The 288,358-nt window shown below is 39.2% G+C and overlaps 2 protein-coding genes across 8 annotated transcripts; one reads left to right on the top strand and one right to left on the bottom strand.

Moving 5' to 3' along the window:
• The first annotated feature begins 27,206 nt into the window (after positions 1-27,206).
• LOC124788308 (RNA-binding region-containing protein 3-like) lies at positions 27,207-66,794 on the top strand. 2 transcript variants are annotated; one of them, XM_047255542.1, is made up of 7 exons: positions 27,207-27,485; positions 39,102-39,247; positions 39,334-39,465; positions 51,662-52,452; positions 62,887-63,040; positions 66,078-66,281; positions 66,352-66,794. In XM_047255542.1, exons 2-6 carry the CDS (start codon positions 39,102-39,104, stop codon positions 66,247-66,249), a joined length of 1,395 nt encoding a protein of 464 aa, XP_047111498.1. In that variant the 5' UTR covers positions 27,207-27,485; the 3' UTR covers positions 66,250-66,281; positions 66,352-66,794. The 2 variants fall into 2 exon arrangements, with proteins under 2 accessions (XP_047111498.1, XP_047111497.1); XM_047255541.1 differs by having other exon boundaries at positions 27,208-27,485; positions 66,363-66,788.
• Positions 66,795-140,144: 73,350 nt separating this feature from the next.
• LOC124787661 (zinc finger CCCH domain-containing protein 18-like) lies at positions 140,145-281,880 on the bottom strand. Of its 6 annotated transcripts, XM_047254469.1 has the most exons (15): positions 281,712-281,880; positions 249,303-249,942; positions 247,835-249,272; positions 221,264-221,390; positions 214,812-214,898; positions 214,556-214,710; positions 210,727-211,095; positions 210,194-210,355; positions 200,844-201,196; positions 195,394-195,568; positions 190,000-190,229; positions 185,364-185,455; positions 160,823-160,946; positions 154,693-154,775; positions 140,145-140,821 (listed from the first exon to the last, which is right to left on the bottom strand). In XM_047254469.1, exons 2-15 carry the CDS (start codon positions 249,922-249,924, stop codon positions 140,705-140,707), a joined length of 4,134 nt encoding a protein of 1,377 aa, XP_047110425.1. In that variant the 5' UTR covers positions 249,925-249,942; positions 281,712-281,880; the 3' UTR covers positions 140,145-140,704. The 6 variants fall into 6 exon arrangements, with proteins under 6 accessions (XP_047110425.1, XP_047110421.1, XP_047110420.1 ...); XM_047254465.1 differs by having other exon boundaries at positions 247,835-249,942; positions 281,378-281,880; XM_047254464.1 differs by having other exon boundaries at positions 140,146-140,821; positions 247,835-249,942.
• Between the last annotated feature and the right edge of the window lie 6,478 nt (positions 281,881-288,358).

Here is a 288,358-nt window from a genome sequence, read left to right as displayed (position 1 = left end):
CATTCCTCACAGACAAATAAAGAAAAGATGTTATGTGGACATGTGTCCGGAAACGCTTAATTTCCATGTTAGAGCTCATTTTAGTTTCGTCCCCGCCAGTTGGCCCAATTGAAGGAAGGTAATGTTGACTTCGGTGCTTGTGTTGACTTGCGACTCATTGCTCTACAGTACTAGCATCAAGCACATCAGTACGCAGCATCAACAGGTTAGTGTTCATCACGAACGTGGTTTTGCAGTCAGTGCAATGTGTACAAATTCGGAGTTGGCAGATGCCCATTTGATGTATGGATTAGCACGGAGCAATAGCCGTGGTGCGGTACGTTTGTATCGAGACAGATTTCCAGAATGAAGGTGTCCCGACAGGAAGACGCTTGAAGCAATTGATCGGCGTCTTAGGGAGCACGGAACATTCCAGCCTATGACTCGCAACTGGGGAAGACCTAGAACAACGAGGACACTTGCAATGGACGAGTCAATTCTTCGTGCAGTTGACGATAACCCTAATGCCAGCGTCAGAGAAGTTGCTGCTTTACAAGGTAACGTTGGCCACGTCACTGTATGGAGAGTGCTACGGGAGAACCAGTTGTTTCCGTACCATGTACAGCGTATGCAGGCACTATCAGCAGCTGATTGGCCTCCACGGGTACACTTCTGCGAATGGTTCATCCAACAATGTTGCAATCCTCATTTCAGTGCAAATGTTCTCTTTACGGATGAGGTTTCATTCCAATGTGATCAAATTGTAAATTTTCACAATTAACATGTGTGGGCTGACGAGAATCCGCACGCAATTGTGCAATCACGTCATCAACACAAATTTCCTGCGAACGTTTGGGCAGGCATTGTTGGTGATGTCTTCATTGGGCCCCATGGTCTTTCACCTACGCTCAATGGAGCACGTTATCATGATTTCATACGGGATACTCTACCTGTGCTGCTAGAACATGTGCCTTTACAAGTACGACACAACATGTGGTTCATGCACAATGGAGCTCCTGCACATTTCAGTTGAAGTGTTCGTAAGCTTCTCAACAACAGATTCGGTGACCGATGGATTGGTAGAGGCGGACCAATTCCATGGCCTCCACGCTCTCCTGACTTCAACCCTCTTGACTTTCATTTATGGGGGCATTTGAAAGCTCTTGTCTACGCAACCCCGGTACCAAATGTAGAGACTCTTCGTGCTCGTATTGTGGACGGCTGTGATACAATACGCCATTCTCCAGGGCTGCATCAGCGCAACAGGGATTCCATGCAATGGAGGGTGGATGCTTGTATCCTCGCTAACGGAGGACGTTTTGAACATTTCCTGTAACAACGTGTTTGAAGTCACGCTGGTACATTCTGTTGCTGTGTGTTTCCATTCCATGATTAATGTGATTTGAAGAGAAGTAATAAAATGAGCTCTAGCATGGAAAGTAAGCGTTTCCGGACACATGTCCACATAACATACACTCCTGGAAATGGAAAAAAGAACACATTGACACCGGTGTGTCAGACCCACCATACTTGCTCCGGACACTGCGAGAGGGCTGTACAAGCAATGATCACACGCACGGCACAGCGGACACACCAGGAACCGCGGTGTTGGCCGTCGAATGGCGCTAGCTGCGCAGCATTTGTGCACCGCCGCCGTCAGTGTCAGCCAGTTTGCCGTGGCATACGGAGCTCCATCGCAGTCTTTAACACTTGTAGCATGCCGCGACAGCGTGGACGTGAACCGTATGTGCAGTTGACGGACTTTGAGCGAGGGCATATAGTGGGCATGCGGGAGGCCGGGTGGACGTACCGCCGAATTGCTCAACACGTGGGGCGTGAGGTCTCCACAGTACATCGATGTTGTCGCCAGTGGTCGGCGGAAGGTGCACGTGCCCGTCGACCTGGGACCGGACCGCAGCGACGCACGGATGCACGCCAAGACCGTAGGATCCTACGCAGTGCCGTAGGGGACCGCACCGCCACTTCCCAGCAAATTAGGGACACTGTTGCTCCTGGGGTATCGGCGAGGACCATTCGCAACCGTCTCCATGAAGCTGGGCTACGGTCCCGCACACCGTTAGGCCGTCTTCCGCTCACGCCCCAATATCGTGCAGCCCGCCTCCAGTGGTGTCGCGACAGGCGTGAATGGAGGGACGAATGGAGACGTGTCGTCTTCAGCGATGAGAGTCGCTTCTGCCTTGGTGCCAATGATGGTCGTATGCGTGTTTGGCGCCGTGCAGGTGAGCGCCACAATAAGGACTGCATACGACCGAGGCACACAGGGCCAACACCCGGCATCATGGTGTGGGGAGCGATCTCCTACACTGGCCGTACACCACTGGTGATCGTCGAGGGGACACTGAATAGTGCACGGTACATCCAAACCGTCATCGAACCCATAGTTCTACCATTCCTAGACCGGCAAGGGAACTTGCTGTTCCAACAGGACAATGCACGTCCGCATGTATCCTGTGCCACCCAACGTGCTCTAGAAGGTGTAAGTCAACTACCCTGGCCAGCAAGATCTCCGGATCTGTCCCCCATTGAGCATGTTTGGGACTGGATGAAGCGTCGTCTCACGCGGTCTGCACGTCCAGCACGAACGCTGGTCCAACTGAGGCGCCAGGTGGAAATGGCATGGCAAGCCGTTCCACAGGACTACATCCAGCATCTCTACGATCGTCTCCATGGGAGAATAGCAGCCTGCATTGCTGCGAAAGGTGGATATACACTGTACTAGTGCCGACATTGTGCATGCTCTGTTGCCTGTGTCTATGTGCCTGTGGTTCTGTCAGTGTGATCATGTGATGTATCTGACCCCAGGAATGTGTCAATAAAGTTTCCCCTTCCTGGGACAATGAATTCACGGTGTTCTTATTTTAATTTCCAGGAGTGTATTTTCTTTCTTTGTGTGTGAGGAATGTTTCCTGAAAGTTTGGCCGTACCTTTTTGTAACACCCTGTATATTGCAATTACGATTCGCTTAAAAGCTTGTAAACTCATTAAGATCTGGCCGGGCGCTGTGGCCGAGTGGTTCAGTCCGGAACCGCGCTGCTGTTACGGTCACAGGTTCGAATCCTACCTCAGGCATGGATGTGTGTGATGTCCTTTGGTTAGTTAGGTTTACGTAGTTCTAAGTGTAGAGAACTGATGACCACTGATGTTAAGCCCCATAGTGCTTAGAACCATCATTAAGATCTATTCAAATTCGAAGTGTGCACACACCCCAAATTAAGAATAAAGTACTACTTCATTAACATGATGCGTTCCAGATTTATAATTTAAAGGTAAAGGTAATTATGGACATATGACTGGCAGATAACTTTCATGGAATTGATACCTTGATTAAGTACTCTCAAGCAGCGAATACCAGCGGTAACATTAGAGTACTCTATATCTAGTGAATATTCCGCAATCTACCACCTGACGAGGCTCCTGATGGGTCTAACAACCCCATCTGTAGTCTTGCCTTGCAAAATACGAGTATTAGATGATAATATTTTTCATTTATACATTATGGGTGGTACCTGCAGTCTGATGGTCAAGTGGGTACTTTGAAACGTTTTTGTGACCTTACAAAGTAATACATTCGACAAATTTTAATCAATAACTAAGATTAACTTATTGTAGCTGGGGTACAGTCACATAAAATTTCGAAAATCCCAAGGGGGATACACCGTCTCCTATCAGGTCATCAAAGTTGAGCACCTATGGGTGTGGTCAGTACTTGAATGAGTGACCATCTGGGTACACTATGTGCTGTTGACAATTTTCCCTATGCCTTTACAGCAGATGGAACAGGAGGCGTAAAGACCTTGACCAACGGTCTTTGTGCCAATGCCTTGGACTCAATACCATGTTGATGGTGACCTCTCAGTCAGATGGAGACTAGGTGTCACCCTCACCTTTCTCTCATCATCTCTACCATGAACATGACGACACGCATGCACGCACACACGCGCGCGCGCACACACAATCACACACACACACACACACACACACTTGTAAAATCTAATATTGCGTCTCGACCATGTGGCCATTATCCAGCACAAATAATTGCGCTTCAGCTCTTGTCAGAACTTAGAACTCATCTGACATAAGATGAAACAAAATCTTGTTTCATCACTTTCAGTTTTTGATTATGATCTTCTTGTATAGAATTGCATTCTAAATATGTTTCTAGTATTAACTAATTTTTGCTCATGTCCATGATACAGTATTGGGTGGGATAAATGATTCCATATCTGTTTTTGTTTCACGTAAAACATAAGCTGGCTTCATTGCATGATACTTTGTGGACTCACTTCTGTTTGTAACTCCTTACAAATCCTTGTGTGAAATGATCGATTTAAATGCATTGTACATTTACTCCTCATATTATATGTTACTTTTGTTTGCATCAGTTTTTCACACTTTCTCGCATTTAATGGGAGCATCGGAAGGTTTCCTTAGAGTGAGGGGATGATTTTAAAAGATTGATTTCTGCTAAAATGTATTGTTTGTAGTATATGATAATAACTATTGTTACACTTTTAGCATTTTCAAAGAAGAATCCTCTAGTCACTTAGACTGCAAAGCATTCTCATTTACATCCTCTAGTCACTTAGACTGCAAAGCATTCTCATTTACACCTAGATCTATTCTCTGTAAATCACTGTGAAATTTCTTGTGTAGTGTTGCTTCCCAGTCTTTAAGCAAAAGTATTAAGTCTTGTAGAAAAAGTAACAAAAAGCAGTGAGAAAGCCATGAAGATGAAACGTTTCTTGTTTCTAGTTAAAATTAAAATCGGGGTTTGTACTCATCCATATTATCTGTTGCAGCCATAGTCATGGATCCATAGACAACAACTGTAAACAGACTGTTAAATCAAATGAATATTTAATCAAGTATTAAGTTTCAGAATATTGTTTATTGTAATTTTTGAAAAATTCAACCTTCTTTACAAAAACTCAAATAATTTCTAACATACTTACAATACTGAAAATGAATCTTGCTTAACAAGCTACATGCTTTCCATCCAAAATCACACAATGTACTGTGCTATTATGCCAACTTGGCTGCCACTGTATATATGTTCTTTAACAATCCACTGTACTTGTGTAAATGGTTTTTCAATAAAATAACAAAGAAAACGCATCCCTCAGAATTAGTACAACATTTCATTAATTATATTGACTCTAATATATTAAACGTATGACTGAATTTTAGTGTGTGTAATAACTTAAGCGTGTACAAACACTTAGGTATTGAGGGTTAACAATACTTTGATTATTTTTATTGACTACAGAAGATTCATGCTTTGGGGAATATTCCTACCAATTACAGGACCTATACCCTTCAATACAATTATAATGTAGTAACTGGCTTCCTTGTATCCATTCCACAAGTACATGTTTACCTACACCCCTATAGTATTTACATCAGAAATTTGTTTATTGTTGAAAAATGTTTTTTAAATCAGTTTCAATGGACTGTTACGTCCCAGCAACCCCCAAAAGGATTTGTGCAATTAAAAGCTGAACAAAACGTTTTCTGACAGATCTATGTAACAGTTTCACTTTACAACCAATTGGATCAACAAGCAATTTATGTAAGATACGAGATCATATTTCTGCTTATTGTCCAAAATAAAGTGTATTGAACTATGTTGAACTATGTTTTCAACCAAATATGTAAAATTGTCATAAATTATCTTGTATCAGATTCAACTAGATTAAACAAAATATAAATTAATAGCACAAAGAAAGAACAAGTTAATTCGCAAAACTTGTCTGTAGCTTCAATTTCAGCATGAATACGAGGTAAATCTATTTCAATCAGAAAAATTATCTAATGGAACTTAGTTGAACTGGCCTTGTTTCTGAATAATTATGTCTGTCATTAGAACCTCCAGGTTCTCCTGAGTGCAATAGAGACACTAGTGTGTGTAAGTCTTTCTCAATATTATTGACGCATTGTGGAACAAGCGGCAGTATAGCATACTACAATACTCAAAATCCATATTAAATTGTATATAGCACCTCCTGTTATAGGCAAGTACACCTAGTGTTAGACCACAATATAACAAAGTGCTCAGTCTCTTCTAAGCGCAATGAAGAGCACTGAACTGAAGCTCACTATAGATCTCTGTTTATCGGAAGTTCTTCGTTGTAAAACCTGGAATGTGGCTCATACTTCACTCCTTATGACCATCATATATTGTGCAACTGATTGTTTTGAATAAAATAGTTCAATTCAGCAAAATTCCAGCTGCTCACACTTACACATTTTCTGTCTTAAATCTCATATTGCAATTTCAATTTGTTCTTTGGTAACATAACATGAAATTCATACTAGTACAAAGTGCTACGGCACTATTCTCTGCAAATTACATTGACATTTACATATAATATTGAATAACAAATATATTATTGTAACATAGTACAAGTAAATTCTTGGAGTATAGTTCATCAGCAGTTAACATAATTCACCCTACATACATAGAATGAAATGTCTGACCAATGTCCAATCTTTACATTTTTCATTTGTCAGGACACTTCCAACACCTTCCCACCTTTACAATCATTCAAACATTAATTAATGTATTTTTTAGGAATATTTGCACAATGCAGTTGTTGCTTTTCCCTTCGCAGTAAGTGCTAAGGCATAACAGAATGAGACATAAGAGTGTGGTTGCATATTACTTTGAGTGACAATATACAATAACTTGAATAAGTGACTAATACATCACATTGGCTGTGTTTTATAAGTTATCGAAACATCATGACAATTATGTTTGGGCATTATACATTGGTAAATTGGTTCATAAGTGACAGATACTTCATGACAATTATATTTGGGCATTATACATAAAACACATTTAAGTAAATTCAGTATCTTCAATAGTGCATAAATGCTAGCTTGTTGCCCAGATCCTATTATACAATAGGCTTTAGTCAACAACGACAAGTGTTGACACGGTAAATGGAAAGGATCTCAGCAATAGAGACATATGCATGTGGACAGAGGGCAGCATAGCTTGGTACTCTGGTGAGAAGTAAGAAATGAAATAGAAGATTCGGAGTGTTGGAGTTGATGAAGAAAAGATGACAGACCCCAAAGATAGGAAACCCCCCTACCCAGGATCACCACTGTTCCAGTACTTCACTGCGGCACCAGAGGGAGAAGTGTGTTTGGCATTCCCTGCAGAATGGACTTGCCACAGCTTCACCTTCACAGTCCCCGCAAATTAACCCCAACATTCCCTATTGACCGATCGATGATGGGTAAATAATTAGCATTCTGCAGGATAGAGTAATTGACATATTTAACGCTGTGTTAGTTAATTCAAGTAACAAATGCTAGATACAACCAGCTAACTTACAAGCAGTCCCTCTAATATCTGGTTTTGATCAAACATAAATAATTACAAATACATGGAAATATAGAAACTTGTGACAACTGATACATAAATGAGGAAAAACTAAAGTGAGGTACAGAGTTATTGTGTTCCTCTGATATCTGTTGCAACTCAAACATAATTAGTACATAAACATGAAAATATAGAAATGAGGTACACAAGTATCATACCAAATTTCAGCTTATTCCATGTCAATAAATAAACAAAGTGAAATGCCTCTTTGGGCTGATCATCAAACTGTGATGATGTTCACATTATGAGAAGAACTTTCTCATGCATCCATATATTTGCTAAACACCATAAAGTCAAGTGTCAACATGACAAAAAAAATTATGTCACATTTTCAAAATTAAGCAGGAGGCAGGTCTGAGATACAAAAATTTAAGTTAATGAAATCTCATCCAAGTGTCATATATGTTCCCTTTCCATTCGACAAAGCATATACAAAGTATCACTTTAAGTCCACAGGCATATTTCATGTGTATGTAAACTTCAATTAACCTTGTATAAAGCAGAAGTAAAATATATTTCAAGCAGCAGCACAAATAAATAAACAGTGATAAGTTTAAGAATACATTGACAATGAGTGATTATAGAGCATTATATTGCGTGTATCAGTATATCATTGTATTAAGTAGAGGTAAAAGATTTTTCATGCAGCAGCATGTATAAATAAACAGTTGTAAGTTTGAGAATAGATTGACAATGAGTGATTATAAAGACTTATATTGCATGTAACAGTATATCAACAGTTGTCGAAGTAAAGATAAACCAAATTAAAGAGATGACGACAGTGTGCATCGTATCATGTAAAGGTAGTTGTCAAGCAACTTATATAAGATATTCCCTAATCAAAGAGAGTAAACTTTAGGAGATAATAGAGTGCTCCAATGTCTTGTCCTAACCTACCTAACTGTTTATTACATTCATATAGGCCTACTCAACATTACAAATAAGTTACCATAACATAATTCTACTTCGCATCCAAACAAATATAAAATGTTAAAAGCAAATTGATCCAGTTTCCATTTCATGCTGGACATGAAATAGTAATTGTTAGCCTTTCAGACATCAATTTTCTTGGAAAAATTATGTCAGTTTTCAACTGTTGAAATACACCAAGACATAATGACTGTACCATTTGCAGGGCCAAAAGTCCTTACTTCTTTAAAAGTCAAACTCAGACTTTAGAGTAACTGAACTGACATGAACATTTCAGGTCAGGAAACCACAAGGACGGATAGAGGGATCTGCCCACAACTACTGTCACAGGCATCATGTTCTCATAGCTTAAATGTCGTCATTCCAAATTTTCAGCATCTTCCTGTAGAGAGTGTGAGCCACCATGGCCACATGCAACTGTAGAGTCAGATTTATAAATTGAGTACCAGCAGGTTACTTCCAGAACATATAGCACTCAACAACCGGTTGACATACTTCACGTTAATTGTCATCACATTAGACATGATCCAGCAACATCAGATCAGACAGCAAATAAAATTGGGCACATGTAAAGGTAAGTTCCAACATAGGTTAAGGCAAAGGGTGAAGTATCACAGGATATATTTGAATGGGTCAAAAGTTGGCGAGAAAAATGGTTAGTTCAGCTATTCCAAAGGTATCATTTATATATTTCGTTGTCATGTAAGGAATAATGAATAATCTAGAATCCATTTGAGAGCAGATGTCTGCAAGAACAACAGCTATACCACAAATACAAATCCTCATGAGCTTCAGACAAATATCTAATCTTTGAAATACTATTTTTCCATAGCTTCGCCTTTTGCTGCACATTACATAGCAATTGTTTACAACCATCAGAATACAAATCATAGAATAACATAAAATTGAACCAGTTTTCAATTAGTATATCACATTAGAAATCAGATTATGGGCCAACACTTGCCTATGGAAATCTTTAGTTACAATATTTAGAAACCTAATTGATTTTTATATATATATATATATATATATATATATATATATATATATATATATAGAGAGAGAGAGAGAGAGAGAGAAGTATTATATGCCTGCTCTAATGTACAGCATCATTGAACAGCACCTAATTGAAATATTTTGTATTACATGAGACTGAAAGCTGAGCAGTTTCCAGATTTAAATAGCTATTATAACGAAAGTAATATACAAAACCTCTTAAATCAATATCAATCAGATAGTATAATTTATACAGATACTAGACAAGTAGCAAATATCATCCCTATCTTATAGTACTAAAAGATAAAATAATTATTAAACAAGACTACCAATGGCTGACCACAATGCCCATTGAGGTAGTAGAAATAACATTAAAAGAAAAACTATGAATCTCAAAACTTGGGAATCAGAAACACTTCTGTCCCAATAACTGCCTCTAGCCTATGCTTCCATTTTCTTAGTGCTCCACAGACTGAGCTATTGATGTGATAAACATAGTAAATCCTTTTGAGACATATTACTTTGCCATGTATTCAGTAATTCCAATGAGCAATAGAGACAAGATCATGACATAGAATATTTTCATATCTAATATTGAGTCAACATCGTATCCAGTGACTTTCACATAATTGGTAAAGTAACCAGACAAACTAGCATGCCTAGTCAGTCTTAATGTTTAAATCAGAACACATATAGGAGACTATAAATGGTCTAACCTACTTGTAATCACATCCAATATGTAAAGTGATAGAATGTCTCTATAACTGTACAGACATCATAAGTAAATTTCACACCAACTCTAAACATTTTCTCAACTTTTCACAAAGTTATCAGCACAATGAGAGTATCATATCCAAAATGTAAAGTAATGGAACTTCACGATAACTGCACAGACATCATAAGGAAACTTCAGACCAACTCTCCTCAAAAATCATACATGTGTTGCATTATAACATTTTCTAACCAGTTATATTTATTTAAACAACATTTTCTCTCTATTAACTAATCATTGATTTACTAACCATTGTAGTACATGGATAGTGCAAGAAGAGTCAGTTTGGACAGACTTAACAATCCTCCATCAAAACATACAATCAATAAAAAATAAAATAATACTATTAGAAGTTGAACTCCAATCTTTCAACTGCACATTAGTTTGCATTACTGAGCACTGGTATAGAGACACAGAAATCCAACATTTAGTATTATCATTGCATGAAAAGGCAAATTCTTACTACGGAACTACTTCAAGGGGTGGAGGATCATGCATTTATATCAGAAAACGAGCACAGTTCAAATCAAGACATGACCTCAGTACAGTAAGTGAAGACAAACACTTCAAAATATCAGCTATTGAATTAACAGGGCTTGATATCATCAATAAATTAATTATTTTGTATGTGTATAGATCTCCCAGTGGTAGTGTGGACACTTTTTTCAATAAATTAATAGAAGTTCTAGATAAAGTCTCAAGTACAAAGGTCAACATAATTCTGCGTGGGGACAGTAACATCAACACCAATATCATAAATAAATCCAGCAGCACCTTCATAAACATCCTTCAAAGTTTTGGCATGTCCCTATTGGTCAACAGTGCAACAAGGGTTATTACAACGACTGCATCAGTAATTGACCATGTGGCCACAAATATGGACAGGGAAAAATGTGATGTAGCTGTAAAAGATCTTGGACTATCAGACGATCTCTGTCAAATAACAACAGTAAAATCAGGCATCGAATTATTCCCTAAACTACAGGCCTACAAACAACATCTATCAGAAATCAAAATAAAAGATTTTTCAAAAGAGCTAGAAAAACAAAGATGGGACGAAATGTATAAGGAAACCAATGTGAATATGAAATTCTCTAAATTCTCCATATTGTTTAAATTGAACTTCGAAAACGCTTTTCCAAAAGTATGCATGTTTGTATCAACATCTCACAAAAACAGATGGATAACGACAGGTATTAAGAAGTCATCCCAAACACTTGAACACTTCAATTCCATGAAGAAGATTCACAATGATCCAGCATTGTTAAATTTCTATCATAGATACAAAAAGATCTATAGGAAGGTGCTGATTGTTGCAAAAAAGTCATTTCATGACAAAATAATATATAATGCAGAGAATAAAACCAAAGCAGTCTGGGATGTTACAAAAAAGGAAATGGGGAGAGGCAAATAAATGCAGAATACATACTGCTAAGGGAGGGGGATAAGGTAATAAATGATGCACAACACAGCAAACTATGTAAACGAGCATTTTTCAAGTATTGCAGAGAAGTTACAGCAAAAATTCCAAAACAAATATAGCACCTGTAAATAATGTCCCACTAAATACAATGATGTTACTTCCAACCACAGAGAATGAAGTCAATAAAACTGTTCAAAAACTAAAAAATAAAAAGGCAGTAGGTATAGATGAAGTAGCAATATGTGTACTGAAACAATGCATAGGGATTACACAAGGCCCCTTAACAAATGTAATAAATGAATCCTTCACATCAGGGACATTTCCAAAGCAGTTAAAACAGGCAAGAGTTGTACCTTTGCTTAAGAAAGGTAATGCAGAAGACATAGAAAATTACCAGCCCATTTTCCTGCTGTCAGCTTTCTCAAAAATAATAGAAGCCATTATGAAAGACAGATTAATGATTTACCTGAGTAAATACAGTCTTTGAAGTGAATCAAAGTTTGGTTTCCGAAGTGGCAAACATATGGACTCAGGCATAGTATAATTCACAAAAGTTGTACTTGATGCTCTTGATGAATATGAGTATGTCACAGGCATATTTTTGGATCTTTCTGACGCATTTGATACAGTCGACCACAAGATTCTATTAAATAAATTAGAGACATTAGGAATAAGAGGGGTAACTAATGACTGGTTTCAATCATACCTAACAGATAGGGTACAAAGAGTAGAGATAACACATACTTCAAATAGATCTAAACATTTAGTAAAACACTTATCAGAAACAAAATACATTAATATAGGGGTTCTGCAAAGTAGCATATTAGGACCAATACTGTTACTGATATACATAAATTACTTTAATAGTAGTGTTACTAATGGTGAAAAAATTCTCTTCACTGATGATAGCAATATTATAGTCACTGAGAAAATAAGAGAACTCCTTGCCAAGAAAGCAAATGAAACTCTCAAGGAAGTTTACGATTGGTCAATAAGCAATAAAGTGACATTGAACATAAAGAAAACTAATGCGATGAATTTCATTTTGAAGAAGAAAAATGACATGTAAAATTAAATGTAGATGGCACCTCTATAAACTGTGTAACAAATGCAAAATTTCAAGCAATGAATGTTGATTCTCAGTTGAAGTGGTGTGAACACACAAAGGTACTTGCAAACAGAAAGTGATCAGCATGTTATGCCCTTAGAATCCTATCATCAGTGTGTAACATGCAGTGTCTTTTAGTTACATATTATTCAAATGTACACTCAATTCTTAACTATGGCATTCTTCTTTGGGGAACAAACGCACAAAATATGAACACAGTTTTCAAACTCCAGAAAAGAGCCATAAGAATAATGACCAAAAATACTAGTCGAGCTCATTGTAAAGATCTGTTCAAAACACTATGGATTTTAACTGCTCCATGTGAATACATTTGCCAGTCAGTTGTACACTTCAGAAATAACATTGGTAATTACTTCACAAACAGCTCTGTCCGTGACCATGCAACAAGAGATAGACTCAACTTACATTTACCAAGAAAAAATAAACATAAAATTCAAAACAGCATTTTCTACCTAGGAATAAAACTGTACAATAAATTACCAAAAGAGATTAAAGAAATTGCAAAAATACACTTATTAAAATGGTAGCTAAGAAGTACCTGATATGCAATACATTTTATACATTGAAGGATTACTTAGATAAAACAGAGCAGGGGTTTGATAAAAAATGTTATACAAATAAACAATAATAATAATGGTTATTTTAAATTGATGTAAATGTGCAAATACTTTGAAGTGTCCTATATCCTTGTAAAAATAGATCTGCAGATGAATAAAACTACTACTACTACTACTACTACTACTACTACTACTGCTAAAAGTAAGAGAGGATGTGACTTGGAAAAGGAATGAGTCACACCAGCTCAGAGCCTTGGGTTCGCCACCCCCAAATTGCAAAAAGAGCTTGCAACGTCCTGAGGAAGTTTCATCAGGATGTTTTGAGGTTGTTATCATTTGAAATAGCATCTGTTCTTACTGTCCTCACAAAATTGTTATGCCTGTCACTACATGTTTCATCGGAATTCGTAGCCCTGAAAGAATAAATATGGAGATTGTGTTTATGTCTTACCTTCTTCTTTGAAAATGGACCTCTTCATGGTTTGACACGTTTCCTATCCTGAAAGGGGAATCAAAAATGTAAATTAGCATTCCAAAGAAGGAGGAAAGTGCCATTAGATGGCTGTCACGCGCGTATTGTCGCCCGCAATACGGACGGAGCGGCGCGATTAAAAACTGCAGCGCTCCGTGGCGAGTTCGGCGTGAAGCGGCTAGTATAAAGTAAAAAAATAAAACATGGACCACCAATAATTTGTACGAAGCAGGGCCTGTATCCGCCTGGTGTAGGTCGCATAACGACGCCACTGTTAGTGGACGGCGGGCCGAATCATTCTTTGCGTCACTAGTGTGGAAACTGTGGCAGGATACAAATGAAATGATAGGCGCACCGATCTCAGGAGCGTGGAGCGATATACGCGGTTTGAAATTAATGACTGAAAATGAGAAGTGTTCGGCCATATACGTCCACTAACAATGGGTCGTCGGTGCCTCTTTTCCAGCCGTGATCGTCTGAAAAACATAAATAATACAATATTAATAACAAAGTGACATGGAGGGTAGAAATTTAGAAATGAAAATCATAGTAATGTTAACATTTACTATATTGTAAGCACTTAAGGTACATTTTAACATAGATTCATACAAAGAGTCATGACAATGTGTCCATTCCTAATCAGAGTGGGAACAACAGAACAAAAACCAGCGGACACTAGACAAAAGAATTAGACATAAAAATGACTAACGAAATTAAACAGAGGTTGTACGTCAGCAGATACATCGATAAGTACACACAGATGAAACTATAAGACAGGATGTAATATGTAATCTCTGACTCCGTAAATGTTGGAAATAATTTTTAAAGCCAAGTAAATACTACTAATTAAAAAGCAATACTACAGGTTATAGTGCAATGGAATCATGGTACGTATGTTTTGGTAGCTATACTCATTACTCAGGTACCGTACAATATTTTTGAACAATATCTGTTAGATATTTAATATCCATACAACACAAACAATCAGTCAAATCCTATCATTATTGTTCTCATTTCCTACGATAACTGGATTGCAGTATGGACCATATACTAAATTACTCTGTTCACATTTTACTGGTACACAGTGGCAAATCATTACATGATGAATCTTAATAAGAAAAATGGATATCATTTCGAAAATGCTGGTTACTAAAATAAATTGAAATTGGTGTCCTTTTGTTCCTCTACAGTGTAAGTTAAGTGCCTGGTCAAGATATAGTCTTGTGTCTTACGTGTTACACACTGTATTCTCTAGGATAGTAGAATGATCATAACTGTTCTTACTAACAAGATAGGACAGAAGAAGAGAAGTGATTCCAGAAAATAAACATGAAGTCACTAGCTGGGATAAGGCACCATATGCCACGTGGTGTATCTATGAAAGTACCACATATCCCCTACCTGTTAAATTTCACTGCAAAATTACTGAAAAGTGTTTCTGAGTAGATTTTCAGCCCCAGATTTTGCCTTGACTATACAGTGCACAGAATGTAGTGTCAACTCCTCAAATCACTTTTTTAAATTTGTATTTCATGATGAAATAAGAATTCAAAACAAAGTTCACATATTCTGTGATAACAGAGATTAGAATAAATTTCTTTCTATTAGTTACTTCATTTTTACTGGGTAAAAATACTTACCGTAGGGTTTGCTAAGGTATACAGTATGATCTTGATAGTGTAGTGTAAGATGCATATGAAATACTTAAACATCAAACAAGCCCCAATCTATGGCAAGTAATAACATACAAAAATGTTCAAATATTCACTTTCCAACCTCCACTCTATGAATAGATAAAAATATAGGCAAATATGCAAATGTTCACACAAAACAAAAAATTTAAATGTAAACTACAAAAAAATATTTTACTGTATTAGCTTCAAATGTGTTAAGTTATCCAATTTTTCACTTCTCAGTGTTTGAATTTAGAGAAAACGGTGGACATTAATTGCACTTCTTATGAGTTGTAATTTTCTTTCAGTTAGTATTTTCATTACTACTGGGTCAAAATATTTATAGTGTGGCATGACAAGGTGTACAACACCGATTTGTCTGTGTGGCATAGAGTATAAATTCTTCAAGACAAGTTTACTACTTGCTAGTTGTTCATTTGGTTTTGTAGTACTTTCACTAACTGGGTAATTACTTTTGCAAATATCCCTCAAATCTGACTGCCAGCTACTAGTTTCAACACATGCGCTCCCTTCTTCCACTACTTGTACACATTCATTGATCGAATTACTGTTAGGTATCTGTTCCAAATTTCAAAAACAACTTTCCTTCTGTAAATGCACATTTTGACAAATTTAATTTTGAACCTTTGGTCACTATAGTTACATCTGTTACTATAGTCACTACATTCACACACAATATCACTAACATCTACTGGCAAGATTAAACTATCATGTAGTTATCCACTTATTTCAAAATTATAACTCAAGTTTACATCAGAGTTTCCATAATCATTCAGCACACAGTCATCAACCTTAACTTCAGTATACACCATTCTGTCCAATTCTGTGAGCAATATAATACCATCAACCTCATCATCATCATCATCATCAGAAACATTATTATCACACTTAATGTTATTCTCAACACTAAATTCATTTCTATCTTCACACGCTTCTTCAAATACAAAAACAATTTCAACACTAAGATCATTCTGTTCTACCACATCATATTTTTCCTGTTTATTTCTTACTGAAATTTTATCTGGTATAACACTGTCATCTTCACTTTCACTTTTAAGTACATGATCATCAACTTCCACACAAACAACACCAGTATCAGTTCTTCCACTCATTTCAAAATCACTCAACATTTTCACTAAACCATACTCATCAGATCTGTTCTCATCACTATCAGTAACTACTACTACATTACTACTATCAACGAAATTTGTCAAAATGTTTTCCTCCATTTTAAATTCAGATTTTCTTTTCCTTCTTTGTTCATCTTTGTCTTCAGATAGAAAATTCTCCGAAAATTCGCTAACAAAATTTATTCTGTTCACTTCAGGTTGTCTTTTGGATACATAGTTTTGGTATGCCCTGTTTGTTCTATCCCTTCTCCTTCTGAAATCACAACAATGTGCCTAATTATAATTACCATTTCTGTTTGCCTGACTCTGCCAGTCTCCGAAAGATGTAGGTCTTACTTTCCCGGAACAATCTTTCTGTTATCAAAATTGTTTCCATTATTTCCTTGACCTTGTCCCCACTGCCTACTTCTTGGTTCAAAATTTCTGTTCTCTAGTCTCTGCCTATCATTTCTTTCCCAACTCTTCTGTCATAATTTCTGAATCTATTATTCTCTTGGTATTCCCCCCTATAGTTTTCATTTCTAAAATTCTCCCCTCCTCTCCTTATGTTCCAAATGACCACTGAAAGCTCTTTTGTTTCTGTTTCTGCTGTCACCTTGCCTTTAATTTCTTTCCCAGACTAAGTCTAATTAGTCTATATATCTTAAAAATTCCTCAATACTGTCTTCAGGATCATAGACCAGATTCCACTCTACTCTATGTGGCAGACGTATTTGAGTGTGTCTATTTGAATCATCTCATCTAATGGTTCATCTAAATCCACTAATGTTTTTAGCTGTTGTTCGCAAAAATTTTTCATATGATCACTACCTTCCTTGAAATCTGGACCATTTAAGAATTGGACTTGATTCTGGCTTGTCTAGTTTTTGACCAGAATTTGTTCATAAAAGCACATGCAACTTCAGCAAAAAAACATATCAAGTTTGATTGTCTGGTTAGCCCATGAGAGAGCCTCAGCGTACAAGAATTTTGTAATGAATTTTATTTTTAAATTGTCACTCATCTTACTTTCAAAATTGTCTTTAATTTGAAACATAAAGTCGACAGGATGTATATTCCCTTCCCCTGAATAGGTTTTGATATTGATATTGTTCCAAAAGTGATTGTAGTTGCTGAAAGATTTCGTAGTAACAGTGTCCTCCGTTACCTGAATTTTTGAACTGAAATTTGAAATGCGCCATAAACATGTACCTACGTTTTCTTTTAGTTCAGTAAAATTGTCATTCTCAATTTTGTCAAAGTTTTGTATGCTTTTATGGGTTTCAGTACATTTTTCCACCACGTCTTTGTTAAACATTTTTAATTGTTGAAATTCTGAGGTTGCAAATTTTTCGAAACTATCGTCTTTTCTTTCTACAGAAGTTAACCTTTATTGAAAATTCTGCTGCTCTTGTTTTAAGGTAGAAAATTTCCCCCTCTATAACTGACACGTTTTTGGTATTTTTGTCTACTTGTACCCAACATTTTTCTAAGCTGTCTTTTGTTTCACGAATTTGGTTCCCATTTCCATCTAATTTCTTTTCAATAGAGTCAAATTTTTGATCGAGAAAGATTTTAGGTTCATCAATCGACTTTTTCTGTTCCTCCATTAGTTGAACTAATCTATCCAAAACAGACACACTTTACTCAAACCTGCAAAAAGGTGAACATACATTACTGTGATAACTATTCTCTCCTATTCCATTGTCCTGATTACCTACATCATTTATTTCCTGGTTTCATGAGCAGTATTTGCACTGATCTGAATATTCACATTAACCTCCCTATCGTCGTTAACATCCCTATTGTCGTTAACCTCCCTATTGTCCTCCATACTGACAATGCAGGTGAGAAAATTTTCAGCAAGTAAAAATTCAAATAAATTTTGCACTCACAGTATTTTTTCTTCCTAGCACGTTTCTGGCGTTTTATATCATTAATTTCATCTTTGTAGTGCTGCTCATTTTCCTTGTTATCCAGTAGTCACAAAAGAACTTCCGCAATAGTTTAACAAATAAATTCTGAAACAAAATCCAAGATTAATTTACAGAATTACACTGCATCCCAGCTCCATACACCACTTGAAATATTTCTCGTTTCTAGTTAAAATTAAAATCAGGTTTGTCCTCATCCATAGTATCTGTCGCAGCCATAGTCCTGAATTCGTAGTCAACAACTCTAAATAGACTGTTAAAGTCAAATGAATATTTATTCAAGTATTAAGTTTCAGAATATTGTTTATTGTAATTTTGAAAAATTCAACCTTCTTTACAAAAACACAAATAATTTCTAACATACTTACAAAACTGAAAATGAATCTTGCTTAACAAGCTACATGCTTTCCATCCAAAATCACACAATGTACTGCGCTATTATGCCAACACGGCTACCACTGTATATATGTTCTTTAACAATCCACTGTATTTGTGTAAATGGTTTTTCAATAAAATAACAAAGAAAACTCATCTCTCAGAATTGGTACAACATTTCATTAATTATATTGACTCTTATATATTAAATTTGAATTTTAGCATGTGTAATAACTTAAGCATGTACAAACGCTTAGGTATCGAGGGTTAACAATACTTTGATTATTTTTATTGATTACAGAGGATTCATCCTTTGGGGAATATACCTACCAATTACAGGACCTACGCCCTTCAATACAATTATAATGTAGTAACTTGCATCTTTGTATCCATTCCACAAGTACATCTTTACCTTCACCACTATAGTATTTACATCAGAAATTTCTGTTTATTATCGAAAAATGGCAGCATGCAGTGGTGACGACCATAGCTAGCAGATCGGTGTCACCACGCCAGGGCAAGTCTCTTATTACAGGTGACATGGACAGGTGCCAGGTTTTAGTGAAACAAATGCGCCTTGGGGTGATATAAATATATCAGAATTTTGAGGCAGAATCATTCTCGTCACCGGAGTCCAGCACCACCACCACAATGTAAGCTCCACGCCTACCAGGAAGACGACTGGACATCACTGGGAGCAGCCACGAGTTGGAAATCAGATTTTTCCTGCTGCCACCTCACAAGTTCCTCATGGGACTTAGTGCCACAGCACCGCCAATTTATCACCCACACCTGCTGCTCCCAGCACTGAGTTCCCTCTCTGGCCTGGGCCTTAGTACCACAGCACTGCCAACCACCCAAACCCTGCAAGAGCAAATACTGCACACAGCAGTCTGTACACATCATCACGATGGCCACATGTGGGTCCAAAGGGCTATCCTAGGCGTCCTCATCGATGGAACAATAGTGCACTGCTGACATTGCTACCGTAGCCTACAGAGACCACTCGTCGCCCATGGGCCTACCGTCAGCATTGCTAGGCTCCTACGCAGCATCCTCTCCAGAGGGCAGAAACAGGTGCTTGTAAGTCAGTGCCAGCCAGGGTCAACAAAGTGAGACATGTTTTGCCTCACCGAGACACGATGAAAACTGATTGAATAAAAGCCTTCTTCATTGTCAGCAGTGTTTTCACTCTTTCCCAACCGTCATCCGCCCCACTGAGTGCAGCTGCACCCATTAGAGTGGTGTTAGCAGAGTGGTGTACCATCGCCCCCCCCCCCACAACCACCACAGCACAATGTATGAGACACATCGTACAATTATAATATTGTCATTTGGGGTTAGTGAGACTATTATGTTCTTTTGTGGTGACAATCATGTGGTCAGTGATTAAGGGGCATGATAATATTTTGGCTACTTTTGTACAACTGGAGGAACCAGCGGACTTATCACAGTCTAAGGGGAGATCTAGAGAGGAGTGGTTAGTACTCCTGTGTTGTACAAAGTGCAATTTGCTTGGACATCCTGCCCCTTGTACTGAGTCTGTAGAAGTTGCTTGCTTTATGTGTAATCATTTTGGGGACATGGCTAGACAATGTAGAGTGTCCAGGTAGCTTATGATAAGGCAAAGTAAGTGGGTTGCTAGTACAGGTAGCCACATAGTGTGGATTACTATTTCTGTATTGTTTTGGAATATTAATTCTGAGTCGTGAAAATGAGTAAGCAGTGGCAAAATCAGAGAGACCAGATGTTACCGTTGACGATGCTATACAGCCATTGATGAATCAGCTAGCTCAATTAAGGACAGACAAAGTGATTTCAGGCAATGAATGGGGGAGAAAAAGTAGGAAATACAGGTGTTAAAAGTCACAGACTCGGGGAGTGGATCTGGCCGTGAGTAATCTTGTTTCCCTTTTATGGTAAGTCGTCTGAAGGTAGTGTTTGTGGAGGAACTCAGGCCATCAGTCAACATAGGGAGTTGGTCAAATAGGAAATTATTACAGATAGCAAGGTTACATTTAATAGGAGAAACGAAGTTGTTATGGCGCACGGAGGCGCTCCACAGAGGCTTTGATCTACTCATGCAAGGATTAGAACAAAGGAATAGGTAACAGAACAGTGCATGGTTTTTCCAGGAACAGTTGAATGTGTTTTCCAAAGGGCATAATGAAGCAGTAGAAGACTTTGCAATTAGAATTAGGAAACTGGATGTACATACTTATGAGTTAATGCAGAGTGAGGAGATAAATAAAGCATTGCTACAGGAAGCGGAGCAACAGGAGCTTGATGCTTTACTGAGAGGTTTGGCACTAAAGATGTCTAGGAGGTGCACACTGTGGCACCTAAAGATTTCTGTGCAACACTTAGATTAGTATTGAAATATGGCATTATCTATGCATCAACAGGTGTGAGTGATCGGAAAAAAAAGTTTGCATCAAATGTACAATGTCTTAATTGTGGATGTGTGAGATATGTACAGAGGCAGTGCTACCAGCCATGGAGAGGTAATAAGGATAATGTGGACTTCCAACAATTTAATGGAAGTGGTATTGTTGGTGGTATGGATCAACAACAGGGGTGGAGGGGTAACAGGAAAGATGGTCTTGGTGGTAAGAAGTGCCCTTTAAACTTAAGAGGGAACGCCTAAGCCGCTGGAAGGAACTCCCAGTAAAGATAAATGCAGTGAAAACGAATGCAGAGGCGGAATGTGCCATATAAGTTGTGTGATATTTGGTAGGTAATATGTACATACTTATGAGCTAATGCAGAGTGAGGAGATAAACAAAGCTTTGCTATGGGAAGCAGAGCAACAGGAGTGCTGTTGGACACAGGAGTGCCTTTGTCAGTAGCCTCAAGAGAATTGGTAGAGAGGAGATGTTGAAACCCACTAGGTACAAGTCACATGGAGAAGTAGGTAGTGATATATGGCGCTTGGGGTCACTAATGAAGAATTTTTCGTTTGAAACGGCCAAGTTTAGGCAATGTGTGGAAGTGGTGTCTCACATGAGTGAAGGATTAGACTTTAATCATCAACACCATGCCACAATTGACCTTCAACAACGTATAGTGGGTCTTAGTGGGAAAACATTTCTGCTATGGAGGGCTGTTGTCAATGTTGAATTGTTGTGAGGAGCATCTAGTCCAGTGTTTTTCAACCTTTTTGAATACGCCACCCCTTTCCAAATTAAAATATTCTGGCGACCCCCAGAACCATAATAAAAATGTGTCAGCGATTTCAAAGACAACCTATTTAATTTTCTTTCTATTGATACTATAGTGATCGAGAAATCAAGTGCAATATGAAAAGATGTCGCAGTGCTCTGGGGGCAGAGATATAATTATATTCTTCGCTGCGGTAGAGGATTGGGGGTGAGCAGGGGCCAGCGGGGAGCATTGTCGCGCGTTTTCGGTCACTACAATCAGTTGTCCCAGTACGCCAGCAAGTACGGACGTGATTATTGTCTTCATGCTTCGCTCTGAGCGAGCATAAAATGGACAAGTTTCTTAAAAGATCTGTGCAGCCCTCCACGTCTGGTACAAGTGGCAGAGGCGGAAGTGAATCAAAATCGAAAAAAAAGACTTTATGACGACAGTTATCTGAGGTATGGTTTTACTGTCATGAACAATAAACCTCAATGTGTAATTTGCGGCGAAGTATTGTCACGTGAGAGTATGAAACCATCGAAGCTTCTACATCACCTCTCAACTAAACATTCCAAGGAAACTGATAAACCGTCAGATTTCTTCCAAAGGAAATTGAAAACACTTAACCAGCAACAAACTACCATGATTCAGGTAATAAAATAGTAACGTTATTTGTTGATTTAAAATGGTATTAATGTTTCTGATTTTTATTCGTTTTTCTGATTTAACAATATTTTTATCTGATTTTAGGTATCCAGTGTCAACAAGGAATCGTTACTAGCTATCTACCGAGTCGCATTCCGAGTCGCTAAAGCAGGGAAGCCGCATACAGATGCGAAGAATCGTATTTTGCCAGCAGCTCTGGACATGGTTGAAATTATGTTAGGTAAACAAGTGGAAAAAAAGCTAAAAATCATACTACTTTCTGATAACACCACTGAATGCAGAATAAACGATATGGCCGGTGACATTCAAGAACAGTTAGTCGAAAAATTAAAGAAGGGCCCACATTTTGCTTTGCGGTTTGATGAATGTACTGATGTTTCAGATTGTGCTCAACTTCTATATTTGTGCGCTTAGAAGCAGATGAAAGTATCATGCAAAACATTTTGCGAAGCACTTCCTGCAAATACTAATAGCTAGTGACAGTATGACATGTTTTTAGAAAGCACTCGCAACTCCGAGATTGATTGGACAAAATGTATCGCCATTTGGTGCTAAACCTATGACTGGCAGCAAAACTGGGCTCGTCACTAAATTAAAATCAATAATGCCAAATTTTTCGTGGACTCGCTGCTTTCTTCATTGACAAGCTCTGGCAGCCACGATTTTAACTTCAGATTTAAATGATGTGCTTGAAGAGGTATTTAAGTTGTAAACCCTGTTAAAAGTAAAGTGTTGCAAACTCGACTGTTTAGGATCATTTGTGAAGACATGGGATCGCTCCATCAAAATCTCCTTTATCACACAGAAGTCAGGTGGTTTTCCAAAGGAAAGGTATTGCCACGAGTTCTGGAACTGAAAGGTGAATTGCTAATATTTCTTACAAGATTCTAAGTCTGGATATGCGAATTACTTTTGTGACCCTGTTTGGCTATTAAAATTAGCATTTCTCGCCGATCTTTTTAACCACCTAAATATTTTAAACAAGAGCCTCCAAGGGAAAGAAAAAAAAACGTTATAACAGCTAAGGATAAAATCAAAGGATTCCTTGCAAAACTTATTTTGTGGTCAACGTTTTTACAAAAGATGATGTTTGTGTCTTTCCCTTGTATTCAGACGATTGTCGAAGAAATTGCAATGGACCATTCGGTGGTACTAAGTTCTCACATTCCTTGCATGGTACAGAGCTTGCATAATTTGGAAGAGAAACTGTTAAGTTACTTTCCATAGATGAAATTTGGCGCTGACAACGGTCATAGATGAATACTAAATCCTTTTTTAGATATGTCAGTACAACTGGTTGATCTGAGCACGATGACGAAAGAAATATTTATAGATTTACCAACTGATGGAATGCTTAAAATGGAATTTAGCTCACAAAATACTGACTTCTCCTGGATGAAGAGGAAAGAAGACTATCCACAGCTGGCAAAGGAAGCTTTGAAATTATTAGTGCCATTCGCCACTTCCTACCTTGGTGAATTAGCGTTGGTGAATATTAAAACTAAGAAGAGAAATAGGCTTCAACTAGAAAATGATTTGGTGATTTGTGTCTCAAAAATAGAACCACGATTTGACAAATTATTAATAAATAAACAGGCACAGCCTTCTCATTGAAACTGTTGTATTTTTATTGTAGTCTAGGACCTATAAGGCTTGCTTACTTTCATCTGGCTAAGTGACACCCGCGGCAGATATCGCTGGTGTCGCGCTATGTATAAAAACTATTGAAACCAATAAAATATTAATAAGTGTCAAGTTGCTTTTTAATAATACGAATGAGAGACATTAGTCATCAGGCATAAAATTGCAGTTGTGCCGATAAAGCGTTGTGCATTTGCGTATAATCGGTGGATCGTACCATTATTGTTATTGACTTTACTCTTGGCAGTATGGCTTATGCTCCGCGGGAAGGAAATGACAATGAAACAACAGAAAACGCGGAGGAAAAAAGAGTGTAATGTTTTACGGCAGTGTTATTATTTTTATTACGACGAACAAAGTGCATTAGACGCTCTGGCAAAGACAACGCCGCCGACAATGCAGTATTCAACTGTACTGTTAGCGACACTCCTCGCATTCTAATTATTGTAACCGATACCTCCGCTCGAGTGTTACTAGTGGTGAAAAACAGGGATCGACATGTGGTTAAGAACGAGAGTGATCTCCAGCAATGGCAGAGCAGTGTAGTAACCATATGCCTGATTCACAAGGTTATAATGGGTAGGAGCACATGCCACATGCAATTGTTAAGACGTTAAGGGCAAAAACAAGTGACCAAACCAGAACGGTATTTTCAGAGAGCGTGTTTGCATTGGATATACTCAGTATACACCTCCATAGTAGTTGTCGATAGTTGCTATGAGCAAGGGAAACTCATGGGATTGAGATGCTTGGAGTTACAAACCGGAGGATTGTTGATCACTGGGACTACAGATGATATTATGGGATTGAAATTTCATTTATCAGCTACTATGATGGGAATTACTCTGTTGACTGTAACACAGCCACAGCTGTATTGGTCATACAAACCTCTAGAGGTGTGTCCTTATCGACCCCTTCAAACCAGGCCTGGACCATTCATTAAGTTGGAGAAGATGTAAATCACTGCAGAGCAATTGTTGCAACATATGGAACAGTATCTGGATAATCGATGTCAAGTAACTGTAACCTTGAGTGTCGCAGTTCCCATCGCCATAGAAACTTTGATTTTGCACTACCTAGATCCTATGTATTTGAAACGATGAGCCACGCAGAAGCCCAATCCAGGGGTAATCTAAGTTCCTGTATATTGGATTCCCCAAGCGAGAGATGAAAAATAAATTTACTATGTTGAAGATTAATGTAGGAATCATATAGTAGTTAAGAATAGTCACTCTAGAAATATGTACTTGTTTTATAGATTAATGGTAAACGTAATTTCAGTAGAGAACTATGCCAAAGCAAGACTCGAGGTTCTGGGTCTTCTCCATTGAGGGGTGAAGTGGAGTGTCGCCACCCAGTCTTTTAGCAAAGTAAGAAGTCTTTAGCAAAGTAAGAAGAAGTAGCGAGAAAGCCATAAGGAGTATTGCATTAGCAGGTGCAGACCAGTAGCCACAGTGTGACATCAGAATAACATACACAGAGGGGAATTGAAGGACAAGGCTAGCTGCTCTCTGCGGAAAATGACATTGCACAACAGTAATGACCATAGCAGGCAGGGCAATGTCACCATACCACGGTAAGTCTCTTGTTATGGGCGAAATTACTAGGTGGCATTGCCACAAAGCGATATAAATAGGTATGAAATTTGAGGCAGAAGAATATCCATTGTCAGAGTCCAGCAGCACCAATACAACATCAGGGCCACACCAGACAGCAAGACAACTGGACATCACCAGCAGCAGTCATGGGTTTGAGACTGGGCTGCCCCTGCCATTGCCAACACTAAGTTCATCCTGAGGGTTGGCGCCACATCACTGTCAACCTGCAATGACCAGTACTGTGTCCCCTTCCTAGGAGTTAACACTATAGCGCCAGCCGCCATCCAACTCATGCCAGGGAGCAACAGATCGAATCCCACACAGCAGGTTCTGCACAATGTCGCAGCAGCCACATGTGGAGCCGAGGTGCCGTCCCAAGCACCATCATCGATGGAACCTTAGGTTCGCTGTCAGCATTGCGGTGTGCTTACACAGCATCCACTCACTAGGGCTGAAGTTGCTGCCTGTGTTCAGCACCAGCCAGGGTCAACAGAGGAAGGTGTGGTTTCCATCCCAAACCATGACGAAGTATGTACCAAGATTGAATAAAAGCCTTCATCATTGTCAGCAGTGTTTCCACTGGACACTCCAGCCCGTCATCATCGTCACTCACGCCTCCGAGTACAACTGCACTCTTCACATGGCGCTTTGTGGCAAAAAGAAACGCCATTCAAAGCAGAATTACATATTCCCTTCATGACAAGATGAAATAATATTGAATATCAATTCTGTCAAAAGCCGCTGACGCTGAGTTCTCCATTAAATGCGAGAAAATACAGAAACTGGATGCAAACAAAAATAAAGTTGAATAAAAGCTGTATACTAACAATAATTGAGCAGCGCACAAGGGTTCGTAAGCAGTAACTTATATGGATAAACCCACAGAGCACCATGCGTTGAACAAGCTTCTGTCTCATACGAAACAAAAAACAAGTACGGAATCTTATACTCGGCCCAATACTACGGAAGCGAGCAGAAATCAAGCAGAATTCGCCCAACGTATTTACAATGCAATTCAGAGTGCAAGACGTAGCAGAAGTTGTAATAAGAAACACAATGCGATGAAACCCACTTGTGTACTAGGAAACTCAAACAAATTTTAAGACTTCCAATCACTCAATATAAAAAACGAGACGATATATAGGTGTCCCCTCATTGTTCAATGCTTCTCTCTGCGCAGAATGTGACCCACACCGGCAGATTTGAGTGGTTTTGCTCAAACCTCCAACTCCAACTTACATGTTTGTGGAGATCTCATTCTGCGCAAATGTTCTCTCCACACCCTACAATCCGTCTGCACAGACCTCATGTGCACACATTTTTGTGCAAGCACATCGTTGTGTTGGACAGGCCTTTAGTCGATAGATCGATACTGTATTTGTGTACTGCTGTTGTGATACACTGTTGAAATACTGTTGTGGTTAGTGTATTGTTTCTTGTGTGGCGTAAAGTAAACAAACATACGAGTACGTGTGTACGCGGAGCAGTTGTTAGAGTTTAATGTGACGTGAATCATGAACTGCGCAACTGATTTTGACACCTCAGAATTTGTAGACACGAATTAATTTTGCTACCTAGATATTTTCATTATGTCATTCGTGTTTCTTATATTCAGGATGTCAAATGAGTAGCGACCCACTCACAAAACAGTGAAGGTAATTACATATATTGTATACTTGCTATAGTATTAAAGTGCGGTTGGGTTTTGCTTCAGAGTATTAGGATTGTACGAAACATTTCTTCTGTGTGGTGGCTTAATTATCACTGTGCAATGGTTAGTTGAAGTGTCGTATAGCAGTTTTTCATAGTTTGTGGTAATATTTATATGAATTTTCTCTGTAGTTTTATAATATTGTTTACAGACCAGATTAGGTGATGTCCTACATGTGGTACTTGCCCTTCTAAAACGTATGCTTTGGATACAGTTGTCTAAGTACTCTGTGTACTATATTTCACTGATGTCCTCTTAGGATAACATTTTGTGTTAATCCATAATTTAGATAAATGTGTTACACTCACGAAAAGAGTCAAGAAATAGGCTAGTAGAAACGCCACCAATAGAGGATACTATCACTCCATTGACATACCGAACTATCAAACGCATTATTAAGGCACTCAACCGACATTCAGGAGGAGTGAAACATTGTGATTAATATATTGCTTCCCGAAATAACTTAAGGTTAACGCTTGGCTGCACACTTCCTTCCGCTCAGTCTTGTCCAGTGAAAATAGACCCCCAAATTTAATGTTCTCGATCTCCCCCTCTCATGAAATGAAATGTGATGGGCAGCTCGTTTCATTTCTGTCCAGTGGAGACATTAAAGAGTGCACTGGCAGTTTTAAATATTATCTACAATGTCATCGGTGAATCTGTCTTTCGCTTAGAAAGGAGTGAACTACTCTGATAACCTTTCAGTAAAAAAGTTTACAAAACAATAGATATGAGTTCAATGATAGATTTTTCGTTGTTTCTATTTTGATGATTCCTGTAGGCTGCCATAAACATGTTGTCCAGTTGGAACAAACAGTTTTATATGTGTGCAACTGTGGGAGACAAGTAGCTCAGAATAGTATGCATTTGTATTCATGGTGGAAATGTGGACATGATCAACATGTGTTTGTATATGAAGTTCAGTCAGACATGTTTAACTCTTGCATGAGAAATACATTCTGCTTGTCACATAAATAAGGAGTAAGATCACATTTTACTAGAAAGTCACAAAATTACTGGTGTTTTGTTCTTTGTAAAAATGTTGGCATTTTTTTGTCACTATCAGCAAATTGCAAACAAAATGAGTACACTCCACTGAAATATTAGAACACCATAGGTAGCTACAGGAATTGAGATGGCTGGGCAATACTGAGAACTATGAAATGTAACAAAACAAAATACACCAAAATATTGAAAAACATACCATCATAGTGAAGTCAAAAAATGATATGTAAGTCATCTTGGAATGTAATCAGTGCTGGTAAAAAGAGACCAAACAAAGAAGAAAATAACAGGTCACTGAAAACAGACAACACAGTGTTTACAGGTAGAAAAGTAACTAACACTCCTAGTGACAATTAGGCCAATGTACATGTGTTAGAGATCTTAAAACAGGAAAGAAACTATCCTATAAAGAAAGGCACTAAGGTATCAACAAACTCATACGTTATCATATTCTTGAAACTAACACAAAAGTGACAGAGGAACTGTTCAAAAACTAAAGGCCAAGATTTGGCTGATGAATTGTTAGGATTCTCAAAGATCCTGGAAACATTTGATAGATTTGTCATTTATATTGACAAACATGGTTTAGAAAGGGCAAATCTATAGAATACAGTCATCACATTGGGAAAATGGTGTAGGCATATATATGCAGTATTTCTGGATCATTTCAAAGAAATCGGTATCATTGCCCAGGAAACAGTTCTACAAAAACTGGAAAATTATGGAGTTTGCCATTGAGGAGGCGACATTTTAATATCAAACTTTGTGCCGTTTTCTCAGTTCTGCTTTTGAGAAGGGTGTATCCTGCTGCAGTTTGCTGACATTTCTCAATTTCTTGCAAATTTCAAGAAAAATAGGCCTACCTAGAACAATGAGAGGAATCAGTTGACTCTTGGCATTACTGATTTTTACAGTATTGCTGTTCTCATAATTGCAAAGGTGCCTTGCATTTTGCTTTCATCAACAGTTGCTACCTCAAAAGGTGATATATGCGTTGTGGGAAGGTTTCATGTTGGACGTTGTAATGTAACTTTTCATTGTATGTTGTGTCTTTTTGTAGTTACTCATCAAGCAGTGGAAAATCCGGGATGGTAAACAACAATACGGAAAAGATAGATTGCTACTCACCACATAGAGCAGGTGTAGAGTAACAAACAGGCATGATGAAAAAGACTGCTAAAATAGAAAACACCCATACATTCACCCAACCACAACTCATACACACATGACCATTATCTTCAGGCACTGGATCCCAACTGCCCAGTACTCAGAGACAGTTTCCATGTGTTTGTTTTCTATTTTGGAAGAAGGACTTTGTCAGGAAGCTTAATACTTTGGCAGCCTTTTTCCATTGTACCTGTCTGCTATCTCCATGCCTCTTCTATGTGGTGAGTAGCAGTCTGTCCTTTCCATGTTGCTGTAGCTACACATCACTCAGATACTGCTTTCCTGGCCTGTAACAGGCGTTTTGAATTATGTTGTGTCAATTTAGTCTTACTATTAAAGAAATTTTGTGTATTCTGGAGAACCCAAATGTTGTATCAGAAATTGCCTTTTTGGATACTATGGTAGTCATCTACCAAAGCCAGCTCACAATGAAAAAAGTGGGACTGAAAATGAGTTACAATCAGTAGATGTCTCCCCATGTCAGTTGTTTCTACAACAGTCTTCAGAAGTCGGGTATCAGGAGTCACCTGGTGCAACGCTGGGGGTGGCAACCAGGGATGGAATGGAAATTCACTAACATGCCATCTCTAGGGGGAAGAGCTCTTTGAACACCTGAAGGAGAGAGGAAGGCTCACTTCATATGCCTGTCACCAATTGAATGACTCTATCATCTGTGCCTTCCAGCTTCTTTTCAGTGAACTGATGCTGTTTTAAGAACCAAATGCTCAGAGTGGAAAAAAAGGGCACTGCTTGGTCCGTATCGTTGGAAGAATTGGAGACCATGATTGTTATCATGTAAGCCAGAGTAGCTTTTTGTGCTAAAGGTGATGTCATTGGATGATCTTTTATAGCATTCTTACAAGCTTAATTTTAACAGGGATGAAATAATAATGGACAAATTCTGCAAACTTATTAGATTCCAACTCAAGGAGTTATTTCAAAACCAAAGAAGGGACATGACAACAGACATATCATCTTCACAGCCCATCAGCTTCTAAAGAAAATGGGCAGAAGAATATGTCATTAGTGAGAGTAATGAACAAAATTGACAAAGAAATCCCCAGCTGTGTAAAGAACAATTCTGGCTTACATTTCACTATCGTCTTGAATGAGACTACAAACAAGAGCGGCACCCTGACAGTGTACCAAGGGAAGAAGAACATCATTACTCTCAGCTCAGTAGATTTTGAAGTAGCAGTGAGCAAAGAAGGGAAGAAGAAACCAGAAACTGTTACCTTCTGCAATTCCACAAAGTGCGATGTGGATGCTGTTGATCAAATGATTCATAAATATTTTGTGAAGGTTGCTTACAGGAGATGGCTTATGCATGTCTGTAACAATAGCCTAGACATGTTGTTTGTTGTGGTCTTCAGTCCAGAGACTGGTTTGATGCTACTCTATCCTGTGCAAGCTTCTTCATCTCCCAGTACCTACTGCAACCTACATCCTTCTGAATCTGTGTACTGTATTCATCTCTTGGTCTCCCCCTACAATTTTTACCCTCCACGCTGCCCTCCAATATCAAATTGGTGATCCCTTGATGCCTCAGAATATGCCCTACCAACCAATCCCTTCTTCTAGTCAAGTTGTGCCACAAATTTCTCTTCTCTCCAATTCTATTCAATATCTCCTCATTAGTTACGTGATCTACCCATTTAATCTTCAGCATTCTTCTGTAGCACCACATTTCGAAAGCTTCTATTCTCTTCTTGTCCAAACTATTTATCGTCCATGTTTCACTTCCATACATAGCTACACTCCATACAAATACTTTCAGAAACGACTTCCTGACACTTAAATCTATACTCGATGTTAACAAATTTCTCTTCTTCAGAAACGCTTTCCTTGCCATTGCCAGTCTACATTTTATATCCTCTCTACTTCGACCATCATCAGTTATTTTGCTCCCCAAATAGCAAAACACCTTTACTACTTTAAGTGTCTCCTTTCCTAATCTAATTCCCTCAGCATCACCCGACTTAATTCGACTTCATTCCATTATCCTCATTTTGCTTTTGTTGATGTTCATCTTATATCCTCCTTTCAAGACACTGTCCATTCCGTTCAACTGCTCTTCCAGGTCCTTTGCTGTCTCTGACAGAATTACAAAGTCATCTGTGAACCGCAAAGTTTTTAGAATGAGATTTTCACTCTGCAGCGGAGTGTGCGCTGATATGAAACTTCCTAGCAGATTAAAACTGTGTGCTGGACTGAGACTTGAACTCGGGACCTTTTTATTTCTTCTCCATGGATTTTAATTCCTACTCTGAATTTTTCTTTTGTTTCCTTTACTGCTTGCTCAATATACAGATTGCATAACATTGGGGATAGGCTACAACCTTGCCTCACTCCCTTCCCAACCACTGATTCCCTTTCATGCCCCTCGACTCGTATAACTGCCTTATGGTTTCTGTACAAATTGTAAATAGCCTTTCGCTCCCTGTATTTTACCCCTACCACCTTCAGAGTTTGAAAGAGAGTAGTTCAGTCAACATTGTCAAAAGCTTTCTCAAGTTCTACAAATGCTAGAAATGTAGGTTTGCCTTTCCTTAATCTATTTTCTAAGATAAGTCATAGGGTCAGTATTGCCTCACGTGTACCAACATTTCTACGGAATCCAAACTTATCTTCCCCAAGGTCAGCTTAGACCAATTTTTCGATTCGTCTGTAAAAAATTTGTGTTAGTATTTTGCTGCCGTGACTTATTAAACTGATAGTTCAGTAATTTTCACATCTGTCAACACCTGCTTTCTTTGGGATTGGAATTATTGTATTCTTCTTGAATTCTGGGGGTATTTCGCCTGTCTCATACATCTTGCTCACAAGGTGGTAGAGTTTTGTTAGGCCCGGCTCTCCCAAGGCTGTCAGTAGTTCTAATGGAATGTTGTCTACTCCCAGGGCCTTGTTTCGACTCAGGTCTTTCAGTGCTCTGTCAAACTCTTCACGCAGTATCGTATCTCCAATTTAATCTTCATCTACATTCTCTTCCATTTCTAAAATATTGTCCTCAAGAACATCGCCTTTGTATAAAACCTCTATATACTCCTTCCACCTTTCTGCTTTCCCTTCTTTGCGTTGAGCTGGGTTCCCATCTGAGCTCTTGATATTCATGCAAGTGGTTCTCTTTTGTCCAAGGGTGTCTTTAATTTTCCTGTAGGCAGTATCTATCTTACCCCAGGTGATCTGCGCCTCTACATCCTTACATTTGTCCTCTAGCCATCCCTGCTTAGCCATTTTGCACTTCCTGTCGATCCCATTTTTGAGACGTTTGTATTCATTTTTGCCTGCTTCATTTACTGCATTTTTGTATTTTCTCCTTTCATCAATTAAATTCAGTATCTCTTCTGTTATCCAAGGATTTCTATTAGCCCTCGTCTTCTTACCTACTTGATCCTCTCCTGCCTTCACTATTTCATCTCTCAAAGCTACCCATTCTTCTTCTACTGTATTTCTTTCCCCCATTCTTGTCAATCGTTCCGTAATGCTATCCCTGAAACTCTGTACAACCTCTGGTTCTTTCAGTTTATCCAGGCCCCATCTCCTCAAATTCTCACCTTTTTGCAGTTTCTTCAGTTTTAATCTACAGTTCATAACCATTAGATTGTGGTTGGGGTCCACATCTGCCCCTGGAAATGTCTTACAATTTAAAACCTGGTTCTTGAATCTCTGTCTTACCATTATATAATCCATCTGAAACGTTCTAGTATCCCAGGCTTCTTCCATATATACAACCTTCTGTCATGATTCTTGAACCAAGTGTTAGCTATGATTAAGTTATGCTCTGAGCAAAATTCTACCAGGCGGCTTCCTCTTTCATTCCTTAGTCCCATTCTATATTCACCTACTACGTTTCCTTCTCTTCCTTTTCCTTCTATCAAGTTCCAGTCACCCATGACTATTAAATTTTCATCTCCCTTCACTATTTGAATAATTTCTTTTATCTCATCATACATTTCATCAATCTCTTTGTCATCTGCGGAGCTAGTTGGCATATAAACTTGTACTACTGTGGTAGGTGTGGGCTTCGGTAGATGTGGACTTCGTATCTATCTTGGCCACAATAATCCATTCACTATGCTGTTTGTAGTAGCTTACCCGTATTTCTGTTTATTATTAAACCTACTCCTGCATTACCCCTATTTGATTTTCTATTTATAACCCTGTATAATCCCAGACATAACAGCAATAAATTCGTGAATTGTGTACAATAAAATAACCTGTAGAGAGAAGCATATATTCTTCGGGTGATAAATGAACTTGTGAGCAGAAACAAAAAAGAACAGTACAGAAGGAGGAAGCCCAGTCAAACAGAGAAGTGTCTATAGGACCAGGCAGGTCAAAAGTGCAAAAGAAGTGTTGAATTGGAATGTTGAAAGGAAACAAGATTGACGACATCCACCTGAAGTGCATAAAAAAAGAGTTATAACTTTGAGATAAGGCTCTGATTGAAATATAAATAAATGGAAAATAAATCTTTCTTTACCCATGTTGTGGGTTTTCAATGCAAATCTCATTAGGAGTCAAATGACTCCTCCACACTGATTTAGGTGTATAACATTTTCCACTGGTCTCATGTTAATCTGTTTATAAAAGACTAGGTGTGAAAGAGAAAGAGAAGCAAGTTTATTTTATGCAGGCGACATGACAACAAAGAATGTGTGACAGCTTGAGTGAAGAGCTCATATTTCTGCAAACATCTCAACACAGTGGCTCATAGAAAATGAACTAATTATAAATGTGAGAAAAAACCTGTCTGCTATGTTCAGAAGCAAAGAAAAGTCTCAGCACGTAGATGTCAAGCTGGTTAAAATAAGTCTAGAGGAAGTAGAATGTACTAGGTCAGTAGGTATTACTGTGTATAATTGGCTAAAATGGAAAAACCGTATTAACAATATGTATAAGAGATTCACTTCTGTCATATGCATTATTGAAGCAACTTATCACCATATGCTTTCAGCTTTTGTGCACCTAATACCATGGATTTTTTGAACTGCACCTGCGGTATGGAGTAAAAGTGTGGGGAAGCTCAAACATTCGAGTAACGAACAGAATGTTCACATTGAGAAAATAATAACAATAGTTGCGTTGATGTCATTGCACAAAGCTAAACGCTACTACTTCAATATTCAAAAGGTTCACAATCAGGCACCACACCAATTCAAACCATTGCCCCCTCAGTGGATCATCTTTTCCAAAAGTCTAAGGTGCTGCCCACATGAACTAAATAATAAAACACACAAACAACATGTACAGCTAAAACACCCAAACAAAAATATCACAGATGCCAATTATGTATCACAGGATATATTTCAAAGTGTGTATCAGTGTTTCTTGTTTTCCCACAGATATAATTTTAAATTGTCTTTCAAGCATGCATCTGGAACAGCAGTTTTCTTCTTCTGATATTTTGGTTGATAACCATACAACCATCTTCAAGGAGAATCAGTCACTGAATTAATCCTTGAAATATGGGATGGGGAGTGGGGACTTCATGCCCATCATTTGAAAATATTGTAATGTAGTCAGGTAGACTGCTCAAAAAATATTATTGTTTCTAATTAATTCTCCTGCAGTACTAATGGGTGGATTGAGTAACATGTAAATGCTGCTGCCTGTCGCAAACCTGGATAAAGGAGGAGGGTTAGAACCCAAGTAAGCCATAAAAGAGAAGCCAGGCCACATCTCAAGGCACCTCTGAGGCTAATTACCCCAGTTGTAACCCTGTGAATGCCTGGGTATTGACCCCAACATAAATTATTCGATTCAGCATGATGGCAAGTTCACTTATAGAAAGCACTACCCCAGGTGGTAACCAATCCACCATTGTCAATGACAGCATTAGTGAGCCAACAGATTCTGGGGAGCTCACACCAGCGTGCAAGAGATTGAAAAGTAAGAAAGTGTCATACTTTGCTACCTTCAATGTTAACTCACTCCTCAAAACTCCTGGGAGCCATCACTGACTTCAGCTTCAGAAACAGTAGAGTTTCCACACTTGCCTTTAGGGGAGCTAATAAGATTTATACCTTGGTCAGTGTACATGCTCCCACAAATGAGGTTAATAAAACCGACCCAGAGAAAGGAGAAGAATTTTGGAAAGATCTGGATGCAACACTATCCAAGATTCCAACTAAGAATGTTATCATACTACTTGGAGCCTTCAGTGCTCAGTTAGGGAGAGAGAGGAAGTTCAGAAACATAATTGGCAACTATCCAGCCCACAACAGGACTAATTGAAATGGCGAACGACTAGTGGAAATTTGTAAGACCTTTTACCTGATAATGTAATCAGTGGCATTTAAACACCTTGCAAGAAAACAGAAAACATGGGTATCTCCCAATCCATCAGTAGGAGAGTTTCAGCTTGACCATTTAGCGATACCAAGACATGCAGAGAAGAAAATTCAAAATGTCAAAGTCCTCAGGGGTGCAAATTTAGACTCAGGTCACTTTCTATCCAAAATAAAAATCAGTATTCTACCAAGAGACTAAAATCACTACACGTATTGTGAAGTATGATACTGAGAAACTTACAGCTAGCAAAGATTTTAAGGTGAGCTTGAATCAGAAGAACTATCAAGGTTGGGAACAGTTGAAAGATGCACTGATTGACCGATGCAAAGGAAACAGTTTGCCTGGAGAAGAGGAAGAAAAATGCTTGGTAGTCGGTAGAAGGAGACAAAGCAATTGAAAAGCATTGGAAAGTGTGGATTGATTGGTGCTCTCATAAAACACCAGAAAATCTAAAGAACTTTCAAGAAGTAATGGAAACCACTGCTAAAACTATCAGAAATCTCAAGAGGAAATATTTTCAAGAACATTTAACTCAAATAGAAAAAGACTTCCAGAAGAATAACAGGTGAGACTTCTATAGACCATCCAAGACCAACTTAAGTAGCTATGATGTTCCAAACCTCAGCTTTAAGAATAAAGAAGGAAAGACAGTGTATGGAGCCATGAAAAACAGTCATATCTTGGTGGAATACTTTTAAGACCTCCAGAATTGTGAAGCGCCATCCAAGACATTCAATTACAATGAGAAAGAACCAAACCCCGACTCGGAACCACCAACTATAGAAGAGGTTAAGAACATTATAAGAACCTTGAAAAATAACAAAGCATCTGGGGGAGATGCGATCATCGCAAAACTTTTAAAGCATGCGAATGAGAATGTGATCATAGAACTAACACAAATCATATGAAAAATCTGGGAAGAAGAGCAACTTCCAGAAGGTCAGACATCGGCACTAATACATCCTATACACAAGAAAGGTGATAAGATGGAACCTGGGAACTACAGGGGAATTTCTTTAATACCTGTAAACTATAAGGTATTCTCAAAAGCACTGCTAAATAGAGTGAAAGAACAACTAAATCCACAAATTGATGAGTACCAATGAGGCTTCAGAAAGGAGGGATCATGTGCAGAACAGATCCTGAATCTAAAACTGATAATCGCTTATCAAAACAGAGGAGCAAAAACTTCGTGCTTACATTCATAGACTTCAAGAAAGCCTACAATTCTGTAGACAGACATGCACCATTCCAAATTTTAGGGAGATGAGTTTTGATAAAAAATCCAGTGAACAAGTTAAACAGATCCTAAGCAACACAACATACAAGGTCAAGTTTAGAGGAAAACTGTCGGAGGCCTTTAAGATTAAAACGGGGGTGAGACAGGGAGACGGACTCTCCCCTTTGCTCTTTGTGTCCTCGATAAGGTGATCAGAGAGTGGTGACAAGGAATGAAAGGACTGGGTGTATACAACTGGGAGGGTGTAAGAATAAAGGAGTACAGGTAGGTTGTCTAGCATTCACAGATGACATTATGATCTTGTCCCGATCACTAGAAGAGGCAGTTAACCAAACCACAGAACTGCAGAGATAGACAGGCCTACAGATCTCTATTGAGAATCGAGAAGACACAATATATGACAAACATCATGACAGCGAGATGGATGACAATAGAAGGAGGTAAAATTCAGAAGGTGGAGAGTTTCAAATACCTTGGAGAATGGATAGACATTGGACTGGCCGAACAAGAAGCAATGGGAGCACGAATAAACAAAATGAACTTAGCATATAAACTATCAACACCTACAATAAGAAGAGTATTTCGATAAATGCAAAATTGAAACATTACCAAACAGTGATTCGCCCTGAAGCTCTATATGCAGCAGAAGCTCTCAACTTAGCAAGAACCGGAGTGTTCAAGAGGGTAGAACTGATAGAACAAAAGATTCTCAGGAGAATGTTAGGACCTCGAAGAACAGAAGATGGTCAATTTAGAAACTGAGCCAACCAGGAACTGTATACCAAGGTAGAAAAAATTTCTGACGTCATCAGGAAAAGGAGCGTGTTCTTCGGACACATCCTCGGAATGGACCAGGAGAGGTTAACTCGGCAAATCACACAATTTCTGATGAACAAGAAAACCAAAGTACGATGTATGCAAGAGATGCAAAGAGATCTGGGAGAAATGAGAACACAGGAACAAAAGATATTACAACAGGGTGATTTTTAAATCGAAAATTCAGGCCTTCAAGCTTTCGAGGACAGAATGACACCCAGAACAAACTCATCTTGGACAGAAGAACGAAGAAGGTTGCAAAGTATAAGAATGAATGAATATTGGGAAAGAAAAAGACCAGAAGAAACAAAGCTGAAGCGAATTAACATGGTCCTAAGATGGCCAAAAAGAAAGAAGAAGAAGAATTCTTTTACTAATTTTCATAAGTGTTTCACATTTTTCATTTAAATGGACCTAAAAATTTAAGTCAAGTTGTAGATGTCACTTTCTACAATGAGTGTTATTGAATATTTTCAGTTTCAGAACCTTACTTACATAATAATTTCTTTGAAAAGTGTTTGTAAGTGAAAGACAAACTGAACAATATTTGCCTTTAAAAAAAAATTGATTGTTATGAGGTACCTCCAGCTCGGTAGTACACTTTATGGAAAAAGCATTAATATTCTTGAGAGTGTGGCAAAATATATTTTCATGTTGTTACTTACACACCAGTACTTCTTTAAAAAGTGTATTATTAACATAAGTCAAAAAAACAACTACTCTGGAGTAAATACAAATTTAGCTGTTCAGAGACTATCTAGTGGAAAAGGAATATTACAGTGTTAAAGGTTACATGATAAATTAAATCTGTAAATAATATTCTGTGTAATCATTAGTGTTAGAAAGATTAATAAAAGTGTCACTTTTAAAAAAATATGTGCTACTGAATGATTTGTATTCTTTATATGTTCTATATTACATCTGCACTTGCTGCACACTTTATGATCCTACAGGATAAATGGATCAAATAAAAAGCAATTAATCAAGTACCCAACATTCCATTTGTAATTGTAATTGTCACATATTGTCTCTCTGCAGATGATTCCCAGTAGTACACTTGTTGTCCGACATTTACCATCAGATTTCACTGATGAGGAAAAAGAAGACTTTCTCAAGCATTTTGGAGCAATCCAGGTGAAATGCATAAGTTCAAAAATAAAGAAGAGTAATCTTACATTTGCCAGGTAAAATAAAATATAAAAAAATATCGTCTGAGGTAATGCATTAATTTCGAGTGAAAATTATGTATGTTGAACACTGTTTGTTGCAGATTCAATTCAGAGATAGAAGCAAAACATGCTCTTCAGAGGCTTCATCAGCTTGATGTTTTGGGACATCGGCTTACTGTTGAATTTTCCCGGGAGGCTAAAGGGAGTGTACTTTCAAGTGAGAAAGTTCCAATGTAAGTTTAAATTGGTTCATTAGATAATAGTTTTATGTCATATGTGATGTTGAAAAAAAATCTGTTGTGTGAGTAATTCTGTCATGATTTAATTATACAAATAATTGTGATGTAGGACTACACTTTTCTTTCTGCAACTTTGTGATATCCATATAACAGTCTGGTATAGTGATGGATAGATTAATCTGTAGAATTACATCAAATCAGTCTTTTCACGAAGACCACAATAACAACAGTCTAGTAATAGAAGTGCAGGAATTTTAAGTGTCGTGAGTTTGTACTAAGGGATCAGTGTGCGCATCATTGCTAAAATGGTATCTAAATGTAACAAACAGTGATCGAGAATGAAAATGAAGATGAGCTGAAAGAAAACTCAATCGAGGTTGAGAATATTAATGCTGCTCTTTGTTACATGAATTTTGTAGCTACAGTGGTGCTATTTTCTGTGACCACTAGTGCTTTCTTAAGAGCTTTTTGTGCACTTGTGTGACACTGTGAAGTCATCTGTTCTATTTGGGTGTCCATATCCTGCCGAGTACAGTGTTGACATTCTAACTGTTTCGTACGAACAATCCCCCAGCGTCCTTAGTGAAATAACTGCAACACTTCTTTTTGCAAAGCTTTGGGGATCAAGGCATATGACTGTCCAATGTCAGTCTGAATAAGAATCATACCTTGCTGTAGAGCGAGGCCCTGCTGCCATGCAAGGTATCAGTCCACTGCAGAGTTCTTTATGACATGTAATGAGCGAGGCCAAGATATGCAAATGTGTTTTAGCAAAATGTTCAAACCTGAATCAGCTACTGCGGCCTGTACAATTTTCCTATAGTCCAGAGGAAAAGATTGAAGCAGTTCAGAATCCTGAGCATCGATGTGACAAGAAGATGCAGCAGAAGCATCAAAGTCTGTATCAGGGCCAATCGGAAGATGTAAAAGTGTGTCTGCATTACCATGTCGAGCTGTTGGACGATTCACAATCTCATACTGATTTTGAGACAACAACAAAGCCTATCTTTGCAATTCTTGGGCAGTTTGTACAGGAACATGCTTCATTGGATGAAATAAGGATTGCAATGGCTTGTGATCCGCCACTAAGTAGAATTTTCTGCCATACAAATAGTGGTGGTATTTAGTGACACCATACACAATAGTGAATGCCTCTTTCTCTATTTGTGAATAGTTACTCTGAGCTTTGGACAGCACTTTTGATGCGAAAGCAATAGGCTTGTCTTTTATCACCAAATCTGTGCAAAAGCTCTGCACCAGTTCCGTAAGAGGAAGCGTCTACTTGCAGCAAAACTGGTTTGTGAGGATCAGAGAGAAGAGCAAGGCATCTTTAAGTTTTTGAAAAGCATCTTGGCACTCATCTGTCCAAACATGGGGGATGTTCTTGTGATGCAAGCGATGCAGTGGAGCTATGATTTGTGCAGCATTCAAGATGAACCAAATATAATAGCTCATTTTTCGTAAAACTGACTGCAATTCCATGACATTGCGAGGAACTGGTAAGTCATGTATGGCTGAAAAATGTGACAGAAGAGGATGTACACTGTTTGTGACATGACCAAGATACTGCAACTCAGGTTTTAAAAAATCACACTTGTCCAGTCTACACTTAAGTCCTGCATCAGACAACACATAAAACAAAGCACCCAAATTTGCAATGTGTTCTTCAGGTGCACGACCTGCTATAACAATATCGTCCAAATAGTTTGAACAGTTTGGTACTTGAGCAGTCAGCTGTTCCAAATACTGCTGGAAAATGATGGGTGTGGAAGCACTGCCAAAAGACAGATACAAATATTTAAACAAGCCCAAATGGCTGTTCACAACACACACAGCTTGATATTCTTTATCTAGTAGTGTTTCAAGATATGCATCGCACAAATCAATTTTTGAAAAGTAGCGACCAGTGCGTAATCTGTTCATGAGATCCTCTGGGTGTGGCAATGGATAAGTATCAATCACTGTTTGTGGGTTAACTGTAGACTTAAAGTCAACACAAAGGCGATTGCGACCTGAAGGTTTGGGGAGCAAGACCAGTGGACTTGCTCATTTACTAGCTGATATGGGTGCAATAGGTGGGCTATCTTGCAATTCTTAAGTTCAACCGCCACTTTGTCCCATAATGCAATGGGAACAGTCCTGGCCCGGCAAAATTTTGGCTGAGCATTGTCTTTCATAGTAATATGTGCAACAAAATTGTTAGTCTTGCCTAAAGCTTCAGAAAAGAGTTCAGGGAATTCTTTCAGCAAGCTAGCTACACTGTCTTTAGCACTGAACACAGTCACTGACAACACATTGTCCTGAATTTGAAAGCCAAACAAATCAAAGGCCAAATATATTCACACAATCACATGACAGTAGTACAGTGAAAGTCACAGTTCACGTATGCGAGCAACATATGGCAAGCAAAGTACATTTTCTGAGAATGGGAATGCCTTGTCCGTTATAAGCCATCAGTTGCGTGCTAGTTTTAGAGAGGCCTGGGGAGCCTAATAGTTCATATGTGTTACAACTCAGCAATATAACATAGGCTCCTGTGTCCATCTGAAATTTCACATGTTTCCACTAATATGTAAATGAACAAAAAGTTTGTTGGATTAGATTAGATTAGATTAGTACTTGTTCCATAGATCATGAATATTACACTTTGTAATGATGTGGAACGTGTCAGGTTAATAAAAGGTGTCTATACAATATATTACATTACACAAAATATTACATGACACACAATATTTTTATTTCTTTATTTATTTATTTGGGAGGGGAGAATTACCCACTTACTATATCCAAAAATTCATCTAATGAGTAGGAGGAGTTGCCATTAAGAAATTCTTTTAATTTCCTTTTAAATGCTATATGGCCCGCTGTCAGACGTTTAATGCTATTAGGTAAGTGACCAAAGACTTTTGTGGCAGCATAATTTACCCCTTTTGAGCCAAAGTTAGATTTAACCTTGAGTAGTGAAGATAACCCTCTCTCCTAGTGTTGTAGCCATGTACAGTGCTATTACTTTTGAATTCGTTTGGATGGTTAATAACAAATTTCATAAGTGAATGTATATATTGTGAGGCTACAGTGAAGATCTCTAGCTCTTTAGATAAGTGTCTGCAGGATGATCTTGGATGAGCTCCAGCAATTATTCTGGTTACACTCTTTTGTGCAATAAACAATCTTTTACTCAATGGCGAGTTACCCCAGAATATGATGCCATACGATTGCAGAGAATGAAAATAGGCGTGGTAAACTAATTTCCTGAGATGTATATCGCCAAAATTTGCAATGACCCTAATAGCATAAGTAGCTGAACTCAAACGTTTCAGCAGATCTTCAGTGTGTTTTTTCCAGTTCAACCCTTCATCAATGCATACACCTAGGAATTTTGAATATTCCACCTCAGCTATCGATTCCTGATCGAAGTCTATATTTATTAATGGTGTCATTCCATTTACTGTGTGTAACTGTATATACTGTGTTTTGTCAAAGTTTAATGAGAGCGCATTTGCAGAGAACCACCTAATGATTTTCTGAAAAACATCATTTACAATTTCACCAGTTAATTCTTGTCTGTTGGGTGTGATAGCTATACTTGTGTCATCGACAAAAAGTACCAGCTTTGCATCTTTGTGAATATAGAATGGCAAGTCATTAATATATATTAAGAACAGCAGAGGATCCAAGACCGAACCCTGCGGCACACCATTCTTGATTGTTCCCCAGTTTGAGAAATCACCAGTTTTTTGCATATTATGTGAACTGCTTATTTCAACTTTCTGCACTCTTCCAGTTAGGTATGATTTAAACCATTTGAGCGCTGTCCCATTCATACCACAGTACTTGAGCTGATCTAGAAGTATTCCATGATTTACACAATCAAAAGCCTTTGAGAGATCACAAAAAATCCCAACGGGTGTCTTCCGGTTACTCAGAGCATTTCACATTTCATTAGTGAAAATATATATAGCATTTTCCGTTGAAAAACCTTTCTGGAAACCAAACTGACATTTTGTTACAACTTTATTTTTACAAAGGTGTGAAGCTACTCTGTAATACATTACTTTTTCAAGAATTTTGGATAAGGCAGTCAGAAGAGAGATTGGGCGGTAGTTGTTGACATCAGTCGTGTCCCCTTTTTTATGCAATGGTTTAACAATGGCATACTTCAGTCTGTCTGGGAAAATACCCTGCTTCAGATAGCTATTTCATATGTGGCTAAGAATCCCACTTATTTCTTGGGAACAAGCTTTTATTATCCTGCTGGAAATGCCATCAATTCCATGTGAGCTTTTATTGTTGAGAGAGTTTATTATCTTTCTAATTTCAGAAGGAGGGGTGGGTGGAATTTCAGTTGTATGAAATTGTGTGGGTAAGGCCTGTTCCAGTAACTGCCTTGCTTCATCTATTGAACATTTAGAACCTATTTTCTGTACATTTAAAAAATGGTTATTCAAAATGTTTTCGACTTCCAGCTTGTTGTTTGTCAAGTTTCCATTCGCTTTGATGGTAATGCCGTCATCCTGTACTCTTGGTTGCCCTGTCTCCCTTGTAATAATATTCCAAATTGTTTTGATTTTGTTATCAGAGGTATTAATCTCAGACATGATGCACATGCTTCTGGACTTTTTAATAACCTGTCTTAATGTAGCACAGTAGTTTTTATAATATTTGGCTGTTTCTGGGTCATTAGTCTTTCTTGTTGTTAGATACAGTTCCCTTCTGTGGTTACAAGCTACTTTTTTTCCTTTAGGAAGCCAAGGTTTTTTGCATAGTTTCTTATAATTAGATTTAACTACTTTCTTGGGGAAACAGTTTTCAAATTCTTTTACAAGTGTATCATGAAATAAGTTATATTTTAAATTAGCATCAGGTTCCTTGTACACCTCATCCCAGTCTAACTGCTGAAGATTTTCCCTGAAATTTCTAATTGTTGAGTCATTAATTGAAGCTGGCCGGTGTGGCCGAGTGGTTCTAGGCGCTACAGTCTGGAACCGCGCGACTGCTGCGGTCGCAGGTTCGAATCCTGCCTCGGGCATGGATGTGTGTGATTTCCTTAGGTTAGTTAGGTATAAGTAGTTCTAAGTTCTAGGGGACTGATGACCTCAGAAGTTAAGTCCCATAGTGCTCAGAGCCATTTTTTTTTTTTTTCATTAATTGAACAACTTTGGAGGGTAGTTTTGAATTACTGAAAGGAGCTATGTCATATACTGTAACTAGCTGAGCACCATGAGCAGAAAGGCCATTCTCAACAGGACAAGAATTGATGTTTTTAAACTTATCTTGTTGAAAGAACCGAACAAGACTTCCAGGTCATTCTTCCTATTACACTCTTTCAGTGAATTGAAGTCCCCACAAATAATAATTTGCTTTCCCCTGTCTGACACATAGTACAACAAGGCATCCAAGCTTCCCAGGAATAAATGAAAGTTCCCTGAAGGGGACCTATATATTGTTACACTTACAAAAGAGCCCTCCTTCAGTTTAAGGCACATGCTTCTATATGTTGCTTTAGACAAAAACTTTTTTGTATCTAAGGTTTTTACACAGGGATAACTTTTGACATATATGGCAACTCCTCCTCTCACCTTATTCTCTCTACTCATATGTGCAGCTAGTTCATAACCACTGATATTTACCTTTTCCATATCAGACACAGTGTGATGCCCAGACAGGCATAGTGTATCTATTATATTATCAGATTAAATGTCATCTAAACAAACCAGGAGCTCATCTACTGTATTCTTCAATCCCGGAATATTTTGGTGAAAAATGGTAACATTATTTTTTACTTTACTTTCGTGAGAATCTACTTTTTTCTTTAATCCACCAATATTTTTGTTAAATATGGTAACATTATTATTTACTTTACTGTTGTGAGAATCTTGTGAGTTTTGGACCTCTGTAACAACTGCCTGCCTGAACTTTCTCATTGGACACTGATATTAGTCTAAAAAAGAGGTAATGCGTGAGTACTAGTGTCCCCCCTTATGGATTTCGCTAACAACCCTGCCAGTTTACCCTTCTCTTTCCTATTGAGGTGTAGGCCATGCCTTGTGAAATCCCCCCTATCAATAGCCTCGACAGGAACAAATCCAATGTCTGACAGAGTGGCCACCCTACACAACTGGTCCAACTCCATATTTACCCTCCTGACAGAGCAGTTCAACTGGGGCTGATCATGCCGCATGAAAGCAGGCAGCAGCCCAACATTGATATGGGTCGTTGCAGAGGCTATTTTCACCGGGTCACACTCAATACTGTAGCCCTGATCCCTATCACTACTGTTTCCCACTCCACCCATTATCATCACATGATCCTGCTTTGAGAAACCCTTGCACAAGGAACCTATATCCTCTACCACCTGGCTAAGACATGCACTTGGCTTGAAAAAGTTTGTGACGTGTCACCTGTCACCTAATTTTTCCTGCAAAATCTGGCCCACACCTCTTCCATGGCTGCTACCTAGCAACAGAACTTTCCTCTTACTTTCTACAGTGGACTGGCGTAGCACTGAAGAAACTGTTTGCTTGCTAGTTTTGCTAATGCCTGCAACAGGCTTTGAATACACTACATTGATTAAATGGTCTATGCGACTAAATTTTTGTGTATGTGCGGAATTCTTATGTTTGTTCCTTTGCAAACATATGCATTGTACGTGACCTTCCTTGCCACAAGCATAACATTGTGCTTGTCTGGACAGACAATCTTGGCGGTTGTGCCGTGAATAGCACTGAGGGCATGACTTAATTCTGTTCACCTGTTTAGAGAACTGTTTACGCAGCGTGACGCTCGAGAGCTGTTTCTGTCTACTTGGCAAATCTATTACCCACTCGCGATTAGTTTGTTCTGACCTTTTCTTGCAAGTAAAGAATTGGTACCCAGCTGCCACCACATTCGCTTGTTGGTCATAATTGTTAGTTGGTGAATCTACAACCTGATCACAGGAAAGTTCACTCAGAGCAGCATCAGGGAACAGTTTCTGAATGAGGAAAAAAACTGCACTTCCTACCATTGACAAAAAGTAATGTAGTTTCACAGTACTTGATATGTTCTGAGAAATGTGGGCTTCATACTGTTGCAACCACTCAAGCCATTCCTCCTCTTTTTCATTAAACTGCCGAAAAGGCAGTATGGCACTCTGAGCTATCATTGTTGCATTTTGCGCTGTGTTGCTCACTTGAGTGGTTAGTAACTGCTGTACTGCATTTAGTAGAGTTGAGATCTGTTGCGTCTGAAACTGAAACATCTGTGTTATCTGCACTGCATCTATTGCTTGCAGCTGTGGTGCCTGAACAGGGGGTGGGAGAGGTGAGCTGCTCATTTTGAAATAGGCAAATGCAATAAACAGACAATGCAAGCTATAAAAGTAAGCAGACAGGCAAAGAAAATTTCTGCAACACCCACCTGGAAACACTGATTAGCAAAAAGGCTATAAGAGATACTATTAAAACATGTAAACACACCCCTGCAAAGGAAGTAGAATTAAAGTGCCAGCAAAACAGAAAAGCCCATGACAAAAAAACTTTGTGGCAGTCAGCCTCTGGGTTGTTGCATTAGTGTTCATTCACCTTCTCATCGCAAAAAAATGTGGTGTCTAGGAAGCCTGCTTCTCAGTTCGCTAGACAAACACTCCAACAATTCGTATTAATGAATTTTGGTGCAAAATGAAATTTACAATACTTCTGCAATTACACAGATGTGTTGCAAGCAAAGGGCAGAATACAAAATAATGAATCTTGTTCAGTGTAAACAATTCCAACTCTGTGCTATATACAGGATGTATCATAATTAATGGCATAAACGTGTACAGTTGAAAGTACACGATACTAGAAGCAAAAAAGTCTCAGTAAACATAGGGGCGAAAATGCACACTTTAAGAGCTATGAGCAATTTTTCATCTTCGATACTGTGAAACAGATCTCTTCTACTGCAAATTCTTTGCTTTCCATATTTGAGGAACTGGTAGTGTGGACCAAAACAAGAAAAAAAAGTCCAGTAAACATGTACTCTAAAATGCATTCCCTAAGAGCTATGAATACTTGTTCATCTTTGCTACTCTGAAACACAACTCTTCTAATGATCAAGTGCTCGTAACTTTTAAGGTATGCATTTTAGAGCACGTTTACCAGACATTTATTTCTTATTTTGGTCCATACTACCACTACCCAAAATATGGAACGCAAAGTACTTGCAGAGAAAGAGATTTGTTTCACAGTATTGAAGATGAAAAATTGCTCATAGCTCTTAAGGTATGTTTACTGAGACTTTTTTGCTTCTAGTATCTTGTACTTTCAACTGTACGCATTTATGCCATTAATTATGATACACCCTGTAGAGTGTACAAGCAAAGTGAATGTAGTTTATGCCACTATACAAGTGCCTGTTCTCTGTTTCAGAAAAATTGGGCGATTCATTCAACAGAAAGAGCTTCACAGATTGAGTAAATCAGTATGTTGGTTCCCCTTTGGCCCTTGTGCAAGCAGTTATTTGGCTCAGCATTGGTCGATAACAGTTGTCGGATGTCCTTCTTAGGGATATTATGCCAAATTCTGTCCAGGTGGCTCATTAGACTATCAAAAATGTGAGATTGTTGGTGGGCCCTGCCCATAATGCTCCAAACATTCTCAGTTGGGGAGAGATCTGATGACCTTGCTGGCCAAAGCAGAGTTAGGCAATCACAGAGACTAGCAGTAGAAACTCTCACTATGCAGGTGGGTGTTATCTTGCTGTGATGTAAGCCAAGGACGGCTTGCCGTGAAGCACAACAAAACAGAGTGTAGAATATCATCAGCATATTGCAGTGCTGTAAAGCACCGTGGATGACAACCAGAGGGGCCCTGCTGTGAAGAGAGGCTGCACGCCAGGGCAACACTCCTGGTAGTTGGGCTCTATTGCAGGTATCTCACCGCAGTCCAGAGTGCCTCGAGACACATTTTTGACTTGGAATCTCAGTGACCGGAGTAGAATTGTCTTCAGTGATAAATCCCACTTTGATTTGAGCTCCGATGACCTGTGAAGATGTGTCTGGATATTTCCCAGACAGCAGTAGAGTGTGAATGTAACTGTTGCCAACCGTATGGCTCGACTGCCGGGAGTGGAGGTATGGGGTGCCATTTATTTTCACAGCAGGACCCCTTTGGCTGTCATCTGAGACACCCTTATAGCCCAATGGTTCGTCAATGATATTCTGCACTCCATTTTTTTGTCCCTGATGGCATGCCGTTCTGGCTTACATTTCAACAAAATAATGCCCACCTGCACACAGCAAGAGTTTCTACTGCTCATCTTTGTGCTTGCCAAACCTCGTCGGCCAGAAAGGTCACCAGATCTCTCCCCAATTGAGAATGTTTGGAGTGTTATGGGCAGGGCCTTCCAACCTGCTCAGGATTTTGACAATCTAACATGCCAACTGGACAGAATTTGGCATGATATCCCTCAGGAGGACATCCAAAAAGTTATAAATACCTAGTTGCATAAGGGCCGGAAGTGGACAAACCTGTTATTGACTTGCTCAATTTGTGAAGCTCTTTCTCTTGAATAAACCACCCAGTTTTTCTGAAATTGTATTCATTCGTTTGTTCGTTTGTACAAATACGTCATATCTACCGATTTCTACACCATTCGGATACTTCCTGAATGATATATCCCTTTTTTCCTCCCTCAGAGTGTATTTATGTAAGGCACTAAACAATTATAATCTCTTAATGTAATGTTCCTAGCTGTATGTATATCGTTAATTCAATGTATTATTCCAGACAGATTCACTAGTCCATTATTAGACTTCTCCATAATAAGATGAGTCCAGACACTGAACACATAACAAATTGGGATATTATCCAACTTTACAAAGGCATTTAGTTGTGTCAGTCATAACTTTCTATTAGGGATGTAACATTTTATAGTAAATGCAATTCACCTCATGCCGTACATAATTCCAGTTTAAGAAGCAGGATGCATTCACATTAGACTGTTCAAGTGATACACAGCAGAACACCTCGTCATTAGCATGGGAAGAAATTGAGTTTTCAGCAGGGTTTGATAACAGGATCAGAATTAGTATTTTTTTAGATGGTACAATTGTCAAAATCTTCTTAGGCTTCCATCTATCTGGCTGCACTGAAATTCCACAACATTTGAATGAGTGACACTCTCATCATCTTCTTGTGAAGATGGCACTTATCTAAACATTGCAGAATTTCAGAGCAACCACCCACGTGGAAACACAAAAAGATGTCATCAGCGGTATACAGTATGAAAGCCTAAAGTGAAATATCGCTATCAAGTATACTAAAAAAGCGTCAACAGAGAAAATACACGGGTGTGCAAAACTTAAGGATGAAAGCAACTTTCGGATGTGTCACTGCCAAATAACATAGCTCAATGAAAATTTGACTGTCTATAGAAAGAATTGTTGCAGTATATTACAGAAGGTAACTGTAAGAAATACACGATGAGATGAACAGAAGTGACACTTTTATTCAAAGACTATAATTACACTGAAGTCACCGTGATTTGTGACGGTCTCCCAGATATTATAAATGACTCGTACGATCATCACGGATGGCAGGCAGTACATGCTCTGCAACGTGCTTCCATGCTGGCTACAAAGATGGTAAGGAGTTCTTGTGGTGGGGCATTCCATTCCTCCTCCAGCAAGGTTGATAGCTGCCGGACAGTGATTGATGCACATGGACATGCTGCAATAGGTCTCTCGAATGCATCCCACGTGTGCTTGATGTGATTTATGCCAGGGGAACAGGCAGGCCATCTGTTCACTGAATATCTTCTTGTTCAAAGAGCTCTTCCATCTGCACTGTACAATGTGGGCATGCATCGTCATCCATAAAAATGAAGTCAGGCCAAATGCACCCTTGAAAAGACACACATGGGTCAGGAGTACAGTGTCGAAATAACACAATGTTCAAAGATTTGGAGGTCAGTATGCTCGTGCAACATTACAACTCCCACAATGATACACCTGGACCACCGAATTGGTCAAGTCTGTCTGTATTCTTGGGTACATTATTTGTTCCCATACCTCGTCACGTAAGGGTACATCCAGCATTGTCGAACATGATTGTTTTGGTGGTTCAGCTGTTATGGGGAGGAATAATGTTGCAGATGTGTGCTGACCGCCAAATCTTTTGCAATGTTATTGTGACACTACTCCGTCCCCGTGTGTATCTTTCCAGGGATGCTTTCAGCCCTGACTATATTTTTCCGGACGACAGTGCATGCCTGCATTGAACAGCACAGTGGTGGATCTCTTGTAAAGAGAGAATATGTGGCAAATGTACTGGCCTGCCCATTTTGCTGACTTAAATCCCATCAAGTATGTGTGGGGTGTGTTGAGGAGGTGTGTTGCAACACGCCCATATGCACCTATAACCATCAAGCAGTTTTCAACTGCATTGGTGGAGGGATGGAATGCTCTACCACAAGAACCCCTTACCCTCCTTGTGACCAGCATGGCAGCACATTGCAAAGGATGTATTGCTGCATTTGTAATGTACACGGGACCATCACGATTCGTGTGACTTCATTGTAATTATTGGTCTTGAATAAAAGTGTCACATCCATTTGTCTCATTGTGCATTTCTTTTAGTTACCTTCTGTACTGTACCACAGCAGTTCTTTCTATGTATGGCCCAACTGCCATCAAGCTATGTTACTTGGCAGTGACACTTCATGAAAAAGTTACTTTCATCCTTAAGCTTTTTCTGCCTGTGTAGTAAATGACGTGATTATGACAGATGCTACTTGCACATATGGACTATTTATCCGTTGATAAAACAGTGTATCCAGTTTGTTACTATCAATAATAGCCCCTTCTGGTTAATGTGCTCTGCTGACAGAAAGCAGGAATGTGAAGAAAACTTTCTAAGTTATTCATGCATAGTGATGAAAACTTAAATAGGAGACCTATGAAAGTGTTTTAGTTCACCTTTTATCCATAATTTAGGAACAGAGGAATAAGAGACTTAATATTTTCATTCATTCATTTCCTACGAAATAATATTCTGGGGTAACTCGTCATGGCACCTGCATATTTAAATGTGTTTCTGTAAGAGGTACATATGTTTTACATCATAATATTGGTCATGAATACGATGTGTGGTTCCCCTAATTAACTTCTTCTTTGTTGTTCTTTCTTAAAGAAAAAGCGCTTGACTTAGAAATTTCATTCTAATTTCAGCATTCAAGCAACAAAAGAGGAAAAAGAAAATTCTCAGAAATACTATGAAGCATTTCTTCACAAATTAAATTCATGGAACTCATCAGTCAACTTCCTGCAGCCACCACCGGCACATTTAAGGTATCAGTACCCACCTCCTACTGTTGCAATACTCACAAACATTTCGCGGGCTCTTGCATCTGTGCCAAAATTCTACACTCAGGTGCTGCACTTAATGAACAAAATGAATCTACCATCGCCTTTTGAAAATATATTTCCTGAAGCAGGCGTATCTTGTAACTTAAAGGACGTATTTCCTGAAACTAACGAGGGCACTCGCCATACGACAGATATTGTGGAAGAAGAAGATATACAGTCATCAGAGGACGAGTCTGAGATAGAAAGTGATCTGGAAAACCAAATGCCGAGAGAGATTGTACCAATGAAACGAAAGTCTTCACAAAACAAGAAGATAGTTAAAAGACCTAAATTTGTGAAGCCCTTACCTGCTGCTCCAAGTACATTAAAACCAACTCATAAACCAGAGGAAGTTTTTGAAAAACCTCCATGTGAAATGACTGTAAAAAAAATTGAGTTGCCAGCAAAACTCATTCCTGCATCTGCAGAAAAAACAGATGATGTGCAGGCTGCAGCCCAAAATATAGAAGCAGAAGCTCATGGAAGTTTTGGTCTTATGTTCCCTGAGAACAAACCCGTTTCAGATGAAACCAAAGAGGAAAGTGAAAAGAATGAGGATGACAGCAGTATTATTACAGCTGAAGAATTGGCAGCCAACCGTATTTCATCCCGAGGTAATTGTATATTTGTATTGCTTTGTTTCAGTGATAACTGAAATTTGCACCATAAGCAAAACAGCATCAAGTTATGTGGAGGTGAAAGGATTGTAGCTTTTACAGCATTACCTATGTAATTATAAAGTTCCCTGCATTTCACTCAGAGTCTATCCACATGATTCTTTTCTTTCCAGGTAGTAAGAAAGTATAGTCTTCACTTACCTAGGACACTTAAATTCATATTTGATCATAATTGTATAATCTTGTAGCTGACTCAATCACAGAAGTCATATTTTTAATTTTTTCAGTTTAGTATCTTTTGCCTATCCTGGAATACAGCACAGTACCGAAGTAAACTCAGGATTTTTTAATGATACACCTTCAGTCAGTCAGCCACCATTACTATTCATGTGCAATATAATAGATCCATTGGATCCTATGTAATATTTTCTTGCTATGATTGATGCCATGTGTTGATTTCCGCAAGCTTCTTCCTGCGTTAGTTACAGATCAAGCTAAGTGGTTAACAAGAGTTTTGTAAGTGACTCAATATTTGATGTAGTGCATGTGAAATGTGGGCACATTTCTTCTTCCTCGTTAGTGTTCTGAAATATTTTATGGTGATTAATTTTGTGCCAGCCATCTAAATTCACCAGTATACATTTTTTACTCAAGAAATTGTGTGACCTCTGAATGAATTTGTTTCATGAATATCATTTGACATTATTATGATGTCCCATTTGTTGCCAAGTGGGATAGAGCAGCAGTAAGAGTCTGGACTTATACTTGGGAAGAGTGGCGTTCAAATCCCTATTTGACCCTTGAGTTTTTCTGTGGTTCCCTAAATCAGTTAAGGCAAATGCCTGGATGGTTCTTCTGAAAAAAATACATCCAGTTTCCTTTCCCATCCTTGAAATGTCATAACTAGTAGCCTTGCCTCTAATGACAGTGTCATCTTCCTTCCTCCATCATGTTTGTTGCCTACAGGACTGACGTATCATAAACATTCCACAAATTGTATAAAATTTGTTTGTTATATGATAATTTTTTTTCCTCTTCTGAAGGTTTTTAAGCGTTGGAATGCAAGAATAACACAGTATTATAGCATAAGTCTGTTTTGTAACTGATCACTTTATAAGGGTTAGAAAATGTGTTTCAGTCGACATTCATAGTAGTCACAGTTAGCACTAACACAAAATATTCAAATTTGAAAAGGTGTTCTATCAGGAAATTGTAGTGTGTATGGTTGTTTCTCCTCACATTGAACCAACTGCTTCTCATTAGGTATCCCATAGGAAGATGTCTGTTCTGAAACAAAAGCTTAACTGTGATGAAGCATTTGCTGACAAAATCCCACTACATGGATTCATACAATTTTAATCCTAAATCCCAAATTGTGAAATAGTGTGCTGGCTATAAACTATCTGCAACTTATCAGTGAAGCAGATATTGTACATTTTATAGAATATGTCACTAGAAATGATCCAACACAATTGTTTATAAGACCCATGTGTCTCTTATTTTGTTTGGTTTTCACTTCATTAAATAATGATCCTGCTCACACCCTGTTAATGATAGTTTCTTCTTGCATTTGTTTAAACCAAATTTTATATAACATTGTTTGTCACAAAATTATCCTCAAATAGCATTTTCCTTGTAACAAACTAGGGGACTGATGACCATAGATGTTAAGTCCCATAGTGCTCAGAGCCATTTGAACCATTTTTGTAACAAACTAAACATTTGTTTGAATTACTGATAGTGATGTGAGAGATGGTAGCAGTTATGATTTACACACTTGTCTGTGTAACACAGTGCCATTTAGTTTGCTGTAATAAAACAAATTTGTATGTAAAGCATAATGAAAAAGTCACTAATAAATACCAGACTACAGCACAGTTCAAACTGTGTTTACTTGCAAAGATAAATATGATTGTGTGTATAGTGAGATGTTTGTGGCATACCCTGCTGCCATTCTCTTACGATTACCTCTTAGCCAGGCAATGTAAGATGTTCTGTGCATTCTTTCAAACAAGAAATAGTCAAATTCAGAATAAAATAACAAAATCAAAGATCAGTAGCCCATAACATTAACTCACATGCTTAAAACTTGAGTAAAAGCCGCTAATAGTAGGAACTGGTTTTTTGTTTACCGATATGTCTGTATGTAGCTGTTCAGTGAGGTTTGATTTGTCAAGATATCAGCAGCACATCTTTATAAGGATGCAAAAACTACTTTTTATTGCAAGTGTTTTCATAGTTCTCACCTCTTTTCAACTTATGCATCTTCATATCTTTGTGGAACCCTCCTTAAGTCTCTTACCTCACGAACATCTTAGAACCTTGTGAGGACAAATGAAAGTAGATTATGAAAATATTAGTATGGGTCTCCCTCCATGCCCTGAGAGAAGGAACAAAGGATTTCCATGTAGAAGCTAATATGAAAATGTTTGGTTCACAAAAATATACAATCCTCTAAAGATACAACATTATACACAGTCAGTATCAGATACAAGAGAGAGATACAGAAGCATAAGGTATATACAGAGTGGCGCACATAAAACCGGCCCGAACCAGAAAGTGAACGCATGCGAGTAGCATTACTAGCTTGTCAGTTTCTTTGCCACCTTCCAACAGCAGTAGTGTGTGAGTAGTTCATATGGAAAGTAGTCATTATAAACCGTGTACTGCATTGTCATGCCTTACTCCATTGAAGAACATGTGTTCATTGTTGAAGAATATGTAGTCTGAATCCGTTAAAGTTGTTTGTGACACCTTTCATGAAAAGTTTCCTGAAAGTAATATTCCTGCAAACTCAACAATTCAGGATCTAGTGAGAAAGTGGCGTTCGACAGGCAGTGTTATTAATTCAAAGAGAAATAAGGCACCGACTGTACGTACACCTGCAGTTGTGGCAAACATGACGGCACACATTGAAAGAAGTCCCTACAAGTCGACACAACGATTATCAAAGCAATGTGGAATATCTTGCAGGTCATGTCAACACATCCTTCATGGCTTACAAATGAAACCTTACTGTGTGAGTGTTGTTCAGCAGATAGAAGAAGCGGACAAGGGTAAGCGTTCACATTACTGTAATTGGTTGCTGGAAAATGTTTTTTTTGGGGGGGGGGGGGGGACATCGTGATCCATTCCTCCTTTTGTTCGACGGATGAACCTTGGTTTCATCTGTTGGGTTACATTAATTTACAAAATTCAAGACACTGGGCTACAGAGAATCCCCATGATATACTGCAAAAGCTGTTATACGATTTAAAAATTGGTGACAGAATTATCGGGCCATTGTTCTTCAATGAAACTGTCAACACACATGTTTACTTGCAACTCTACAATGAACTTTCGGCCCTGTTAACTCCAAATAAAAAATGTTGTGCATATTTCCAGTAAGATGGAGCAACTTCTCATACATCGGATTTGTCCGTGGCTCATATACATACTGATTTTACAGAAGAGAAGACCATGAGTAAGGGCTTGTGGCCACCCCGCTCTCCCAACTTTTCACCATGTGACTTTTGCCTCTGGGGATTTCTAAAGGCTAGAGTCTACCACAACAATCCCAGAACACTTGACACGTTAAAAAAAAAAAAAACCAGCATATGTGAAGAAGTTTCAAACATTCCTCAAAGAGTACTGAAAAGTGTTTCCCTTACCATGCTTCCATGTGCACAACTTTGCTTGGATGTTGGCAGAGAACATTTTGAACACAGACTTTAAATTCCTTTCTAAAATATGCTTATTAAACTAATAAAAGTAAATCTGTTACTTAAACTGTTAATTACATAGTTAATAATGAAACTGTACAATAAAAATGTAAGAAAGTGATGATGTACATTGATTTTCTTCATTCATATTCCTTTCAGTGGAGGGGCCTGTTTTATGTGCGCCACTCTGTACAAGAAAAAATGGAATTTAATATGTCCCATTAGAGATTGTGGGTCACATTAGGAGAATTTGGGCAAAAGTTGTCAAAAAGCAACTACATTCATCTAACTTTATAACTTCTCTTGAATCAGTATTTCCAGCAGGTGGTGCCATCATCCGCCTTGTGTTAACATTTTCATCTCTGTTTAATTCTTGCACTCATCTTCAGGATTCTCATTTATGTAATTAAACTTTGATCCTACAGTCTTTCTCCTCCAGTGGTTTTTCCTGTGCAAAGTTAAATATTCCACTGAATTGTAATGTTGTTGGGCCTTCAGTCTACAGACTGGTTGGATGCAGCTCTCCACACTAGCCTACCCTGTAAAAGTCTCTTCATTCCTGCTTAACTACTGCAGCTTATGTCCATCTGAACCTGCTTGCTTTATTTGAGCCTTGGTCCATTTGTACAGTTTTTACCTGTACAGTTCCCTGTGTTACCAGTTTGACAATTCCTTGGTGCCTAGGTACATATCTTATTGGTCATATCCTCCTTTTTGTGAAGTTGTGCCATATTTTTTTTCTCCACTTTGATTCAGTTCTACCTCTTTATAAGTTCAAGATTGTTGAGTTTTTCATGGACACTCACTGATATTGCGTACTGGTTTTTGCCGCAGTAGCTTTGGGCGTCATTTATTTAAACAAACAGTAGCCAAAGATCCCATGACAAAAGCCAGTATTCAAGAGTTACCTGATCTACTCATCTTTTGTTCAGTATTCTCCTGTAACACCACATTTCAAAAACTTCTATTGCCTTCTTGTCAGAGGTGCTTATTGTCCACATTTCATTTCCATACAAGGCTACACTCTAGGCAAATATGTTCAGAAAAGACTACCTAACATTTAAAGTTCTTTTTTTATTTTAATATATTTCTTTTTTTCCGGAAATGCTTTGTTTATTATTGTCACTCTGCTTTTCACATGCTCTCGGTTTTGTCCTTCATCAGCTATTTTTCATTAGCAAGTAAAGCTCAAATACATCCTCCATGAAACTTTTCTCTCAGATTAATAATTGCACAATAAATATCAACCTTTAAACTGATTCTCCACCATGCAGTCTCATTTCCTGTTATCCGGGAGCGGACACAGGCACATAATTTCACAGTTTGCTATTCCATCAAAATTCTCCTTTTTTCAGCCTCATTTCATACAACATGTTACACTTGTCAACAATTGAATTAAAACAGGTGCTATGTTGGAGAGTGAGTGCGCCTGTTACAAATAGGATAGTGCATGCTGTCGGTGACTGATATGTTACCAGACATTGTACTAGTCATTGACATGACAGTCAGCTGCAGGATGAGCAACCAGATTATAGGAGCACCATCACCTTGCTTATGGATACTGTCTCCTCGTGTACCTCTGCTCACCATATATTGTAGCATATAGAGATTATTATAGGATATAGAGATTAGCATGAGGGTAGGAAAGCCATCATTAGAAGTTTAAAGTGTGAAAAAAGCTATTGTACACTGCTGAGTCACAACTCTTGCTTATACCTAAAAACCACATGAGCCAGTATTTCCTGCTTGCCGAGAGGGCACTGATCAGATTGTTGGTTGAGGTACTTAAGGTGAAGTCCCTTATATGTCTACATCGTCTCTTGCCAGTGAACAGTAGGGAATATATTGTCCAATCATGAGCAGTTGTCTGTTCACCAGCAAAACCCCGCAGAAGCATGCACTGCCCTTCTTCTTGTAAACTGTCAGTATGTTTCGAGGAATGCTCCACGATTATGAAGATGCTAGCATGACACGCCAGGTATCCTGATGTCAGACCTATAAACCAGGATGCCAGCACTGGGACCAGCTCAGACAGTTACCATGCATTTTTATTAGCAGTTGAACCAGCCCTTTCAGTGTCTCAAAGAGTCTATGCAGCTGTGTATTGTCATTGTCATAGGAGCAAAAGGGAATTACCATTTGCTACGAGATAGGTGCATTTAATTTAATTGCTCATAAGTGTAATTTTTCCATTACTTAATAGTACAAGGGCAAGCTTTCACTTAATTAAGTTTTCCCGTTGCTTACCCTTGCAGTAGGTACAATTAATAACATATTAAACTCATTTTGCTTATGTAAAGATCTGAAATTTCACACATAATGATTGTATGGAAACTCTCAAAAGTTGTCATTGGACAATGCTAATTTTCTACAAAGCAGATAAATAAGCATGTATGACTGCGGAATAGTCCTGTAGTATCACTGTTTACGTTTACGTCGCACTTCACTTAGCGTAGACCGGGACTGTGTCCTAGGCCTGCCCGATGTTAACTGACTGGGCACGGGCCGTGCTGCCGGAGTTGTTGTTGTTGTCATGCCGGCAGAGGTCGCGTCCGAATTCTCGAGTGCCCTCTGGTGGATGGGACTCTACTTGCGGCAACTACTGTCCGTGACGCGCCGTGCCAATGTGCGCCTCTCGTGATCTTTCTGGTGGCTACTACAATTCCCCCTCCACCTTTTGTGTATATTTACACCAATTTGTTTTCTCGTTTTAGACCTCAGTCATCAGAAGCCCTCAGGCATGTGTGGCAACCCGAACCTGGCAAAATTTGCTATTGAACAATACTTTCAACAAAGCTGTTTGGCACATAAGATGATTACCGAATCATCTGATAACACATTGTAACAAATATTTACAGCCAGAACCTGCCTTTAAATAAATTATTATGGCTGCAGAACCATATGTAAAAATAACAAGTTTGAAAATATTGTTGCTAAATAGTAGCCATATCTCCAGTCTTGAATCTTTCCATTTTAATGTGAATTGGAAGATATACTGTTACTGTTTATCTGTTAATTAATGGAACAACGTTTAATCATTTATTAGACCTGCACATAAGTTTTTTTCTCAGTAAAAAGCAGAAAACAAGGGTCCTAAGTCCCCACAAATAAAATTGGCAAATGTGCCAGCACAGGCAGTGTATGTCTGGTGTCTGTTCTACTGTGTATTAATAAAGTTTTGAGAGGAGATGAGAAAGAAATTGGAAAACTAGCCAAGAGAGGCAGTAGTTTTGCATGTTTGCAGAAGAGGAAGACCAGAACTTAACAGTTCGTGCAGTTTATTGTTACTTAATTATCCTGCTCTGGAGAATTACATGTATCCAAAAATTCAGTAGCTGGTGAGTCATTTTAAGCAGTGACAATTCTTTCTATGGATATTTTACTTCACAAGTCATTTTCTTGCAAATTCATCTGGGGTATACACTGAATCCAGTCTACCACAGCAACATTATCAATAGCTTCATCAAGTACATTATTCACATCTTTAATTTTGAACATGTTATTTTAGGGCACTACTTTTCTTTTTGCTTATTTCCATAGATTTTCAATTGGGTTGTATTGGCAGTGGTAAAGGAGAAACCTCACAAACCCATTGTTCTGTTCTGAAAAGTAAGCAGTCAAGTTCAAAGTAGTTGTAAAGGTGCTTGTGGCACCTGACTCCCTCCAACACACTGTTTTTATATAGCAATTAAAAAAAAAAATTCTCTTAAGGTACTGACAGTTTCCTTTCATATGTTTGAATTAGGTATATTTTCCTTTGTCATCGAGTGATAACTGACATTATGCTTGACAGCAGCTTCTAAACCATGTAATAAATCCAAAAACCGTTGTCCAAATACATCACTATTTATCTCCTAGTGATTACCACTGGATTTGCTGTATATAAATATTAGCTTTGCACACATAGCCATAATCTGACAAATGACAAGTCTCCTTCTTTTGCCACTTAGCACTTTCAAGCCTTCATATTCTTTCACATGAACTTTCTGACACGATTTTAATCAGACCTTATTAAGAAAAATAATGATGTACATTTTTCCTAGAGAAATTGCTCTTGTTTCGACAATATTGTATCTCTCCATCAGGCTGCATCATCCAATTTCACATTTTCTGTATCTGGATCTCAAAGGTTTGGTAATTCTACTAATCAAATGAGCATCTTCTGTGCCTTGTAAGACATCTGTCACCCTTTGCACAATTGTAAAATTCCAGTTTAGTGCAGAGTCCTTCCAGGAATCATATAAATCAGTAACATTCTTCTTCCACTAATTACTTTCCTTGGAGAGTGAAACTTCATTTCTTGATCACAAGTTTCCATCCCCTATGTTTCTGCACTTATTCTCTGTACTGTTCAGAGGGAGTTGTCAGACATCTTTGCTGTTCCAGTCAAGGCGCCAACAAGAATTCAGCTGTTCTGGGATTTTCATCACAAAAAATTTTTTTACACTTTTATATAACTTACTTCAGCTGACTCTGTGTATCTTTTAACTGAGTCACCTTAACCCGCAGACAAGAATAGCAGTAGTAGAAAATGAAAGTCAAAAGTCTCTCGGCAAACAAATAACTCTTCAGTACAAGGAACATGTAAGTAACTGATTGAGTGAAACACATTGACAGAGCTGTGCCAACAGTAGCATGAAAAAAGACTTGAAGTGGGTGGTGCTTGAAAGAGGATGTAAACTACCCTGCCAAAGGCTACTTACAATGTTTCAGTACCATTATTAAGTGAGTAATCTAGGAATACTCTACAGACCCGTAGGTATGGCTCCTCTTGGGACCATAAATACAAGATTAAACTAATTACAGTGCCTTCAGAGACACTTAAGTAGTCATATTTCCCACACTCCGTATGTGAATGGAACGAGGAGAAAAGCTAATAAAGAGTGGCCCAAAAAAATTTACTCTCTGTTTCCTTGCTCATACGTTCAAAATTAAATGACAGAAATGTCTCAATTCAGTGTAGTTTAAAGTTCAGGTTACTGAAACCACTGTAGGTGTTTGAAGAGGTCACTACTAACATCCGTACACAGGTGATGCCTTTGAACTACCAGCTGCAACATGTTCGGCTGGACACCTGCACGTGAATGTTCGATGCTTTCTTGAAGTTCTTCCAACGTACATGATTGTCACTAAATAACGTACTTGAGTATTGTCTTTAGGTAAAACTCCAGAAGTCTGGAGAATATAATGCATACTCAACAGCATCTCTTTTGCCTGTCCATCATGTGGGTAGATTTTTGTTGAGGTACAACATGACATAATTGTGGTAGATGGCTGTGGCCCCATCTTGTCGAAAGGAAAACTTTTCGTTGTCATAGAACTCACGGATGGCACATAAAATGGGTGTCTCAAGCACCTCTAGGTACACATCACCAGTAACTGTGCTGTTAAAGAAGATGGGCCCAATCAAATCTCAATAAGATAATCCACACCACTTTTTCACTTCCCATAAATTCACAGCTTGGCTGCATTAATATGCAGATTTGTAGTGGCTCAGTAGATGCTATTGTGACAGTTTACTATTGAGTTTAAATTGAACTTTATCAGACCACACTGTCATCTCTACAAACACTTCATTACTGTGAATCATGCTATTAAATCACTTGCAGTACTTCATTGTACGATCTGTATCATCCTAATTCATTCCATGTAGCAACCTTGAGCTGTAGCGCTTAAACTTTACAGTCTTAAAAATGTGCCGAACACTTGAGCGACTCACCCTGGTTTCTGGGGCATATTATCTCACAAACTTCTATGGTGAGCAAGCGAATTGTCATTACAAAGCACAGGAGTTCACTGGGCTTGTGGCTGTTAAAGGTCGTCCAGATCATTGATTGCGTACATCTGTAACACGGCCTTCAACTTCAGGTATGTCTTGAATGCACACAGTTGTTACACCTGTAGGTGGGCCTGTTTGAAACACATTATGCTATTGGCACTGAAACTCATTAACATTGTTATGCTTACTGTACCACTTCAGAACTGCCTTCATTTCATCAAATGTTAGCTTTGCACTAGCCATCTTTACTCACCTAACTAAAAACAAAACAACACTTACGTGACGGCTCATATAACAATAGAAAACATTATTTGGTGACTATAAAACAAAACAATGATTATATAGTGACTCTCAAATAGGTGAACTATTAAACTACCAAAAATTACATGTTTCCAGACTATAATTTGGAAGTTATGGACAATTAAACAATGTATATATTTTTTTGCGATCATGTTGATACAATGTAAAGTACCCTCTGCTATGAACTTCACAGTGGTTTGCAGAGTATAGATGTAGATTAAGAAATTAAGCACAGGGTGACATGTGAAGCAAGTCAGTGATAAATGTCCTTTTGCTAGTCATTGTGGGGGAAGGGGGGGGGGGGGGGGGAGACTGCTGCCAGTTATGCTGCTCCCAAGTATAGTGGTATCTGCACCTCATACATAGTTTTGTCACATGTTCTTCAAAGAAGATCAAGTGATTTGCTGCTGTACTAGTGACAAAGCTCCAAATTCATTAACCTTACGGAATATTTCTGTGTGCCAAAATACTTAGAAGAAGCAGCTTAAAAATAATAAAATTCATGCACATCTGTTCTAGAATGTTGTGTAGTATTAATATACATTTTAATTTTGTTTGTATTTACGTTTCAAGAGTTCTTTGCTTGTTTCTTACCAATACCTTGTTATTGATCTTTACTGTTTGACATTATGTATTTAATCAATTCTCTAGATCAAAAGCATTTGCCAGTGTTCAAGAATTACCAACCTGGAATTCCTTCCTGTCGCCTGTACATAAAAAATATAGCCAAGCAAGTAACAGAGAGAGAGTTACATTATATATATAGAAGATACAATGAACCCGATTCTGAAGAGCAGGGAAACATGTAAGTATTCTCTGTTGTGGTATATTAAGAAACATTATTGACTACATCAGTAAAGAAAAGTGTTTCAGTAACTAATGTTTCTTAGAGGATGAAACAAAGTTCAAAATATTTAATAATTAAAAATAATTAAGTCTGTTTCTTCTCTTTTGTGTATCTTGTATAATATCCTTCTCAAGTGTACTTTTTAAACTGTGTTCACAGAGATTTCCATTTTGTTGAGGCCAAGAAAATTAGCAGTTATTCCCAGTGTCTACATCTATTCTGTACAAATCTGCAGGATAGAATTTGTTACTGTCATATTAACAGTTATTTAGTACATGGTGTTAAATGAAAATCATTTTTATTTACATGATTCTGATTTTAGTAACATATTAACAGTATTATGAGAAGGATAGATTGCTACTCACCATACGGAGGAGATGCTGAGTCACACAATGAAAAGACATTATACACATAAAATATGATGACAAATACATAGAAGGAATAGACTATAGTAAATTCTTGGGACTGAAACTTGATTCTAAATTCATTGAGAGGAGCATACCACAGAACTGTTGAAGCAACTAAACAAATCTTATATTTACAATGAGGATGTTACAAGTACAGGTGATATGAAAATAAAAAAGCTAACATGCTTCACTTACTTTCATTCCATAGTGGCATGTGGGACCATTTTTAGGGCTACTTATCAAACACAGTTAAGAGTTTCTGATTCCAGAAGCATATAATATAAAGCATTTGTCATGTGAACTCAAGAATATCCTGAAGAAGTCTCTTCAAGAAAGTGGCAACACTGATTACTGCTTGTAACAGAAAATTTGCTGCTACAGGATGTGAGATGAGTTGTGGCTATGCTCACCTACTTAACAGATGTGGTCCAAATTGTACCCTTTCCAACATATACTGAATACACTGAAGCCTCAGTTGTAGACCCCCCCCTCCCACACACACACACACACACACACACACACACACACACACACACACCGAAACCTAACACATAAAATTTATACCCTATTGCAATAAAAATTTCTTAATAGTACCAACAGGTGCAAGAAGTGTGTTGTAAGTTTTGCAACAAATGGCAAAGGTTGTGGTGGCTGCACTTTTCCAGTTTGTGTGATAAAGCTTCCTGTTTGGAGATCCTGTGTGCAGTCCATAACTAATCAGGTATTCTAAATCAATCTAGCTTGCTATGTAAACTTTAGTAAACTTTTAAAAAAACTGAAGATTGAGATGTTAGGAATGTGAGAAAACTTAAATGATTGGGATTATGGAATTATTCATTAGCTCCAATTTTCTGTGCATTTCCACAAAGTATTGATCACAGAATGACAATTACCAATCAACCATATTCCATACATGTTTGATGGATTCCTGTCAGACAAAACATGAAGACCAGGGAAGCAGTCATACCTGCGTATACGAAGAAGACATGCACATTCCTTACCACATGTGGCCAGATGTTATTCTGCTAATATATGGTGTCTGAAGATGCCTGAAGCTGTGGTAGGACACACAGGGTATGTTCATCTGACCGTCCAACCTGCAGACTGCTAAATTGTGGCACTGAACATGCATGCAGACTGTGTTGTAGGGCTTAATGAAGTGTAATTCATTTAAAAACACTACATTTTGCTGTCAGTACACCTCTTACAGTGTTTATAATATGATTATGATCTTAGGCACTTGTAATGACATGCACCCTGCAGATGATATCAGTCGACACAGATAGGTCTACACAGGTTGTAATGTTTAGTTTTAGCCTACGCTTTGGATGAAAGAGTGCAGTCTCTTACCATCATGTGAAACAATCGACAGGCATTCTGTACTATGATCAGATTGCATAGTCCAATACTGTCTTGTCACTGTACTTCTCCTCTTTTATCCACTTATTCTACATACATATCATTTGTGTGTCAGCATCTCCTGTACAAACCAAATTGTCACTGAATGTCAAAGTTTCTCTTAGGAAGCTACCTTTTAGCCTCTTTCAAGCTTGCTCATGTGCTGCTATTGTGCTCTTTGTAGTCAACAGTGTTGACTGGCACCTGTTTTCATGTCTACACTTTATTTGAGGATTCTTTACAGAGATAAGGGTAACAATGATGTAGCCTGTTGCAAAATGGAAATTGTTGAAGGGCCTAAGTCATCTCTAGTTTTAATCTCACAATATTATGAAAAGGAAAATTGCCACTTACCATATAGTGAAGATGCTGTGAGTCGCATATAGGCACAACAAAAAGACTTATCACAAATAAGCTTTTGGCCGACAAGACCTTTGTCAAAAATAGACGACAGCTGCAGCCACACTGTGTGTGCTATATGGTGTGTGACAACTTTCCTTTTCATAATATTGTTACATTCCATCCTGGATTTTCCATCATTTGATTTAGTTTTATTCCCTTATTGCCAGTTCATTGTTGTACACATTGTCCAAGTTAAGATTCATTTGAGTCATTATTTCTGGGTGTAGTAGTTTTACAAATATTAATGTTAACTCCTGATAAACACTAATGTGTCTGAGGAATTACTAGAGGACTCAAAACAAAATAAAATTAATTTTATTTCACTCTCACCATCTGATCCTCTTGCCCTCTTCCTCACAGTGCTGTCCCTTATGGGTCTCTTACCATCCATTCCCTAACTGCAGCTTTTTACAGGAACTGCTTTTGGCATGACACATACTGTCCTGTGTCATAAATTATCAGGTAAGGTGGTGCATTGGTTTAGGTATGAGGTTCATATACTGGATAGTTGGAGTGCAAATTGCTATCTGGCTATCCAGATACAGGTATTTTCAGTTATCCGAAATCATTGCTGCAAATACCAGGCTGTTTCTCCAACATGACCACAGTTGATTTCTTTCCCCATTTTTCTCCCGTCCAAGAAAGTGCTTCACGCGTAATGACGTCAGTATCAACCATATCTCAGATTCTAACTTGGCTTTTTAGCAAATATCCATAGAAGTTTGTGTGTGTAACTATGTTTTGTAGTTGTGGTTTCGCAGCAGTTAAAAATTAATGTTACACTGCAGGTTCGACATACGTTTAATGAAGGAAGGTCGAATGAAGGGACAAGCTTTCGTCACATTACCAAGTATGAAGCAAGCTCAGTTAGCACTGAAAGAGACAAATGGTTACATACTCAAGGATAAACCTTTGGTTGTGCAGTTTGCTAGGTCAGCAATAGCAAAAGATAAAATGTAGAATAATACACCATTTGAGTTCATTCATCCGTGGTAAGTCATTAGACTTTATTTTCTATCATAAATGAATCTCATTGCGGCCAAATCATCCTTATATGCACAGTTATGTTTCAGATGTGGCACTCACATACATTTCTAGCATTGGAGATAATGAAGACAGAAGAAGCAAAAGATGCAGCAGAAACTTCCCTGATATGTAATAGAAATTTCTTTTTGTACTGTTATATAAATATCTGGTTCTGGATTTGCTTCCTAATGAACAAAGAGAATTTATGAAATAAATCAAATAATCTGTAAGAAGACCAACATGTGAAGTTATAAGAGAAAGAGATGAATAAATATGCAAGTGCTTCTATAAAGGACATAAAGCATACCTATATTCACAAAATGTTGCTAGTGTTTGACTTTTCAGACTATTATGGAAAGCCTCATAACATCCTTTTGTACATTATACAGTGTTTCCTTCTTTTATAATTCTGTCTCCACCTGTTTGAACTTTATTTACATATACTGATGTGCAGTTGTATCTTAAACATATTTTCAAGAAATGTTAAGTGCTGGAATTTTGTTTTATGTAAATATGGATTGCGCCAAGTACGAAAAAAGCTCACTTGGCAATAAAAGAAATGAATTCTTACATACTGAAGCATAATTATTCCCATGATAAACAACAAATTCAGTTAGTAGGACAGAAGAAACAAGTGAATAGTATGAAGAATGATTTGGAAGACATGACAAACTTTGAATGGATACTTTTGGTTATGAGTGAAGGGCAATGGTGTTATTCAGTTGACATTTTTTCTCTTTTAACATAGTTTATTACACTTGGAAATTTTAACATCAAATTAGGTCTAAGTTTGTCCCTATAGAGGGTAACAGTGCTTTGCCACCTCAACACTGTTTAAAAGTAATAAACAGTCTAATTTAGATTGTTTTGTATTCAAGGTGTAGTATTGTAAAAAGGTGATTTTTATTCTGTGAGTAAACAGGTAACTTGCTTTAACATAAAAGTAGACCAGGGGATTTTTCATTCTCACTTTACATTGCTGTGTCTGAAGTAATTATGCGACCCACTATTTCACATCATTGTACTAGCTGAGAAACCCAAATAATGTTGTTAAGTAAGATATCGGGAAACACTTATAATATGCCAATAATGTGTACACATTTTGCTGCTTAATATTACCACAGTAAAAATAGAGCCCTCCTAATATATTATAACTAGCAGTCGTACAAACCAAGTTCTTACAGTCTTCAAAAGAGTGAAAACAGCACACTCATTGTCTACAGTGAAAATATTTTTCAAAGTCATCCACCTGGACACTTATAGGTTAGTGAGTCTTGAGCTAGCTGTTTGAGAAATCACATACTGTACTAAACTCACATCCTAAACACTGAGTACCCCCCCCCCCTCCCCCCCCCCAATTATACTCTAACATCTCATCATTGTTTACCAAAAAGGTAAACAACTTCACTGAAGTGCATCATAGGCAGACTGGAACATAATCATTACATTTGGACATCAAAAAAAGTGAAAAATAGTCCATGATCCTGAATCAAAAAGTTTCAGTCTATCACCATGACTTAAAATTAAACTTTGCAGACATGTATTACCCATGATTATTATTGAACCAATGTGAACACTAGTTGAAAGTGGCTAGTGAAATAGATGAAGATAATTGAAGGAGGAAAGAATGTATTTAGCTGTGCGGGATTAGTTGAGCGGTGTAAGGCGCTGCAGTCATAGACTGTGCGGCTGGTCCCAGCGAGGTTTGAGTCCTCCCTTGGGCATGGGTGTGTGTGTTTGTTCTTAGGATAATTTAGGTTAAGTAGTGTGTAAGCTTAGGAACTGATGACCTTAGCAGTTAAGTCTCATAAGATTTCACACACATTTGAACATTTTTGAATGTATTTAGTGAGAGTTTAACTAATGCAGTGTTTGGAATGCTTAATTTATATTAAAAATGTTTACTGAATGACCCAAGTCAACTACAATGCTGAAAACAATTAGGCAGGCGTTAAACACACACAGCCAATGAGATTTAGTCCCCCTCCAGGTACCCTGGTGTGCATAACGCTGTTTAGCATTATGGTACTAACCGTACTCCAGCCTTCTCCATTAAAACACTTCAGTGGATATACAACTTTATTCATTGTTGTCAGCAGTATAACTCTGTAAGACTTGGCAATCTGGAATGTCTCTTTCTCCTTTCTCTGCCCACTGAGTGTAAGCAGACCCTTTCCCCTTAGGTTCTCATAGAGTAGCTGGCACTTCCAAATGTTTTAGTGGTAGTACATATGCATCTGACATTTTTTGGATCGTATTTATGTTAGACATAAATTGTGTCTGATGCAAACAGTGAAGAATTCATGTCAGAGAGTTATATTTCTACCACCAGTTATGTGTCAACATATCTATACCAACATTAGTTATTTGCAGGTTCAAATTCTTCCAACAGATATCACATAAGTTTGTTGCTCGTTTACTTTTCTGCCCCTGAGCAATAAGTTTTGAGTAAATGTAAGTGACAAAAATGCATGCTTAAAAGTTGAAGTGTAAGAATTAACATGCATCATGATAAACATGAGCCATGGAACGTTAAGATTTTCAAAAAAAAGTCCAAAGACAAAATCTGACCATGACACCAAAGAGTTGCATGTATCCAAACAGCCATACAATGATTTTGTGTTGTTTCTGCTAGGAGGTTCAGCTTGCAAACCGGCACTAGGAAATTTACCAACAGTAACAAAAACAAATTAGCAATGTTTTACTTGTTTGTTTGATATTATTTGTTTCATTAATCTGTTAATAAAATATTCACTATACTCTTCCCATACTTATTTGAGTGGTTATTAGTACCTTGTTGTTATGGTGGTAACAGGTTCAGCTAGCAGATCTTGATTTCGCCAGCTTCCATATGTTATTTTGTTTGTTTTTCAATTTTGTAGGTCGTGTGTGGCTTTGGGAGTGTCTACATTTGCAGACTATTTTTCAGACAATAATGAATTCTGTGTACTGCAAACTGCTTTCAAAACTACAGATGCCACATGTTCTGGACCGAGGAGAAGCAAGATCCTTAATACTGTAAATATGCTATAGATAATACCAAAGGCAGTACCCACCATTCTTCTTGCTCTACAGTGTCTGTAGTCATAAACTGTCATGGAACTTTGACTATTAAATGGGTATGGTTACATTACTGCCACTACACTGTGGAGCCTGTCTAAGAAAATGTTTAACAAGAGCACCCAAACATTTGGGAAATGTGCACTTCAACTCGAATTTCATGGCAATGCTGTGCTAATCTTATGATGTAGACAATGCCTATAAAAGAAACGAAAAAAATAATGTCATTTGTTACAAATTATACTTCATTTATTTATTTTATTATATTCTGACTAGGATGTTGCAGTGGAGCGGGCCGCAAATGAAAACCAGACACCATCTGGCAATCAAGATATATTGGAACAGCCTGATTTGTTCTGACTTAACACCTGTATTGCAGAAAGTTAAATTAATCCCAAGGTGGATAGTTAATTTGTTTCAATAAGTGATTTATCCATACAAATAGTTATATCCACATTGAATGAAGACAAAGATTAATATTAAGTTTTTGGCAAATATGTTGCATCCAAAATGAGAAGTCTCTCTGCTGAATATCTACTTAAAAAAGGACAAGAAAATTTCAGAAAGTCATGCTGAAGATAAATGAGGAGGATGAACTACTATCAAATCCTGCTTCCCATAGAGCTACAATAATCTGAAATCAATTGTATTGGGTAATGGATTTTTCTAATCATCAAGCAATTCTGAAAGTTATATAATTCTACAACCACCATAAACCATAGCATTTTACATATTGACAACCTGGAAGTGCTTTTTCACCTATTAAAAAACAGTTACCTTAATGTAATCTTCTTATATTGCTGACATAATTGCTCTACCTATCTCAGGAACAGTGAGATTTATTGAACATTTTGCTATTCCAAGTAAATACCAGATTTGTCTAAGAACCACATATAAACATATAGTGTTCAGTTTCGAACAATGTACTTTTAATAAACATTTTATACAATAAATTATATTTCATCTAGCACATGCTAAAAATTGCAAAGTTACAAGAAGTCGTTCTTTCATATTAATAGCTTTTCTGAATTTAGTATATTGCTTTGATATAAGTGGGCCAATTTTATTAGCAAACTTTTGGAAATCAGCTTGTTTTTATTCTTAAAAGTCTCAAAAACTGTGTTGGATGCTCAGACACCGACTGACTGTAGGCACCAAAATTTTACATTTCCATCTAGATCTACAGCTATACTCTGCAGACTATCTTGAGGTGCATGACAGAGGGTATGTCCCATTGTATCAGTTATTAGGCTTTCTTCCTGTTCTGTTCACATATAGAGCCCAGAAAGAGTGATTGTTTGGAGTGCCCCTGTGTGTGCAGTAATTATTCTAATATTGTCCTCACAATCCCTATGTGAGTGATATGTAGGGAGTTGTATATTCCTAGAGTAATAATTTAAAGACAGTTCTGGAAACTTTGTTAATAGACTTTCTCAGAATAGTTTATGTCTATTTTCAAGAGTCTACCAGTTCAAATCCTTCAGTATCTGTGCGACACTCACCCACAGATTAAACAAACCTGTGACCATTCGTGCTGCTCATCTCTGTATACATTCAATATCTGCTGCTAGTCCCGTCTGGTACGGGTCCCGCAGACTTGAGCCATATTCTAGAACTGGTTGTACGAGTGATTTGTAAGCAGTTTCCTTTGTAGGTTGATGGCACTTCCACAGTATTCTACCAGTAAACCAAAGTCTACCACCTGGTTTAGTCATGAATGAACTTCTGGATTCATTCCATTTCATTGCCCTATGATGTGTTGCACTCGGGTATTTATATGAATTTGTCAATTCCAACAGTGAGTCACTGATATTATAATCATAGGACACTGTTTTTTTTTCATTTTGTGAATTGGAAAATTTTACATTTCTGAACATTTAAAGCAATTTGCCATTCTCTGCACCACTTTGAAATCTTATCAAAGTCTAATGGAATATTTATGCAACTTCGTTCAGATAGTACTGCATTACAGATAACTGCATCATCTGCAAAAAGCCTGATTTTACTATGAGTATTGTCTGCAAAGTTATTAATATACAACATGAACAGCAAGGGTCCCAACACTCCTAATGGGGCACACACAAATTTACTTCTACATCTGATGATGACTCTCCATCCAAGATAACATGCCGGTCCTCCCTACCAAAAATTCCTCAGTGCAGTCACAAATTTCTCTTGATACCCCATATGACTGTACCTTTGATAATAAGCTTAGGTGTGTTAGTGAGTCAAATGCTTTTCAGAAATCAAGAAATAAAGCATCGCCTGATTGCCTTGATCCAAAGCTCTCAGTGTACTATGTGAGAAAAGTGCGATTTGAGTTTCACATGATTGATGATTTCGAAATCCATGCTGGTTGGCATTGTGGAGGCCATTCTGTTGGGGACTGATGACCTCAGAAGTTAAGTCCCATAGTGCTCAGAGCCATTCTGTTCAAGGTTCTCCATTATGTTTGAGCTCAGATTATGTTCTAAGATTCTACAACAAATTGATGTCAAGGATATTGCATGATAGTTTTGTGGATCCCTTCTGCTACCCTTCTTGTAGACGGGTGTGACCTGTGCCATTTTCCAAGAACTGGGCATGACTTTTTGTTTGAGGGATCTACAATAGATTATAGTTAGAACAGATCTTACTTAGCTGCAAATTCAGTATAGAATCTGACAGGGATTCCATAATTCCCTGGAGCTTTGTTCAGTTTTAACGATTTCAGCTGTTTCTCAACATCATTGACACTAATATGTATTACATTCATCTTTTCAGTGCCACGAGTGTTAAATTGGGCATTTCTCCTCGGTTTTGTTTTGTAAAGGAACATTTGAAAATGGAGTTAAGCATTTCAGCTTTTTCTTTGCTACCCTCAATTTCAATTACTGTCTCATTTGCTAGGGACTGGACACTAATTTTGGCGCCACTAACAGCCTTTGCATACGACCAGAATTTCTTTGGGTTCTGCGAAAGATCACTTGACAATATTCCGCTATGGTAGTCATTGAAGGCATCACACATTGCTCTCTTGACAGCAAAATGTGTTTCATTCAGCATCTCTCTACCGATAAACCTACACTTTGTTTTACAGCTATTATGCAGTAATTTCTTGTTTTCTTAGAAGTTTCCTTACAGTGACTGTATACCATGGAGGTTCCATCCCATTATAAACTGTTTCCTAACTATCTGTTCAAGGCAGTTTTCAGAGAAGGCATTTAGTGATGTTTCAGAGGGTGTCTTATCATGTGCACCACTAATAAAATTAATTTTCCCAATTAATTGTTGTATGATTAGTCTCCACGTATGATTACAGTATGATTGGGAAACTTATATACTAGTGAACTGAAGTTTTTCATGTCTCAAAATCCACTCTCAAACCTTCAGAGAACTTTTTTCTTCTTTTCTGGCATCTTTAGAAAAATTACACAGGCCATGATATTGTGTTTTGATGCTGTCAACGAGCCAAGCAGGCGGAAAGAGGTGTACAACACAGGAACATTTGTATGTATCATGCAATAACTGTCAGATGTGAACATACCTAATTGAGCCATACATTTATTACAAATTTTAGCATTTCACAAACTATCATATACATATCTGTGACGTATATTTCTAGTGATTTCTATGTTTATGCATCAGTGAAAGAAATTTTCTGCCCAAACACAAGATATATTTGGAGGTGAAAGTGTCAGATGTAAATGCATCTTTACAGAACATGGGAAATTAACAGACCTTGACAGTTTGCTATTGTCTCTCAAAACGTTTTAGTAATTGTTGCTTTGAAACTTCCTGGCAGATTAAAACTGTGTGCTGGACCGAGACTCAAACTTGGGACCTTTGCCTTTTGCGGGCAAGTGCTCTAGCACTTGCCTGCAAAAAGGAAAAGGTCACGAGTTCGAGTCTCGGTCCGGCACACAGTTTTAATCTGCCGGGAAGTTTCATATCAGCGCACACTCCACTGCAGAGTGAAAATCTCATTCTGGAATTGTTGCTTTCATTTGTCAGTCCATTCAACATCTACATAGCTAACAATTTTAGATGCTTTATTACATAAAGAAATTATGCTGCCATTCACCTGATTCTCAGTGTCATTGGACTTCTACAGATATTAGATATTTCAGAGTAACTTACTCATCCCCATAAATAAAGTAATCGATGAATATTGAATTAGCCAATAAACAGGGCATATTTAGTTTAGTTATAAATGATAGGACACTACAGTAAGCATGCATTCATAAGAAAAATGTCAGTTCTCATAGAAAACCTGTGAAGTAGCCATGAATAACATCTAAGATTATGGTTACAACCTAGTCCAATAAGCAGTATGTCCTTTCAAAACAACATCGGAAGTTCCAAAAAAAAGCAGAATCTATTAATGAGGATGAGAGATAGCTTCTTTATAGCCTGTAGTTTTTGGAGAGCACTCTGCACCTCTCATAAGGTTCCCAGGTGGTAATAGGGCCGTATGTTGATCGTAAGCCTCCCACATCCTCTCTCAAGAATAAGATCTGGTGGCATCCCAAATCCTTATATAGTTTTAAGTATTGCACTCTACCAAATAGTGACTAGCCAGTCATGATGTTTGTGAACTTGCATTATCACATTCAGAACAATTTCATGTTATTTATTGCAAAATTACATCATGTTATAACTTTGTCTTACTGAACAGTTATGGATATATGTGGGAATGCCTAAGAGCTCATGACTATCTGCCATGACGGACATCATCTTAAACAAGTATACTTGCCTTACCATACTGCATTGGTACGGTATCAGCTGCCACCAACTGAAAATCACAGCTTGCTGTCCAGCTGCTGTAATCCGTTTCAATGCTCATGTGAGTAAGTGATATGTACATATTCAATTATATGGAGACCACATTCATGGGGGCATCTGCAAACTATGCTTGTGGATATCATTTAGTAAATGGCGGCCATTGTCTAATAGCCGTCTCGAGCCAATTTCTTCTTCTATATGAACTACCTGTCTTCAAGAAGTTGCAGCACACATTGTTGGGCAATAGTGTGTGAACTAGAAATTCGTCTGTAGCTGCTATGAGTGGAACATGAAGCCACCTTGCAAGACAAGTCTCCCTTTGTCCTCCTCCCAGTGTTACAATTTTATGTTGTCATCTTGGCTGTTCCATCTTCAAAAAGTTTATGTTCAATGTTTCCTTGGTCAGTGTATGTCTTTCTAACCTTTTGCTTAAATGAAAATAATCAGTTCTTGAAAATGTAATGTAAATGGATAGATAGATAGGGACACTGTAATAGGAATTGATGAGTGTAGCTTGATCTCGTGCTTCCATCTCAAAAATGTTTGATTACACAAATAAAGATATCCTAAAACAGACTTGATATGCATATTCCTGAGAAAGAGGCAGTTCAAAATGATGTGCCCCCACTTCCCATTTGAAACATGTAACCCAAATCCAAATCGCGGATTTCCAGGTGGCCGCCACTGTCGCCATAGCTCCTATAAGTTGTGCCTCCACCTACAGACATCGCATACCAGACACCATTATGATTCCCCTCACTATTCAACTTTTATAGGGGTGTATCCAGACTTATTCCTTGCCCTGTATGATATTCACAGCATAGTACTATTCTGTAATTAATCATTCAAAAGAATCTGCCTGCAACAGCCAACATCAGAGAAAGTCTTTCATGCAAGTAAGGGAAAAAAATGAAATAAAATTCTCAATTTTGTATGGTACGTAATTGTTAAGTCTCTTTAGTTAGTTTTGTTTAGTTTCTGAGGGTTTGGTGAGTGGTTCCTTAAGCTGTACGAACCCTGTAAAATGTTCAAAACACCTTAATTTTCATAAAATCAGGAAGGTCAGGTCTGATAAAGAAATCTCATCATCTTTGACAGATATTCCAAAATGAAAAACAATGAAAAATATACCCCTTGCATTAATATTCCCTCCAGGAAGGTTTTGTGAAAAAATTTACATCTTTGAAGATAAGTTTTAGTTGCCTCTCACATGTTTCCTAAATCCAAAACTGGAAAATTCTGAAATAATTATATTACAAACCTGAATTATACATTATTTTTGCCCTCATTTTTTACTGGAACTCAGCAGATAACTATTTTATCACTGGTTTTGCTATTATTCTGTGGATGCCACAATGTAGTGACTAGTTAGGATTACACTTTTAAATTGTGTTGCCACAGGAACAAATGTCCCTAGGTTTGTGCATCTGGTTAAATGAAAACAAAACTTTGTTTAATACTCCATATTTACGTTTATGAGTGTAGCATAATGACCACATATGGGCATATTATTGTGTGCCTGAGCAGTTTATTGCAGCAGCACTGAGAGCAGGCGAGAGCGCAATGTTATCACTGTAATAATTCAATAAGGCCAGCATAATGACTTGTGAGGCAGATTAGCTTGCTGAAAGAACGAACTCAGCAGTACTGCACTGACTAGGGTAGCAAGGGGCAAGGCAGATTTCCACACTGGCAGTGGCAGTAGTGTTTTAAGATGCACCAATGGTAGTGGTGCATATGCATAACAAGCGCACTGGAGTTGTATGATCCATTGCTGAACTGCTTCAGAGAGCCAGATCCTTCTATGGAGTGAGTGAACGGTGACTCGGAAAAAAGGAGCATTTGTTCCTCTGATCCAAAATGTCCCTTTGAAGACATTAGACATTGGAATTTTCTTCCCCTTGGTTTTTCACAGTAGGCTCTCTTGCCTACAGTCATGTAGTCCTGTCTGAGTAATAGGGACTGATGACCTAATAGTTTGGCCCCTTCTAATCCTAAAACCAACCTACCAGAATGAAGTTTCTGTGGCAGGCTGCTGAAACAATCCACCATGTCACATACTGAAGGAAACATTTCCCAAGCCACAAAAAAATGCAGTATAGACCATGTGCATGTTTGGATTTGTTTATCTTGCTAATGCATGCAGTCTTTCCCAGCTATGAAAAGAATAGAAAATGAAGAAAGATAAGTTCTTCATAACATTGCATTAATGCAGAAAACACTTTGCACTTTATACTGGAGTAAATGTTAGCTGTTTACAATGTATCACAGTGGTGTAGAGGAAGTTGAGAAGCAACAGTTTGATATAGGACACTTGTGGGCAATTAATTTGGGAAATGACCTCAAACTGGCATAAAAAATTACCTAAGCTACAATATGTGCATGTCACATGGGATTTTCATTATTCTCTCACCCTTTTAATGCAAACTATTAGTTCTAGAGAAAAATTGAATAGGACCATTTTTCTAGGAAACTTAATGTAGCTTAATTTTGTACCGGGATACGTCTTTACTAGAGGCCGCGTTTTTCAAGTTATTCAAGAAAAACATACAGAAGTTACTTCCAAGTGCCAATGCTAACACTCATCCCTTATCAGTCAGTATTTCTAGTATGTTGTTGATGGAATTTACTCCTAACACTGCACAAAACTGTGCAACTAGGCAGACTGTATCGCATATTAACCTTTTTTGGTCTTTACTGACCGGACTACTTTGCCACCAGCTTAATTGTACACTTTCAAATTGTAAAACAGACATTTGTGGTAAATTTTACCTCGAAGTTTCGTGAATTTTGGCAGCATGAAATGAACAATTAAACCTTTTTTTTTCCTGGCCTTCTTACTATGAAACTACTGTGCTTGTAAGGATTAAGTTTAGATTGGACTCTAAATGTAATTACCTTCAGAATAATGTTTACAAAAGTCATTTTTTCTTTCATTAATCTCATGGGAAAGCTTAAATTAATAATGTTAACAAAATAGCTGATAAGCCCATAGTGTAGTAGACCAATCAATAAAGACCAAAGAGGGTTGGATGTGGAAGATAATTCGTGTAGTCACACATTTTTGTACAGCAGTAAGTAGGAAAACAGTGCACTATGTACTAGAAATCCTGTCTAGCAGGAGATAAGTATTTTGGATGGGTTTGAAGCTCACTTTTGTATGTTTTCCTTCAATAACTTGAAAAATGTGGCCTCCAGCAAAAACGTATTCCAGTACAAAATTAAACTACATTAAATTTCCTACAAAAAGGTCATATTCATTTTTACTCTAGGACTAAAAGTTTGTGTGAATAGACTGAGAGAATACTGAAAATGTAGCATGATACCCTTGTGCCTTTGCTTAGATAGCTGTTTAGCCAATTTAAGGTAGTTTCCTGACTTGATAGACCACAAGTGGAGATAACATCTTGGACCTACTGATAACAAACAGACCCGAACTTTTCGACTCTGTAAGTGCAGAACAGGGAATCAGTGATCATAAGGCCGTTGCAGCATCCCTGAATATGGAAGTTAAATAGGAATATAAAAAAAGGGAGGAAGATTTATCTGTTTAGCAATAGTAATAGAAGGCAGATTTCAGACTACCTAACAGATCAAAACGTAAATTTCTGTTCCGACACTGACAATGTTGAGTGTTTATGGAAAAAGTTCAAGGCAATCGTAAAATGCGTTTTAGACAGGTACGTGCCGAGTAAAACTGTGAGGGGCGGGAAAAACCCACCGTGGTTCAACAACAAAGATAGGAAACTACTGCGAAAGCAAAGAGAGCTTCACACCAAGTGTAAACGCAGCCGAAACCTCTCAGACAAACAGAAGCTAAACGATGTCAAAGTTAGCGTAAGGAGGGCTATGCGTGAAGCGTTCAGTGAATTCGAAAGTAAAATTCTATGTACCGACTTGATAGAAAATCCTAGGTAGTTCTGGTCTTATGTTAAATCAGTAAGTGGCTCAAAACAGCATATCTAGACACTCCGGGATGATGATGGCATTGAAACAGAGGATGACACGCGTAAAGATGAAATACTAAGCACCTTTTTCCAAAGCTGTTTCACAGAGGAAGACCGCACTGCAGTTCCTTCTCTAAATCCTCGCACAAACGAAAAAATCGCTGACATCGAAATAAGTGTCCAAGGAATAGAAAAGCAACTGGAATCACTCAACAGAGGAAAGTCCGCTGGACCTGACGGGATACCAATTCGATTCTACACATAGTACGCGAAAGAACTTGCCCCCCTTCTAACAGCCATGTACCGCAAGTCTCTAGAGGAACGGAAGGTTCCAAATGATTGGAAAAGAGCACAGGTAGTCCCAGTCTTCAAGAAGGGTCGTCGAGCAGATGCGCAAAACTATAGACCTATATCTCTGACGTCGATCTGTTGTAGAATTTTAGAACATGGTTTTTGCTCGTGTATCATGTCGTTTTTGGAAAACCAGAATCTACTCTGTGAGAATCAACATGGATTCCGGAAACAGCAATCATTTGAGACCCAACTCGCTTTATTAGTTCATGAGACCCAGAAAATATTAGATACAGGCTCCCAGGTAGATGCTATTTTCCTTGACTTCCAGAAGGCGTTCGATACAGTTCCGCACTGTCGCCTGATAAACAAAGTAAGAGCCTACGGAATATCAGACCAGCTGTGTGGCTGGATTGAAGAGTTTTTAGCAAACAGAACACAGCATGTTGTTATCAATGGAGAGACGTCTACAGACATTAAAGTAACCTCTGGCGTGCCACAGGGGAGTGTTATGGGACCATTGCTTTTCACAATATATATAAATGACCTAGTAGATAGTGTCGGAAGTTCCATGCGGCTTTTCGCGGATGATGCTGTAGTATACAGAGAAGTTGCAGCATTAGAAAATTATAGCGAAATGCAGGAAGATCTGCAGCGGATAGGCACTTGGTGCAGGGAGTGGCAACTGACCCTTAACATAGACAAATGTAATGTATTGCGAATACATAGAAAGAAGGATCCTTTATTGTATGATTATATGATAGTGGAACAAACACTGGTAGCAGTTACTTCTGTAAAATATCTGGGAGTATTTGTGCGGAACGATTTGAAGTGGAATGATCATATAAAATTAATTGTTGGTAAGGTGGGTACCAGGTTGAGATTCATGGGGAGAGTCCTTAGAAAATGTAGTCCATCAACAAAGGAGGTGGCTTACAAAACACTCGTTCGACCTATACTTGAGTATTGCTCATCAGTATGGGATCTGTACCAGATCAGGTTGACGGAGGAGATAGAGAAGATCCAAAGAAGAGCGGCGCGTTTTGTCGCAGGGTTATTTGGTAACCGTGATAGCATTACGGAGATGTTTTTGAGAGGGTGCGTTTCTGGATGAGGTATCGAATATATTGTTTCCCCCTACTTATACCTCCCGAGGAGATCACGAATGTAAAATTAGAGAGATTTGAGCGCGCACGGAGGCTTTCAGACAGTCGTTCTTCCCGCGAACCGTACGCAACTGGAACAGAAAAGGGAGGTAATGACAGTGCCACGTAAAGTGCCCCCCGCCACACACCGTTGGGTGACTTGCGGAGTATAAATGTAGATGTAGATGTAGATACCAAATTATTCAACTCAACTTCTTCTATACTACTGTGGTATGCAGTAAACACTTATTGTTTACACCCTGTATTTCCGCTCTTGATCTGAAAGGAACATCTCAAATTTCAGAAACCCAATAAACGTTTACGTGCTCCTGAATGAGTTGTTACTTATTATCCTGATGGGAAGGGGCGATGAAAAATAGACGGAAAAGACAATGAAGCATGTAGGAAATTAAAATGGAGTGAAGCAAAAATCAGTTACCGTGAAGAAAGGCTGAGATGGAAGAAATTAACGTAAATTAAGGCCAGGTGGGTGGCGAGAACCAAGAACATATTGTAGTGCTAGTTCCCGCCTGCGGAGTTTTAAGAAGCTGGTGTCTGGGAGAAGAATCCAGATGGCGTGTGTGGTGAAACAGGTGCCGAGGTCACGAATGTCATGTTGCAGAGCATGCTCTGCAACAGGTTATTGTGAGTTGCCAGTATATACCCTCTGCCTACGCCCATTCATCCTAATTGATAATTTGGTGGTAGACATGCCAATGTAGAAGGCTGAACAGTGTTTACGTAATAGCTGGTATATGACGTGTCGTTTTGCAGGTGGCTCTCCCTTTGATAGTATATGTTTTGCCAGTTACAAGGCTATTATAGGTGGTGGTAGGAGGGTGCATAGGGCAAGTCTTGCAGTGGGGATAGTCTCAAAGGTAGGAGCCATAGGGTAGGGAGGTGGGTGCAGAGGGAGCATAGCGTCTGACAAGAATATTGTGGAGTTTTGGAGGGCGATGGAAAGCTATTCTAGGTTTGGTGGGCAAAATCACAGACAGAATGGATCTCATTTCAAGGCATGATATTAGGAAATCATGACCCTGTTGAAGTAGCTGATTAACACATTCCAGACCAGGATAATACCAATGGGGTGCTCTGAAGCTGTTTCATGGAGGGATCAGCAGTACCCTGGGTGTGATGGTCAGGGAAATCTGCTTTTTAACTAGTCTGGTGGGGTAATTATGTGCAGTGAATGCTGAGGTGAGAATGGTGGTGTATTGCTGTAAAAAGTGGGAAATCTGCTTTTTAACTAGTCTGGTGGGGTAATTATGTGCAGTGAATGCTGAGGTGAGAATGGTGGTGTATTGCTGTAAAAAGTCTGTATCCAAACAAATACATTTTCCTCAGATGCCAAGCAAGTGTGTCAATGGGTGAAACAGTCATGGTCTGTTAAAATCTTTCAAGAAGTCTGGCATGATCAGCACACTCAATGACACTGAAGACCATCTTTTATATGAAGAGGACAGTAGTGATGACAAAGGGGAAGAAGGAAGTTCAGATTACAATTCTAAGGGATTTTAAAGGTCAGTTCAGTTTTATAAACTAAAATTTTATTAGTCTGGCATTCCAATCTAATAATAAAAATGGTGAAAATGTCATTTTTTTTAAAAAAATTCTTAAAATTTAAGGCATATCCTATAGCCCATAGCATCTTGTAATCCATAATATACAATATGCTATATTTCTTATATTCTATTTTGTCTCTAATAAAAGTATGAAAACATAACAAGAATTAGTCTTGTATTGTATGTTAACTGGGGATCTAGAAACGACAGAGAGGCTCCGTCCCCGCCGCAGCCGCAGTGGTCCACAACCCCACGACGACTACTGCAGTCCACTTCACCCCTCCGCTGCCCCACATCAAACTCAGGGTTATTGCGCGGTTCGGCCCCCGGTGGACCCCCCCCAGGGAACGTCTCACACCAGACGAGTGTAACCCCTATGTTTGCGTGGTAGAGTAATGGTGGTGTACGCATACGTGGAGAACTTGTTTGCGCAGCAATCGCCGACATAGTGTAACTGAGGCGGAATAAGGGGAACCAGCCCGCATTCGCCGAGGCAGATGGAAAACCGACTAAAAACCATCCACAGACTGGCCAGTTCACTGGACCTCGACACAAATCTGCAGGGCGGATTCGTGCTGGGGACCAGGCACTCCTTCCCACCCGGTAAGCCGTGCATTAGACCGTACGGCCAACCGGGCAGGCTAGAATTAGTCTTACTTTTAAAATTTTCTCACTTGATAAAAAAATGTTTAGGATTTTGTTGTAATATTTTCAGTTTTTATAGCAGATGAAATGCAGATGACTTATATCACAAGACTACTAGGGACATAACATAATCTTATTACTTCTCTTTCTGTGATCTTTTACGACAGGACTAATTCAAATAAAAATACAAGTACAATGACTTGAATTAGAAAGGCAAACTGACTTTCTTTTATTTATTTCTATAAGCGAATGATGAATGGTGAGTCACGAAAAAGAGCTAGTTCATTCCAGTGAGAGAGCAGTTCTGATTTGATTTCTTAAAACGATCAATTTTGTCCATCTCTAGCACACCACTGCCATTTGTAAGTACTGGTAATTTTTGTAATACAGTTATTCTGAGTCTTGCATCACAACCAGAATGACAGGGCTCTGCCGGTTGAGGACACCACATGGACCTGCAAGCTGAGGTCACTGGTTCCAGCCTATGGCAGGGTAAAACATCTGTGCACTAAGTCCTTTCCCCCAGCTTAGTACCGCAGCAAGGCTGGCTGCATCAGGTCATCTCCAGCAGTACAGCCAACTCCTGTCCATGGGTCAGTAAGTTGCTTCCTATGCGCACCATCCGCCACCACCTGACGGGCATCTCAGCACGATGGGCATTGCCCCCCGTGGTGCTACCGTATGGCAGCAGGCACTGTAGTGGCCACAGCAGTGTCTAGTTCGCGCACTGCTGGTGTGGGGTCCATGCAACTGCATTATGTAACAACGCCACTGGCCACAGTGTAGCACCATGTCAGCAAAGTGGGATCCAGAAGCCAGCCAGCCACTGACACAGTGTATCAAGCAGCACAGATGCCTCAGTAAGATAACTTGTTACAGTTGCAGCTGCCTTTGTCTGGAGCCACCTCACCTCCACCTTCTGCTTACACCAACCTGGCTCATAGCTGCACCTGTCCTGCACCAGGAGGCACTGTAGTTTGGTCTCAGAATTTGGGGTGTTGTCTTCACACAGCATGGTATCCGAACCACGACCTACACTGTCAACACAGTGCAGTGAGTAATGAGCTATTTGGTTATGTTTTGGATGATGTAATAGACATGGAAGTGAGGAGGTGTGACTCCCATTTTAAGTTGATGCTTACCTTGTTTAGGCCAGAGGAGCCTATTGACTTGTCTGAGTTTAAAGTAATGGTAGAGAGCAGTATTTGGTGCATGTACACAATGTAACTTGGGCATTCTGCACCACTCACAGAGTCAGTGCCTTTAACTTCCATTCATGGCATTGATAATGTTATATTGAAAGACAATGTAGAGAATCTAGATGGCTCATTATATGACAAAAGACTAACTTGAAGTGTTGTTTTGGAACTGTAATTAATTCTGTTTATTGTGTGTAATGGAGAGTAAGTGTGTCACAATGGCAGAGTCAGAGACAGAAAGTATGTTGGTGCTGGAAGCAGTACAGATACTGTTAGAAAGAACAGCACAGGAAACAGTGAATAATATGCAACTACATCAGCAGCTGGCAATTAAAGATGAATTGTTGGCAGTACTTCAGGTACAGCAGCATTACATGGATCCAATTGCCATAGGACTGATTGTTACCTTTTCTGGAAAATTATCTGAGGATGTACAAATTGTCTTAGAGGACCTGAAAATTTTAGTAGAGATCGATCGTTGGACGGACAGTCAGTTTGCGGGTAGCAAAACTGCTACTAGTGGAAGGAGCAAAAATATACATAAGGTGTACAAAAGCATTAAAAATGCAGCAGGTTGTGAACAATTAGAGAAAGCATTTTTCAGAAGGTGTAAGAAACAGAATAATGTGAAGTATTTTTGGAAACAGTTGAGCACTATCATGAAGTGGCATGGGGAAACTTGAAAATTTTGGGGATAGAATAAGGAAATGTAATGGACACATGTACGAGTTAGAGCTGAGTGAGGGACTGCCATTGTAAATGTCAAGGAGGGTGTATACAGGTGCCCCAAAGGATCTGTATGCTGCTATTAAGTTAACAATGGAGTGAAAAGAAATTAATATGTCAACAGAGGTACGAGATAGATGTGAGATATTTTCTGTGAACATTAAGTGTTACAGATATGGACAGAGGGGGCAGTTACAGAGGCAGTGTTGCCAGCCACAGAGAAGTACAGGAAATGGAAGATTTCAGCAGCAGAATTTTTTTTATGGACACAGGGGTTGATAAGAAGGTGGTAAGCAGCTATTAAATGTGAGCAGGAATTCAAAATCCACTAAAGGCATTCATGTTAAAATTAGATGCAACAAATATGTTATAGGTACAGAAAGCTGGCTTAAGCCAGAGATAAATTCTGCCGAAATTTTTACAAAGGTACACACGGTGTTTAGAAAGGATAGATTGCATGCAACCGGTGGTGGAGTGTTCATCGCTGTTAGTAGTAGTTTATCCTGTAGTGAAGTAGAAGTGGATAGTTCCTGTGAATTATTATGGGTGGAGGTTACACTAAACAACCGAACTAGGTTAATAATTGGCTCCTTTTACCGACCTCCCGACTCAGCAGCATTAGTGGCAGAACAACTGAGAGAAAATTTGGAATACATTTCACATAAATTTTCTCAGCATGTTATAGTCTTAGGTGGAGATTTCAATTTACCAGATATAGACTGGGACACTCAGATGTTTAGGACGGGTGGTAGGGACAGAGCATCGAGTGACATTATACTGAGTGCACTATCCGAAAATTACCTCGAGCAATTAAACAGAGAACCGACTCGTGGAGATAACATCTTGGACCTACTGATAACAAACAGACCCGAACTTTTCGAATCTGTATGTACAGAACAGGGAATCAGTGATCATAAGGCCGTTGCAGCATCCCTGAATATGGAAGTTAATAGGAATATAAAAAAAGGGAGGAAGGTTTATCTGGTTAGCAAGAGTAATAGAAGGCAGATTTCAGACTACCTAACAGATCAAAACGAAAATTTCTGTTCCGACACTGACAATGTTGAGTGTTTATGGAAAAAGTTCAAGGCAATCGTAAAATGCGTTTTAGACAGGTACGTGCCGAGTAAAACTGTGAGGGACGGGAAAAACCCACCGTGGTACAACAACAAAGTTAGGAAACTACTGCGAAAGCAAAGAGAGCTCCACTCCAAGTTTAAACGCAGCCAAAACCTCTCAGACAAACTGAAGCTAAACGATGTCAAAGTTAGCGTAAGGAGGGCTATGCGTGAAGCGTTCATTGAATTCGAAAGTAAAATTCTATGTACCGACTTGACAGAAAATCCTAGGAAGTTCTGGTCTTACGTTAAATCAGAAAGTGGCTCGAAACAGCATATCCAGACACTTCGGGATGATGATGGCATTGAAACAGAGGATGACACGCGTAAAGCTGAAATACTAAACACCTTTTTCCAAAGCTGTTTCACAGAGGAAGACCGCACTGCAGTTCCTTCTCTAAATCCTCGCACAAACGAAAAAATGGCTGACATCGAAATAAGTGTCCGAGGAATAGAAAAGCAACTGGAATCACTCAATAGAGGAAAGTCCACTGGACCTGACGGGATACCAATTCGATTCTACACAGAGTACGCGAAAGAACTTGCCCCCCTTCTAACAGCCGTGTACCGCAAGTCTCTAGAGGAACGGAGGGTTCCAAATGATTGGAAAAGAGCACAGATAGTCCCAGTCTTCAAGAAGGGTCGTCGAGCAGATGCGCAAAACTATAGACCTATATCTCTTACGTCGATCTCTTGTAGAATTTTAGAACATGTTTTTTGCTCGCGTATCATGTCATTTCTGGAAACCCAGAATCTACTATGTAGGAATCAACATGGATTCCGGAAACAGCGATCGTGTGAGACCCAACTCGCCTTATTTGTTCATGAGACCCAGAAAATATTAGATATAGGCTCCCAGGTAGATGCTATTTTTCTTGACTTCCGGAAGGCGTTCGACACAGTTCCGCACTGTCGCCTGATAAACAAAGTAAGAGCCTACGGAATATCAGACCAGCTGTGTGGCTGGATTGAAGAGTTTTTAGCAAACAGAACACAGCATGTTGTTATCAATGGAGAGACGTCTACAGACGTTAAAGTAACCTCTGGCGTCCCACAGGGGAGTGTTATGGGACCATTGCTTTTCACAATATATATAAATGACTTAGTAGATAGTGTCGGAAGTTCCATGCGGCTTTTCGCGGATGATGCTGTAGTATACAGAGAAGTTGCTGCATTAGAAAATTGTAGCGAAATACAGGAAGATCTGCAGCGGATAGGCACTTGGTGCAGGGAGTGGCAACTGACCCTTAACATAGACAAATGTAATGTATTGCGAATACATAGAAAGAAGGATCCTTTATTGTATGATTATATGATAGCGGAACAAACACTGGTAGCAGTTACTTCTGTAAAATATCTGGGAGTATGCGTACGGAACGATTTGAAGTGGAATGATCATATAAAACTAATTGTTGGTAAGGCGGGTACCAGGTTGAGATTCATTGGGAGAGTGCTTAGAAAATGTAGTCCATCAACAAAGGAGGTGGCTTACAAAACACTCGTTCGACCTATACTTGAGTATTGCTCATCAGTGTGGGATCCGTACCAGGTCGGGTTGACGGAGGAGATAGAGAAGATCCAAAGAAGAGCGGCGCGTTTCGTCACTGGGTTATTTGGTAACCGTGATAGCATTACGGAGATGTTTAATAAACTCAAGTGGCAGACTCTGCAAGAGAGGCGCTCTGCATCGCGGTGTAGCTTGCTCGCCAGGTTTCGAGAGGGTGCGTTTCTGGATGAGGTATCGAATATATTGCTTCCCCCTACTTATACTTCCCGAGGAGATCACGAATGTAAAATTAGAGAGATTAGAGCGCGCACGGAGGCTTTCAGACAGTCGTTCTTCCCGCGAACCATACGCGACTGGAACAGGAAAGGGAGGTAATGTCAGTGGCACGTAAAGTGCCCTCCGCCACACACCGTTGGGTGGCTTGCGGAGTATCAATGTAGATGTAGATGTAGATGTATGTAGAGGTGCAGTGTGCAACAAGATGTGTTGTAGGAGGTAAAGAGTATAAGTTTTTATTGGATACAGGGGTGCATGTGTCAGTTGCCAGAAGAGACTTACTGAGTCTTTTTGTATGGAGGCTGTTTGATTTAAGTGGTGTGCGAAGGTAGTACTGAGGGCTACAGAATGAGTAGACCAGGAAGTTGCTTTGGGTAAATGTGGAGTCATATTTACTTGTTATATGTTATGTTGTGTGGAGCCTCTGGAGGAGAACAATATACTGTATCCAATAAGTTGTTTTACTAAGGGAGGTGTTCTATGTGTACAAGAGAGGTACTACAGGAGAGTGGTACCCACAAATATTCATATTTTGGTGCTGAAGTAGCAAAGTTAAGAAAGGGGATGTAATAGTGAGTTTACACATTCTGTATAAAAGTGAGTAGTACACGAGGAGTATGAATCATAAGTAGCCACGAGTCACCATTAAGGCTGCATTACATAGGAAAGTGGGGTGACTGAAGGGAATAGAGAGAGAGAGAGAGAGAGAGAGAGAGAGTGAATGGAAGAATTACTGTTTGAATTTGAGGATTTATTTTTCCCACAGGTTCTGTGGTCAGCAACACTGATGACCAAACACTGAATACCAACAGGGAGTAAACCACCAGAGTATTGAAAGCCATCGTGCATTCCTAAGCATTTAAAACCAATTATGGACTGACAGTTAGCTTACAGGATAACAGTGCACGTAGTATGGCCATGTATCAACGGTAGCAGGAAGTGGGCATCCAGGTTTTCAGGACAATTTTGGAAGAAATTCAGAACCAGTTTGCAGGTTCAAAAGTGAAGTTTTATTGGCTCCAATTCTATCCTCCAAGGGCCACAGATGTGTTGCACCCTGCATTATAGAGGGCTGCCACAGCCAGACTGTGGCACATATTGCCCAAAAGGAGGAGGAGCTGGGGAACACTTCTGGTCAGGAGGAGAGCTGGTGGCAAAAGGCCATCCCAGGATGCTCTCACCAGCCCACACCATGCCCCCACAAGACCATTTCCAGACCTTCCTTTGGACGGTCAAGTGGCACTTTGCATGTCCATCTGTCAGCAGTGCCTTTGGAACAGTGTCCCCTGTCAGCAATACATGCTATGGGAACACTACCCATTTGAACTGAACGTGGGCAGGTGTGTATCAAGTAACATCCAGCAAGTGTAATAGACAGCAAAAGTTAAGGGCTGACTTGGAGAGTTGACCAACATTTACTAAATGGACTTAATCTAGAGGATGGATAATGAGTTTGTAAATTTTTTAAAACAAATGGTGAAAGAGGCAAGAATTACAATAGTGTTCAGTTCTAGTTTTGATATAGCAGTATTAATTTAAAGTCATACAAATGTAGTTTGGTCAAATAAACAAGACAAAAGAGGGAGAAAGTGGCTCTTTGTTTTGCTGATGTGTTGCTGTTGGAGCGAAGGCAGCACCAGGGTGGCAATGAGGGGTGGAGCCGAGGCAGCATGGCAAGGGTAAGCAAGGGTGTCATCCGGGCAGCAGCTGACTGATGCGCGGTAATGCCTGGGTGAAGTGATGGGGGAATGTGGTCAAGACCAACAGTGCTGGTGGTGCTGAAGAATAGTCAGCAAGTGCGCCAAACAGGCCTCGCAGGAGACTTCAATGCTCAGTGATGGCAGTGCATCAGCTGGGGCACATAGGAGAATGTCAGCAGAAAAATGGGGAAAATTTACATATAATAGTGGCACAAACTGTTTGCAGTTTACAGTAAAGTATCAAATAGTGATTGTGTCACAACTGAGTGACAACAGGTTCCAAAACTCTCTTTTGAACTGACTATTACATAGAATAAACTTTTTTATTTCTCTCTATGATCGCAAATTTGTTAGGTCCCCTCAAACTGCCTGTTTCAGTCAGCAAGGAAGTCTGAGGACCTAACAAATTTGTGATCGTAGACAGAAATAAAGAAATTTATCCTACACATCCTGGATCATTGTTCTATTTGCAGCCATGTCACATTTTGTGAGTTTTATATACCACATTACTTTAGTATTTGGATCTCATATGTTATTAAAACACTATTAGTGCTTGTTACTCCTTATTACCAGGCTTCCATCACATGAAGTTACATATTCCCATAATACAACATAACTGGGACTTTCAAGTTTCAATTATGAAACAACTAATGGTTGCATTTACCTAATTTTTAAATCTTAGCCTCAGAGAGAGGGGCCATGACAGGCACCTGTTTTACATCCCACAGAGTATGGAACGTTCTGCTCTGACCCAGTCTCCTTAATAGGGGGTCACATGCTATTAGTTGGCTGGTAATTTGCTGCAAAGCTATCTCTTCTTCTCTTAGGGTAGTTAATTCTATGTCAGCCATTATTACTACTTGATGATGTGGGGGGCAGGGTATACAACAAATTCTCTAATTGCTTGAACATTATAGCTGATGACTAGAGGCGGTTGTGCAAGGATGTAGAACCTGTAACACCAACAAGCAGAGCAAACACAATACAGCACCTCATCATAAACACTGGTGTTGGCAGATAACAGTACAAACAGCTCAGGGTGCCTCATCAAGCAGTTTTTTCACCAATTCATGGTGTTCTAGTGGTGGTGCTGGCTAGTCCGATTACCTAAGAGGTAATAGCATAACATATTGCAATGACACAGACAAATCATATCACTTCCTTCATTCTCAATTATTACTAGAATGCAGTACAGGTATATTCCACACAAGAAAGTTGGCATTCAAAAATTAGTAGTTACCTAATCATTGTTAAGTGAACTGGTCAGGTGGCAATGTTTGCAATTACTTTTGTGGCATGTAAAAGACTCAAATACTGACTGACTGTTTGCAAACTGGAACACATTCAAAGGCACAGTGGTGGTAAACTGAGTCAGTCTGAAAAGTGTAGAAAGAGTAGCAGACATTGTATTGTCTTGAATGCTGACAAATCTTTTGAGTTGGTATTCACGTAGAGATGGTGTAACATGATGTTTGAAGTTGTTTGTTTCACAACTGAGTTAGTCAGGCAGTGAAATTAAATGGAAATCGGTCAAACATAAACTGGCAAACATGCATTGGGTTCTGAAATGGTGGCATAACCTTAGCCAAACACAGGATTGAATAATAACACTGTCAGTCTCACAAGTCAAAATAATGGATCCTACAGCAATAAACAAAATTTTCTCAGACAGTCATCAAAAAGCCTCATTCATTTCACAGAGAAAAGGAAGTGACAAGAAGTGTAAATGTACGTGTGAGCATAATTTTAAGATGTGCTACCTTGGACCATGTAAATAATTATTGATGGAATAGGCTATTAGTGTTGTATAATGTAGAACCTTGCTTGCGTTAGAGCAGACATAGTTGGTGAAATTGCACTGTAATGCACGGACAGCTACTGATGGGGTGATATAGTATGGTTCTGTAGGGTTCAGTAAGCAGCAGATGAGTGTATTAAATATGATTAATGAGTAGTTTAAGTCATAATTGTGTACAAAATGTGCTGTGTGTTATCTCGTCTCATTCTGATATTGTGCCATAGCACTGTATTTTTTGTAAGGTGATGTCTTTCCTCGACACAGTCAGGGAGAATTTCACATTACTCATTTGAAATTCCTTTGAGGGAATGCATTAAGCTTACATCAGAAATCAAAGTGGTTGGTTTTGTAAGTGAATGTCAGGTAGTGAGGCACACAAGTTGATCAAGGTAGATTCGGTACAAAGAGATTGAGAAGTCAATTATACGAGGCTAGTGGAATCTGTTTTAGTCACCGTTACTAAGGTTGGTTGAATCTGACAATTGGTACGTAATAGAAAGGAGTTGTAGAGCATCTCATTTTAGAGAGATCTGACAAAAACATGGCCACATGTTTGAGATATACCTAGTATGCTGTGCATAACAGTGTGTGCTTTATGAATATGTAACATCAAAGTGCAGCAGAGTGCTGCTCTGTGCATGCTTGCACCGATATGGAGCGCAGTGTGCTGCAACTCTGTAATATTACACTGCTCATGTGCTTTGTTCTGACTCTTAAATATAGCAAATTAACAGACTGAAAAGAAATGCTTTTAAAAGGGATAATTAACCACATAGGGCCTATGATTTCTCAAAGACAATAGCAACAGAAGTGACATGCATGATGACGGAATCAAACAATAATCAAATAACATGGAAGGTGCAAGGAAATATTTTGCTGCAAGGAAGAATTTTAGGTAGACACAAGGTTAACTAAAACGGTTTTTCATGAACATCTGCTTCTGCTCAGCCATATATGGACAATAGTAACTACTGCCAGTTCTTGTGGGAACAACCTATTTCTAACAGATTTCATATTTGTACAGCTACCCTACAGTTGCAATTATCATTAAGAGAATAGTGTGGCATTTATGTGGTACGGTGCATGTGTCTTTCAGTACCAACATCCCACAAAAGGTAATGCAAACCACTGTAGTGCCATGAGGTACACTTCCTAAAAAGGATGTATTAGTAATCACTAAAATATTCACAACAGGAGGAGTATAATCTCAATTAGGAGGAACATAATTCACTTAAAAATATTTTAAGCATAAGTTTGCCACTTGCTTCAAGTGAACAACTATTCATCTTATTTAACATTATCAGGAAGACTTACCTATACCTAGCAGCACCTAACTGCAATCAACTGTTTCATTCCTATTATCATTTAGTTCATTACACATTACAAAAAGATAAGTCATAGTTATGGCTGAGCTCAAAGTGGTGAAGGACTGTCACTCTTTGCAAAATAAAATACATAAAATACAATTCACAAAGATACACAGCAGGACAGAGCTCAACAACATACGCTAAACGCACTAAAGGAACATTGTCTGAAGCTGAAGCAGAAAGTATCCTCCAGAAACTGACTTCTTCAGAAACTGACTTCTTCAGAAACTGGCGGGATCAAACTGGGGTACACATCCACAAAAATTAAGAACAACAGCTCTTGCCTTATGCTATTCTACAAGAGAGTACGCTAGCCTAGTGTGGTAGCATTCAGTACATGCAAAGCAAGTTGATGTAGCCTTAAATGACAGCTGTAGGATTTTTACAGGTTGCCTAAGGCCAACCCCCATGGACAAAGTTCGGTGTCTCACTGGGATTGCTCCATGTGACATCAAAAGAGAGGTCGCTGCTAACATTGAGAGGCATTAATCAAATACAGTGACCTCACATCCACTCTTTGGACATCAACCTGCGAAGCCAAGACTGAAGTCCAGGAAGAGTTTCCTAACAACTTCACAGCCATTAGAAGGATCAGCTGTGGCTACCCGACTCACCAAGTGGAAAGAAAGATACCAACACCTGTCAAAGTGGATGACACCACAAGAATCCCTGCCACCTGGACGCATGGAGAAGTGGGTTATCTGGAAGTCATTGAACAGACTATGGACTGAAGTCACAAGATCAAGGGACAATCTCCTTAAATGGAACTTCCAACTGCCAAATGCCAACACAACACTGTGCAAATGTGGTGAATTGCAGAGAACCCGGCATCTCTTTAAATGTAACTCATGCCCAACCAGCTGTAGCATGAAGGACTTAATGTCTGCAGCACCTAATGCTATCAAAGTTGCCCAATTCTGGGTGAATACTGTATAGTTTTCTTTGTATGTATTGTATATGTGTTCATTTTAGTGTACCTCTGACATGAATAAAGGAAGAATGCATTAAACACAGTCAGTAGCTCGAGTATCAGTTGGAGCAGTCAGTTCACAATTATAAGGTTCATAACAATTGCATTTTCACCTCTTGTCTTTCAAACAGACAAGGTATCCAAAACATCTGGCTCACAGGTGTGGGAAAATTCATACTTCAACATTGTATAAACTGGTGAAAAAGTCAGCATGATCTCCCGTGTCCTGTTGCTAAGAAACTATATTTTAGATGTCTCTCTCAAGTGCTTCTTCAATGGTGAGTAAATATTGTTGGTGTTTATTGTATCAATGCATAACTTGTCTTCTTACACAAGTAGTTCATTTTTATACCTCTATCCCCATTGTGCCAATTCTCTGTTCATATTCCCCTGACATACCTGCAAAGTTCCTGATTCTTGTTGCTCTGGATCAATCATTTTCTTTGGCGGTAATGTAATTCTGCAGGTGGTGAACTTCCCTTTGTTGCTCAGGGCTTCAATTATCATGCAACAATTGTTAACCACATAACCAAAACCTTTGAGGAATTTTGTCCTTTCCCTTAAGAAATATTCAAAAACATTTGGTACCGTGTGTACGGCTTCCATTTGTATCTCAGTGGCTAAGTTAAGTAGTTCCCCCTATGGACACAGATGTCTGTGTGCAAAAATGTAGTGTACACGTACTAACTTCCATGCTTGCCATGGTTGCATAAACATTGAATACTGTCTTGTTCTATCAGTATGAGCAAATGAAAAATGTGTGAATATAATTGTATCATGTCTTGTCTAGTATATTCCAGTTATAACTTGAATTCGTCATTCATATTAAACTGATAAGTATGAAGGTGTTTTCTGATACTTTGTAATCTATTACAGATCAGCATGAGATACCGTGAGTGGTTTTCACTATCTTGATGTGTTGTTACCTTTTGATCATTCAGGAGATTAACAAGAAATTTTGATCACCCAGGTCTTTGGCTAAGCCTGGAAGGTGTACATCTCACAAGAACAGACATACAGTCATCCTCAACCTGCAGCTGCGTAGCTCAGGACTTGCCTATACAAACAATAGATGGCCCTGCATTGTGGAAGAGTGTCATATGGTGCAATGGCTAAGCCATAATGGAGAGGCTGACTGAGGTTGTGATATGATAAAGCCACTCCGAAGTCATGAATTGTTTCATCAGCTAGGGGTGAAATGTAACTTGCTATCTAGTAGTAGGCATATCAGAGAAAAATGTACAGAAATGTTAATGGATGAAGTTTTAAGTGTGTTATGTGGTGGTGTTGCAGCATCGCATAGTTCAGAGCTTGTGGCACAGTGCACACATGTATCAGAAGTTGGTATGTGTGATCTCAGCAGAGCTGTGTAATGCACTCATACTGGGTGGATACACAGTAGCTTTCTTGTGCTCCTTTGCTTGACCACAAGAACAACAGCCTTTTCAGTAGTTGCAAGGGCAACAGTCTGGATGATTGACTGATCTGGCCTTGTAACAATAACCAAAACGGCCTTGCTGTGCTGGTACTGCGAACGGCTGAAAGCAAGGGGAAACTACAGCCGTAACTTTTCCCGAGGGCATGCAGCTTTACTGTATGATTACATGATGATGGCGTCCTCTTGGGTAAAATATTCCGGAGGTAAAATAGTCCCCCATTCGGATCTCCGGGCGGGGACTACTCAAGAGGATGTCATTGTCATTATCAGGAGAAAGAAAACTGGCGTTCTACGGATCGGAGCGTGGAATGTCAGATCCCTTAATCGGGCAGGCAGGTTAGAAAATTTAAAAAGGGAAATGGATAGGTTGAAGTTAGATATAGTGGGAATTAGTGAAGTTCGGTGGCAGGAGGAACAAGACTTCTGGTCAGGTGACTACAGGGTTATAAACACAAAATCAAATAGGGGTAATGCAGGAGCAGGTTTAATAATGAATAGGAAAATAGGAATGCGGGTAAGCTACTACAAACAGCATAGTGAACGCATTATTGTGGCCAAGATAGATACGAAGCCCACACCTACTACAGTAGTACAAGTTTATATGCCAACTAGCTCTGCAGATGATGAAGAAATTGAAGAAATGTATGATGAAATAAAAGAAATTATTCAGATTGTGAAGGGAGACGAAAATTTAATAGTCATGGGTGACTGGAATTCGAGTGTAGGAAAAGGGAGAGAAGGAAACATAGTAGGTGAATATGGATTGGGGGACAGAAACGAAAGAGGAAGCCGCCTTGTAGAATTTTGCACAGAGCACAACATAATCATAACTAACACTTGGTTTAAGAATCATGAAAGAAGGTTGTATATATGGAAGAACCCTGGAGATACTAAAAGGTGTCAGATAGATTATATAATGGTAAGACAGAGATTTAGGAACCTGGATAAACTAAAAGAACCAGAGGTTGTACAGAGATTCAGGGAGAGCATAAGGGAGCAATTGACAGGAATGGGGGAAATAAATACAGTAGAAGAAGAATGGGTAGCTTTGAGGGATGAAGTAGTGAAGGCAGCAGAGGATCAAGTAGGTAAAAAGACGAGGGCTAGTAGAAATCCTTGGGTCACAGAAGAAATACTGAATTTAATTGATGAAAGGAGAAAATATAAAAATGCAGTAAGTGAAACAGGCAAAAAAGAATACAAACGTCTCAAAAATGAGATCGACAGGAAGTGCAAAATGGCTAAGCAGGGATGGCTAGAGGACAAATGTAAGGATGTAGAGGCTTGTCTCACTAGGGGTAAGATAGATACCGCCTACAGGAAAATTAAAGAGACCTTTGGAGATAAGAGAACGACTTGTATGAATATCAAGAGCTCAGGTGGAAACCCAGTTCTAAGCAAAGAAGGGAAAGCAGAAAGGTGGAAGGAGTATATAGAGGGTCTATACAAGGGCGATGTACTTGAGGACAATATTATGGAAATGGAAGAGGATGTAGATGAAGATGGAATGGGAGATATGATACTGCGTGAAGAGTTTGACAGAGCACTGAAAGACCTGAGTCGAAACAAGGCCCCCGGAGTAGACAATATTCCATTGGAACTACTGACGGCCGTGGGAGAGCCAGTCCTGACAAAACTCTACCATCTGGTGAGCAAGATGTATGAAACAGGCGAAATACCCTCAGACTTCAAGAAGAATATAATAATTCCAATCCCAAAGAAAGCAGGTGTTGACAGATGTGAAAATTACCGAACTATCAGCTTAATAAGTCACAGCTGCAAAATACTAACACGAATTCTTTACAGACGAATGGAAAAACTAGTAGAAGCCAACCTCGGGGAAGATCAGTTTGGATTCCGTAGAAACACTGGAACACGTGAGGCAATACTGACCTTACGACTTATCTTAGAAGAAAGATTAAGGAAAGGCAAACCTACGTTTCTAGCATTTGTAGACTTAGAGAAAGCTTTTGACAATGTTGACTGGAATACTCTCTTTCAAATTCTAAAGGTGGCAGGGGTAAAATACAGGGAGCAAAAGGCTATTTACAATTTGTACAGAAACCAGATGGCAGTTATAAGAGTCGAGGGACATGAAAGGGAAGCAGTGGTTGGGAAGGGAGTAAGACAGGGTTGTAGCCTCTCCCCGATGTTGTTCAATCTGTATATTGAGCAAGCAGTAAAGGAAACAAAAGAAAAATTAGGAGTAGGTATTAAAATTCATGGAGAAGAAATAAAAACTTTGAGGCTCGCCGATGACATTGTAATTCTGTCAGAGACAGCAAAGGACTTGGAAGAGCAGTTGAATGGAATGGACAGTGTCTTGAAAGGAGGATATAAGATGAACATCAACAAAAGCAAAACAAGGATAATGGAATGTAGTCTAATTAAGTCGGGTGATGCTGAGGGAATTAGATTAGGAAATGAGGCACTTAAAGTAGTAAAGGAGTTTTGCTATTTGGGGAGCAAAATAACTGATGATGGCCGAAGTAGAGAGGATATAAAATGTAGGCTGGCAATGGCAAGGAAAGCGTTTCTGAAGAAGAGAAATTTGTTAACATCCAGTATTGATTTAAGTGTCAGGAAGTCATTTCTGAAAGTATTCGTATGGAGTGTAGCCATGTATGGAAGTGAAACATGGACAATAAATAGTTTGGACAAGAAGAGAATAGAAGCTTTCGAAATGTGGTGCTACAGAAGAATGCTGAAGGTTAGATGGGTAGATCACATAACTAATGAGGAAGTATTGAATAGGATTGGGGAGAAGAGAAGTTTGTGGCACAACTTGACCAGAAGAAGGGATCGGTTGGTAGGACATGTTCTGAGGCATCAAGGGATCACCAATTTAGTATTGGAGGGCAGCGTGGAGGGTAAAAATCGTAAAGGGAGACCAAGAGATGAATACACTAAGCAGATTCAGAAGGATGTAGGTTGCAGTAGGTACTGGGAGATGAAAAAGCTTGCACAGGATAGAGTAGCATGGAGAGCTGCATCAAACCAGTCTCAGGACTGAAGACCACAACAACAACAACAACAACAACAAGAACAACATTCAATCTTTGAAAATACTATGCTCCATTCAGGGCACTATGATTTATACTGGTTCACTGTAGCATGCAAGAATTGGGTACTGAGTCCTTCAGCACTATTGTGCATTATAGTATGACATCAATATTCAGTAAATTAGAAAAAAGTAATTAACAGTAATTGTAATGCCACCAATGTTGTACCCAAGGTTTTCCATCCATTTGCTCAGTGCTCTTTAAGTGGACACCCACACTGAATTATTCATTTTTATTGTTTGCTCATCAAAATATTCTAATCAAGATCTCAAATGTGGGAATGACAGCCCTCCACCAGTTAAATAGGAATTACTAGGTAATATCCAATTATAAATTCACTAAATGCAAACAAAATTTGTATGTCACCATAACTTTTGCTTAAGGAATTTAAGGAGCGTCACAATATCATGCAAGGTCTGGTATTTGATTTTCTTTATGCGTAACAGCTCAGGACACAGAAATGCCTACAGTAGCTGTGCCTTGCTAACATATGAACCTTCATTATTTGTTCCTGGTATGAGTCACAGATAAGACATTCCAAGCCTGTAAAATTAGTGACAGTGAAGTATACTGAAACACTGATGAATTTGTCAAAGTTGTTACAAGAGCTTAGTATTAATGCCAATATTATTATTTCCTGAAGAATACCATGACTTTTTTGAAAGCTACACAAAACGTGTAACTACCTCCATAGTACCATCTTGCAAGACACTACACTTCTTACTATGAACTATGGACGTAGACTTACCTTAGTTATAAATTTCCTTCATTGGTACATAATGAATTGCATCGTCTAGAGAGCAGAATTGTGGCTAGCCAGTCACTGAGGTTGTATCTTCTTCCTGGTTGAAATTAGGTTACTGCCAGAATGCTACAGTGTTAATTATTCATTACACATAAAAAGATGGAGTGGTTGTGTTGACTCTATGCGACTGATGTTTCACACTTTGTCACATAACAAAATCAAATGTATGCTGTCATTCTGTGCATGGCTTAGTTTCTGTAAATGAACTTCAAGCAGCTGTACTACTCTTCTCTGGTTCTCTCTAAGAAATGTGTTTACTGATCATTGAGAGAAACAGCACACGTAGTATATTTTTATGCCTTCAGTATCCTAGTATTGTTAAGTTAAGTTTACAGTTAACCATATAATGAGCTGCCTGTAAGCAGATAATAAACTGTATTATAACATGGCTTCCATTACATCCTATAAATAAGTGAACAATATTAAAATTTACTATTTTGTTACTCTAAAACAATTTTATATTCAGCCAGTAATTCATTCCTGCTTCACTCTGAAAATTGTAACAGCAAAATGAACTTCAGTGAAGTCTTTGACAAGAATTAATACTGGTTTATGGTATATGGGTAGACACTTATGCAAAAAGATTGCTCTGTCTGTCTGCCTGTCTATCTGAAATATGTGAATTCTTGCGAAGCTGATTTTGGATAAGCATTAGAGAGGCACTTCATTAATGTCACTCAGTGTACAAGTGCTGTAAGTATCAGTCTACCTCAGAATTAGTTTCTGTACCACATACTGATTAATCAATAACTAAATTCAATTGGTATTAAGAGAAATGGGTCTCTGTAAACCTATCTTCCATGATATGCAAACTTTTCTGGATACAACTTGGCTTATTTAGCATCAAACACTTCACTTCCGTGTGTTCTTTGTTCCAACTCCAGCTTGCTCCAATGTTAAATTGAGCTAAAAGTTAGGAACATTTTCTCATTTGTTATTTGGACGATACTCTTGATTTTTTCACAGAATGCAGAGATATGTTCTGCTTTTATGCTGTATTATTAATTTTGAAAAAATAATGTATAGTTTTTCAGATATTTTATTTTTTGTAAATGTTAAAAAAGTTATACATTTTAACAAGTATTTTAAAATTTACATCCATTAATACAAAATAATTCCACTTATTTTTTAATTCAGATATATTAGAAGGTCTTAAGGAACAACTACAGAAAATTTCATCTTTCTACTATAAATAGGCCCTGAGAAAATGTACCTTATACACAAAAAAACTAAAGTTATGGGAAATTAGCTTCAAAGTTTTTACTTCAGTACAAGCCTTCTCCATAGCTTGTATCATCAGAATCGTCGAACAGCTTCCTCTTGATGGCTCTGTTATGCTGTCTAGCCATCTTTGAATATACTTTTATGGCATTATCTGAAGACCTGAGCCGTTCCTTGTCCAAACAAAGCATAGCTGCGGCAGTTCGTAGTCCTACACAGAGCCCCAACTTCTGCAGAACTTTGCACTTTGTTATATTGCCCTGATTGAATGATGAAACAGCATCATAAACGCCAAAGTGAAGTGTGTTTATACCCACAAACACAGTTTTAGGTAGTCTATTCCATATCACATGGTTCACACACTCATTTGGATTTTGAGTCCGGCCATGAAGACATTTCTTTAGTAGACTAATACCTGCGAGGTCTCGGAATATTGGTTTTATTTCATCCATTATGGCAGGTGGCAGGTGATGAGGGTGATTGTATTGTTTCTTAGTTACCTTGCCTCTGTTGTACTTGCACCAACTATCGTCTCCTTTTGGACATAGCCCATGTTGGGGATTCTCATTGTTTGAAGCTGTATGAAAAACAGAGCCCAGACTGCTCTTCTCATTAATTCTGCATCTGCTGTATTCTGTCTTATTGCTAGACCATAGCACTTCTGAATATGATCTATTGTAGCATCTGTCAGTCTATTTTTCCCATCTAAAGTTTTTCCATCGCTCAATTTTTTGCCTTTCATGCTAGCCTTGAGCCGTCGAAGTCTTTATCCCATCCTTTTCTGAACATGGCCAACACACTCCAGTTTGGAAATTTTCACATCGTTACCATAGGGTCTCAGTTCCTCAATTTCTTTGAAAGCCTTTGAGTCACCATCTCCAAGATAATTTATGTATCTAACGTTGTACCATTTTACTGAGCGTTGATAAATACTTCTTACACCAGCAACTTCCATACCACCACTTGACCCATAGTAATTTGCCATGCACTCCTCTTCATGTTTAGTTTTCATTTTCTCCTTGCATCTGCAATGCTTGGAAAGTATTGCCACATCAACTACCTTACCAGTATCCACACTTGTAGCTGTTACTACACCATTCAGAGATGTGTGGCCTCTCTTCTGCCAGCTTCCATCAAAAGCTATGGACAAGTCTCTGCTATTATTATTTTCAACAACTGCTTCCTCAACAGCATCTTTCATGTTTTCCTGTGCCACATCTTCTACAGCAGAGCCTATTGCAATTATATGTTTGTTAAATTTTGAAGGTGGAGGAGGGAGGTTCATCACACCACACAACATGGCACCTGCAGCCCTGCCCTTTCCTATACACCGTAATCCATAAACCAGTCTAATGTTTATATCGTATAGTTTACCTGTATCTGCAGTAACATGTGAGGAATTGAAGAAAGTAATACTGTGTTTGCAATAACTGCACATCAACTCTAATTCACAAGCAAGTCCTACACGTAAGTTTGTTTTCAATGACACACCACATTTTCCACATTGTTTGCAGCACACATTGTTCTCCAAAACGTCTGATAATAAAGAGACGTTAATTACCTCATATTTTGTAGTCCCAGCATTTAGTTTCTTGTATTCTTCTTCAATTCCAGCTAGTTTTCTTCTTGAAGCACTTTCTGGTGTAGTGGCAGCAGCATCACTCAATGTATCACTACCAGTGTTGAGGTTAGTCGCTACTGGGACATCAGATACTGATGTATGTGGTATGTGGTTTATTCATCTCATTACAAACCATTTTCAAATCATTTGATTTGATGTACAGGAGACATGTCAAGGTTTACAAAAGAAACTTTTTTCACTTTTTTAAGAGAAATACAGAAGTTTACATTATTTTTACATTTCTAAGTTACAGCTACACATGTACATTAAATAATAAATCTAATACAATCCCTGTGTTCAGATTGTGAAGCTGTCCTTAATGAATTCATCGCCAGAATAATAACACTTTTCCACCAGGAGAGTAAAGAGCAATCTTTTCAGTGAACCAATCTCCATTTTAAATATATTACTGCCTTTTATTTTATTGAAAATTTTTAACCCCATATACTCTGGCGTTTGGGCATAAAGTTTTAAATGATGTGTTGGAAGTTTAAAGTTATCTCTGTGGCGAGTGCTGTAGTTGTGGTCAAAACGGAAAGTGTCTAGTGTATGTTGATTTCTATATAGGAACACCATCATCTCATATATGTAAAGTGAGGGGATAGATAGTACTTTTAAATTTTTTAACAGTGGTCGACAGGATTCCCGTTTTTTTTGCAACACACATGTTTCTAATTACTTTCTTTTGTAATACTAGGAGCCTAGTGATATTTGCTGAATTTCCCCAGAAGATTGTGCCATAACGAATAACTGACTCATAGTAGCGGTGATAAACTATCTTTCTGGTATCCATGTTTGTGGCACCTGACAAAATACACATTGCAAATGCTAAGTTGTTCAGTTTATTTGCTAAGTAATCTATGTGTACCTTCCAATTTAAATTTTTGTCAAGATTTAGGCCTAAGAACTTCACGTGGTTTGCTTCTGTGATATCCTGATCATTGCAAGTTACCTTTATTTCACTCCTTTCTACTGATTTAGCTTCAAATTGCATCATTTTGGTTTTAGTTACATTTAGTTTTAGTCCATTTTGATAGAACCAAAATTCAAGTTTTTCTAAAGTATTTTTGGCTTTTTCTGGAATATTTTCAGATACCTCATTTTCAATTAGAACTGATGTATCATCAGCAAATAAGACTGAATGAACATCAATAGCAAGTGGTAGGTCATTTACGTAAAAAAGAAACAGATAGGGACCCAATATTGAACCTTGTGGGACTCCTTGGGGAACTGTTTTCCAGTCTGATGAATAATTGGTTCCATTTGAAGTTAAAATTACTCTTTGTTTCCTACCTGACAGGTAAGAGCTAAACCATTTGAAAGCAGTGTCTCTGATTCCATACATCTGTAATTTGTGGAGGAGTAAAGCATGGTTCACTGAATCAAAAGCTTTACTCAGATCACAGAATATACCTGTGACCTTTCTATCTTTATCTAACGTGGAGCATATTTTTTGGATAAACTCATTTATAGCATTCACAGTGCTTTTACCCTGTTGGAATCCGAACTGGTTTTTCAAAATTATATCATTTACAGTAAGAAAGTTATTAATTTGTTTTGCTGGAATCTTTTCAAACACTTTAGAGAAGACCGGCAAGAGAGAGATAGGATGGTAATTCCCCATATCTTCTGTCGATCCTTTCTTGAACAGAGGTTTGATCTCACCATATTTCAATACCTCTGGAAAGCATCCCTGTTCATAAGATTGATTTATAATAGCTGACAGTGGTTGGGAAATAATATCGTATACATACTTGATTACAGATGTTGTTATTTCATCCCACCCATGTGAGGTTTTGTTTTTTAGAGACAATATTTCCTTTTCCACATCCCTTTGGGTTATTTTTTCAAATTGTTTAAAAGATGTGTTCTTGCTGTTTTCCAAATTTGTGATGCCCTGATAGAATGTCATATCCACATCCGAACTTACTACATTTAGGACGAATTCATTGAAACAACTTTACAGCTGAACAGGGTTTACTATAATTTCATTTTCATGTCTAATTTTCAAAATCTCATGAATTTTTACTTTGGCTCCTAGTTCAGACTGAACAACTGACCACACTGCTTTTGTCTTATTTCTGTGTTCTCGTATGAATTTATTATTTGCCATTTTTTTTAGCTGCCGCTACAACTTTCCTAAATACAGCTTTATACTGTTTGACATAAATAACAAAATCTGGATTTCTGTTTGATTTTAACTCATTGTGGAGCTCTCTCTTTCTGGCACTAGAGATTTTTATTCCTGTTGTAATCCATTTGAGTTTACCATTAACTTTCTTTTGCTTATATCTACGAGGAAATGATTCATTAAATACCTCTAAGAAATAATTTAAGAATATGTCATAGTTTATCGAGCTTGAACTATTGTAGTCTACAGGCCAGCTTATTATACTTAATTTACTGCGGAATAAATCCATTTTACTTTTACTGAGATCCCTTTTTATACGCACTTCTGGAGGCTTTAGGTTATTTGCTTTTGGGAGCTCAATAAACAGAGCTGAGTGATCTGAAATACCCAAGTCTAAGCAGTATTTGTGCTTATTTCCACTGTCAAATTTGTAGTTAGTAATAATATTATCAATGCAGGTCACTGATCTGCTGTTTCCCCTAGTGCCTTCAGAAAAATTTAGCTCGAAACCAGATTTCTGAATTAAGTCACGAAATTTTGTGGAATCATTGCTTTCAACTAAGACATTTAAGTTGAAGTCTGCTGCTATAACAACTTTTTTCTTACTTTCTTTCTGGAGTTTTTCCAGGAGGCATTCGAATTTGGTTAAAAACACTTTTGTTACTGCACATCCAGGAATTCTGTAGATTGCTATAACCAGTGTATTCAGATCACGTAGTTCTACAGAGCAACTTTCAAACACGCTCTCTTCATTTAAATAATTAAAACTATCTCTTACTGTATAACTTATGGAAGAATTGACAAGAATGCAGGAGCCTCCACGAGATTTGCTTATTCTACAAAAGCTAGCAGCTACCTTAAAATTATCAATACTATTTAGTACTTTTATACTATCTTCTGTTAACCAGTGTTCATTTAGGAAGATTATTTTAATATTTACGGATTCTGAAAGCAGAATTTTTAGTTCGTCGATTTTTGAGAATTTACGATTTGGTAGTTCTGCCCCTAAGCCATTTATGTTCCAGTGCATCAATAGATCATTTTTGCTTTTAGTTATTTCACATGCAACCTTTGTTTGGTACCTAAACTTTTTATTTTCAGTTTGAATTTTTTCTTTGCCACCCCTATCACAATGAATTAGTTTCCCTTGCTTCTTAGGACTTTACACACGTCTATGAACATTTTACTAAGGTTCACGGAGCCTAATCTATTCAAGTGCAGGCCGTCTTTTCCCAGACACTTGCAGTTTAAGAATTTGTTTGGGTCAATGAATACTGCACCGAGTCTGTTGCACTGTTCCCTAATGCCGGTATTTATCCTGTTGATGTAAGTATCACTTACCGATCTTCGACGAATAATTCCACTAATTGCCAGCCTGGATGTTGGGTACACAGTTTTCGCCGATCTAATCAGATTCCGTGTTTCATTCACGATTTCTTCCTCACTGTTACTGCGGATGGAGTTTGTGCCCACGTGGATTAAGACATCTCTGTAATCGTCGGTACTTAAAGTTTTGTTACCAGTTTCGCCCGTGTTTCTTTTCATGGACAATACATTCTTAAAATGTTTGTTGAGTTGATGCGATTGGATTCTAGGTCAAACATCGACCTTGCAGTCCGGCACAATAACATTGTTTAATATAGAAGCACCTATTAACAGAAAATCGTTTTTGTCATCTTCTTTGTTCGTTGCACTTTTACGTTTGTCCTTCTTATTATTGGAAACTGTTTTCCATTTATACTTACCAGTTCTTTCACTGACAGAGTTCTCTGTGGTATTATTCGCCGTATTACACAAATGCGGATGTTTACCACTTTGTTCAGTAATGGGTTGATTTCTACACACGCAGGATTTTCTTTCAATAACCAGTTCAGAATTTTCTTGTTTCAATGCTAAAATTTCCGCCTTCAGCGCTTCAATGTCACTTTGAAGCAATTTAATAATTTCTTCTTTTGAGTTCACGGTACTTATGAGTTCAGCCATCTCAATACGCAAACAATGTGGACACGACCATGGAAACTCGTCTTTTATGAGTTTTAAATTCACTTTCGCACATTTTTCATGAAACCAGTAGTTACACTGCACACAAAAGATGCCTTTCATGATGCGTTTCAAACATTCCCTACACGATGAACTATTTAATTTAACCTTTTTTGAGGACTGAGATGTGTCACAACACTCTTCTATCAGCGCCATCTTGAGTGACTACCAAAATTAAACTTTTCACCCCAGGGAAGACTTGAACCAAGGACCTCTCGTTCCGCAGCCGCTCACGCTAACCACGGGACCACGGTGATGAAGATGAATCAGACGAATTTTTAGTACACTTTACTTTCTTGCGCCAATGTACACGCTTTCTAAATACCTTTAGACTAGGTCGTGGCATGTTGAAGGAAAGAAAACTCAATGACTTCTCCACATACGACTTTCACAACAATGACATGGATGTACTCACAAAGGAAACAATACAAATGGTGCAGAATCTATTGTCAACTGTCTAGCAGTGTTGACAACAGAAAATCTAACTCTCTTGTGCTCAATTATATCTCTGGCAAGGCTGTCTATATCAGGTATATTTCGCGTCTCATATACAAGGTGCGGAACTTCGTGTGTCGAAATTATTTTAAAAAATTATTTAAAATAGTTCTATTCACGTCGTCCAAATATTTTATACATGGTATTAAATGGGAGAGTCTAAATTTTTCGAAAATGCATTTACCCAAAAATCGATTTTTTCATCAAAAAACTCATTCCGTATACCATTAATATTACAGCTTACAATATAGCATTGAACCCTTAAAAAGCTTTCCTGACCAATTAGTGCAACAGCAATGAACATCACTAAAACTGACTTCATCCACCTAGCACAATGTCTTTTCACAAATAAAAGACGAAATACAAACTGGTTGGCTGAATTTATTTATTTTTTATTTATTCATTTATTTAGCCATCTGTGGACATTTTAAAATGTATGGATGCTGTCACTTGTGTACATTCATATATTTATACAGTTTGTTGTTACATGTAGTTAAATGTTGTGACATATAAGTTATTTACAATCATTTTTGCTCCTTATCAAAATTTTGTGAAACAAAAGCTATTTACAATCATTTTGTACTAAGGAATTCACTTATAGTGTAAAAGCAGTGTTCCTGCAAAAAGAATTTAAGATTTTTCCTAAAGTGGTACATGTTATCTACTTCTTTTATTTTCTGCGGCAGTTTATTATACAGTTTTACACCTTCATACAAGAAGCTATTTTGAGTCTTATGTTTATTCTTCCTGTCTAGGTGAAGACAGTAACTTGTTTTTGTACTATAGTTATGAAAACTGCTATTTGTGCTATAATTTTCTATATTTTTCTTGATGTACACTATGATTTGGAACATAAATTCACAAGGAACAGTTAGAATTTCTAACATTTTGATAAGTTCTCTGCAGTGGGCCCACATACTGCTTTTTGTTATAATTCTTACTGCTCTCTTTTAAATTTTAAGTACTGTTTGAAAATTCTGAGCACTGGTTCCCCAGAAAATAATTCCATAATTGATTACTGAATGAACATAACTAGAGTATACAGTTATCAAACATTCACTACTGCATGCGGATACAAGGACTCTAAGTGCATAACATGTTGTGGATATCTTTTTTGAGAGTTTCATACCATGTTCTTTCCACTTCATTTGGCTGTCAATGTGCAACCATAAGAATTTTGTTGTAGGTACATCATCTATGGAGATGTTATCTAGTTTTAAGTTTAAGGGACTCTGTTTTATGTTCATTCTAAAGCATATTGTATTTGTTTTCTTTATGTCGAGAGTTAGTTTGTTTTCCTGAAACCCTTTGTGAACATCCCTCAGCACTTCAGTAGAATTTTCCAACATTTGTGCTGCTGTCTTACTGGTGACTACTATGTTGCTGTCATCCGCAAACAATTTCTTCTCTCCATGGCTGATATGTTGCGGGAAATCATTTATACACACCAGAACAGGCGCGGCTCGTGGTTTCTATACTGGGGAAGGCTGCGGCATTTATCAATCGGAGCCAATATAGACCTCTGGTTACGTTACAGACAAGTCTGACATAAACAACTAAGAATTCAGGGGGAGGGGGGTGGGCATATCACGCTCTACCCATAATTTTACGTACTGTGTCTTCTATAATCAGGTACTAATTTATTAAATATCATTAGAAACTAACTTCGAGTTAAAATCTTTGGTTAGTGTTTTTATACGTCATCATTACATTTTCTGACACTTTGCAGCAAATCATATGAAAAGACGCGTTTCGGAGAGATCTTTAATGCGATGAATGTTAACTTTGCGGTTGCTTAATATTTTTGGTGTTTTCAGTTCTAAATTTAAGGCGTTTATTGTAGTTTACCTCCAAAGCTCGAAGTTAAATGTTTTTCGCTGGAATTATGTTTTTTCACCTTTGCGTGAAAATTCTTTAAGTGGGTGATTCCAGTTTCAGTCCAGGCACTATCAGTACTATTTGTACGAAGACAGGTGAAACAGAAAAATGCATTTTTCACTTCACAACCACACAAGCACTCAGCTGCATCGTACATTGCTCTATTAAAACTGCGTTTGTATACTTGCCTAGATTTGCACTGTTTCTGTTCTTGATTGATCGTTAGATCGGGTCTGGGTGCACCAAGTTCTTTCACTTGCATCCTACGGCCGTGTTCCAAGTTTGTACCTTTTGAATTGCACACTGAATTCATATTGCGCTGGTTTCACACTCGCGGTATGGCGCAGATATTCACAAGCAAGTAAAACTCACTAAAATCTTGCAAAATACACTCTGAAAAAGAAACTTGCCAATATCACACGATATCAACAAAAGCAGTCAGCATCAGCAAGCAAGGAAAGTAAAGTCATGGGACGAATTTCGCGCGCTTTGTCCTCCAATCACTTATGAAACTCTCGCTAGATGGCAGTACTGTTGTTACGGTTAGAGAGCCTGTAGTTACTGTAGTCTAGTGCACTCTGGCGGGATATTTGCAAACTTATTGTAAATGTGGATAAAATAGCCAATGGTAGAAACAAAACAACTATCTAAAACATTATCAAAACAATAATACTAAACGTCGATTAATGACGCATCGAAGCGTAGTAGAGATGTGCAGAGACAGAGATTGGATAGCGAAGTTTCGGCCACTCTGCATTCCTTTATTACATAGATAGTGGAACGTGAAAAACGTGTAGTGGTTGGTATGACACCCTTAGGCTGCAAGCTCTGAGCCTTCGGGTCGCCCATAAAGAGCAGTACTATGTAGAAGCCACGCCCCCATACCGCTACTACGTGCAGCTTACGGACGTTCCAAGGCGCAGCCTAAACACTACTAACCGTTCGCAAAACATCTATCGATACAAACAGTTCCAAAAACGTTGACCGTCGTTATTTTAATCGGAATGGGAAATGTGCGAAATTCGTCCTGATAATTTAAATTTTGTGATATGTTCTTGCAAAATTTACTTTAACATATATTTTGGGGCTGCTCCGCCTCAGAGCCTTTAATTGCGAGCCGCGCCTGCACCAGAAATAATACAGGGCCTAGTACACTTCCTTGAGGGACCCCAATATTGATACATTGTGGATGAGATATATGTTTCGCAATGTACTTTGATCCACTGGAGGTACATGTGATCTCTACTGACTGTACTCTGTTTTCTAGATATGAACGAAACCATTTGAGAACCACTCCCCTTACTCCTAGTGCCTCTAATTTATGCGACAGCTTCTGCTGGTCAACTGTATCAAATGCCTTAGACAGATCTGGGAAAAGGCCAGTTACATAGCTGTTCTCATCTAGTGCTTTTAAAACTGTTTTTGTAAATTGTGCTATTGAAGATTCTGTACCTCTACCAGGCCTGAAACTATGCTGGTCATTACAGAGGAGGTTGAATTTACTTAGATAGCTCAAAAGCCTGTTTTTCATTATTGTTTCTATCACTTTGTAAAAGCATGACAATAGGGCTATTGGTCTGTAGTTCTCAACGTTTTCTACGCCACCTTTCTTGTGAACTGGTAAAATTTTGGCATGCTTCATATACACAGGGAAGCAACCAGTTTTGAAGGATTCATTCATGATTTCTGTTGGTGGAGCTTTGATACCGTTTATGCATTTTTTCAGCACACACATCGGGATTTCATCTAAACCTGCCGAGTTTTTGTTCTTTAACTGCCTTACAACATTGCATACTTCCTCCTCAGTAGTTGGAAGCAATACCATTGAGTTTGCTATATGCTTCTGTATTGGTTGATTAGCACCATTTGGAAAATGTTTCTGTAAGTCTGTTGCAATGCTGCTAAAGTAGGTATTCATGTAATTTGCTAATTCTTTCCAGTTACTTTCTAAGTTTTCTTTGTTCCTGATTTCATGTTTGTACCTCTCTGCTTCACAGTTCCTGTTTCTTGTTTCACTACAGCCCATGTAACTTTACTTTTATTATTGGCTAAATTTATGAGCCTATCGTTGGCTGATTTTTTTGCAGTGTTGAGTACCTTCCTGTAGATCCTTTTGTAGTTTTTGTAGTAGTGCAAAAAAACTGGATCACTATTGTCCTTTTTAATGGAGTTTAGGTGTTTACAAGTTTGAGCACTTTTTCTAATTCCTTTAGTAATCCATTTATTGTTGGTGGGTGTTCCAATAGGAATTAATGCTTTGGGGAATGTTTCATCAAATTTTAATTTAAACTCAGACAAAAAATTGGAGAACTTGCTATTCACTTTAGTTTCTATGTATACTCCTTCCCAACTTTCATGTGCTAACTTTAAGGAAAACTCTTGCAAAGCTGATGGAGAGTAGACTCTTTTATATACACGCAATTTTGATTCTTTTTTTACACAAGCTTTTGCTTTTATGATCTGACATAGATGGTCAGACAGTTCCAGATTTTTCATAAGTACATCACAATTTTCTCTGCCTACATCTGTAGCCACATGCTAAATTGTAGATGATGAATGTGTGGTTATTCTTGTTGCACAGTTGACTAGTGATGATAGACCAAAACTATGTAGGATATTTGTAAATGTGTTCCTGGTGTCATCTGTTTTACTTGTATTTATGTTTAAGTCCCCACACAAAAGGATATTATGTTTCAGAGTCAATGCTAGTTCTAGGCTTTGTATAAGTTTTGAAAAGAATATCTCTAAATTACCACTGGGAGAATGATATACACATGATATAGTTAGTTTCTTGGGCATATCTATAGCAACTATCTCTATTGCTCACATTTCAAAGTCTTTGTCTACACTTAGCATGATAATATCAATTCCGACTTTAAATTCAATGCTATTCTTAACATGAATACATGATCCTCCACCTTTCATTGTGTTTCTGCAATAAGAACATGCTTGGACATATGAAGGTAAATTAATATATAAGATTTCACTTTCTTTACACCAGTGCTCTGTAATACAGATAACAGTGCTGTCTAAGATTTGTAACTCAGCTTCCAGCTGTTGCACTTTGTTTTTTACACACTGAATATTGTGGTGGAGTACTGTTAGACATTTAATGTTACTTATCTTGGTGGCTTCTTTTTCATCATATCTGCAGTTGAAAAATCCTTCAGGTGGGAAGGGGGTGTCCTTTTCCGTCTACTTGTTGCCCCATGGATGGTTGTTTCAATGTCTGCTGCTGCTCCTGCTATTGCTGGGATTTCTGCTGTGATACTGCTGTTGATGGTGATGCTGTTGTTGGCATTTCTGCTTCGATTATTGTTTGTACTGCTGCATTTTGTGTAACTGCTATTGGTTGTGTTTGTTCTGCTGCTTTTTTTGTTGCTGGTAGGATTCTCCATTTTGAGTTGATACACTAATAGGCATCATGATGTTTTTTGTGTACATCATCTCAACCATCTCATTTATTCTAGAACCTATGAACTTTTTCCCATGAATATTTAAATGCATACCATGCCTGGTGAAGTGTTCCCTTTCCAAGAATTTCACATCTAGGAAGTTTGTGTTTCTGTATGCTTTGCATATTTTGCGAAATTGCCTGTTGGCCTTAATAATTTCCTGGTTGACACATGACGTTTCTATTAGGTCATATCTGTGTGGTATTGCAGTCACCACAAAATTGTAATTTACACACCTCTACCTGCTCATCATGTTTACAATTAAACCATTTCCCACATCTTTTCGGTTTTGATAAAGTAAATGTCTTTTGTATGCATATCAGAATCATTCCCTGGACCTCAGGACATATGGGTGCCTATTTCTTAAGGCACAGTGTGGATGTGCTGGCAATGGCTTGTCTTTCTTCTTTCCTACTTTCTTTGCAGTAATACTCTTACTTTGTGGTGGAGCACTGGAAGGTGAACTTGGTTGTACTGCAGGAGGTTGCACAGCTGGACCATGATGTCATTTTAGCTGATCTAAATGTACTACTACAGTATGATCAGACAGTTGAATCTTGCATTCACAGGAGAAGTCACCTACAAGACAGGGTAAAGGCCTTCATATGGTGGTGTGAATTAGCTTTTCCTTTTTTGACTACGGAGTTCCTAAGCAAAACAAGACCTCCTGGTTTATACTGGGAATGTACGTGTAGTCCCCTTGTATCTACATTTTAACTGTTTCTAAATAAGTTGAGAATTAGTCTGTTTTAATTGCTTCCAGATTGCTTTAAGGCAGTGGACTAACCACTTTACTTCCCCTATCTTAACATTGGGCAGCAACATGTTGAATTCAAATGGAAAATTCGTGGGTCTTCCATAAACAGCCTCATGGGCATGTAAACAATTATTGTATGTGGAAGCTACATAGGCAATGTATCTGTCACAATCAATATGTGATTTGCTGACTTAGTATGTGAATGATTGTTTTATGGACATATTCAGGGTGACTGTTTGCTTGGCAATAAAAAGGCGTTGTTTGCCATTTTTTGATTTGCAGCATCTTACATACTTGTGTGAAATGAACAGGATAGACATGAAATTTGTTCCTTTTTCAGTCAGAATAGCATCAGGGGATCCATAAGGTAGAAATAAGTGATTTACAAGGGTGCAAGCAACAGTTTCTGCAGTCATGTTAGCAAGCGGTACAAGGATTTGGTATCTATAAAAGTGATCAGTAATGAATAAGATGTACTTATCATTCTGGTGGATGTGCCCTCTGTGTACAAGACAGACAATTCTGTATATATTTCCAAATATCAGTTTGCTTACCTCTCCACCAAAAGTGGGAAGCTATCCAAACATTTATAGCTTGTCACCAATTATGGCAGGAAACTGTCGTGACATTGTGCCATAATTTGCCGTTGCAATTCTTTCAGTATCATTACCCATTTACCCAGTTGGTTTTACAGAAGATACCTCCTTCTGTAGTGAAATATCAGTTGGAGGCATACTGGTGGAATTCTATGTCTGTTTCTGTGTTTCTTTTCTTAGTTATACTATTAAAACAGCATCTGTCTGAGCAACCCTTACTTTGTGGCTTAGTCCATCAACATCAGGATGTAGGTGACCAGGCTTCTGGCATATGTCATAATCATAGTGAGAGCCCAAGATGGCGGTGAAAAAAGGTACACGAAAATCAAGTTCCATGAAAAACGTAAAAAAAGAATGAGTCTTTATGTATTCAGTGCAAAAAAAAATGTCGTGGTTTGACCTGGTATGTGTTACTGCTGCGAAGTTAAAGCGAAAAATGCAAACAAAATCATTACGAGATCAAAATTTAGTGAAAAACTGTGGTGAATGTAAATACAGTGCCATCCATATGTAAATATTGTGATGACTTTTGTCTTATTTTAACTACAAAAAAGAGTGAAATCAGTGAACTTAAAATGACTGTAGCCTTATTGGAGAAACAGATATTATACCTTTCTCCTCACCCTCCCTTTCTGGTCCACATCTCCTATCCCTTAAATAACTTCCAGACTCCCTTGAAAAGGTTTCAGCTGCACTACTTTCACAATTGTCATTCTCTTCAGCAACTGAATCTTGGCATTTACAGCTGATATAGACTCTACCACTTGGAATAGCCCCTGATACTTTGCAAAATACTTTTTTATCTTCTGCTGCAGCATATATGATGCTGATAGCATCAACCACTGATCAACCTTGTACTGTGGCATCCTTGCCACACGGCCCACTGCTTCTTCCTGTTCCTCTAGTGCTTGCGTATTTGTCCTCTGTTCTCTATTCCAAATTTCCTTATTCACTCTGGAAAATTCTTAACAGACTCTCCAGTCTTACATTTCTTCATTTTCAATAGGTCGCATGGTGATGGCATTTTATGTCCATATACTACTTCATATGGCAATAGTCCTATATTCGTATGATGTTTTGAGTTGTAGGCAGAGATGAGATACTTCAAATAGACATCCCAGTTGGTATGATGAAAGTCAATGTAGTATCCAAGTGTCTTCCCGATTATCCTATGCACTATTTCAGTTCTTCCATTGGCTTGTGGATGGAGAGGACTTGTCCTTAACTTCTTCAAATTCAATAAAATACAAAATTCCTTGAATAGATCTGACATGAAGTTCATTCCCTGGTCTGTTGCTATTGTTTCAGTCATTCCAAACTTCAGTATCCAGTTATTCACAAGTTCTTGTACCACTATTGCTGCCTGCTGTTTTGGCATTGTGATCATCTTTATGTATTTTGAAATATGATCTATGATTGTGAGTATGTACTTGTTCCCTCCAGGTGTTTTATTGAATGGACCTAAAAATGAGTCCCCAGAAATTTGAATAGTGCTAATGCTTCTGGTAACCTCCACAATGTTACTCTTGTTTGGCACAAATCCTCTCTCTCTGTGCGCACTGTATGCGATTGTCCGAATCAGAACGCTATGTTTTGTACCCAGTTTTGGAAGAATATGCATAGTTATTCAAGGAATTGCAGTATTTGCCAGCAACTGATCTCGTACAGCATGAAATTCCAGTGGGAGATGCTAAAATATTTGCTCAGAAACCATACAGACTACCATTTCACCTGCAATCTGTTGTTGAAGAAACTATCAGCAGCAGCTGGCTACAGGAATAATTCAACCCTCTACTAGCCCTTGGTCTTCACCAATTGTCATGGACTGTACAAGTCAATCAGTGGAAGAAAACCCTATCATCTGTGCAGCCATATGAGAACAGTAAATAAGGCCACAGCTGATGACACTTACCCTCTACCATGAATCGTACAAACATTGGACAGATTAGGGAACTGTAAGTAGTTTATTACTCTTGACACTGACTCTGGATACCACCAATTCCTAACTGCACCAGAAGATCGACCAAAGACCTGTTTTGTGGTTCCATCTTGACTGTATGAGCTCCTTCACGTGTCTTTTGGCCTAAGGAATGTGCCTCCCCTTTCCAAATATTTGTTGACTTACTGTTGAGAGGTCTTATATGTCTTGTATATCAAGACTATATCATAGTCTTTTCAAGAACAACTGCAGAGAATGCAAAGAAATTAAGAAGTGTATTGTCTAGGTTGCAAAATGCACATTTAAGTTTGAAGACAGAGAAGTACTTCCCTACAAAGTCCCAAGTTCAGTACCTGGGGTACATTATCAGTACAGGTGGGGTTAAACCAGATCCTTGGCCGACAAAAGCAGCTGGCAATTTTCCAGTTCCTATAGATGTTAAGGATTTGCAATTGTTTATGGGTTTCAAATTATTGCCAATGGTTTGTGAAATATTGTGCCTTGGTAGCTAAATCATTGACAAAACTGTTGAGTGTACAGAGGAGTGTGAAGTGCCTATGTGAAAAATTAAACATGTTTTAACAAATTAGCCTTCATTGGTTTACTCGGACTTTGAAAAACATTTAACTCTTTCAAAGGATGCTTTGGATTAAGCTATCAGAACTGTCCTTAGTAAGGAATGCAGTGGTGAGGAAGGACCTATAGGTCATGCTTCTATGCAAATGAGTTCAGCAGAGATGAATTACAGCAATACTGAAAAGGAGTTGTTAGCCTTTGTTTTTGTTGTAGTAAATTATTTGAAATGTTGCCTGTATGGACAAAAATTCACTGTGGTCACCAGCCTTGCTGCCCTTATGTGGATGTTAACCCTAAAGAACCTCAGTGCTCATTTATTCAGTGGACACTGAAATTATCAGATTATGATTTATTTATTTGTTTATTTGTCCATATCTCTTTTCCAGTACATATATCGTAACAGGATATTGGACAGAAAACGTTTTTATTAATTAGTTTTTCAAATATCAAACATACATTATTTAAAGTTTTATAACAAAGGGATGTATACAGTTAATAATTACAATTTTTTAACACTGTATGTATTTAACTTATTTCTACAATTAAAGATACAAATTAAATTTTTTCTTGCATGAGTTACTTTGAGATTGAATAGTAGTAGTTTTCAGAAGGTAGGCTGTCACAGACTTTTACAGTTCTGTAGTTCAGGATGAGATTTTATATGTCTTGGTAATCTGTTGTATAGTTTTGTTCCTGCATGATATACACCTTCTTGGCATAGTGTTGTTTCATTATTCATGTAATTGCCTTTTGTTTCCTGAAAACTGTAATGGCCTGATGTATATTTCCCAAGAAAATGATACTGTACTTCAATACTGAATGTACACAAGCAAATTAAAAAGCCCTAACCATTTCCCCCACTAATATTGTCGCAAAGAATTCTTACTACATAGCTCATTTTTGCTATTTTTGAATTTAGGAATGTGATATGAGTCCTCCATTTAAGATTTTCCTGGATATGAATCCCAAGAAATTTAGTTTCAGTGACAGCACTAATGATTTGGTTATCTATACATATTATGGGTTGTGCCACATTTTTATTCTGATCTGTGCAGAAACTCATGAGTACCGAGTTTTGGGGATTAATTATCAGCCTGTTTCTTGTAAACCATTCAGTCACTTCTTTTTTAATATCTTTTGCAGATGCAGTGAGATTTTCTTCTTTATTTTCTTAAATCAATAGACTGGTGTCACCTGCAAATAGCACAGGTTCAGAATCCCTAACGTCTGATGGGAAATTATTAATGTATACCAAAAAAGGAAGGGGACCTAAAATAGAGCTTTGTGGAACACCATAACTTAGACCACGTGGTTCTGAAAGGTGTACCTGGAGTTCATTTCCTTCCACGTACTTAATTTCAGTTACCTGAGAACGATATTCCAAATATGATTTAATCCACTGATTTGGCACACCTGTTACAGCATACCGTTCAAGTTTCCTCAGGGGCACAGAATTATCAATCACATCAAAAGCTTTTTAAGACATGGTTTATCAGGTTGAAAGTGGATGTTTCAGTTGATTGCTGTTGTCTGAAGCCATGCTGACATCCAGAAATAATGTGATTCTTGTTGAAGAATGTAGTTATTTCTGAAAGGAACACTTTTTCAATAAAACCCTGGCAGTAAAGACACAGGCCTATAGATACCCATGCATTTCTGATCACCTTTTTTATATAGGGGTATTACTTTTGCCATTTTCAGTTGCTGTGGGAAGACACCACATGATAAGGAAGAATTGCATGTGTCTAATAAAGGAGAGAGTATTTGTCTTGCTGTTATTTTCATAATACAATCAGGAATATCATCAATACCAGTTGAATAATTACTCTTCAATGAATTAATGGTATTTAGGAGCTCTGTTGGACCTATTGGACTGAGGTACATGAATATATTATTTATTTCAATAGATGAAAGTTCTTTCCATGTCGTATTAGGTGGATTTCCAAATTTTTCATTCACTAATTTTCCAGTAACAGTTGCATAATAAGAATTGAAGCTGTTTGCAACTGCCCTATGGTCAGTGACATTCTTGCCATTGCGTGATATCATAATATTTTTGTGAGTTGCCTTCTTTCCTCTAAGATCCTGCACAGCTTTCCACATGGACTTAGTTTTATTGCATGACTTCATAATATATTTGTCATTTTCTTTAATTTTTGTCTATTTTATGACGCATTTCAAAACTAGCTTGTATTTTTAAATAACTAAGAAATTCTGGGCTGCTGTCAGTTTTTGACAGCAGAAAAAGTTCCAACTTCCTTTTATGATATACTCTAATGCCTGATGTAATCCAGTTTTTGAATCTATCTGTGCTTCTGGAAATCACTTTCCTTTGTGGAAAGTTATGCCTGAAAATGTTTAAAAAATTTTGCGTCTTTTGTTCGGTAGTAGAGGTATCATATACTTCTCTCCAAGATTTTTGGCTGATTGGATATTGGAAGTATTCAATATTTTTCTGACTATAAATCCTTTTATGGATAATATTTTGTACACTGACCGAAAGGTGATTTACAGGTATGGTTAGTAATTGCAAAAGGTGGTCACTATAGCCAGTATCAAAGTTTGAGTGACATTGTTTGTAGAATCATGTTTGTCATTATAGCTATTTGATGCACTTACTTTTATATTTCCAAGTTGTGCACTGGTTTCCACAGTTGTCCTTCCTTTGCTTATATAATTGGTAGCCGATATTTCAATAAAGTTGAGTCGATGCTCTGTTTGTTGAGTTTTACAATCAAGATGTTGCAGCTGTTTCTCCAATAAGGCTACAGTCATTTTAAGTTCACTGATTTCACTCTTTTTTGTAGTTAAAATAAGACAAAAGTCATCACAATATTTACATATGGATGGCACTGTATTTACATTCACCACAGTTTTTCACTAAATTTTGATCTCGTAATGATTTTGTTTGCATTTTTCGCTTTAACTTCGCAGCAGTAACACATACCAGGTCAAACCACGACATTTTTTTTTTGCACTGAATACATAAAGACTCATTCTTTTTTTACGTTTTTCATGGAACTTGATTTTCGTGTACCTTTTTTCACCGCCATCTTGGGCTCTCACTATGATTATGACATATGCCAGAAGCCTGGTCACCTACATCCTGATGTTGATGGACTAAGCCACAAAGTAAGGGTTGCTCAGACAGATGCTGTTTTAATAGTATAACTAAGAAAAGAAACACAGAAACAGACATAGAATTCCACCAGTATGCCTCCAACTGATATTTCACTGCAGAAGGAGGTATCTTCTGTAAAACCAACTGGGTAAATGGGAAGTGATACTGAAAGAATTGCAACGGCAAATTATGGCACAATGTCACGACAGTTTCCTGCCATAATTGGTGACAAGCTATAAATGTTTGGATAGCTTCCCACTTTTGGTGGAGAGGTAAGCAAACTGATATTTGGAAATATATACAGAATTGTCTGTCTTGTACACAGAGGGCACATCCACCAGAATGATAAGTACATCTTATTCATTACTGATCACTTTTATAGATACCAAATCCTTGTACCGCTTGCTAACATGACTGCAGAAACTGTTGCTTGCACCCTTGTAAATCACTTATTTCTACCTTACGGATCCCCTGATGCTATTCTGACTGAAAAAGGAACAAATTTCATGTCTATCCTGTTCATTTCACACAAGTATGTAAGATGCTGCAAATCAAAAAATGGCAAACAACGCCTTTTTATTGCCAAGCAAACGGTCACCCTGAATATGTCCATAAAACAATCATTCACATACTAAGTCAGCAAATCACATATTGATTGTGACAGATACATTGCCTATGTAGCTTCCACATACAATAATTGTTTACATGCCCATGAGGCTGTTTATGGAAGACCCACGAATTTTCCATTTGAATTCAACATGTTGCTGCCCAAACAACATATCTTACAATGCATTAGATTTAAAGAGCCATTGTATAGAGCAACAAATTGAAGTATGTGGTGTTGAGATTACTGTAAATGACTTCACGGCTGTAGTGTTAGCACTGTACAGACCTCTCTCAGGGAATTTGAATGTATTTCTTAAGCACTTAGCTGCTTTATTATCCATACTGTACTCAAAGTCCAAGAACTTGATAATTATTGGTGACTTTAATGTTGATTTCCTAAATGAGAGCAATAGTAAAGCTGATTTAGCCCACTGCTTTTCCTCATCTTTATTAATGATCTTCCTCTTTGTTCTGAGACAAACAGCAAATTTACCCTGTTTGCCGATGATACCACAATTCTAATTGACGATTTGATTGATCATGATCTGGAAAAAACTACAAATACTGTTTTTAATGACATCTTAAATTGGTTCTCCTCAAATGGTCTCTCGCTCAATGCAGATAAAACTCATTATATGAGGTTCCATACATCACAAAGTAATCCCGATGAAATTAACATAAAATGTAGAGATCAACCAATACAGAAAGTTGAAGACACAAAATTCCTGGGTGCTTAGCACAGTTTTTGTAACAACAGATTGGCTGTACATGTATTTACACTTGTAGGCCTAATGTCTGATTTAACTTCGTGCTCTTATCTTTAACCTTTATTTGAAACTCCTTTTTCTGTCAAATGGTAGTTATGTTATCTAGCTGACATTGTATCTGTTACTGTATTTATAGTATGTCTTACTTAAAGTATGTACAATTTGCCATTGAAATGCCCTTGTATTTATTGTAAGTTTAAATTGAAACCTGTACAATTTGACATGTTCCTTATCCTTGTGATTGACTCACTAACTGGATCTACGGAACAAAAAATAAATAAAAAATAATAAAAAAAATAAACATTGTTAAGATAGGCGAAGTAAAGTGGTTAGTCCACTGCCTTAAAGCAATCTGGAAGCAATTAAAACAGACTAATTCTCAACTTATTTAGAAACAGTTAAAATGTAGATACAAGGGGACTACACGTACATTCCCAGTATAAACCAGGAGGTCTTGTTTTGCTTAGGAACTCCGTAGTCAAAAAAGGAAAAGCTAATTCACACCACCATATGAAGGCCTTTACCCTGTCTTGTAGGTGACTTCTCCTGTGAATGCAAGATTCAACTGTCTGATCATACTGTAGTAGTACATTTAGATCAGCTAAAATGACATCATGGTCCAGCTGTGCAACCTCCTGCAGTACAACCAAGTTCACCTTCCAGTGCTCCACCACAAAGTAAGAGTATTACTGCAAAGAAAGTAGGAAAGAAGAAAGACAAGCCATTGCCAGCACATCCACACTGTGCCTTAAGAAATAGGCACCCATATGTCCTGAGGTCCAGGGAATGATTCTGATATGCATACAAAAGACATTTACTTTATCAAAACCGAAAAGATGTGGGAAATGGTTTAATTGTAAACATGATGAGCAGGTAGAGGTGTGCAAATTACAATTTTGTGGTGACTGCAATACCACACAGATATGACCTAATAGAAACGTCATGTGTCAACCAGGAAATTATTAAGGCCAACAGGCAATTTCGCAAAATATGCAAAGCATACAGAAACACAAACTTCCTAGATGTGAAAATCTTGGAAAGGGAACACTTCACCAGGCATGGTATGCATTTAAATATTCATGGGAAAAAGTTCATAGGTTCTAGAATAAATGAGATGGTTGAGATGATGTATACAAAAAACATCATGATGCCTATTAGTGTATCAACTCAAAATGGAGAAGCCTACCAGCAACAAAAAAAGCACCAGAACAAACACAACCAATAGCAGTTACACAAAATGCAGCAGTACAAACAATAATCGAAGCAGAAATGCCAACAACAGCATCACCATCAACAGCAGTATCACAGCAGAAATCCCAGCAATAGCAGGAGCAGCAGCAGACATTGAAACAACCATCCATGGGGCAACAAGTAGACGGAAAAGGACACCCCCTTCCCACCTGAAGGATTTTTCAACTGCAGATATGATGAAAAAGAAGCCACCAAGATAAGTAACATTAAATGTCTAACAGTACTCCACCACAATATTCAGTGTGTAAAAAACAAAGTGCAACAGCTGGAAGCTGAGTTACAAATCTTAGACAGCACTGTTATCTGTATTACAGAGCACTGGTGTAAAGAAAGTGAAATCTTATATATTAATTTACCCTCATATGTCCAAGCATGTTCTTATTGCAGAAACACAATGAAATGTGGAGGATCATGTATTCATGTTAAGAATGGCATTGAATTTAAAGTCAGAATTGATATTATCATGCTAAATGTAGACAAAGACTTTGAAATGTGAGCAATAGAGATAGTTGCTATAGATATGCCCAAGAAACTAACTATATCATGTGTATATCGTTCTCCCAGTGGTAATTTAGAGATATTCTTTTCAAAACTTATACAAAGCCTAGAACTAGCATTGACTCTGAAACATAATATCCTTTTGTGTGGGGACTTAAACATAAATACAAGTAAAACAGATGACACCAGGAACACATTTACGAATATCCTACATAGTTTTGGTCTATCATCACTATCAACTGTGCAACAAGAATAACCACACATTCATCATCTACAATTTAGCATGTGGCTACAGATGTAGGCAGAGAAAATTGTGATGTACTTATGAAAAATCTGGAACTGTCTGACCATCTATGTCAGATCATAAAAGCAAAAGCTTGTGTGAAAAAAGAATCAAAATTGCGTGCATATAAAAGAGTCTACTCTCCATCAGCTTTGCAAGAGTTTTCCTTAAAGTTAGCACATGAAAGTTGGGAAGGAGTATACATAGAAACTAAAGTGAATAGCAAGTTCTCCAATTTTATGTCTGAGATTAAATTAAAATTTGATGAAACTTTCCCCAAAGCATTAATTCCTATTGGAACACCCACCAACAATAAATGGATTACTAAAGGAATTAGAAAAAGTGCTCAAACTTGTAAACACCTAAACTCCATTAAAAAGGACAATAGTGATCCAGTTTTTTTGCACTACTACAAAAACTACAAAAGGATCTACAGGAAGGTACTCAACACTGCAAAAAAATCAGCCAACGATAGGCTCATAAATTTAGCCAATAATAAAAGTAAAGTTACATGGGCTGTAGTGAAACAAGAAACAGGAACTGTGAAGCAGAGAGGTACAAACATGAAATCAGGAACAAAGAAAACTTAGAAAGTAACTGGAAAGAATTAGCAAATTACGTGAATACCTACTTCAGCAGCATTGCAACAGACTTACAGAAAAATTTTCCAAATGGTGCTAATCAACCAATACAGAAGCATATAGCAAACTCAATGGTATTGCTTCCAACTACTGAGGAGGAAGTATGCAATGTTGTAAGGCAGTTAAAGAACAAAAACTCGGCAGGTTTAGATGAAATCCCGATGTGTGTGCTGAAAAAATGCATAAACGGTATCAAAGCTCCACCAACAGAAATCATGAATGAATCCTTCAAAACTGGTTGCTTCCCTGTGTATATGAAGCATGCCAAAATTTTACCAGTTCACAAGAAAGGTGACGTAGAAAACGTTGAGAACTACAGACCAATAGCCCTATTGTCATGCTTTTACAAAGTGATAGAAACAATAATGAAAAACAGGCTTTTGAGCTATCTAAGTAAATTCAACCTCCTCTGTAATGACCAGCATAGTTTCAGGCCTGGTAGAGGTACAGAATCTTCAATAGCACAATTTACAAAAACAGTTTTAAAAGCACTAGATGAGAACAGCTATGTAACTGGCCTTTTCCCAGATCTGTCTAAGGCATTTGATACAGTTGACCAGCAGAAGCTGTCGCATAAATTAGAGGCACTAGGAGTAAGGGGAGTGGTTCTCAAATGGTTTCGTTCATATCTAGAAAACAGAGTACAGTCAGTAGAGATCACATGTGCCTCCAGTGGATCAAAGTACATTGAGAAACATATATCTCATCCACAATATATCAATATTGGGGTCCCTCAAGGAAGTGTACTAGGCCCTGTATTATTTCTGGTGTGTATAAAAGATTTCCCGCAACATATCAGCCATGGAGAGAAGATATTGTTTGCGGATGACAGCAACATAGTAGTCACCAGTAAGACAGCAGCACAAATGTTGGAAAATTCTACTGAAGTGCTGAGGGATGTTCACAAAGGGTTTCAGGAAAACAAACTAACTCTCAACATAAAGAAAACAAATACAATATGCTTTAGAATGAACATAAAACAGAGTCCCTTAAACTTAAAACTAGATAACATCTCCATAGATGATGTACCCACAACAAAATTCTTATGGTTGCACATTGACAGCCAAATGAAGTGGAAAGAACATGGTATGAAACTCTCAAAAAAGATATCCACAACATGTTATGCACTTAGAGTCCTTGTATCCGCATGCAGTAGTGAATGTTTGAGAACTGTATACTCTAGTTATGTTCATTCAGTAATCAATTATGGAATTATTTTCTGGGGAACCAGTGCTCAGAATTTACAAACAGTATTTAAAATTTAAAAGAGAGCAGTAAGAATTATAACAAAAAGCAGTAAGCGGGCCCACTGCAGAGAACTTTTCAAAATATTAGAAATTCTAACTGTTCCTTGTGAATTTATGTTCCAAATCATAGTGTACATCAAGAAAAATATAGAAAATTATAGCACAAATAGCAGTTTTCATAACTATAGTACAAGAACAAGTTACTGTCTTCACCTAGACAGGAAGAATAAACATAAGACTCAAAATAGCTTCTTGTATGAAGGTGTAAAACTGTATAATAAACTGCCGCAGAAAATAAAAGAAGTAGATAACATGTACCACTTTAGGAAAAATCTTAAATTCTTTTTGCAGGAACACTGCTTTTACACTATAAGTGAATTCCTTAGTACAAAATGATTGTAAATAGCTTTTGTTTCACAAAGCAGTTTCATGGGCTCTTCTGGCCAATAAAAATGATGCTGCAAAATATTCCGTTGAGTTGTCCCTGAAATCACAGAGGGCAGAGAAGAGTAAGCCACATTGTCTCACATGCTGTTCCATTTAATAATAAACCACTCTCATTTAATTCTAGCCTCTTTATTGATGTAAGCTTCCCCTACTCAAAACCTTGTCAAAGGTAGAGTATAACCAATATGTCTTGACCTGCTGAAAGTACAATTCTGGGTGTCACTTCTTTATTGCATTCTCTTACCTCCTTTCATCCCATTAACAATTTCACTTTGCAGGAATCCTGCCCCTCTCTTATTACCACATTCAGACAGACTGTGGTTTCCCCTCAGTATCATTTTTGTAACTTTGCTTCCTCCATTTTTACTTATCTTCCTTTGTATTTTGCAATTAATAATAGTTGCTGTGGATTTATTCCTACAAATTTCTTCAACATCCCCCACTTGACGGGACACATGAACTATTTAGCACTCATAACGTGCTTGTTTCCCTGCTGCTGGTAGAAATTGAAATGTAAACTTTCACTCTGCCATTTCTCACCGATACTGTGGCTAACTTGAAATAAAAAAGTAAGTTTTTGTGCGGGGTTCTAAAACCAACCCCAACTCCAGTAGTAGTTCCTTCTGTACTTTCCTTAGACCCTCTAAATGCTGCTCTGGTGACAACAAGTTTACCCCTGGCTGACTTCTTACTGCCTGCTGCATAGCCTCCTGTAGTTCTATTACTTTTCTTTGTGCTTCCCAAACACTATCTTCTATGGACTGCACCCATTTTGTCATTAGTACTTTCCTATCTAAGACTTCTACTTCGGTTTGTAGTTCCCTGGCGTCCCGATTAAGTGCCTCTTCTCTAACTCTGGCATACCACATTACTTCTCCAGTCAGTTGTCATAGTAGTCATGTGTTATTCAATATGTCCTTCTCTAAACTTTCAGTCTGCATAGTATGCCAATCATTCATGACTTTGTTTCCTTTTGCCCACTGCTTAACCTCTTCTATGGTGTTGTTCGCCCTTCAAATCTCTTCCTCATCAGCAGTGCCAAATACTGTTTTCATAAGCTGACCTCCAGCATCAATCCAACCCCTCTTCCTTCACGTATGTGGAATAAGCCCCAGTACCTGGGTCATCTCACTCCTTAATTTCTCATATGCTCCATGTACTCTCTCACATATCATAGCATTTCCTTTGATTATCCCATACCTTTCCATTCTCTGACAGAATTTGTCGAAAGCTTCTTCCGATCTCTCATCCTTGCCACATGGCCCACTGCTTCTTCCTGTTCCTCTAGTGCTTGCGTATTTGCCCTCTGTACTCTATTCCAAATTTCCTTATTCACTCTGGAAAATTCTTAACAGACTCTCCAGTCTTCTATTTCTTCATTTTCAATAGATCACATGGTGATGGCATTTTATGACCATATACTACTTCATATGGCGATAATCCTATATTCATATGCTGTTTTGAGTTGTAGGCAGAGATGAGATACTTCAAATAGACATCCCAGTTGGTATGATGAAAGTCAATGTAGTATCCAAGTGTCTTCCCAATTATCCTATGCACTCTTTCAGTTCTTCCATTGGCTTGTGGATGGAGAGGACTTGTTCTTAATTTCTTCAAATTCAATAAAATACAAAATTCCTTGAGTAGATCTGACAAGAAGTTGTGAATGAAATGGAGGAATCCATAGGGATTAAGGCCTAGGAGGTAGTGATTTTAATATATTTTAGGTTAGGTACAGATTTAGGGCGGTTAGTATAAGCAGCTGTGGAGCAGCAATGAATTTAAGGGGGAGGAAAGTAATAAGTATTCCTGCTCATAGGTGAGATGCAGAGAAGGTGAGATGATGCAGTTCGTCGCAGGACTACTGATCTTCATCGGGGTGGAAGAATTACGGAAGCAGCTCCTGGAAAGGGAGCATTGTTATCCCTAGCAGGAAAACATAGTGATCATCAGCCATTGCTTGGTGGTACAGGTGGCATTCAAAGCATGGGAGATGTGTAATGAGGTGAGAAGACTAGAAGAAGCATTCGACAAATTCTGTCAGAGAATGGAAAGGTATGGGATACTCAAAGGAAGTGCTATGGTATGTGAGAGAGTACATGGAGCATATGAGAAATTAAGGAGTGAGATGACTCAGGTACTGGGGCTTATTCCACATACGTGAAGGAAGAGGGGTTGGATTGATGCTGGAGGTCAGCTTATTAAAACAGTATTTGGCACTGTTGATGAGGAAGAGATTTGAAGGGTGAACAACACCACAGAAGAGATTAAGCAGTGGGCAAAAGAAAAACAAAGTCATGAATGATTGGCATACTATGCAGACTGAAAGTTTAGAGAAGGACATATTGAATAACACATGACTACTATGACAACAAATACATAAAAATGATCACAATGCCAAAACAGCAGGCAGAGATAGTGGTATAAGCACTTGTGAATAACTTGATACAGAAGTTTGGAGTGCCTGAAACAATAGCAGCAGACCAGGGAATGAACTTCATGTCAGATCTACTCAAGGAATTTTGTATTTTATTGAATTTGAAGAAATTAAGAACAAGTCCTCTCCATCCACAAGCCAATGGAAGAACTGAAAGAGTGCATAGGATAATTGGGAAGACACTTGGATACTACATTGACTTTCATCATACCAACTGGGATGTCTATTTGAAGTATCTCATCTCTGCCTACAACTCAAAACAGCATATGAATATAGGATTATCGCCATATGAAGTAGTATATGGTCATAAAATGCCATCACCATGTGATCTATTGAAAATGAAGAAATAGAAGACTGGAGAGTCTGTTAAGAATTTTCCAGAGTGAATAAGGAAATTTGGAATAGAGTACAGAGGGCAAATACGCAAGCACTAGAGGAACAGGAAGAAGCAGTGGGCCATGTGGCAAGGATGAGAGATTGGAAGAAGCTTTCGACAAATTCTGTCAGAGAATGGAAAGGTATGGGATAATCAAAGGAAATGCTATGATATGTGAGAGAGTACATGGAGCATATGAGAAATTAAGGAGTGAGATGACCCAGGTACTGGGGCTTATTCCACATACGTGAAGGAAGAGGGGTTGGATTGATGCTGGAGGTCAGCTTATGAAAACAGTATTTGGCACTGCTGATGAGGAAGAGATTTGAAGGGTGAACAACACCATAGAAGAGGTTAAGCAGTGGGCAAAAGGAAACAAAGTCATGAATGATTGGCATACTATGCAGACTGAAAGTTTAGAGAAGGACATATTGAATAACACATGACTACTATGACAACTGACTGGAGAAGTAATGTGGTATGCCAGAGTTAGAGAAGAGGCACTTAATCGGGATGCCAGGGAACTACAAACCGAAGTAGAAGTCTTAGATAGGAAAGTACTAATGACAAAATGGGTGCAGTCCATAGAAGATAGTGTTTGGGAAGCACAAAGAAAAGTAATAGAACTACAGGAGGCTATGCAGCAGGCAGTAAGAAGTCAGCCAGGGGTAAACTTGTTGTCACCAGAGCAGCATTTAGAGGGTCTAAGGAAAGTACAGAAGGAACTACTACTGGAGTTGGGGTTGGTTTTAGAACCCCGCACAAAAACTTACTTTTTTATTTCAAGTTAGCCACAGTATCGGTGAGAAATGGCAGAGTGAAAGTTTACATTTCAATTTCTACCAGCAGCAGGGAAACAAGCACGTTATGAGTGCTAAATAGTTCATGTGTCCCGTCAAGTGGGGGATGTTGAAGAAATTTGTAGGAATAAATCCACAGCAACTATTATTAATTGCAAAATACAAAGGAAGATAAGTAAAAATGGAGGAAGCAAAGTTACAAAAATGATACTGAGGGGAAACCACAGTCTGTCTGAATGTGGTAATAAGAGAGGGGCAGGATTCCTGCAAAGTGAAATTGTTAATGGGATGAAAGGAGGTAAGAGAATGCAATAAAGAAGTGACACCCAGAATTGTACTTTCAGCAGGTCAAGACATATTGGTTATACTCTACCTTTGACAAGGTTTTGAGTAGGGGAAGCTTACATCAATAAAGAGGCTAGAATTAAATGAGAGTGGTTTATTATTAAATGGAACAGCATGTGAGACAATGTGGCTTACTCTTCTCTGCCCTCTGTGATTTCAGGGACAACTCAACGGAATATTTTGCAGCATCATTTGTATTGGCCAGAAGAGCCCATGAAACTGCTACCTGCTGCAGATCTAGCCAGCTTATATCAAACTCTTGGGCCAGAATTAATTAAATCTTTAAAGATGCTTCTGAACCAGCAGGAGAGATGAGTCTTCCTGGAAACCTTGGTGCAGATATAAACTTATATCAGGAAAATCAGTACCAGAAAGAGGCAACATTGACAATTATCATACCAACCACTGCAGAGGCACTTGTTCTGTCGAGCATAGCCCTTTCTTTGGTACATGGAAGATGAAGCACAAGACGTAGTTCAGGCCCAGCCATCATTCAGATTCCAATGGATTGGATACCCCAAGCACAAAAGCAGCAGAAGGAAGACGAATGCACAAGGGGGTATTAAGAATTATTGATAATATTAAGAATTTGTGATTCATTTTAGCTTGCAAGTTTGAAAAAGAGAGTTAGAAGTTATTGTGCAAGAAGCCTAGCAATTAAATAAGTTCCATGGTTTTGAGTTAAGACACAAGGAAATGTATGAGATTAAGTGATAGGGTGAAGGAAAACAATTGTTAGAATAAGTCTTAAGAGGTGCCAGGAACTCTAGTGTAAAGGGTAATCTAGTTTGGTAGACATGAAGGATGAGGTCTTGATAAAAAGGAGGGCAGTGTAGCGTATCGACGAAATTTGGCCAAAAGTACGCCAGAGTGGAACACATGGCTGACAGGCACTGTGAAGCAGAGCCATATGGGCACAGCATAGTACAGCCAACACTGCAGTACGCTAGTGGAAGGACAGAAGCCTTTCCTCACTTACCACCATGGAAGTCTTTAGAGTACGTGCCTTAAGCCCTAGTGAACATAGCTTGGAGCATATAAGTACTCAGCCATTTGTGTACTAAAATATTTTCATCTTAGTATCGAAGTCTACATCACGAGCCTGTGACACTTTGAGTGACATCCTGGAGTGCAGTACAGGGTCCACGTTTGACCATGGGACAAGGCAGCCTGCCCTGAGTTACAAAAGCAGCTACTGCTGGAACAGAGAGCTGCCCCCGTTGGTGGAGGGAGGTCACGGCCACCTCTGAGGTACTGTCAGCTGCGCTGCTACGCTGTCATCACAGTTGCAGCTGGAGACTTCACTGGCAGTGGCATTCAAGTGATTCCACACTGGGCCCCCTCTTTGTACTGTCATCAATGCCAGACATCTTCTGTTTCACGTGAGAGGCAACTGGACACCTACACCAGGCTGCCTCTGGCGTGCTATGGCCGAGGATAAAACAAATCTGCTGCCTCCCAGACAATTCATTTCACTCTCGTTGGGTGACAATCCATGCGTCATTGAACATTGCAAAAAGAATTCATGCCAGTTACCAGACCCAATGGTAGGTCAGACCCTACTGAACTGACACCAGTTTTTACATTGTATGGCCAGGGTTGGGTGGTACAGGGAAGTGGGCATCCAGGTTGTCAGGATAATTTTTGCATAAATTCAGAGCCATATCGTTCACAGATTCAAAAGTGGAGTGTTATTGGCTCTAAACCTGTCCTCTAAGGGGTGCAGACATGTTGCATTCCATACTGACAGAGGGCTGCAACAGCCAGGCTGAGGTGCACATTGCCCAAAAGAGTGGGACACACGTCTGGTCAGGAGGAAAGCTGGTAGGCAAGAGGCCATCCCAGCGGTACTGAGGCACTCTCACCAGCCTGCTCCATGTCTCACTTGACCATTTCCAGCCATTCCTCTAGCTGGCCAAGGGGCACTTACACATCTCTCAATCAGCAATGCCTTTGGAGCAGCTTCCCTGTCAGCAGTACCCACTGTGGGAACACTACCCACGTGAACTAAGCAAGGGTAGGCGTGCATTGAATAATATCTGGTACTGCACCAATACAGGTCAAGCCACAGTTTCACCATAAAACGAAGTTCTAGCAAAAAAATGTAACAATAAAATTTTGAAAAATGTCATCCATCACTCCTTCCATTAATCCCTCAGTTTGAATGCTCACCATGCACAATGGAAGAGAGTCCATGGGGTGCAGGGATTGTGGTCATATGAAAGAAGTCTACAGTTGTAACTAGACAATATAGGTTCTGCTGCAATTACAGTCGCCTGAACAGCAAGACTGTAACATATGCCTACCCAATCCCAAACATTCCTGAGATCATAGATAATTTGGGGCAATGTTGATATTTCTCAACCATGGATTTGAGGAGTGGCTACCATCAATTGGAGGTTGTTCTCAGAGACCAACCAAAGACAGAATCTTTGGTACCATGAGGACACTATCAGTTCAAGACAATGCTGTTTGGATTAAAAATGCATCTACAATATTTCAGAGGTTGATGGATGGTGTGTTGAGAGGTTTGAAACCATGTCATTGTCTAGTTTTCGTGGATGATATCATTGTGTATTCAAAAGACATGTACCAGCATAGACAACATCTGAAGGAAGTGTTCAAGAGATTGAGGGCTGCACATCTGATGTTAACACAGAGAAGTGCCATTTTGCTTTAGAAGAGGTAGGTTATTTAGGCAATGTAACTAGTAAATCTGGAGAGAAGGACAGACCCAAGACTAGTAAAAACTATGTGGGAATTCCCAGTGCCTACGTAATTTTTTTTTATGTCTCAAATTACTATAGAAAATTTGTGAAATGGTTTGCTGATGTAGCATGACCACTCACACAGTTGCTAAGGAAATGTGTGACATTCATGTGGACAGAGGAGTGTCAGGATGCATTTGAAGAACTGAACAGAATTTGACATCCAGCCTGGTTCTAGTATTTCTGGACTTTCAAAAGGAAACCCTACCATCAGCTCTTACCAACTGAAATCAGGACTCATCTGACCAGGCCAAGGTTTTCCAGTTGTTTATCGTCAAACCGATATGGTCACGAGCCCAGGAGAGGTGATGTCATGCTGTTAGCAAAGTCTCTCTCGTCGGTCGTCCGCTGCCCTAAAGTCCCCTACTACGCCACAGCTGTTCGAATGGTTCAAATGGCTCTGAGCACTATGGGACTTAACATCTATGGTCATCAGTCCCCTAGAACTTAGAACTACTTAAACCTAACTAACCTATGGACATCACACACATCCATGCCCGAGGCAGGATTCGAACCTGCGACCGTAGCAGTCGCGCGGCTCCGGACTGAGCGCCTAGAACCGCTAGACCACCGCGGCCGGCCACAGCTGTTCATCTTGCCTGCTCTATACCTTATGCTATATTTTGACCCAACAAACACAAAATGTAAATCTACTCTTACCTAATAGTCTTAATGCATACGGACTTCTTCTAAGTAGTTCATACAAAATTACTCGCTCACTCTCCTGCACCTTCTTTCCCACTTTTGTCTTCTAGTCGAAATCCAAAATTCTTGGGATAACTTGTGGACTCCTACGAAACAGTTTCAAATATCCCAAGTGTACAACAGTCATCCTCATTGATGGTTGAATCTTGACATTCATTGGTGACGCAATTTCCACAACTTTGCAAAACTTTTTTTTATATTTCCCTTTGGTGTAGAAGAAGTTGATAACACTACCCATTGGCCAACCTTGTATTGTGGCATTCTTGCTGTATAGTTAACTGCTTCCTCTTGCTTCTCTAATGCCCTGGTATTAGCCTTGCAAGCCCTGTTCTACATTTCCCTTATTACTCTCACATAGTCTTTAACAGTCTCTCCTGTCTTACCGTTCTTATTTTTTAATGTGTTGAACGGCGATGGTATCTTACATCCATTAAGATGACAATCCCATATTTATGTGCTGTTTTGAATTGTATGCTGAGACTACATTCCTGTAATAGTGTGCATCCACATAGTATCCTAGCACCATCCTTATAATTCTATGCACTCTCTCTGTTCTTCCATTAGCTTGAGGATGTAAAAGGCTCATCCTCAATTTTTCACACACAAAAGCTTACACAATTTCTTGAACAAGTCCGAATTAAATTTAGTTCCTTGATCTGTCAGTATTGTCTCAGGTACACCAAACTTCAGTATCCAATTGCTTGTGAGAGTAATAAGGGAAATATGGAACAGGGCGTGCAAGGCTAATACCAGGGCACCAGAGAAGCAAGATGAAGCTGTTAACCATACAGCAAGAATGCCACAATACAAGGTTGGCCGGTGGGTAGTGTTATCAACTTCTTATACACCAAATGGAAATATAAAACTGCTGTGACTTGCACCACTACTGATACCTGTTGGTTGGGCATTGCGACCATTTCCACGTATCTCAAAAAATGGTGTATAAACATAAATATTTCCTGCAGGTGTTTTGAAAGACCTAAATATCAATCCCAAGCAACTGAAATAGTTCCAATGCTTCAGGTAACCTCTGCAGTGACACTCTCATGCGACAAAAATTCGTTCTCTTTGCATACTTTAACATTTGTCCACATTCAACTTCCTATTCTTCCACCAGTATCTCTCCCCTGCTCTCTCCTCTTGGTAAACCTTTATTCCCCATGACCTGCTAATGTGTGATCATGTGTCTCCTGTAATACTCTATTTTTCAGCTTTGCCAGCACCACCACTTGTGGTTCCTACTTAGTTTTCCTGCACAGCAACCCATCTTGTATACAAAACTGTAACTGTTTACTAAACTGCTTACATTCGCTATCCACCTATTGTGCTGCCTGCCAGTCCTTTAGCTCATTATGTACTATTTGGAACACTCTACTTTCTTACTTAATCTATCTGTGTTCCCATATTTTTACCAGGCTTATGTTTGACCTCAAGATCACGGTCAGTCAGTCATATTGCCCATCGTGTCAACCTACTAGAGGTATCCTTCAACCCCAGAAACCATTTATGTGTTACATTATACATTATCACTCAACATTTTTCCCGTAAAGATAACACTTGAAATAAGTGATTTCATAGACAAGGCTCAACATTTATTTTTTTTTTTTTTTTTGCTAGTAATTCTTCCAGCTGAGTTCATTTGCCTTGAACCAAAGGCTATTGGGTGTTCTATGCCACCTACTTCTTAAGACAACACACAACCAAGAGCATTCTTGGATGCTTCATTACGGAATGCATTTCTTATTGAAATTTGGAAATACCAAGGTTGGACACGATGTCAAAGTTTCTTTCAGTTTCTCAGAAGCATGTTAACAATCCTCTGACAACACAAATTTTGAACCTTTCTTTAGTAATTGCATCAATGGTCAGGAAACATTTGCAAATCTTTTACGAATATCCTATAATAATTTGTGACTCAAAGTTATGAATGCAGTTCCACCTCTGATTCAGATACAGAAAATTTACATATAGGTTTAACCACCCTTGGGTTCTGTCCTAACCCCATCCTTACAACCTTACTAATTATGTGACTGGGAAATGCCAAATCTTCCAAAACAAAATTATACTTCTCCATACTCAACATTAAATTCATGTTCTCAGTCTTAGGAATATTTCCCTGAAGTGTAGTATGTGCTACTCCATACCACCTGGCAAAAAGGATTATATCATCAAGATACACTACATATTGATGTGATTTCAGTCCTCTAAGAACTCCATCCATCCAACATCCCTTGAAATTTCACAGGTGCATTCTTCAATCTGAAAGGCAGCCTTCTAAACTGATAATGCCCCATGGCAAAAGAAGTGCTGTTTTTGATCAGTCTTCTGCAGCGACTTCTAGTTGATGTTAGTCACTCCTTGTTAGTCCATGATGGAAGTAGTGGTAAAGAAGTGGTTGCAGTCCTTGGAGAACAGGGTCTGGGAAGCATGCAGACAGATATCAGTATTGTGGGAAGCTATGCAGCAATCAGTATAAGGATGACTGGAGAAAGCTTGTCATCACCAGATCAGTACCCAGGGGGGCTACAAAACGTGCAAAAAGAGCTACAACCAGAAATAAAACCTAACAAGGGTAAAACAAGGACTGATGGAGCAAAGGTGAACATTTCATTTTCCTTTCCCATATCAGGGAGGCAGTCACAGTACCAATGTTATGTAGTCCACACGTATCCCATTAAGTGGGGAATGGTGAAGAGATTTGTTGGGGTAAAAGTGCAGCAGTTGTTGATTGCAGAGAACAAGAGCAGGCATGTGGAAATGGGAGAAGTAAAGTTGCAGAAGCATTACAGAGGTGAGGTTACTGTTTGCCCAAACAGGGTAGTGAGAGAAGGTAAGAACTCCTACACTGTGAAGTTACTGCTGGGTCAGAAAACAGAGAGAGATTGCAAAAAAGAGGCACGAAACAACACTGACCATAATTGTAGCAGGTACTGAAGCAACACCTACTCTGCTAAACTTATCCCCTGTTTTCATGTAGAAGAAGCAAAACACAAGTTGAAGTTACAACCCAGCTACTGTTAAAATCCTGGTTGACTGGATTCCCAGAACCTTGTGGACAATAGAGCAAACTGCAACTGTGAGTTAAGCTGAAAAGTAACTGATGTGCCGAAAGGCATAGCAAAGCCCAAGCAAGCGCAGCCCAAAAGTGTATAAATACCTAGCCATTTTGTACTAAAGTCACTTGTGTTAGTATCCCAGCTCTACAACCACGGGGCTGTGGGGCTTAAGGCACCATCCGAATGTTGTTCATGGACCACAGATTGACTCCGTGATGGGGCAGTCTGCCCTTAAATCATGGGAGCTGGAGCTGCCACCTTACCAGGCCACCAGCCCTGGGAAGCAGCTTGCTGGCCATTCTCATGCAGCAGTGGTTTATGCCTGTTACGTTACCTGCCTGTTGCCTTTTGGACAGTACCGAGGCGAGCCACACCATCCAACACTCATGGCCGTAGCATGTCTATCCTTCCTCTATCTGCATTCAATAGTTCCATTGTGGAGAACCTCCCCTTATGCATTTACTGAAATCAGAGATATAGCAATACACAAGTATCTTCTGGGCATCATTGGACAACATAAAATGGTTCTGATTTGATTCCCATTGCATACACGTACAGGTGGTTACTTTGCCTCAATTAACTGTAGAATTTGAAACTAAGCTAGAGGTGCAGCTGGTTTATCTGCCCTATTTGCGGATTGTCCATAGGTACAGAAAAATTAAGACAATGTATAAATACACTATAGTTAAGACAGCTGATGACTGTAGCTCACTTAATGAATGTCAAGTTGCATTACAAGGGCTGTTCAATAAGTAATGCAACATTTTTTTTCCGTGAAAGCATATTGCTTTTGTTCAGGTTTCCAATACACTATATCATACCCCATTCTTTTGGGTACAAACTCCCATTTTTTAACACGATCTCTGTTCGATGCAATAGCCTCATATCACCTTACTGGGAGGGCCTGTATGCCAGCATAATACCACTCTACTGGTCCACATCGGAGCCAATGTCTTGCTGCATCAGTAACCTCCTCATCATCCACGTATTGACTCCCATGGAGTGCATGCTTCATTGGGCCAAAGAGATGGATGTCAGAAAGTGTGAGATCCAGGCTGTAGTGTGGAAGTTTTGTGAGTGCCTCTCAGGTGCACAGACTTTTGCGAGGCCTTGTATTGTCATGGAGAAGGAGAAGTTCATTTGCGCTTTTGAGTTGAGAAACACGTTCGTTGTTTCTTCAGTTTCCTGAGGATAGCACAATACACTTCCAAGTTGATTGTTCCACCACGAGGGAGGACATGAAAACAGAAAGATTGTCACCATGACTACTGGGCGAGGATGCGGCTTTGAACTTTTTCTTTGGAGGAGAGGTGGTATGTTGCCAGTCCATGGACTCCTGCATTGTTTCTGGTTAGAAGTGATGAACACGTTTCATCACCTGTGATGATGTTTGACAAAAAATGGTCATGATCGGACTCATAATGCCCAAGGAATTTTGACCACATGGTCCTTCATTGCTCTTCATGGTGGTCTTTTGGTGGCGAGGAACCCACCAGGCAACTGCTGAAGGAGTGTGTCAGCACTACCAACTGAAACATCCAGTTACGCAGCAAGGGGCATCTTGAATGAGAGTACCCGCACATTTCAACATAGCAGGAGTCACAGCTGTGCGCGGGTGGCCAGCACACAGGAGATCGGTCGTTTTCGCAACTCTGTTGTGATGATGATCGACGCCTTGCTCAATTACTCACTGTGGCTTTTTACACTGCCAGGTCTCTGTAGACATTCTGCAAGCACCTATGGACATCTGCAGTGCTCTGGTTTTCTGCCAAAACAAACTTAATGACAGCTCTCTGTTTGAAATGCACCTCGGTTACAGATGCCATTTTGAAGGCTATGTACAGCGCTGTCACCTGTCAGAACTTCATGAAACTATAGGAGCTGAAGCGGGAATATTCCAAGATGTATCACAACAAATTCCACATTTTTTCAACCAAAATTGGGCAGGAAAAAAAAGTGTTGCACTACTTATTGAACACTCCTTGTACACGATTGGCTACTTTATAGAAAGATTTGAGTAACTTGATTAATGCAGCTTAACAGATACATAACAGAAATTTGTTATTTTGGATTCTAGTTCGGCATGACAACACAATAATATTTATTTATTTATGTAATGTAGCAATGGTCACATCATTTGTCTATAAGTGGGGATATGTGGTGTCAAAAATATAGTAAAGCAATGTGTTAACCAACGGCTACCTAACCGATTAATGATGATAACAGCTGTAAGTATTTTCATTATTCATGCAGTTAAGAATCGCAAACAGTTTGGAAGTTTTTGTTTTTGTTTGTACAAGTAAATTGGTACGGATGGATGCCACATGTATTTAAGGTGGCGATGGCAGTTTACTGCCTGTTGCAGTACCTACTGGTACAGCTGTCATTACATGCTGTGGCATCCCTGCTTGGAGAAGTGGGGCGTTTCCTTGAATACAGAGCTTACTGTGACCTTGAAGACGACAACACAAAAAACCAAGAATCTCACTATCTGTCAAATTGTACAGAACCACCATTCACTGCTCTCAGATAGGGTTCATACAAAGTAATGTTGAATGTAAGCGCACTATAAATGTATATACAATGTTCCCTTATATCCAAAATTTGTTATGGAAGATGCAATATAGATTTTTTGGATTAGTACTTTCTATTATTTAGTAGAAAATTGCAACAGTATCAAAGTTTCCAGATTCCATCACAAGAACAATCAGCAGAGAAGTAGTGACAAAGCAGGTGGGCTCTTTCTATTGTTGTTTTTCTTCTCCCAAAAATAAGCAATTTTTTGGCTTATTTTTATCTTACTTCCAATCTGTTTACTTGTTGATATGTGACACATGCTTGGAAATCTCAAGTTTTTGCTTACACGAAATTTCTCTGAAATTTATTATCCAGGTTCTCCTTTGAAGTATTCCAATTCCATTTGTGTATTTAATTTTCAATGTGGCACTATTAATTAAAAGTTACAGTTAACTGAAGTTAGCACTATCATTCAACTCATGTAAAGCTTTGTGAATTAATCAGTAGATTTCAGGAAGGTGACCTAACATCATTTCAGAGTTAAGCAGTTCCACTTGTCTGTAAATTATTTTAAATTACCTAAAGCTAATTATATTCTGAAATAGTTAAAACTTAAATTTTTGCACCAGTACCATTTCCTCATTGCAGATTTCATCAAAACCACTGATAGATTATAGACTTCGGTCTGACATACAGTATTGATTGATTAACTCACTAATTAACAATTTCAGACAAACACAGTGAAAAGAGTGTTACATATTATAGCTTTTGGCCAAAGTCTTTTTCAGCAAAGTTAATGCACACACATTCACACAAGCAAGCACACCTCATGAACTCATGACCAGCAGCTCCGATCAGTCCTGCCAGTTAGAGCTGCCGGTGGTAGCAGTAATATGTGCTCGCTTGTGTAATGTGTATGCATTAACTTTGCAGAAAATGGCTTTGGCTAAAAGCTATAACGTATAACAGTCTTTTCGTTGTGGCTGTCTGCAACTTAATGAGTCATCTTCATGGTGAGTAGCAATTTATCCTTTTTCTAATATTGTTGGTATTCCAAACTGGAGTTTCCTCTGATTAATTAATAATTTCATGTTATTCACTTTAAGATGCAATGTGGCATCTATTCACATAAATGAGGGGAATCACAATGCAGAAGAAAAATAGTGTCTGTCTGTAACGAACAACATTTTACGTATTCTTGTAGGTCATCAAAAACAGTAAATTTCAATCTAGCCGTATTTCAAAGCATAATGTCGTTTTCAGAATAACTGCTTGTTCTTAGGTCTGTCTCTAAGCACTTGGACATCTCGCCAGACTAGTCAGTCCCCAAGTAAACGAGTAAGATCTATGTCAGCTCACACCACAGTTATGTACATTATATAAATGAAAATACACGCATCAGCAACTGAAAACTTAAGAAATTTAATGTTTAGTTTCTTAAAAGTGAATTATGCACTCTAAGGTAATGAATGTTTGAACTGAGCAGCACTGTTATCAACAGCTCATAGCATGAGGGTGGTTTGAAACGTTCTCGGAACCACCACGAGAGGTCAGTGCTAGCACTACGAGTTGTTCATGTGATATTCATTGGACTGTTGCCTGTAAGCATGTGCCACATCAATGCTCTTGGAAGAGAGCTGTGGAGGTGGCATGGCACTGTTGTTGTTCCCATGTAGTGATTTGCGAAGACGGGGGGAGGAGAGGGAGGGGGGGAAGGGGGGGGGGGGACGAGATTTGAGCAGTGATTAAGTACTTTGTACAGAAAGGTATGAAAGCAAAGGACATTCATACCAATTTCCAGAATACACTTGGAGACTGTGCTCCTTCATATTCAACTGCTGCCAAGTGGACAAATGAATTTAAATTTGGTTGGGAGAGCTTAGATGATGATCTGAGCAGTGGCCAGCTAAGCTGTGTCACTACTATGAAAACCATTGCAAAAGTGCACAAAATGGTCATGGAGGATCGCTGACTGAAAGTGCGTGAAATTGCTCACACTTGTCAGATATCATCTGAAAGGGTATATCACATTTTAACTGAAGAATTTGAAATGAAAAAATTATCTACAAGATGGGTGCCATGACTCTTGATGCTGGATCAAAAATGCATGAGAATGGATATATCGGAAAAATGCTTGGCCAGTTTTAGGAGAAATGAACAAGATCTTTTGCTCTGGTTTGTGACCACAGATGAAACATGGGTGCACCACTCTACCCCAGGGACAAAACAGTGGACACATGCTGATTCTCCGCTGCAAAAAAAGACAAGACAATTCCTTCGGCGGGAATGGTCATGGCATCAGTGTATGCAAAAAAAAAAAAAGGGCCAGGTTTAGACAGGAAGAAAGTCATCTTCCAACAAGACAATGCGTGCCCACACACGTGTCGTCGCCATGCTAAAATTACATGAACTAAGGTATGAATTGTTGCCACATGAGCCTTATTCACCTGATATGGCTCCGTCAGACTTTCATCTCTTCCCAAAACTGAAAATTTTTCTTGGTGTACAAAGATTCACTTCTAACAAAGAACTGATAACTGGAGTTGACAACTACTTTGCAGGTCTGGAGGAAACTCTTTTTCGACGTGGAATCAAGGCACTGGTACATTGTTGCACCAAGTGCATTAATCTACAAGGAGACTACATTGAAAAGTTTTTTCTATCCCCTTCCGAGAACTTTTCAAACAACCCTCGTACTTATCATTGCTGACTCACCAAAGTGTAATTGTCTTTGCACATTGCTAAAGGGCCTGCTAAATGAGAATGGTATTGTTTTCGGATAAATGTGAACTGTTTAGTCTGTACCACTATTGAAAACTTCACCACTGTAATTGTGCATGTTGACCTATAGAATGATTGTTCGTAGCGTAAAAACTGGTCACCATAATTAATACCTAAACTTTGCAAGGAATTAATGTGTGTTAATATAATTGTAAATATGGTGTCGTGTACATCAATGAACAAACACCATCCCACACACAATTATATTTTCAGCTTTGTAGTGATCAAGGCTGGTGCCACTGAGGACAGGCTACAAGTTACAGGACTGTTCTGTTGCAAAGTCCACAACTTATTTAACCTATACAGTTTTATCTAAACAATAAATCAAGAAGCAGATGTTCAGAGTTAGAAGATATCAATATTCTTAATCAGCATAAACGTATACATTCATAAATACTACAGGGAACACCACACAGTTTTTTCAAATATAGCGGCTTTGCTGCTGGGCAGTTAGGCTTCAGTGCTGGGACAATGAATTGATGCATTTGTATGTGTGTGGTTTTATAAGTTCTCTCTGAGAAAGGTAATTGTCAGGAAGCTTAGCAACAATTTTAATCTTGAAACAGGCAGGCAGAATGAAACTGTGCACTGACTGAGACTTGAACTAACAGCATCATCTTTCTCTGGAAATGCTCTTATCCAGGTAAGAGTCACAACCCACCACAATAGATTTGTTTCCACCAGTACCTTTATCCTACTTTTTCTTGGATTTGTTTGTGGATTAAGGTCTACTTCTTCCCAGCTTCATGGTCACAACACTGCTGCAACCTCCAAGTAAGTTCCAAAATGGTGCACACACAGCTAAAGAGTGAAACAGTCATTCTAGTGTTTATTCTTCTTTGTGTGTCCGTCAACAACTCTGTTATATGGATAAGAATTACATTACTCGTTCCATAATTTGTTTAGCATCACTACTTTCAATCATAATAGTTGAACTTAAGAGCTCATCTGCTTCACACTTAGCAGTTCATCCTCTCTATAATGTTTTTCAATTGTATCATAACTACTGTAAGCCAGTGTACTCAAATTCAACAATTACTGTTGCCTTTTATTCAAAAACTTTTACACAAATTAAACTACAACACATAAGGCATTACTATGTCTCAATAGTACATGTATTTATCATAAGATGCGTACAAAATGAACTATAATTACTGTACTTATGTATATTTACACTTTGCATGAAATATGAGTAGAAATAATTTAAACTTCAACAAAGGAGACTTTATGTATTATAATGTACATTTTAGACACATTTAAAACACAAGACGGAAAGTTAAAAAAGTAATCTCTCAATAAAATCATTTTTGATACAGACAGAAATGTGCAAATTTGACATTTTGATTTAAACTGTGGGTATTAATGCTCCCATAATAATGTATTGGCACCAGACAGCTTTCTCTTAATAATTATGAGTATTACATACTCTGAATTTTTGTTTATACGAATTTCACTGCCTTTGTCATTCACTGCAATTAAGTATTTAGTGGTAATCACTGGAAATCTGCAATGAACAAAGTTAGCAGTGTATTTTTCAGCAGTCTGATTAAAAAAACTTAATAGTACTTCAGGGAACTTTGTCCACTGAGACACATGGAATATTTATTTACTGTTACAAAACACAATGAGCTTATGTGTGATTGTTAAAAACTTAGATCTTTGATCTTTTCCTTGCAATAGCATCTTCAACTGCTTTTAGTTGCTTCAACAACTCTTCTCTCCTAGAAGTTGCTTTCTTGCTGCTTCCTTGTTTAGAAAGTGCGGCCACCTGTAGACAGATTTTGCAACTAGAATTAAATAGCAATAAACATAAAAATTGTCCTTTTCCATTTGATTCCAAAGTTTTACATTTGTTAATACTTAAAAAGCTACATAAGAAAATTTGCACTAGAGAGCTTAAAAATACTACATTATCCAACAAAGTATTTATTGTGTAAAGTTTCGAAGCAAAAGTACTCTGCACAATATGACTTTTCGATTAATACAATGCTACAAGTGAGGTTATCCAATCATCCATGTTTAAGATGTGGAAGAAAGAAAACAGACATCATGAATAGGAAGTTGATACCTCAAAGAAAGGAAACAATAGGGGTAATTTCCACATGATTTTTTAAAATGTGTCTGTTATTACATATATTTTTGTGCAAACAATGAAGATACATGTCAACAGTTAAATAATGTGCATATTCTCACAGGTGACCTCTTTCATTGTAATGCTGTGTTGGGGTGATTTGACAGAAGCACTAATGATTTTCTCCTCATTAGTACGTGCACAACAGTAATTTTTCAATGGGATTATTCCAATGGAGTATCAACACTGAGAAAGCAAAGTACTGGGCTTCAGACAGTCATGTGGGGAGCAACTGGAACCTGAAGTTGCAGGGACTATGTCTCAAACTGAGATGGGAAATGATGGCCTTGGCAGGGAAGCCGATTATTAAATTTTCGCGCACATCATCATCAGTTTTATTTTTCACAATATGGAATACACTGTTGGATATAGTCAAGTCTACTCAGGGTTACGTGCAGCTTCCATGAGTAGCCCTGTTGACTTAACATGTTCTCCAGTACTTTACACACGACATGAGCAGTTCCAAACAGTACTATAGCTTGTACTTCACTGTGTTTAGAATGCCCTGGGATTCTAGACAGAATGCTCTTCAGGTTATGTGGTATCGACCCCAGGGTACCAATGATGACTCGAACGACATCAGTTTTTACATTCCACATTCAACTGACCTCAATTATCAGACCCTTGTATTTCAGTTTTTTCTGAGTCACTTGATGATTAATGTCCCCATGTCATGGGACTGATAAATCAATTAAGAGAGACAATCTTCTATCTGGCTGGCATAAAATGTCTGGCTTGTTAGCTGCAACTGTTTGATTGGTATGCATTTTTTGGCTGTCAGGACAGTGTTACATCCAGCTATTGTGATCACTTTTAGTGAAAGGTCATACTGTTAGTTCTAAAGGTGTGGAACTTGCAGAGCTCTGCTTATTTGTGAGTACAGCTATGAGCATATATTATTGTTTCTTTTGAGGTATTCATTCTATGGCAATACAGGATAGCCTGATGTAATTTGATCCATGTGAAATGGAACAGTGTTACTTCACAACACTTGTCAAATGTTATAAAAATATGATTTGATTGATTTATGAATATTTAACTATGCTCATTTAGAGTGATGTAATCAACACCTTTTGAAACTATAAGATGATCTGATATTCTATATTTATCTATTATTCTAGCCTTAAGTATATAAATGAACACAGAATGTACATGGCCTGAGCTCATTCTATGGGTTTTATAACTAATTATTATTATTATTATTATTATTATTATTATCACTATTATTAATGGGTGTAAACATGGGCAAGACAAAAATCCTGGATTTTTCCCAGATTTGCTGGTTAAAAGCACTGTTTTTCCCAAGTGGAAATACACTACCGAGTGAAAGTACACTTTTTTTCCACGTTAAGTGACAGTATACTTTCCATTGGAGGAGTAAAACTTGTATATCTTTTTAATATTAAAGGTTTTATACACCAGTGTATAATTTCCCGGCACTTTAGGAAATAAAACCCAGCAAAAACCAACACATTTTGTAAAGATCTTTGACATGTGGCAACAGGTACACTGCTTAGTTTTGAATTATGAAAGTATAAATCTGAATTCCACAAAATACAGCATGGTAGTTTTTGAAGCAATGAAATCGATACTGTGATGTGCTTTTGTCAGCCACTCATAGCTTATGTCATATAATCTCACCAGCCTATAGCAACATCACCGTTAAGTAGCGTCAACACACAAATAAGAAAAGTTAATGGTTTAAATTTATATACACACAGTACAGCTTCAAGAAAAGCTAAGCTTTTACATACAATATTGGCTGTCCAAATATTTTTGCTGTTCTTTCCGAGATATGGTTAGGCAGGATCCTGAGAGCACAGCTTAAATTGCACCAGATGAATATTTCTGACAAGCACAATTATAGATTTCACTGCTGTGCACTGAAAATTTCGTGGGTTATCTGGCTGGATAATTGTTCTGTTGGGCTCTTCGATTTTTTCATAGTAAAGTAAATTACATGTGAAATTGCTGAAGACCTCATCTTGCATACTTTTTTGAAGGATAATTATACTTTTTGCCATTGTTACTGCATAATTTGTAATCTACGGAACAACTAAAATAAATAAGAAAAACTAATCTTGATGCCTGGTCTCTTCCAGTGTGTGTTACCCTTCAAGATATATCAAACACAAATGTACCAGTAAAATTTTAAATAATGGCATAAATGGCCAGTCTTCTGGGCCCAAAATTTTTCTAAGTGGCTGGTCCTCAAAGGGTAAAGTTTGAACGAATGCTACATGATTTAAGAAATTTATCGCACATTTCCACATGTGACACAGTTCTTCTTGCCTAAAAAGGAATTAACTTTGAAAGCAATGCTTCTCAAACTACCGTTCACAATATTTTCCTATGAACTATTAGAAATGTAAACAGTTTGTGATGTCACGCTCATCACAAGCAGTTTGCTGTTAACAAGTATTGCACAGTTTTTGTCCTAAAGGCTTTGACACATAATGCTGTCAGCAGACACTAGTGTGTGCAATGCATTTCGTTGCCGTAAAAGGTGCATTTTCTATGCAACTTAAGTTTTATCTTTGTGTTATTCTCTTGTCTATATTTTATTGCTGCAGTATTATTTTGTAGTAGTGAGCTGCAGTAAGATTCTTTGTTAGAGTATCAGTTATTACCAGGCAAAATTCCCATGTTTTCCCCAGTTTTTTCCTAGATGAAAAAATTGCCCAGTTTTTCCCAGATTTCCCCTTTGTCTCATGGAATATATATCCCATATTATTATTATTAGTGTATAGTATTCTGCAAAAGAACTGTGGCAGCTATTATGCCTGAGGACAGCCAAGCCTCTCGCTTTGTCATTCCGTTTTCTAATAAACTTTTCTTCAAGGGGAAATGCACAGTAGGCTGACCTAGTGGGCGGTATCAAGATAAGGTGGCAGGTATGCTTTGTCATTTTCCGTTTGGGAAGGCCTCCTCTGTAATAACAAGTATACAACAAACAGACTGGATTGTAGAAAGTAGCTTGCTGGCAGTTAACGTGGGAGGTCATGTTGTGGTGTGCTCTGCAAGACATTGAATATTTATGCTGACTTTGTTACAACTGATTGCAACAAGTAACAACTAGCATGTCTACATTTGAAAGTCATCATCTACTATACCGATGCTGCGCGTGCAAGGTTTATTCAGGCATTATTAGCTGTCGCAAGTACTACACCATATTACGTCAAATATGTCACTTAAAGCTAGAAATTATGGTACTGAAGTCTGTACAATTTATTAGAGACATGAAGAATATGCAAGAGTATCTTACCACCACATCCTCACCTGCACTGTATCTGACAAGGCAAACTACTGACATTTTATTCTTTAGTATTGTGTATAGGAGAGCCAGACTCACGTTAACATGAAAGTGCTGTTGAATTAATACACTGGCAGCGATCTACAACTGGTATTGCCATTTCTTATCAAGTATCTATTTCACTTTGATTACCATATTTTACAAACTATAAGATGCACATTTTTCTTCAAAAAATTTACTCCAAACTTTAGGTGTGTCTTAAAACTCAAAATTAATATAAAAATGTCCAGTGTTTGATTAAAAATTCCCACCGGTCTTAATAATGGCCATATATTCAATGTTGTAGGAAACACATCTCCATCTGGCAATACTGAATTCAGCTGGCAACAGCAGTGCACCAATGCAACGAACGTCAGTTGTAGGGATTCACAAGCTTACTGAGACTGTCTCCCTCCTGTCCCGCCATCAGAACACTGTCCAACCTACGATGTGTCACTGCAGTCTACAGTGCCAGTGAACTTGAATTGGAAGTGATTTGTGTTATCAGTAACAGTACAATGTTTTTGTTAGTAGCTAGTTTCGTAATGGAAAAAAAAAAGGTATTCATATGATGTGGACTATAAATTGAAATTAATAGCTTATGCAGAACAACATGGACTACCGAGCAGGTGAGCAGCATTTCGGCCCTCCACCAACAGAAAAAACCATTCACGATTGGTGGGCTAGTAAAGAAGAAATGTAAAAAATGAGAAAGACTAAATGTGCAAATAGAGGACTGAACGCAAAATGGCCAAAACTAACAGATGATGTATTGAAATGGATTCAAGGACACTGACAAAGTGGCATTGGAATTAGTGCAAAAAATGATTCAAATATGTGTTTGTAAACTAATGCTACAGTGAAACTTAACAGACTTTTAAGAGTGGAGTTGGTTGGTGCAACACGATTATGACACATATTGGACTTAGCACGTGAATCAAAATATTATCTTTCCAGCACTTTATTATTCAACATTTGGGGGGGGGGGGGGGGGGGGCGGGGGAAGAGAACCAGTGTGGTATTGAGCAAAGCAGTGAATATGGGAAAAACTTTTCTGACATTTCATGTGCCAAGTAACATAACAGTTGCTATGGAATGTGCCAAAACTGTAACTACAAAAATAAATGGACATGTTTGTCATGCTGTGCTGACAGCACTAAACTTAATACAGTGACCATTTTCAAGTGCAAAACAATGCCAAAAGCTTCTGAAATACTGCGAGGTGTTATCGTTCATGTACATGACAAGGATTGGATGGACGAGGCTGGTATCAAATTATGGTTTATCACAGTGTGGGAGAGTAGGAAACATTCTTTATTGAAGAAGAGTTCTCTTCTTGTGCTAGATCAGTTCAGTTGTCATTTGAAAAATTCTGAGAAAGAGAAATCAAGACATGGAAATACAGAGCTCAACATTATTCCCCAGGAGGATATACTTCACAATTGCAACCTCTTGACATAAATAAACCATTTCAGAGTGTATATGAGAGAGGAATGGAACAAATGGATGATGAATGAAACCCAACATGAATTCATGCTGAAAGGAGCTTTAAAAAGACCTAAAATCAAACAAGTGTGTCAGTGGACAAAACAGAAATGGTCTAAAGTTACAAAGACATTACTGTTAAATCTTTCAAGAAGTGTGGCATAAGTAACTCTCTCAATGGCAGTGAAGACCATTTTGTATATGATTACGACAGTGAGGACAATGAAGGTGAAGGTGAAGAAGAAGAAGAAGAAGAAGAAGAAGAAGCAGATGATGATTGTCAGGGATTTTAAAGGTCAGTTTGGTTTTATAAAATACAATTCTTTTTAGTCTGGCTTTGCAATCTAATAATAAGAAAGGTAAAAAAGGTAATTTTTAAAAACTACTTAAAAATTAAGGCACATCTTATAGTCCATAAAATATGGACTATAAGTTAATAACTTCTGGTTGGAAAGTTGAAGCACTGAAAGCAATGTCATTGGTGTATATTAATGTAAGAAAAGGCATCGCACAACTCTGATGGGTCACACTGCTTCAGTTTTTGCTTGACTTTCATTGGTTTAAACACATTTGTTCAAAGTTCCAAGATTAAAGTAACCCATGCCTAAGGACTAGTACTAACTTCAGTTTCATTTACAAGTTTCTTAAGTAATACTTGAATAAGAAGTAATTCATGGTCTGTCATTTTCAGTTTGATATAACAAACATTAATCACATTCATGAAATGATAAATTCAGCAACTTTTCAAAGTTGAATGAACAAGCTTACTTCTAAATCTATCCCTTTAGGACAAGGCAACAATTTACAGCAAGTAGTAAACTTGTTTTTCAGGAGGATTATTCACAAGATGTCAGCACTGATCTTGGTCTAGAATTGAATGCTGTTGCTGCACTTTAGTAGAATTACAGATGAACGTAAAAAGTGAAGTGCATAACACTGTTTCACAACGACCCCCCAGACTGTATACTAAATGCTTCAGATGAAGTAAGACTGTCCAGTTAATTTTTCAAAAAAGGTCAAACATGGCTAACCACCTTACATGAGTGCAGGTTACAAAAAAAGTAGTGTTAATGTTGATTTAGTTGCCAATCAAAAGTAATGAGTTATGAAAAATAGCCAAGGTGGTGGCAAGGTCATCCTGCTTTGCAGGCACGACCAAAAACTTGCAACATGAGGGTATCTTAGAATGCTATATTCTATGAATGGGAAACAGGGCGATATGGTCATTACATATGGTCTAAGAGTGTACTCAACAAAATCAACATCTATTGCCTTGGATGGGCATTTTCATTATAACTTTTCCATAATTCTATGTTCTGAAAATTGGATCTTGGGTAAATATTATTACAGCTTCTGACTCTGTTCTCATTCTTCCTCTCCTAAGCTACACATCCACCTGGCTTCTGTCAATGTCTAAGTTCTCCGGGCAGTTTGGTTATTTACCATGCAGAGGTTTATCTCCAGGTTTCTTTAAGCATACTCTGAATTTCCATCTTCACGTTACTTTGCAGACATTGAGATAAAGCAAGTTGAGTATCCAATCTTATATGTTGTTTTTATGGTCTCCCAAGATTAACTAAATTTTTTCCTGAACTACGATATTTACCTTGCATACAGTGAGTGAGTAGTAATTTCAGGGTCATAAATAAAATTAGTCCCATTGAATTTCATTTCTCATTTCACACTACTTGCTAATATAGATGCAGTGATCAATTAGTTGACACAGACACTTTGTTAATTATGAAACATTGTTAACTGAAAAAGTTCATACAGTACAACTTTACATATTTACTGAGTGGTAGGAAACATATTGTGGCATTTTAATGCCTATTATTTGAAAGTAAATATCTCCAACTTTTCCGTAACACATCTCAAACTGTCTGAAACTAATTATCTTCTAAATTAATTAACATTAAAGCTTTAGACCACTGGTAACTTGAACTACAAATTATGATTGTTAATTTGATTCATTGATTAGAAAGTCCAATGCTTTGAGGGTCATCAAATAATTTAATAAGGCTGCCATTAATAGTGAGTAGTGGAAACATATTGTTCATAGGCGAAACTGTACATAGACCTAGTACATAAGAGGCCAGGCAGTCTGTTGTCGTGTGCAAGTGTCGTGATCATATAACTAACATTCCGAAATATCCACATATATTGTGTACAGTTCATTTTCTTCACTCATGGGTTTAACTCATGACTTCTATGACAGTAATTACTAATTAGTTTTGAGTGAGAACTTTTTAGAAGAACACACTGATTACTGACTCCTATGAACAATGACTAGTTAGCAGGGCAGTGTTGACAGACTTACTGATTATTTTTGTGCACTATCTTAATTGTTTCAGGTTCCTTAAATATGTATGATGACAGATAAATTTTTGCCACATATGTGAATCATTCTGAACCACTGGACTGTGTTGCGTGATTACTACACTAGGACAATTTAACATTCTACGAACTAGTGTAGTAGGTAACAATCTGCTTTCATTTAATTCGAACTATATGTGTGACACGAAACTGGCAATATCAGTGAATACTTTACACCAAGAGTGTAATTGTTGTTGTTGTTGTGGTCTTCAGTCCTGAGACTGGTTTGATGCAGCTCTCCATGCTACTCTATCCTGTGCAAGCTTTTTCATCTCCCAGTACCTACTGCAACCTACATCCTTCTGAATCTGCTTAGTGTATTCATCTCTTGGTCTCCCTCTACGATTTTTACCCTCCACGCTGCCCTCCAATACTAAATTGGTGATCCCTTGATGCCTCAGAACATGTCCTACCAACCGATCCCTTCTTCTGGTCAAGTTGTGCCACAAACTTCTCTTCTCCCCAATCCTATTCAATACTTCCTCATTAGTTATGTGATCTACCCATCTAATCTTCAGCATTCTTCTGTAGCACCACATTTCGAAAGCCTCTATTCTCTTCTTGTCCAAACTAGTTATCGTCCATGTTTCACTTCCATACATGGCTACACTCCATACGAATACTTTCAGAAATGACTTCCTGACACTTAAATCAATACAGGATGTTAACAAATTTCTCTTCTTCAGAAACGCTTTCCTTGCCATTGCCAGCCTACATTTTATATCCTCTCTACTTCGACCATCATCAGTTATTTTGCTCCCCAAATAGCAAAACTCCTTTACTACTTTAAGTGCCTCATTTCCTAATCTAATTCCCTCAGCATCACCCGACTTAATTAGACTACATTCCATTATCCTTGTTTTGCTTTTGTTGATGTTCATCTTATATCCTCCTTTCAAGACACTGTCCATTCCATTCAACTGCTCTTCCAAGTCCTTTGCTGTCTCTGACAGAATTACAATGTCATCAGCGAACCACAAAGTTTTTATTTCTTCTCCATGGATTTCAATACCTACTCCGAATTTTTCTTTGTTTCCTTTACTGCTTGCTCAATATACAGATTAGAGTGTAATTAAACTGTTTTAAATCTACCTCTGGTGTCAACCACAATATTGCTATAGACTATTAGCAGAACTGACATCTTTCAGCCAGTTTTGGAGCCAGTGCATCTACCAAGAAGAGAGCAGGCTTATCCAGAAGGCACGTTTGTTCCAACTCGAGACAGTATCAGTACCTTCCGCATTCTGAAAACTTTATTATTACTGTTAGTATGATTTAATGTAAGGAATACTTTTGACAGTCTAGACTGGGGAATGAAATACAATAAAAGGCTGTGCCAAGCCAATAGAGCCAGACAAAAAATTGCAAACAATCTTGTATCAGATACTGCAGAGAAAGTATTTACAGAATTTATAATATACTTGGTGAACAGACAGTATGCAAGTCATTCATGGGTGAAGACTACTACAGAATCAAAACACTAGAATCTGGAATAATGCTAAGGACAATTACAGAATCAAAACACTAAAATCTGGAATAATGTTATAAATAGTGCTGGTGCGCCCCAAAAGGGAAGGTCACTGAGTAGCATGTTAGCCCTGGCAATTCATTTAATAGGAATATGAACACCTCACTGAGTTTATAAGTTTGGACTGAATATGGCAGGATCGAAGTTCTATCAAATGGACAACCACATGAGCAAACACAAACAATTCTGTTACAATAGTAGTGGACACATGAGAAAAGATATGATCCAGGCAAATCAAATCAACAATCACCACCAAAGATCATCATCTTGACAAAACTGATCATGATCAACAAGAAGACAAGTTCATATTAGTTAAAAGTGACTATCTTCTTTTTTTATTACTCTTCCCAGTATCTTTCCTTTTTTTCCTTCTTTTTCCTTTTGTTCCGCGTCACGTCCTATATGCGTTCTATTTTCAGTCACCTTCTGCAGCTTTTTTGCTTCTTTTTATCTGTTTACATTCTTGTTTTCTTGGCCTCCCTCCTGTTGTATTCTCTAACATACATTCATCTTTCAGACTGATATCCTCCCCTTCTGACACTCAAATCCCTTTCACTGGTAATTTCCAATAGCCTTCAAATCAGTTGTTCTTGTTTTGACAATTGATTATATATGTGTTTCTGTAATGTCATGTATCAACTTTTTCCGAATCGCCAACAACTTTCAAGAACTGGATAACTGCATCATCATCATCATCATTTAAGACTGATTATGCCTTTCAGCGTTCAGTCTGGAGCATAGTCCCCCTTATAAAATTCCTCCATGATCCCCTATTCAGTGCTAACATTGATGCCTCTTCTGATGTTAAGCCTATCACTTCAAAATCATTCTTAACCGAATCCAGGAATCTTCTCCTTGGTCTACCCCGACTCCTCCTACCCTCTACTGCTGAACCCATGAGTCTCTTGGGTAACCTTGCTTCTCCCATGCGTGTAACATGACCCCACCATCTAAGCCTGTTCGCCCTGACTGCTACATCTATAGAGTTCATTCCCAGTTTTTCTTTGATTTCCTCATTGTAGACACCCTCCTGCCATTGTTCCCATCTACTAGTACCTGCAATCATCCTAGTTACTTTCATATCTGTAACCTCAACCTTATTGATAAGGTAACCTGAATCCACCCAGCTTTCGCTTTCATACAACAAAGTTGGTCGAAAGATTTAACGGTGCACAGATAACTTAGTCTTGGTACTAACTTCCTTCTTGCAGAAGAGAGTAGATCGTAGCTAAGTGCTCACTGCATTAGCTTTGCTACACCTCGCTTCCAGTTCTTTCACTATGTTGCCATCCTGTGAGAATATGCATCCTAAGTACTTGAAACCGTCCACCTGTTCTAACTTTGTTCCTCCTGTTTGGCACTCAATCCGTTTATATCTCTTCCCCACTGCCATTACTTTCGTTTTGGAGATGTTAATCTTCATACCATAGTCCTTACATTTCTGATCTAGCTCTGAAATATTACTTTGCAAACTTTCAATCGAATCTGCCATCGCAACTAAGTCATCTGCATATGCGAGACTGCTTGTTTTGTGTTCACATATCTTAATCTCACCCAGCCAGTTTATTGTTTTCAACATATGATCCATAAATAATATGAACAACAGTGGAGACAGGTTGCAGCCTTGTCTTACCCCTGAAACTACTCTGAACCATGAACTCAATTTACTGTCAACTCTAACTGCTGCCTGACTATCTATGTAAAGACCTTTAATTGCTTGCAAAAGTTTGCCTCCTATTCCATAATCTCGTAGAACAGACAATAACTTCCTTCTAGGAACCCGGTCATATGCCTTTTCTAGATCTATAAAGCCTAGATACAATTCCTTGTTTCACTCATAACACTCCTCCATTATTTGCTGTAAGCTAAAGATCTGGTCCTGACAACCTCTAAGAGGCCTAAAACCACACTGATTTTCATCCAGTTTGTCTTCAACTAATACTCGCACTTTCCTTTCAACAATACCTGAGAAGATTTTACCCACAACCTGAGAAGATTTTACCCACAACGCTGATTAAAGAGATACCTCTGTAGTTGTTACAATCTTTTCTGTTTCCATGTTTAAAGATTGGTGTGATTACTGCTTTCGTCCAGTCTGATGGAACTTGTCCCAACTCCCACGCCATTTCAATTATCCTGTGTAGCCATTTAAGACCTGACATTCCACTGTATTTGATGAGTTCCGACTTAATTTCAGCCACCCCAGCCACTTTATTGCACTGCAATATATTGACCATTTTCTCCACTTCCTCAAATGTGATCCTATTTCCATCATCATTCCTATCCCATTGTACATCGAAATCTGAAACATTACTCATCGTATTTTCAACTACATTGAGCAACTCTTCAAAATATTCCCTCCATCTGCCCAAGGCATCAACAGGATTTCCTGACCTGTCCATAATACTTGTCATTTCCTTCTTACCTCTCTTTCGAAGATTGCTAATTACACTCCAGAATGGTTTTCCAGCAGCTTGACCCAAAGTCTCCAACCTGTTTCCAAAGTCTTCCCAAGATTTCTTCTTGGATGCTGCAATTATCTGTTTGGCTTTGTTTCTTTCTTCAACATACCTTTCTCTGTCTACCTGAGTTCTAGTATGCAGCCATTTTTGATACGCCATCTTTTTCCTTTTACAGGCTGCCTTGACTGTGTCATTCCACCAAGCTGTTTGCTTCATCCTACCTTTACACACTACTGTTCCAAGACATTCTTTAGCCACTTCTAGTACTGTGTCTCTGTACCTTGTCCATTCCTTTTCCAATGACTGTAATTGCCTACATTCAACTAATTGGTACCTTTCTGAGATCACTGTTATGTACTTGTGCCTGATTTCCTTATCCTGAAGTTTCTCCACTCTTATCCTCCTACATATGGACCTGACCTGCTGCATTTTCGGCCTCACAATACCAATTTCACTGCAGATTAAATACTGATCAGTGTCATCAAAGAATCCCCTGAATACACGTGTGTCCCTCACAGCCTTCCTGAATTCCTGATCTGTTATTATATAGCCAATGACCGATCTGGTTCCCCTGCCTTCCCAAGTATACCAGTGAATGTTCTTATTTTAAAAAGGAGTTTGTGATTACTAAGTCCATACTGGCACAGAAATCCAAGGGTTGTTTCCCGTTCCTGTTGGCCTCCATATCCTCTCCAAATTTACCCATAACCTTTTCATACCCTTCTGTTTGATTTCCAATCCTGGCATTAAAATCACCCATGAGCAGAACATTGTCCTTGTCCTTTACTCTAACAACTATGTCACTGAATGCGTCATAAAAACTAGCCATCTTATCTTGATCTGTCCCTTCACAATGCGAATATACTGACACAATCCTAATTTTCTTGCTAGACACTGTCAAATCTATCCACATCAGTCGTTCATTTACGTATCTTACTGCAACTACGCTGGATTCCATTTCTTTCCTGATGTAAAGCCCTACACCCCATTTTGCTATTCCTGCTTTGACTCCTGACAGGTAAACCTTGTATTCTCCCACTTCCTCGTCTTTCTCACCCGAATGTCACTAACAGCTAAAACGTCCAACCCTATCTTACTTGCCGCTGCATCTATCTATAAAATGTGTCACTCCACACCCTCACCTTTTCTGGTACAGCGCTGACCAAGGGTGTCAAATGTGCATCCAAGAAAGACTGAGATCAATAAAGACCTCTAATTAATGAGAGTCATGAAAAACTAAGCTTACTTATAAACTTGTCTATCTTTTAAAAGTGGGACCATGATGGTCCATGGCAACAAGAATATAAGAAAAGGACGATCACCCTCTGCCACTGTAGTTTAATTTATTCAAGTCACAGCTAGTTTTGGAACATTATCTTCCATTCGATACAGTCCTGCAAATAGTTAAGCTACTCTCTTAAGACTGATCACCAAAGAAATAACTGTAGCAACTCCCTGCAGTAAAATGTGCAGCCAAAGATGACGCCACATCATCATATTTTTGACTAGTTGAACATTCGCTACTAGGAAACTCGTCTGTCATTCACACAGCATTAGACAGCATGAACAGTACGTAAGTATGGCATGCTTGGGTTTGGGTGGTCAAATCATCTGAGAATTTTGCTGAGAGGTATAAAAATAGTTATTTCCCTGAGGATTGACTTTTCTTCAGCCTTGTGTAAATAGTTTTATGATTATATTTAAAAACAAAGATGCTGTAACTTACCAAACGAAAGTGTTGGTATGTTGATAGTGTCTCTACCAACATACCAACGCTTTCGTTTGGTAAGTTACAGCATCTTTGTTTTTAAATATATTTTTCCCACGTGGAATGTTTCCCTCTATTATATTCATATCAATAGTTTTATGATTATTTACACAACTGTGATGATGGAGAATATTCCACAAAAATTAATTATGAACTGAATAAATTAAACTATAGTGGTGGAGGCTGATCACTTCTTTTATTTATTAAGATACTATCTTATCTGATCTGACCACCAACTATTAAAGAAACCCATTTGTAGCTAAGTATCCTCTCAAATGTCAATGACAGAAGTTGTTTATTTTTAAAGTTTGATGGATCTTTCTTGTTAAATAATTTTCTTTATTACACATGGTTTTGCTATAGTGAACTGATGTAGAAATGAATAACTTACATTCATTTAGTACGCCTATTGCACATTAGTACAAAAAACAATATTAATTTAAATGTAAAACTAACAGGGAATGTTACGCTTAAACAGCTAACGCATAAGGTATCTGTGATAAATCTGACTTCTTTGCTTTGCTAGAGTAGAACAAAAAGAGATTTCAAGCCCTCAGTCTCATTTCTTAAAACTAATTTCTTATGCCAAAGATTACAAACCTTGGCTGCTAAAACTGACTCTGCTGACAATGGCGTATCCGCTGGTCTTTTCCGGCCTGCTATAATTGGTGGCGCTGCTCGATCTGAAAACATATCTCCCATCAACATTCTGTTCAAATTATTTCCTCTACATCCTCTATACATTCAATAAAGCTGTCCAATCTCATAATACTACTGGTACACCACTATGAAAACAATAATTTCATACAACTAAGCTTTTTCACAGTTATATATATATAAACAAAGATGATGTGACTTACCAAACGAAAGTGCTGGCAGGTCGATAGACACACAAACAAACACAAACACACACACAAAATTCAAGCTTTCGCAACCAACGGTTGCTTCGTCCGGAAAGAGGGAAGGAGAGGGAAAGACAAAAGGATGCGGGTTTTAAGGGAGAGGGTAAGGAGTCATCCCAATCCCGGAAGTGGAAAGACTTACCTTAGGGGGGAAAAAGGACAAGTATACACTCGCACAGCACACACATATCACACATATCCATCCGCACATACAGACACAAGCAGACATTTGTAAAGGCAAAGAGTTTGGGAGCCCAAACTCTTTGCCTTTACAAATGTCTGATTGTGTCTGTGTATGTGCGGATGGGTGTGTGTGTGTGTGTGTGTGTGTGTGTGTGTGTGTGTGTGTGTGTGTGCGCGCGCGCGCGCGCTAGCGAGTGTATACCTGTCCCTTTTTCCCCCCTAAGGTAAGTCTTTCCGCTCCCGGGATTGGAATGACTCCTTACCCTCTCCCTTAAAACCCACATCCTTTCGTCTTTCCCTCTCCCTTTCCACTTCTATTTCCACCTCACTTTTCTGTTTCTCTGGCATTGTGGTATGTACTGCTGTTTTACTTTCCTCTGGCATTTTGTCTGTTTTTATTACATTTTCTTTTTTATTATGTGTCTGTCTTTCTAATAACTGTCATTAATAGTTTCCATTTTGAAAGTGTTATATGCTGTAAAGTTTTCTTATCCTTTTGGTCGAAAGTTTGATTAGTTTCCTTAGTATTTCCCTTAAAATCATTGTAATCTGTTCAAAATTTGGAATTAGAATACTTCCATGCATTAGTGTAAAATTTGGCATCTGAGATATATATTTGCAAAAATTTTATGTCACAATTACATCACAAGAGGCAAAAGTATAGATTTTATATCAAAACTAATGTGTGCCACAAAAGAATTCATATATACTTAAGTAACATTTCTTTTCTTGGATCTGGGATGGCAGATGGCAGAGTTGATGCACCCCTAAAAACAAAACACTATTACAACTGAATTTGTTGAACCAGCAGCTCCTTTGTTCAGAGAAAATGAGGATGGTGAAAGAAAAGTTTTGAAGAATTTGTACAAGAAAGATTGAGCTATTTGGATCTCCTCTTCAAACAAGGAATTCAATACAAGTTGTAAGAGTTTGAGGAATTTTAAGAAATAAGTGAGATTGAAGTTCAGTTGTAGTGATAGAGAGTCATAGAAAGTCAGTCAGTCTGCTCTTACGTTTAATCAACTGAACATCTGCAGTTTACTAATATAAACACGCACTGAAATAAATCGCAACTGTTATATTCTATTGCATGTCTTACTCTTACACATTTGTTGTTCGTAAGAGTGATGTAGGGAGACCATTTCACAACAAACCAATCATTGAGAAAGTATGTGAAAGGTATATTAGTATATTTAGGAAATTTTTAGACTTTTTCTATGCACTCACCAAATTAATCTCTACACCTTCACAAAAAGAGATTATCTCCTATTTCTTCCTAATGTATTCTTATTGTCAATTTCAGTCAGTAGCACTGTAAATTTGTTTTCAAACAAATAATTATTCTCTATATTAAAAATCTTATGTTAAATACATTAAATTTGTTAACATCAAGTATAGACTGAAGTGTCAGAAGTCTTTTCTAAAAGAATATGTATGGAGTGTAGCAATGTATAGATATGAAACATGGATGATAAATAGTTTAGACAAGAAGAGAACAGAAACTTTCAAAATATGGTGCTACAGAAGAATGCTAAAGATTAGAAGAGTAGATCACGTAACTAATGAGGAGGTACTAAATAGAACTGGAGAGAAGAGGAATTGGCAGCACAATTTGACCAGAAGAAAGGATCAGTTGGTCAGACATCAGGCATCAAGCAATCACCAATTTAGTACTGGAGGGCAGCATGGAGGGTAAAAATCGTAGAGGGAGACCAAGAGATGAATATACTAAACAGATTCAAAGTGATGTACGGCGCAATACTTACTTGCAGATGATGAAGCTTGCACAGGATAGAGTAGCATGGAGAGCTGCATCAAACAACAATGTTAAGGGAAAGTAAATAAATTATACAAAACTGCAACCAGTCACTTTTTCATTAATAATGCTTTATTACATTAACCGGTTTTCGAACCCTTTCAGGTTCATCTTCAGATGATTTCGGGAGAATCCGGGAAGTTACATCATTAAACTTCCCGGATTCTCCCGAAATCATCTGAAGATGAACCTGAAAGGGTTCGAAAACCGGTTAATGTAATAAAGCATTATTAATGAAAAAGTGACTGGTTGCAGTTTTGTATAATTTATTTACATTAATATACAGTCACGGTTCTAAAATATCCGTAATGGATAAGCATAATCAGTTAAGGGAAAGGCTGAGGGATGCAGGTGAAAGAGGCAAGTAATGTGATAATTGAAAATCATGAAACTATAGAACAACATGACACTTGTTCCAAATAACTGTCAATTTTGCTGAAATACCTGATTTTACTGTCTGTCTACTGTGAACAAACTTTGAAATAGTATGCCCTTTCCATTCAAAAATACAGCCTTATTCATTTTCTGTATCCTGTGAGTTGAATTTTAATTCTGCACATTTTTTGTTGGAATGTTGGGAGATTCTATTCCACTGATTAACATGCTGTATGAATTAACCATATCTCCAATTTTATAATAATTGGTGACAACACTGTGAAAAGGTCAGACTGCTTCACAGCACACAGTGGAGATGTTGAGTCACAGATAGGCACAACACAAACATTGTCAAACAAGTAAGCCTTCGGCCAAGGCCTTCATTGGAATTAGACAAAACATACATGCACATATGCCAATACAAATACAACTCACTCACACACACATGACCACAGTCTCCGGCTGCTGAGGCTAGAGTCTGGCCTCGGCAGCCCGAGACACTGTGTGTGTGTGTGTGTGTGTGTGTGTGTGTGTGTGTGTGTGTGTGTGTTTTGCCTAATTCTGATGAAGTCCTTTTTGGCCGAAAGCTTACTTGTTTGACAGTCCTTTTCAGTAACTACCTGTGACTCAGCATCTCCGCTATATGGTGAGTGGCAGTCTATCCTTTTTATAATATTACCATTATTCCATCCTAGATTTCCCATTGTCTGTTAATAACTTGTGAGGTGTACAACAGAAAACATGGGCTCAGCAACACTGCCACGGTACACATGGAGATAAATTATCCAGACTGACAGCTCACATTACACATCAGCACAAGGCACAGACAGGTACAAGAAGTTCAAAAAACATACAAGGCCTGTAGGGCATTGTTCAGTTGGATGGTGGAGGCCTTCTTAATGATGATATGAGAACCTGATATGCCTGCCACCACTTCTCACTGAGTACTACAGGATTCCAGAGTCCTATCATGTTTTTTGTTCACTTACAACATGCCTCCTAAATTGTGTCAGAATGACTTGAAGAATACTCACAGAACACACGAGAGTCTGTGAGAGCGTTTGTTTTGTTTGGTTTGGCTTCAAAATAGTTAAAGCATATCTAACCTCAATCTCCTTGTTTAGGCAACTGCAGTGTTTTGTTTTCATGATGGCTAGTGTTGGTAATCCAGTCTTACACACAGGTATGTATACGACAACATGCTATGTAGATATGACTCTTTACAACAGTGGTTCCCAACTTTTCCTAACAGGTGCCCCCTTTGCAATCCCAGAATATCTTATGGTCCCCTGTGTTTGTTTGTTTATTTTATTTATTATTATTTTTTGCTTCTTTTGAGAAACTCTATTTGACAATAATTTGCAATCCAAAGTTTAGCTGAAGAGAGTTATCAAATGTAGAGTAATACAAATCTATAGTTTTTCAAAGGACTTTGTGGATGAAACAGACATGTCTATGTATTACTTGCATTCCTAATGATACAGTTTGACTTTAACAACACTTTTCACATCTAACATTATTTTATGTGCAGAAGGTCACAAGAAAATTCACAACATCAATGAGATGGCTGAAATTGTTTTTCTTTAAGCAGCTCCTGAATGTTTGGTTTCAAATTAGTTAAAGCCCATGTAAGCTCAATCTCCATGTTCAAGCAACTGCAGTGTTCTGTTTTCATGATGTCTAATGTTGAGAATCCAGTCTTTAACACAGCTATGTAGATGATAACATGTTAACTTTTTCCTTTCCCACACCTGTGTAAATGAGGAGGACACTATTTTTTCCAACCCCATTTGGTGGATCTGTTCTTTAGTACTTACATCAAATTTCAATTCAACTGCATCCTCTTGTATTTCATGAGGAAGAGCCTGCACAAAAATTATGAAAGATGATCTTGCTAATTTGCCCAGCCAGTCTTCTGAAGACAAATGTTGAAAATAAAGTCTGACCTCTTCTTGAAGCTGTTCCATGTATTCACTGATGATAACTCTCAATTCGTTGACATCGTACTGTTGTCTATCTAGAAGTTCACTGAATCGAGGGAATGATGAAAAGTTAGTAACGGGAGCATCCAGGCAATACTTCCGTAGCTGTGTCTTTTCCATTATTATGGTGTTTCTACCTGGTAGTTTCAAATTCAGATTATTCAGGGTTTCAAAGCAATCTGCATGGTACGCTAGGAAATATATAAAGCTGTTATCAGAGAATGAATTGACTCAAAAGAAACAGTTCTACCTCTGCTTTCAATTCACAAAGCCTACTACATATACTGACCTCCAAAAACCAGTGTCTTGTGTATGAGACATTAAATATTGGTGTTCAGCATTGGGATCATCATATCGGACTCCGACAAAAGTAAGTATCACAGCACAGCACTTGACTTCACTTGAATAACCACACTGACAGCCACTTTCAGTGCAATTTTAAGTTTCTTAGGACAAGTTTTAGAAGCTGGGCTTGTCTGTGGAACATACAGTGACAGCCAATAAAACTGGATTTTTGTTTTCTTATGCAATATTTACGAACCCAGAATATGAACCTAATATACTGGTGCTCAGTCAGTATGAATTTCCATAACTCTGTCTCAAAACAAAACACTTTTAACCAAAAATTCATTAATGGCAGAAGATACGTCAGACCTTTTGGTGGTGCTTCCACCTTTTTAGAAAACAATAGTTCTTCCATTATTTTCTTCTCGCCCACAAATCGGCAGTACATTATCAAGTGAGATCTTTGAGCTATATCAGCAGAATCAACAACACTGTAAGGCAAAAAAATGGAGACATTTTTCGTCTTTCAACTAGCTGTTCTTTCATATTTTGGCCACTTGTCCAACCCTATATTACACACTGTTGTTTTAAAGAGTTTTCTTATCGATTTTTTGCTATCTTCTCCAAAAACAATTATGGTTGTTTTACAACTATTTTCCATTTATCGTATTACCATAGCATTATGTTGGCCAAACTTTGCCTAAGAAGTAGATATTTTCAGAACTGATTTAAAGAACAAATAGATGCCACATGTCTTAATAAGAAAGCAAGATCCACATTTGAAGCACACATAACAAAACAGGCATGCAGACTGGCTCCACGTATTGCAATATGCTGAAAGAGACCACCATATGACTGTTTGTATGCAAGAAAACTACATAGCCAAGATATTGTAGCTCTCTAATCCCCTACCCAAACAAACAATAATTTTTTTTAAAAAAAAATCATGAAATAATGCTGCTTGAGGAAGATGTAACTCACTGCACTGAATAAAGAAACGTAAAAGTGGAATTATTTACTAGAAACTTAGAAAAATTATAGACTGCACTGTAATCTAACCAACCACCATTTCAGGCTATTTCCAATCCACAACAGTGTGGAGTTAAGGAAAAACAGATACTAAAATGAAAAGGTAATTAAAATTTATATCAAGCAATAATACTTTTGTTACAACAATGCTGGCTTACCTCTTCGAACCAAGTTTAGTTCTGGGAGCTCTGGAAGACCAGTAACAGTCCGTTTTGCAGGTGCTGCAGGGTTTGACCCAGGTGTTTTCAAGGTTAATTTGATCTGCTGCTTCTGACCAGAGAGCTGAAACATCCATGACAATCATGTATTTATAAAAAAAACTTTTCTAAATACATTCATGCAACACAATCTACTTTTCATTTGGGGTATTATCATCTGCTATAACCTGTTCTGTGTCTATCTCCAGACTTGGAGTACATAACAAACAGGACTCTATCCTCAAAAAGATCAATTTCCCTTAAAATAATAAGTATTATTATTAATATTATTATTATAACTGTGACAAACTGCAGCAAATTCATCAAATTATCACCAAGTATGGCATTTGCAACACACAAATATGTAAAACAAACTTTATAGTTTAACTATATAAACATAGAATAACGGAAAATGTCTAAAAATTGCTCAAGATTATGCTGTTAACATAAAAGCTAACCTGTCACTATAACAATCATCCACTGGCTGCATAATTAGCATTCATATTTGTGATAACACATTTCAGTCAGATCAGATTTTTCTGCGTCAACAAATCACCCAAATTAAAACGAAAGTTGAGAAACTTATCTGAATCAGATGTTGTTGTTGTTGTTGTGGTCTTCAGTCCTGAGACTGGTTTGATGCAGCTCTCCATGCTACTCTATCCTGTGCAAGCTTTTTCATCTCCCAGTACCTACTGCAACCTACATCCTTCTGAATCTGCTTAGTGTATTTATCTCTTGGTCTCCCTCTACGATTTTTACCCTCCACGCTGCCCTCCAATACTAAATTGGTGATCCCTTGATGCCTCAGAACATGTCCTACCAACCGATCCCTTCTTCTGGTCAAGTTGTGCCACAAACTTCTCTTCTCCCCAATCCTATTCAATACTTCCTCATTAGTTATGTGATCTACCCATCTAATCTTCAGCATTCTTCTGTAGCACCACATTTCGAAAGCTTCTATTCTCTTCTTGTCCAAACTATTTATCGTCCATGTTTCACTTCCATACATGGCTACACTCCATACGAATACTTTCAGAAATGACTTCCTGACACTTAAATCTATACAGGATGTTAACAAATTTCTCTTCTTCAGAAACGCTTTCCTTGCCATTGCCAGCCTACATTTTATATCCTCTCTACTTCGACCATCATCAGTTATTTTGCTCCCTAAATAGTAAAACTCCTTTACTACTTTAAGTGCCTCATTTCCTAATCTAATTCCCTCAGCATCACCCGACTTAATTAGACTACATTCCATTATCCTTGTTTTGCTTTTGTTGATGTTCATCTTATATCCTCCTTTCAAGACACTGTCCATTCCATTCAACTGCTCTTCCAAGTCCTTTGCTGTCTCTGACAGAATTACAATGTCATCGGCGAGCCTCAAAGTTTTTATTTCTTCTCCATGAATTTTAATACCTACTCCTAATTTTTCTTTTGTTTCCTTTACTGCTTGCTCAATATACAGATTGAACAACATCGGGGAGAGGCTACAACCCTGTCTTACTCCCTTCCCAACCACTGCTTCCCTTTCATGTCCCTCGACTCTTATAACTGCCATCTGGTTTCTGTACAAATTGTAAATAGCCTTTTGCTCCCTGTATTTTACCCCTGCCACCTTTAGAATTTGAAAGAGAGTATTCCAGTCAACATTGTCAAAAGCTTTCTCTAAGTCTACAAATGCTAGAAACGTAGGTTTGCCTTTCCTTAATCTTTCTTCTAAGATAAGTCGTAAGGTCAGTATTGCCTCACGTGTTCCAGTGTTTCTACGGAATCCAAACTGATCTTCCCCGAGGTTGGCTTCTACTAGTTTTTCCATTCGTCTGTAAAGAATTCGTGTTATTATTTTGCAGCTGTGACTTATTAAGCTGATAGTTCGGTAATTTTCACATCTGTCAACACCTGCTTTCTTTGGGATTGGAATTATTATATTCTTCTTGAAGTCTGAGGGTATTTCGCCTGTTTCATACATCTTGCTCACCAGATGGTAGAGTTTTGTCAGGACTGGCTCTCCCACGGCCGTCAGTAGTTCCAATGGAATATTGTCTACTCCGGGGGCCTTGTTTCGACTCAGGTCTTTCAGTGCTCTGTCAAACTCTTCACGCAGTATCATATCTCCCATTTCATCTTCATCTACATCCTCTTCCATTTCCATAATATTGTCCTCGAGTACATCGCCCTTGTATAGACCCTCTATATACTCCTTCCACCTTTCTGCTTTCCCTTCTTTGCTTAGAACTGGGTTTCCATCTGAGGTCTTGATATTCATACAAGTGGTTCTCTTATCTCCAAAGGTCTCTTTAATTTTCCTGTAGGCGGTATCTATCTTACCCCTAGTGAGATAGGCCTCTACATCCTTACATTTGTCCTCTAGCCATCCCTGCTTAGCCATTTTGCACTTCATGTCGATCTCATTTTTGAGACGTTTGTATTCCTTTTTGCCTGTTTCACTTACTGCATTTTTATATTTTCTCCTTTCATCAATTAAATTCAATATTTCTTCTGTTACCCAAGGATTTCTACTAGCCCTCGTCTTTTTACCTACTTGATCCTCTGCTGCCTTCACTACTTCATCCCTCAAAGCTACCCATTCTTCTTCTACTGTATTTATTTCCCCCATTCCTGTCAATTGCTCCCTTATGCTCTCCCTGAATCTCTGTACAACCTCTGGTTCTTTTAGTTTATCCAGGTCCCATCTCCTTAAATTCCCACCTTTTTGCAGTTTCTTCAGTTTTAATCTACAGGTCATAACCAATAGATTGTGGTCAGAGTCCACATCTGCCCCTGGAAATGTCTTACAATTTAAAACCTGGTTCCTAAATCTCTGTCTTACCATTATATAATCTATCTGATACCTTTTAGTATCGCCAGGGTTCTTCCATGTATACAACCTTCTTTCATGATTCTTAAACCAAGTGTTAGTTATGATTATGTTGTGCTCTGTGCAAAATTCGACCAGGCGGCTTCCTCTTTCATTTCTGTCCCCCAATCCATATTCACCTACTATGTTTCCTTCTCTCCCTTTTCCTACACTCGAATTCCAGTCACCCATGACTATTAAATTTTCGTCTCCCTTCACAATCTGAATAATTTCTTTTATTTCATCATACATTTCTTCAATTTCTTTGTCATCTGCAGAGCTAGTTGGCATATAAACTTGTACTACTGTAGTAGGCGTGGGCTTCGTATCTATCTTGGCCACAATAATGCGTTCACTATGCTGTTTGTAGTAGCTTACCCCGCATTCCTATTTTCCTATTCATTATTAAACCTACTCCTGCATTACCCTTATTTGATTTTGTGTTTATAACCCTGTAGTCACCTGACCAGAAGTCTCGTTCCTCCTGCCACCGAACTTCACTAATTCCACTATATCTAACTTCAACCTATCCATTTCCCTTTTTAAATTTTCTAACCTACCTGCCCGATTAAGGGATCTGACATTCCACGCTCCGATCCGTAGAACGCCAGTTTTCTTTCTCCTGATAACGACATCCTCTTGAGTAGTCCCCCGCCCGGAGATCCGAATGGGGGGACTATTTTACCTCCGGAATATTTTACCCAAGAGGACGCCATCATCATGTAATCATACAGTAAAGCTGCATGCCCTCGGGAAGAATTACGGCTGTAGTTTCCCCTTGCTTTCAGCCGTTCGCAGTACCAGCACAGCAAGGCCGTTTTGGTTATTGTTACAAGGCCAGATCAGTCAATCATCCAGACTGTTGCCCTTGCAACTACTGAAAAGGCTGCTGCCCCTCTTCAGGAACCACACGTTTGTCTGGCCTCTCAACAGATACCCCTCCGTTGTGGTTGCACCTACGGTACGGCTATCTGTATCGCTGAGGCACGCAAGCCTCCCTACCAAACGGCAAGGTCCATGGTTCATGGGGGGGCTGTATCAGATAAGCAATATGAATAAATATGCGGCTTTCATGCAGAATACAGGAAATAAAACTGTGTTTCCCCAAATTCTACGAATTAATAAAATGGACATTTTACCCTCCCCCCCCCCCCCCCCCCCCCCAAAAAAAAGTCCTGGAACACTTTATTACATATATGTTTAACTAAATGTGAAAACAAGACATTAAATGAGAGAGAAATGATAGAAATGTGAATACAAAGAAATCTGCAATAGTGTATACAGACATACTGATTTGCAATAGTATATACAAATAAGCAGCACAACATAACAAAATGCTTTAAACTGCTGAGAGTAACTCTTGTAACGAACGTGTCACATGAAAGCTTTCAGCTTGGATATGACTGAAATCTATTTTCAGTATAATCTCAAGACAATTGATGTCTTTCCCAATGACATCGAAAAGCTATATAAAGGCTGTGAAAATGCAAATGAAAACACTAGAACTAACCAAAATATTGATTCACAGAAGAACAGAAAGGCAACAATTTATCTATAGAAGAATGGCTAGTGGTGCACAGAAACACATAATAGAATACAATTAACCTACCATTTATTTCCATTGTAACACTTCAACCATAAGTTTTAATCATCTTATTTTCAACTTCTTTAACTTGTGTTAACTGTTTTCTATAGTGTGTTTCTGTGGGCCAGGCACGAGTCTGCTACTGGTACAATTTTGCATATTTTTCCATACACGGATTTTCATTATTATTATACAAAAATCATTGATTTAAGTGTCAGGAAGTCATTTCTGAAAGTATTCGTATGGAGTGTAGCCATGTATGGAAGTGAAACATGGACAATAAATAGTTTGGATAAGAAGAGAATAGAAGCTTTCGAAATGTGGTGCTACAGAAGAATGCAGAAGATTAGATGGGTAGATCACGTAACTAATGAGGAAGTATTGAACAGGATTGGGGAGAAGAGAAGTTTGTGGCACAACTTGACCAGAAGAAGGGATCGGTTGGTAGGACATGTTCTGAGGCATCAAGGGATCACCAATTTAGTATTGGAGGGCAGCGTGGAGGGTAAAAATCGTAGAGGGAGACCAAGAGATGAATACACTAAGCAGATTCAGAAGGATGTAGGTTGCAGTAGGTACTAGGAGATGAAAAAGCTTGCACAGGATAGAGTAGCATGGAGAGCTGCATCAAACCAGTCTCAGGACTGAAGACCACAACAACAACATATACAAAATCTTGATTGCATAACCCTTTTCTATAACATAGTGCAGGTAATTGCTACTAGGTTGGGATGTTTTCTGATTTTAATCATTCACTCTTAATGATTGACACTGATTATAAAAATGCTGAATAATAAGTGACTTCACTTAAGCACAATGGCAAAACACACGTACAACTCCAAACAGAGCACAACACTGAGCAATACGAGTATACATTCTACAAAAATGCAGAGGAATGAGTAAAAATAACAATCTATGTACAGCTCACGTGCAGCTTCACAATTTCTGTAAACTTCAAGACATATATCAATTAAAAATGACTAATCAGCAAAGGACTTCTGATCAATGGCCAGGAAAAATCTCCCTCCTAAATCGGGTGAGGTGGCAGGTATGAAAATGTCAAAAAGCTGTCACAGAATGTAACACAGCATCCACTGCCATTATGTTTATGGAAGAAAAACTGTTGTTATAAATTTATTTTAATTGTAACTAATGATAATACATTGCCAAAATATTATAACCACCCATTTAACACTGTAATGGCCCACCTCTGGAATGCAACGAAGCAGCAATTCTGGATAGCATAGATTTGAAAAATCTTTGGATATTTCCAGAGGTATGTGGCACCAGGTGTCTATACACAGACCATGTAATTCCTGCAAATTACGATCTGGTGTTTTTGTGAGTGCGGAGCTAGCAACCAATAGTGTCCCAGGTAAGTACACTGGAGTCAGATCAGGCAAATTTGGTGCCAAAGACACCAAAGTGAGTGCACTATCATGCTCCTCAACCCTTTTGTAGTTACATATATATCTGTGGGATTCATGGATTGTTCATCATTACTGCAATCAACTGAGGTAAGTGCTTGCCACCCCAGGACACCCTGCATCGTACCTTTGTTATTGTTTCACAAAAGTTTCAGCCTTTTCTTGATAATGCTGAGATCACAAACGACACAGGCATCAGCACGTGTATCATATTATGTCTTCAGATACATCATACCAAACTTTTCACCACAATCGAATGCAACAATAGCACTGTTTACAGCATGTTCAAGCCGGAAGTCCTGTTACCGTATGGTAAATGAGCATACATCTCGTTGTTACAACAAACCCTAGCTTTGAAAATTGGTAAAGGTTTAGAGAAAACTAAGGATTTGAATAAGGGGCACATCACCTTCTTTTTGGATGACAAGGTACCCACCCATAATCACTTTGTATAAACAATATTAAATCTGAAGACACGGCTGAAGAAAGATCTTCAAAATCAGATACCGATCATGAAGTTTATGAAGAGAGGAAATAATGAAGTGCAGGAAGGTGAAGAAATGGAAGGTGTGGGGAATGCATGAAATATGCAGTAAAACCCCTATTTAACGAATCTCTGTGGACCCAAGTGTTTTTTTCTTAAATAGGGGTTTTGCCAGCATAATGGAAGGAGTGATCCACATTCATAATTCAAGCAAGTTTACGTGATATAGGTGCCATTTAATTACATAATGACTAACATCCTTTTCTTATCAGTTAGTCTTGTTTCTCTTGTCCTTCCAGCATATTAAAGTTAAGTTAGAATTGATTTATGTAAATCAAAAGAGGAAAAAGAAATTCCTACCCTTATTAATTCCTTGCATAGCTATCAATCTCTGGTATGGAAGTCAGGATGTCATCATCACAACAAACAATGTCCTGGAATGTTGCATTCAGGCAGCAAAAAACATATGCATAGCCTGTACAACACTGAGTCTCATCACTTCCTTTCTTTCTCTCAAAAAATGAAATAAGACTTCTACACTGCTCGTACTCTGTATTTGGCTTTAACAGTGTGTTTTATTCCTGGGTCCAGAGGCTGCAGATGATTTGTGCAGTTCGGGAAATGAATACAACATTTAAATTCCTCAGGAATGGTGTTTTATTGGGATGCACAGGGCACAGGTCAATTAAGACGTACAATTTTATTTCCTGCTGCCACTTCTTGGCATCTAAACACCTGAATAAGTCGTAAAGATTACTGGTGTCTTCAGGGGCTGTTGTTGTACTCCGAAGTACAAAAAAGCATTTTTATGTTTTGGAAACACCTGGGAATTATCTGGGCTGATAACCATTATCAGTCGTGGTTATCTAATGTTCTCCCAATAGTTTAGACTTTCTATGACCATATCCTCACTTTCTCGACTTGTACACTGAAAAGACAGATTATGATATTTTTCAAAACAATTTAACTAGCCTTTCCACGCACTTAAAAAAAAAAACTTCAGAGTAATTTCACGAGCTTTCTCTTGCAGTATTTTTTTGTTTATGAGAAAGCTTTCACTTCTCAGTCCTTGAAACCACTTTAGAGAGGTTGTTCCTTTTTGGAGCCACAGACACCATGTGGATGGATATGTGCGTGTGTGCGAGTGTATACCTGTCCTTTTTTCCCCCTAAGGTAAGTCTTTCCGCTCCCGGGATTGGAATGACTCCTTACCCTCTCCCTTAAAACCCACTTCCTTTCGTCTTCCCCTCTCCTTCCCTCTTTCCTGATGAGGCAACAGTTTGTTGCGAAAGCTTGAATTTTGTGTATATGTTTGTGTTTGTTTGTGTGTCTATCGACCAGCCAGCGCTTTCGTTCGGTAAGTCACCTCATCTTTGTTTTTATATATAAATATGTTTATAGAGATTTTCATTTGAGAAAAGTTGTTATTCGTCAATTCACTTTCTGTTTATGAAGTGATTATTTCAGCCGTGTCCTTATGGACACGCTGGGCAGTTGCAGGGTCAAAAATGATTTTGCTTCTTTTTCTCTTTTCATAACAGAGATCTGGCAGAATCTTTAGATCCTGGTTTGACTGTGCAGGATGTTTTAGACATCCTGTTTGAGGATTCAAATGCTCCTCAGGCTGATGGAATTTACATCACGCCCCTGATACAGCAGTCCTCACAGGTGAGGATTTGGGTGATGAGGATGGAGGAGGAATAGCAGATAATCTCAATCCTAGACAACTCCGGGATGAATCTGAAATAAGATTAACAGACACACACACACACAGAAACAGATTTCAGAAATATAGATTACAGGAACAGAAATATGCAAAAAACCTGGGTTCATGGTGCACTAATTTCAAATTTGAAGTCTTTTCCTGATCCATGCTTTGAGACATATGTTGATAAGTCTGCAGTGGAAATTTTCGAATTATTCTTTGATGACGATCTGATACAATTCCGAGTTGATGAGTCAAACAACAATGCACTTTTCAAGAACTTTCCAAATCCTAATATAACTTGTGAAGAAATGAGGTGTTTTCTGGGGATCCTCATTCTAAGTAGTTATAACTCTCTCCCTAATAAGAGGTTATACTGGTATTCCAATTTAGACACACGAAACGATTTTGTATGCAACGCCATGAGGAGAAATCGTTTTGAACAAATTCTTAGATTCTGCACTGTAACGACAATAACAAATTTGATGAAAAGGACAAGATGTGGAAAATTAGACCCTTTATTGAAATAGTAAGAGACAAATGTAATAAGCAGTTTGTTCCTCAGCAACATCTATCTTACGATGAATCAATGATAAAATATTTTGGGAAACACTCTTGCAAGAAATTTATCAGGGGGAAACCGATACGATTTGGATATAAAGCATGGTGTCTATGCACTACTTCTGGATATCTGGTAAATTTTTCCTTTTATCAAGTAAAACCACCCAATCCAAATGCAGTATATGAAGCACAGTTTGGTAAGGCTACTGCCCCACTTGTTCAGATGATAGATGATTTGACACTGGATGTAAAGAGACTGCCATTCCCCTTTTTCTTTGACAACCTATTTACAGGTTTTTCTGTTCTGTCATACCTGAGAGAAAAGGGCTATGGAGCAACAGGCACTATCAGAGAAAACAGAGTTCCCAAATCGTGCCCAATTTCCTCAAAGAAAGCGCTAGTTAAAAAGGAAAGGGGGTATTTTGAATCCTCACTTTGCAAGGATGATGGTGTTATAGTCACAAAATGGGTGGACAATTCAGTGGTTACTGTAGCTTCTACCTGTGAAGGAGTTGAATGTGTATCATTTGTGAAAAGATATTCCGCGAAGGAGAAGAAGACAGTTCACGTACAACATCGTCAAATTATCACAGCCTATAATAAACACATGGGAGGAGTGGATAGGATGGATGAAAACATTGCCATGTGCAGAATAAACATTCGAAACAAGAAGTGGTACTGGGCTTTACTTTCTTGGCTGATTGACATATCTGTGCATAATGGGTGGCAGCTGAAGAAATGAACGGGAGCTAGGACTACTCAACCTGAATTCAGAAGAGAAAATGTACAAGTTTACCTAAAAAGATATATGAATCCCGTAAAAGGATCTATCAGTCCTATCTGTGGATACAAATCGCGTGTTCCAAGTGATATCATATATGATGGTATAGAAAACTCAGAAGAAGTGAAGATGTGTAGGTTTGTACTGCAAACAGAAATTATCAGCTGTTCACTCAAAATGTGGGAAATGTAATGTAGGACTGTGTCTAGAATGCTTTGAAGTGTACCATGAAAGACAGTAAAGCAAATGATTGTGAATTATTTTGTGTATGGTGTTATAAATTGGTTTGTAAGAATTATTTTGTTCAAATTTTGCCTTACTTGTATTAAAAATCTGATTAATAAAACATATCTTCAAATGTATTTCAATATCACAGAAAATATTTCAAATATGCATCTGAGCGCCCAGCGTGTCCATATGGACACATTATTTTACAGACAATCTAAGACCGAGAAGAGTCAAATAATAGCTTATATGCACTACTTAGATGCACAAGAAGTCAAAAAATTGAAAATAAATTTAAATATCCAATTTTGAAAAATTTGGGCAGTTAAGGGTTAAAAGTGGGTTCCTTAATTTGGGGTTTTATTGTAACTGGATTTGACTGCTGGGGCCTTTTCATCAATGATGATGTGCTACATGTAATTGTGAAAAATACCAACTGCAGCATAACTGATTTCAAAGGGAATTTTTTCAAAAGTTGGACTGATTGTGTACACACAGATATAGTAGAAAAACCTTTCCGATTTCTAATGAGATGCATTTGTTTAGACTATGACACCCCAAGGAAAGCGCAAAACAGGCAAACTAGTTACCGTGACAGAAATGTTTACCTTGTTTGTGAGTAACTGCAAAACAAGTTACTCCCTCGGTTAAAACATCACTATTGATGAACAGCATTTCGAGGCTGGTGTGGGCTCCATCTGTTCATACCATCTAAATATGGCATAAATATCTTTTGTCTGTGTGATTCTAAGCTGCATTATACTTACAACATGGAGATATATTGTGAACTACATCCACAAGGTCCGTTTCAGAACTATCCCCGTCAAATTAGTAGTTCTGAGATTTGAGGAGGCAATATATGGGACTGATAGGAACATTATGCTGAATAATTGGTTCACTAGTTTGGAATCAGTGAGAGACCAGCAGGAAAGAAGTTTGTCTTTTGCAGGCACAGTTAGAAAAAATAAGAAGGAAGTGCACTCACATTTCTTGTTCCCAAAGGGTAGACAGCAATATGACAGTGAATTTGGCTACACCAAAGCCAAAAAACATGTTTCACATGTCCCAAAAAAGGGAAAACTGCGGTCCTCCTTTGGGGTATGCATGTATTATCAAGTGTGACATCAGAAAGATTAGAGAAGAAACCAGAAATTACACTTCACTATCATGACATCAAATCTTGAGCTGATGTAGTTGACAAACTCTGTGCAACCTACAATGTAGCTACATCAACAAGGAGGTAGCCTATGGTTATTTTTTCCCATAACACTATATGTTGTAGGCGTAAGCTCCAGAGTAATATTCTTAGGAAACAAGAATAAATATTGAGATAGGCTTGAGTGGCTCAAAGCTTTGACCCCGACTCTACTAGAAGATCAGTTCAAAAGACGAGCACTCATTACAAAACTACCAGTTGATATACAGTCAGTATTGGTAAAATACAAACCCAAAATACTGTGGCAAGAAAACTTTGAATTTTCTTTGGAAGCAGAAAAAAAAACCTTGCCTCAGCAAGTATGCATGTAAAAAAATGCAGTAAGCACCTTTGTTTACAAAAACAGGCAAAAATTGTTTGTGAAGATTGTCTATCTTATGGAGCAATCGAAACGCCGAGATTCGTACTGATTAATTCAATAATTTACTTAAATTTATAAGTAACTCAAATCTATTGGTATAACTATTTACTACATTTCTGCACCACTTTATGTTAACTATTGATGTTAATTTTAAAATGTAATGAGGCTGATGTTCAGTTCTGTGTATGTCAAATATGCATCAATAACGAGAATGGTATTCTTTTTTTTAAAATTTACTCAAACGCAAAAATTGTTACATGCATCCAGGAGATACATTGTGACTAGTAATGTCATGGAAGTTGATGTGTGTTAATGGAAGGTTAAACCACTGAAGCACAGTTTTGCTTTCGTGATATGGGCACCATTAGGGATGACACAAACATCCTCATAAGCATTATATTGCTCCGACCGGCCTGCGAAGTGCATGTTTTGACTAGCCGTTCTCTTGGAGGACAGTGCACTCAGTCACGTACATACACTTTGAGTAGCAAAAAAATGTGATTAATCTGACCAGATAGCCCATTACCATTGCCCTACAGTCCAAGCTTAATAATTCTGTGCCCACTGTAATCATAAATGCTGATGTCATTGTTTTAACATGGGAACATGTAAGGGTTATCTGCTGCATAGCACTATGTTCTACAATGTTCACTACTCAGAAACAATTATGCCTGTGCCATATCAATGCCTATTCTGCTTCACAGTGGGCACACCAAGTTCTGTGATGAGGTGTTGCCTACTAGCGGTTTCACCATCCTTCGACAATTTTTGATAGACTAAAAACAATAGCTCTCTAAAGGCAGACAAGCATCTTACCCGAGATGCTTGTTACCAAATGTTGGGCCATCAAAATTTGTCCATTGTCAAAGACCCTCAGGTCAGAGTATTTTTCTATTTGCAGCCCTTCTTGTCACACTAGAATGATTCCCAATTCAACTATGTTCTGCATATATGCTTTCTGTATTGTGTCATGTGCCTGCAATGCCACCAGCGGAATTCAATCAATGTTTTGGTTCATCAGTGCATACTCCATGCAAATCACTAAAGATACTCCCAACTGTCAAAATTTGAGGATACTTCACAAAACCCCTAAAATAGCATTTGTGTGTTCCCCTGCTGCTGCTGCTTGGTGAGAAGATTTTTTTATCTATCCATTTACATTATTGACAGTAAATGATAACAGCCAAACAGTTGCAGGACAAAGATTTATTGAAATCCTTGACTACGGTTTTGGTATATCTAAATATACCTTCATCAGAAGCAAAAAACACTAAAATCACATCCTGCAGTGGAGATACATAAAACAATTGTGCCAAGGGTGTCATCAGTAGTTAAAATTAAAATATCACCTCCATTTGTATAGCATAATTACAAAGAGAAGGTCTCTTCCTAATTATGCTGTACAAATGGAGGTGATATTTTAATTTTAACTACTGACGACGCCTTTGGCACAATTGTGTTATGTATCTCCACTGCAGGATGTGATTCTAGTGTTTTTTTATTCTGATGAAGGTATATTTAGATATACCGAAACCATGATCAAGGATTTCAATAAATCTTTATCCTGCAACTATTTGGCTGTTTTCATTTACTGTGAAGATTTTCAACAGTTGCTGCTTCAGCCATGTTTAAAATTTTGAAATTTACGTTATATTGTAAATAACTGGTCATTTCCTTTGTTATATTAGCCCATGTGGCCATCATTCCTTCTTATGTAACCCTCTTGTTGTAGTGCCTCAAGAATTTCGACACAAATTCCAGAAACCCTCGGCTTTCCACCGTCTCGAAGACCCAGTATTTTATGTACAAGAGGAAGAGACAGGAGAGTGTCTACCTCATGCCAGTTTTCTGTGTGCGCAGGGTGGACGTGTATCAAGAGAATGCTACAATGTGGATGGTTGATCGATGCGGGAAAGGGATTGCCGTACTTACCACAGAAGCTACATGCCCAGCACAAGGAGCAAGCGTGCCTTACTCTGTGACGGTGCTACATCAGTCATTATTGTGAACAGCTGAATTACGTTACAAGAAAAGAAAAAGACACTTACTTACGGAATCTCTAGAGATGCTGATAGTGGACTTGAGAACTTTGAGAGATTTATGGAACTGTATCTATTGTAAAAGTACTTAATAGTTTCTGACGGACCATGAGTCATTGGGCTTATGAAATACGATTCATTTATGTGAAAACTGTTGTGTGATGTTCTGTTTGTGGAAGTGAAAATATAGTGGGATTGATTTAAAAGTATCTGGAGTGTACGGACTCATTTTAGGAGTAGAGAAAATTCCTTCAAACAGCATCAAATCTTCGGAGAAGATTTTGGGGAGATCGACGCAGCCGGCTATCCTGAAAAGAAGATCGGCAAAGCACCTCCAATGATGAAGTGGACGTGTGAGTCTTGCACACCAGCACCACACGGCTTCCTACAGTCGCCAGAAACTGCCAGATTGTCAGTCTTCATCGTTGTCTGTCTTGTTCAACTACTGTCTTTTTTCTACCTTTAGTGCTAGTAGTCTCACCATTTATTTTCTGTATTACCCACATAAATCAACACTTTGTCCCTACATCTTTTCTAGTACCGGTTTTTGTGCACGTAGATGGGGCCATTGTTATTTGCCAATTTGCATATAAGAAATTCACTGTTATTTACGAATTTGCCTACAGTTCACTACACTGCATGATCTTCTCACAATCGTCTTTCGCCAATGTATTTTCCAATTTCACAGCTATTGTCTTTCCTACCCTCCACTTACCCTGTTCATACACAATTCTTTCACATTCTTGTGAAACCGCTTTGATCGACTTTTACTGCCGTCTCCTGCATTACTTTATTTGTCAAGCAAAGTAACTTACATTATCTCATGTGACTTCCTCTTTCTGCCTGGCTAGTTTTTTAAAATTTTGCCTTCTTTCATGACTTTCCCTACTGGTTTTCTTTATCTTTTCCAATCATTTTTTAAATCATATAGATCACTCTTGTGGCAAGAAGTTCTCGCCTACTCATTGCATCCTGCTGGTGCAGGCATAATTGTTTCTGAGTAGTGAACATTGTGGAACATAGTGCTACGCTGCATTGCCTACTATTCTCACAATTTTCGTGTAAATTTTTCTGACTTTTCCGAACTTTCCCCCCTGCTTTTCTTCCGTTTTTCTATCTTTGTCCACCTTCTGCCTCTCATTTTTGCCACTGCCACTGTTTCCAACACTCAAAATAGTCTTCTCTTGCCATGATGACTCTTTTGTGTGTTCCTCTGTCGGAGATATATATATCAATGTCTGCTTGTGTCTGTATGTGTGTGTGTGTACGCGTGCGCATGCACGCGAGCGCGCGCGAGTGTATACCCGTCCCTTTTTCCCCAAAGGTAAGCCTTTTCGCTCCCGGGATTGGAATGACTCCTTACCCTCTCCCTTAAAACACACATCCTTTCATCTTTCCCTCTCCTTCCCTCTTTCCTGATGAAGCAACTGTGGTTGCGAAAGCTTGAAATTTGTGTGTGTGTGTGTGTGTGTGTGTGTGTGTGTGTGTGTGTGTGTGTGTGTTTGTTACTGTTTCTATCAACGTACCAATGCTTTCGTTTGGTAAGTTACAGAATCTTTGTTATATATATATATATATATATATATATATATATATATATATATATATAAAAAAAGAAAGATGATGAAACTTACCAAACAAAAGCACTGGCAGGTCGATAGACACACAAACAAACACAAACATACACACAAAATTCTAGCTTTCGCAACCAATGGTTGCCTCGTCAGAAAAGAGGGAAGGAGAAGGAAAGACAAAAGGATATGGGTTTTAAGGGAGAGGGTAAGGAGTCATTCCAATCCCGGGAGCGGAAAGACTTACCTTAGGGGGAAAAAAGGACAGGTATACACTCGCACACACACACATATCCATCCACACAGACACAAGCAGACATTCCTTTCCTGATGAGGCAACAATTTGTTGCGAAAGCTTGAATTTTGTGTGTATGTTTGTGTTTGTTTGTGTGTCTATCGACCTGCCAGCGTTTTTGTTCGGTAAGTCACCTCATCTTTATATATATATATATATATATATATATAACAGAGTGAGACATTCCACGTGGGAAAAATATATCTAAAAACAAAGATGATGTGACTTACCAAACGAAAGTGCTGGCAGGTCAATAGACACACAAACATACACACAAAATTCAAGATTTCACAACCAAAACGGTTGCTTCATCAGGAAAGAGGGAAGGAGAGGGAAAGACGAAAGGATGTGGGTTTTAAGGGAGAGGGTAACGAGTCATTCCAATCCCGGGAGCGGAAAGACTTACCTTAGAGGGAAAAAAGGACAGGTATACACTCGCGCGCGCCCCCCCCCCCCCCCCCCCCCCCCACACACACACACACACACACACACACACACACACATCCGCCCATACACAGACACAAGCAGACATTTGTAAAGGCAAAGAGTTTGGGCAGAGATGTCAGTCGAGGTGCAAGTACAGAGGCAAAGATGTTGTTGAAAGACAGGTGAGGTATGAGCGGCGGCAAATTGAAATTAGAAATTAGCGGAGATTGAGGCCTGGCAGATAACAAAAAGAGAGGACATACTGAAGGGCAAGATCCCATCTCCGGAGTTCTGACAGGTTGGTGTTAGTGGGAAGTATCCAGATAACCCGGACGGTGTAACAATGTGCCAAGATGTGCTGGCTATGCACCAAGGCATGTTTAGCCACAGGGTGATCCTCATTACCAACAAACACTGTCTGCCTGTGTCCATTCATGCGAATGGACAGTTTGTAGCTGGTCATTCCCACATAGAATGCGTCACAGTGTAGGCAGGTCAGTTGGTAAATCACGTGGGTGCTTTCACACGTGGCTCTGCCTTTGATCATGTACACCTTCCGGGTTACAGGACTGGAGTAGGTGGTGGTGGGAGGGTGCATGGGACAGGTTTTACACCGGGGGCAGTTACAAGGGTAGGAGCCAGAGGGTAGGGAAGGTGGTTTGGGGATTTCATAGGGATGAACTAAAAGGTTACTAAGGTTAGGTGGACAGCGGAAAGACACTCTTGGTGCAGTGGGGAGGATTTCATGAAGGATGGATCTCATTTCAGGGCAGGATTTGAGGAAGTCGTATCCCTGCTGGAGAGCCACATTCAGAGTCTGATCCAGTCCCGGAAAGTATCCTGTCACAAGTGGGGCACTTTTGTGGTTCTTGTGTGGGAGGTTCTGGGTTTGAGGAGATGAGGAAGTGGCTCTGGTTATTTGCTTCTGTACCAGGTCGGGAGGGTAGTTGCGGGATGCGAAAGCTGTTTTCAGGTTGTTGGTGTAATGGTTCAGGGATTCCGGACTGGAGCAGATTCGTTTGCCACGAAGACCTAGGCTGTAGGGAAGGGACTGTTTGATGTGGAATGGGTGGCAGCTGTCATAGTGGAGGTACTGTTGCTTGTTGGTGGGTTTGATGTGGACGGACGTGTGAAGCTGGCCATTGGACAGGTGGAGGTCAACGTCAAGGAAAGTGGCATGGGATTTGAAGTAGGACCAGGTGAATCTGATGGAACCAAAGGAGTTGAGGTTGAAGAGGAAATTCTGGAGTTGTTCTTCACTGTGAGTCCAGATCATGAAAATGTCATCAATAAATCTGTACCAAACTTTGGGTTGGCAGGCCTGGGTAACCAAGAAGGCTTCCTCTAAGCGACCCATGAATAGGTTGGCGTACGAGGGGGCCATCCTAGTACCCATGGCTGTTCCCTTTAATTGTTGGTATGTCTGGCCTTCGAAAGTGAAGAAGTTGTGGGTCAGGATGAAGCTGGCTAAGTTAATGGGGAAAGAGGTTTTAGGTAGGGTGGCAGGTGATGGGCGTGAAAGGAAGTGCTCCATTGCAGCGAGGCCCTGGACGTGCGGAATATTTGTGTATAAGGAAGTGGCATCAATGGTTACAAGGATGGTTTCCGGGGATAACAGACTGGGTAAGGATAACAGGCGTTCGAGAAAGTGGTTGGTGTCTTTGATGAAGGATGGGAGACTGCATGTAATGGGTTGAAGGTGTTGATCTACGTAGGCAGAGATACGTTCTGTGGGGGCTTGGTAACCAGCTACAATAGGACGGCCGGGATGATTGGGTTTGTGAATTATTCCTTGAAGCTCTGCGGGAACATCAGGAATGGGATTACCTTGGCAAACTTTGTAAGTAGTGTTGTCTGAAAGCTGACGCAGTCCCTCAGCCACATACTCCCGACGATCAAGTACCACGGTCGTGAAACCCTTGTCCGCCGGAATAATGACGATGGATCGGTCAGCCTACAGATCACGGATAGCCTGGGCTTCAGCAGTGGTGATGCTGGGAGTAGGATTAAGGTTTTTTAAGAAGGATTGAGAGGCAAGGCAGGAAGTCAGAAATTTCTGGAAAGTTTGGAGAGGGTGATTTTGAGGAAGAGGAGGTGGGTCCCGCTGTGACGGAGGACGGAACTGTTCCAGGCAGGGTTCAATTTGGATAGTGTCTTGGGGAGTTGGATCATTAGGAGTAGGATTAGGATCATTATTCTTCTTCGTGGCAAAGTGATATTTCCAGCAGAGAGTACGGGTGTAGGACAATAAATCTTTGACAAGGGCTGTTTGGTTGAATCTGGGAGTGGGGCTGAAGGTGAGGCCTTTGGATAGGACAGAGGTTTCGGATTGCCTGGAATCCTTACCCAGTCTGTTACCCCCGGAAACCATCCTTGTAACCATTGATGCCACTTCCTTATACACAAATATTCCGCACGTCCAGGGCCTCGCTGCAATGGAGCACTTCCTTTCACGCCCATCACCTGCCACCCTACCTAAAACCTCTTTCCTCATTACCTTAGCCAGCTTCATCCTGACCCTCAACTTCTTCACTTTTGAAGGCCATAAATACTAACAATTAAAGTGAACAGCCATGAGTACCAGGATGGCCCCCTCGTACGCCAACCTATTCATGGGTCACTTAGAGGAAGCCTTCTTGGTTACCCAGGCCTGCCAAAACAAAGTTTGGTACAGATTTATTGATGACATTTTCATGATCTGGACTCACAGTGAAGAAGAACTCCAGAATTTCCTCTCCAACCTCAACTCCTTTGGTTCCATCAGATTCACCTGGTCCTACTTCAAATCCCATGCCACTTTCCTTGACGTTGACCTCCACCTGTCCAATGGCCAGCTTCACACGTCCGTCCACATCAAACCCACCAACAAGCAACAGTACCTCCATTATGACAGCTGCCACCCATTCCACATCAAACGGTCCCTTCCCTACAGCCTAGGTCTTCGTGGCAAACGAATCTGCTCCAGTCCGGAATCCCAGAACCATTACACCAACAACCTGAAAACATCTTTCGCACCCTGCAACTACCCTCCCGACCTGGTACAGAAGCAAATAACCAGAGCCACTTCCTCATCTCCTCAAACCCAGAACCTCCCACACAAGAACCACAAAAGTGCCCCACTTGTGACAGGATACTTTCCGGGACTGGATCAGACTCTGAATGTGGCTCTCCAGCAGGGATACGACTTCCTCAAATCCTGCCCTGAAATGAGATCCATCCTTCATGAAATCCTCCCCACTGCACTAAGAGTGTCTTTCCGCCGTCCACCTAACCTTAGTAACCTCTTAGTTCATCCCTATGAAATCCCCAAACCACCTTCCCTATCCTCTGGCTCCTACCCTTGTAACCACCCCCGGTGTAAAACCTGTCCCATGCACCCTCCCACCACCACCTACTCCAGTCCTGTAGCTCGGAAGGTGTACACGATGAAAGGCAGAGCCACGTGTGAAAGCACCCACGTGATTTAACAACTGACCTGCCTACACTGTGAAGCTTTCTATGTGAGAATGACCAGCAACAAACCGTCCATTCGCATGAATGGACACAGGCAGACAGTGTTTGTTGGTAATGAGGATCACCCTGTGGCTAAACATGCCTTGGTGCACAGCCAGCACATCTTGGCACAGTGTTACACCGTCTGGGTTATCTGGATACTTCCCACTAACACCAACCTGTCAGAACTCCGGAGATGGGATCTAGCCCTTCAGTATATCCTCTCTTTTTGTTATCTGCCAGGCCTCAATCTCCGCTAATTTCTAATTTCAATTTGCCGCCGCTCATACCTCACCTGTCTTTCAACAACATCTTTGCCTCTGTACTTGCACCTCGACTGACATCTCTGCCCAAACTCTTTGCCTTTACAAATGTCTGCTTGTGTCTGTGTATGGGCGGATGGGTGTGTGTGTGTGTGTGTGTGTGTGTGTGTGTGTGTGTGTGGGCGCGCGCGAGTGTATACCTGTCCTTTTTTCCCCCTAAGGTAAGTCTTTCCGCTCCCAGGATTGGAATGATTCGTTACCCTCTCCCTTAAAACCCACATCCTTTCGTCGTTCCCTCTTTCCTGATCAGGCAACAGTTTGTTGCGAAAGCTTGAATTTCGTGTGTATGTTTGTTTGTGAGTCTATCGACCTGCCAGCACTTTCGTTCGGTAAGTCACATCATCTGTGTTGAAACATTCCACGTGGGAAAAATATATCTAATAACAAAGATGATGTTACTTGCCAAACGAAAGCGCTGGTACGTCGATAGACACACAAACAAAGAGAAACATACACACAAAATACTAGCTTTAACAACCAACGGTTGCTTCGTCAGGAAAGAGGGAAGGAGAGGGAAAGACGAAAGGATTTGGGTTTTAAGGGAGAAGGTAAGGAATCATTCCAACCCCGGGAGCGGAAAGACTTACCTTAGGGGGACAAAAGGACGGGTATACACTCGCACACACACACAAATCCATCCACACATATACAGACACAAGCAGACATATACAGAGGCAAAGAGTTTGGGCAGAGATGTCAGTCTAGGCGGAAGTGCAGAGGCAAAGATGTTGATGAATGACAGGTGAGGTATGAGTGGCGACAACTTGAAATTAGCGGAGATTGAGGCCTGGTGGATAACGGGAAGAGAGGATATATTGAAGAGCAAGTTCCCATCTCCGGAGTCCGGATAGGTTGGTGTTAGTGGGAAGTATCCAGATAACCCGGACGGTGTAACACTGTGCCAAGATGTGCTGGCCGTGCACCAAGGCATGTTTAGCCACAGGGTGATTCTCATTACCAACAAGCACTGTCTGCCTGTGTCCATTCATGCGAATGGACAGTTTGTTTCTGGTCATTCCCACATAGAATGCGTCACAGTGTAGGCAGGTCAGTTGGTAAATCACGTGCGTGCTTTCACACGTGGCTCTGCCTTTGATCGTGTACACCCTCCGGGTTACAGGACTGGAGTAGGTGGTGGTGGGAGGGTGCATGGGACAGGTTTTACACCGGGGGCAGTTACAACGGTAGGAGCCAGAGGGTAGGGAAGGTGGTTTGGGGATTTCATAGAGATGAACTAAGAGGTTACGAAGGTTAGGTGGACGGCGAAAAGACACTCTTGGTGGAGTGGGGATGATATATATATATATATATAAAACAAAGATGATGAGACTTATCAAACAAAAGTGCTGGCAGGTCGATAGACACACAAACAAACACAAACATACACACAAAATTCAAGCTTTCGCAACAAACTGTTGCCTCATCAGGAAAGAGGGAAGGAGAGGGAAAGACGAAAGGAAGTGGGTTTTAAGGGTGAGGGTAAAGAGTCATTCCAATCCCTGGAGTGGAAAGACTTACCTTAGGGGGAAAAAAGGACGGGTATACACTCGCACGCACACACATATCCATCCACACATACAGACACAAATGTCTGCTTGTGTCTGTATGTGTGGATGGATATGTGTGTGTGTGTGTGTGTGTGTGTGTGCGCGAGTGTATACCTGTCCTTTTTTCCCCCTAAGGTAAGTCTTTCCACTCCAGGGATTGGAATGACTCCTTACCCTCTCCCTTAAAACCCACATCCTCTCATCTTTCCCTCTCCTTCCCTCTTTCCTGATGAGGCAACAGTTTGTTGCGAAAGCTTGAATTTCTCTCTCTCTCTCTCTCTCTCTCTCTCTCTCTCTATATATATATATATATATATATATATATATATATAGAGAGAGAGAGAGAGAGAGAGAGAGAGAATATCACACTCTTTTCCAATCATTCTTTTCTGTGTTCTTTTCATTCCTACTCATCTGGGCTTTCCAATACAGAGTGTAGTACACATATTGACAATCCTGGAGAAGTGTGATATTTCTTTCTTTTCATTGGTCTTTGCAGCAGCAAGTTTTTACTGTTCCAATTCAGTTGCCTCAATTTGACGAGGTGTGGTCTGACCGATGCCGAAATAGATCACGAATTATATTTGGGTTCTGGAGAAACTGATGTTGATTTCTCAGAAAATGATGTCATGGATGAGTCTGAGGTGCACATGCACTATGTTAAAAAAATAATAATAATAAAGTTGGAGAGTTTAGGTACTGAACACTGATAACTAAATACCCAGTATTTTTATTGTATAAATTTTCAGTTTGTAATTCAGAAGAGACTACATTTGCAAATACAACTTTTGTGATAAAATCAGAGCAGGAATGCATCTTCCTAAACACTTCAGAGGCGACCAGTGGCATTATTCCTCCAGATATCGTGACTGAAGAGTGTGGAAGACCAAGAGCAAGAATGAGAACTTGGCACCATATTAACACTAAGGAAGGTTGAACGATCACTGGCTGTATACCCGATATTAACATACTCCATTTGTCATAAAAGTTCCAGGACAGTTTTTTATTTTTCATTTTTATTTCTAGTGTGCAATACTTAAATGGAACAAATGTTGTTTTTATGTTACCTGGTATGTTGCGTCCTTGAAACAACCTTGGCTATGTTTCCACAAAAACTCAATGTGTAGCAGGGCAGTGCTTATCAACACATTGTTAGGGTTCTTGTCACATTAGTTATGGTGACACAAGGGATGCTGGTTGTGAGCAAAGAGTGAACATTAATTTCTGTGTTAAGCTCTGAAAAATCCCAAGTGAAATGTGGACAGCGATTCAGCAAGCATATTCAGGCAAGGCTTTTTCAAGATGTCAAGTTTTCGAGTGGCAAAAAAGGTTCTGTGAAGGCAGAGATTCAGTGCAAGACAATCCCATGGCTGGTCACTCATCTACAGCATATGCCAGCTCAAACATGGAGCCCGTAAGGCAGTTATTGTAAGAAGACTATCATGTATCTGTACGTACATTATCAGAAGAACTTATTTTGAAATATGATGTGTCACAAGATTTTAAGCAAATATTTAGGGAAACATAAACTTAATGCAAAACTCACCCCTCACACACTAACAGACGAACAGAAAGACGAGAGGCAAAGAATTTCTGCTGAACTACTGATCCAAAATTTCTGATAGATGGTACTACCAGTATGACACTCATATGAAGAGTCAAAGTGCTGAATGGCAGAGTCCTAGATCACCAGCCTCAAATAATTCTAACGAACAAAGACAATGTTGATCACATTGTTCGAAAGGATTAGTTCAGCATAAGTATGTTTGTCCAGGTCTTGTAATGAACCAAACTCTTTACATCGAAATCTTGAAATGTTTGCAGCAAGCAATTCGACATCACCGTCGTGATTTGTGGCGTTCTCAGGATTGGTTCTTACTATGTGACAATGCAAGACCCCATACTGCTTTATCTGTTACTGCGTATCTGCCCAGACGTTGTGTTATTGCCACCCCACATTCGCCATATTCGCCTGACACCTTGCCTTACGTCTTTTTCTTGCGTCCGCGAGGAAAAAGGCGACTCAAAGGAAAGCTACATCACGATATCACAGACTTCCCACAGGTTGTGACAAATGAGCTTACAAGCATCACAGTTGAAAGTTTCCCTGCTTGCTTTACTTTGCAAATTAGTGTGTTTTAAAATATATCATGCAAACAGAAAATTATATCCTAAAATATCACAAGAAGAGATTATATACTACATTAATAATGAAGCACAGTGTTTGTCTAAATTATTATTCTTTTGCTTACGCCTTTATCCCACAGGTTTTGCAGGATCAGCGTTGTTACAACGGATCTGGCAAGGTTAATTTGAAGGGGGGGCCGGATGTCCTTCCTGCTGCCATGCCATACCCCCCGGGACAGTATCAGTGTACCCCAGCTTTCTGCGTCTAGTGTAAATCATGACAGAGTGCAAACGTGTTTCAAATGCCTGCAAGTTGTGGGGGACCAGAACGTGGGGACCAGCCCAGTATTCATCTAGGGGGATGTGGAAAACCACCTAAAAACCACCCAGACTGACCGGCACACGTCATTAATCTGCTGGGCGGATTTGATCTGGGGCCAGCGCACCTACCCAAGTCCAGGAAAGAGCGCATTAGCGCTCTCGGCTAACCTGGTGGGTCAGTGTGCTTCATTATTAAATTATTTCCTGCAAAAGAATCAGGCTGTTTCTGGAAAATTAACTTCTGACGATTTTCTCCTTTTTCAAAAATGAGGTTATCATATCTTGTTTAATGAATGTAGATTTTCAATAATGTTATTGTTAATACTATATATGAACGATCCTAAAAGTTACAGACATATGATAAAAACACCCAAACCTTTTGGTATAGGCTCACTTGTTATGGCCCAGTACCGTAAGTGTTAATAAACAGTATAATGAAGTGACAGGTTAATGCTTTTCTTTCAATAACACGTCTTCTGTATTCTACAGAGTCATGGGTGAATATACTAGTTTTTAGCAAAATAGCACTAAGGTGATTTTGCTGACAAATTAGTACCAGAATCAGACGAAACAATGGTTATCTGTAGGAATAAACCCATTGCACAAAGGAATGGTGTGTTGTTGTCTGGTACTTGATGGCCTCTGTTTTAATTATTCCGCTCTATTGCATCTGTTGGTTGCCAACCTTGCCTTGATCAAGCAATGTTTCACTCTTTGACAAAGTTGTGTGAACTATTCATCATTACCTCTTGTCTATACTCATTTCAATGCAATGTAAATACAACAGCTCTCTCAACCCCAGTAATAGCAGTTTTTTTTAAAGAGGTGTCAGAGCTGTGGCTCCTGTAATTTGGTCTCTACCAAACAATGATTACTTTTTTTTCCTTGTCTCATTTGCTTACTACCTACTGAATTACTAATGCCATAGTTATTCACTATGAGGTTACATTATGACTCACTACAAATATTACAGGTGCATAAAGATAATCTGTGCATATTTCCCTTTTTAATTAATTACAGTGTATAATTTTGCACTAGATACACATTATATAAAAGATGAAATGAATAATGTGTGCTCAGAAAAGTAAATCTAATGATTCCACTTTATTTCTCATACAGAGACTTAATAAAGGCAAGCTAGTGAAGTTCTTACCTTTAATGCATCCATTGCTTTAACCTTCAAAGACTGTGTAAGGGCAAGTCTTTCTCTCTCATCTATTACCACACGCTTCTGAGGCCGCACGACTACAAAGAAATGAAATGTAACAACATACAACATTATCAATAGAATTCAAATCATTACAGAATAAAATACATTCATGCATTCACCTATTACAGCTACACTTATTTTACAGTCAAAGTAACAAAAGGAAAACAGAAGGAAATCAGCTGTGTCCTTTTCAGGAAACTACAAGAACTTAAATGTGGATGATGGTACAGAGAATTTGGCTCCTGTCACCCTAAATGCAAGAGCACTATTCAACTGTCACCTCACAAGGTAATATGAATTGTAACGTGACTGACGTGGTTGGAAAGCTCACTTAAATTTAAGGGGTGGTAAATTCCCTGAATTAAGGAACAGTATAGCTCAGTTTAAGCTCTTAGGAGGAGGCAGTGACTTTTTTCTGAACATACTTCTGCAGTTTAATGCCGTACTGTGAGAACACAATTCTGCAAGGCCAAATTTGTTGATTCAGAGTGACTTCATAGCTTATAAATATATGACAAGAAGAAAAAATATCATACCTTAGTGCTGTTAGAATATATACACACCAATACAGACACACTGCTAGAGTGTAGTCGGCAGTGAAAGGATAGATATTTACAATTTTCACTGATGATGTAAGATGGGCAATCACCGCAGAATGGCAGTCTGTGACTCAACAATTTTTAAACACAAATGGCTTGCTGATTATCATCCTTAAAAAAGCCATAAAGCCAAAACAAATCTGCTTGTGCTGAACAACTTAAGGTTACTTACAAATACTAGCTCGGTACATAAGAAAGAAGACTTTTCACATTACTTACTATCTATGAAGGCAATCCCAGAAGTAAGAGTTCTTATATCTTTAAATATACAACTACTCAATTGCCATTTCAGTTCATGTATTCGCAGAGACTGTGGCAGTTTTAAAATGTTGATGTCATACTAGCCTGCTACCATGTCTTTCAGGAAGCCCTGAACCTCATCTTTCGCCTCATCGTTGGAGCAGAACTGCTTTCCACAAAAATGTTCCTTCAGCTTTGGGAATACGGTTGCTCGGTACCAAGTCCAGACTGTATGGTGGGTGGGCAATGATGTTCCAGCCAAGGATTTTGGAGATCGATAGTTTCACGGGTGAAGTGTGCACGCACACTGTCATGGAGAATGCTTATGCCCTTGCTCGGTGTTCCTCTTCTTCAGTTCGGACTGCACTTTTGATTTTTTTTCAGCGTTTCCCAGTACCTGTCAGCGTTTATTATTGTACAAGCAAGCAGGAAGTCAACAATAGTACCTCCCTTCTGGTCTCAAAACACTGCCACCACAACTTTAGCAGCAGACTGTTTTTGTTCGAATTTTCACGGCTTTGGATGATGCCACTTATGCGACTGTTGTTTTGCATCAGGTGTAAATTGATATGCTCAGATTTCGTCACCTGCGACAATTAAGTCCAAAAGTTGTTCTTTACGCATGCGAAGCAGCAAAGATATTTGAAGGTACAATCAACTCACTGCCGTTTATGATATTCTGTCAGCATATGGAGTACCCATCTTGCATACATTTTCCAATTTGTAACTTTTCCTTTAAAATACTGTGGATAGTGCTTTGGGAAACTCAGGAACCAAAATCCAGAGAGCGTGCAGAGTGATCCTACAAACATTACGCATGATTTCCTCAATCTTCGCAACTTGTTGTAATTTGCTCCACTATTGCTTTCTTTGTCGAGTATTTCAGTACAACCAGCTGAAAACTCTCTCTGTTACTTGCAAACTTTTTGACACCCATGCATGATTTTCCCTACACTTCTGGGGAATCGCCCTCATATTTATTGCGACATATTAGTATACAGCTGTTCCACTATCCCAAAATATGTCCTTACACTGCAACACATTTCATCAACATCTATCAATTCAGTGGCAATGGCTAAGCAGTTTATTTCAGACATCTACTTATTGACAAAAAATTGTGCACAAGTTAATAAGAGAAGAAAGCTAAGTTGCACTGTATGGTGTAGAGATGGGGGTTGGGAAATATACACAGGTCAGAAAATAAAAGATATAGGAAAATAAAAGAAGAGTGAGGAAAAGGACAGTTGCTGACAAGAAATGTTGAGACTGAAGAAATTAATTAAATTAAAGTGAGGTGGGTAGCACAAGGACTTGCTGTAACCTCAGTTCACACCTGTGGAGTTCTGAGAAACTCATGCCTGGGGGAAGAGTCCAGATATGACACTTGGTGAAACAGGCACTGAGGTCATGACTGAGATGTTGCAGAGCATGCTCTGCAACAGAATGTTGTGTGCTGCCAGTATGCATCCTCTACCTATGCCCATTTATCCCACCTGATAACTTGGTGGTAGTCATGTGAATATAAAAGGATGAACAGTTTTCACATAGAGTGTATAATGGTAACATACAGTATCCTGTTGCAGAGCATGCTCCACTACATGACAGTCTTGACCTTGGTGCCTGTTTCATTTTAACTCTCCCACAATGTTTTGTCAGTAATCTCTGTCTTGTTTATTACTCTCTTGTTTATTACCCTCTAAGCTCTAAGATTTTCAAATATTATCTAGTGCTGTCCCCCAACAAACAATCTTTCTTCTCATCCCATTTGGTAAGTCTTCCCTGACCGATGGTTCTGGGCAACTTTGCCAAACTCTCCCCATTTCCTAAACCCAACAAGTATTTTTCCTTCCCCCCTTCTGTCAGAATAAGGAGTCACTGTCTTCAAAAGCTTACAGATTTCAATACCCTTCCATGTGTGTTCTCCTGCCACCACTTGGTAAGTAGATTTTTGATTTATTCAACTACATTATATTTCCAAAAATTGATTATTTTCATAGATATATTAGACATATACTTTGCACAACTAATTAACAAAACCAAACACAGAAATGTTTTGACCAGTGGAAGGAATACACACAGATATATTCTGTGTATGTCATTAAATGGGTTCAGCTTTGAAGGTAACAATTACTAATGTGATATATGCAGAAAATACACAAATTTTCAGAGGCAATCTAATTTCTTTTGTGTCAGACCATGCACATATTTCCCAGCAGAGAACAGAAACATCTCTGCAGTAAACTCTCACTCACTGCTATGGAGGTGATCCATTGCATGAAACTTGTAAGATTATAAGCTCAACAGCTTATGATTAGCAAAACAAATGTCGAAATGAGGAGAAACAGTTTATCTAAAGTGACAAGATACTCGCTTTTTAGTGGTATGTTCAAAGATAGCGGTGAATGTTGACCACACACAACACAATGCAAATGTTTGATACAGAGAAGACTGGCTAATAATAACAACAATAATATCAAGAAAATCCAAATATCATAGACCACAACTCGAGTATGGTGGCAGTTGGGTGTTGTGACATGTTACTGAGCTCAGTAGAACCAGTGCATAAGACTGAGAAATGGCATTCTCCCCCCCCCCCCCCCTTCATGTTCTGCGATTTGTGCTTTATAAACGCTCATGATCTCCACAGGTAGGTAACAAGGTGAAAAATGGCACTCACAGATTTTCACTTCTCTCTCGTTAGGGAAGCTGTAAACAAATTGGTAACACAACAGGGGGAAGCAGGCAAAGGAAAGTACTTCAGTTAGTAAAAAAAATGCTCAGTCATCTCTCTATGGTGCAATCAAATTATTTCAACACAAAGGAAATATTTTCTAATCAAGAACGTTATTTTTGGTTCTTAAAGTTTGCTGAGAATAATTAATTTTATTTATATACTTGAAAAATATCTGGATACTGGGAGTGTCCATGCAAGCACTTGATTCACTTGTAAACTGTTTGTGAATGAACGATTTTGCTAGCATGCACCAAGAGCAGAGACAAACTGGAGAGGGTAGATGTAAGGACTGCACAAAGTTTAGCTCAAAAGATACATTTGAAACATTCAGCATGGGCCAGGAGGCCAACTCAGGTAATTTAGCAGGCAGGAAAGGGTCTCCTACGGTCGGGTTATGGAGCAGTCAGTCAGCTTTGGCAATAACAACACAGCACTCTACAAGGCCTATGCAAGCACATCTGTAGCTGTGAAAGGGTTAACATTTCAAAATTCTTGCAAGTTGTGGGACATTAATTAAACAGTTGTGAATACAAGAAGAAGAAACCACATTTGCCCCAGTAGCTGAGGCATAATGCTAAATTCTTGCACTTCAGAATAACTTACTGATATTTGTAAATTTTTGAAAATTACTGATGTAGGTAAGGTACTGATGGTTCATACTGAATTAATAATTTACAAAAACTTACTTCCTTCCACTGGTTCTCAAACTTTGAATACAGCAGCCATAAATGTTGTTCCAATTCTGCTGTTTGTATTATGATTGTAAGTGAAATAAAATATTCCAAAAACTTAGTATGACTGTTACCCAACAACACACAATACATATCTACGGAAATTCAGGTTGAAGACATTTATGTTTCACACTGCACTAATAATACAAAAACTGAGCATTTCATTTCTGCAGATTTATTTGCATCAGTTATTTAAATCTCTTTCTAATACTGAATCTGATAAAAATACTGAAATTGCAACCACATACACAATCTAAACCAACACAAAACTGTACCTTTTGGTGAAGGTTCCCTGCTGCTTGAAGATGAAGAATAGCTGGAACCTGATGAATCACTGCTGGAACCACTTGAATCTGAGCCAGATGAAGATCGTGATGACCTCGACCTCGACCTTGACCTTGATCGAGATCGTGAACGTTGCTTTTCTTTATTAGACATTGCAGCAGCCAAAACAATTTTGGAACGATCCATTGCTAATTTGGAGACAGCAGGAATGCGAGGAGGACTGAAACATGACATTTGTATTTCAAAAGTGGATCAGTGTGTTACATGCACAAGATACAGGGTGAGGCAGTGAAACGGCACGATTTTGTAAAACCACCAAAGATTTATTTACAAGTAAAATCATAATAGTTGAACATGGATCTCAAGTACAAGAGTGGAAATTAAAGATTTAACTTAAAAACAATCATTTTTTAAATATGGTGTCAGTGAGGTGTCGTCCTTGGTTTTGCACACATTGTCTAAGCCTGAGATGAAATTGTCCCATGACGTTTCGTAGCATCTGTACTGGAATGTTGTTAATTTCCTGTCGAATTCGCTCCTTCAGGTCTTCTTTTGTTCTTGGTGGATTTTCCTGGAAGACTTTGCACTTGAGGTAGCCCCAAAGAAAAAAGTCTGGTGCCGTCAGATCTGGTGAACGGGCAGGCCAGGGGAAATCGCCATTCCTGCTGATTAGACGTCGTGGAAATGCAAGTCTGAGCAATTCCATTGAGACATTAGCAGTATGGCTTGTTGCACCATCTTGCTGGAAGAGTGTTTCAGCATCTGGATCATGTCGATCAATTCCAGGCAGACCAAAAATGGTCAACATGTCAGCATAACGTCCAGAGTTTACCGTCACTGTGTTGCCATCTTCATCTTAAAAAAAATAGGGCCCCACGATTCCACGAGATGACATTGCGCACCAGACTGTTACTTTTTCAGAATGGAGAGGTTTTTCATGAAGTTCGTGCGGGTTATCTGAGGACCAATATCTGAAGTTTTGCTTATTTACGTACCCACTAAGATGAAAGTGGGCTTCATCACTCATCCATAAGTTATGCACTCTTTCTTCATTTCGTTCAATAACGTTAAGCATTGACTGGCAAAAGCGTATACAGTTATTGTAGTCATTAGGTTTAAGGGCTTGCACTACCTGAATTTTGTATGGATGATAGTGAAGGTTACTCTTCAAAATCCGTCTTACTGATCGATTGCTGAGACCAAGTTCTGCGCTGTGCCGTCTCGCGGATTTTCGCGGACTTCGTCCCAACGCTTCGCGCACACGATTAATGTTCTCGGGTGTCCGGATTGTTTTTGTGCTGCCGCCTCTTTTCTTTGTTGTGCTAGCAGTAGCTTCAAAGGTTTTAACCCAAAGGAGAATGGCTTTCCTTGATGGCACGGGAGCCCGTGGCGGCAGGTTGAATTCACGACGAAAGGCGCATTGAGCACCAACCACACTATCCGCGTTTTTGTAATATGCCTTTACGGCATATGCACGTTGCGCACTCGACCAACGCTCCATGGCTACTGAAACTTCCACCACTCTAGACGCCCAAGGTCACTTCCCCCACTCTCGCAACCCCCCTCCGCGCCCGACAACCACTATCGAAATCGTGCCGTTTCACTGCCTCACCCTGTATAACACACAAAAATCAATAATATCCAAGTAATGGCAGCATTTTCAGAACCATAAAGACAACACCAACATCTATACATTCCCTTCCTTTAAGAAAAAATAAATAAAATAAAATAAAGAAAAGAAAAACATTGCATCAATTCACTGACAGATACCCATGTATCACCTGCACTGTTTCTTCTATGCCACCACAATCTCTAACCTTCTGTATCAAACATCATCAGCAACGTTTCTCAAGTGATTCTTTTTTCATCATATTCTACTTTAGCAAATAAAATGTTGCACAAAGTATAATGTAGCAACAGAATAACTTTCACCCATACCAACACTTTGATGGATCACTGTTAATTAAAACTGCAAATATTTTTCTGGCATTTTTTCCCAATCCATTATATCGCACTAGGGTTCTTGTTAGTCCTCAAACAAATTGGCAGTTACTGTAATTGTATCACATCACCAGCCAATTAAGCCACAACAGTTCTGTTCTTGAAATGTAGCTAGGCGGTGGTGCTTCCACTTGCTACAATTCTACTCATTATTTACATAATCTTTTTCTTTCTCTCTGTTATTCTGATGATAACTATATACCAATTTACTTAAAATATTCAAATTCTTATCTAACTTTAAAATGGAATGACCATATAAAATTAATCATCGGTAAAGCAGATGCCAGACTGAGATTCATTGGAAGAATCCTAAGGAAATGCAGTCTGAAAACAAAGGAAGTAGGTTACAGTACAATTGTTTGCCCACTGCTTGAATACTGCTCACCGGTGTGGGATCTTTACCAGATAGGGTTGATAGAATTGATAGAAGAGACAGAGAAGATCCAACAGAGAGCAGCGCCCTTCGTTACAGGATCATTTAGTAATTGCGAAAGCGTTACGGAGATGATAGATAAACTCCAGTGGAAGACTCTGCAACAGAGATGCTCAGTAGCTCGGTATGCACTTTAGTTGAAGTTTCGAGAACATACATTCACCGACGAGTCAAGTAGTATATTGCTCCCTCCTACGTATATCTTGCGAAGAGACCATGAGGATAAAATCAGAGAGATTAAAGCCCACACACAGGCATACTGACAATCTTTCTTTCCATGAACAATACAAGACTGGAATAGAAGGGGAAAACAATAGGGGTGGTCAAGGTACCCTCCGCCACACCATCAGGTGGCTTGTGAAGTAAGGATGTAGATGTAGCCAATATTTCATTAATATTCTTTATGCAACAGTTTATTTGAGCTGTGTTGATATACCTTATTAACCATAAAACACTTTAAGAGAAAACTGTAATTTACTACAATAAAAAAACCATGTGCTTGTAAGAATGTCATCAGCTAATGACTATTAATCTCCAAAGTGACATAGCTCATTTGAAATCTCTAATTTTCCTTATCCAAGTAAACATTTTGCTTTTCCTGAAAAGTTATCCAGAATTAATGTTTCTACCTACCAAAAAATACTTCTGTTATTTTGACCTTTAAGCACATTTAATTCCAATAACTACTCTCCTGATTTTATTGCCCTAATTTTTCAACCTAGAGAATATCTTTGGTTATCACAACAATGTGTTCATTGATATATTAAAAAAATTAGGAAAACTAAGAACCTGTGGAAGTATATGCTGTAGTCACAACATAGTTTTTTCCCCTCATTATACTAACCTTAGTTAAAAAGATTCACTATGTTGTCCATTTAATTGTGTATCCTGTAAGTTTACTCTCTTTTGTACAATAACCAATGTGTACATCCATATTTTGAAATTTGTTCTTATGCGTGTCTAAGTGTGAGTAACAGGCAATGCCACAGACTACAGTTAGTAATTGTTACGATAACATCTCAGTGTCACAGTCAGCACCCAACAGTCAAAGTGTTCACAACTAAATGGCAGCCATCATAATAAATACCTTTGTGAAAGTTCATTGGGCTGTCCTTGTTTTAGCTGCCAACTTACAACATCTGCGAGTAAAATGTCTTATTATGTGTCGTTCAAAGAACTGGAGACTGGATATTCACTGAAATTATATTGCCATTGTCACAATACTCCATCATGTAGTGGAATTACTGATCTGTGATTAATATACTTCAGGAATTCTTACAGACAAGCTGATAATCATATGATTATGAGTGACAATAAATGTGTAGAAGTGTTGAGCTAAATATTACAGTGCTGCATCCATCATTTAAAACTTGTTATGAACAACAACCACAGAGTGATTTGCTCCTCTGAAACAATGGTATTTGCTTGGATATGGTCAAATCATTACTAGTGACCTAGACAGAATTTATCACATTAGGCATCTCTGTTATTCCCTCTTGCTTACAAATAAACCACACAGTCACTGTAGAAATACAAAAGAAAGACTTTTCTGTTTGTCTAAACTAGGATGGCCAAAACTGAAAATGAAACTGAAAACCATTCAAGATGTAGGAAAAGCCAAGGAAAATGACTTTGTTGAAAGGGGTTAGACAATATTAGAAAATATACAGAAACTACATAAATATTTATAGCTGAAGCCAGAGTACACAAAGTCTGAATGAGGTGTTAATACAACAGTGGACATCAAATTGCAGCTGCTACAGATGATGACAATGATGACTAGAAGCCAGAGAAAAGCCTAATAACCCACTACTTAAAGATTCAAGTATTTTATTAAAATACAACCACATACTACATAAAATTCTTGAAAAGCCAACTAATAATTACCTACCACGATTCAGTAGATTGTGTCAACCATGTCAGCCACTGTTATTTACAGAAGGCCACCATGTTTCAGTAGATTGTGTCAACCATGTCGCCACTATTATTTACAGAAGGCTACAGGCAGCCTCCATTAAACTGGTTATAAGGGGGGAAAAAAGATGAATGAACCCTTAATTTTTTTTAAAAAAATTACAGTATTCAGTGCATACTTTTCACTAACATGGGAAAGGTAATAGTAAATATGGCTTGGAAATGTAATTTTATAAATGGGTCAAAGCAACCAAATGCGCTGTACCAGGCAGCAATAGTTCGTGACAGTCTACTAAGTTACATTACTCAGTCATTCTCTCAAGATTTTTTTCTTTCAACATCATACACAAAAAATTATTTCAAAATCTCATGAAAACATGCAAATTAAATCAAAGTTACAATGAAGTATAGCACCAGTACTTACTGTTTCATGGTCTTTGACTTACTTTACAATGACGTGTCAAGCTATTGACAAGAAAATTAATAGTATTATTAAATAAATTCCATTACCTGTACATCAACATTGCAATAAAGTACTTTTCTCACACAACACCATACTGGCTAGTTTTCTTATAAGTCACTACGGAAATACTCCCAAAAAATCCATTGGGAGGCTCTTTAAGAAAGTCACTGCACATTGTAGAATGCTTTACTCTCTGAACTCCAAGAGGTCCCGTACAAAAACAAGGCTAGCGTACATCTTGTACAGGGATAACGAGAGTAAAAATAGAAAAAAATCCAGGTTTGTACAGAGAAGCACCAATAGTCTATCTTCAAATATACCATCTGTAAATGAGGGAAGGGTGGGGATGATATTGGTTTGCCATTACTAAACGCCGTACGCTGATTTTAGGGAAATAGATGTAGATGTATATGAGAGATAGTTTTCTTTCCTCAGGCTGAAAAAAAAGTATTTGCACTGAAGTACATTAATTTCCTTTCTAAGTCTATATCATGAAAACCATTCTAGTTTCAATGAGATTATCAACGCTGAGATAACTGTGCAGCATAATGCTTAAAACAAAAAATAGCTTACACTGTATTTGGAACAGGTGCTGGAGGATTCTGTGCAGATTTACTCCTCATTCCAGGCGAAGGTGGTCTTACTTCCTTCGGCTTGCGAGGGCTGGGAGCTGGCGGATTCATCAGGAGTACCCTTTCATTAGCTGCCTTTTTCTCTGACTGAGTAACTGTTGATGCAAGTGGCTTGGCTGGGGAGAGAAGTGTAATACTATTTTAGTATCACGCAAAACAGTTTTGTATGACATGGGATAAATCAACTTTGTAAACCACATATGCTGTGTTATAAAATTTGTGTACTTTTAACAGTAGATACAATTCAAATTCAAGTTCTATCTGAATATAATAAGCTGCAAAAGCTTGCAAATTTCTTTAAGTTTTATAGAGGTTTGCTTCTGCCACTATTTGGTGAGTAGATTTCCAATTATATTACATCTATTTCCTGTTGGAAAAATTATAAAAAGGATAATTATAATTAAAGTTAAACTTTCAAACCAGTGTAGAAATAACACCACTGGCCAGAACGACATCAAATTGCAACGGAATATTATTGGAGAAAGCAGAAAACTTATGACAGAAGAAAAATAGTTACAAAATGAAGCAATAGCTGGCGCTGTAAGCATTATAATTTAATAGTGGTCGAGTACAAAAGACAAATGAATCATACAACAATGCCGAAGGTGTACGTTTGACTTTTAAAGAAACAGTAGTACTCATTGTGTATGGGTGTACAGGTGTGACACTGTTAGTTATGTAAGCCCATCCACCACGGAAAAGACATATCACATCAGATGGGAAAAAATCTGTTTTTAATTGTCCTGAGGCCATAAACCGCATAAAAAAGCATCGATCAAAATCAAATCGGATTATTAATTTCCGTGTGGCTGTTGCAAACATGTTCAATATGCTCCCCGCCGTTTTCTGCAACAAGTTGAAATCGAGAAACAGCATGTTCCACAACTGATCGAAGTGTTTCTGGGGTCAAATTCAGAATGTGTTGTGCAATGCATGCCTTCAATGCAGCTAAGATCGCAATCGGAACACTGAACACAACATCCTTCAGATAGCCCCGCAGCCAGAAGTTACATGGATTAAGACCAGGTGATCAGGATGGCTGTATGGAAATGTCGGCTGATAATTCTACCATTTCCAAAATGGCACTTCAGGAGCTGCTGGATTTGCAATGTGCGGAGGTGCGCCATCTTGCATAAAAATGATCCCCTCCACACATTCACACTGTGGAATGATGTGGCTGTGCAGAAGACACTCATAGTGCTTACCAGTGACAGTATGGGTAATAGAACCGGAAGTACCACCCTCTTCGAAAAAATATGGTCCTATAATAAATGATGCCATAAGTGACCTTTTCAGGATGAAGTGGTGCTGGTTGATTTGCGTGCCAATTTTCTGTTGCCCTTATTTGACAATTCTGTGTATTGACATATCCGGTCAGATGGAAGTGGGACTTTGTCTGTCCACAAAATCTTCCACAGCCAATCATTGTCCACTTCCACGCGAGCAAGAAATTCTAAAGAAAAGGTCTCTCTTGCTGTCGGGTCAACAGGGAGCAACTCGTGCACATGAGTAATTTTGAATGGATACAAAAGAAGGATGTTTTGTAGGATTTTAAGCACTGTGCTCATGGGTATGTCCAATATTCAGGCAATTCTCTGTGCACCACACGTTTGCACACCACCACTCGACTCCTCCTGCACTGCTGTGGCCACTGCTTCCACTGATGTCAAATCAATATGTTTCCTCCCTCTACCAGGTTGCACACCAAAAGAACCCGTTTTTTCGAATTTCCGAATCATTTTCTCCAGACTCACAGCAGTCATTGAACCAACGTCTTTTTCAAATCCTTCAGTCTCCGGAACTTCTGCAGAGTGACGTGTGCACAGTCATCATTCATGTAATACAGCTTTACAAGTAAAGCACAATCCTGCATTGAGACAGTCTTGGTGAACATCACAGACACGAAAGGAGGAAAAGCCATGTACCGGCGTGTTTATACCAACTTCAATGGGTTATGTGCACGACAGGTGTTTTCATTTATGTATTCTGACATATACAGTGCCATCTACTGATCAATTTTCACAATAATTTTTTTCTTCTTTTTCATACTTTTCCCCCTTCTCCAATAATATTCCATTACAGTTTGATGTCATTCTGAACAATGGTGTTATTTCTAAAGCGTTTTGAACATTTAACTTTAATTATAATCACCCTGTATATTACACTGCCACTTTTTTCATAGCCCCCCTGTAATTTAGGCATGGAATCTGTGTTACTGCAACAATTACAGTTTTAGTTCCACTTGGTTCATTGTCAAACCCATTTTCACTCTGTTTCCTACTGAGGAAGTACAACAACAAATCCATCTAATGTATGACCTTTAATTTCAGCTATCTTACTAAAAGTTTCTCACTGGTGCATCTCTATTTTTATGTCTACTTTCACATAAAAATCTCCCATCCCACTGTATTATCAGCTTGTAGCAGTACCTGTTGTCAAGTATAAATCTCTCTACATTCAATGTAGCAGTCTTCTAACTTGTCTCAGAATGTGAGCACACAGTATTGGTACGTAGACTTTAATGATTCCCATGCTTTGTTTAATTCTGAGGTAACTTTCATTTTTCTGTCTGAGACACCTTCATTGTCTATAATTCAGAGACTTCTCGAAGATCAAAACTGTGTGTAAGACTGAGACTCAATCCTCAGACATTTTCCTTTCATGGATAAGTGCTGTATCAGCTGAGCTATCCAAGCACATGAATCACAAACTGTCCTCACAGCTTTACTTCAGGCACTACCTCTTCTCAATCGACACACATTCTGTTGCAGAGTGGAATTTCATTCAGGGTCTACATCTACATCTTCAACCATACTCCACAAGCCACCATCCAGTGCAAGCTGGAGCATACCCTGTACCACCACTACTGTTTCGTTTCCTGCTCAACTCTAAAATAGAGTGAGGAAAAAACAACTGTCCATGTGCTTCCATGGTCCTAACACGAAGTGTGCACTGGCAGCACCAGAACTGTTCTGCGGCCACCTTCAAATGCCAGTTCTCTAAAATCTCTTAACGATGTTCCTTGGAAAGAACGTTGTTTTCCTTCCAGGGATTCCCAATTGAGTTCCCAAATCAATCCCTGTAATACTTGCATTTTTTTCAAACCTACTGCTACCACACCTGTCAGCCTGCCTCTGAAATGCTTTGGTGTCTTCCAATCTGGTGTGGATCCAAAACACATTAGCAATACTCAAGAATGGGTTGTACTAGTGTCCTGTATGTAGTATCCTTGAAGATGAACTACATTTTCTTAAAATTCTCCCCAAAGTCAACCATTTTTCCTTCCCTACTACAATTCTTACATGGTCATTCAATTCCATAATGCTCTGCGAAATTGCACATATACATTTAATCTATCTGACTGTCAAGCAGTACACTACTAATGCTGTATTCTTATATTTTTCTACATTTAGAGCAAACTGCCATTCATCACACCAACTAAAAATTTTGTCTAAGTCATCATCTATCCTCCAACAACAACAACAACGACAACTTCCTGTACACAATAGCATCATCAGCAAACAGTCGTCAATTACTGCTCACCATGTCCTCCAGATCATTTATGTATATAAAAAATAACAGCAGTCCTATCACACTTCCCTGGGGCTGTTTTGATGATACCCTTATCTCTGGTGAACACTCACTGTTGATGACAATGTACTGGGTCCTGTTATTTAAGGAGTCTTCCTGCCACTCACATATCTGGGACCTATTCCATATGCTTGTACCTTGGTTAACTGTCAGCAATGGGGCATGGTGTACAATGCTTTTCAGGCATCTAAGAATACAGAATCTACCTGTTACTCTTCACTCATAGGTTGCAGGATATCATGTGAGAAAAGGAAAAGATTAGTTTTTCACAAACAATGCTTTCTAACCTATGCTCGCCTCCCTCTTGAACAGAAGCTTAATCAATTTGGGATTCCATCTGGGCCTGGTGACTTATTTGCTTCCAAATATTTCAGTTGTTTCTTTCGACTAGGGATGCCTATTACTATATCCTCCATACTGGAGTCCAATGTCAAACAACGGTAAGTTTGTATGATTCTCGTGTGTGACTGATTTCTTAAATGTGAAATTTAGAACTCCAACTTTCCTCTTGCTATCTTCTATTGCCACACCAGACTGGTCAACAAGTGACTGGAAAGAAGCCTTCGACCCACTTAACGATACTACAGAGGACCAAAATTTTCTTGGGCAGGCCTACTCAGGAAGATCTTCTGCTTAGGAATGACGGTGGTAATTGTTGACTGTTTCACACATCAATCTTTTTGCAGATGCTAGAATTTCTTCTAACTTTAGTCTGTCGTCATTTGCACGTTCTTTTGAATCAAAAGTGGAACAGCCTCTGCTTCCTCTGTGTTTTGCAAATTCTGCTGTTAAACAACAGTGGGTCTCTTGCATCCTTAATCCACTTACTAATCACGCATTTTTACTTGGCTCTCTGTGATTGGTGGAAGCTGGATGACATCTTGCTGCTCTGGAATGTTTACAGTTGCTGCCAATGTAAGGTATGTAACAATATTGTGCGCCTTAACAATAAGCAGGCGTTGTGAATATACTGTTGATCAGTGTGCAATGTTGTGTGCTGTACCTGGTCCTTGCAGCGACTCACCATAAACTTTTTGTGTGACTTCTGTGACACATTAACCTATTACACGCCCATTCCTTTTACAAGCTGTAAGCTGGCTGCTGTGGGAAAAGGAGGTGAGGCTTGCCTCACCAGCCAATGTGCTACGAGTCGATCAGAGGCTTCTATAGCATGCGCGCAGAACTATGTTGCAGTCTTGCCCATATCGAATAATAGTATTTCACTTATTACAACTGTACCAGATCACTAACTTTAGTGCCATCTTTCAGTTATAACCAATCTTCTCGAAGTCAGGTGGGTGCACAATCTCAATAGTTCAAAAGGTCAACTTAATTCCACATTACATTTTATTGTAAATTAAAATTTTAAATCACACTCAAATTTCTCATTCTTGCCTCTAGTTTAAGTGACTTACAAAGCACACATCTGCGCCCAGGTCATGTTTTCATCCATTCCATGTTTACAAATTGTCAGTTCATAAGAAGTGTTATTTAGTTGAGTGTGTTTATTAACATTTTGCCCAAGTAATGACAATATTGGAAACGAGAAAGTGACTCCTTATGTGTTCGTTTTTATTATTGACAGTATTGGGAGATTCATTGAGGAACTTCTAAACTGCAACTGCTACATCAACTTGCATGCTGAATAAACATTTTACTTCAGAAGTAACCAGTCACTAACTTGGAAGAAGTTAACAGTGTTATCATGCATTTTCCTCCACAAAGGGCTGTATATACAATTGAGAAATTTGAAAAAAGGATCACCATAACAAATGCAAATCATACTCTGCCAAAACTTACCAGTCTTGACGAATGATCGTGGTTCTGCTGCTGATGTCTTAGAGGAGGGCTTGCGAGGAGAGGCAGGGGGTGAACGAGGTGCATCATTGTTGGCAGATGCAGCAGCAGTAGCAGCAGCAGCAGCGGCTGCAGCTGCAGCGGCCGCAGTTGTGGTGCGTGCAGTAGGAACGAGAGGTCGATTGGCTTTCCTCCGTGCACGGGACAGGGGTGTCCTCGAGCTAGATCGAGAATGAGGTGTGCGAGATCTGGAGCGGGACCTGGACCGCGACACGGACTTGGACTTCGAACGGGACCCGGACCGTGAATCGCGACTGTAAGAACTGTAGCTGGAATGACTGGAACTTCGACTTGAACTGCAAACCAAAGCGCAGATTTCATTACTGAACTGTACAGTGGAAATTTTGTATAATTACTTACAGTAACACATTTAGCAAAGCAAATTCTGAATTTCTTAACGCTATAAAGGCAATTTAAAACTGCACACTCAATCACCCCGTGAGACCACTGGTATTTGGCCTTAACTTGAGGACTGCAAAGTCATCTTCCCAATATCACTTCTATGCTGGTACCTTTAATACAAAGCTTATGTCTTCATTTAACATTCAATTAATTCTAGTCGCACTCTCGCTTTAGTCTTCTTCTATCAGTTACTGAACTGGTAAATAAAAGTAAAGGAAAAGGAATTTCAGCATATTTGAAAAATGCATGTCAGGTCCATCTCTGCAACTGAATAACATTTAACTGTAGAAGCAGACCTTAAAAAAATCATAATTCACACAGAATGACAGAAAAGATATATTTACTAGAGAGAATAGGTTGCCACTACTTACCTATAGGAGGAAAATATTTCACTAACAATACACAAGTTTAAACATACATGACACTATCTTAGCTTTCAGAACTAATAGATCATTTCTTGGGAAGGAGAGAGAGAGAGAGGTTGGGAAGGTTAAAAAGGATGGTCAGGTTATTCATTCAGATCCCAGGATGAGATGGACCCACCCATTGTGAGGGCAAGATTAGTGCATCACTTTTACTTTTATGTGCGTCTGTTGACTGTACTAAACAGAACGAAAGCGCTGGCAGGTCGATAGACACACAAACAAACACAAACATACACACAAAATTCTAGCTTTCGCAACCAACGGTTGCCTCTTTCCTGATGAGGCAACCGTTGGTTGCGAAAGTTAGAATTTTGTGTGTATGTTTGTGTTTGTTTGTGTGTCTATCGACCTGCCAGCGCTTTCGTTCGGTAAGTCACCTCATCTTTATTTTTATTTGTAATTTTTCCCACGTGGAATGTTTCCCTCTATTATATATAATAGAGGGAAACATTCCACGTAGGAAAAATATATCTAAAAACAAAGATGATGTGACTTACCAAATGAAAGTGCTGGCAGGTCGACAGACACACAGACAAACACAAACATACACACAAAATTCAAGCTTTCGCAACAAACTGTTGCCTCATCAGGAAAGAAGGAAGGAGAGGGAAAGACGAAAGGATGTGGGTTTTAAGGGAGAGGGTAAGGAGTCATTCCAATCCCGGGAGCACAAAGCCTTACCTTAGGGGGAAAAAAGGACGGGTATACAATCGCGCACACACACATATCCATCCACACATATACAGACACATGGAGACATATTTGAAGACAAAGAGTTTGGGCAGAGATGTCAGTCGAGGCAGAAGTGCAGGGGCAAAGATGTTGTGGAATGACAGGTGAGGTATGAGTGGCGGCAACTTGACATTAGCGGAGATTGAGGCCTGGTGGATAACGGGAAGAGAGGATATATTGAAGAGCAAGTTCCCATCTCCGGAGTTCGGACAGGTTGGTGTTAGTGGGAAGTATCCAGATAACCCGAACGGTGTAACACAGTGCCAAGATGTGCTGGCCGTGCACCAAGGCATGTTTAGCCACAGGGTGATCCTCATTACCAACAAACACTGTCTGCCTGTGTCCATTCATGCGAATGGACAGTTTGTTGCTGGTCATTCCCACATAGAATGCGTCACAATGTAGGCAGGTCAGTTGGTAGATCACGTGGGTGCTTTCTCACGTGGCTCCGCCTTTGATCGTGTACACACACACACACACAGATATATATATATATATATAAAAACAAAGATGAGGTGACTTACCGAACGAAAGCGCTGGCAGGTCGATAGACACACAAGCAAACACAAACATACACACAAAATTCTAGCTTTCGCAACCAACGGTTGCCTCATCAGGAAAGAGGGAAGGAGAGGGAAAGATGAGAGGATGTGGGTTTTAAGGGAGAGGGTAAGGAGTCATTCCAATCCCGGGAGCGGAAAGACTTACCTTAGCGGGAAAAAAGGACAGGTATACACTCGCACACACACACACATATCCATCCACACATACAGACACAAGCAGACAAGGTCTTTAAATATGTCTGCTTGTGTCTGTATGTGTGGATGGATGTGTGTGTGTGTGTGTGTGTGTGTGTGTGTGTGTGTGTGTGTGTGTGCGCGAGTGTATACCTGTCCTTTTTTCCCCACTAAGGTAAGTCTTTCCGCTCCCGGGATTGGAATGACTCCTTACCCTCTCCCTTAAAACCCACATCCTTTCATCTTTCCCTCTCCTTCCCTCTTTCCTGATGAGGCAACCGTTGGTTGCGAAAGCTAGAATTTTGTGTGTATGTTTGTGTCTATCGACCTGCCAGCGCTTTCGTTCGGCAAGTCACCTCATCTTTGTTTTTATATATAATTTTTTCCACGTGGAATGTTTCCCACTATTATACTGACATTATATATAGTTATATATATATATTGGTCTTTAAATATGTCTGCTTGTGTCTGTATGTGTGGATGGATATGTGCGTGTGTGCGAGTGTATACCTGTCCTTTTTTCCCCCTAAGTTAAGTCTTTCCGCTCCCGGGATTGGAATGACTCCTTACCCTCTCCCTTAAAACCCACTTCCTTTCGTCTTCCCCTCTCCTTCCCTCTTTCCTGATGAGGCAACAGTTTGTTGCGAAAGCTTGAATTTTGTGTGTATGTTTGTGTTTGTTTGTGTGTCTATCGACCTGCCAGCGCTTTTGTTCGGTAAGTCACCTCATCTTTGTTTTTATATATAATTTTTCCCACGTGGAATGTTTCCTTCCATTTTATATAGGGAAACATTCCACGTAGGAAAAATATATCTAAAACAAAGATGATGTGACTTACCAAATGAAAGTGCTGGCAGGTCGACAGACACACAAACAAACACAAACATACACACAAAATTCAAGCTTTCGCAACAAACTGTTGCCTCATCAGGAAAGAAGGAAGGAGAGGGAAAGACGAAAGGATGTGGGTTTTAAGGCAGAGGGTAAGGAGTCATTCCAATCCCGGGAGCGGATTGGGGGAAAAAAGGATGGGTATACACTCGCACACACACACATATCCATCCACATATATATATAAACAAAGATGATGTGACTTACCATACGAAAGCGCTGGCAGGTCAATAGAAACACAAACAGACACATACATACACACAAAATTCAGCTTTCGCAACAAACTGTTGCCTCATCAGGAAAGAGGGAAAGACGAAAGGATGTGGGTTATAAGGGAGAGGGTAAGGAGTCATTCCAATCCCGGGAGCGGAAAGACTTACCTTAGGGGGAAAAAAGGACAGGTATACACTCGCGCGCACACACACACATATCCATCCACACATATACAGACACAAGCAGATATATTTAAAGACAAAGAGTTTGGGCAGAGATGTCAGTCGAGGCGGAAGTGCAGAGGCAAAGATGATGTTGAATGACAGGTGAGGTATGAGTGGCGGCAACTTGAAATTAGCGGAGATTGAGACCTGGTGGGTAACAGGATGTAATGATATATTTCTATTTAATGTGAATCATATTTAGTGAACAAATTCATTAAGTAAATTTTTGGTGTGCTTGCCTCTCCACTTATGAGAAGGTATTTTATTCTCATTTTATTACTTTTCATGTTTATTACACCATCCTGAATTTATGGAGGTGTCAGTGATGTGGACAAGATCACCGACACCATGAATATATTCTTTCTATCAATTACAGATTGCTCTGCACATAATTACCATTAAAAGTCACACATTTCTTTTTGAAAGCCACTAACAGACTTTCATCAGTTACTAGCATTGGGACATCAAGATCCTCTATATACCAGTTCACTTCACTTCACAGACTTAAATCTGATTGAATGTATGCAGGATGCTCTAGACCAGGCTCGTTCAAACTGTGCCCCTGGGGTGCTAGCGTCTACGATCCCCTGAGGGCAGCACCCCGGGCGAATTTGTATGTTGCTGCAGTGGCATCGCCATGTTACTTAGCTGACCACATGGTCCACCCACCATGCCTTGCCATGACGCCGTATGTGCACTTCGCGTGGAAGACAGACTGCCGCGCCAGCAACAGTTAAAAGCATTGATATGACACAAAGCTGTTAGTCAACAGACGTAAAGCTACAATGGATCAAGATGGATGGTCAACGACATAAAAAAAAGGAGAAGTAGCGCGTCCGTGCTATTTAAACCTGGGTGGGAAATTAATTTCTTTTTAACTGCTATCAAAAATCATGCCAAAAGTTTAGTATGTCATTGGAACCTCGTGTATTTAAAAAATTAATTGACTGGACAGCACTTTATTACTTGTCACAAAGAACAGTTTGAAAATTTGTCGCAGGAGGAACACCAGTCAAAGCTTGAAGATCTGAAAGAAAATTTCAAGCAGCATTACAGTGAAGTAATTGTTTCCTATCATATGACTCTTTATTAGTTTACAAAGATGAAAAATAAAACTAAATTTTATAATCTGATATGACAGTTACTGAATATCAGATTGTCAGCAACAAGGAACATTTCGATTAATTTTTGTATTTGGGTTGCATTAAACTGCATTTCACAGGCATAAGAAAAAGTTTCAGGTGTATTATTTTTTGCCGCTTTCTGAAAAGCTGTCACAAATTCTCTATCGGACAGCAAAGTGTCATTAAGAGTCATTCTTTGTTTTTGTGTGTTTTGATGGATGGGAAAATAGATGTAGTTTGATCTATGTTTACAATTAATTAAAACACATATATTCCAATAGATAAAAATTTATTATTTATTTTGCAACCACATTTTGCTGTCCTTGCCAGCGTCTATGACTGCTTTTCAGAGGAACTGGGGGAAAGCGCAACTAAAACCAATATTTTTTGTTAGTTTTTTATGCCATGGTAGGAGCAGGAAACTGGTGGGCAAAGTTTGCGCAGAAGTTACAAATGCTTGCTGAGAATTTCGAAATCAGGAAAACCCTTTGCAGCTGGGAATCTCATCAAGGACTGTCTGGGCAATGCAGCGGCTTGTATTTGTCCAGAAGACCTCACGGAAAATTTGGAAAAAAATTGCTCTATTGCCTCAAACTGTTGCTCACCGACTCGGGAAGATATGGCCTCAGATATGGAGCAGCAATTAATGAAAAGAGCAGCAAACTTCACTTCATTTTCTATTTCTCTTGATGAATCAACGGATGTGATATCTCAGCTCATCTTATTCATTTGGGGTGTCCACGGCAATTTGCCTTATACCATTAAAAGACACAACCACAGGTTGGATACTTTTCTAGCCTCGGAAAACGAGTTCGAGACAATGGGTTTAAAATGGGAACGCCTGACCAGCTTAACAACAGATGAAGCCCCTGCGCTAAGAGGAATGTACACTGGAATCCTTGGTTATGTGAGGTCAAAAATGGCTGAAGTCGGCTGTTCCTTATTCATGGCAGTCCATTGTCTGATACACCAGGAGGTACTTTGTGTGAACACTGTCAACATAAAAAATGCTATGGACACAGTTGTTCAAACGGCTAATTATCTTCACTCGCATGGCCTCGCACATTGCCAATTTAAAAAATTTCTGTCTGATATCGAAGTGGAATACCTGGACATCCCCTACCACGTCAAAGTAAGATGGCTGAGCAGAGGGAAGGTGCTTCATCAGTTTTTCTCTTTGAGAGACAAAATCAATACCTTTTTAAAAGTGAAAGGACCTCCAAGAGAATTATTTTGTGATCCTAAGTGGGTGGCAAATTCGGCTTTTTTTGAGTTACCTAACTGGTCATTTAAATACTTTGAACATCTCACTCGAAGGTGAAAATCACTCTGCTGTTTATGTAGTGCAGACAATTCAAGCATTCAAAAAAAAACTTATTTTGTGGGAGAAACAGTTGGCAAGGAGAACTGTGGACACTTCCCTGCATTAGACAGCGTTAAAGATGTGGATTTTTCAGATAATGTTCGAATCATTTTCAAATTACGAGAAAAGGTTGAAAACAGATTTTTGGAGATAAGTGAGCTTCAACCGGCCTTAGATATATTTGTTTGCCTGTTTTCCCTTCGGGCAGAGGATGTCTCACAAGTGTTTCAACTAGAGCTGATTGACCTGCAGTGGGATGTCCTTCTGAAGGACTGCTTTCTTATTTGTAAAATTTGGATGACTTTTGCAGCCATTTTCCATGAGAGAAGTATCCTTGTTTGCACAAGCATGCACCCAAAGTTCTCTTAATGTTTGGTTCCACATATATTTGTGAGTGTTTTGTCTCCCTTTTAAAGCTTTCTAAAACTAAGAACTGTCCACTACTTGGTGATAAAAATTTGACTAATTCTTTGATGTTAGCAGTCTCCCGGAATATTGTACCAGACCTAGACAAAATCATTCATTAGAAAAAGAAAAACATGTAAAATGTTAATTGTCTTCCTTTACAATGTACGGATTAGAGGTTTCTATAATTTGAATTCTATTTTTTAATAAGTTTTCAAACTTGGTCAATTAAAATTATTGTTTACAAAACAGCAAACTAAGGATTCGATGACTAAATTCTGAAAAGGGACACAAAAAGCTGTAGCATGAAGTACAACAAAAAATATTTACTTGTAACTATTAACAGTAAGCTCTAAAAGAACTATGGGACAACAAAGCAATGGGTATTGATGACATCCCTGCAGAACTAATAAAGAATGCTGATGACAGCGAGAAAATGATGCTGCTTAAACTTATTAGGTCCATCTATAGCACAGGAGAGATACCGACAAACTTCCAGAAATGTATCATTGTTCCTATACCAAAGAAGGCAGCAGCTACAAAATGTGAACAGTACCGAACTCTAAGCCTAATATCACATGCATCAAAAACTCTCATAAAAATAGTTCTGAAGAGAATTGAAGAGAAGGTGGAGGATATGCTGAGTGAAGATCAGTTTGGTTTCAGAAGGGGATTGGGAACAAGAGAGGCGATTCTGACACAGACTCGTTATTGAAAAGCAATTACAGAAAAATTAACAAACTTATATTGCCTTTATAGATATGGAAAAGGTATTTGATAACGTCATCTGGCAATGAGTGCTGCGGAAAAGTGGAATAAAGTACAAAGACATCCGTGTGATACTCAGTTTCTATAAGAATGAGGTGGCAGTGATTAGGAACTGTCAGCAGGAACAAGAAGCAAATATTAGAAAAGGGTAAGACAAGGATGTGCTCTCTCTCTCTCCTCTTATATTCAATTCTTTCATCCAAGAAGCTATAGACCAAGATTGAGAAACTACTGGTGGGGATCAAATTTAATGGGCAGAATACAGACATGCTACGTTATGCAGATGATACTGCTATAGTCTCGGAGACAAAAGAAGATCTAGAGGAAGTCCTCAGAACAATGGAAAAAATTCTATGCAATCAGTATGGAATGAGAATAAACAAGAAAAAGACTAAAGTGGTGGTATGCAGTACAGGAGTAGAATCTGAACCTCTGAAAAAGAGGATTGGAAGAGAGGAGCTGGAAGTGATAGAGGAATTTACTTACCTGGGAAGCAAAATCACAAGAGATGGTAGAAGCCGGAAAGAAATTGTGAGCAGAATACAAAAGGCCAAAATTGAATTTAATCGGAGAAGTGAACTTACTCACCAGTAACAACATCAGTCTGAAAATAAGGAAATGTATCATGAAAGGTTTTGTTTGGAGTGTGGCCCTATACGGATGTGAAACTTGGACAATAGGAAGAGAAGAGAGAAGACGGCTAGAGGCCCTGGAGATGTGTGCTATAGAAGGATGAAGAAGATCAGCTGGAGAGACAAAGTAACAAATGAAGAGGTGCTTAGAAGAGTACAGGAAACCAGATCTCTGTGGAGGCACATCCAAACAAGAAGAGACAAACTTGTAGGGTACATCATACAACACAATAACATAACTGGAACAATAGCAGAAGGAGTTATTGAGGGAAGGAATCGGCAGGGGCGACCAAGGATATCATACATGCAACAGATCGTGAATGATGTTGGATGTAACACATACGTGGAAATGAAGAGGAAGGCAGACAGAAGAGAGGAATGGTGCTCTGCTGCAAACCTACCTCAGAGTTGAACACTAAAAGAAAGATGGAAGACTTAACGGTAAGAATGAGACTCTATATCCCTTACGTAAAATTATTTCTAAAATAGAATATTTATGAAACTAGTTCATTTAAGAAATATCTTTCAGAAGACGCCTACAGTACATATGACAAGTGTGCATATGGAATACCGATAGACTCAATCTGTGGGTCAGAAAACTACTAAGTTGTTCTCTGATTCTTGTTTTGGATATTGTTTTCTAGAGCTCTGGGTAGTAATTCTGCCACACAAACACTAATTGTAACCTAAAAAGTAAATAGTTTGCTTGTTACACCACTCATCGACCACTTTTACAGAGCTGCGCTTCGTCTGTTATTTTGGTTACGATGGATCTGACTGCGGGACAATCCAGCGCAGAGCAATGCTGTGCAGTCTCTCTTGCTCTGCATCTGTATCTCTCCCTCCTATGCCGACACTAGCAATACACAGTCACGTACAGGGTGCTGAACTACACTGACTTGTGCCCACAGAGTCCGATCGTATCTGCCAGGCACAATTCTTGGATGAGCCTGCTCTAGACTCAAGGAACACAACCTTAACATTACCACTTTGAAACTTTGCTGAGTGCCAGAAGGTCCTTGTCCACTAATGAAAGGTGTTACTCCACAAAATGACAGATGGAGTAATGCACATCCTGTATTACCATATGAGGTCAATACACTCCTATACTGAAACTCAACATGCTTCTGATACAGGAACACCCCACATGGCAAGTGCTACTCAAGACTCACCAGTTTCTCAGTATACCCTGTATCTGTTCACTGTACAACATGTCACAATGTTGCCAGGTACCTTTTATAAAGATACCTCATCTGTACGGACAACCATATCCCGTAACTTACAGATATTATTATATAAAGTCAGTTTATTTTCATGGCCTCTAATGCAGTAAAAAACCACACACTAAGAATCATTTTCAAAACAACTAGCACATACCTAGACGAAGAGTATGAGGATGCTGATGAATAAGAAGGACGCCGAGTGGGCCATTTGTTTGATGATCCTGTTTTTCTACTGGATGGTGACTTTGAACGCATCCATGGATCAGCCCACTCATCTCCCCGGCCTCTGTGGCTTGGAACAGATATTTCTGCATACCTGGAATCACAGAGGTTTGCTCATTAGCAGGTAGTGAATAGAATCAATGGTTCTACTAACCTCTAAAGCAATCAATTTAATGCATTAAGAGTCAAAAAGATAAATGAATGTTTCTTGAGTTATGTGACAAAATGTAAATATTTCTTTTTTCACACATTTAACTACTATACACATATCTTCAGAGACATATAAAGTAACAGTAGAATATTACTCAATTATGTGTTACCTCTGTTTACCAAAAAGTTACAAACCATGAATAAATCAAATTAAGCACAGACAATAAAATCACTAAATGTTTCTGTCTGATCAAATCGAAGCACAAGATGAAGATAAAATAAAATGAAATAACTATGAAAGCAACTACAGATCACCTGTCATCCCGCCAAGCTTTCTCTGCACGCTCCACAATGACTTCTCGTGAAGGTGGTGGTTTCTGACGACTGCTAGTAGAACTACTTTTCTTATCATATTTGTCATAGTAGTCTGAGGAAGGCCCACTGGAACGCTGGTGGTACTTGCTTGAACGTTCACTTCTGCTGTACTCAGCTTCCACACGAAGAGCACGTGACTCTCCAGGTTCGTAGTGAACACGCCGCCAATAGTCGCTGCCTCCTCGGGAGCTGTGGTAGTATGGAGACTCTGGCACATCTTCGAATCGGTCTGCCAATATGCTGCTCTCTCGGACGTGAGGGCGGTACTTTGTCTCTGCATCCGGTCTCATGCTGTCATACATATAACCTCTGTCAGAAGAAGAGAGGCACTACAATCAGGACTGAATGTCCTTACCACTTAATTATTTCAAAGAGAAAACAAAGAAGCTTTAACAAACAGTCTGAGTGTTGTTATACAAATTGGACAATCAGATGGTGTCACAGAAAACTGTAAATTACTGCATGTCTAACATCAATTATCATTGGGCATTTAAAGGAAAGCAATACGCGTAAAAGGGCACATAGAAACAGAAGCTAGTCTACAGACATGTGCAACCTACAAAACAGGCAGCAAACTAACAGGCAACACTCAAACACATGAGAAATTGTGGAGGGTACCCTGTACCACTACTAGTCATTCCCTTTCCAGTTATACTTGTAAATGAAATGAGGGGGGAACACAGCTGTCGACATGCCTCCTAATTTCTCTTATCCTGTACTCACTGTTCTTACGCAAAATGTATGTTAGTGGTAATCAGCCACAAATGCTGGTTCTCCCAATTTTCTCAATAATGTTCCACAAAAACGTTGTCATCTTTCCTCCAGGGAATCATACTCGAGTTCATGAAGCATTTCCACTGTAATTGTGTGCCGATAAATTCTAACAGTAACAAATGCAGCAGCACACCTCTGAATTTAATCGATGTCTTTCTTCAATGCAACCTCGTGGGTCGTACTAGTGTTCTATAAGGGTCTCCTTCATAGATGAACTACACTTTCCTAAGATTCTTCCAATACACTGAAACCTACCATTCACATTCTCTACCACAATCCCAACAGGGTCATTTAATTTCACACTGCTCTGCAATGTTAATGCCTAGATATTTAATCTAGATGATTGTGTCAAGCAGCACACTACTAATCCTGTATTTGGCCATTACAAAATTGTTTCTCCAACTCAGCCACATTAGCTTACATTTTTCTACATTAAGAACAAGCTGACATTCATCACACCAAATAGAAATTCTAAGGCATTCTGTACCCTCCTACAGTGAATCAATGACGACACTTTCCCATACATTACAGCATCATCAGCAACAGTCGCAGATTGCCTCTTTCCCTATCCGTCATATCATTTACGTATACAGAGAACAAGAGTTGTCCTATCACACTATCAAGCTTCCCTAGGGCAGTCCTGACAACACCCTTCTCTCTTATGAACATTTGCCAACAAGGACAACGTTCTGGTTTCTATTACTTAAGAAATATTTGAGCCACTTACATATCTGGGGACCTATTCCGTAGGCTCAGACCTTTGTAAACAGTCCAGCAAGGCACTGTGACCAACACTTTCTGGAAATCTAGGAATATGCAATCTGCCTGTTACCCTTCGTCCACAGTTCATAGATATTGTGTGAGAAAAGTACATGCCCAGTTTCAGACAAGCGATGCTTTCTATGTCCTTGCTACTTTCTGGACAGAAGCTTTTCCTTGTCAAGGAAATTTATTATATTCAAACTTACAACAAGCTCAAGAGTTGTTCAGCAAACTGATGTTAAAGATATTGGTGTTTAATTTTGGGGGTCCATTCTTTTATCTTTCTTGGTAATTTCTGCAGGGCAGGAGTAAATGTGAGCTAAGTAATGGGCCAATGATGAAGAGTGCTCTTTGTAAAACTTAACTGGGATTCAATCTGGAACTGGCAACTTATTTGTTTTCAACTCTTTCAGTTGCTTCTCAACATTAGTTGTGTCTACATCTATGTCCTTCATACGTTCAAGGAGAAGGTGCCAGTTACATTGGACTATTCCTTTTTTTTTTTTTCTTCCCCCTTAGAGTTTGTAACTGTGAAAGGAAGAAAAAGATCATGTAAAAGATCATGTGGAAGCCTGAAGCGATTTTTCTTACACAGTAATCAACATAGGTGTCAATATATACAACAATGGTTGGCTATCCTTGCTGTGCTAAAATTATGTCTACCTTTTTGTGTCCTATAGTTTCCCCTAGTTTATACTAGGTTCCCTTAAGATTCATTAGGTATCTTTTGTTTGGTGTTTATGAAAACATTTTCAGTTTCACTCATGAGATATGTATGTGCAGTCATTCCAAGAAAAGACTGATCATGAGGTATTTTATGCGGCACAACTTTAAAATGAGTCTCATACTAAATTTAATTAGTCTCACACTACATTTAATTCATGGATATCTGTTGGTGGTGACAGAAGAGCAACAAGAAAGATCAACATTTGTAGCAGTGCTTGAATAAGGCTGCTACTGTGAGACCAATGTGGTAAGTGATTTTATGCAATAACTGATAGAAATTATGCCAATATTCTGCTGTCATTGTCAATAAACATAATTGGTATGAATACCCCACTAGACTAATATAAGGCCACCCAATCAATTAGTTGCACAAAATTTGACTTTAAAGTGTGTGTGTGTTTGGGGGGGGGGGGGGTTATTTGTCTGTGGAGGGGATTGGGGAGGGGGGGGGGGCAGTAGGGGAATGTGTGTGCATGTGTGGGAAGCATCATGTCTCAAATTTTCCCTTCGCAATCACACGGAGGTAAATATGCTATTTTCTGTACTGTATTATGCAGGAAGTCCTTTAACTACTCTCTTCCCATATCACGTGAGACTTCCTTCTTTCCCGGGCATACAAATGGTTCAAATGGCTCTGAGCACTATGGGACTTAACATCTGAAGTCATCAGTCCCCCAGAACTTAGAACTACTTAAACCTAACTAACCTAAGGACATCACATACATCCATGCCCGAGGCAGGATTCGAACCTGCGACCGTAGCGGTCGCGCGGTTCCAGACTGTAGCGCCTAGAACCGCTCGGCCACTCCGGCCGGCCCCGGCCATACAGTTCAAACCTTTTTTTTCTTTTTTTTTGACAAGTCCAGAACATCGTATGGCCAACAAGGAAGGACCTCCATTCTACTCTATAGACACAGAGGTTCACAGAAAGGGATACAGTTACGAGGAAGTAGACTGTCTACATAATATGACAAGGATAATGAGAGAAGTTACATGTAGGTAACATATGGTTTAAGTTTCCTATAGCGAAAGCTGAAATTGGATTACAAAGTAATAGATGTGCATAATAATGCTGCTACACCTTAAATGCTAGTTTTCACATGAGTAAAGTATTAGAAGCAGAATGGTTGTACAATGCCACTCTAGGTGCTTGTGTGCTAAAATACTGTTTTTACGTAAAGTGATTTAATTACGGTGTTTGCATGTAGCTTACCAACTGAGAATTAGGAGGCTGAAGTGTCAAAACATAAGTTTCACTAAACTTTAACTGAATAATTACTTTAATTCTAAAGTGCTGTTTTCCTCTCTCTACCAGCCTGTTAGCCACAAAAAATGTTTCTGCAGTAATCTGTAATTCTTTCTATCATTTCCATTGAGATGTTTAAACATCAAGTTACTATCCTTTAAATAAACACACACACACACACACACACACACACACACACACACACACACACACAAGCAAGCAAACTAAATTTGAAAAAATTGGAAGTATAAAGCAACAAACCCCCACCGATCTGCGTCGTCTCTCAGTATTGGACTAGCTGGACGTGTGTAGTAATCATTCTCCTTATCCAATTCTTCTTGGCCGAGACTAAGATTCATCTTCTTCTCTTCAAAATCCATATCTGTTTCCTTGCGCTTCGTGGACTTCCGCATCATCTGTTGCGAGAGAATGTGCTGCTGTTTAAAAAGTCTACACCAGGGAAATTTTCAAGCACCGATGCCCACGATTGATGTCAGATTATTTTATAGTATCTTACCTCTTTAGCCTGCCGCAAGCCTCTTTCCCAAGCTGACTCAAAAACTGGTGGGTCATCTTTCCGAGGTCCTGCGTAAGGAGCACCCATCTTTAACAGTTAAAAAATAAGAAATCAGTTACAACTATTGTTAATCTTTGCCTCTATTAAATCCACTATAAATGATTCTCATATTGTCTCTGCCACTAAACACACTAAATTTTATTCCTGCTCTGCATTTATCTATCTGTTCCACCATAGCTTTGTTAATGGCCTTGCCACACTGGATAAACTACTACTTACCCAATTGCCGAAGTTAAGCAACATTGGTCCCTATTAGTACTTGGATGGATGACAGCAAGGAAACACCAGGTACCGCTGGCACACATGCACACAAGCTACCAAAGGGGCATCTAATCGAAAAACTTGCACCTGACTATTTTACTGTGCCACTGGCACATGGACATGAAAGTTACCGAAATGGCATCTCACAGAAAGACTTGCAACAGACTGTTGCATCATATTACTACTACTACTACTACTACTACTACTACTACTACTACTAATAGCACAGCCACATCTGCGCTGCTGTTCTACAAAGGATATTATGGCATTTGTATTGAGCTTAATGCACATTAGTATCAATTAGGAAACACTAACTGTAAAGCAACCTTTCTGAAGCCTCTATACTGTTTCATATTCACCGGCAGTTTTAATAGAAAAAATGGAAATGTTACTGCTCATCAACAAACGCATGAGCTGTCTAAATATTACAGTTACTAAATTGGCATCAATCTGGAACACCTTCTATTATTGTCAGAGATGCACTGAAGAATTGCCAGTGCAAGGTATGCAATTGCAGAAACATTTTCTCCATCTATAGAAATGCAAATGTTTGGTTTAGTTAGTAACATACAGTAAAGCCATATGTAAGGACGGCTGTCATTCTTTTTAATATTCTGTTAACAATCAACACTTTTGGGACTCACTGACTGTGAGTCATTAATTTATACAGACTTTGTGACTAAAACCATATGACATTCCTTTAAAAGTATCTTATAAATGACAGTCCTTAATGGTCAAGCATAAGCAGATGATATTATTCACTGAAAAACTAATTCACTGAAAAACTAATTCAGTGACAGTACGGACAATCAGATCTCACTTTCATAAACTGACAGGTCCCTCCATTTCAAATAAAATATAGGTGTCAATATCAGAAGGTTGTATACATTATTTTTCGTTTATTTACGTACCCACAGAAAAAAAAAAAAAAAAAAAAAAAAAAACACTCAAGTACAGATCCTGTGCTTTTCAGTTTTCAAGGAATGAAAATTGCTGATTATTCTGAGAGTGTCACGAAACATAAATATCCATAACTTCAAAACTATTGACACTACAAAATTTAATCTGATATTACTGCAAAGATCTTGGATTAAGCTTTAATTTGTTATTGAACATTATGATGCTGTAACATTTGTCAGATTTTACTAAAATCTCTCAATAACAAAGTAAAAAAAAAACAGCAGAAAATCTCAAAACACTTTCAGTTTTTTTCTTAAAAAACCTGTCTTTCATAGGTATGTTCATTAATTTCAAGATGGAGAAAAATGGGTTCTTGAAAATCAAAGTAAAACGTTAAATTACATAAAATATCTAGAATTTAGCAACAAACAATGAAATCAGTACTTCCATTCAGAAACTAGTTGAGGTATTAGCCTTACTACGAATTTAATAAGATATTTATTAAAACTGTACTATATATGCAACTACAGTTACCTTAAATAGGAACAACTACATTAGAAATATTTTAATGAAAATCTGCATTACTACCAGAAGAGTTTTAATAAATTTCTTTCTGGAAGAAAGGATAAATATAAATAAAATAAAAAGGATGCATAAAGCAAACACTTTAACTACAGAGAAACCCCACTTTTACACTTTTCAAGGGACTTCAAAAACATGGCGTAGACGCAGGAAAATTTAAAATTTGGGAAATAATGTTTTATGCTGTAAAAGTTATGTATAGGATACCCCTTGCATATACCCCATGATATATGTACATATCAGGCATCAAACTACTTGTCAGTGACTTGTTTATTATCTAATGAAGGTTTATTATCTAATAAAAATTGCTGATGTAATTGGAACTGATAGCTGTCTGGGAAGTACGAATGTTTGACTCAATTTCACATGTCATAATCGATGATTTTGAAAGCCAGCAACTGTCATTCATTATTTAAATAATGAAATACTGCACTAGTTACATAATTTTTCATGCTTAGTTCGACGTGTTTTGAGAAATTTTTCTCGCTGTCAAGTGCGAATATGTACATAAGTACTTTGCGCGTTATTTGAATGTGTGTTATTCTGCATCTCTTACACTGTAGATGTCTTTTTGAGGTTATCAGGTACTGTGCCTCATCAGTTATGCAGAAAACCACACACACACACACACACACACACACACACACACACACACACACACACGCAAACTATCATTCACATTGTTTGTTTGTGTAACATCACAAAAAATACATACCTAAATACTGCACTTGACAAGAGAATAAATTCTCAGAACATGTTTTGCTTAGCATGGATGAAATACGTAACCCACATTGTGTTTAAACTAAAAACATTTGAGCATCACAAGGTGAATGACTGTCAATTAGCGCGCCAAGTGGCCACACACCGAAACACCCTAAATATGGTTTGATACAGGTGACACGATGATCACAACAATCACAAAACTGCATTTGCACAGAAGAGACAGTCTGGAAATGATTGTGATTGGTCATGATATCTTCATTCGAATGAACCTAGTTACTCCCGATCAGCCATCATGCCAAGTAGAGCTTGGCAGCGGCAGGAGATATGGCACGAATTGTTCCAACTTTTACATGCTTACCTGTTCAAATCTGCTGAGGAGAGTGCCATGGTGTCAAGAAACTGAACCACGTAATATTTGTAAACACTACTGGACAGCCAACATCATGCCAGCGGCATTTTTTCTCCACAAACATTTTTACATAATGCTTAAATCGTGGTAAAATGAAAAATATGTTGACACAAAATCTGGTGCAAATTAACATTGTGGGCATAAGAAATTTGATGGGACAGATGAAAACGTTAATTCCGGGAACGTAAAACCGGGGTTATACTGTATGTTACTTGAAGTCCCACTTTTGGGAGGATTTCGTTGCATTATCTCTTTTTAAGAAAATGGTAATGGTGATGTATTATCCAAGTTATTGTATAACACTTCAAGTTGTCATCCTGAGTTCTACATTCTTAGGATACAATCAGCTGATTTCCGGATTAAAAAATGATGCAGCAGGCCACTTCGGACGAAGAACATGTGGAATTTCTTTGATGGCCCTTTTAAAGAATGAAGCCAACAAAACAAATTGTGGAAAATAGTCACAACTAGTTAAGGCCACTGTAACCATCCCAGGTTCAATGAAACTCAAGTCTTCAGAGCAAGAATGTTGTTAAGAAACTTTATGCATACTTGATTTATCACTCAAAGATTACGACTTAATTGCAGACTGAATTTCAGACACTTAAATGGGAGAATGTAGAATGACTCCCTTGGAAAGCTTTTAAATTACTGAATCACAGCAATAATTTATTTGACTTTTTAAGTATTTTTTTGTAGTACAAATTTCAAATTGGATGCCAGGAACAGTTTCTTGTGCAAAACTGTATGCTGCTTGGGTGTTATTATTTGATTGTCAAATAGCCTTTGTAAACCAGCTCTAGCAGCAAGTTTTTTGACAGTGCCTCGAGTCGATCAAAAGCACATTTTAAACACAGCAGACATTGGCGTCAACTATCTTCAAAAGCTACTTAGTGATGACTACCTTAATTTTTCCAGAAAGCACTTAAATTAACTCACACTTGAGAGGTTAAGAGACCTTCTATTATTTGATGCATGCAACATTGGTATGTTTTTCTGACTGGATGTTTCAAGATTTTGAAAAATGAATTTTTATTTTTGCAAACTTGAATTAAATACTCAATATTGTTGTGTTTCATATCAAAAAAAAAAAAAACACAGTTCAAAAATTTTCAAATAATCTAGGTACAACACTACAGTTCAATACTTTTGGGCTTCTACTAAAATCTATTCCTCAAAATGTTGGGGAAGAAAACCTGCCTTGGTCAAAAGCAGTTAAAATATGCAGTGTTTGTCAACTGCTGGGATACTGTAAACTATTACGTCAGAGAAATCTAGGACATCATTGTACAAAAATTAATCAAAACTGGGTATTCTGGTATACAGGATGGTCCATTGATCGTGACCTGGCCAAATATCTCAAGAAAAAAGCGTCAAACGAAAAATCTACAAAGAACGAAACTTGTCTAGCTCGAAGGGCGCTATGGTTGGCCCGCTAGATGGTGCTGCCATACGTCAAACGGATATCAACCTTAAATAGGAACCCCCATTTTTTATTACATATTCGTGTAGTACGTAAAGAAATATGAATGTTTTAGTTGGACCACTTTCTCGACTTTGTGATAGATGGCGCTGTAATAGTCACAAACATATGGCTCACAATTTTAGACGAACAGTTGGTAACAGGTAGGTTTTTTTAAAATTAAAATACAGAGTCTAGGTACGTTTCAACATTTTATTTCAGTTGTTCCAATGTGATACATGTACCTTTGTGAACTTATCATTTCTGAGAATGCATGCTGTTACAGCACGATTACCTGTAAATACCACATTAATGCAATAAATGTTCAAAATGATGTCTGTCAACCTCAATGCATTTGGCAATACGTATAACGCCATTCCTCTCAACAGTGAGTAGTTCACCTCCAGTAATGTTCGCACATGGATTCACAATGTGCTGACGCATGTTGTCAGGCGTTGTAGGTGGATCACGATAGCAAATATCCTTCAACTTTCCCCACAGAAAGAAATCCGGGGACGTCAGATCTGGTGAATGTGCGGGCCATGGTATGGTGCTTCAATGACCAATCCACCTGTCATGAAATATGCTATTCAATACCGCTTCAACTGCACCTGAGCTATGTGCCCGACATCCATCATGTTGGAAATACAATGCCATTCTGTCATGTAGTGAAACATCTTGTAGTAACATCGGTAGAACATTACATAGGAAATCAGCAAACACTGCATCATTTAGATTGCCATCGATAAAATGGGACCAATTATCCTTCCTCCCATAATGCCGCACCATACATTAACCCACCAAGGTCTCTGATGTTCCACTTGTCACAGCCATCGTGGACTTTCAGTCGCCCAATAGTGCATATTATGCCAGTTTATGTTACCGCTGTTGGTGAATGACACTTCGTCACTAAATAGAACACGTGTAAAAAATCTGTCATCGTCCCATAATTTCTCTTGTGCCCAGTGGCAGAACTGTACACGACATTCAAATTCATCACCATGCAATTCCTGTTGCATAGAAATATAGTACGGGTGCAATCGATGTTGATGTAGCATTCTCAACACCGACGTTTTTGAGATTCCCGATTCTCACGCAATTTGTCTGCTACTGATGTGTGGAATAGCCGCGACAGCAGCTAAAACACCTACTTGGGCATCATCATTTGTTGCAGGTCATGGTTGACGTTTCACATGAGGCTGAACACTTCCTGTTTCCTTAAATAACGTAACTATCCAGCGAATGGTCTGGACACTTGGATGATGTCGTCCGGGATACCGAGCAGCATACATAGCACACAATAGCCATACATCAACACGATATCGACCTTGGTAAACGGTCCACTTTAACACGGGTAATGTATCACGAAGCAAATACCATCTGCACTGGCGGAATGTTACGTGATATCATGTACTTATATGTTTGTGACTATTACAGTGCAATCTATCACAAAGCGAAAAAAATGGTCCAACTAAAACATTCATATTTCTTTACGTACTACACGAATATGTAATAAAAAAAATGGGGGTTCCTATTTAGAAAAACACAGTTGATATCCTTTTGACCTGTGGCAGCGCCATCTAGTGGGCCAACCGCAGCGCCATCTGGTTTCCCCCTTCAAGGTAGACGAGTTTCGTTCTTTGTAGTTTTTTCGTTTGATGCTTATTTTGTGAGATATTTGGCCTGGTCACTATCAATTGACGACCATGTATATATTAAATTTGAAAGATTTCTACATAGTATTTTTTAAACTGATTTGCTTTGTTGTCGCTTAATATTTCTGGATATTGAAAAAGAATCAACATCTCGAAAACTTCATTTTCAAATGTTCATCTATCTCAGTGCATTATAACTTTTTTCAAGTAACTTGTACTATAAGAGTGAAAATAACTTTCTGGGCATTTTGCACAATGAAAGACAGATTACGGCACCACTACTAGATGAAAACAAAACACATGTACCATGTTCTTTATGTACAGACAGATATTTCTACAGTTAAATGTGTACACAAATAGCAGACATCCCAATAATTTTAGGAAGAAAAATATTACTTACAGGTACTCTCTCATATGGCCTGTAGTCCATCACTGGGTATACTGGTGGACCATTCATCGGCACAAGAGGCCTCACCATATCAAACATTGTGTAATTTCCTTTGTCAGTCACACCGGGATGCAGAAATCTTGAAGTGGAAATAATAGAAAAATATATGTAAATTAACATACATTGTAAAAACTGGTTAATACTTTGATGATATTAGCAATGATGCTTCTAGATAATTTAGGATATCGTGTGACTTCCGGTAAATCTAATTACAAGATTTAACAAAGATACTTTGATAATCCAGAATGAGATTTTCACTCTGCAGCGGAGTGTGCGCTGATATGAAACTTCCTGGCAGATTAAAACTGTGTGCCCGACCGAGACTCGAACTCGGGACCTTTGCCTTTCGCAGGCAAGTGCTCTACCATCTGAGCTACCGAAGCACGACTCACGCCCGGTACTCACAGCTTTACTTCTGCCAGTATCTCGTCTCCTACCTTCCAAACTTTACAGAAGCTCTCCTGGTAGAGCACTTGCCCGCGAAAGGCAAAGGTCCCGAGTTCGAGTCTCGGTCGGGCACACAGTTTTAATCTGCCAGGAAGTTTCATACTTTGATAATGTAAAGTTCTTGTTAAAATCCCCCCTCCCCGTCACACCCTCTCGATTCATGCATTTCACATTTACATTCAAGCACATATCACCATAATTTTTAATATGGACATCACATAAAAACACCGTTAAAGTAACACAACAAAGATGCACACAATTATTCTGAGAAAGGTACCTGATTAATCATCTCTCTTAATGATAAATAGCTTTTTGGCTGCCTTGAAAACAGGCTGAAATCTTCTACCACTTTATGAGAAAGCTCAGATATTAAACAAAACTTTAAAACTCTTAGTGCTGTTCTGTCATCAAATGAAATGGAAAGCAAACAGTCAAATAGCCTAATAACTTAAACATTGTACTAATATGAGTATATGCATAGTCATTCACTTACTACTTACTTCACTAAAATTTGTACTAGTTACTGGAAGACAATATGCTGCAATATTGTGTTGTTGGAATACTGATAATTACACTCATTAGATTCTAATAACCTTGCAACCAATCTTGCCTTAATAGTACATGATTACGAGTAGGACTGTGCAGTATTTGCCAGCTCATAACCTGATTTCCCCTGAACCGTGGCACACACTTGGTAGGTAAAAGGAAACGTTTAATGTTCTGCAACACTTCTCAGTTTGGTGCAGATGTCAAATTCTTGGAATGGTACTCACAGAGTTAGTTCCGCCAAATGATCACACTTTGTCTATTTAATCAATTTTGAGCAAAGTAAACTGGGGCACTCATTTAAGGGGGCATTGTATGTCCTATGCTGCCAATGTTAAGTTATCAAATTTTTTGACCCATTATCTCGGAAACGTTTTAAGACACCAACTTAAATTTTCCATAATTACTGAACGCATCTTTCTAGATACACTGAACTAGAATTGTTACTAAAATTGTATTGTGGGGCATGTTATCTTTTTTTCCCCAAACACTCAATTTTTTTTCAATATTGTAAATAAATGAACATAAAAACAAAACAACTCAGGATATTTTAATTATTGCCCTGGCCAATAGTCTGTGTCTTCTTCAGTGTCACAACAGCCCTTCTTGCTTCTTTTGTCATTTGCTGAACAGCTCATCCAGTTCCTGCAGTATTTTAGCTGTGTTCTGTCCAAATCTTACCCCTAACTTCTCCAGAACCTTAAGTCTTTCATAGTTCCCACCATTAAAAGTTATTACAGCATCAGACACTGCTAACTTTAAGGGTCATACGGCCAACAAATACATTATTAGGCACACGGCACCACACAATATTACTGAAGGACTCATTCACATTCTGCGTCTTCCCATGTAAACGCTTCTTTAGTAGCTCAGGATTTGCCAAATCTCTGTAAATAGGTTTGATTGCCTCCATTACTGCCAAAGGAAGAAAATGTTTATGTGTAAATTCATGCAGGGTGCTAGAAAATTCAGCTTGCCTATATTTACACCAAGTGTTTGGTGGAGGTGGACACAAAGCATGACATGGCATCGGTGTTTTCAATTACTTCAGAAGAAAATGCAGGTCTCACATATCTGTTACCCACAAATCTGCATTTCTTGAAAATACTTTTATGCTTAGTCATTTTATTTGTGTATAAAAGGCAACAGAAGTTAGCTTACTACAAAAATATAGCCGATAATTACACTACTTTCAACGAAAACTAATATCAGAAACAAAGGACTGATTGTTTTATTTGTAATGCCAACTTCTGAGATGTAGCAGTAGGCACAAAACAAAGCAAGTCACAGCCTTCTAGACAGTGTAGTTCCCCAGATATGGCTGCTCAACTGTGGCAGTATACGCGTAGATGCGAAATTTGACAGTCACACGTCAACATTCAAAATATTATTTGAAGGTCTCACAATTGTCCAATTTTAATGTATTATATACCAAAACGTCAGGAAAGTCCAAAGTCCGTTATGGAGAAGAAAACAGAAAATATCACGTACAATGTCCCCTTAACTAACAAGTTTTAAGGGAACATTAAAAAAATACAACAGTGTAGGTGTTAAAATCCAAAATTTAACATAAAACAGAATAAATTCAATGTTATATTATGAAGTACAGTCACTTTGATTTTTCATTACATCCAAACAAGTGGTGAACATCTCTGTCATAACACAAAGATTGTGACCTAACCTTAACTAAGTGCTATGAGGCACAGCTAATATAAATCCAAAGGATGTCACTGTCTATAGAAAGTCTCTATAAATTCCCCAAATGGATCAATAATCAAACAATGTGGAATGCAGGAAACTGAAATACACACTATGTGCAACACACACTTCATCACGAGTCTGAAAACGAACTTTTTGGTAACCTAATTCTCTCAGGTAAAATAGTATCTAGAATTTACAGTATGCATTTCCCTTTGCTGTGCCACCCACATATGATACACAATCAAGTTGGAATCACAAAAATGTTATGGAATGGATGCAAATGTGGTGTCTGCTTCCCATGACTTCAAAGTAAAATTAAGTATCTTCAGGCCTTACCACATCATGTGGTAACCACGTGTGTTTACCATCTATCAAACGTCAAGCCCAGAAATCTCATCTAAGTCTTAAAATTTAGGAGACACACTGAAGTTTGAATAGATCAAAATACAAATATAGCAGTTAAATCTGATGCTGTCTTACCAATGGGTAACTGACACCAGCTGAATCTACCTCTTTCATACAATTTCTTCATTATCAGCTACAACTGACCAATAAACAGTGCTTCTCACCATCACAACAATTAAAACATATCCTTAAAACAGACTCTTGAGAGATGGAAATCTGTTTTTAAAATGTTGGCATGATTATGACCAGCTCAATAGCTAAGAACTATTAGGAAAGTAGGATTCTATGAATATAGAAATTCAACATCAGAAACCTCGTTTCTGAAGCTGCCCACCATCTGTGAAAAAACAATAAAAAACGCACTATCCACCAAATAATTGCCTTAAATGATCAAAACTGGAACAATACCTTCTTAAGACACAATGAAAGTTACTCAGGAATTCCCTATGTGCTTCATTAGTAATGACGAGTTAACAGTAATAATTAGATCAAGTGAGGATCTTCTCTAGTCTGAAAAGGGAAATCAACCTTACCTCTCTTCCCACATCCATACATTCTACCATCTGCCCAATTATGTTAGGCAGTGCATATAGGGTTTACTTTTACAAACTATTACGACACGAAGATAAGTACTGTATCCATTCACCATTAAGAAGATTATTGTGAGCCTCAAATATAACAGAATCCAGTGCCCAGATTGAGGAAGATCAGTTGTAAGTGTCCTTACTGTTGGGAATTAAACCCATCTCTTTAAATTTTGAATGGAAATACATACTTACATCAAAATTACTTTGCTTTATGGCTTACTTCACTTTCATAATAATAGAAGACATAGTGACATTAATGAATAACAATTTATTAGTTGATACATTACATCAACATAATGTGGCGACTAAAAAAATTAAAACACCATAATACTAATATAAAGTATGCAGTAGCTTGTCAGTCAAACACTTAGATCAAATGATGTAGTGTATTTGGAGTATTGCCTTCCACATTGACATCACTATCCATTTTAAAAGGACCATAAAATGCACATACTATGGGGAAAAATTTAGAATTTCAAAGTTTGGCATTCAAACTAAAGGACTAGTGGAAGCTAGCTAATGTTGATATCATTCCTACCATATATCCTACACATCTATGAAACCCATCTCACATTGTCTGAATTTTCTTTTTAACAATGCATCTGCATAATGCTATACTAATATTTCTTACGTCAGTTGTTTGCTACTAATATCAGTAATGCTTTTGTTAGTGGTTTCACTAATGTGCCCATTTTATCAGTAACCCATCTGTCATGATTTTCTCTCTTTCCCGTTTGTAAATCCTGAAATTCTGTATGAAAAATTTCTTGCATGGATTGACTCCATATTATGAATATAGCCACAGTAACATTGTGTAAATGCAATTAAATAATTATTGATCACAATGTGACTGTAGGATGTTAAATGTAAATCATTACGACCGAGCAGGGAATCCTGGATGGCACAGACAAGCAAAAAGCTTAAGATCTTATTATGTGTATAGAATACTTTGGTGATTGTGATGTATAGATAAAATGCACAAGAAATGCTTTTGACTATGACCAGACCATGAATGCCACACACGATGCAGACTTGACATATGAGATCATGCAGGCAATGGCCTTTTCATACGACACTGCGTAAAGGAAGTATCATGAGTATCTTGATTCTGGAAAGAGCAATACTGCCACAGCCATCTCGTGTGGGCAGTATCATACTGAAAGCAGGGGGCACAAGTGACTTTCACAATTTATAATGGCAGACAGATTGTGCACAGTGCAACATAACACCATTTCAATGCTGGACAATAATTAGTGAGCTGCCATACCAACCATATGGGACACAGAAACCACCATCTCACTCGTGTATCTCTGTTCACAGGGCTTAACGATTAGCACGGAGGCAAGAAACTGTCATTGGATAATTGAAGCATGTAAAAAGATAGACTACAGCACCAATGATAGCAGGGTATGAATACACCACACCCAAGAGTACCGTATTTACTCGAATCTAAGCCGCACCTGAAAAATGAGACTCGAAATCAAGGGGAAAAAAAAAAATCCCGAATCTAAGCCGCACCTGAAATTTGAGACTCGAAATTCAAGGGGAGAGAAAAGTTTTAGGCCGCACCTTCAAATCGAAACAAAGTTGGTCCATTGTAATGTGAGACACAATTTAGATCGAATGAAAGACGATACAGCTACAATAGTTTGGGTCGAGTCGTAAGCTTAGCAGTTAAGCTTTACCAGGTAGCCATTGCTATGCGTCAGGCGCTCCGTCCGTATTTATACAGGTACCCTTCCTTTTTCACGTGCTTCGTCTAGTTTGAATCGATTGCTTATTTTGCTTTGATCTGGTAAGTGCTGTTTTCTATGTTATAGGTGTTTACGTCACTCTAAGCTGAAAATGCATTACTGTACTGCGTCATGCATTGTTTGTCGCATTCTGATAGTGCGTGTTTACGGCCTGTCGCCGCCCGCGGCATGGCTTGCTTTTGTGCGCGCTACCGCCGCTTACGATTAAAAAAAGAGAGGAATTGTCTCATTAGCGAAACAATGGCAAATGACTGCTACTTGTTGTTACTTACACTGCTGCTTTCTTTGATAATGATCAACAAGAACCAAATAATAGACTGCGTATTATAGAATATGTTCTGAACGAGAGTTAGGCGAAAATTTTTCTCCGTTTGAAAATCTTTGTGGCCGCTTCTTTAAGTAAATCAAATTCTGCACGGAAATTAGTCATTTTAGATTTAAAAATCTAGTCAGTTGCCGTGCTTCATTTCTGACTGTATCACTATTAGGCATAAAATTAATACGAATATAAACAGGACACGATACGTATTTTCTTCCGCGTTTGCTGTTGTCTCACTCTAGTTTCGTAGTATATTAGGCAGACAGGATTTAAATGAGATAGCAACAACAGGAAAGAATACATGGCAAAATGTTTATATTCGTATTATTCTTATGGTGAAGAGAATACTGCAAGTGATTCACATTTCATCAGGTTCCTATTAGCAACAGTCTTGCCAGTCGGATTTTCGTAGTACATTGAAACTCTGCTACTTTCGAAGATGAACAATACGTAATTTGTATTTACTTCGTTGGATAATGTATGAAAATGCAGTGGTCGAAACTCGGGGCGGAGAAAAAATGCTCGTCTTCCACCTTTTTTTCTTTATTTATTTACTGACGCAGAGGTTTTGGCGCCAGTATTTATCTCGTTGCCTACACAGCATGCCTGTGTAGCGCTTACATACATTCGACGGCAGAAGTTAGTTGTGGCGGCACCTACCAACATTTTTCAGAACTTCCGCTTGCTTTGCACTCGATTCTAAGCCGCAGGCGGTTTTTTGGATTACAAAAACCGGAAAAAAAGTGCGGCTTAGATTCGAGTAAATACGGTATGCATCCAGCTAGTCAACATGGAACCAGTCAGTCAGTTGGCAGACATATTCTCACATGAAGGATGTTTACACGGGCTGAAATGGGACTTTTGGTAAGTCTTCCAATGGTTTTCACAGACAAACAAAACATGAACCTCTTGCCAATTATGTGCACCCACTTGTGCATCTACAGCATCCGGCAGGCAATCTTTACATTGAGCAAAACAATGTAGCACCTCATCAACTCTAATTGTATCAGAATAGTTTCAGGGTCACTCCCTAGACTATGTGCTTTTGTGACCTTTAGCTCATCATATTTCAATCTTACTGAGCACATGTGGGATGCAATCAAGCAAGATTTGCACAGCTTGGAATCAGCCCTGAACGATCTTCACAATTTGTGGGTGGTATTTCAGCAGCATGGATCCTTCTACTCTCAATGCTTTTCTAACATCAGTGCCACAATGTGTCACGGCAGTCATCAGGGTAAAAGGGAGTGCTACAAACTATGATTGCATTGTTTTAAAGGTGGCAAATAAAAAAGAAGTCTCAATACCACCTTTTCTTAGACATTAATATTGATCCACTCACTCTCACACAACACTGGAGTATTATTTTGTACTTGCATTAATCTTGTTTTTATGTTATGATTTTGAATACATATGTATTTTTGCTAAATACTGTAATTATTGGGAACCATTTTCCATTTGCACAGAACTGTGATGAAAGTGGTACATCACTCCCATTACGGTCAATCCATATCAACTAATATAATTTTGTTTCATTTTTGGACCTTGGTCTCTCCAACTACTTTGATTTTTTAATACTTAATAGTACCCATGAAGCTAACAAATGCAGCAAATTCTAATACTTTTTGATATTTTCAGTTTTTTGTTTTTGAGTTTCAAAAACGTTTGTCTGGTTGCCCAAAGGTTTTGGGGAATAAACTTGAATATATTAAAAAAAACAACTGAAGCCACAGAGTAGAGCTGGTGTCATTTTAAGGCTCTTCAACTACGAGTTGATTTGATACGATATGCAAAATAATATTACTATGATATTAATTTCATATTGAAAAAATATTTTTTTTTTCAAAAATCTTGAAAACATTCCTTTCATATTTTCTCGACAAAATGTGTGTTCAGAATGAAACTTTCACTCTGCAGTGGGGTGTGCACTGATATGAAAGTTCCTGGCGGCACTTGAGCATGAAGGACATGAGTCCCAAATTACAGCCTCAGTCTGGCACATAGTTTCAGTCTGCCAGGAAGTTTCTCACATATTTCTGTTGCCTCTGATAAAAGTCTGAGGATGGAGAAAGAATGAGCTGACAGGGAAACTAATTCTTAAATACTGTAACACACAGTTGCACTGCACCTACATTTCATTGCAGTTAATACTGGAAGGAACAGTCAACAATGACAAAGTATGGAATTTCTGCTTCAGCTTGATTTATACTGTTACAATAGTTTTTTCCATTAAAGTACTTATAGGTATAGGAGGCAGACAAGAAAACGGAAAAAATACATTACCGTGCCTAATGCGGTGGAGGAATTCCCGTCGTAATTCAAAACAGTTTCCAGTCATCTCCGAAAAAATAAACAGAGCTCCTAAACGGTTTTCAAGGGATTCTTACACACTTCTTACTACAAGCTAGTGGAAAATTCTGGTAAGAATAATGGAGGCAGATAGCAATCATGCAGCCTTCTATTCAAAGTAGACCACGAAGGCTCAATAATACCGATATCCGGTGACTGTGATGGCTAGGGGAGATGTCACTGTACATCCTTATGCTCACAAAATTAGTTCTGGATGATGTGAAGTGTGTGAACAGTGGCCCTGTTGTCCTGAAACACGGTATTACTATTGGGGAAACAACACTGTAGTAATAGAGGAACCTGGCCAGCCACAGTTATTACATAATCCTTGGCAGTAATGTGACCTTGTAGAGTAACTATGGAGCCCATGAGAACACTGTTCTGACCATGTCTGACACTAACATAAAAAATATGTTGTGTTTTACTAGTGGCACTCCTGCACAATATAAAAACCAAAACAAAGAAAAAATATGTCTTGACAAGACTGGTTACAATTCTGATGCAGAACAGCTCTACTTAACCACAGTACACGGTAAAAGTGCTTGCAATGATCTTGGGGTTACTGACTAAGCTAAAGCAAGTCAACAAAGACGACTTCGAAATCTATCTGACAAACCCAGCATTGTCAGGGTTTCCATTACGTCATTTTTCTATTAGAAATGGAAAAAAAGTGAATTATGTTTGTAGCGTAACATCGAAAAAATTTAATTTCTGCATATTCACGAAAACACCTTTGAAATTATGAAACAGTCATACAAAGAAATATGCATAATGTATGATTGTATAAGTACAGCTGCTTCGCTTATCTACAATGCTATTTAGTGAATTTCTCTCTGACACCACCTCTTTGTAGCTCTATAGATGGGTAATGTTTTCACCTACAGCCATTTGCACTTTGCAGTTGAAAGCTGTCAAAAAAGCCAACTGGTGTCAGGGATTTCCTTAAGTTGACCTGAATGTGGGACTGGCACAGCAGTTAACAATAAATGTATTAAAACTTCGTGCATGATGCGGCATTTTTTCCCATGTCATAGTGCTTACGAAGTCATATTTCTTGAACTATGTGTCGTACAATGATATATTTCTGTATGTACTTTCAGTGGCATATGTAAGTACTGTCTTCAAAATACGTTGAGAATACAGTTCTTAGCACAGAAGTAATGAATTTAACCATTATCCACAGAATGGGATTTTTTCATGAATTTTACTGTGTATGACACCATATCTCCTGAAATATGAAAGGTAGTGGCTCTTACACCACAGAGATTGTTGCCTAACGGTCAGGGATGTGTGTACCAAATTTGGCTGAAATCGGTGCAATGGCTTAGGAGATGTGGAACATATACACACACATACATACATCCATTTTTATAATGTGCAGGGATTAACGGTTCCGTCCCTCTCTGGGGGACACCACCTTGACGAAGCACTGTCCGTGAGGGTGGAGAGTCTTGCGTATTCGCGGGAAGCTGAGGGCTATGCCAAAGGTAGAGAACCTACTGCCGGAAAGGCCTCAGCCGATGGATCAGACTAAGAGTGTCCCACAACATCCCATCTTCCCTATCCACTCCTAGTCCTACCCTATTCCCTGACCCAACCCAAGGTGTGATGCAATCCATGATGAGGGGTGCACGGCACATGGAAAGATGTGTCGTAAACAGGGCCTCAGGGATACCGGGCGACCTCCCTGAGTAATTACCTTACACCACGCGGGGTATTCGTGCTGTGGACCTTCTAGATCCCTAAATCTCGTGGGACCAATATGGACACAATTATAGGAAATAAAGAAAAACAAACTGAGGGGCAAATTGAGACCTCAGATACCCAAACATTGCGGACAGAACCAATGGATGGCATTCCCACTACTGAATCAGGGTCTAGACCTGAGCCAGAAGTAGGAACTGTAACTGAGAAGCTAGACCAGATTAAGATCAAAGGCTCGTCTGAGGCCCAGAGGAGAAAGGAAGGGAAAGAATGGCTTCCTAAAGACAAGTGGAGGGAATTAAAGGGACTAGAACCTAAGCCCCCCAGGAAAAAACAGTCTCACGCTGAAGAGGATACGCAGACCCCCTACAATATCAAAGACATGTAGTAAGCGGATAAGGGAGGAATCAAAGACCCCCTCCCCCCTGGATAAGCGAGTCCAGAAAAAACCGAGGCAAGAAAAAGGGAAACAGACCTATAGTACTGCAGTCTCGGATTTTAGGATGGCAGTTATCCAGGAAGGTTATCCACTGGTGGCCACCATCTCACAACAGGAGGAACTGGTACAGATGGCCCTCTATGAAAAGATTGGGGGCAACACTGGCCCAGTAGCCAACTTCAGGAGGGTCTATCTAGATCGTGGTGCACTCATTTTTGTCTGTGAGGGGGTGCACACGGTGGAATGGCTCAAGGACAAGGTGCCCATGATATCCCCGTGGGAAGATGCGAAGCTGCTGATTAAGATGGCAGCAGAGCTTCTTAAGACTGCTAAGATATCATTATGGGTACCTAAGATCCTTAAGGAAGTCTCTTCCAAGACTGTTCAGGAAAATAGGGGAACAGAACCCAAAAGTCTCGACAGAAGACTGGAGAGTGATTTCCCAGAAGGCTGCTCTGGAAGGACAAACCCTGGTGGTGGAGGTCGGTGAGAAGTCCCTGAAGGCGATGTGGGAGCAGGACCTGAAACTGTTTTTAGGGTTTTGGCAGGTCAGGTTCTCAAAGACCTCAAAGATGGCAGCTTGATGGAACCTGGAGGTGCTGCCCTGAGCCACTGCCTGGGGAGACAGGAAGTGGACGTGGCCCTGATACAAGAACCCTATTTATACAAAGGGGGTGTACCAGGCCTCGGTGGCACTGGAGGTAAACTGATCTATGCTAGGAATCTATGAAACTCCAGAACATGCATCTATGTAAGAAATGGCATTTCTTTCGTGCCAATGATGGATTTCTGCACTAGGGACTTAGTGACCATTAAAATGCAGCAATGTGAGGAAGGTATCATGAGGGAAATTATTTTGGCCTTAGCATATCTTCCTTACGAAGACAGCTCTCCTCCTCCTTTGGAGGTGAAGAGACTGGTCGAGACTTACCATCGGCAAGGTGATCAACTGCTGGTGGGATGTGATGCCAATGCCCACAACCTAGTGTGGGGCAGCAAGGACATCAACAGTAGAGGTGAGTACCTTCTTGAATCTCCTTCAGCCAACAACTTAGAGGTCCTGAATAGAGGCAACAAACCTACATTTAGGAATATCAGAAGGGAAGAAGTAATTGACATAACCTTTGGCTCCATGATGATGGGTAGCTATGTCAAACAATGGCATGTGGTGTTGGAGCCATCCTCATCGGACCATATGTACATCAAATTCAAGGTTGAAATGGGAATCAGACAGACCATGACCTATAGGAATCCCAGGAAAACAGACTGGAAGACATATAGAAGAGACCTTGACTTAGACTTATCAGAAATTAAAACCTCAATAAGGAATCCAGTAGAATTTGAGGAAGTAGCAGTGACCTCATATCAGGACAACTGCACAATCACCAGGAAGGGCACGAATAGAAGCGTTCCTTGGTGGAATGACAAACTGGAAATGCAAAGAAAACCGGTACAGAGACTGTTTAATATTGTGAGACATAAAGGACAATGGGCTAAATATCCTGAGGCCCTTGTCAATTATGATCTTCGAATCAGACAAGCAAAGGAGGCATCCTGGAAGGCATTCTGTGAGGAAATGGAGGGCACGGCTGCACAAGCCAGACTTCGCAAGATTCTCACTAGAGTACCAACCAATCCAGGAGGTACATTGAGGAAGGAGGCTGCGGAATATACAAAGACAGCACATGGGACCCTGGAATTGCTCCTCAAAACTCACTTTCCTCTGCCAGACAACACAGACCAGTATGTGACTCCAGAGAGACAATGGTTCTCAGGCACTCTAAGAGAGGACTGGGAATCGGCTAAGGAGTGTGTGAACTTCAACAAAATCCAGTGGGCGGTGGGAAAATTCCAACCGTTCAAGTCACCTGGCCCAGATGGAATTTTTGCAGCTCTCCTGCAACAGGCAGGAGGAAAGCTCGTAAGAGTCCTGTGCCAGCCATTCAGGGTTAGCCTAGCAGTAGGAATCATTCCCAATGCTTGGAGGGCAGTGAAGGTTGTCTTCATTCCAAAGTCAGGGAGAATTGATCATAACAAGGCCAAGGATATGAGACCAATCCGTCTTTCCTCCTCCATTCTCAAAACATTGGAAAAACTGGTTAATGTATATGTTGGGGAGAGGAGGCTGAGTAGGCTCCTTCTACACTCGAACCAACACGCATACCAACCAGGTAAATCATATGAGACAGCTCTCCACCAACTCATTGGGAAGGTGGAAAAAGCACTTCATTTCCAAGAAATAGCCCTCTGCATCTTCCTGGATATCAAGGGGGCCTTTAGTAACATGACCTTCGATTCCATGTAAGGGCAGCAGATGTGCATGACCTGGGGACCACTATATGTAGGTGGATCAGGGCCATGCTTAGTGGAAGGAAGGTAGAGGCTACCTTGATGAACAAAAAGATGGTAATTAAGGCCACTAGAGGCTGCCCACAAGGAGGAGTTTTGTCTCCTCTATTGTGGAATCTAGTGGTGAACGAACTCATTGTGGAACTAAGTTCTAGACAATGCTTATGCCAAGGATACGCAGGTGACCTTGTCATAGTAATACTTGGCAAATTCACTGACACAAGGAGGACTGGACATTGTGCAAAAATGGTTCATTAAACAGAATCTGAGAGTTAATCCTAAGAAGACTGTTGTGGTGGCATTTACGAAGAGACATATTCAACACCCAAGTTGGAATCTAAAGCTCTTCAATGAAACTCTACCTGTGAAGGGGCTAGTGAAATATCTAGGGGTAACCTTGGATGAGAAGCTAACTTGGCACCTCACATTAAGAGCATCTGCTCCAAGGCAAAAAGTACTCTAGTGAGTACTAGAAGGGCTTGTGGCAAAAACTGGGGCCTAAGCCCCAGGGGTATGCACTGGATATACACCACAGTGGTTAGATCTAGGATTTCCTAGGCGGCCGTAGTGTGATGTAAGAAGGTAGAACAGCGGGTTGCTGCTAAGGAGCTTGCTAAGGTGCAGAGATTGGCCTGCTTAGCCATAACGGGCAGAATTAGCAGCACACCAACTGCTGGAATGGAAGCCTCCACCTTTGGGTCAAGATGGAGGTAGCAGCTGGGGCACACAGACTTAAAACTGCAAAAACTGGGTCTAATTCGGATATACAGAGTCACACACTAACATGGAGAGTGAGGTAAATATAGGAATGGCTGGGGAAATGCCTGCCAACTATACAATAACTCCCAACTGCTTCGACAAGCCTTACAACATAATAATTGGAAGTAGGGAGCAGTGGGAGATAACTGTTCGACACTGTATGGGGGACATCCATTTGGTTCACCAATGGGTCGAAAACAGAATAAGGCATTGGGGCAGGGGTGTACGGGGTTCAGCCAAGACTGGAAAGCATCATCTCACTAGGAAAACTGGCCTCTGTATTCCAAGTTGAAATTAACTGCAATCAGGGCATGTGTGGAGGAGAATATGCGTAGGTGCTACAATGACTGTAGCATCTATTCAGACAGCCAGGCAGCCCTGTAACCATTGGCAGCTCCTGCAACAAGAGTTAAGATTGTTGCAGATTGTCACAGGGCTCTGGTGGAACTAAGGGGAAGCAATAGGGTAAACCTAGTGTGGGTACCTGGCCACTCAGGGATCTGTGGCAATGAACAAGCCGATAGATTGGCTAGGATGGGGGCAAGAACTCCATTTTTTGGACCGGAAACTGGCTATGATCAAATTAGAACTACGGAACTGGCTTAGGAAGAAGCACATAGGATATTGGACCAAGGTCCATGGGCAAAAACATGGTAAGGTAATGATGCCCAAGCCATGTTTTAAAAGAAGCTCTGTAATCCTGGGTTGAAACAGGAAAGAGATCAAACTCATGACTGGACTGGTGACAGGTCATGGGAATTTCAAAAAACACCTACACACAATGGGTATAACAAAAGAGGACCCTAAATGTAGGACCTGTGACGAGGGTGAAGAAACTGCATCACACCAAATCTTCGAATGCATGGCATTGGAGAGTAAAAGATACAAAATCTTTGGGACAACTAGACCTGAAGAAATTGTGTGTAACAAAAAACTGGTAGAGGGACTCCTTGCACTATTTAAGGGCACTGGTTGGCTTACTAGACATACATGGAGCGATACTGCACAATAAACCTAGTTTCGGTGCGGGCAGTGGCGGGTCAGAACTAAGCTGTTTTAGCTTCCCTGATAAAATCAATCAATCAATAAATCAAGGCTTCCATCAAAGTCACATGTAATTTTTTTAATGGTGACTAGTTTTATATGCTTGCATTCATCTTTAAATCATTACCTACATCAGAAGGCATAGTATTAATAAAAAATAAAATGTTAAAATACATAAACAGTTTTCCAACATTTTGTAGGCACAGATTACAGTAGTGCAATACATCATTTATGGTATACAAGCAGCCCTAATGTTTCGTTGCACAAAATTCCAATGGAATTTTCAAAATATTTGTCCGTACATCAGGTCAACATAACAAATGTGATTTGACTGTAATGTAATTTCAATGGCAACTTTAAAACTTGACAGGCATCTTCAGCTGTTTATTATGTATTCGAGTGAGATGTCACTTCAGAGATTATGAAGTTAAAATGAAATACATTCATACTGCATTTATAAAGGCCGCAGACATTGTAGCACTATTCTACAAAATATTGACGTGCATGGCCATCTGCTGACTGCTGTATTGAACCATATTTCATTTTTAAAAACGAAAAAAATTAATGTACATAAATCTGGACAGTTCATTCATCAAATTGTCCAGTTCCTTATCTTCCATTTATATAATTCCCATTCCTGAGCTATAACATTTTCATTTCCATGGGTGCTATGTGCAAAATGTTCAAGTATTTTCCAAAGTTTCATGTTTTGTGCTTCACAAATGATGTCCAAATGCAGTCTTGTTGTTCAGGCTGATATGTTCCTTGTACCTAAATTACGACCAGTTTGACCTACACAAAAAACCTCTTGTTCCACATCAGACTCTATACACACTAGATACACAGGCAAGTCACCACAGTAAAGAAATATGTCATGGCAGATAGTTGGTGTCATCCCCTATTATTGCATCTGAATGTGAGGGTTTATAATAAATAGAAAATTTCAACTTATTTTCTAGCCTTGTTACTGTCAAGTACGTGTAAGAAATTACTCTTCCTTTTGGGCTCTGTTTCTATAGTGTATTTAATGTTGCAGTACTGCTCATTAAAAATCATGGGGAGGGCAGGCAGATTTTCCATGTGCAAAAGTACGCATATTATTATTAAAGGGAGAGAGATTGTTTTGTGGGATCAGTTTAGTTTTTATTTTCGTGAGATAGTGATCGGAGTCGAGGTTTAGAGTTTTTCGGACACGTGTGTTCGATATTTCTTTTTCACATTTGGAGGAGATGGCAACGTGATCTATTTGAAATTCTCCGATACTCTTTATCGGAGATACCCAGGTTTTTTGTTTTCTGGGAAGATGTGTAAAACGTGTTGACATTAGCTTGAGTTTAAACTGCTTACAGAGCATAATTAACCTTTCTCCATTTTTGTTGGTTCGTTTGTGTGCGGGAAAGTTGCCGACAATATCGCGGAATTTCTTTTCTTTTCCAATCTGAGTGTTAAAATCTCCTAGAAGTATTTTTGCATTGTTTTCTGGGATTTCTGATATATGATCCTTAAGGTTTTCCCAGAATTCATCTGTTTCTTCCCTATTTTTAGCATTATTTTTGTCATTTGTGGGAGCGTGAACATTGATTAATGTGTATTTTTTATTTGCACATCGAAAAGTGAGGAAAGATGTTCTCGGTGATGTTGACCAAAAATGTTCGACACAGTTCAGAATTTTTGTGTTTACAGCAAAAGCTGTGCCAAGCTGAGGGCATTTCTTCATTACAATTTTTCCAGGTTTTCTTTTAAATATTCTGAATTTGTTTGATTCAAATGTGTTTTCATCAGTGAAGCGAGTTTCTTGTAGCGCCACAATTTGTATGTCCTCCGTGTGTAACTGGTCTGTAAGGTGCTTAAGTTTTCCCACTTTGAGAAGGGAGTTTATGTTGAGAGTTGCTATGTTGAAGATTTTTCTGGGTTTAATCTTGTTGGATTTGCATGGTGTTGCAGACTCCCCAGAATCCATGAGTCTGCTTGCGTCATTGCCGACGGTGGATTGGCCACCTGGGGTAGTTTCGTTATTGAAAGACATTTCCATCATGCGTTAAGATTGTAACTGTTCAAATTCTTCAAAGTTGGGGAGATTACTTGCGTAACCTACCAGGAATACGACTAACGTTGTTAGCGTTAGAAGGTTTCTTGAGACAGCCGCCTCTAACATGAGGAACAGACGCTGCCCACAAGCTGCCCAATCTGGGTACAGACGCTTGCAGTTATAGATTTTTGGTTCCTCCACTCTCTCAGCCGTTGGGAGTTAAAAATTCCTCATTCGCCTATGAGACCGTTGACCGGTTTTCACCCGTAACCCTAGGCAGGGGCCCTCACAGGGTGCTACCATCCGGAGCCAGATGGACCCAGGTTTTTTTACGAGGTTGTTACTCCTCCCCCTCCTCCTCCCTCATCACTTGTAAGATGAGGATCCGGGCTTGGGACCGGCAATGGCGGTCACTATCTCACGAAAATAAAAACTAAACTGATCCCACAAAACAAACAGAAAAGCAGAAACGGTGAATATAAAAACAGAAATAAAATAAATTTTGATCTTACAACCCTGAGAAATTACAACCTTAAGTCCAACTCTAACCTCAAGGATTTTCAGAAAAAACTAAAGACATTCTCCCCTTCACAAAACCTCCAAGAATTTCAGAACAACTTGATTGAGGCAACAGAAACAACCTTTCCAAAAAAGAGCAAACCGAGACAGCAACTGTAATGAAGTTCTGCATGAAAGACTTAAAGCCTGGAAAAAGTGGAACTCACATAAAACCGAAAACAACTTTGATGAATTTAAGCAAGCCAGAAAGAATGCCTCGAAAACTATTCGCAACACCAAGAGACAATATGAAAAACAACAACTGGACTCAATCAAAGAGAATTTCAAGAAATGCAACATGGCAGCTTGGTACAAAACATTCAACCAGAAACTCCGAGGATACCAGTCCCCTTGCCTAAACCTTATGAGAAATAATAAGACTCTCGCCACCAACAATACTGAAAACTGTGAAATCCTGGCTGAATATTTTGAGATATTCCTAAACTGCCAAACACCCATCCAGACTCTCAGTTTTATGCAACCAGAAACATTACCAACACATTCAACACCTCCGACACGAGAGGAAATCACAAACATAATCAAAAATCTGAAAAACAGGAAAGCATGTGGGGAAGACACAATTACAGCAGAAATGCTCAAGCTTGGGGGAGAAACATCAGTAGAAGCACTACACAAAGAACTTGAACAAGTATGGGAAACCAAGAAAATCCCAAGTCACTGGAAAACTGCCCTAATTCACCCTTTGTTTAAAAAAGGTGACAAAAGGGATGTTAACAACTATCGTGGAATATCGCTTCTCCCAGTCCCATACAAAATTCTATCAAAAGCCCTGCTCAATCGTGTACCACCAATTATAGAGGGAAAACTTGGAAAATATCAAGCTGGCTTCAGACCAGGAAGATCCTGCGTCGAACAAATTTTTAACCTCAAAGCAACAATGAACTATTTATCTACAAGGAGCAAGAAATATTTCATAACATTCATTGATTTCAAAAAAGCTTATGACTCGATCGATAGGGACACACTCATCAAAACACTTCGAGAATATGAAATAGATGAAACAACAATCACCATAGTCAAAGAAACATTAACAAATACAACATCAAAAGTAAAATTCCAGGAGAAATTTCACGGCATTTCGAGGTCAAAACCGGCGTCAGACAAGGAGATGCGCTGTCCCCGGTACTCTTCAACTGTGTTCTGGGTAAAGTCATAGCAGAATGGAGAAAACTCACGCAAAAACATGGAGTTGAGAAAGTCCAAATTGTAGGGAAGTGCTACAAAGCCATTGAAACCAACTGTTTTGCCTTCGCTGACGATCTCGCCTGTTTAGCTTACACACAAAAAGACACAATAAAACAAATAGAATTACTTAAAGAAACTGCTGAACAAGCAGGCTTGCAAATTTCATTTGAAAAGACAGAAATCATTACAAATATCAAAAATCCACCAAAGAAAATAACTACGAAATACGGGAAAATACAGGTATCTAAACATTTTAAATATCTTGGTGAACTAATTCAGCCTGTGGCAAAAGGTCATCCAGCCTGCAGGGTTAGAATACAAAAACTAGAGACAGCAACTCACTACTGCAGACAAATGTATTCAAAAAAAATGTATATCCAAAAACATTAAACTCAGACACTACCAGACTGTCATTAGACCGCAGATACTATATGCATCAGAAACACTGGCAAATTTTACATACGCAGAAGAGATAGAAAATAGTGAAAGAAGAATTGTGAGGACAATTCTTGGACACAGGAAAATAACAGATGATCAAGGCAAGCCTGTATACAGACTAAAAAGCAACAAAGAAGTGTATACGAAGTGCAGCAAAATTACAGACGAAATTAGAAAAAGAAGATCCTCCTTTTATGCTCACATCATGAGGATGAACCCGAATAGGCTTACAAAACAAATATTTTCGTACATCGCAAATCTAAAAAATAAAAATTTATGGTTTATCAACACAGAAAGAGATCTAAAAGAAATGGACATAGATCAGGAAACAATATTTTAGAAAAAAACTGAATTCATTCACGAGTTTCGGTGTGAAAATTAAGACGACTTGTGGAACTAAATGGTCTGAAGAGAGAAAAGCCGCCTTCAGTGCAAGAATGAAAGAAGTGTGGACTGAGAGAAAGAAGACTTCCCAGAAGCGCAAGAAATAACTGTTTTCACGGTCTTTAATGGCCAAATTTGTATAATAATAATAATAATAATAATAATAAAGGGAGAGAGATTCTGATAGCAGAATTAAATAGCTGCTTGTATAAAAAACTAGCAAGCTCATAAAGATATCCAATGAACTAATGTGTATGCAGTAGTTATTTTTCAGTAATGAAGCTAAGGATCTGTCAATCACTGATAACATGCTACAAGGGTCATTTGACATAATACACCTACACACTAATGTGCCGATAGACGAAACTTAATTTGCTATGCTACGGCATAACTGTACCAACAGAGGGATAGTTTGGCGTGACAAAAACCCACATAATGAAAAAAGTTTATTGCACTGAAGTATCGTACCAGTATTATATATATTATGTTATGCATCTGGTGTGAATGGTGTTTACAGATCACAATGCAGAATATGTGACTGTTTTTATATAGATCAAACATGTACAAGGAACATATCACCCTGAACAACAAAGACTGCTTTTGGATATTATTTGCAAACAACAAAACATGTAGCAAGCAATATCGAAAATACTATGAAAATTTTACACACTGTACCTATTGGAATGAAATGGAATATACCTGAGGAATGGAAAATATATAAATATAAGATAAAGGAAATGGACAAACTGATGAATGAACAATACGGATTTAAACACAATATTTTTTTGTTCTTTCCAAAAATGAAATATAAATTAGGTCAGGAGTCAGCTGAAAACCATGCACGTATGCATTTTGTAAAATAGTGCTACAATGTCAATAAAATATGAATGATTTCATTTTAAGATTGTAATTTCTGGAGAAACAGCGCACATGAATCTATATTAATAATAAAACTGAAAAACCAGTGTGAAAAATTATATATAAAAACAAAGATGAGGTGACTTACCGAACAAAAGCGCTGGCAGGTCGATAGACACACAAACAAACACATACATACACACAAAATTCAAGCTTTCGCAACAAACTGTTGCCTCATCAGGAAAGAGGGAAGCAGAGAGGAAGACGAAAGGAAGTGGGTTTTAAAGGAGAGGGTAAGGAGTCATTCCAATCCCGGGAGCGGAAAGACTTACCTTAGGGGGAAAAAAGGACAGGTATACACACGCACATATCCATCCACACATACAGACACAAGCAGACATATTTAAAGACAAAGAGTTTGGGCAGAGATGTCAGTCGAGGCAGAAGTGTAGAGGCAAAGAAGTTGTTGAAAGACAGGTGAGGTATGAGTGGTGGCAACTTGAAATTAGCGGAGATTGAGGCCTGGCGGATGACGAGAAGAGAGGATATACTGAAGGGCAAGTTCCCATCTCCAGAGTTCGGATAGGTTGGTGTTGGTGGGAAGTATCCAGATAACCCGGACGGTGTAACACTGTGCCAAGATGTGCTGGCCGTGCACCAAGGCATGTTTAGCCACAGGGTGATCCTCATTACCAACAAACACTGTCTGCCTGTGTCCATTCATGCGAATGGACAGTTTGTTGCTGGTCATTCCCACATAGAATGCATCACAGTGTGGGCAGGTCAGTTGGTAAATCACGTGGGTGCTTTCACATGTGGCTCTGCCTTTGCTCATGTACACCTTCCGGGTTACAGGACTGGAGTAGGTGGTGGTGGGAGGGTGCATGGGACAGGTTTTGCATCGGGGGCGGTTACAAGGATAGGAGCCAGAGGGTAGGGAAGGTGGTTTGGGGATTTCATAGGGATGAACTAACAGGTTACGAAGGTTAGGTGGACGGCGGAAAGACACTCTTGGCGGAGTGGGGAGGATTTCATGAAGGATGGATCTCATTTCAGGGCAGGATTTGAGGAAGTCGTATCCCTGCTGGAGAGCCACATTCAGAGTCTGGTCCAGTCCCGGAAAGTATCCTGTCACAAGTGGGGCACTTTTGTGGTTCTTCTGTGGGGGATTCTGGGTTTGAGGGGACGAGGAAGTGGCTCTGGTTATTTGCTTCTGTACCAGGTCGGGAGGGTAGTTGCGGGATGCGAAAGCTGTTTTCAGGTTGTTGGTGTAATGATTCAGGGATTCCGGACTGGAGCAGATTCGTTTGCCACGAAGACCTAGGCTGTAGGGAAGGGACCGTTTGATGTGGAATGGGTGGCAGCTGTCATAATGGAGGTACTGTTGCTTGTTGGTGGGTTTGATGTGGACGGACGTGTGAAGTTGGCCATTGGACAGGTGGAGGTCAACGTCAAGGAAAGTGGCATGGGATTTGGAGTAGGACCAGGTGAAACTGATGGAACCAAAGGAGTTGAGGTTGGAGAGGAAATTCTGGAGTTCTTCTTCACTGTGAGTCCAGATCATGAAGATGTCATCAATAAATCTGTACCAAACTTTGGGTTGGCAGACTTGGGTAACCAAGAAGGCTTCCTCTAAGCGACCCATGAATAGGTTGGCATACGAGGGGGCCATCCTGGTACCCATGGCTGTTCCCTTTAATTGTTGGTATGTCTGGCCTTCAAAAGTGAAGAAGTTGTGGGTCAGGATGAAGCTGGCTAAGGTGATGAGGAAAGAGGTTTTAGGTAGGGTGGCAGGTGATCGGCGTGAAAGGAAATGCTCCATCGCAGCGAGGCCCTGGACGTGCGGAATATTTGTGTATAAGGACGTGGCATCAATGGTTACAAGGATGGTTTCCGGGGGTAACAGATTGGGTAAGGATTCCAGGCGTTCAAGGAAGTGGTTGGTGTCCTTGATGAAGGATGGGAGACTGCATGTAATGGGTTGAAGGTGTTGATCTACGTAGGCAGAGATACGTTCTGTGGGGGCTTGGTAACCAGCTACAATGGGGCGGCCGGGATGATTGGGTTTGTGGATTTTAGGAAGAAGGTAGAAGGTAGGGGTACGGGGTGTCGGTGGGGTCAGGAGGTTGATGGAGTCAGGTGAAAGGTTTTGCAGGGGGCCTAAGGTTCTGAGGATTCCTTGAAGCTCCGCCTGGACATCGGGAATGGAGTTACCTTGGCAAACTTTGTATGTGGTGTTGTCTGAAAGCTGACGCAGTCCCTCAGCCACATACTCCCGACGATCAAGTACCACGGTCGTGGAACCCTTGTCCGCCGGAAGAATGACGATGGATCGGTCAGCCTTCAGATCACGGATAGCCTGGGCTTCAGCAGTGGTGATGTTGGGTGTAGGATTAAGGTTTTTTAAGAAGGATTGAGATGCAAGGCTGGAAGTCAGAAATTCCTGGAAGGTTTGGAGAGGGTGATTTTGAGGAAGAGGAGGTGGGTCCCGCTGTGACGGAGGACGGAACTGTTCCAGGCAGGGTTCAATTTGGATGGTGTCTTGAGGAGTCGGATCATTAGGAGTAGGATTAGGATCATTTTTCTTCGTGGCAAAGTGATACTTCCAGCAGAGAGTACGAGTGTAGGACAGTAAATCTTTGACGAGGGCTGTTTGGTTGAATCTGGGAGTGGGGCTGAAGGTGAGGCCTTTGGATAGGACAGAGGTTTCGGATTGGGAGAGAGGTTTGGAGGAAAGGTTAACTACTGAATTAGGGTGTTGTGGTTCCAGATTGTGTTGATTGGAATTTTGAGGTTTTGGAGGGAGTGGAGCTGGAAGTGGGAGATTGAGTAGATGGGAGAGACTGGGTTTGTGTGCAATGAGAGGAGGTTGAGGTTTGCTGGAAAGGTTGTGAAGGGTGAGTGAGTTGCCTTTCCGGAGGTGGGAAACCAGGAGATTGGATAGTTTTTTGAGGTGGAGGGTGGCATGCTGTTCTAATTTACGGATGGCCTGTAGGAGGATGCTCTGAACAGCCGGTGTGGATGTGGGAGAGGAAAGATTAAGGACTTTTATTAAGGATAGGAGTTGACGGGTGTGTTCATTGGCTGAGTTGATGTGTAGGTGAAGGATTAGGTGGGTGAGGGCAATGGATTGTTCAGTTTGGAACTGGTATAGGGACCGATGGAAGGAAGGGTTGCAGCCAGAGATGGGAACTTTAAGTGTGAGGCCTTTGGGGGTGATGCCAAATGTCAGACAAGCCTGAAAAAACAGCTTTCGCATCCCGCAACTACCCTCCCGACCTGGTACAGAAGCAAATAACCAGAGCCACTTCCTCGTCCCCTCAAACCCAGAATCCCCCACAGAAGAACCACAAAAGTGCCCCACTTGTGACAGGATACTTTCCGGGACTGGACCAGACTCTGAATGTGGCTCTCCAGCAGGGATACGACTTCCTCAAATCCTGCCCTGAAATGAGATCCATCCTTCATGAAATCCTCCCCACTCCGCCAAGAGTGTCTTTCCGCCGTCCACCTAACCTTCGTAACCTGTTAGTTCATCCCTATGAAATCCCCAAACCACCTTCCCTACCCTCTGGCTCCTATCCTTGTAACCGCCCCCGATGCAAAACCTGTCCCATGCACCCTCCCACCACCACCTACTCCAGTCCTGTAACCCGGAAAGTGTACACGATCAAAGGCAGAGCCACGTGTGAAAGCACCCACGTGATTTACCAACTGACCTGCCTACACTGTGACGCATTCTATGTGGGAATGACCAGCAACAAACTGTCCATTCGCATGAATGGACACAGGCAGACAGTGTTTGTTGGTAATGAGGATCACCCTGTGGCTAAACATGCCTTGGTGCACGGCCAGCACATCTTGGCACAGTGTTACACCGTCCGGGTTATCTGGATACTTCCCACCAACACCAACCTATCCGAACTCCGGAGATGGGAACTTGCCCTTCAGTATATCCTCTCTTCTCGTCATCCGCCAGGCCTCAATCTCCGCTAATTTCAAGTTGCCGCCACTCATACCTCAACTGTCTTTCAACAACTTCTTTGCCTCTACACTTCTGCCTCGACTGACATCTCTGCCCAAACTCTTTGTCTTTAAATATGTCTGCTTGTGTCTGTATGTGTGGATGGATATGTGCGTGTGTATACCTGTCCTTTTTTCCCCCTAAGGTAAGTCTTTCCGCTCCCGGGATTGGAATGACTCCTTACCCTCTCCTTTAAAACCCACTTCCTTTCGTCTTCCTCTCTGCTTCCCTCTTTCCTGATGAGGCAACAGTTTGTTGCGAAAGCTTGAATTTTGTGTGTATGTTTGTGTTTGTTTGTGTGTCTATCGACCTGCCAGCGCTTTTGTTCGGTAAGTCACCTCATCTTTGTTTTTATATATAATTTTTCCCACGTGGAATGTTTCCTTCCATTATATTGAAAAACCAGTGTGCTTGTCTCTTTGAACACTCTAATATCCAAAACTACCAGAAGAATTTTTATGGTTTTTTCACAAGTAACCTGAGCGTAGCTTGGGGCAACATATAGGCCGTATTTCATCAACATCGGATACAGAAAAAATTATCTGTAGTTTAGTTTTATCTAAAATCCTTAGCTCAGCTTAGTGCTTTGGATGTTTAATCATCACAAGGTAGTGCACCAACATCCAATGGATGGTGCTGTTAGCTCCATAGTACACCAAAGAACCAGTAGGTAGCGCTGGTAGTTTTTTGTGACGATGTATTTTTTGAAGTTTATGTCACTGACAGAATTAAGTGTCACAATCTTATCCTTACGAATACAAACAAACAGCAAATTTACTTGGCTATGATATACAGATTTACTGATTTTTCATTGTGTATTAACAACTTTGCTTCTTATCATAAGTTTCATTTACATTCTTTGTTAGGAAAGATGGATTTATTAAGTTTTCTTTGTTATTTAGGTGCCTACTCATTGCATTTTGATTTAGTTTTGTCTATGAATAAAACTGCCTAGAAAATTCTAAAGTCTTTCTGAATACACAAAAACAGCTAAAAGTCTGAGGACTATGCAGTCTCAACAACGCAATGAAGATCATGAGGCAAGACTTACTGTGGCTCGAGAACATCAGGATTTAAATCACTCTTTGCAAACTTCTTCCGAAACAGAGGTGTAATGTCACTCTGATTGAAAGCATCATGCATTATCTCACACCTCAGAACCCTTCACTAATGAAGGCTTAAAGAAACTTCTCTCCAAAGTAACATCATAGCACAGAAGTGACAGTTTTGACAGGAAGTGGCACAAGCAAGCGAGTTTTTACACCCCGAATCTTGCGTATGCCTCACAATTTACCATTCTGCCTTAAAGGTGTACAATTCCTGGTGAGTTTCTGTTAAGTCATGACCATAATCAAAGCACAAAGACAGATGAAGTGTCTCATGAGTGTGGACGTTAAGGAGCATTTACACTTGGGCACCCTGCGGCTGTAGCGTGCCCCAGATGTAAATCGAGGTGTCCAATGTGAACACAGGTGTGAATGGAATCACTTGCACACACATGCTGAGGAAGAGGCATGTATTTACATGTCTACCTATACTCGTGTGGGGGGGCAAGTTACAGCCACACGTAAATGCACCTTCAGTGATAGTTGCTTTCCACATGGCCCGTTATACATGCCTCTCTTCCATGTTAGTGAAACAAACGACCTCTTCATGCATGTCCCAATGACACTACACAAGCTTTGTGTACAAAGAAGTAAAAAATATATTCCATGTATGCAAAGTCTCTAGCACCAGTATATACACCTGGGCAAGGCAATCTTTCTCTCTACTAAATAATAAACAACTGAAGGCTCCTGTCAAATTCTGAAGGTGCCATTGAAACTATGTTATAGTCAAATCACATTTGTTATGTTGAACTGACATACTAACAAATTTTTGAAAATCCCACTGGAATATTGTACAGTGAAACATCACAGCTGCAGGTATATCATTACCGATACTCTGCACTACTGCAGAGAACATCACTGCAGAGGTTCCCCAGCCTTTTCTCTGGTGGAACACATTCGAGACCTGTTACTTTGATGGAACACACTGGTTATTTTGAAGGTTATTTTTTTTAAAAATGAGGAAAAACTTGTTTTATTGAGTGATAACTTCAAAGAGAGAGAGAGAGAGAGAGAGAGAGAGAGAGAGAGAGAGAGAGAGAGAGAGAGAGAGGAGGGGAGAGGGAGGGGATGTCGTGTATTAAAAGGTTTTTTTACGGAGCACTTATTTGCTACCCGTGCAACACTAGTATTCCACTGAACACAGTTTAGGAAACCCTGCACCACAGTCAGAATACGCATAGGCCTAACCTGTGAGTAGTATTCATGTTTTTACATAATGACATAAAATTATACTCAATGAAAATAAAAAGCTCAAGCTTATTCTCAAGACTACTACTTGTTTAGAAACTGGAGAAAATAGTGTGTAATTTTTCTGTGCGACATTTTGGACTCCAGAGAACTATGTGGAAGAGAAAATTGGAAGTTTCTGAATTAGGAAACATATACTTTCTTTTGAAATTAGCAAGTCTGAATGCATAAGGCAGAGTAACTCAAATTTGCATGTCTGACAAAAAAAAAAACAACGCACCATAAACACAAAGTTAGGACTTAAATATGACAAAATAATAACATACCTGCAATTAGAGCCCCAAGTGCATTGTCCACGGTTGTAAAATCGACAAACTGGCCGTGGCTCTGTTTCCTCGGGCCGATTTTCATCATCGTCAGTTAGTTCTCCTTCTTCTAAATCATCACCCTTCAATTCACCTTCATCATCACTCTTCTCATCCTTCTTCTCTTCACATTCACCTTCTTCTCTGTCTTCCTTTTCCTGCTGTTCTTCAGCTTCAAAATCTAACTGTTCCATTTCCTCCACAGCAGAAGAGTCTTTCCTTACTTTTCCACCCTCAACTTTTTTGTTCTCTTCATTCTTTCTTTTCTGGCGGTCTTCTTCAGATATTGCATCCAAACTATCATTACCATCATTACTGTCTAAATCTGAAACATCAGATAAATCTTCGCCATGACCAGGAATACCATCTTTTTTAACTGTACTTTCAGTTTCCATCTCATTTTTCTCCTGTTTCTGATTAACATTCAGAGTTTCTTCTTTATTTACAATTTCAACAGCATTCACAACAATACCATTTTGTCCACTTCTCTTAGATTTTACAGAAGATGCATCACTCTGTCTGCTAGATCTGCCACTCTGACTCGAGTCCGAAAGTTCCCCATCATCATCATCATCGTCAACATCTTCATCATCAGATTTCCGAAAGTCACCATGTACATTGCCCAATTTAGGAGAGTCACCATGTATGTCACTGGATTTAGGAGAGTCATTGCGCACGTTGCGAGATTTAGGAGAGTCGCCGTGTACATCGAGGGATTTAGGAGAGCCACCATGTACACTGAGGGGTGTAGGAGAGCCACCATGTACACTGAGGGGTGTAGGAGAGCCAGTAGGTACATTGGTGGGTTTGGAAGAGTCTCCACGTAAATCATCAGATTTAGGAGAGTCACCATGTACATACTCAGATTTAGGAGAGCCACCACGTACATCATCAGATTTAGGAGAGTCACCACGTACATAATCAGATTTAGGGGAGTCACCACGTACATAATCAGATTTAGGGGAGTCACCACGTACATAATCAGATTTAGGGGAGTCACCATGTACATAATCAGATTTAGGGGAGTCACCATGTACATAATCAGATTTAGGGGAGTCACCACGTACATAATCAGACTTAGGGGAGTCACCACGTACATCTTCTGCATCTTCAGATTTAGGAGAGTCACCACGTACATCTTCAGATTTAGGAGAGTCACCACGTACATCTTCAGATTTAGGAGAGTCACCACGTACATCTTCAGATTTAGGAGAGTCACCACGTACATCTTCAGATTTAGGAGAGTCACCACGTACATAATCAAACTTAGGAGAGTCACCACGTACATAATCAGACTTCGGAGAGTCACCACGTACATAATCAGACTTCGGAGAGTCACCACGTACATAATCAGACTTCGGAGAGTCACCACGTACATAATCAGACTTCGGAGAGTCACCACGTACATAATCAGACTTCGGAGAGTCACCACGTACATCATCAGATTTAGAATAATCACTTTGTACATCATCAGATTTAGGAGAATCACTTTGTACGTCATCAGATTTAGGTGAGTCACAATGTAAATCATCAGATTTGGGAGAGTCACCATGTCTGCTGGGACGAGGTGGGGATGCTACTGTGCTAGACCTCACAGAAGGTGGTGATTGTTGTCCAGTTGGTGGCAGAGATTCTGAATTGGTGGATCTGTGAGACTGTGGTGACATTTCACCTCTATCAGCATCTGGTGGAGACTGTACTGGGGTAGAGTATGGTGACCTATCTGACTGCTCCTGTACATCATCTTGTGGAGGTGACTTAATAGAAAGGCATTCCATTGATTTTGGAGATAGATCATGCCCGTCTAGCCCTGATGGTGACCTACTATGATAGGAAGCAGGAGATTTTGGAAATATCTCACAATGTTCTTGTGGTGACTTTGGTGGTGACTTGCTGCTGTTTAAATCTTCACTTTCCGAGTTGTCATCACTGTCTTCTTCACTTCCATCCTGTGTATAATCATTCTCTTCTCTGTCTACAGACCTCCTGAATTTATTTTCTACCTCGTTTTTAGTTTCAACTTCACCATCCAATGAACTATCAGAGTCCATGATGTATTAATGCCAGTTCTGTAAGAAGAAAGAGTGCAGTGGATAAAGATTTGAAGTTACATAAGTTTCATTGCACAATAATTTCAGATAGCATTTAAAATGAGACACACATTAAATAAACATGGTCAATGAAGGAGTTGGCTATGTGTAGTTTCCTTGACCATATAAATTCTGTATGTTGAAACTTTTATGACCACTGTTCATATACATAGACTGCCTGCTGGTTTCCTTTTCAAAATAGCAACTTGTTCATACAGAACACAACAAGTTCAGAATAAATTGCAATTCATATTGAGAAGGTCCTATATAAATTAAAAGTGTGCAATTTTCTTAACAGCAAAACCCAGAACTATCTAAACTGGCATTACAATTTCATTAAATTATTTTCCTATTGTTATTAAAAATTTGAAACTCAGCTGCTACTGAAAAAAATTCAGATGAGGGAGAGACAGATGTACAGATAGATACAACAGACAGACAACTGAAAGGACAACATCAAAGGCTCACAACAAAGAAATGTAGCTTCACTATATTCAAAAATTACTCTTTGGGACTCTCTTACATCAAAATAAAAAAGCAACAGCATATCTGTTAATGCTTTAAACAGGTTATCAGCGAACATTGGAGGCACACTTACAAAATGAACATCCATTTCTTTGCTGACCTGCGTAAGACATTTCAGGGTGATTTGGGAATATATTATAGACAATTCTGCATAAAACATATCACATAAATAAGATCCATTTGCAAAAGGCACAAACTCACTTGAATCTACATACAACAGAGATAAAACTTTCAAAAAAATAAACAAATAAATACACACATCAAATAAAGTTTTGCAGCATCCCGGTTCCCAGAACTCCTGAAGATAGATGTTGACTGGATATTGTATCACAGACACAGTCCCTGGGGGCGAGGGAGTGAGAGGGCGGGGGGCGAGGGAGTGAGAGGGCGGGGGGAGAGAGGGCGGGGGGAGAGGGGGAGAGAGGGCGGGGGGGAGAGAGGGCGGGGGGGAGAGAGGGCGGGGGGGAGAGAGGGCGGGGGGGAGAGAGGGCGGGGGGGAGAGAGGGCGGGGGGGAGAGAGGGCGGGGGGGAGAGAGGGCGGGGGGGGAGAGAGGGCGGGGGGGAGAGAGGGCGGGGGGGAGAGAGGGCGGGGGGGAGAGAGGGCGGGGGGGGGGGGGAGAGGGCGGGGGGGGGAGAGAGGGCGGGGGGGAGAGAGGGCGGGGGGGAGAGAGGGCGGGGGGGAGAGAGGGCGGGGGGGAGAGAGGGCGGGGGGGAGAGAGGGCGGGGGGAGAGAGGGAGTGAGAGGGCGGGGGGAGAGAGGGAGTGAGAGGGCGGGGGGAGAGAGGGAGTGAGAGGGCGGGGGGAGAGAGGGAGTGAGAGGGCGGGGGGAGAGAGGGAGTGAGAGGGCGGGGGGAGAGAGGGAGTGAGAGGGCGGGAGAGAGGGAGTGAGAGGGGGGAGAGAGAGGGAGTGAGAGGGGGGGAGAGAGAGGGAGTGAGAGGGGGGGAGAGAGAGGGAGTGAGAGGGGGGGAGAGAGAGGGAGTGAGAGGGGGGGAGAGAGAGGGAGTGAGAGGGGGGGAGAGAGAGGGAGTGAGAGGGGGGAGAGAGAGGGAGTGAGAGGGGGGGAGAGAGAGGGAGTGAGAGGGGGGGAGAGAGAGGGAGTGAGAGGGGGGAGAGAGAGGGGGGAGAGAGGGGGGAGAGAGGGGGGAGAGAGGGGGGAGTGAGGGGGGAGTGAGAGGGGGGAGTGAGAGGGGGAGTGAGAGGGGGGAGTGAGAGGGGGGAGTGAGAGGGGGGAGTGAGAGGGGGGAGTGAGAGGGGGGAGTGAGAGGGGGAGTGAGAGGGGGAGTGAGAGGGGGGAGTGAGAGGGGGGGAGAGAGAGGGGGGAGAGAGGGGGGAGTGAGAGGGGGGGAGAGAGGGGGGGAGAGAGGGGGGAGAGAGGGGGGAGTGAGAGGGGGAGAGAGGGAGTGAGAGGGGGGAGAGAGGGAGTGAGAGGGGGGAGAGAGGGAGTGAGAGGGGGGGAGAGAGGGAGTGAGAGGGGGGAGAGAGGGAGTGAGAGGGGGGAGAGAGGGAGTGAGAGGGGGGAGAGAGGGAGTGAGAGGGGGGAGAGAGGGAGTGAGAGGGGGGAGAGAGGGAGTGAGAGGGGGGAGAGAGGGAAAGAGAGGGGGGAGAGAGGGAAAGAGAGGGGGGAGAGAGGGAAAGAGAGGGGGGAGAGAGGGAAAGAGAGGGGGGAGAGAGGGAAAGAGAGGGGGGAGAGAGGGAAAGAGAGGGGGGAGAGAGGGAAAGAGAGGGGGGAGAGAGGGAAAGAGAGGCGGGAGAGAGGGAAAGAGAGGGGGAGAGAGGGGGAGAGAGGGAAAGAGAGGGGGGAGAGAGGGAAAGAGAGGGGGGAGAGAGGGAAAGAGAGGGGGGAGAGAGGGAAAGAGAGGGGGGAGAGAGGGAAAGAGAGGGGGGAGAGAGGGAAAGAGAGGGGGGAGAGAGGGAAAGAGAGGCGGGAGAGAGGGAAAGAGAGGGGGAGAGAGGGGGAGAGAGGGAAAGAGAGGGGGGAGAGAGGGAAAGAGAGGGGGGAGAGAGGGAAAGAGAGGGGGGAGAGAGGGAAAGAGAGGGGGGAGAGAGGGAAAGAGAGGGGGGAGAGAGGGAAAGAGAGGGGGGAGAGAGGGAAAGAGAGGGGGGAGAGGGAGTATAAGTCAACCTCAGAAATGTACATTTTCCTTCGCTATACATCATTTGCAAATACAATCATTTCTTCAGGTGACTAGTTTCACACAATCACGTCCTTTTTCAAACCATGGCCTATAAAATATTTTATGATGTTAATAAAGGCAAAATAACAATGTACGTCCATGACTACATACAACCTGTTACAAAATTTCTTACATATGTGCAATACATGTTTTCCAAAACTTAGACACTAGTGTGATCATACTGTTGCACTAACATTCATGTAAATGGCTAGGATGTTACTGCATTTTTCAATGATAAAATGTATTATAATTGTTCAACAGACTTGATCCTCATCGTGACAGAAGACCACAATTGTAATTAATGAAACACGCAAATAAGCGAACACCAATCTAAGTATTTTATGAATATCAGCATTACACCAGTTAATTATAGGGCATATTTGTCCAGTTTGCAGTGAACAAGGATATTTAAATTGACCCGCTATTATCTATATGAGTTGGAGATAAGTGTTTCCGCTTAGTTCTGCAACTAGAATATCAGTGAGTACCCATATGCTCTCCCAAATTTAAAAAATAATGTCCCATTTTAACCACTGTTAACACAATGACAGTCACTAACCATTGTCTCTTTGCTAACTATGTTATAGGTAGGATCTATTTGTTTTCAAGAGATTTACAATACAGGTGCTTAAAAAAGACAATCTCTACACCAAATTACAGTAAACACATGAAGTAAAAATTGAATTTGAAGAACAATGAGTAATTTTCCAGCAGTGTCCCAAATGATCATATTATAGCACTAAAGTGTCAACTAACTTTACATCTATTTGGCATTGCTGCAACATGTACAGTTCAAGCTGTGCCAACTGTATTTGGTACAGGAAATCCAAAACAGGAAAAAATTTACATGTATAGAACGTTTCAAGCACACGACTCAAAATTTAGAAAAATTCTGCCACATGTAATTTTTAGCTGTCTGCATTTGGAAATGACAAAATCCACTACACTTAAGCACTCACAGTTTTCCTCACAAGTGATTTTTAAAAAAATGTATTTCACAGTGTCGTAGTACAAGCTTCTTGCTGAAATCAATGAACACCTACATAACACCATTTTCGAACATGCAGGTGCTCCAGTCGTCTGCCCCGAGATATTTCACAATTTTTTATTGTTCCCTACTTGAATGATGGCAAGTTGACATTGAAATCCTGTTCTGGCCACAATCGTGGCTCACTATTATTCAATCCAATTCTTGTTTCCACTTGATAAAAGAAGAAAAACAAACCTTATTAACGTTCTACATCTTTATTCTTCATGTCTACCACAAGAGGGATCCAAATCGTGGCACGTAACATCATAGTGAGTAAAGCAATTATGATGGTGTGTGAGAACAGTGTACTATAATCGAGTTTCAAATTCAAAGAGTTCACCCACCCATGAAGCACCCTCTCATCCTGTGATAGTGATGAAGCAGTGCAAGCAGAGGTGAGATTGTGACTCCATCATCAAATTCAAACATTCTACAGTGATACTATAAACAAACTGGTCTCTCTTGGTAGAAATGTGTTCATGCCCAGTTGACTATGTTGAGAAATAAACATGCAGACATTTATTTAAAAAGATTTAAGAATTTACGTACAAAAAATTCAGAGGCATTTCTTTTCAGCATGGCCTCTTATCCCAGCATTGGTGAACTTACTAACACAAGATAACATTCATCATCTGTGGGAAGAATTATCACATGACTGTCATCCATGCTGCTGACGGAAGGCACATTAAACATCTATAAGCTCCGAGTTCAGTCAAACTAAACAAACCTAGAGTAATCACGTATGTACAGATCAAGAAAAACACAAGAACAGAGTCCTTTACTCAATCAGTATTTGCCATAAGTACTATTAAACTACCTCACTGAGTCTGTAATCAGAGAATGTGCTCATGACTACTTTATAACACGTTACCTATAGCACCAGTGGTAAATGTGTGTGGCTGTGGTAAATGTGTGTGGCTGCTCCAGTCAATATCTATAAAGTTAAAATTATCTACTACATTATTAAAATTTACAACTACTCCAGTGAAATAATACAACTGCAATCAGCAATATACATTGCTTCAAAACTTTTAAGGAAACGTCATACAATAGATGTTTCGAAAATTATGGAAACTTTGTAGTTTTGTGTCTTATATTAGTTTTGTGCAAATTTTTTGTTGTGTTGATAAACATGCCTGGAAAATATCTGCACAGTATCAGCCGTACCTGATATTTAGTCTGTTGCCAGCTGTCAAAAAAATTACACATACTCTGGTAGTATTGCTGATTATTTAATTTACATACAAATGGATCAGAAAATTGGTATAAAATTTTGCTGTATAAAATAAAAAGGCGCTGCAAGGTTTTAGAAATGTTAAAACATTGCTTCTGGTGAGTGTGGTATGAATAAAATAAGGGTTTCCTCATTGTATAAGCGTTTTGCAGATCATGAAGACATAGGAATGTGACCAGTTCCCTGGATGCCCACCATATCATCAACCAATGAAGTTGTGGAAAAAGTGAAAAAATGATTGTGAATTATCACTGAATAACAATCAGAGAAGTTACTGATGATATCAGCATATCAAATGGCATGAGTCATGAATTTTTTTTAAATTTTTTTATTATAAAACACCTGACAGCAAAATTTATTCCAAAATTGTTCAATTTCGTACACAAACAGTAGCAAATGCTAGTTGTTGAAGAGTCACTAGGTGAAGTCGACAATGATGCAGAACTACAGTTCTGAAATTTGTCGTAACAGGTAAAGAAACACGGATTTACAGATGTTATATCGAAACTAAAGCTCAGTTGCCCATGTGGAAGCATTCTGCAGAGTTATACCGAAAAAAGCTCAACCAGTATGGTCAAATGTTGAAGTTGCGGTCACTGTGCTCTTCGATTTTAATGGCATTGAGAACCAAAATTTCTTGCCACAAAGTTTAATGAGAAGTCAATGTCATTTGCATGAAGCAATTCAAAAAATATACCTCAATTTGTGGTGAAACCACAGTATTTACATCACGACAATGTATCTACCCACACTTCAGTGATTGTTTGTGATTGTTATGTTAACGTACATACTAGGGAATCTAAAGAGTGGATAAATGTACGGAAGATGCGTCGACTAATTTACCCACTACAGAAACAATTTTCCATTATGGGTAGACATACAACACTGAAAGCCCAAACATGTCAATGAATCAGTAAGGAATATGCCCACACAAAAGGCAATGCACAATCTGCACAATGTTGTAGGTCTGTTGTCGCATTCCAATTACAATGAAAGCTACAGGTACTGAAGATTTAGAGTTAATATCATCATCTGCTCAATATATCTTCCAAGACTGTCTTATACAAGTTCTAAGAATGCACATTTTTCTTTTCATCAAATGAACAGAATGTAGTCTTTCATGAAAAGTACACAAGAGTATCAATCCTTCAGGTCTCTGCAATATCTGTAAAAGAATGTTCATCAGAGTCTGACCCGATCACAACGGTATGCTCTGGTGGTCTTCTGGTAATCACAGTACCTGCTAAAACTGTAGCTATCATACAAACACAACTGTCATATTCCAATTTGGGAATGATAACGAGGTTTTCAGGTCCACAACCATTGACATTTAAAACCACTCAATATGCAGAATCATGTTTCCTGGTCTACTACCAGTACCAGTTTCAATAAATAAACTTTAACTAGCCATTCCAATACTGCATACTACTTTGTAGAAGTCACTAGAACACATCACACAGCATAAGCTTCCAAACACACAATGCGACACTGTACTGACACCATGAAATGATTCTGAAGGTAACATGGGTGCCTAAGGATTAGAAAAATATGAAACAATTTGAGGAGCGATGAGCCTGTCTCTTTTCACAAGTTCGACTGTGTACCATTATTTTTACATCCACTGACATTCCATGGTCAGCACAACTCTTTCTTAGAATGAATCTTCTGGTATCGTTAACAGCAGTATTCATTTATAACAAGATCATAATTTCAACAATTTCCATGGTCTTGCAACAATGTTAGACTTATGCCACCTCAAACCAACTGACCATCCATGTAACTGATCAGTCAATGTCTCGCTGAATGTATGACCAGCAGGTTGTTGGTCACTGCCTTCTGCTTTTAACTTCACACAGATATATCACCACAACAATTCAAAGATAAGTGTAAATACCTTGTCATTCAATAGATATTTATAACAGCCAAATAACTACTCATCAAAGCACAAACTACATAAAAATTATATTATGAATTGGAAACTCTATAATCTCACAAACAGAAAATAGTAAAACAGAGCACGCATGTAAGAAAAAAGTCACAACTGTATAAATATATGGTCTCACAGCGATATGAATTAATAATATCTTTTTGGGCTCCCAGACATGTTAGTTGTTTAAAATCCCATGTGCTTTTGACCTCAGCCATTGTCACGTGGTAAATGACTGCCATGTCATCACAGTTTTGCTGTTGTATCGCTGCGCTACTGGCTGTGATGTCTCTGATTTGCTCTTCCTCACCAAATATGGTAATATTTTCATCCTGCATCTGTTGCAACCATTTGAATCTCGCAATGGCTGGGTCCCAGGTTGTGCTGAGCTGCAAACTGTCCTCCTTATTGATGGCATTTTCTCATCTTTTTATTTCTATGGCTTCTTTTTTAATGCTATCCCAAAATCCCTTTGTCCTCATAATGAAGGATGTTTCACTGAATAGAATTAATTTTTGATTTTCTAAAGGGTGTTTTGCCATGGCTGATTTTTCAGCACAGTGTAGGTGTAAGCACCTCTCACGTTCCACCTCGCATTACTCCACAGTGCATGCTGTTTGGCCAAAGTAGTAGCAGCAACATTGAGATGATATCTTGTACACTCCAGGCATTCTGAGCCCTAATTCATCCTTTACAGGCATCACAAGCTATCACACTTCTGCAGAGGCCTGAACACTGATGAAATATTGTTTACCTTTATCAGCCAGTTGATCTTTCCCAATACTGTGCCACAGAAAGAGAAAAACACAAGTCCCTTGCCCCTTTGTTTGGTGGTATTTTTCTTGCATGTCTCACCACAAATAGCCTGTGATACCTCGCAGTGATTGCAGCCATTTTCCCAGAATACTTTTCGGAGATAGCTTAATTCTAGCGGCAGATTTTCAGCGTCTGAGATGACTAACATGATGGACAACGGCATTCAGAACAACGCGTTTTTATGACAGATGGTGATGGCTGAGAATGTGTGAATACTGATCTGTACGTGTAGGTTTCCTGTAGACAACGTGGCTGAAGTGATCATCGGTTTTTTGGCAGATGAGGGCATCTGTGAAAGGCAATGCATCATTTGTCTCTACTTCCACAGTAAACCTAATGTGGTTGTGAATGCTGTTCAGGTGTTCTAAGAATTCTCACAGGTTTTCACGTCAATGTGGCCAGATGATAAAAGTGTTGTCGACGTAACAATAAAAGTAACATTGCTTAGCTCGAGCCACAGGATTGCTTAAGCACACATTGACATCGTCATATTTCCTGTATAGTTGCCAGTTTTTCAACCAGTCAAATGGCATGGCAGTGGGAATTCTGTTAGCTCCATTCATAGTCAACCTTTTTATGGAGAAATTTGAAGACATCACTTTGGAAACAGCTCCAGGTAAGCCAAGTTCCTTTTATTGTTACATCAATGACACATTTCTCATCTGGCACCATGGACTTTGAAACCTGGAAGAATTCTTAGAACACTTGAATAGCACTCGTGATCACATTAGGTTTACAACGGAGGTAGAGATACTTGGTGCACTGCTCTTCGTTGATGTCTTTGTTTACCAGAAAACCATTGGGCACCTCAGCCAAAGTGTCTGCAGGAAACCTACACACGTAGATTGATATCTGCATACTCTCAGCCATCACCATCTGGCACAAAAATGTGGCATTCTGGACACCCTTGTCCATTGAGCTAATGTTGCCTCAGACACTGACAATCTGCCACTGGAACTAAGCCACCTCCAAAAAAAATCTTCTGGGAAAAATCGTTAAAACCACAGCCAGGAATCACAGGCAAAGAGAGAATGAACATGACTAAGTGTTAGTTTAATCGCCATCAATTCAGTAGTGAAGGCACTGCAGCTATCTGGAAGTGAGAGGCATTCACTGTAACGTAAGCCAAGCCCATTCGTCCGTCGACTGTTGACCCATCAGTGAATACCACTTCTGAACCCCGATACATCATGATACAGCCAAGAACAGGAAGCCAAAAATCATGGGGCCAACAGAATCTTTCAGACCAAAGAAGAATGCGAGACAAATCTGAGGGACACGGCCAGGGGGATAGATGCGATATCTCCCTGGCCAGAGGTGACAGTGGAGGAAGTTTCAGTTTTGAACAGAGGCAATGGAGGCTACAGCTATTGTAAATCAAGTTATGGGTTGCTGTTGTGGAAGGTGGAACTCCCTTCCAAGGAAAAGGACACAGTAGTTAGGATGTTCAGGGAAGCTACGAATGCATATAGCATAATTCAGCAGCTGTTGTTGTTGGCACCTTATAGGTAATGGAGAATCAGGGCTTTGTAGAACCATGAAAGGGTAGAGCAATCCGCACCCCAGTTAGCGTTACTGTGGCACTGAAGTGTATTGAGATGTCACCAGCACTTTCGCTTGAGCTGGTGAAGGTAGGAAAGCCACGTCAGCTGGGAATCAAAGACCAGTCTCAAAAAGCAGTATGTCTCAACTACAAGACGTAATTGACCGTCTAGGTAAAGGTCTGGGTGCGAGTGGGCAGTATGATGACAACAGAAGTGCATGACAAGCGTTCTGGCAGCTGAAAACCAAAAGCCATCGGTGAGAGCCCATGACTCTGCCTTTCATATGGCACCCTGCAGGCGACACTCTGGAACACCCATAACAAAGGAGCAATAATAAAAGCAAAAAATCATCGGCATATAAGGAGAGCAATACTGAAGACCCCACAGCTGCCACTGGACCACAGAGGGTACACTCAGTGCAGAGGCCTGCGGGACCCTGCTCCCTTGGATATGGGAGGAGAGGGGGGGGGGGGGGGGCTGAGTGAAGCACCCACTTGAACCTGAACCTGGAATGTATGGTGCGACAGGAAGTTCTTGACAAAAATCAGGAGAGGATCCTGGAGACCATCCACATATAGCGTAATATATATGTGGTGCTGCCATGTCGTATAATAAGCCTTCTGTAGGTCGAAAAAAACAGCAAGGAGGTGCTGATGACGTGCAAAGACTATACGAATGGTGGACTCCACGTGAACCAAATTATCTGCAGTGGAACAGCCTTTGTGAACACTGCCTTGCGATGCAGCCAAAAGGCCCCAAGACTCAAGGATCCCACACAGCTGTTCGCTTACCATGTGTTCGAGCAACTTACAAACAAATGTCGGTAAGGTTGATTGGGTGACAACTGCCCATCTCTAGAGGGTTCTTACCTGGTTTCAGTGCAAGAACTATCTCACTTACTTGCCAATGACATGGGAACTCATCCTTGTTCCAGATCCAACTAAAGAGAGAAAAGATGTGATGCTGACAACCCACTGAGAGATGTTTCAGCATCTGGTTGTGGATGAGGTCTAGGCCTGGGTCCATGTCAGGACAAGGGGCTAGGACACTGGAGAGTTCCCATTCATTGAATGAAGCATTATATAGCCCCAGGTGGCGGGTAGCAAAAGATACATGCATTGGTTCCGAAAGGCAGGGTATAGTTCTCAAACACAGAAGAGCAAGCATAATGCTCAGCAAAATGTTCGGTGACAGCATCTGGATCCAATATTTGTCCATACCTGTGATGGAGAGGTACATTATCCAATGGTGGAAATGTAATGTTTCCATGATTCTTGCCATTTTTGTCTAATGAGATAACGGACACAGGCACAGAGTCGTTTAAAGGCAATGAGGTGCTCCAGCGAAGGATGCTGTTTATGGTGTTGGAGTGGCCACCTTCAATCTCTAATGGCCGCAGTGATCTCTGGGGTCCACCAAGGTACTGTCCTCCGATGGAGTGATCCCTAGGAAGAGAGGAGGGCTTGGTTGGCTGCCAAAAGAATGGCTGCCATTGTATACTGAAAAGCTGCATCGGTACTGCCTTGCAATGGGGACTAAGGACAACAGCAGAGGTGAACCCATCTCAGCCAGCATTACAGACAACCCATCTGGGCGAGCATCCCAGGGAGCAATGCCGAGGGAGGGACAGGAAGACTGGGAAGTGGTCACTACCACACTGGTCACTGTGGACCCTCCAGTGGATATACGATAGAAGATAAGGGCTGCAAAAGGAGAGATTAATGGCCAGATAAGTTCTCCGTGCCACACTGAAGAGTGTGGGGGGCACCTGAGTTCAAAAGGCAAAGGTCGAGCTGTGTCAATACAGCTTTGATGTCTCTACCATGGCCTGTGACCATTATACCACCCCACAAAGGGTTATGGGCGATGAAGTCACTCAAGATTAGAATAGGTGGGGGGAGCTGAAAGAGTACAGCAGACAGTACATCCTGGGACACACGGGGGAAAAACATTACATATGGTAAAATCCTGATGTGCCCTTACCTGAACAGCCACAGCCTCCAAATGTGTATCAAGAGGCATAAGGTAACTGTATACAGAGTCCAGCACATGCATACAAACTCAACCCGATACCCTCCCAAAGTCAGTATGATTCTCAAAATAACCTCAATAGCCACTAAGGGCAGGGGTTCAAGTTTCTGGAAATCATGCCTTAAAAGCTGCTGTAGCTCAGCCAGATGGTGGAAAAATCCATTACAATTCCATTGGAGGATCAGACTACCTGAATAATGTGGGAGCATGAAGTGACCAAGGAGGGGGAGAGGGGGGGGGGGGGGGGGCAGGTTCTGCAGCAATAGCCTGGGGAGATCTGGTGTCTCACGGGCCACCGGGATTTCTTGAAGGACTTCTTTTTATCATTTTCCTTAGAGGATGAGGACTGGGAAAGTGTCCCTAAACTGGTTTCAGGAACAGAGGAAGAACAAGAAGCCTGGCAGACTGCGGTTCCTTCAGCCACCAACTGGTGTCTAGCTGTGGAACAGCACAACCATGGAAGGAAGAGTCCCGAGCAACCTCTTCCTAGCTAGAGGGGCCGGAGAAGGATGAGGCGCCTCTGGCTGGGGAATAGGGATATACGGACATCCACAATCCCTGTAGACAGGGGCAGCAGTGCAACGGGAAGACATATGTCCGAACTTCATACACCTGAAGTGTGTCATACGAGGTGGAACACAAGATTTCACTTCACACCAGTAGACCATCACCTTGACCTTCTCAGGCAACATATCACTCTTGAAAGCCAAGATGAAGGCCCTGGCAGCAACTCTGTTTTCCTTCAGATGATGATGATGATGATGATTATGAAGATGATTGGTTTGTGGGGTGCTCAACTGCGCGGTTATCAGCACCCATTCAAATTCCCAACCTTTGCTCATTCTAGTCTCACCACTTTCATGAATGAAGATGAAATGATGAAGACAGCACAAACACCTAATCATCTCGAGGTAGTTGCAACCCCTGACCCCGCCGGGCATCGAACCTGGGACCCTGTGCTCGGGAAGCAAGAATGCAACCACGAGCTGCACACTGTTTTCCTTCAGTCCCCTATGGACAAAACAGTGAAGTGCACACCCCGGCGCTCTAAGTTGGCCTGCACCTAATCGTCAGATTCCAAAAGAAGATCACGATGAAAGATGACACCTTGGAACATACTGAGATTCTTGTGGGGAGTGTCAGTCATGTGAACATCACCCAACTTCTCACAAGATAGCAGCAGCACCTGTGACTGCAGGAAATGACATTTTAATCAGGAGAGAACTGCTCTTCATCTTAGAGATGGCTACAACTTCCTTGCATTTGTCTTTAATGTGTCCCACAAAAATAAAGGCTTTGAGGCCAAAAAGGTGCCCCCGTTTGTCCTGGTACAGACCAGGTATCAGGTGGAGGATTTTGCTCCTTGTTGTCTAGTCCTGTGTTCCTCCCACAGTGTGACCAGAGAAGGGAACACACTGGGATCATACTTCGTTGCATCCTACAAGGTCTTTCGATTTGAAGAGCTTGCTGGGATCATGTGACCACTGGCGGTAGAAAGTTTAAGTCCCTTCACGTGCGAACTATCCATCAATGTGCCACCCACTCTAAGCGGGGGTTCTCCCCGTGGGCCACCCAGCCCCAGCAATAGCAACAGCTAGCTGGCTAGTAATCCACTGCCAGGATTCCCTGTGCCCCATTCATGATGCGCACATACTCCATTATGTACACAGGGAGTGTGCAACGCAGGCACAAACAGTACGATCCCCACATGGTCAGGAGCTACCATCATGCAGGTACCTGACAACACCCTCCCCCCCCCCCTCCCTCCCTCCCAGACAGAATTGGCTACTATGCTGGGTTTTGGGTGTGCTGTGGCAATAGGAAGGAAGGGTGCCAGGGCAGAAGGGCACACAGGTAGAACATACACCGGGCGACTTGTCAAATTTGGAAGAGTTGGCACGTCAAACCCAATAATGTGGACCATATAATCATTAATGCAGTAATGGAAGGTGAAGATAGTGCCGAGAATGAAACTAAAAATCAAGACCAAAATTGTGAACCAAGTCCAGGCAGGATCTGCACCAAAAGGACCATCTGAGGGAAAGTCAGAGGAGTTAAGAGATAGTTGAAGTGAAGGTTTGCAGCATAGAAAGAGGAAGTAGTGCTGCAAAGACTGGGGTCCCATTGTGGCCAAGCACATACTCACCAAAGAGTGATGAGCCCCCCCTCGGGGCACTGGAATTGAACAAGGGCCAGGTCATGATGGAATCCCTGACAGATTCTATGCAGGATTTACAGCTGAGTTGGCTAGCTCTGTTGAATTATGTAACATAGATGAAGAAAATATATTCATGTATCAGCAAAGTACAGGACAACAAATTACAACAGAGACAAAAGAGAGTTGGCACTTAATTATTTTTTTTTTTTTTTTACAATGTATGTGCCCATTCAAGAAATGGTAACAAACTGCTTTTTTGATGAAAAGGACACGTCTTCAAGTTGGGTAACAAAAGTGACACACAAAACTATGCCCAACTCCAGCTGTTCTAACATGATATCCTGAAAATTATGTATCTCTTATTTCTTGACTACCAATAAGCTTTCGACTCAGTAAGACACCAATGCTTATAAATGAAAATGGGACTGTATTTGGTATAAAATGAAATTGATGACTAGTTCAAAGCTTTCTCGGTAGGGAGGACGCATCACGTTATCAAATCTGGTAAGTCAGCAGACATAGAAATAACTTTAGGCATGCTTCAGGCGTGGCTGATAGGGCTGTTATTGTTCATGTTGTGTATCAATAAACTGGCACGTAATATTAACAATACTTTACACTTTTCGAAGAAGATGCAGTTATCTACAATGAAGTACTGTCTGAAACAAGCTGCACAAATATTCAGTCCGATATCAATAAGGTTTCAAAGTGGAATGAAGTTTGGAAACTTACTTTCAATTTCCTGAAATGGGAAACTATGCACTTCACAAAATACAAAAACACGGTATCCTGCAGGTAAAATATCACTGAGTCACAAGTAGTCAGTCAACTCATGTTAAAACCTGGGTGTACTGGCACAATTTATTTACAGAACAATGGCAAAACTTGAAGCCAGCCTCTGTGAAAGTCAGTCTGTGATCTGAAGAAATGTAGGAACATAGGTGGCTATACTGAATCTATGACTTATATTGGAAGGTAGACTGGAGAGATAAAACTATGTTTACAGCAATTATAGATTTAAAGAAAGCTTGATAATGTTGACTGGGCTACACTCTTTGAAATTCTGAAGGTGGCAGCGAGAAAATACAGAAAGGGAAGTAATAGTTGAGAAAGGAGTGAGACAGTTGTGGCCTACCCCCTATATTGTTCAATCTGTTCACTGAGCAAGCACTAAATAAGACCAAGGAGAAACTTGGAAAGAAAAATAAAATTCAGACAGAAAAACGAAAAACTTCAAGGTTTGCTGATAATACTGTATTTCAAACAGCTGAACTGAATGGATTTTCTTATGAAAAGAGTTTACACCAACAACAGCAAAACAAGCACAAAGAAATGTAGTCAAATTATGTCATGTGATGCTGAGAGAGTCTGATTACTTCTTTAAAAGACTCTGACAGGAAGTGTGAAACCAGCTGCTTCTCACCTGAATACAACTTCCTCAAAAATACAGGGCTATTACAAATGATTGAAGCGATTTCGTAAATTCACTGTAGCTCCACTCACTGACATATGGTCTCGACACACTACAGATACGTAGAAAAACTCAAAGTTTTGTTCGGCTGAAGCCGCACTTAGGTTTTTGCCGCCAGAGCGCAGTGAGACAAAATGGTGACAGGGGCCGAGAAAGTGTATGTCGTGCTTGAAATGCACTCACATCAGTCAGTCATAACAGTGCAACGACAATTCAGGAGGAAGTTCAACAAAGATCCACCAACTGCTAACTCCATTCGGCGATGGTATGCGCAGTTTAAAGCTTCTGGATACCTCTGTAAGGGGAAATCAACGGGTCGGCCTGCAGTGAGCGAAGAAATGGTTGAACGCGTGCGGACAAGTTTCATGCGTAGCCCACGGAAGTCGACGAATAAAGCAAGCAGGCAGCTAAACGTACCACAGCCGACGGTTTGGAAAATCTTACGGAAAAGGCTAAAGCAGAAGCCTTACCGTTTACAATTGCTACAAGCCCTGACACCCGATGACGAAGTCAAACGCTTTGAATTTTCGGCGCGGTTGAAACAGCTCACGGAAGAGGATGCATTCAGTGCAAAACTTGTTTTCAGTGATGAAGCAACATTTTTTCTTAATGGTGAAGTGAACAGACACAATGTGTGAATCTGGGCGGTAGAGAATCCTCACGCATTCGTGCAGCAAATTCGAAATTCACCAAAAGTTAACGTGTTTTGTGCAATCTCACGGTTTAAAGTTTACGGCCCCTTTTTCTTCTGCGAAAAAAATGTTACAGGACACGTGTGTCTGGACATGCTGGAAAATTGGCTCATGCCACAACTGGAGACCAACAGTGCCGACTTCATCTTTCAACAGGATGGTGCTCCACCGCACTTCCATCATGATGTTCGGCATTTCTTAAACAGGAGATTGGAAAACCGATGGATCGGTCGTGGTGGAGATCATGATCAGCAATTCATGTCATGGCCTCCACACTCTCCCGACTTAACCCCATGCGATTTCTTTCTGTGGGGTTATGTGAAAGATTCAGTGTTTAAACCTCCTCTACCAAGAAATGTGCCACAACTGCGAGCTCGCATCAACGATGCTTTCGAACTCATTGATGGGGACATGCTGCGCCGAATGTGGGAGGAACTTCATTATCGGCTTGATGTCTGCCGAATCACTAAAGGGGCACATATTGAACATTTGTGAATGCCTAAAAAAACTTGAGTTTTTGTATGTGTGTGCAAAGCATTGTGAAAATATCTCAAATAATAAAGTTATTGTAGAGCTGTGAAAACGCTTCAATCATTTGTAATAACCCTGTATTGGCTATCAAACATATTTGTGCTCTTTTAACAAAGAAGAATCTTTTGCCTTTGTGTCCTACTGACACCATACCTTAGCAGTTGAAAAATTCTGAGAGGTTCAATTTAATTTTTCCCCTTTGCCCACGTGTTTGACACTTCTATCCAAAATGCGGCCTCCCTTATACCCACAAGTAACAGTTCAACAGCCTGAGACGGTCCAGATTGCCCAAGCCCACATATGGTCTCCACTCATCCAAACTTTTCATTTCCACTATCACCTTCTCTCTCTCTCTCTCTCTCTCTCTCTCTCTCTCTCCCCCTCCCCCCCTCTCCCCCCACTGCTGCTGTCTTCTTCATATCTCTCTTTCTCACTGCCACTTCTCTCCCACTGGCACTGTCCTCTCTCTCTTCCACCGCTGCTGTCTCACTGCTACTCTCTCAGCACAAAAAGTACGGACATATTAGCATGTCAAAAATTATTGGGGTGAGGAAGGCAGAATAAGGATTGAGGCAGCTGGTTCTCCACAGGAACATTTTTCTGCTGGTTCCTTTCTTTCCCCTGCTGCAGCATGGCTTGGTGCTTATTTAAAGCATATTCCATAGGTCAGTAAAGTTTTGACTAATTACACTGAGGTGACAAAAGTCAGGGGATACCTCCTACTATGTCAGACCACCTTTTGCCTGGTTTAGTGCAGCTACTTGACATCGCATGAACTCAATAAATCATTGGAAGTCCCCTGCACAAATATTGAATCATGTTGCCTCCGTAGCTGTGCATAAGTGTTGCTGTTACAGGATTTTTTGCACAAACTGACCTCTTGATTATGTCCCATAAATGTTCAGTGGAATTCATGTCAGGCTATCTGTGTGGCCAAACCATTCACTCAAACTGTTCAGAATGTTCTTCAAATTAATTTCGAACGTTTGTGTTCTGGTGACGTGGCGCACTGCCACCCATAACAATTTCATTGTTGTTTGGGAACACGATGTCCATGAATTGCTGCAAATGGTCTCCAAGTAGCGGAACACAATCATTTCCAGTCAATGACCATTTAACTGGACTATAGGGACCATTTCAATTCCATATAACCACAACTTGCACCGTTATGGAGCCACGACCGGGTTGCACAGTGCCTTGTTGACAACTTGGGTCACGACTTCGTGGGGTTTGCAGCACATACTAACTTTACCATTACCACTTATAAACTGAAATCAGGACTCATCTGACCATGTCGCAGTTTTACATTTGTCTATGGTCCTACCAATATGGTCACAAGCCCATGAGGTACCGCAGGCAATGTGCTGGTGGTCATCTGCTGTCATAGTCTATTAACACCAAATTTCGTCACACTGCCCTAATGGATACGTTCGTCATATGCACCACATTGATTTCTGCTGTTATTTCACGTAGTGTTGCTTGTCTGTTAGCACTGACAACAGTATGGTTATTAAGTGAAGGTCGTTAAGTGAAGGCTGTCGGACACTGCGTTATCTGAGATGAGAGGTAATGCCTGAAATTTGATATTCTTGACAAACTCTTTGACACTGTGAATCTCGGAACACTGAATTCCCTGATGATTTCTGAAGTAGAATGTCCCATGCGTCTAGCTCCAACTACCATTCCAAGTTCAAAGTCTGTTAATTTTCATCATTTGGCCATAATCACATAGGAAACCTTTCCACATGAATCGCCTGAGTATGAATGACAGCTCTGACAATGCAGTGACCTTTCATACTTTGTGTACATGGTACTACCACCATCTGCATACGTGTGTATCACTATCCCATGACTTTTGTCAAGTCAGTGTACATACTTCCGACAAATACAAACAACAAATAAGTACATACAATGTTAACACAAAATCGTTTGCTTTACATTTTTTCTGGATATTTTGCTGATCAACTGTAATTCATTGAAAATGTCCCACTTATGTTTTGTATCTCAAAACAGTAACTGATGTTAGAAGTATTTTACTTAACTTCTAGTCTTTCCAGTTTTACATATTTTTGCCAGTCATTTTAAGTTCTTTTTAGGCATGTTAAGACCCTTTTTAGCCTTTTTTTGTCACCGTCATGTCCTTTGGGCACAACTGTGTCGGCATGAAGTGCCCATTATATAGAGACAACATAATTAAGTTTTACTGGTGAAAAATGCTGACTAGAAACATACCAAACGATACACACACAAACATACACACAAAATTCAAGCTTTCACAACAAACTGTTGCCTCATCAGGAAAGAGGGAAGGAGAGGGAAAGACAAAAGGAAGTGGGTTTTAAGGGAGAGGGTAAGGAGACATTCCAATCCCGGGAGCGGAAAGACTTACCTTAGGGGGAAAAAAGGATGGGTATACACTCGCGCGCGCGCGCACACACACACACACACACATCCATCCACACATATACAGACACAAGCAGACATAGGTCTTTCCGCTCCCGGGATTGGAATGACTCCTTACCCTCTCCCTTAAAACCCACTTCCTTTCGTCTTTCCCTCTCCTTCCCTCTTTCCTGATGAGGCAATAGTTTGTTGCGAAAGCTTGAATTTTGTGTGTATGGTTGTGTTTGTTTGTGTGTCTATTGACGTGCCAGCGCTTTCGTTTGGTAAGTCACATCATCTTTGTTTTTAGATATATTTTTCCCATGTGGAATGTTTCCCTCTATTAATTCATATGACTAGAAACATAGTTTGACAACCTCAGAAACCTTGATATGACTCCAGAACCTTTTTGTGTGTTTGCTATGTCAGTTAAAATTACATTTACATCTCAGACTGGATCTCGGTAACGTATTATGACATCGAGCCATGTTTCAAGGTTCCCCAAGAAAATCATCTTACGAACATACGATAGAAGTTTCTAAGTTTTGCCATGAACAGAAATTATACAAGTGGCCATCACCTTAACTGGTACTTCTGCTACAAAAAAAAGTCACTGTTTTTTGGGTGTATCTTGATAGCAGATACTGATTTTAAAAAATGGGAAAACCGTATCTCTAGATGAAAGTCTAAAGAATGCACAGTTAAAATTTGAGCTATTTACTAGGGTTAGTTATTTGAATAATTGCAGTCTACATTGCAAAAATGGCTAAAAACCAGTTGTTGCAGTCTTATGAATAGGTACATTGACTCTGAACATCTAGATCTTGGAAATGAATAATGATAGCAAAAAAAGTTTCGAAGTTTCACGAAAGTGTCATATTACGAACATATGGTAAAAATTTCAACAATCTGCAATGAACAGAAATTATGGAAGTGGCCATCCCCAGGAATTTGTAATATTAGCACCCAAAAATCACGGTTTTCTAGGGTTTCTTGAGATATGCACATGAACAAATGGTGCTTTGGTAAGTTGCCTAAGCTGCCACTCTCGACCACACTTGATGCAAAATAACCAATGGATATGCTCAACTTGTTAGGACTGGAGGAAGTGTGTAATGCTTTAATTTTGGCTCCGTATTGTAGGACAGCTACAGTATGCCCATTATTCTAATAGGTATGTACACAGTTGCTAGGCCAAAGGCTACGCAAAACACTTCACCCTTGATATCTGTGATCAATAGAAACCAAAACTACCCCCCCCCCCCCCCGCCAAAAAAAAAAAATAAAATAAAATAAAAAATAAAATTAAAAAAAATAAAAAATAAAATCACAGTTCAGTGGAACATATTTGTACCATGTACTATTCTGCGCAGAACAATATAAACTGCTGATACACAACAGCAAGAAAAACATTTCAGAAAAAAGAAATTTGTTAACAGTGGATATAAATATAAGTTTTAGGAAGTGTTTTCTTAAGGTTTTTGTCTGGAGTGTAGTTTTGTACTGATGTGAAATGTCCATGATAAATGTTCAGACAAAAAGAGAATAGAAGTTTCTGAAATGTGGTGCTGCAGAGGAATGGCGAATATTAGATGAGTAGGTCAAATAATTCATGAAGACGTACTGAATCGAATAGAAGAGAAAAGAAATTTATGGCACAACTTGAATACAATACAGGAATGGTTTACAGAACACATTTTGAGGCATCAAGGAACTGTGAATTTGGTATTGGAGTGTAGATGAGGCATAAAATTGGAGAGGGAGATCAAGTAGGTTCAAATAGATGCAGGTTGCAATAGTTACAACGAGATGAAGATGCTTTCACAGGATAGAAAAGCACGGAGAGCTACATCAAACAAGTCTTTGGACTGAAGACCACATCATTATCATGATCGTCGTCGTCACCACCACCACCACCACCACCAATATCAATTACTACTACTACTACTACTACTACTAGTACTACAAAATTAGAACATGGGCTCATTGTGAGTACAGCAAATCGTAAAGTTTGACTGGTTGGTGGAATAGTGGGGAAATGCAGTCAGTTCCCAAAGGAGACTCCTCATAAAATACTCAAGCAACCCATCATAAAATGGTGCTCAAATGTGTGGGACCCATACCAAAGAGAACCAATAGGGATAGTAAACACCCACAAAGAAGGTTTGCTTGATCCACAGAAGAGCAACATGGAGACAACGTAAAACCTGAACTGTCAACAGCTGAAGATAGATGCCAAGCATCCCAGAGAAGCCTTACAAAGTTTAATGAATTGGTATGAAGTAACGAGTGTAAGAATACATTGCAACCCAAGTAATGTTCATACAAGGTGTACAAAGGGACTATAGGCTAATGACAGTGAACAGAGAGGCATTTAAGCAGTCCTCCTTCCTGCATTCTATACATGGATGGAACAAGCAGAAACTTAAATATGTGGTACAATGAGAAGGTCTGCTTGCCACACATTTTACAATGGTTTCTGGAGGATAAAAGCCCCAAATGTGTTACCAACATCTCATTATGATATTGAACTCGCACACACATTTTGCTGTATACATGAAGTAGGGTAGATTATGGCTTCACCAACAAAATAAGGGATCCCAGATTGCTAACGTTGCTGAACTTCGAAATTATGAAGGTTTGTAATAAGTCTTCAATTCTTTATAAATACTTACATTCAAATAAATTTTTATCGTTCTGTTACAGTTATTGAATTTCCCTCATTTTCTGTGTTACTGATGTACCTATATCATTTGAAGCTATAAGTGAAACGAATAATTTCTGCTTTATCAATATACAGGGTGATTCAAAAAGAATACCACAACTTTAGGAATTTAAAACTCTGCAACGACAAAAGGCAGAGCTAAGCACTATCTGTCAGCGAATTAAGGGAGCTATAAAGTTTCATTTAGTTGTACATTTGTTCGCCATTTCAGCCAATAAAGTTTTTGGTCCCTTTTTCTTCGAAGGTGCTACTGTAACTGGACTACAGTATCTGGAGATGTTAGAGAATTGGCTGTTCCCTCAGTTCAAACAAGAAGCACAACAATTCATATTTCAGCAGGATGGAGCGCCACCACATTGGCACTTATCTGTCCGTAACTACCTGAGCGTCAACTACCCGAGGCGATGGATCGGCCGCCAGGCAGCCCGTGACAGAGCACTTCATCACTGGCCTCCAAGAAGCCCTGATCTTACCCCCTGCGATTTTTTCTTATGGGGGTATGTTAAGGATATGGTGTTTCGGCCACCTCTCCCAGCCACCATTGATGATTTGAAACGAGAAATAACAGCAGCTATCCAAACTGTTACGCCTGATATGCTACAGAGAGTGTGGAACGAGTTGGAGTATCGGGTTGATATTGCTCGAGTGTCTGGAGGGGGCCATATTGAACATCTCTGAACTTGTTTTTGAGTGAAAAAAAAACCTTTTTAAATACTCTTTGTAATGATGTATAACAGAAGGTTATATTATGTTTCTTTCATTAAATACACATTTTTAAAGTAGTGGTATTCTTTTTGAATCACCCTGTATTTCTACTGGGGTAGCTAAAACACCTTTACAGACTTTGGGGATAGAGTTCTCATATCAAAATACGGAAAATAGTCAATATAAATTAATGTCCTAAATACTTAGTTGTTTTAGTTATTAACCAGTAACCACCAATTCCTTAAAAAATCCAACTCCCATATTGAAATAGCTTCAAACATTTGATTACTTTACAAATAAGTTAATGTGTTAAATATTTGACATTAAACAAGAAAAAGTTTACAAAAGGTCTGAAGCTGTACTTAAGTAAAGTTTGTTGGAAGTCATTAAGTGCTCCGATTTTCAAACAATGAATGAATAAAGTCTGGGTGTTTGCACATTGTCAGTTATGTTGTCTCAAAGCAAACATACAGTTTCTAACTGTAGCACCTGTCTTACTGTGTTAAACTTTTAACATATGATTATACTTCTTAATGAGTAGACTGTGACAGCACCTTCAATTTCTTATAATTACCCCTGGAAGCTGTTGCAACTGGTACCAGATTCCAGAATAGTCGCTTAGTAATACAGATGATAATATCTCGTTTATAGATGAGGCAGCATCTGGAGAAGATGTTATAGAACATTCCCATAGCAAAAATTTTTGGAATTATGAAAAACCTTATTGTAAAATGTAGGCTAGCTATCAAGGAATACTTTAATGTGTGGACTGAAATTTTAAGTAATTGTCTGGTAGGTCCATCCATTTTGCAGGTGCTGTCTATAAGGACACTTTTCAGAATATTATATCCTCGGGAAGCTCTTCACTACGGAAAAAACATCACATCTAATTTAAAACTTTCCCAAATTTGTTATAACATATGCCCTGAGAAATAATAAAAAGCTTGCTGTTTATGCATTATGGGCTCCAGCACATTTCAACTGCATTGTTCCAAATTCACTGTATGTTTCAGTGTAGGGTATGGAGGAATAATTCCAGGGCCTGCAAGTTCTCTTAATCTCAGTCCTTTGGATTATTATCGCTGGGATCACTTACACTAATTGGTTTATGCAATTAGGCAAAATCAAACAATGAACATTCCTGGATGGAATAACAATATGGAAAGGACAGGCTGTTAACTCACCACACAGAGAAGGCAACGAGTCAAATACATGCCCAATGAAATAGACTGCCAAAATATTAAGGTTCGAATAAAGTCCTGAAATAGATAAAACACACACACACGCACACACACACACACACACACACACACACGTGCAAGTGGCTATCCCTGGGCGCCGGAGCTCAAGTGCAAAGTGTGTGATAGTTTTCTATTTCAGAAGACAAGGACGCTATCAGAAGGCTTAATATTTTAACAGTATTTTTCATTGTGTGTGTGTGTCTGCAATTCAACATTTCCTCTATGTGGTGATTAGCAGTCTATCCTTTCATATTGTGGTTTAAGCAGCTGACATTACAAATGCAGATGCCTGCAAACCATTCAACAACATTCAAAGGTGTTTGAAAAAGATTAACAGTCCTTGGCCAAATGAAAATTATTTTCTGACTTGAGAACAGACTGATAAGACACATATACAAGTAAAAGTGGCATTACCCTTTTCTCTCTACAGGTGGGTCTCTCACATGCTGGGGTGTGAGTGACCCATATTTGTTAACCTTTCCCAGTCTGTCCCTCTCTCCTACCCCACGAAGAAACAGTTAGTTCTGAAAGCTAGGATAGTGTGTTACTTTTACCTTTAAATGTATCTGTCAGCAGTATTTCACATTTCACCTCCTCCAGTTTAAGTAATGGTCAGCAATTCTGTTCATAATTTATCAGTTCCCTCAACTAAATTTTCCGGGGAAGCAATGTATTTATTTCTTAAGTATGTAGATTTCCTGTTTTACTACGTTCATTCATTGCATGTGTAAGCACAAACAGTGCAGAGCAGTTAAACAACAATGAACTTCTTATACAGCCAACAGATATACAGTTTCAAACAGCTGTTAATATCTCGACTTGTTTTAACCTTGATCTTGTGACATAACTCTTCACTTGCTCGTAACACACATGAGAAATTAGTTCACACGAAAACCGTCAGCTCTAAGAACGACAAGCAAAATATGTTGTCAAATCACCATGCTGCCATTAGCGGGTGGGCTTATGAACTATCAGCAACCATGTCGATGGTAACACGGTCGTTTGCATAAGTTATTGTGCTCATTGGACACTGAAATCTGGTCCTTAACTGTGAAATAATTTGGACAGATGGATAATTGAATGTAAGTCAGATTACTTTCGTTGAGTAAACAAAAAATCTACATATTATCTTGTGTTCAGATTTCACTTACAAATCTTCATGCCATTTTAACATCTGGATAAATGCATTCATACTAATGAATTTGTTCTTTAATTCTGTCTGTTATCATAGATAGCCTTCTCATTTTGCAACCCCTTGTTTTATCAACACCAAAATTTTCTATGTTGGCACTTTTAGTTCTAAAAATTTGTTTGCAGAACATAATTTCCTTCTAATGAACAATGCCAATCATGTTCTCTTGTTTGAAATACTTTTTCTTTTTATACCTGAAGCATAGCTGCCCATTGACACAATAATGTTCCTCCAAGTAATGAACTCCACTTGCCCTAGGTTTGAGCGCTGTTGAAATAATGTCTGAACTTGGTTCCTATATTAATAACAACGGTGGTACTGGCTTTGGTGGCAGGCATATTGGATCAAATTGTAAATGTAAGTATTAACTGCTCTATATTCTGATCCATCATGCTGAATTATCTCATTTAGATGCTACAATTTTCGATGCCTTTTTCCCTTGAGCTAAACAATGAATCTGCTTACACTTGACGTTCTGTTGCATAAATGCTCTTCTCAAGGAAACTTGTAGCTACATAAAACACAGCTACTTTTCCTAAACTAAGTTTGTAATAACTGAATGAAAAGTATATGAAGAAACAGATGGTAGCTACGAAGGCCTTGCTGTTGAGACTTTTTCTGAATTGAAGTTCATCAGGAGTGAGTAAAATTCATTACCTTATCTGAGACTGGCTTTACTCTCCAACTCATCTACTCACACATTTAAGTTTGCAGGTTCAAAACATTATTACTTTCTGAAGATTGCATTTCTTGTGCTGGTACAAAAACTAGTACATTTAAATCAGCACATATCCTGCATTAGTACAGAAAAGTGTCAGTAACAGTCTGAAAATGATTTACTAATTATCTTCACAATTACAGCTTCAATATCCGTATGTAACAATCATATGATTTTTACAAGTTACCATGCTCCTTCAGCTTCAAAATTCAAACTCAAAGCAGTGGTTCATCAAGAACAGATACTGCTTGGAATAATTTCAGTGGAAAAGCACCCCATTTAAGAAATCAGTCATTCCAGTTTCCAAGAAAGGTCATAGTACAGATTCAAAAACCTACCACACACATTACTTATACAGACAGGGCTGGACAAAAATGTAGAAAAACAGTGGGGACTGCATGCTTGAATATAAATGCAGATGCTAGCAAAGTCTATACTGATGCTGTTGTTTTTTACCACGAATGACACCTGTGTACTGTCCTCAAGTGTTGCTCACGGTCAGTGGTGAGCACAATACATTGGAACTCAGTGAATTTGAATGTGAGCATATTGTTGGCGCTCATTATGTGGGTGCTTTCACAATTCAAGCATCTACTCTTATCCAAGATTTATATTGCATAGAAGGACAGCAAGAAACATCATCTGCTACGTCACAACGTGGATGAATGTGTGTGTCAAGTGATAGTGATAGACCGTCACTTGGTGGTGGTGGAGGAGGGGGGCGCAACCCCATAAGTAGAGAAATTTCATGGTGGGCTGGAACTCTAAAACAACGTCAGTACTGCAAATAGCCATAACAGGAAAACATGATGACGAAGCCATAAAACTTGGTCTAGGAACGATGGAAGAAAATCATTTAACCAGACGAGTCTAAAATTCACACAGTTTCTAACTTCAGGCTGAGTTTACGCCCCAAGAGTGAAACATGGAGGGTGTTTTGTGATAATTTGACCATTTTGTCTTCAGGCTCATCCCATGGTACAATGACAATAGTGACACTATTCTCCTAAACAGTAGTGCCCCCGTTCACATGATCCAGGACTGATTTTGTGATCATGAGGATAAGTTGTTGGTTCTCCCCTGGCCGCCACTGTCACTAGATCTCAATATTAACGAGCCTTTGTGGTCTACTTTAGAGAGAAGGGTGCGTGATCGCTATCAACCTCTATCCTCTGGCAGTGGTTTTGGATACCAACAGTTTTCCTAATAATATCAGACCTGACAATGTGTTGCGATTGTGGTGTTTCCATATTTCTATGCATTGAGTGTAAAATTCAGAAACACTGTAAACTTATTATGACATTTTCACAGAATGAACAACTGTTCCGTAAGGACCAGCACAGATTAAAAAAGAGACACATTATTGAGTAGATGACAAATGATGATTTTAGCGGCACACTGCACACTCTCTTGAGCCGATTGCTTTAGTTATGCTAATGTTCATTTTTTCCCCATGTTACTAAACTTGAAGGTGATCACTGCTATCAGCTGCAGTGACACATTATGCAAAATCAGCAGCGGTGGAATTTGAACCGAAGATCTGCTTAGTATGCAGGTGTGTTAACCACTGCAACACCCGGGACACAGTGTTATCGCAACTGCGCAGACCATCTCCGCATGCATCACGGCCAATCAACATTCTCACTGAGTGCCACCTATCCTTAATCCCTGTCCATTTTACTCCCATTCGCTACTCTGAGATTCCCACATGAAGTCAAATGTATTGTTCATCTGCACTGAATAAGGTGGACCCATTGCCCAGCTAGGCATGGTGCCTGTTCTTTCGGCATGTCCAAAAGAACAGACACCAAACATTCGTAAGACTATTCAATCTTTGGATCTTGTCACAGAAAATTAATAATACTGTGGATGGCAGATACAGCACAATTTAGAATTTGATCACATTGGGTAAAAAGGAAAGTCATCCTTCTCCCAATTGCCATCTTGGATAATGAAGACAAAATCATATGCAGCCTTTAAATCTCTTTTGAGACTTGTATATTCCTGTGTTGACAGAGAGGACAAAATCTTATTTGATGAGGAGTTCTCCATGATGCTAAAGCTTCTTATTTCATTTTGAGCAACATTTTTAAGCCTGTTCAAAAAAACTGTCCACTGGTGCAACTTTGGTTATCAGCTAACCAACTTCAACTTCTCTCTCTCTCTCTCTCTCTCTCTCTCTCTGACGCACACACACACACACACACACACACACACACACACACACACACACTTTTACATCTGAACTCAACAATTAAGAAAAAAATCTATTTTCCATTGTACCAACCAAAGTTATAAGCACTATACAGAAACGCATAGCGACTACAAAGGAATCAGCACTCAATTTCAGTTATTTCAATAATTCACCATACTACTACAAAAATGGTTCAAATGGCTCTGAGCACTATGGGACTCAACTTCTGAGGTCATTAGTCCCATAGAACTTAGAACTAGTTAAACCTAACTAACCTAAGGACATCACACACATCCATGCTCGAGGCAGGATTCGAACCTGCGACCACAGCGGTCTCGCTGTTCCAGACTGCAACGCCTAGAACCGCACGGCACACTTCGGCCGGCCCATGCTACTACAGAATTACCCTTTAGTGACAATTTTTTCCATGCTACATACATGAATGGGACAGGAAGAAACCTCAATGACCGGTACAATGGTATGTACCCTCTTCCATAAGCTTCACAGTGGTTTGCAGAGTATAGATGCAGATATTTTGATACTGTGCTTCACATTGATCTAAGTACATAATGATCTTCTGTACATGCACATAATTTTTGATGAAGTGAATAAGACATGAAATTATTAATGCAAACCTCTAGATATTATTTACTCAACTTAAAAGTAAGTTTTAGACTGCTTGCCTGCCATACTGGACATATACAAAAGACTTGATATATGCAAAATTACTGCTATAGGACTAATGCAAGGGCTTTCCAAGAGTTCTACACTATTTCTGTGATTTCCTCTTCAGTAATTGCAGTATCATAGCACATATTACCTCACATAAGTTTTTCATCAAGTTCAGTTACACAAGTATGGATTATTTTACTTGAACTTACTGCAACATTTAACAAGTCTCAGAGAGAAGGGTACATATTGTGATAAATGCTGTTGCAAAAGGCACTTGTAAATATGCCCATGGAGAGAAAAAAAATTGCCACATAGGCTGAACATTTTCTACAAAAATGTTTAATTCCCAGCCCATGTTGCACAAATCTGTATTTTCACTGTTGGATTAGGCCAATGATGCGCAAAAGCAAATAGAGCATTATGGGTACAGTGATACCATTTGTAGGTTTTGAGACATGTAGAATTCAAAGTAACTATTTTTGATAGTCTGGATATTATAACCTTAGAAAATTAAATGTTTCTTTCATAGCGACATAATATACGGTGAAAATAATGACACTGATTTATCTGAACTGTACAAATTACTGGCATACACAGAACATCAAATCAAACAGCATCAATTACACAAACTGTCATATACCAACAATTCAGTAACCAGAGACAAATGTGTGTGGGATACTATGAAATGAGACAGTGGTCCAAAGAGTAATACTCTGTTAAGTGAATGAAAATATCATTAATGATCAACTACATAGAGTGAATCTAATATTAGTAATGATACTCTTGGGCTCTTTTCAATAAGTCATCTCTTAATGAGTTCTCAGGCATATGAACTCCTATACAGCCATGTTTAATTAACCAATGCTGTGTTCAAATCAGCCTTCACACAGATTAATTTTAGAAGGTGCTGTGCACATACTTGTTTGCAATGTAGAGCAAATGTTGGCAGTATATTTCCATGTCATGCTGAAGAAAGCCAATGGAAGATCAGTTAAGTGGTACCCAATACACAGCAGGCAGTCAAATATGTCTTCATCTCACTAACATACAACTTGATCTTATTTTGTGGATGGCTTTTTCTTCACATTCACTTATGCTGTCAAGTGACATTTCTGTTTTGCACTGAGCCATTTCTTCATTTTATGGTCTTGTTACTTACTGGCATTTCTTTTACTGGTGCATACAGTACTTTCGCTCCACCTGTGTTGAAATAATAATACTGATTTTGTCCCAAAGGCAGAATCTACATCGCGGTGACAGCATAATCTGCGGCATTGCTTGCAGGCCTATTATATAAACAGAATTGCGTTATATATTTTCGGCCTCCATGAGCTCGCTTTGTTGCCTGGTTTGCACGTATGAGCAGAGCTTTGGGAGTGAGGTAGATTACATAAGTGGAGTGGTGAGTGTGAGAGAGTAATTTATACAAACATGAGCTGAAATGTAGTATAATAGTAATCATACTAGCTACTTCTATCTGTTAATTTATTTCTTCGAGCTTTCCAAGTCCTTAAAATTTCTTTTTCACAATGGGACCTACAGAACAAGATGTCTAGATCATTGTACAAAAATTAAAGACACAACTCACAGAGATTTAATATTCTCTCTAGTGATACAAACAGTTTACTAATTGCAGAAATAACAATATTTTCCAACTGGACTGTTATCAAATATAATTTAATCATAATTGCAATTTTGGCGTATTTGCAAAAAATGAGATCTCTCTCTCTCAGTGAAGTACGTAACATTTACAACATCGAATTCACTTGTTGATGGAGGTCTAATTACCCAAGAACTTTCAGCATTGCAGTGCGTCAGCAATCTTAAGTATCGAAATAATTATGAAAAATCAGCCTTGATTGCACAGGTAGTTTGTGCAATCGAGGCGGATTTTTCATAATTATTTCTAACTACTCACATACAGCTTCACCCTTGTCTGCATAATTTCAGTGCGTCTTCAGAAAGACAGGTCCCTTTAGATTTTTGTTGGTAAATAAATAGCCTACTTGTCAACCATTATACAGTACAAATAACAATAATTATTGAAATATATTCTGAAGAAAGCAGAATACTAAGGAGCTGGAAATCCTTTCAGTAATAATGATATTAATTAAACAGGCATTCCATTTATGCCAAGAATCTCTATAAGAAATGATTCTAAAACTAACCAGAAGCATTATTTTCACTTGTTTTACTTTTCTCATTTCACTCTTTCACCCCTAAAAACAAAATGTTTGGTACAGCATGTGCGTTAAAAGAACTGTGGTGATAAAGCAGATCCCATTTTAAGAGAAGTAACTGTTTTTGTCATGCAGTAGAATCTACAGCTATTTGGTTGACTAAAGTATTTTAATTGGCAGCAAACAGTTTAATTTGCAGCAATACAGACTACAATTAGTCATTTCAAGTGAACAGTGGGAGCACAAATACTTTTTTCCATCAACAGTTCACTTGGAACAATGTTTCTTCATTTACAGCATCCAAGAAACAGAAGGCAGAAAAAATGGTAGAAAACTTGATGCAATAGAAAGTAAAGCACACTATGCATCCATTAAAATTAATAATGTGAAGCAGGAATGAAGAACAAGCAACTGAACACACTTCACTTATGTAATACCTGCCTTTTGACAGACCATTCACTGAATATGTTCCTTTCAAGTACCAAATACCTTCTACCAAAGTATCAACAGATACAAGCACACACATTCAACTAGCAACAGTTTCACAACGAGCACAGCACAACAAAATTTGAAAGGCTCAAAAATAATATTACATCTTTACACAAAAGCACCAGTTTTTCTAAACTTTTAGCACAATATTTAAACAGAAAAACTGTTAAATTTGAGTCTCAATAGCCATCCTACAAAAGCAGAAATTCTGACAGACTACATTTTATAAATTAGACAACACAGGCTGAACAAAAACAGGTAGCTTGAGCAATAGATCTGTTGTTAATTCTTCAGACACTTTGAGATTCAGCTGCAAATAGCTAAGTCTCAAGCTAATTTATTTACATCTGACTCAAAACAGAGTTATACCCAAACACTTTATACTGGACTAATTCAATGTATTAGCCCAAATATAAATACAAACTAGTATTATTACTCAATGAAAAAACATCATTTCTGACACACAGCGTAATGTAGGGAAGTAAACAAGTAGCAAATGCAATATCATCTTTAAGAATAGATTAACTGTAAACTTTGTACATTACTGCTTAAGTCTATCTCATATTTGAGTAAATATCTGAACAAAGTAAACTTGTGTATAGAATAGCTGAGTCACAAGTCTATATGGCCAAGGAAACCACACTGAACCAATTAACGGTACATAACACAACCTGTGGCCCAAACCAGTTAACATATATAAGCAAAACCATACACACGGCTGAGGTTAATGGGTGATTTCTGATGACGTCTTCTGAGGTGTTATCACTTGAACGCGCTCTTACCTTTTTACAGAAGCAAACGCTCCATACTGAGCTGGTACACTGCGATTACCAGCATTCCACAATGAAAATGAGGAAACACTATAAAGTTTCCTACTGTCTTCGTAGTTTACCATTTTCGCAACTTTCGTTGTACCGATTACTACACTTGTCGAAGTTACGAGTAAACTTTGAACACAACACAAAATTAACAAAACTGTAGTCTTCACATTTCTGAAAATAATACTATTACATTATAAAACATGACCTCTTTTTTTTTTCACTCGTCTAAAAAAACACCCCGGCGTGAGTGCACTTTCCTTCTACGTTCAAGTTGTGAACTTTTAACTGACCTTACCTTGTCCTACAACACGTAGACACAATCAAAATAATCTTGTGTATTTTCTCAACTTCAAAACAATTAGAAAAGAGAAGCCAGTCTCAATTTATGTTAGCATCTTAAGAGTCCAGCAAAACCATGAGACATTGGCTTCCCTTACAAGCTAATCCATTGGTCGATCACTTGTACCCACAATACAACGCAGCGTGTAATAAACAAAAGATTTCATAACAGTTCAAACCCGGCGAAGCCTAAACAATATCTTTGAATGATCTGGCTTCGTGTCGAAAAAAGAACCCTATTTACAAATTCCTGAGAATAATGCTTCAAAATGCAAGATCTAAAGAGAAGAATGCAACTTTCTGTTAGTGATTCAATGTTCTTTTCGTTTGAATTAATTTCCGTTTTTCAGATGCTATTGCTTTATGATATTTATCCTACGTGTGCGTTATTGTCGTCTGCCATTGAGTGTAAACTGTTACATATAATAAACTCTGTACAACCAATTTTATAATAGAGCTTAATTTACTGCACCCGATTACGTTTCTGTTAAGCGAAGAGAGACATGAAAAGCTGTAATTATAGTAAAAAAAGGGTCATTTGAAGTCAGAATGCAGGCTATTGAAGGAAGGCAAAAAGGCTTCGGATGTAAGTACCTTTACGCGTTTGAGTTAAGAAGTTGACGTAGAAGATTATCGGTTCATGGATACAGGTGCTAGCGAGCATATGTCCAATAAGAGCAAATTATTCAAGAGACTGAACAGTGTGCAAAGCTCAATGACAGTTTCTGTGGATGACGGTAAACTTCCTGATATGGTTGCGCGTAGTAATGTGGAACAGGGTTAAATTTATCAAAACAGTGGGGTGCTTTTTATGCCCGAACTGAAATTCAGTTTGTTTTCGACAGGAACTGCGTTGGACAAAAGTATGTGAATTATTGACCCTTTAAACTGAAGTTCGTGCACTATCCACTTGTGTCAATAAAATGTATCGTATGTTGTTTTCTCTAAATGGAACACAATCAGATCTGCCAATGATTACTCTCACTCTACGACTGATAGTAATGACAATATTTACATTTCTTTTGTGAACATTCATAGTTGTCCAGTAAATTTGTCTCAACATGTTGAAGGGTTGAGTGCTATGCATAAAAACTTGTCCCATCAGAACATTATACTTGTGAGAGAGATCTTTTTATGTAAATGAGTGTACTCTGTTGACAACTTTGTCTTTGTGAAGTGTGTTTGGCGCCTTTCACCAATGAGTTCATAAAGAGCTAATGCCTCAATTGAACTGGTTCATGCAGTCTGTGGACCGATTAAGTCGCATTCGCTTGGATGAGGGAGATATTTTTTGCTTTTGAAGAATGACAAGCATTCTTTATGAGACAGAAGTTTAGAATTAAAGATTTGATAAGGAACTTTATTGCAAAAGCCGAGGGAGAAACTGGTCTGAAAAATTAAAGTTCTAAGGAGCGATAATCGACTGGAGTTAATGAATACTGATTTAAGTACATTTGTGAGTGAAAATGACATAACTCATCAAAGAAGCACTGTGTACACATCACAACAAAATGTAAGAGCTGAGAGAGAAATGCGTACGTTGGTTGAAGCTCATCATTCAATGCTCTCAGGATTGTCCAGGCATTTCTCTGCTGAAATATACTGTATAACAGAGCTACTTATGTAATAAATCAAACTGGTCTGAACGCTAGTAAAATTCCTTTTCAAGCTTTTCATGGCAGAGAATTACCCTTAGAAGATTTGAATATATTTGGGGTTCATGTATCTGTCCTTGTGCCCAAAGAAGAGAGACTGATACTTTTTGTTTTCATCTTCTGAGTAGTTTGATAGGCTTGCCACGAATTCCTCTTATGTGGCAACCTCTTCATCTCAGAGTAGCACTTGCAACCTACATCGTCGATTATTTGCTGGATGTATTCCAATCTCCACAGTTTCTGCTCTCTACAACTGCCTCTAGTACCACGGAAGTCATTTCCTGGAGTCTTAACAGATGTTGTATCATCCTGTCCCTTCTCCTTGTCAGTGTCTTCCACAAATCCCTTTCCTCTCCGATTCTGTGTAGAACCTCCTTATTCCTTACCTTATCAGTCCATGTAATTTTCAACATTCGTGTGTAGCATCACATCTCAAATGCTTCGATTCTCTTCTGTTCCCGGTTTCCCACAGTCCATATTTCAATACCATACAATGTTGTGCTCCAGATGTGCATTCTCAGAAATTTATTCTTCAAATTAAGGCCTGTGTTTGATATTAATAGACTTTTCTTGGCCTGGAATGCCATCCTTGCCAGTGCTACTCCGCTTAGGATGTTCTCCTTGCTCCATCTGTTATTGGTTATTCTGCCTATGTAGCAGAATTCCTTAACTCCATCTACTTTGTAACCATCAATCCTGATGTTAAGTTTCTCGCTATTCTCATTTCTGCTACTTCTTGTTACTTTTGTCTTTCTTCGATTTACTCTCAATCCATACTATGTACTCACTAGATTGTTCATTTCATTCAGCATATCATGTAATTCTTCTTCAGTTTTACTCAGGATAGCAATGTCATTACTGAATCGTATCATTGATATCCTTTCACATTGAATTCTAATTTTACTCTAAAATCTTTCTTTTATTTCCATCACTGCTTCTTCGATGTATGTATTGAACAGTAGGGGGAAAGACTACATACCTTTCTTATACCCTTTTTAATCCAAGCGCATCCTTCTAGATTGTCCACTCTTATTGTTCTCCATTGGCTCTTGTACGTATCGTATATTATCTGCCTCTCCCTTAAGGTTGCTCCTATTTTTCTAAAACAAAAAAATTCCCAACATCTTGCACCATTTTACATTGTCGAATGGTTTTTCCGGGTTGATAAATCCTATGAATGCGCCTTGATTTTTCTTTAGTCTTGCTTCCCTTACCAGCCACAAGGTCATAATTGCTACTCAGGTGTCTTTACCTCTTCTAAAGCCAAATTGATCGTCATCCAGCCCATCCTCAATTTTCTATTCTTCTGTATATTATTCTAGTCAGCAACTTGGATGCATGAGCTGTTGAGTTGATTGTGCGATAATTCTCGCACTTGTCAGTTCTTGCAGGCTTTGTAATTCTGTGGATGATATTTTTCCGAAAGTCAGATGGTTTGTCGTGAGACTCACACATTCCACACACCAACGTGAATAGTCGTTTCGTTGCTATTTCTCCCAATGATTTTAAAAATTCTGATGGAATGTTATCTATCCCTTCTGTCTTATTTTACCTCAAGCCCTCCAAAGTTCTCTTAAATTCTGATTCTAATATTGGACCACCTATCTCTTCTAAAACCACTCCTGTTTCTTCTTCTATCACATCAGACAAATGTTCTGCATCATAGATTCCTTCAATGTACTATTTCCACCTATCCGCTCTCTCCTCTGCATTTAACAGTGGAATTCCCGTTGTGCTCCTAAAGTTACTACCATTGTTTTTAGTGTCATCGAACGTTGTTTTGACTTTCCTGTATGCTGAATCAGTCCTTCTGTCAATCATTTCTTTTTCGATTTCTTCACATTTTTCCTGCAGCCATTTCCTCTTAGCTTCCCTGCACTTCCTATTTATTTCATTTTTCAGTGACTTGTATTTCTGTATTCCTGAATTTCCATGAATATTTTTGTACTTCCTTCTTTCATCGACCAACTGAAGTATTTCTTCTGCTATCCACTGTTTCTTCACATTTACCTTATTTGTACCCATATTTTTTGTTCCAACTAATGAGATTGCCCTTTTTAGAGATGTCCATTCCTCTTCAACTGTACTGCCAACTGAGCTATTCCTTATTGCTATACCTGCAGCCTTAGAGAACTTCAAGTGTGTCTTGTCATCCTGTGGGACTTCTGTATCCCACTTCTTTGTGTGTTGATTCTTCCTGACTAATCTCTTGAATTTCTGCCTACTCTTCATCACTACTACATTTAGAACTGAGTCTATTTCTGTTCCTGTGTGCACATTACTACCCAGTATCTGATTTCGGAATCTTTGTATGACCGTGATGTAATCTAACTGAAATATTCCCGTGTCACACGGTCTTTTCCAAGTATATACCTCCTCCTCTTGTGATTCTTGGACGAACTTTTCGCTATTACTAACTGAAATTTATTACAGAATTCAATTAGTCTTTCTCCTCTCTCATTCGTTGTCCCAAGCCCATATTCTCCTGCAATATTTTCTTCTACTTCTTCCCCTGCAACTGCATTCCGGTTCCCCATGACTATTAGATTTTCATCTCGCTTTATAGTATCCTCATACACTTTCTCTATCTCTTCATCTTCAGCATGGGATATCTGCTTGTATACCTGAATTATACCTGAACTATCGTTGTCGGTATTGGTTAGCTGTCGATTCTGATAAGAACAGTCCTATCACTGAACTGTTCACTGAAACACACTCCTTGCCCTGCCTTTTTCATTCATAATGAATCCTACTCCTGTTATACCATTTTCTGCTGCTTTTGATATTACCCTATACTCATCTGACCAGAAGTCCTTATCTTCTTTCCATTTCACTTCTCTGAATCCCTACTATATTTATATTGAGCCTTTGCATTTCCGTTTTCAGATTTCTAGTTTACCTACCACACTTAAGCTTCTGAGAGTCCACACCCGACTCGTAGAACGGTATCCTTTAGTTGATTATTCGATCTTATTTTCATGGCCACCTCCCCCTTGGCAACCCTCCTCCCCCTAGCAGATCCAAATTGCTGCTATTCCGCTGTTCCAGAATCTTTTGCCAATGGAGAGATCATCATTGCACTTTTTCAATTACAGGCCACATCTCCTGTGGATGTACGTTATGTGTCTTTGACATGGAGGTTTCCATTGCCTTCTGCATCCTCATGACGTTGATCATTGCCGATTCTTCCGCCTTTAGGGGCAGTTTCCCACCCCAAGGGCAGGAGAGTACCCTTAGCCTCTGCCTGCTCCTCCACCCTCTTTGACAAGGCTGTTGGCAGGATGAAACTAGACCTTAAAAACAAGATACGTTTATTTATGCGTTATGATAAAGATATGAAAGGGTATAGAATATAAATACCTTTCAGAAAAAAAGTTGAGATATATCGAGATGTAGTTTTCTTGTTGCCAGCATTATCTGAAAAGGAGAAGATATATGATGTTCCTGTAACAGGATTAGATATGATTTGTTGTCATGATGAGAACATAGATAAAATTTCATAATCAGAGGGTCAGAAAGATTGAGGTTGTGGAAAAAATAGATTACAGATTAGAGAAGAACAAGAAATTAGTGAAGACAGAGAAAACAATTTTTTTTTTTTTGGAAGATGCAGTGAAAATGTAGATGATGAGGATGAGAGGATGTGCAATCTGAGACCCAGGAGGTAAATTCAACAGCTGAATTACTTAGAGGATTGCACCAGCATCTACACTGAAGAGATGTAATGATGCTGAAACTTGGAAAGATATCATAGCAAGAGCGCTGCAAGCCCTGGAAGAAAATAATACATGGGCTTATGTATGTAAGCGAACTGATTCTAATATTCTGAGCTGATTTTTAGGCGAAAAAGAGACGAGAAAGGTACTGTTGTTTCTTATAATGCTTACCTTGTAGCTAAAGGTTTCCAACAAAGATTGACTTATTCAGAAATATACTTCAGTGAGGCATTTTCTGGTTTTTTGTAATGAGAATAACTTTCCCATCTGTCAATTGGATGTTTGTAGTGCTTTTCTACATTGAAAGATAATTGGAGTGGGGACGTACTCGATGCTTCAGTAAAATTAATTGTAAAGTTTGTAAACCAAGAAAGATCTGTGTGGTTTAAAGGACTCACACAAGAAGTGGAATGTTAAATTTCAGACAATAATAACTGGCTTAGGGTTTGTAAGAAGTGATTTTGAGTATTGCTTGTATATAAAGACAGAAAATAATCACAAAATATGCTAACTGATGATTTACTGATGGCTTCAAATTCCCAGAGTGAAACTGATGATTTAAAGCTGTTATTAAGTGATAACCTTAAAATGAGCATTTAAATCCGATTAGGAGGTATTTGTGAATTATTATTGTTCAAAATGAAAGGGAGGATAGTATTACTATTTGCCAAAGTATGTATTTCGAAAAAAGGTTGAACGTTATTGATATGCTTGAAAGTAATTCTGTTTCAACTCGTATGGAGGAAAATTTTGATCACAGTTTGTAAAAGAGAGAAAAATCTGAAAATGAATGTATTGAGAAAAGATATAGAAAATTGTTAGGGTGACTGATGTATGCCATGTTAGGTTGCAGACCAGATATTTGCGTAGCACTAAGTAATCTAAGCAGGTACCAGTCATGTGCAAGTCTGGATTTGTGGAATGGTTTGAAACATGTATAGCATTATATTAAAAAAATCTAAAACTTAGTCTGTTATGGAAAAAATTTGTACTGATCCCATAACTAGTTATGTTCACTTTGGTTGGGCTGGCGACAGGGTAGATAGAAATTCTTTTCAAAGAGGAGGGTTGCAGTGTTTCATGTTGTTGCTGTTGTGGTCTTCAGTCATGAGACTGGTTTGATGCAGCTCTCAATGCTACTCTATCCTGTGCAAGCTTCTTCATCTCCCAGTACATACTGCAACCTACATCCTTCTGAATCTGCTTAGTGTATTCATCTCTTGGTCTCCCTC

Source organism: Schistocerca piceifrons, chromosome 3, assembly GCF_021461385.2.
Source record: "Schistocerca piceifrons isolate TAMUIC-IGC-003096 chromosome 3, iqSchPice1.1, whole genome shotgun sequence".
Taxonomy (NCBI): Eukaryota; Metazoa; Arthropoda; class Insecta; order Orthoptera; family Acrididae; genus Schistocerca; species Schistocerca piceifrons.
This window is presented reverse-complemented; position numbering and strand designations above follow the sequence as displayed.

Coding starts and splice junctions, on each gene's coding strand:
- LOC124788308 (XM_047255542.1), top strand. CDS start 39,102: ATGATTCCCAGTAGTACACTTGTTGTCCGACATTTACCATCAGATTTC. Junction 39,248..39,333: donor AGTAATCTTACATTTGCCAG/GTAAAATAAAAT, acceptor TGTTTGTTGCAG/ATTCAATTCAGAGATAGAAG. Junction 52,453..62,886: donor CAACCGTATTTCATCCCGAG/GTAATTGTATAT, acceptor TCAATTCTCTAG/ATCAAAAGCATTTGCCAGTG.
- LOC124787661 (XM_047254465.1), bottom strand. CDS start 249,924: ATGGACTCTGATAGTTCATTGGATGGTGAAGTTGAAACTAAAAACGAG. Junction 190,230..195,393: donor GCACCTGTTCCAAATACAGT/GTAAGCTATTTT, acceptor GTCATGTTTCAG/TCCTCCTCGCATTCCTGCTG. Junction 154,776..160,822: donor ACTAAACTTGGTTCGAAGAG/GTAAGCCAGCAT, acceptor ATATGTTTTCAG/ATCGAGCAGCGCCACCAATT.